This window comes from Pituophis catenifer, unplaced genomic scaffold (genome assembly GCF_029215685.1).
Source record: "Pituophis catenifer annectens isolate HBS135680 unplaced genomic scaffold, rPitCat1.0.hap2 SCAF_2, whole genome shotgun sequence".
NCBI classification, from domain to species: Eukaryota; Metazoa; Chordata; class Lepidosauria; order Squamata; family Colubridae; genus Pituophis; species Pituophis catenifer.
In genome coordinates, this window is record NW_027256882.1 from 187,452,627 (window position 1) to 187,740,984 (window position 288,358).

Genomic DNA, 288,358 nt, shown 5'->3' on the forward strand with positions numbered 1-288,358 from the left:
AAGCAAAAGGTCCTTGCTTATATAGGGAGTTAACCTGCAATTAACTAGGGCGGGGAAGGCTTGCAGGTAATTGCCAACAGCAGATGGCTTGATTAAAACCATACTGTTTGTGAGTAGGCAGATAGCCACAGCAATCCTGGAAACACTCGTGACATTGTTTATATTGGTCAAAATAAGCAAATGAGTGAAATTTTTGCCAAAGCTTTGCAGAGATACTTCACATTGAAATCATTGGGTCACATTAGCACTTATTTAGGTGTTCAGATTGAAAAAACACAGAAGGGATTTAGTCTTTCACAAAAAGATAAAATTGAACAAATTTTGCATCATTGCAACATGAAGGATGCTAACACAACAAAGACACCCATGCAAACAGATTTTCACAACTTGACACAAGAAGCAAGTCCTGAGTTCGAGGATCAAACACTTTATCGTTCAGTCATTGGGTCACTATTGTACATTAATAGTTGGACCAGACCCGACATTGCACGTAGTGTTAATCTCTTATCTCGACATGTAGGTAAGGCAAAACAGTTTCATTGGACTGTGTTAAGAAATTATTGAGATACCTACAATACACCAAACATTTGAAGTTATTGTTAGAACCAACACATACTGATTATGCAGAATTATGTTGTTATGCAGATTCTGATTGGGCGAGTGATAAGAAATCACGTAAAAGTACTTCAGGTTATATGATGTTCTTAAATGGATGTCCTGTTTATTGGCAAGTGCGTAAACAGAATTTTGTTTCTTGTTCATCTACTGAAGCTGAATATGCTTGTGTTTCAGATGCATGTAATTCTCTAACTTGGTTTGATGCTTTAGTCACAGATATCTGGACACACCCGATCCGACCGATCACCGTGATGGAAGACAATGAATCGGTGGTTTATATTTCTGAATCACATTTCACAGGTTCTAGGTCCAGACACATTGACATCCGTTATCAAAACATAAAACATTTAGTGAAAAAAGGTTTTGTCAAAATGCAATATGTATCTACACATGCTCAAATTGCTGACATCATCAACAAACCACTTCCAGCAGCTCAACACGAGTATCTGCGTAAGAAGATGTGCCTTATTTGATGATGTACCTGATGTTTCGCTCAACTGGCAAAGAAGGGGATTGTCACTGCGTTCTTGTATTTCCCAGCTGAGCTTCATATTTTTGGACTAATAGACTTACTGTAGTTTGCCAAGTTCCTTATCAGTATTTTTACTGCGCATGTCCTACATTCCATTCCTTCATTACTACTCTTTCCTTTGTTCTCTCTGCCAGGAATGGTCCGGCAGAGGAGTGCTGCCAAGATGTAGCTAATTAGATAGATAGATGTTTTGTTACTTTTACAAATAAAAAAGTTTTATTAGAGAATACTTCTTCGGGTTTTATTTCAGAATATTGCAACTTGGAGAAAGCCACGGTCCATCCTCTAATTAATGGTGAGATTATCCCAGAGCCAAAAATGGGATCGATCAAAACCCTGACAGAGATGCTACACCATTTCTGAGAAATGGCAGTCCAATCTCTTCTTGAAAGCCTCCAGTGATGAAGCTCCCACAACTTCTGAAGATAAGCTGTTCCATTGGTTGATTGTTCTCACTGTCAGAAAATTTCTCCTTATTTCTAGGTTGAATCTCTCCTTGATCAGTTTCCATCTATTATTCCTTGTCTGGCCTTCAGATGCCTTGGAAAATAGCTTGACCCCTTCCTCCCTACGGCAGCCCCTCTAATATTGGAATACTGCTATCATGCCTCCCCTAGTCCTTCTCTTCACTAGACTACCATGCCATGAGTTTGTTTCTTTTTTATTCTGTCTGGTTCTTGAAATTCTTGCCATTCTTTATTCTTTTATTTTTGTCTCATATTGCATTTACCCTTGTTTTTACTTGTGAATTGCTCAGTCATTAAATAATACTTTTAATTCATAACTCATTTAGATTTTAGTATTATTGTTTTTTTATTTCTCTGCTTATATTTTCCCAAATTGCTCAAAGCCTACAATAAAACTTTGATTAATTAATAACATTAGAAAAAATTAGGGAGTATTAGAATTGTAGTTCTCTATTACTGTCTTTGGCTTTTAACCAAAATTTCCTAGCACCTTCCTCATTGATTTTGAGACTGAATTGTAATTTATAACCTGAAAACTTTCAATTTCTGCCATTAAATCTATATCATAGATGCATTAAGTGGCTTTCTGAGGTTATTGTAAGAATTTCAATAAGAGATCTAATTTTACCTTCAGCTGTATCAGACGAATCTGTAAGAAAGGAGAAAGAAAAAATGTTTCAAAGAAACAGAAGAACCTTCCAGTTCCTCTTTAAAGGCAATCAAAGAACTGCTACAATAAAGATTGGTGGACTTGGTAGCTTCAATAAAAATTTTAATGACTTTCAGGGTTTCAGTTATACATCTCCACCCCGGACCACCCCAAGGATGCCCTTTCCGTGATGTCCCAATGCCTGGAGGCGGTGCGGGCCTGGATGGGTAGGAACAGGTTCAGACTCAACCCCTCCAAGACTAAGTGGCCATGGATGCCGGTACCTCGTGTTCTAGAGATCCCATCACTTGTGATAGGGGGAGGAGGTACTTGCCCCTGTTGAAAGGGCCCACAACTTGGGTGTCCTCCTGGATTCCCGGCTGTCGCTGGAAGATCATTTGACGGCCGTGACCAGGGGGGCTTTTGCGCAGGTTCGCCTGGTGCGCCAGTTGCGCCGTTTCCTAGACCGAGATGCCTTTCGCACGGTCACCCATGCCCTGGTTACTTCTCGCTTGGATTACTGCAACTCCCTCTACATGGGGCTGCCCTTGAGGTGCACCCGGAGGCTCCAGCTGGTCCAAAATGCGGCCGTGCGGGTTGTTACGGGAGTTCCCCATTACTCCCGTGTAACACCTCTCCTACGCGAGCTGCATTGGTTACCAGTGGATCAGCTTCAAGGTGCTGGTACTTACCTTTAAAGCCCTACATGGCTTAGGTCCGGGGTATTTGCAGGACCATCTTCTACCCGCCTCCCACCGTCCTGTCCGCTCTCACAGGGCTGCCCTCCTCAGGGTACCGTCGACCAGACAATGTCGGCTGGCGACGTCCAGGGGTAGAGCGTTCTCTGTGGGCGCTCCTGCCCTCTAGAATAAGTTACCCACCAAACTCCGGATGGCCCCTGATCTACGCTCTTTCCGTTGAGGCCTAAAGACTTGGCTGTTTCAACAACTGGGCTGAGTCTGATTCTTGGGTTGTATTATTTATTTATCCTGTTTTAATTGGTTTTTAATTAGGATTTTCTATTATTGTATGTTTTTAATTTGTGTTCGCCACCCTGAGTCCTTTGGGAGAAGGGCAGCATATAAATGAAAATAAATAAATAAATAAATCTTCATAAATTCACAGAAATACAAGTAGTCCTTGACTTATGACCACAACTGAGCCCAGAATTTCTGTTGCTAAGTGAGACAGTTAAGTGAGTTTTGCCACAGTTAAGTGAATCACTGCAGTTATTAAATTAGTAACATGGTTGTTAAATGAATCTGGCTTCCCATTGCTGTTAGTTGTCAGAAGGTCAAAAGAGGATCATATGATCCCAGGACACTGCAAACATCATAAATATGGGTCAGTTGCCAAGCATCTGAATTTGATCACATGACCATGGGGATGCTGCAGTGGTTGTGTGAAAAATGGTGATCGGTTAATTTTTTTCAACTTTCCTGATACTTATGTTTTTAGTAGAGTTGTCCATAAGCAGAGTCACATATAACAGAAAGCACTACTCACTATTTTATCAATGGCCTTAAATGCATCATCAAGCCTCACAATGTGCCACTTGACCGGAAAAAAAAAACATGAATATTAAAGATGAAAATATTGTTATTTTAACAGTACTCCCTTTCCCCTTTTTAAAAAATTTTCACTTCATATATTAGTGACATTCTGATTTTTCACAAATTTATCTTTTATTAAGAAAATCTTGTTCAGGGTAGATTAATAACTGTGTGCTATCAGCAGAGAATCTGGACTCCTGGCAGGGAGCTCTGTTTTAACTACCCACTCATGTAACGCTTACTCTCCTCTCCAGACACCCAATTTTGAAAGACCCCATGCCAGGAGGTCAGGAAGCTATTCCAGATTCTAGTAAAGGATTTGTGCTTACCTATCTCTCCAGGCTTGTATAAGGCCTTGCTGAGTTGTATAAAATCCCTGGAAGAAAGCAGCTTTCTTGAGTAGCACTTTCTTCTGGGCCTCAAAGGTCACAGTGTTGCCCTTTCGGATTAGAATATGCACTTTGGCTATTGCTTCTTTTTACATCAGACAGAGCAGGGCAGGTTTTCTTAATGGGATGACTAAGAACAGAAAAGTACTCAGTTCTCTACTTGCCTCCCCCAACTGGGTCTCAAACTACAGATGCAGGTACCCACAAGCACTCCAGGACTGCCATTAAAATAAGATAAAAAAACAACATTGCATCCTCAAAACACAAGCTTTCACACACTTATGTGATGTCACAGCATCACCATTTGACACCAATACACACATGGGCACACCCAAAATGGTCTTTCTCCTGAATATCTTTGTTCCATTTTTCTCCCTCCTTTTGGACTTTTTTCATGTTCTTTAATCATGCTAATCCTTCCATAGCCAGAGGGATGCCAGTTGGAGATTACTGGAATTAAAAGAGAACTTTCTAATGAGGGGAATAACTGAATTAGAAAAAAAGAGGATTGTTAGGTGAGACAAAACTTACACCATAATAAGTCCTGCTTGTGGAAACAAAGAAGGGGAAAAAACAGTTTATCAGCGTCTTTTAAATGTATCCACACACCATCACAATAAATAGACTATAAGTTGCATATATGCTACTTTCCTAAAATATGTTTACTCAGTGTCTTAAGTTGACATACCAGTTGATGTACTAAGTTAAAGCTATGGTTTAGTTAATTCTGTTCTGTTGACTAAACTATAGTTGGCTGTTGGCTTATACTGTGTTAAAAGGATACCACATTATGGTTTCCCATGTTGTATGAATCCAAAAACAGCCAGTCAGAGAAAATCCTTCACAACTGAACATTAATCACATTTAAACTGTATGTTGATCAATGTTGCTTTATTTTTCTTTCAGACTTCAAATGGATCACAAATTATTAATATGATTTATCAGTATAAGTATGCACGAGTTGATAAATATTGCTGAGTTCAAAACTTATTTGTAAGACACATAAATTATAATCAAACATTCTTAAAAAAAATAGGGTCTAAGGGTCTAAGGATGTAGGTCAGGTGGCTGTGTGATTTATTAATGTCAATATATTTATATTCTAAATACTCGCTCCTTTGAAGATGGAGACAATACTTTTTATTGTACAATGGCTATGCCTTATTCCCTGAATTTGACAGAGAATCCATTAACAGTTATTCATTATCCTCCCTTCATATACCTTTCCCATCATTTTTCTGACCATAGAATATCTATTAAGGGGAACAATATTGGAATTTTTGCAGTGTTTCTGGAGGTGAAGAAATAAAACATATTCTACAGGATGAGCTCCCTCTAGGAAAAACAGATGATATATTATACTTGTCCTTCCTATTTTTTAAACAACAACAACACTTTTTCTATTTTATGGACTTTTTTTCCTTGCACTCCAGCACCAGTCTGAAAGCTTGGAAGAATAAACCTCTGATCCTGGTGACCAACTCAGATTGGATCCTTTTTTTCCCTTCTATTTTTAAAATCCCTCTAATTTCATTTACTATCTCTGTTCTGTTACAATTTGCATTGACCAGATACTTCCAGTGTCAGCACAGTTAAAGCAACTGCAATTATTCTCTTATCAATGAAGATTCTCAACAACTGCAGACACCATCCCCAAGCAGGAGACCCTATATTCTGGACAAATGACTGTCCAATCTCTTCTTAAAAACCTCCAGTGATAATCACCCACAACTTCTGGAGGCAAGGAGTTCCATTGATTGTTTTCACTGTCAGGAAATTCAGCATCAGGAAATTCAGCATCAGGTACCACCTCTCAATAACAGTTGCAGAAAGATATAAACAGAGGGATGTTCTTGTTGAAGGCTTCCCAAACACATCAGAGGGCTATTAGATTGGTCTCTTCTTCTAGAACCTTATTTCTCAACCCTGGCAACTTTAAGATGCACACTGGATGGGGAATTGTGAGCAGCTTCAAGGTTGCAAAGTTATCTTATCACATGATAAATTTTGCTAATCTTATAGAAGCAGGGAGGTGATGGTTACAACAAATCCAGTTCTTCAGGACTACAATGAAAGCCCTGCCTATGCCCTTCCAAGTGTTGGAAGGGAGGAGAGGTTTCCCCTCCCCAAGGATTCAAATTTCCCGGCTGGGAGAGTGTTCCGGCACCGCACAAAACCGCGAGAGAAGCAAGCTGCGTGAAAGCAAGTTTTCTTTATTTTTCAGGTAGTCGGATTGAGTGAAGTCGCGGACCAGTGTTCCTGGGTGAGCTGACATCGTTTACAAGGTAAGCATACATTTTTATACTTTTCTGTACAAAGGAAATTCTTTCTTTTGTTACTTTTGTGTGTCTGTCTTTTGTGTGTGAGTTCATGGATCGCCCTGTGTTTTCTTATTCTACTTGAGATTGGGTGGTGTCTTAGTTATTTGATTTCACGTCCTTTTGTTTCCTTCTGCTTTCATTATTTTTCCTTTTGCCTTAAACTGATCATGTTGTTATCAATTAAGCCCTTACTCCCGGCTTGGCTCTTATCAGATTGCTGGGGCTATTGATTAAATCTTTTCCTTTTGCTAATCCTCTGCCATCCCTTTTGTTTTGCTCTCCTAGTTTCTGCTGCCTTGATAGTTCCTTTCCTGGCATGTCCTGAGTCTTTTGTGTGTGCCATTTCCCTGGGTCCTCTTTTGTTCCTAAATGGCCCTGATGTTCATGTGTTCTATTTTGGGAAGGTCATTTTCCTATGCCTGTGGCCTTTGCCTGAGTTGATTATGTCCTACTGGTCCTGGCACTGTCTTGGTGGTGTTCCCCTCCTACAATCCCCCATTTTTTTATTCTTTTTTTTGTGTGTGTGTGTGTGTGTGCGTGCCTGTGCTAAATAGGTGTTTCTTCATCTTCCTTTTCTTTGGCTGGATTTAGGTCTGCGTAAATTTGATACTCGTGGTCAATCTGGACCATCATGAGGGCTGCTTGATTATGTCCTGCCTTTCTCTGGGGAAGATTCGGCTTACATGCCCTTATGCAGCTAAGGCAGGGAGGGATGCAATGACAGAGACAACACAAAAGGCCTCCCAGTACACAGATAGTGACAACTCCTGTTAGGGCGATTTTGAGCCAAGAGAAGTCTGGTAACCAAGAAAAGAGCCAAGAAAAGTCTAGGGATGACTGGCTATGGCCAATGTTTTGTGCCAGTTCCTCTAGGTGTTTGACTTCTGTGTCTACAATTTTTGAATTTTGTTCCAAGTCAAAACAGCACAACCCTTTAAATTCTTCGCAGCCATGATGGTGTTTTAGTAGTAAATAATCAATTGCTGCCTGATTCTCAAGGGTGGCCTCCCTGACTTGTCTTAATTCTCTGTTTAGGGATCCAATGCGTGGGAAGTCGAATTTAAACTTTTTGCTAGGGTACATGCCAAGCTATTTAAGTTCCTGGAATTCCGGACTGCTAGTCCTGGCACTCCCACTAGCGAAATAGCCAATGAAACATATTCTGCTTTAGTGAGTAAACTCACTCGAGAGTCACAGTCTGCCTCTATGGAATGAAAAGCCCTCCTGTGTCGTCTCTGTAGGGATGGCATTAGTATGGTTAGTTTCCCTAGGGTACATGGCCCTCCTGTTGAGTTGGTTGGCAGATATGAATAGGCTTGTAGTCCACACAGTATGAACCAGCCATGAGGTAGCCTCTAGTAGCTATAAGAAAAGGGGATCTGCTCCGTATTATTGCATCTCAATTCAGTATTGTTTAAATTGATGCAATTTCCATTTCCCAATTTGTTGCACCCATAGATTTCAAAACACGAGGATGAGGCAGAGACAGCAGCTACATGGAGGGTGTACATGTCTAGATCTTTTGTTATGGAGATATTTCCCCATGTCAGGGCGTTGATTAATCCCATGTTTGGCTCTGGGAAAAATCACCCTGGTTTAGAGGATGGATCGAGGCTTATTCCTTGTTGCAATATTCTGAAAAAGAAACGTGAAGAAAAGTTTCTAATAAAACTCATTTATTTGTTATAAAGAAAATAAAACACCTCACTAACTAAGAAAAGTAATTGCTACATTTTTGAAATAATTCTTGCCGGCTATTTCTCAGCCGGACCTTGCTGGCAAGAGAACAAAGGAAAGAGTGTGAAGCAAGTGAAAGAATGCAGACATGCGTAGTAACTTTTGATAACAATTCTTGGCAAGGTACGGAAAGTCTGATAGTCCAGAAATGATGAGCTCAGCTGGTAAATAAAAGAACGCAGTGACAATCCCCTTCTTTGCCAGTTGAGCGAAATATCAGTACATCATCAAATAAGGCACATCTTCTTTCGCAGATACTCGTGTTGAGTTGCTGGAAGTGGTTTGTTGAGCATATCAGCAATTTGATCATGTGTAGATACATATTGCATTTTGACAAAACCTTTTTTCACTAAATGTTTTATGTTTTGATAACGGATGTCAATGTGTCTGGACCTAGAACCTGTGAAATGTGATTCAGAAATATAAACCACCAATTCATTGTCTTCCATCACGGTGATCGGTCGGATTGGGTGTGTCCAGATATCTGTGACTAAAGCATCAAACCAAGTTAGAGAATTACATGCATCTGAAACACAAGCATATTCAGCTTCAGTAGATGAACAAGAAACAAAATTCTGTTTACGAACTTGCCAATAAACAGGACATCCATTTAAGAACATCATATAACCTGAAGTACTTTTACGTGATTTCTTATCACTTGCCCAATCAGAATCTGCATAACAACATAATTCTGCATAATCAGTATGTGTTGGTTCTAACAATAATTTCATGTGTTTAGTGTATTTTAGGTATCTCAATAATTTCTTAATACATTTCCAATGAAACTGTTTTGCCTTACCTACGTGTTGAGATAGGAGATTAACACTAAGTGCAATGTCGGGTCTGGTCCAACTACTAATGTATAACAGTGACCCAATGACTGAACGATAAGGTGTTTGATCCTCGAACTCAGGACTTGCTTCTTGTGTCAAGTTGTGAAAATCTGTTTGCATGGGTGTCTTTGTTGTGTTAGCATCTTTCATGTTGCAATGATGCAAAATTTGTTCAATTTTATCCTCTTGTGAAAGACTAAACCCCTTCTGTGTTTTTTCAATCTGAACACCTAAATAAGTGCTAATGTGACCTAATGATTTCAATGTGAAGTATCTCTGCAAAGCTTTGGCAAAAATTTCACTCATTTGCTTATTTGGACCAATATAAACAATATCATCAACATAAACAAGAACTATCTCATATGCATTGTTAGATCTTTTTGTGAACACGCACTCATCAGTTTCGGACTTAATAAAGCCCATTGAATTTAGTTTGTCAGTAAGACATAAATACCACATTAAACCAGATTGTTTCAGACCATAAAGACTTTTGTTTAGGAACCAGGTATCCCCTTCTTGCTGTCGGAATCCTGGAGGACTTCTCACGTAGATCTCTTCATCTAGGTCTGCATGTAGATAAGCCGTGTCAACATCAAACTGGAAAACTTCTAAACGAAGGATAGTTGCAGTTGCTAAAGCAATTTTTACACTCTCAGTTCTGACTATCGGTGAGTAGGTATTTGTGTAGTCCTCAGGATAACGTTGAGAGAAACCCTGAGCTACAAGTCTGGCCTTGTACAATGACTTACCATTTGGCTTCTTTTTGATTCTGTAGACCCATCGAGTGCCAATGGCCTTTTTGTTTGCTGGAGGTTTTGCAGGTGTAAACACTTTAAGTTTCTTTAGACTGTCCATTTCAACCTGCATTGCATCATACCATTTGTCTTGCTCTGAATCAGGGAGCTGCTTGATTTGTGTGAAATTATCAGGTGGAAGTGTAACATTGCAAATCAAAGGCAAGGGTGCTTTTGTCAGTTGCCAAGAATATCGTTGTGGAGGGATCCCTTTTGTGACCCTCTTGGAACGTCTCGGGACAACTGTCCTGTCTTCTTCTGCTTCGTCCTCGTCCTCACTTTTGTCGCTAGCGTCAGCATCGGCGGCTTGCGAAGACGGAACATCGGGTTGAGAAGAATCAGTGGAATCTTGATCATCAATCTGCGTGGCATCAGCAGTATCATCTCTAGGAAAATAAACTCCAGGATCATTGGAATGAATCCTGGACCAGTCAATATCTTCCTCAAAATTAGCAGATTGGGAAATCACAATTGCATGTTTAGAGTCAATAAATCTGCTCCATTTTGAGTTATCATCAATACCCATAAATCTCAGTCTCTTTGCTGCTGGACTTCCTTTTCTTCTCTGAGCTAAGGGAATGTTCACCATAGCATATGAACCAAAAATATGGATGTTTTTAAGATCAGGCTTGTAGCCATACAACATGAAGAAAGGAGTCTGATTTGTTACACTGCTCCAAGTACGGTTTACAATGTAATTTGCATATTTTATAGCTTCACCCCAGTATATCATATCAAGGTTGGCGTCTTCTAGGAGACAACGCATCATGGTTTGCAGTTGCATCTCTCAAATGTTATGTGATCTGAGGTGAACAATTCAGCCTCATATTGTGCTAAGTGTTGTTGTGTGAAGGCTTGGGTCTGTGATTTTAGAAGGATGGCAAAAACCTCGTGAGGCACTTTTAATGTCAGAGGTTGTCCTAGAACGAGATCCTTGGTTCTCTTTACTATTTCAACGGTTGCCGCCACTGCTCTTAAGCATGGGAGTGTCCCTTGGGCTACCGGATCTAGTCTAACAGAATAGTACGCCACTGGTCTATGTCCTGGACCGAAGCGCTGGGTTAGGACTCCAAACGCGATGCCTAGTTTTTTGTGGATGAATAGGGTGAAAGGCTTGTTGTAGTCAGGGAGACCTAGTGTGGGAGCCGATGCTAGGGTCTTTTTAATTCTTAAGAGGTTTTGCTCTAGAGATTAAGTCCATGTTATGGGGTCTGGTATGTCCTGTTTTGTTAATTGTATTAAGGGTTTCGCCAGTTCCCCAAAAGACGGGATCCAGGGCTGGCAGAATCCCAGGGCCCCCAGAAGTGCTCTGATTTGTCTTTTAGTGTGGGGGCTTTTCATTGATAATATGGTTTCTACTCGGCTTGGAGCCAATTTCCTCACCCCCGGGCCAATGATATAACCTAAGTATGTTACTTCCTTTTTTAGGTATTGTAGCTTTGAGGGGGAGGCTTTGTGTCCCCTCTCAGCCAGGGATTTCAGCAAGTGAAAGGTGTCAATTTTACACGCTTGTTCACTGTTAAGAGTCTAGTAGATCATCTACGTATTGGACTAAGGTTGATCCTTCCGGCAGGGTGATGGAGGAGAGGTCTGCCTTCAGGATCTGGGAAAATAAGGTGGGGGATTCCGTGTAACCCTGAGGGAGGCGGGTCCACGTGTACTGCTGTTCTTCCCAGGTAAAAGCAAAAAGGTACTGGGAAGCATGGTCCACAGGAATACTAAAGAAAGCGGAGCATAAATCTACAACAATAAAATGAGTAGCTGAAGCCAGCGCCTCCGTAATTATCGTGGCCAGGTTAGCTACGATTGGCGCTCGGGGAATTACATGCAAATTAATAAGGCGTAGATCGTGAACAAATCTAAAAATTGGGTTTCCATCTTTGTCCACTGTGGATTTCTTTACAGGAAAAATTGGGGTATTGCATGGGGAGGTGCATTTGCGCAAAACTCCCTGCTCCAAATAGGCGTTTATCAGTTTGCGTATGGGCTGGATGGCTTCAGCCTGGATTTTATACTGTGGTATGCAGGGGGGTGGTCCTGGTTTTACTCTGATCGTAACTGGTGTGGCTCCTTTAAGGAGTCCTACCTCTGTCGCATCCCATCCCCATAAAGAGGAAGGTAGGGTTGCCAAATCTTCATGTAATAGTGTGCTTTGAATGGCTAGTAGGAAGGTTTTTCTCCCTGGGATATCTAAGGCAAGACCCCCTTTTCCACACCTGATGGTTGCTCCTAATTTACATAGGAGGTCTCTTCCAAGAAGAGAGACTGGAGATTGGGGGCTTATGGTGAAAGAATGTTTCTGTCAGATCCCTAAAAGTGATACTGCCATTCAAGTGAAGGAAGGGGGGACGTGGATTCGATTTACTAGCATGGCCTGTGTCATCAGATATTTTACAACCTATATCCTGGCACCAAGCAAGCCTGAGATTCCCTTTACCTGCAGGAATTTATATGATAGCCATGTGGGTTGTCTCACTTTAAAGGGAAGTGGTGGGAATACATGTTTGTTTGGGTTCTCAAAGGAAATAGTAAAGAAAACATCTTCACACTTGTGTATTGGCTGAAATCTGCATTCTGACCTAAAGGGAGGGGTCTCTACCACTTTAATCCTACTGCTTTGCCTAAGGGCATTCAGATTGTGCTTTAGCTGGATTGTTTTCACTTCTGCTTAATAAAAGAATCTTTTTGAACAACTACGTTTCAAGAGTTCGTACTTTCTTACGTTGGAAGGAGAGGCGATCCTTACAGAAAGCACAATCTGCAAAACGGTCAACCCAGAGAAGCAATCTTTGCTCTACTGAGGGGACCTTGCAAACCATGTCTGAACAAAGCAGAGAGCTGGGAGAAACCGATTGCTGGGGAGAGACAGCAACCGCCACCCAGTCGGATACCTGTCTCGTGCAACCCATCGGAGAGGATGAGGTAACCCTGGAGAATCCTGAAAAGCCCCGCTGGTCGATTGGCATCGGGAAGAAAGATGGCTGGGATGAGAGAACCAGAGGAGTCATCCTCAACCGTGGCAACCGAAAACCGGGGTGGAAACTGGAACTAGAAGCCCTTACTGACCAGGGGGGGCTGACCGAAGCACCCCTGAGGGAGGACTATCTGAAGAGGCATATAACCCAATTGGTGATGGAGACTTTGGAAAATCTTAACATCCGAAGGGAGCCAGGTCAACAACCAAAGAGCACTGAAAGGGCAGCAGTCATGGATGATGCCAGGGGAGGCACCCCCCTCCTGGAGGCCGCCTATCGAGCAGATGGTGCAGCAGCTACGGGAGGAGACCCAGCAAACCCTCCCCCCCAGGCAGCACGCACACCGGCGCCCATTCCCAATCAACCCCGGGCTCCTCAGCTGGAAAGAGAAACTCCCCCTCTTGGGGTGAAGTTTGATGGGAATCCGCAACAATTAGGATTCTTTGTGGCACATGTGCTCACCTACATGCAAGAGTATGGGCGTGATTTCCAAACCCAAGGCTCCTGAGTGCGAGTTGTGACACTAGCCCTAGAGGCTGCCGCAGCCAGATGGATAGTGACCCTACATAATGCCAACGCACCAGAACTGCGGAATTTCGACCATTTCATGATGGCCCTGCGACGTCGGTTCGAGGACCCACTGGCAGATCGCAAAGCACGTGACCGCATTAAGGTGGTGAGGCAGGGGCGACGGCCAGTAGCAGAGTATACTGAAGAATTCCGGGATCTCGCGTGTCGTGTGCACTGGCCGGAAGATATTTTGGTGAGCTGTTTTAAGGACGGACTGAGTGATGATCTATACAATGCCTGCGTGGCCCGAGGGGCACCGAATGACCTACATGAATGGTATGTCACCGCCGAAGAAGCTGAGATCGATATGGCCAGAAACCAGTATCGAGCGGGGCGAGCATGGAAGAAATCCTCACCCCAATGGAAGCAAGAGCCCCACAAACCACAAACCGCATTCTCCCCGAGATCTTCAGCCTGTTTCAAGTGTGGAAAAGAAGGGCACCGAGCTGCAGAGTGTCGTTCGCAAACACCCGCCCGGAACCACCCACCGGGGGAGGGTCCTGGAAAACTGGGTCGGTGTGGGAAGGAGACTGCCCTGAGGAGCAAGGAGGCCGTAGAAGTCCCATCCCCTCCCCTCTTTGGGGAAGAAACCCTGGCATCTGAACAGGAGGAATCACACTCGTTTGGAAGCGATCCAGATGATGAGCCACTGGTAAGCAAACCAATTAAACCGCTTACCCTCCCCTTAAGACTATTTATCCCAAACCAGGACAGGGAGATAAGTATCCCCACCCTAGTGGATTCGGGGTGCACCCGTTGTTTGATCAGCCCAACCTTAGTAGGGAAGTTAGGGATTAACGTAAGAAAGCTGAAAACCCCCATTGCTTTCTGCCAACTAGATGGGTCAATAGCAGGAGGGGAGCCAGCTTCTCTGGCCACCGTGCCTCTACATATAGGCATTGGAAGCCACGAGGAAAGGCTTACCTTTATAGTGGCACCTGGTATGGAATGGCCGTTGGTTCTGGGCCTTGTGTGGCTAAAAAGATGGAACCCACAAATCAATTGGAAACAAGGCATCATAAAATTTCAGCGGAAGGTAACTTTCGCTGAGTATCCACATAAAGGACTTGAGGGGGCAGAGAATCGAGAAACAGCCATGCCTGGTCATGCCACACCAACTGAGGGCATACCCATAGAATACAAGGATTTAGCTGAGGTTTTTAGCGAAAAAGCCTCAGATGAGCTCCCCCCACACCGCGCCACTGACTGTGCAATAGAAATCTTACCCGGCGCAAAACTCCCTAAACCCAAGATGTACAGCATGTCACCGAGGGAGTTGGAAGAGCTGAGAACATTCATTGAGAAAAACCTAGCAAGGGGTTTCATCGAGCCAGCCCGACCAAAAATTGCAGCCCCAGTGTTGTTTAGAGAGAAAAAAGATGGTTCAAAACGCTTATGCGTTGACTACCGAAACATTAATACTATCAGTGTGCAGAACAATTCTGAAATTTTGAACTCGGTACTAGAACAATATTTAAGATGTTTCATTAATTTTCAACAGGATAACTGGACCGAACTTTTGCCTTTTGCTGAAGTTGCGTTTAATAATGCTGTCCATTCAAGCACTGGTTTTACCCCTTTTAGAGTAGCAACAGGCCAGGATTTCAGCCCCATGCCTGAACTACCCACAGAAGAACCCACCATCCCCTCACTTAAGGAGTGGATGGATAATTTGCAAAACACATGGCCAGTGGTTAGATTAGCCTTACAGGAAGCTAGAGAAGCTTTTAAGATTCAAGCTGACAAGAAAAGGATGGAACCCAAACCTTTTCATATTGGAGACAGAGTATACTTATCTACAAAATTCCTGAAATCATTACAACCATCAAAGAAACTAGGGCCAAAGTTCATTGGACCTTTCCCCATCACTAGAATCATCAATCCAGTAGCAGTTGAGCTACTTCTTCCAAAGACACTCAGGCAGATCCACCCAGTATTCCATATCAGTTTACTCAAACGAGAAGTAATCTCATCCCTCAGACCACCTGCATCTACACCACCTGTTCCCATCATGATTGAAGGTGAACAACACTTTGAAATCAAGGAAATCCTTGATTCTAGGATCCACAGAGGGAAAGTCCAATACTTAGTTGCTTGGAAACATTTACCATCAGCACACAATGAATGGGTTGCCAAACACCACGTTAGGGCTCCAATCTTACTGAGAAAATTTCACTCCCAATACCCTAACAAACCTTGTTGATATACTATCATGAAATCTTGAAATCTTGTGTGTATTTGTTTTTTTTTACAGGTGGACCCTTTTGTTTTCTAAGGAGGGTAGCATGTCAGATCCCTAAAAGTGATACTGCCATTCAAGTGAAGGAAGGGGGGACGTGGATTCGATTTACTAGCATGGCCTGTGTCATCAGATATTTTACAACCTATATCCTGGCGCCAAGCAAGCCTGAGATTCCCTTTACCTGCAGGAATTTATATGATAGCCATGTGGGTTGTCTCACTTTAAAGGGAAGTGGTGGGAATGCATGTTTGTTCAGGTTCTCAAAGGAAATAGTAAAGAAAACATCTTCACACTTGTGTATTGGCTGAAATCTGCATTCTGACCTAAAGGGAGGGGTCTCTACCACTTTAATCCTACTGCTTTGCCTAAGGGCATTCAGATTGTGCTTTAGCTGGATGGTTTTCACTTCTGCTTAATAAAAGAATCCTTTTGAACAACTACATTTCAAGAGTTCGTACTTTCGACTTCCGGTTTCCTTGTCTCCGGCGTCGGCGGCGCTCTTTGAAGCTCCGCCAGCCCCGCCGCCTGTAGAGCCGCTTCGAAACGAAGAAGCGGCTCGAAAACTTCTAGATCCTAAAGGATTGAAGAAGAGAGATCGCAGGGCACTGGTTGAGCCCCTGTGACCCCCCAGGGAAGTTTCTGGGGAGAGAACAGGCGTGGCTCCCTTCCAGCCTGCTGAAACTCCGGGCGACGTGGGACGATTCTGCCTCTGCAGAACAAGCCGGCTGCAGGAAACTTAAAGCGAAAGAACCGGCTTTAATAAACAGCGAAACTATATGAAGCCTGAAATTTGGAAACGCAAGTATCAGCACTTTATTGACTTTCAATTTGAGAAATGCGAGTGAGTGAAAGTGCTTTGAAAGGAAAAAAATATGGCGCCTAGCCTCTGAGTTAACGAGCCAGTGAAAGTGGATTGGTGAAGTTATCTTGTTTTGTTACAAAGTTTCCAAGTTGTTACAAAGTTGCCCTGCTTGTTAAAAGAGAAACAATAATTTCTCCTTTTTTAATACTGGACTTTGCTTTATTCAAGTCTTTATTTGATTAAATCTGGGGGACTTTTTTAGAAGTCTTTGTGCAGGAGGGAAAGGAAAAGGAACCTCCCTTTTCAGAAAAACTAGATCACGAGCCAGGATGGCTTCAAAGAAGCAGGAAGGGAAGGCGTCAGGGGGGGGATCCCCCACACACAAACATGAAAAGCAACCTCCCCCTGCTCAACAGTTACAAACTCAGAAAAAAGAATTTGATGTGGGAGATTTAAAAGAATTTATTTCTAAAACTTTGGATGACAAATTTCAAAAATCCCAACAGGAGATAGATGATAAACTTCAAAAATCACATCAGGAATTTATGCAGGAAATTAATGAAGTTAAAGACATGGTGAATCAGAATCAAAAAAAGGTGACCAAAAAAATATCAGAAGTGGCGTCTGGCCTGGTAGAATTTATTGGGAAAGTTGATTTTAAAGTTGAAGAATTTAAATCAGAAGTTAATGTCAAGATGAAAGACAATGATTATAAAATTGATGAAGTTGACAATAAAATGCAGAGAATTGAAGATGAGATTGTTATGATACAATTCCGGGCGATGGAATTTGCTATACGGCTTCGGGGAATTCGAGAGGAGGAGAGACAGGACTTGAGACAAGTTTGCTCTGAAGCCTTGGCTAAGATTTTACAAGCTAGTCCTGATTTGGTATTTCACAAAATAGATAAAATTTACAGAGTCAACTCTTGGGTGGCCAGACAAAGACAACTGCCTAGAGATGTGGTGATATATTTCACTGATAGAGAAATTAGAAATCATATCCTGCAAAAATCTTTTCATACTTCTATACAAGTGGGGGGCTCACGACTTGAAATTTTTAAAGAATTACCTCCTAAAATGCTGAAAGCTAGAAAAGAATTTGGTTTTCTTGTTAAGGAATTGAAAAATTTACAGATACCTTTCCGGTGGGATGCACCAGCTGGGATAATTTTTAGATACAAGGGAGAAGGATATCGGCTGAATACCGTGGAGAAGGCACAACATTTTTATAGTACTATACTTAAGGAAAGAACTCCATCTCCACGTACATCTACAGTTTTGGAGATTAAGGAGAGTGAAGAGAGGCAATTGGAAGAACAGTCTAAGCAGGAATTAGAAACAGTGCAAGGTGCAGAAGGAGGTTTTTTGAGTGAGCCCTTGCTGGATTCTTCTCCAATTTTGGATTTGATTCAGTTGGCTGAAGTGAAAGATCAACGTATAACTAGAGCTCAATCTAAGCTATTTAAACAACAGCAACAACAACAACAGGAAAGACAAGACAAGAAGGCAGTTAAGAGTACCGTACAAGAGAGTGGCGCTATGGGAGGAGCGAGATCGAAGCTTTCGGAGGAACTTCAAAGATATTGCTCCGCGCTCCAGAAAGAGGCCGATGACCTTTAAGTGTCTATCTTGGAATGTCAATGGGTTGAATTCAGCACAGAAAAGGAAGAAAATATTTACATATTTGAAACAATTTAATAATGATATAATATGTTTACAAGAAACGCATATAACTACTCAAGATCAAAAATATTTGATAAACTCAAAATTAGGATTACATTTTATATCTTCGACATCGCAGAAAAAGAATGGTGTGGTTATCTATGTAAATAAAAAATTAACAGCGAAAGTTATAGAAGCAGATCAAGAAGGTAGGTTTGTAGCAATTGAATTGCTTACAGCAAATGGACCAATTCTTTTGATTGGAATTTATGCTCCCAACCAACAACAGGATTATTTTTATAAGATATTATATACTAAAATATTGCAATGGGACTATAGATCTATTTTAATTATGGGAGACTGGAATGGAGTAATTGATTCTAAATTAGATAAAAAGAGCTTGGCAAAGTCTAGAATTAGACTACCACAGACTTTTTTTGATATGAAAGAAGATATGGAATTAAAAGATGTTTGGAGAATACATAATTCAAATGTATTGGATTACACTTTTTTTTCTGATAGACATAGATCTTTTTCTAGGATTGACTTTATCCTGTTGTCAAATGATCTACTTGTTAAGACCAAAAGAACAAAGATTTTTCCAAGAACTTTGACTGACCATAGCCCTGTATGGATAGAAATTGAGATGGATAAGGTTGAGAGACGCTCCTGGAGATTAAATGAGAACTTGTTTAGATACGAAAAAAATATAATAGAACTTAAAAAGCACTTGAAAGAATTTTTTGAAATAAATTTGAATAAAGGTACTCCAATCGAAATTGTTTGGGATGCAAGTAAAGCTTATATGAGAGGGGTACTTATCTATATGAACTCTAAACATAGACAGTTCCGACAAAAGAAAAGAATCGAGTTGGAAATGGAAATAAAGAATAAAGAACAGCTACTTATTAAAAATCCAACAGATGAAAGAATTCGAGGTGCTATAAAACTTTTGAAGGACCAATTTCAAATGCTTATGGCGGAACAAGTTGCAACAAGCCTACAATATGCGAAGCATAATACATTTTGCAACGCTAACAAACCGGGCAGATGGTTGGCTTACACATTGAGGAAAAAACAAAGTATACGGACTATTGATAGTATTGATATTGGCGGGAAAGAAATCTTTCAACAAAAATTAATTAAAGAAGCTTTTGTGGATTATTATACTAAATTATATGCTAAAGAAGAGGTGCAGAATGGACTTATAGAAAAATATTTAAATGATAAGAGAATTACAAAAATTACCGATCAACAAAAGGAAAGAATGAATTATCCCATAACAGAGGAGGAGATAACAGCAGCAATTAAACAGTTAAAAACAGCCAAAGCTCCTGGCACGGATGGTCTGACTGCAGTGTATTATAAAACTTTGCAAGCTGAAATGGTGGGACAACTTAGAGACTTATTTTGTAACATTCAACAAGGGGGTAAAATACCCCCATCTTGGACAACTGCTTATATATCTTTGATACCAAAAGAACAAGTTGGTCCTAAAAAAACCAGAGAATTATAGACCAATATCTCTTTTGAATACAGACTATAAAATTTATGCGAAGGTATTAGCCAACAGATTGATGCCAGTAATTCAAAAGGTGATTCATGAGGACCAAGCGGGATTTATTGAAGGCAGATATATGAAGGACAATGTAAGGCAAGTAATAGATTTATTGGAATATCTTGATAAGAATAAACAGATTCCTGCAGTGCTGGCTTTTTTGGATGCAGAGAAGGCCTTTGATAGAGTGGATTGGAATTTTCTATTAAAGACTTTAAAAAAGATGAACTTTGGGGACCAATTTATACAGGCAATCTCAGCAATTTATCAAGAGCAAAAGGCACAGATTATTATTAATGGAAGTTTGACGACAGAGTTTAAAATTGAAAAAGGAACAAGACAGGGATGTCCGTTGTCCCCACTTTTATTTATTTTAACATTGGAAGTCTTGTTAAACACAATACGGGACTCAAAAATTTTGAAAGGTATAATGATAAGGCAAGAGGATTACAGAATAAAGGCATTTGCAGATGATCTGGTGGTTACCCTATCACAACCAATGGAATCAATAATCTTGATGAATGACATTATACAAGATTATGGTAGAGTTTCAGGTTTTAGACTGAATTCAAAAAAGACCAAAATGATAGTTAAAAATATGACACAAGATCGTAAATATGAGCTTGAAAGGAGGGCAGGTTTTGAAATTGTACCTAAGGTAAAATATCTTGGAGTTCAGGTTGCAGAATCAAATTTGAAATTGTTTCAAAATAATTATGAGGTGTTGTGGCGAGAGGTTCAGAAAGATATGGAGATCTGGAAAAAGCTGCAACTGTCTTTACTTGGAAGAATAGCAGCAGTTAAGATGAATATTTTGCCAAGACTTCTGTTTTTGTTTCAAATGATTCCGGTGCTTAAAAGTGATAAACAATTGAAAGTTTGGCAGTCTGGTGTGAATAAGTTTGTCTGGAACGAGAAGAAGCCGAGAGTGAAACTGAAAATTATGCAAGATGTTCCAGAAAGAGGAGGCCTTAAACTCCCAAACCTACAGTTATATTATGATGCTGCAGCTTTAACTTTAACAAGTGATTGGTTTGGAAGTAAAAAGACTGGAATACTAAACGCAGAAAGTTTTGATCTCGAATTTGGATGGCATGCTTATTTATTTTATGACGACAAAGTAGATAAAGTATTTAAAAGCCATATACTTAGAGACTCCTTGATGAAAGTTTGGAAGAAGCACCGACTCAAATGGGATTACAAAATACCGCTATGGTTGGATCTTGGTCATACTTTGTGGAATACAAATATAATGTCACTCGGGGGGTTTTTATATAAAGAGGTTCTTTTTACAGATGCGGGCAGATGGCAGCTGAAGACATTACAGACACTGTTGGATGAAGGACTTAATCTAACTTGGTTACAATATAATCAATTACAATTGAGATGGAAAGAGGACCAAAAAACTGGTATTATGTTGCATGAGGAAGAATTGGTTAGACACATAAAAGAGAAAGGTCCAATGCATATTAAAAGGCTTTATAATGTTTTGCTAGAAAGGGACTCAGAAACCGAATTAGTTAAAGATTGTATGATTAAGTGGGCACAAAATTTTGAAGAACCATTGATGTTGGAAACATGGGAAAAAATTTGGGTTCAGAATGTTAAATTTACACAGTCGCAGAATCTGAGGGAAAATTTCTATAAAATGTTTTATAGATGGCATTTAGATCCCAAAAAGTTGTCATGTATGTACCCTAATGTTCAGCCAAAATGTTGGAGATGCGAATGTTTGGATGCTACGTATTATCATGTTTGGTGGACCTGTAGGAAAGTTAAGGCTTTTTGGATAAAAATTTGGTGGGTCATGCAGAATGTTTTGAAGAAAAAAATTCAGTTTTCTCCACAACTGTTTTTATTGGGTATAGTTAAGGGTTTTACATTGGGTGAAACAAAATTGATATTGTATATGATAACAGCAGCAAGACTGTTGATAGGTAAATACTGGAAGAATGAAGCTTTGCCCACTATCGAGGAATGGACTGTGAAGATGGCCAGTTTTGCAGAGATGGCGAAGATTTCAGCGTATTTAAAAGATTGTTCACAAGAGACTTATGAATGGGAATGGAAAAGGTGGATAGAATATGTTCAGAACAAATATCAAACTAGAAAGTATCAAATAGCTTTTATTTGAAAATAATGTATTAGAAATATTTTAATGCAAAGGGATAAAGAGGAAAAATTTTATAGGGGGAGGGACGGGTTCAGGCTTATATATTAGTGTCATTAGTTATGAGTAAGTAATAGGGAAGTCTGGGGGGGGGAGGGTTAGGGAGGGTTAGGGAGGATGGGAGGTTTGGGGCGGGAGGTGGGGGGTGAAAAAGGGGGTGAAAATGTAATTGTAAAACTTTTGCAATAAAAAAAAAAAAGAGTTCGTACTTTCTTAAGTTGGAAGGAGAGGCGATCCTTACAGTTTCAATGAAAAAGGACCTACTTCAACTGTTACATCGTTTGTGAATTCTACAGGAATAACCGTTCCTCCCACTCCCATTATTTTATCATGAGCCCCAGGTTTTACTGAGTTTCTGTATGGTGGTTTGACAATTAAAAAGGCGGTGGCCCTGGTGTCTACCAAACAGTCATATTCTTTTCCCCGTGAGGAGGGAAATCATGGGCTCTCCTTCCAGACCATTCCTTAGGGGAATCGCAAGCCCTTGGAAGGTAGCTGAGAATTCACCCTCATCTGTTCCTAGTCATAAAGCCTGAGGGTTGTTTTCCCTTTCTATCTCCCAATGATTGTTGTTTGGATTAGTTCGTTCGTTGTGATAAAATGAGGTGTTTGGAGGTAGAAGCACCGTTGGTGGTTCCCTGCGGTAATGGTTTCTCCGTTCGTCTCAGTTAAATGGGTTGTCTCTATGTCTAAAGTCTTGGGGGGGTGCTATTTGTCGGCAGGGAGGGGGCTGGTTACAGTCCCGGCTTGGATGTCCTAATTCCCCGCATTGGAAACAGTGGCGGCATTTATACGCTGGGCATCTTGTCTTCTCGCACCTAATACATCATTGCCAATTACTGGAAAACCGCCCTTGGGTTTGCCTGTTGTTTGCCTGTATGGCAGCGAATATCTGCATTTCTTCCTGTCTTTCTGTCCTTTTCCTTCTTTCTTTCTCTAATTCTTTCCTTTCCCTCTCTTCCTCCTTGAGTCTGTCTCTCTGGTCGTAAATGAAATTCGCAATTCTGCGCAATTCCGAGATATCTAAAGTGGACCAATGAGAGACTATTTTATGAAAATGATCCTTGATGTCTCGGGCGGATTGGTCAACAAAGGCTGAAGCTAAAATCCTTTGGTCCTTCTGGCAGTTCACGTCGAGGTGGGCATAAGTTGTGGCTGCCTCTGAAAGTCGGACCCAAAAGGCATCAGGATTCTCCTGGTCTCTCTGGGTAACTCGCTGGAATTCTGACCAATTTAGGGTTTTTTTCCCGATCTCTTCCAGGGCTTCCATTAGGTTTTGTTTTGCCCTGGTATAAGTGGTCCAGTGGGTGTCATCGTTATACTCCCAGTCTGGATTCTCAAGGGGCCAGGCGGCCCTGGGGTGGGCAGCCTGACCCGGGACCCTTATGATTGGTTGTTTAGCAATCTGGTCCGTTTTCTCAAAAAGTTTTAACAATTCATCTTTTATCAAGGAAACATGCAGTAGTTTGTTCATGTCCCCCCATGATGGGTTGTGGCTATCTATAAGGGCTTTTAGGGTCCTGATCACAGTTTGGGGGTCTGCTCTGAAGGTTGGGGCGTCTTTTTTCCAGATTACTAAATCTGAGGCCAAAAAGAGTGTGTGTGTTAAAACGTAGTCAGGTTGGCCCCTCTGTCTCCCTGGTACAGGTCTGCTTACTAAGGGGGCCATTATCTTTGCCCCTCTGTCTGTTTCTATCGTGGGTGTGTTGTTTTCTACTAAGGATTCCTTATTCCTAGCTAGTTCGGCCCAGCAATACCAATAGGGTATGTGGCTGGGCTTTAGTCTTGGTCTAAGTGCTTTTAGGATTTTTATATCAAAGGTACCGCTATTAATCCAAAATTTGTTTCCTGTTTTCGTCTCTAAGCAAAGCCCACTTTTGACACAATTTTTCCACTCGTTTTCGATTCATGCCATTTAAAATGGGCATCCGCCTGGCGTCCCAGACCTCGAGCAACTCTCCAATCGGGGTTCCTGCCACCCACGAACTACCGCTACCCATGACCCTGTCTTTTCGCCTGAAGGATCACTTCAACTTAGCCAGGTGGCCCGCCTCAAGTTTGCAGAGAAAAAGCTCTGGGAAGGACTTCGATTCCCTTACGAAGTACGGGCCCCTTCCATAGGGAACTCGCCAAAGTTTTCGGATCCAAAAAGGGGATCCGGGAGGACCTGCTGACCCCAGCAGTGAGTACTGGCCCCTCCTCACACTATCTCCATGTTTGGGCTTTGCACCTTCCGAGGCGTACACTGGGATTCTCCCTCACAATTTATTTCCCCCTTCCACGCGCTTCTATTCGCTCGGCTTTCGTTCCCTGTCAGGCAGAAAGTCCTACGTTTGGCGATCCCCCCTTGCTTTCTCTATCCTACCAGTCACGGCTCGGTGGAGCTAGCAGTAGGTAGAGGTGCAACTAGGGATCGTTCAAAGAGGTAGGATCAGGCTGCTGTCCAGGTGAAATCCCACATTCACACACTCACTCTCACACTCTCAAATTCTAGGGATTTTATTGTAATTTTAAAGCGGTACTCACCTGCTTTCAAGCAGCTGTTGAGGCAAAGGCTCAAAACTCCCTTTACTACCCGACACCTCCGGGCAGGGTCTGTGGATTTTTCCCCGGACAAAGTGGTCCATGCCAGCTGGGATGAATCTCCAGGCCCCATCTGGTGGCTGCTGGGATTTCTTCGTGGTCGCCAATTGTTGGAAGGGAGGAGAGGTTTCCCCTCCCCAAGGATTCAAATTTCCCGACTGGGAGAGCTTTCCAGCACCACGCAAAACTGCGAGAGAAGCAAGCTGCATGAAAGCAAGTTTTCTTTATTTTTCAGGAAGTCAGATCGAGTGAAGTCGCGGACCAGCGTTCCTGGGTGAGCTGACATCGTTACAAGGTAAGCATACATTTTTATACTTTTCTGTACAAAGGAAATTCTTCGTTTCTTTTGTTACTTTTGTGTGTCTGTCTTTTGTGTGTGAGTTCGTGGATCGCCCTGTGTTTTCTTATTCTACTTGAGATTGGGTGGTGTCTTAGTTATTTGATTTCACGTCCTTTTGTTTCCTTCTGCTTTCATTATTTTTCCTTTTGCCTTAAACTGATCATGTTGTTATCAATTAAGCCCTTACTCCCGGCTTGGCTCTTATCAGATTGCTGGGGCTATTGATTAAATCTTTTCCTTTTGCTAATCCTCTGCCATCCCTTTTGTTTTGCTCTCCTAGTTTCTGCTGCCTTGATAGTTCCTTTCCTGGCATGTCCTGAGTCTTTTGTGTGTGCCATTTCCCTGGGTTCTCTTTTGTTCCTAAATGGCCCTGATGTTCATGTGTTCTATTTTGGGAAGGTCATTTTCCTATGCCTGTGGCCTTTGCCTCTCTGAGTTGATTATGTCCTACTGGTCCTGGCACTGTCTTGGTGGTGTTCCCCTCCTACACAAGCTATTCTTTTTCTGGTTAAGAAGTTGAGCACTTCCTATGGAGCAACTTGCCTGGAAGTGGATACATTCAAAGGTTCCTGGTGCTTCCATGTCCTTCTCTGCTAAGGTGTGATTCTGATTCCTCAACTCCAAGATCACCAGCAGATAGTTAGTCTCTTTGAGAAAGCGTAATAATATGCAGAACTTTTCCACATTGGGATGATCAATTATGGCTGGGAAAACCGCCAGGTAATGACTGGAAGGTAAGAAAAAGGGTTTATCTCATTCGCCTGGAGGTATTTCAGACTTGGTAAGTTCAAGAATGTAACATTTCCAGCCAACTTAAATTAGTTTATATCATTTTCTCCTTATTTTCTCACCAATCCTTAGTCTTTGATTAAGACTTTTATCTCAGTATTCATTAAAATATTTGTCAGTGGAAAAACTCAATTTCCCTCATTAATACAAATCTGACTATCAGGCATGGTGATACACTTGTCAGCTGGTCCTGCTTGTCAGAAAGCAAGTGCAACTATATCGATGCCTACAAAACCCCTAGTGTTTCTTTTCCTATTTTGGTCAACTTAATTTATTAACACTATTCTTTCAGAAATAATCTGACACTTTTAAAGAGTGGCAAATTTGAGTAATCTAAATCTGCACTTTCTCTCTCTTTCCTTGCGTGCAGAAATTATGACCTCTTCCAGGGTAGTGCAAATCCAGTCCCTGTCTGCATTTCCAGTCTCCACTCTAGAAATATTGTTTTCCTTCCCAAGCCATCTCAAACACTTCTGATCAGTTGGTCTAGTGTGCTTTCCTTAAGTCTTGCAGAAGACTCAGCCACTGTTTTTATTTTACAGATAAACCTGTGGGGTAGATAAGGACATTCTGGAAATGAATATTAAGGTGCGATTAGTAAATCAGATGAAACAAAGAGTCAAACAGATGTGGTCCTAGACATTATTCAGTCTGCCCCTAAAACTTCACTTTGGGAATTCTGAACTAAAATCATTCACATATATTAAAAATTCTTGCTCTTATTAATAAATCTGCACTCATATTCCTCCACGAAATTGACTGAGCAAAGAAAAACAATTTTTTTTTAAATCTTACGGATTTGAAATGACCAAAGGTGATTGTGACAGCAAAGCCAGAATACAAAGTAGGACCGCTGTCCGCATGACGTGTCCTATCATAGGCAGCAGAAGTTAAATCCAATTCCAATACTGATGTCTGGCTGCAGATACTTAAATACTCTTCTAGAGACCCTGTTCCAAAGAGCATATGTACTCTGAACTGAATGAACTTCACTTTCCAGGGTCAGTGATCTCCATATTCACCTTTTTCCTTCTCTGTACATAGTTAAGCAATATGCATCCACAAATCAACTCCCATCATTCCCTGACACGAGATATTACTCAGAGAGAGAGACAGTTTGACTGCTACCAAACTCTTTGTCATTGCAGCTAAGGAATGTAATGAAGTATAAACTTGAGATATATTTCAGCAGAATCAGGAACAAGACATCAAAGAAATACAGAATGCCAGAGTTGGAAGGGACCTTGGAGGTCTTCTAGACCAACACCACCCCCAAGCAGGAGACCCTATATTCTGGACAAATGACTGTCCAACCTCTTCTTAAAAACCTCCAGTGATAATCACCCACAACTTCTGGAGGCAAGGAGTTCCACTGATTGTTTTCACTGTCAGGAAATTTCTCCTTAGTTCTAAGTTGTTTCTCTCATTGATTAGTTTCCATCCATTGTTTCTTGTCTTTATAGAATATGTTCTCTCCCACTTCTTTGGGACAGGCTCTCAAATATTGAAAGAAACAGGAATGAATAACAGAAATTGCTGAATCTTGACTCCATTAATTCTGCTCAAGGAATTGTGAGATTTGCAGTCCAGCCATATCTGTAAAATGGTACATTGCCAGCTTTGCAGATGAGGTTTCCTAATGTCAATTTATTAGTAAAACTGCATACAAAATACCTAAACAGCACTGTTCAGTTGCTATCCATCAATGGGCAGCTTCAAGGTTGCAGTAGCTATTCTTTTTTGTCTTTATGCAAAATCTGGACTAGTCAGAACTTCAGAATAGTTTCACCCTGACAAAAAAGGTTTGTGAATTTTATTCCTGAGAGTAAATACTCAACAATCTCCTACTAGCTCTAGACTGCATGACCACTTGCAAAACACTAGTCCAAATTTACTGTGTTATCAAGATTATGTTTGGCTTGGGACTTCCGGTTTGCGAGCCTCGGCGACGGCGGTGTTTCTTTAAAGACCGCCAGCCCCGCCGCCTGTAGAGCCGCCCCGCGATCGAGGAGCGGCTCGAAAACTCCAAAATCTTGAAGATTGAAGGAGAAGAGATAGCAGGGTACAGGTTGAGCCCCTGTAACCCCCCAGGGAACTGTTTCTGGGGAGGAAACAGGCGTGGCTCCCTTCCAACCTGCTGAAACTCCGGGCGGCGTGGGACGTTTCTGCTAATTAGCAGAACAAGCCGGCAGCAGCAAACTCTTAAAGCGAAAGGAACTAATTTTAACAAACAACGGAAATATCAACTTGAATCCAGAAACTTGAAAACTGCAAGTATCAGTGCTTTGTTGACTTTCTAATTTAAAAGAGAAAGTGAGTGAGTGAAAGTGATTTGAAAAAAAATGGCGCCCAGCATTTGAGTTAACGAGCTAATGAAAGTGGATTTGTGAAGCCTTCCTGCTTTGTTACAAAGTTATAAAGCTGCTACAAAGTTGCTCTATTTAAAGAAAAAATTTCTTTTTCTAAAATTTGACTTTGTTTTACTTCAGTTTCACTTGATTAAATCTGGGGGACTTTTTTAGAAGTTTCTGTGGAAGAGGGAAAGGAAAAGGAATTTCCCTCTTCAGAAAAACTAGCTTACGTGGCACGATGGCTTCAAAGAAGCAGGAAGGGAAGGCAACAGGGGGGGGATCCCCCACACACAAACATGAAACGCAGCTTCCCCCTGCTCAACAGTTACAGACTCAAAAAAGAGAATTTGATGTGGGAGATTTAAAAGAATTTATTTCTAAAACTCTGGATGATAAATTTCAAAAATCTCAACAGGAGATAGATGACAAACTTCAAAAATCACATCAGGGGATAGATGATAAACTTCAAAAATCACACCAGGAATTTATGCAGGAAATTAATGAAGTTAAAGATATGGTGAAACAGAATCAAAACAAGGTGACCAAAAAAATATCAGAAGTGGCATCTGGCCTGGCAGAATTTATTGGGAAAGTTGATTTTAAAGTTGAAGAACTTAAATCAGAAGTTAATGTAAAGATGAAAGATAATGATTATAAAATTGCTGATGTTGACAATAAAATGCAGAGAGTTGAAGACGAGATTGTTATGATACAATTCAGGGCAATGGAGTTCGCTATACGGCTTCGGGGAATTCGAGAGGAGGAAAGACAGGATTTGAGACAAGTCTGTTCTGAGGCCTTGGCTAAGATTCTACAAGTTAATCCTGATGTGGTTTTTCATAAAATAGACAAAATTTACAGAGTGAACTCTTGGGTGGCCAGACAAAGACAATTACCTAGAGATGTGGTCATATATTTTACAGAAAGAGAAATAAGAAATGATATCCTGCAAAAATCCTTTTACACTTCTGTACAAGTTGGGGGCTCACGAATTGGAATTTATAAAGAATTGCCTCCTAAAATGTTGAAAGCTAGAAAAGAATTTGGCTTTCTTGTTAAGGAATTGCAAAATTTACAGATACCCTTCCGGTGGGACGCACCAGCTGGGATAATTTTCAGATACAAAGGAGAAAGATGCCGTTTGAATACCGTGGAGAAGGCACAACACTTTTATACTACTATTCTTAAGGAAAGAACACCATCTCCACGTACATCTACAGTTTTGGAGATTAAAGAGAGTGAAGAGAAGCAACCTCAACGAGAATTGCAAGAACAGTCCAAGCAGGAATTAGAAGGAGTGCAAGGTGCAGAAGGAGGTTTTTTGGATGAGCCCTTGCTGGAATCTTCTCCAATTTTGGACTCGGTTCGGATGATTGAATCTAAGGATCAACGTATAACTAGAGCTCAATCTAAGTTACTTAAACAAAAGCAACAACAACAACAGGAAAGACAAGACAAGGAGGCAGTTAAGAGTGCTGCACAAGAGATTGGAGCTATGGGAGGAGCGAAATCGAAGCTTTCGGATGAACTTCAAGTATTTTGCTCTGTGCTCCGAAAAGAGGCTCATGACCTTTAAGTGTTTATCTTGGAATGTTAATGGGTTGAATTCAGCACAGAAAAGGAAGAAATTATTTACATATTTGAAACAATTTAATAATGATATAATTTGTTTACAAGAAACGCATATTACAATTCAAGATCAAAAATATCTGATAAACTCCAAACTAGGAACACATTTTATATCTTCAACTTCGCAAAAAAAGAATGGTGTGGTTATCTATGTAAATAAAAAATTAATAGCTAAAGTTATAGAAACAGATGAAGATGGTAGGTTTGTAGCAATTGAATTGCTTACGGCAAAGGGCCAAATTCTTTTGATTGGAATTTATGCTCCCAATCAACAACAGGACTATTTCTACAAGATGCTACATACCAAAATACTGCAATGGGATTACAGATCTATTTTAATTATGGGAGATTGGAATGGAGTAATTGATTCTAAATTAGATAAAAAGAGTTTGGCAAAGTTTAGAATCAGACTACCACAGACTTTTTTTGACATGAAAGAAGATATGGAACTAAAAGATGTTTGGAGAATACATAATCCAAAAGAACTGGACTACACTTTCTTTTCTGATAGACACAGATCCTTCTCTAGGATTGACTTTATCTTGTTGTCAGATGATTTACTTGTCAAGACAAAAAGAACAAAGATTTTTCCAAGAACTTTGACTGACCACAGCCCAGTATGGATAGAAATTGAGATGGATAAGGTTGAGAGACGTTCCTGGAGATTAAATGAGAACTTGTTTAGATATGAAAAAAATACAACAGAACTTAAAAAGCATCTGAAAGAATTTTTTGAAATAAATCTGAATAAAGGTACCCCAATTGAAATTGTCTGGGACGCAAGTAAAGCTTATATGAGAGGGGTACTTATCTACATGAACTCTAAACATAGACTGTTTCGACAAAAGAAAAGATCTGAATTGGAAATAGAAATAAAGAATAAAGAACAGTTACTTATTAAAAATCCAACAGATGAAAGAATAAGCAGTGCTATAAAACTTTTGAGAGACCAATTTCAAATGCTTATGGCGGAACAAGTTGCAACAAACTTAAAATATGCGAAGCATAATACATTTTGCAACGCTAATAAACCGGGCAGATGGTTGGCTTACACATTGAGGAAAAAACAAAGTATACGGACTATAGATAGTATTGATATTGGAGGGAAAGAAATTTTTCAACAAAAATTAATTAAAGAAGCTTTTGTGGACTATTATACCAAATTATATGCCAAGGAGGAGGTGCAGAATGGACTTATAGAAAAATACTTAAACGATAAAAGAGTTACAAAAATTACTGATCAACAAAAGGAAAGAATGAATTATCCTATAACAGAGGAGGAGATAATAGTAGCAATTAAACAGTTAAAAACAGCCAAAGCTCCTGGTACGGATGGTTTGACTGCAGTGTATTACAAAACCTTGCAAGCTGAAATGGTGGAACAACTTAGAGATTTATTTTGCAATATTCAACAAGGGGGTAAAATACCCCCATCATGGACAACAGCTTACATATCTTTGATACCAAAAGAACAAGTCGGTCCTAAAAAACCAGAGAATTATAGACCAATATCTCTTTTGAATACAGATTATAAAATCTATGCGAAAGTATTAGCCAACAGGTTGATGCCAGTAATCCAAAAGGTGATTCATGAGGACCAAGCGGGATTTATCGAGGGCAGACACATGAAGGACAATGTAAGGCAAGTAATAGATTTATTGGAATATCTTGAGAAGAATAAACAGATTCCTGCAGTGCTGGTCTTTTTGGACGCAGAGAAGGCCTTTGATAGAGTTGATTGGAATTTTCTACTAAAGACTTTAAAAAAGATGGATTTTGGGGATCAATTTATACAGGCGATTTCAGCAATTTATCAAGAGCAAAAGGCACAGATCATCATTAATGGAAGTTTGACAACAGAGTTTAAAATTGAAAAAGGAACAAGACAGGGATGTCCGTTGTCCCCACTTTTATTTATTCTAACACTAGAAGTCTTGTTAAATACAATACGGGACTCTAATACCTTGAAAGGAATAAGGATTAGGCAAGAGGATTACAGAATAAAGGCATTTGCAGATGATCTGGTTGTTACCCTATCACAACCAATGGAATCAATAATCCTGATGAAGGACATTATACAAGACTATGGTAAAGTCTCAGGTTTTAGACTGAATCCAAAAAAGACTAAAATGATAGTTAAAAACATGACACAAGATCGTAAATATGAACTTGAAAGGAGGGCAGGTTTTGAGACTGTACCTAAGGTAAAATATCTAGGAGTTCAGGTTGCAGAATCAAACATGAAATTGTTTCAAAATAACTATGAGGTGTTGTGGCGAGAGGTGCAGAAAGACATGGAGACTTGGAAAAAACTGCAGCTGTCTTTACTTGGAAGAATAGCAGCAGTTAAGATGAACATTTTGCCAAGATTTCTTTTTTTGTTTCAAATGATTCCGGTGCTTAAAAGTGATAAACAATTGAAAGTTTGGCAATCTGGAGTGAATAAGTTTGTCTGGAACGAGAAGAAGCCAAGAGTGAAATTGAAAATTATGCAAGATGTTCCAGAAAGAGGAGGTCTTAAACTTCCAAACCTACAGCTATATTATGATGCGGCAGCTTTAACTTTAACAAGTGATTGGTTTGGAAGGAAAAAGACTGGAATATTGAATGCAGAAAGTTTTGATCTTGAATTTGGATGGCATGCTTACTTATTTTACGACGACAAAGTAGATAAAGTATTTAAAAGTCATATACTTAGAGATTCTTTGATGAGAGTTTGGAAGAAGCACCGACTCAAATGGGATTATAAAATACCGCTATGGCTGGATCTTGGTCATACTTTGTGGAATACAAATATAATGTCACTCGGGGGGTTTTTATATAAAGAGGTTCTTTTTACAGATGCGGGCAGATGGCAGCTGAAGACATTGCAGATACTGTTGGATGAAGGGATTAATTTAACTTGGTTACAATATAATCAATTACAACTGAGATGGAAAGAGGACCAAAAAACTGGTATTATGTTGCATGAGGAAGAATTGGTTAGACATATAAGAGAGAAAGGTCCAATGCATATCAAAAGGCTTTATAATGTTTTGCTAGAAAGAGATTCAGAAACTGAACTAGTTAAAGACTGTATGATTAAGTGGGCACAGAATTTTGAAGAACCAGTGATGCTGGAAACATGGGAAAAAATTTGGGTTCAGAATGTTAAATTTACACAGTCGCAGAGCCTGAGGGAAAATTTCTACAAAATGTTTTATAGATGGCATTTAGATCCCAAAAAGTTGTCATGTATGTACCCTAATGTTCAGCCAAAATGTTGGAGATGTGAATGTTTGGATGCTACGTATTATCATGTTTGGTGGACCTGTAGGAAAGTTAAGGCTTTTTGGATAAAAATTTGGTGGGTCATGCAGAATGTTTTGAAGAAAAAAATTCAATTTTCTCCACAATTGTTTTTACTGGGTATAGTTAGGGGTTTTACATTGGGTGAAACAAAATTGATATTGTATATGATAACAGCAGCAAGATTGTTGATAGGTAAATACTGGAAGAATGAAGCTTTGCCCACTATTGAGGAATGGACTTTGAAGATGGCCAGTTTTGCAGAGATGGAGAAGATTTCAGCATATTTAAAAGATTGTTCACAAGAGACTTATGAGTGGGAATGGAAAAGGTGGATAGAATATGTTCAGAACAAATATCAAACTAGAAAGTATCAAATAGCTTTTACTTGAAAATAATGTACTAGAAATTTTTTAAAGTAATGAGATAAAGAGAAAAACTATACAGGGGAGGGAGCAGCTCAAGTTTATATATAAGTGTTATATTATATTATGTTATTATATTAGGGTTCTTCATGATTATGAGTATATTATAGGGAAGTCAGGGGGGAGGGGAGGGTTAGGGAGGGTTAGGGAGGTTGGGAAGTTTGGGGGGAGGGGAGGGTTAGGGAGGGTTAGGGAGGTTGGGAAGATTGGGGGGGAGGTGGGGGGGGGAAAAGTGGTGAAAATGTAATTGTAAAACTTTTGCAATAAAAGATTATGTTTGGCTTGGGATGAAAAGAAAACAGCAAGGGCTAGGAGAATTCAACAAAGTCATCATAGTTGACCCTTCTCACAATATGCACCAACAGAGGAAAGGTTGCTCTTTTTTTCAATTGACTGAAATTCAGTTGCTATGTGTAGATCATTGTGCACATATGTTATGCCACAGATCTAAAGTAAACTTTATACATGCTGGAAAAGTCAATTAAAACCCAGAGGAGGATACGGTGGGCGTGGCTATGTGTATAGGGACTACTCAGAGGGCTGAAAAAAGTGATTTCTGACAGGTCCTCGCACTTTTGACCGGTCTTTGCACTTATGACTGGTCATCATTTATGTCCATTGTAGCATTCTTAACAACCGTGTCACTCATTTCACAACTGCTTCTCTTCACCATGGTGACAAGATAGGGCAAAAACGTAAAATGTGAGGACTTACACAGTTGTAAGTTCGAGGACTGGTCAAAAGTGCGAGGACCAGTCAGAAATAACTTTTTCAGCCCTCTGAGTAGTCCATATACATAAAAGGATACAGCAATAGAGAGGGATGAAGGAAGGGAAGGGAAATTAGAGTAGGAGTGAGGGTAAGAGAGGGAGGAAGAGAGGAGGAGAAGGAGAAAGGAAGAGGAAGTAGGGAGGAGAAGAAGAGGGGGAGGAAGAGAAAGTAAGAAGGAAAGAAAAGAGAGAGGTGGTAGATTTGAGGAGAAAGATTGCTGTACAATAAAAAAGATGAAAGGGAAGAAAGCCAATCCCAAACAAATATAAAGATATTAAGATAAAGAATGAATTGTTAAACTTTAAAGAATAAAAGAGAACAAATATGAATAAATAACAATAATTAGAAACACACATACAAACATACAATGTATTTTCTTTGAACAGAGTATTTGGCCGGTTCACAAATTTAAACAGTGTTTAGTCATTTCAATTAAATTTACAATTTCTATATTTCCTTTTTGCCATATTTATTCCTCATCTATTTTTGTAAAAAACCAATATTACCCTTCATTCTCATCTCTAATCTTAATCAAATTCAATTTTTCCCTTCTATTCTATATTATACCCCTTCCCATTGTCATCTATTTTTATATCCATCCTCACATTGGTTAATTATGTAATATTACAGTTGTTTAATATAAATTCAACATTTTAATATAAATCAATTAGTTATATAACTACCTTTTTTGTATATTAATCAATATGAACATGAATATTCCAATTATTTCCATGCAATCCAATTTCTTACAAATCAATTAATTATATTTACCAATAATAAACCAAATAATTTCCCCCATATATTCCTCCAAACCACAACTTAACCATTTCTGCTTTCAACACAATATACAATTAATAGTATGTCAATTATTACAATTCCCTAGTTAAATAGAGCTTTTTTTCTTTTCTGTTTTAAAATCTTGAACTCTCCTCTTTTTCCCTAAATTTCCCATTGTTTTCACCTACCATTTTTGGTGAGGAAAAAGAAAAGAAATCTGCCTGCCTAATTTTCCAACGTTGCAGCAACAGCAAAGCCAACAGCCTGCTTTACTTTCAGTTTCATTTTTCAGCATAGCTAGGGGAAAAAAAAATCTGCTCCAGGACTCTTTGCAAGGAAGCAGCAGAGCCCTGAGCAAAACAGCTGAGAGCAAATCAGCTGAGAGTCGGGAGCCGATCTAATCAAGGGCTAATTAGCCTATGCTGAAGCTCTGCGGGCCAATAAAATTACAAAAAAACACCGAACCATTTGTTAAATTGCTGGCTTGCCCGCCCCTCGCCCACCACTATTTATTGGAAATAAATAGTGTTGTGGAGGGGTGGGGCGAGCCAGAAATTTAACAAACGGCTCGGCCGAACCCCCTAGAACCGGCAGAATCCCACCACTGGCTATAGGGCGGCCCTTTGAAGCCCCGCGGCAAGAATTTAAACAGTTTTTTTTCCTCTAGCCATCAGCTGGGACTCAGGAGGCAGCAATAGATTGGGAGTGGGCGGGGTAAGCGAACGGCCGGCGATCCAACAGAGCAGAGAGTGAGAGTGAGTGAAGCCATGGGGGGGCGAGAGAGGGCTTTGGCGACCCCTGTGAAATGGCCGTTCGACCCCCAAAGGGGTCGCGACCCCCAGGTTGAGAACCGCTGCTTTAGGACTAAAGTTAGAATAAGGACAAGATTTCCTTTGGAGGAAGAACAGATTATAAACATCAGGAAGCAGGGATGGGAGAAAAACACATGTTTTTATGAAATGAAATAAACTTTGCAATATATCAAAATTGTAAAATACAAGTCTCATTAATATCATCTTCATTATCAATTAATGTCTCCCTTTCTTTCTATTTCTTCAACAACATTGTGAAAAAGCACACACACAAAAAACCATGAATACAATCAATATTAAGGTCAAACATAGAAATAAATGAATAATTACAAACTTGTTATAAGATGTGGGTTTTGCCATCTTCCTAAAGATTGTGAAAGTGGGGACCAAACATATCTCCCTATGAAGATCTCTCATCTAGCTTCAGGCGTTAGTTATCTATCAATCATCAATTGAAGATGGCTTATCTTAAATTATACCATTATAGCAAATTTTAAGATATTTTCAACTTAATGTATATTCTCATTTTGGAATAATCATATGAAGCTTCTTTAGATAATTAGTTTTGGGTTCAAAATATATCAACTATTCCTACCATATTGTTTTGAAGGTTATGCTGCTGTATATTAATTCTGAAATTAATATACTGCATTTTGATTCTTTTTCTCACACAAAATGGATGATAGACATTAACATCAGTAACAAGGGTTAATATATAGATGGATAGATGTGTACAGTGCTGGGATTTCTATTATTAATCAACTATTGGATAATTGAGTGTTTGACAAATAGTTAAAGGTGCAGGGTTAGGAATGGGGAGGACTCTCTTGGAACCAGAAGCTAGTTGGTGACTTTGGACCAATTACTCAATCTCTGCCTATACCAGGAAATTGAAAAAAGTGTCCTAGAGAGTGATACTGGCAAACCACCTGGTAATGTTGCCTAAAATGCATAAATTTGTCCTTTTAGTTGCCAAAACTCCAGATTAATTTAGGAATAAAAAATATATAATGATGAAGTTGCATTATTTGTTACGCTAAAATATCATGTATTCACTGTCATTCACTGGCAATAATTTTCTGTACAACTATATTTATTAATATTTCAGTTTGGACTAGGAGCATTTTCAGTTTCAAAAAATATTAATCCATTAAAACAATCACTAATTCCAACCAGGCAATCAGTCCACAATTAGTCTTATATGTATACCTGTATTAATAAATCATTTTAATAGCTTAAAACAGCTTCATTTTCTCGAAATAATTAAAAGTGTCCTAACAGTATTAAAATGCATCCAGATTTTAGGTTATAATATATTTAGTGGAAAATAATATTTCACTTTTATTAGACCCAATTGCATTGGTACAGAAAAGGAATGAATAAATTATCATGTTTTCAGAGAGGCAATGCAAATACTGCTTTATTAAAACAATCTCTGGCATATCCTAAAGTTTATTAAAATAATTTCCCCATTTCTTTTTATCAAGAGCCAGTTTGGTGCAATATTTAACATTCAAATCACCTAGTTCAAATTATTTAAATTGATGTGAAGTAAAAAAAGCCCCCTACATGGATGACTGTCTTGTTGTGGCAAAGGGGCTTGCGTAGCTCAATGAAGCTATGAGCTATGCCATGCAGGGCCACCCAAGACGGACAGGACACAGCAGAAAGCTCTGACAAAATGTGATCCACTGGAGAAGGAAATGGCAACCCACTCCAGTATCTTTGCCATGAAAACCCCATGGACAGTACCAAAAGGAAAAAAGATATGACGCCAGAAGATGAGCCCCTCAGGTCGGAAGATGTCCAATATGCTACTGGGGAAGAGCAGAGGGCTAGTACTAGTAGTGCCAGAAAGTGAAGCAACTGGGCCAAAGCTGAAAGGACGCTCAGCTGTGGATGCATCTGGTGGTGAAAGGAAAGTCCGATGTTGTAAAGATCTATTCTCCATAGGAACCTGGAATGTAAGATCCATGAATCAAGGCAAGCTGGACGTGGTCAAACAAGAGATGACAAGACTGAACATCGACATCTTAGGAGTCAGCTAACTAAAATGAACAGGAATGGCTGAATTTAATTCAGATGACCATCAGGTATACTACTGCAGGCAAGAATCCCTCAGAAGGATCATTGGAACTTACCTGAATGTTCGTTCTCTGTGCGCTGCAGGAGAGTCCAAGCTCTGGGATTTTCTCAGGCTGGTTGGCCAGTGACTAGGTTGAATTTGCATAGCCATGCCTCTTCCTCCCATGATCCTTCAGTGTTTCGACAAAGAGGTCTGGAGATGACTAGCCCCATTGATGGATAAGGACCCCAAGGTTGGGGGTTGGACCACTAAAGGAGACTACTAGGGAGGGGTTGGACTCTCCTGCAGCGCACAGAGAACGAACATTCAGGTAAGTTCCAATGTTCCTTCTCCTGTGCGCTGCTTGGAGAGTCCAAGGTCTGGGATAAGCTAAATATCCCTAGGGTGGGAGTCCGAGCGGTCCAGGGCCCTTTCATCGGGTAGAACCTGCTGAAGGACTCTTCTCCCGAAGGAAGCTTCGGCGGAGGCAAATGTGTCCCGTTTGTAGTTCCAGATGAAAGTGGTAGGGGAGACCCAAGTGGCCTCCCTGCAAATTTCTAGAATGGAAGCCTGTGTGGCCCAAGCTGCCGTGGTAGCGGCGCTGTGGGTGGAATGCGCTGTAATGTGCCTTGGAAGTGGTCTATCCTGGTGCTCGTAGGCCATTGCGATGCAAGCCTTGAGCTACCTTGCAATTGTGGATGGAGTTACTTTCTTTCCCAAGGAACTGGGCTGAAATGATACAAAAAGAGATTCAGTTTTTCTGAAAGATGCGGTTCTGTCATTGTACTTGCAAAGTGCCCAACGGACGTCTAGAGTGTGCCAACATCGTTCCCTGGGATATGTAGGATTGGGGCAAAAGTTCAGTAGAACGACCTCCTGTGCCCTGTGAAACCATGAATTGATTTTGGGCACAAAGGTCGGGTCCAGTCGGAGAATTACTCTGTCGGGGTAGAAAATACATAAGTCCTTGCGCACCGATAGAGCAGCCATCTCAGAGATCCTTCTTGCTCATGTAATTGCTATTAGAAATGAGACTTTGAAGGTAAGAATCTTGAGACTGGCGGACCCCAACGGCTCAAATGGAGGGGATGTGAGCGCTTGTAGAACAAGATGCAGATCCTAGGAGGGATACCTATGTACAGTAGGAGGTCATAAATTGGAGGCACCTTTTAGGAAACTCCTCACCTTTGGATGTTGAGAGAGGGTGGTGGAGCCCTCAGAATGCACTATGGTCGCCAAATGTATGTCTGATTGGGGACTTCAATGCTATTTTAGATGCAAGAAAAGATTATAAATGTGTCCAGCAAAATAAAAATAAGAAAAATGTATTGCCCAGAACCTTTATAGATATGGTGGAAGAGCTAAATATGATAGATAGCTGGAGATTCTATAATCCCGAAGTTAGAAATTGTACATATTATTCGAATCCACATAAGTCCTGGTCTAGGTTGGATATGGCACGGGTATCCAGTATGTTAATGACGGAAATAGAAGCGGTAGAAATTTTATCAAATGATTGGGCGGATCACAACCCAATAATGATGACATGGAAGGGGCAGCAGAAAAGGAAAAACAGATGGACAATGAATATACAGTTGATGAAAGAAAAAGAATATAAGAATTATATGGAAAAGGAGTTACAATTGTTTTACAAGGAAAATACAAAACAACACACCTCCCTACAAAACTTATGGGACACAACTAAGGCATATGTAAGAGGCCTTACAACAGCATATAATGCAAAACGGAGAAAAGAGAGAGAAAAAGAATATAATAAAATACGAGAAGAAATTCAAAATTGGGAAAGTAAATTGCAAGGAAAACCAGGGGATGAACAAATAAGGGTAAAATGGATAGCGGCAAAACACAAGCTGAACATATTAGAACAAGGGAAATACGCAATTACTTTAAGATATATAAGGCAGAACTACTTCTAACACGCAAACAAACCAGGGAGGTGGTTGGCATACAGACTGAGGAAGGAAAGGGAAAAAAAGACAATTCAGAAGCTACAAGATGATGAGGAAAGGATCCATCAGAGCTTAGAGGGAAAAAAGGAGATAGTAGTCCAATATTATCAAAAACTCTATGAGAAGGACATAGTAACAACGGAGGAAATTGAACATTATCTAAAAGGAGAGGGAGTGCAAATACTAACAGAGGAAGAAAAAGAACTATTAGATAAGGAGATTACGATAGGGGAATTAAAAGAAGCGCTGAAGAGACAGAAAAATAATAAAACTCCGGGGACCGATGGTCTACCAACGGAGTTTTACAAAACATTTGGGGAATTATTAAATGGAATGCTATTAGAAATATACAATGAAGCGCTGATGGAGGCAAAATTACCAAACACATGGAAAGAAGTGTATATCACCCTAATACCAAAAGAGGGGGCAGATACCACATTAATAAAAAACTATAGGCCGATTTCTTTGTTGAATACCGATTACAAAATTTTTATGAGTATAATTGCCAATAGGTTGAAAAAAATATTACACAACAAAATACATCAGGACCAAAATGGCTTCTTGCCCACAAGACAGATAAGAAATAACTTAAGGATGGTAATGGATGTTTTGGAATATTACGAGGTGCATCCAGAGAGACAGGTGGCTCTGATCTTTCTGGATGCACAAAAAGCGTTCGATCAAGTAAATTGGCAATTTATGAAACAACAAATCAAAACTATGAATTTTGGAGAGAAATTTACTAAAATGATAACATCAATATATCAAAACCAAAAAGCATGTATTTTGATAAACAGAGATCCAACAAAATTTTTTGGAATAAATAAAGGAGTAAGGCAGGGATGCCCGCTATCACCCCTACTTTTTATTTTAACTTTGGAAAACCTGCTAATTAGAATTAGGGCAAACAAAGAAATACAAGGATTAAAGATTAAGAGAGAGGAGTACAAGGTCCAAGCTTTCGCCGACGACCTGGTCTTCTTCATAGAAAACCCAACAGAAACAACCCCGAAATTACTAAAAGAGATTGGAAAATTTGGAAAAGTAGCGGGTTTAAAAGTTAATTAGGAAAAGACAAATATGATAACAAAAAATATGACAACAAAACAAGTAGAGAAATTAGTAAAAGATTCAGGATTACAGGCAGTTAAAAAAGTGAAATATCTGGGGATACATCTGACGGCTAGAACTATAACAATAAAACAAGATAATTATGAACCTTTAGTCCAGAAAATAAAAGAGGATTTAGAGAAATGGGGGAAATTAAGACTATCTTTGTTGGGGAGGATAGCAGCAATAAAATCAAATATACTGCCAAGACTCCTTTATTTATTCCAAACAATTCCAATAAAATTGGAAAAGAAATTCTTCAATAATTTGGATAAAATAACCACAAAATTTGTGTGGGAAGGGAAAAAAATCAAGAATAAAACTAAATATATTGCAAGACGATAAAATTAGAGGCAGATTTGGTTTCCCGGCATGGCAAAAATACTACAAGGCTGCAAGCTTACTTTGGATCAAGGAATGGATAACCTTGGATAATCAAAGGTTGTTAAACTTGGAAGGACATGACCTGATGAAGGGATGGCATGCCTTTATTTGGAACCCCGGGAATAAAATATATAAACACTTCAATAACCACACTATTAGGAAATCTTTAATTAATACATGGCAACAAATCCAACATAAACACTACATGAAAATCCCTGGCTGGCTATCGACAATAGAAGCAATAACCCATCCCAATATACTATCAAAACAAAAAATATTAAGATATAGAGAAATACTAGATAGACAGGGGAAACTGAAAACCAGAGAAGAATTAAAGGAACAAGGAATAGCAATAGACTGGTGGCCATACTCACAAATAAAGATAAGATATAGGAAGGATCAGGAGGAGGGAGGAATAGATTTAAAACAAAATCGATTGGACAAATTATTAAAATCCAAAGAAGGGAAATTAATTTCGAAAATTTATAAATATTTACTTGAATATGATCTGGCAGAAGAATTGATTAAAGGGCAGATGATAGCCTGGGCGAGGAACATTGGGCACAGTATACAACTAGAAGAATGGGAAAGAGCGTGGGAAAATAACTATAGCATGACAAAATCGGTAGCCTACAAAGAAAATCACTATAAAATGTGGTATCGATGGTATCTGGCCACCGCAAGGTTAGCAAAAATGTACCCAAATGTAAACCCGACCTGTTGGAAGTGTAAAAAAGCACAGGGAACTTTTTATCACGCTTGGTGGCTCTGCCCAGAAATTAAGAAATATTGGAACAAGATAAAAACATGGATAGCAGAAATAACAGATTATGAAATTGAATTAGAACCCGAAATTTTTTTATTAGGTATGATTAAAAAGAACATTAGGAATGACATAAAATATTTAATACTTCACATAATAACAGCGGCTAGTCTAGCGGTAGCACAACTTTGGAAAACAAATAGATTGCCAACTGATCAGGAGCTAATACAAAAGATATACACATGCGCAGAAATGGACAAATTAACCTTAGAGTTTATTTATTTATTTATTTATTTATTTATATTTATTTATTTCCAATTTATATATCGCCCTTCTCCCTGAGGACTCAGGGCGGTATATAGCCAGAATTAAGAACATGAAATACAAATATTAAAAAACAATTAAAATATACATAAATTTGGCCCAAAAATTAAAAATCACAAACCAATTAAAACATTTAAAAATTTCTTCTTAAGACAGCCCGGCTTGCTGGAAAAAATGGGTTTTAAGGGCACGGCGGAAGGCACTGAGGTCTTGGATTCTCCTTATCTCTGGGGGCAACTGATTCCAGAGGGTAGGTGCCCCCCACAGAGAAGACCCTCCCCCTGGGGGTCACCAGCCTACATTGTTTGGCTGATGGCACCCTGAGGAGGCCCTCTCTGTGGGAGCGCACGGGTCGATGGGAGGTCGTCGGTAGCAGCAGGCGGTCTCGAAGATAGCTAGGCCCTATGCCATGGAGCGTTTTAAAGGTGATGACCAACACCTTGAACCGCACCCGGAAGACCACTGGGAGCCAGTGCAGCTCGCGCAGGAGCAGTGTTACATGGGAGCGCCATGCTGCTCCCGTCACTACCCGCACTGCTGCGTTCTGGACCAGTTGGAGCCTCCGGGTGCTCTTCAAGGGGAGCCCCATGTAGAGAGCGTTGCAGTAGTCAAGGTGAGAGGTGACGAGGGCATGAGTGACTGTGCACAGGGAATCCTGATCAAGAAAGGGCCGCAACTGGCGAATCAGGCGAACCTGACAAAAGGTCCCCCTGGTTACAGCCGTCAGATGTTCCTCCAAGGACAGCTGCATATCCAGGTGGACTCCCAGATTGCAAGCCCTCTCAGTGGGGGCCAAAGACTCGCCCCCAATAGTCAGTGATGGGGTCAACTGACTATATCGGGATGCCGGGAGCCACAGCCACTCAGTCTTGGAAGGGTTGAGCTTGAGCCTGTTCCTCCCCATCCAGATCCGCACAGCCTCCAGGCATTGGGACATCACTTCAAGTTACAGGATAAGGAGGACTCAAAATATTTTATAATATGGAATAGATGGTACCAGTGGATAAATCAGAGGAGGCCAAATGGGTAGAGATGAAATTTAGAGGAAATTAATATAATTAAAAAATGCACTGTCAGATAGATAGAAAATGAAATATGTCACTGTAGGTTTGTATATATGTATATATAATAATAGAAATTAGTAGTTGAAGTTGTTTATTGTATATGTATATGTAAATTTGTTTCTTGATTAACTTTTAACTTAATCAAGCTTTTGTATGTTTTAAATGTTTTTAAGAATGAATAAAGTTTTGCTTTTTAAAATTAAAAAAAAAAAGAATGTACTATGGTCGCCAAAGCAGCCACCTGCCTGCGGAGTGTGTTGGTAGAAAGCCCTTGCTTAAAGCCTGAATGGAGGAAGCTCAGAATATCCGGAATAGAGGCTAGGGTAGGGGTTATATGCGAACTGCGGCACCAGCGAAAAAATGCTGTCCACGTGGCTTCGTAGACCCTGGTAGTAGATGGGCGGCAAGAAGCCTGGATGATGGAAATGACTTCACTTGAGAATCTGGAACCTTTCAGGATTTCCCTCTCAAGTGCCAGATGGCTAGTTGAAGCCAATGTGGCTCGGGATGAAGTATGCCCCCCTGGCTGAGGGAAATCCTGTCTGCCGGAATCCACCAAGGACGCGATACCAAGAGTGCCACTAGGTCTGCAAACCACGACCTCCTGGGCCAGTGTGGTGCCACCAGGAGAATCTCCGCCTCCTCGTCCAGAAGTTTCCGGATGACCCTTGGAAGGAGTGGGATCGGAGGAAAAGCATAGAGGAGCCCTTGAGGCCAGAGCGCTCTGAGGGCATCGGTTGCTTTGGCCCCTGGGGTCGGAAAACGGGAACAGAATCGTGGTAATTGATTGTTGCTGGGAGTGGCAAACAGGTCCACGCATGGTGGGCCGAATCTGGTTGTCAGTTGGTGGAAAAGGTCTGGGTGGAGACGCCATTCTGATTGGTCGATGGTTGATCTGCTCAGCCAGTCTGCTTGTTCGTTGTTTGCTCCTGAGATATGCTCCGCCTGAAGGGAAAGGAGATGAGATTCCACCCAGAGGCCCAGACTCGCTGCTTCGGACATCAGAACCTTGGATCGGGAGCCCCCTTGTCTGTTCACGTGTGCCTTGGCGGTGATGTTGTCGGTCAACAGAAACACATGATGGTTCCTCAGTGATTGGTGGAAGTGGCGCAGAGCTAGATGGGCAGCTCTCAACTCTAGCCAGTTGATGTTGTGTAACAGATCTTGTGGAGACCATCTGCCCTGGACCATCTGGAAGTCCAAGTGAGCTCCCCAACCGAATAGGCTGGCATCTGAGGTCAGCGTTAATCGAGGAGGATCCTTGAAGAGACAGCTTTTCTCTAGGGAAGGCGACATCCACCAGTCCAATGATCGTAGGACGTTGCCTTGGCACTCGTACCCTGGTCATGGAATGGCTGTTGCCTGCTCATTGGCTTGGTAATAGGAACCATTGCAGGGTCCGAGAATGTAGCCTTGCCCAAGGGACTATGGCAAGGCAGGAAATCATCTTTCTTAACAGCTGGGACAATACTGCTAGAGACACTGATTGGGATGACCTGACCTGCTGTATCATGGCTCGTAAGCTGGCGTGACGTTCTGGTGACAGGAATATCTGACAGCTGAGTGAGTCTATGCATGCCCCTAAATGTAGAATACTGTGAGAGGGAGTCAACTGGCTTTTTTCCAGATTTACTGAAAACCCATGGATCTGAAGTGTATCGTCTCTGAGAGATCCTGCCTTGCCTGTCTGAGGGATGACAATTGGATCAAAATATCGTCTAGGTAACATTGGAGCCTGATGGGGTGGGTTCGAAGATGGGCCACCACAACATCCAGGAGTTTGGTAAAGTTCTGGAGGCAGAGGAGAGACCGAAGGGGAGGTCTTTGTATTGAAAGTGTTGTCCTGCATAGCAGAATCTGAGATATTTCCTGTGTGAGATCCGAATTGGTATATGCAAGTAGGCTTCTTTGAGATCTATGGATGTGAGCAGATCCCCTTGTCTGATGCAATTTAGTATGGTGGTTAGGGATTGCATCTTGAAGCGCTTGTATTTTATGTGCATATTAAGTCTTTTGAGATCTAAGATTCTCCTGTTGCCCCCAGATTTTTTCTGGACCAGAAAGAGAATCGAATAGAAGCCGAGACCCCGCTGTTGTACAGGTACCGATTCTAGGGCCTGTATGGAGAGCAGGTGGTGGATCTCGGCCTCCATCAGACACCTCTTGCTGGTGTCTCTGGGTAGAGTGCAGGAGATGAATCTCCTTGGTGGAATGGAAGAGAATTCTAGGGTGAGACCGAGCCTGAATGTTTACAGAGCCCAGGCATCGGTTGTGGTTAGTTCCCATTGGACGGCGAACAACGAGAGATGGCCTCCAATGGGAACCCCCAACTGAGAGTCACTTGGATCTGCAGTAGAGTCTACCGCTAGCTCCTCGAAAGGGTCTCCGTGACTGAGACTGTCGGGGCTTGTCCCTGAACAAGGCTCTATCCTGGGAACGATTGGTGGGGGGAAGGTAGGTCCTCTGGTAGGAGGAGGAGGAGGAGGAGAGGGTGGAGTAACTGCCTTCAGGCCCACGAAAGGACTGCCTGCAATAAAAGGGGGAGTATCTCCTTGTCAGGGCATTGATTAATCCCATGTTTGGCTCTGGGACAAATCACCCTAGTTTAGAGGATGGATCGAGGCTTATTCCTTGTTGCAATATTCTGAAAAGAAACACGAAGAAAAGTTTCTAATAAAACTCATTTATTTGTTATAAAGAAAATAAAACACCTCACTAAGAAAAGTTAATTGCTACATTTTGAAAGTAATTGTTGCCGGCTATTTCTCAGCCGGACCTTTCTGGAAAGAGAACAAAGGAAAAAGCGTGTGAAGCAAGTGAAAGGAATGTGAAAGAATGCGGACATGCGTAGTAGAATACTGATAAGGAACTTGGCAAACTACAGTAAGTCTATTAGTCCAAAAATAATGAAGCTCAGCTGGGAAATAAAAAAACGCAGTGACATTCCCCTTCTTTGCCAGTTGAGCGAATATCAGTACATCATCAAATAAGGCACATCTTCTCATGCAGATACTCGTGTTGAGCTGCTGGAAGTGGTTTGTTGAGCATATCAGCAATTTGATCATGTGTAGATACATATTGCATTTTGACAAAACCTTTTTTCACTAAATGTTTTATGTTTTGATAACGGATGTCAATGTGTCTGGACCTAGAACCTGTGAAATGAGATTCAGAAATATAAACCACCGATTCATTGTCTTCCATCACGGTGATCGGTCGGATCGGGTGTGTCCAGATATCTGTGACTAAAGCATCAAACCAAGTTAGAGAATTACATGCATCTGAAACACAAGCATATTCAGCTTCAGTAGATGAACAAGAAACAAAATTCTGTTTACGTACTTGCCAATAAACAGGACATCCATTTAAGAACATCATATAACCTGAAGTACTTTTACGTGATTTCTTATCACTTGCCCAATCAGAATCTGCATAACAACATAATTCTGCATAATCAGTATGTGTTGGTTCTAACAATGATTTCATGTGTTTAGTGTATTTTAGGTATCTCAATAATTTCTTAATACATGTCCAATGAAACTGTTTTGCTTTACCTACGTGTCGAGATAAGAGATTAACACTAAGTGCAATGTCGGGTCTGGTCCAACTACTAATGTATAACAGTGACCCAATGACTGAACGATAAGGTGTTTGATCCTCAAACTCAGGACTTGCTTCTTGTGTCAAGTTGTGAAAATCTGTTTGCATGTGTGTCTTTGTTGTGTTAGCATCCTTCATGTTGCAATGATGCAAAATTTGTTCAATTTTATCTTCTTGTGAAAGACTAAACCCCTTCTGTGTTTTTTCAATCTGAACACCTAAATAAGTGCTAATGTGACCTAATGATTTCAATGTGAAGAATCTCTGCAAACCTTTGGCAAAAATTTCACTCATTTGCTTATTTGGACCAATATAAACAATATCATCAACATAAACAAGAACTATCTCATATGCATTGTTAGATCTTTTTGTGAACACGCACTCATCAGTTTCGGACTTAATAAAGCCCATTGAATTTAGTTTGTCAGTAAGACATAAATACCACATTAAACCAGATTGTTTCAGACCATAAAGACTTTTGTTTAGAAACCAGGTATCTCCTTCTTGCTGCCGGAATCCTGGAGGACTTTTCACGTAGATCTCTTCATCTAGGTCTGCATGTAGATAAGCTGTGTCAACATCAAACTGGAAAACTTCTAAAACAAGGATAGTTGCAGTTGCTAAAGCAATTTTTACACTCTCAGTTCTGACTGTCGGTGAGTAAGTATTTGTGTAGTCCTCAGGATAACGTTGAGCGAAACCCTGTGTCAGGTTTCGGTTCTGTCTTAAATAAGTTCCATTATCAAGCGCAGAGTCTCTAATAAATCACTTTTTATTAAGAACAGAAATAGCCGACATTCCTGATTCTAATTGCAGCCCAACTGGCCCCTCCTTCCAACCCCCTCCTCTTCCGCTCTCCAACCCCAATGTCCCATTGGCCATCATGCAGATCCATCTCTACCTCCCGGCACGTTCTTTTCACAGGAATGTAGCCCCCACCCTCGTCTCCCAGGAAACACTATCTGTGCATACAAAACTAGGTAAAAGTTCATCTTGTTATGTCAGCACTGGAAGAGAGCCTAATTTGGAACGCTGACATCCGGCCCCTCTCCCTTCACTTCTGCGACATCACCTATCCCATAGGAAAAACACAACAAGATTAGTCTCATCAGCCCCTCCCCGGCTGTGCACCCCCCCTCCCGGCTTTCCCGGGTGGTCTGCATGGAATTTTGCTATAAGGCGATCAGCTTGGATGTTTGCGCTCTTCACCCAGGAAGCCTCTGACAATGGGTAACCCTTCCATTTAATTAAGTACTGAAGGCGCCCCCTGTGCCATCTTGAATCAAGAATCCGCTGCACCTCATAGTGCGTTTGGCCCCCAACAACCAGGGGCCCAGGGAGTTCACGTGGAGTTGGCCTTAAAGTAGACCCCACTACAGGTTTTAGAAGGCTACTGTGAAAAACGGGGTGAATTTTCCCCAAAAGCCGTGGCAACTGCAATTGCACTGTAACGGGGTTGATTATTTTTATTATAGGAAATGGTCCTATGAATTTTGGGCCCAATTTCCTGCTCGGGAGTCTAAGTCTCAAGTACTTGGTGGAGAGATAAACTTTCTCTCCCAGCTGAAATGGTCTTTGGGGAGTTCGGTGCTTGTCTGCTTGGTCCTTATAAGATTGAGCCGCCTTTGCCAGCGCCCTCTTAACATTTTCCCAAGTTTGTCTCAACATTGCCATCCAGTCGGTCAAACTGACTGAGGAAGGGGGCTCCCTCGGGTATTCTGGCATGGGAACAAAATCCATGCCACTCACTATTTTGAACGGGGTTAGCCCCGTGCTGCTGTGGACAGCATTATTATATGCAACCTCCGCAAAAGACAGGAGGTCTGCCCAATTGGACTGCTGGTAGTCGACGTAGCATCTTAAATACTGTTCTATCATAGCGTTCAGTCTTTCTGCCCCCCCCATTGGTGCTCGGGTGAAATGCTGAGCTGAGTCCTTGGGATGAACCTATGGATCGTAGAAACTCCCTCCAGAACTTTGCTGTGAACTGGACCCCTCTGTCGGAAATGATTCTCCTGGGGACTCCATGTAGGCGGTAAATGTGTTTCAGGAACAGTTTGGATAACTGACGGGCTGAAGGCAGTCCACTACAAGGAATGAAGTGTGCCTGTTTGGAGAATAAGTCTATTACAGTCCAGATCACTGTATTTCCACTGCTCCTCGGTAGGTCTACTATAAAGTCCATTGCAATCTCCTCCCATGGTCTTGTTGCCTCTCCGTATCGGTGAGTTTGCGGGAGGTGTAGGCGCAGGGTTGTAGATCACCTTGGTTGTTCTTTTGGAGTAACACGGCTCCTACTGCCACATCACTTGCGTCTGCTTGGATGACAAAAGGCTGTTCTGGATCCGGGTGTTTTAAGACAGGTTCTTTCGCGAACAATCCTTTTAACGTCTCAAATGCCTGTTGGCAGGTCAGGTCCCACTGTAGGGGTTGTCCCGGGCGATGTTTCATCGCTGGGCTTCCTGTCTTTAGGAGGTCCGTCAAAGGTTTGGCAATCTTTGCGAACGAGGGGATGAATTATCTGTAGAAATTCGCAAAGCCTAGAAAACTTTGCAGTTGTCTGCGGGTGCGAGGGGGCTGCCATTGTAGAACTGATTGGACCTTGGCTGGGTCCATCTCTATCCCCTCATTTGATACTTGGTAGCCCAGGTAGTCTAGCCGTGATTGGTGGAAATCGCATTTTGGCAGTTTGACATATAGGTTTGCCCGTAGCAGTTTTTTCAGTACTTGGCGGACGAGGGGTATATGTTCGTCTATAGTCTGCGTGTAGATAAGAATATCATCCAGGTAGACGAAGACCCCTTTGTAAAGGTGTTCATGTAAGACTTCGTTTATTAACTGCATGAACACTGCCGGGGCTCCTTGCAATCCAAAAGGCATTACTTTAAACTGGAAACTACCCAGGGGGCAGTTGAATGCTGTTTTCCATTCATCTCCTGCCCTTATGCGTACTCGGTAATAAGCTTCTCGAAGGTCTAGTTTGGTGAAAACCTTCCCTTTAGCTAGGTGGGCTAACATGTCTTTCATGAGGGGGAGGGGGTACAAGTTGTGTACGCAAACAGCGTTGATACTTCGAAAGTCGACTACCAGTCTCATGGAGCCGTCATTTTTCTCTTTAAACATGACCGGCGCCGCTACCCTTGGTTTCACTGGCTCAATAAATCCCCTTTGTAAGTTTTTGTCTATGTAGTCCCGCATTTCCTGCATTTCTCGGGGCGTCATGGCATACATTTTAGGTTTGGGTAGTTTCGCTCCTGGGATAATCTCGATGGCACAATCGGTCTCGCGGTGGGGGGGCAGAATGTCACACTCGGCCTCGCTGAATACCCCTGCAAGGTCTTGGTACTCCCTTGGGATCTGGTTTGCGTTACAAGCGGTGGTGGGTGCGGCTGCCAATTGCTTTGCTGCACCTTCTGGGAGGGACCCTTGTGTTGGTGGTGTTTTCTTCTGTAGTGGAGGGCTGCTTTGGGGTTTCAGCGTGGGAGGGAATTCTTCTGGTCGGGGCGGCAGGGGTTGGGGCCCCTTTGCTATCCTCAGCCTGCGGGTTCCCTCTTGCCACCAAATGATTGGGCCCCATTTGTCGAGCCATGAGAGTCCCAATATGACTGGTTCTGTCATCTTGGGGGCTATTATGAAGCGGATTGTCTCCCAGTGATCTGCGAGTTCTAGTCTCACGGGTTCAGTCAAGTGTGTGGCGTACGTTCCTCCCACTAGGGACCCATCAACTTGCTCGAAGCAATTGGTTGTTTGAGCTGTTTAGCTTGGATTCCCAATTTTAGAACTGTGGGTAGGTTGATTAGGCACCGTGTGCTACCCGAGTCTCTTAGGGCTTGGAAAGTCTCTTGGGCCCCTGTTTTGGGGGCTGTTAGGCGTATGGGGAAAAGAAAAGGATGGACGGGTCCACTCACCATCGGGTCATCCTCGCCTTCGTCTTCCGTGTCATAGGGTTCGGGGAACTGATCTCCCTCATCTGGGATTCCTCTGGTTTCGGTCAGATGAGCGAAAAACTCAGGGATTTGGGGAGCTTCCTGCGGTACGTGGGTGACGCGCTTCGGCCCTCGTTCCGGTCGTGCTTTGGGCGGTGGAGCTGGTCCCGGTCTAGGCGTTCCACATCTTGCTGCTATGTGGCCACTCCCCCCACATCTGTAGCATTTCAGTGGGCTCCGTGGGGCAGTTGGTCTGTAGGAGGGCTGTGATGTTGGGGTTTCTCATCTGTTGAGTGGCCCCTGGTCTGGTCGGCCTCTCTCCTTTCCCTCTGGTGGTTTTGACGTGTCACTTGCCCGCAGCCCTCTGTCGACTTTTATCGCTACCCGGAACCATTCAGCAAGTCGGTTTGGGATGTCACGATAGGCAGTCACTTGGGAAATTCTTTTATCTAGGCTTGTTCTAAAAAAATACACCAGTATTTATTTATTTATTTATTTATTAGATTTTTATACCGCCCCCTCTCCCGAAGGACTCGGGGCGGTGCACAGCCAAAGTTAAAAAACATACAATATAAACAATTAAAATACGTTTAAAACAGAATTAAATCTAAAATGGCTCCCCAATTTAAAATGCCTTACCCATACCCCTATAAAAAGACGAATTTAAAATTTAAAAATTTAAAATTTCCACATTTAAAAAGGGGGAAGATTTAGGCCAGGCCAGCTTGATAAAATAGAAAAGTCTTAAGCGCGCGGCGGAAGGTGCGCAGATCCGGGATCCTACGTATCTCCGGGGGGAGCTCGTTCCAAATCGTAGGTGCCCCCACAGAGAAGGCTCTCCCCCTAGGGGCCGACAGCCGACATTGTTTGGCCGACGGCACCCGGAGGAGCCCCTCTCTATGGGAGCGTACTGGCCGGTGGGAGGCTATTGGTGGTAGCAGGCGGTCCCGTAAATAACCAGGTCCTAAGCCATGGAGCGCTTTAAAGGTGATAACCAGAACCTTGAAGCGCACTCGGAAGACCACCGGGAGCCAGTGCAGCTCGCGCAGGAGAGGTGTCACATGGGAACTCCATGTCGCTCCCATCACCACCCGCGCGGCCGCACTCTGCGCCAGTTGGAGCCTCCGAGTGCACCTCAAGGGGAGCCCCATGTAGAGAGCGTTGCAGTAATCCAGACGAGAAGTAACGAGGGCATGGGTGACTGTGTGTAGGGAGTCCCGATCTAGATAGGGACGCAACTGGCGGATCAGGCGAACCTGATGAAAAATCCTCCCGGACACGGCCGTCACATGCTCTTCTAACGACAGCCGTGAATCCAGGAGGACACCCAAGTTGCGAGCCCTATCCGTGGGGGCCAATGATTCGCCCCCAATAGTCAGCGATGGCATTAGCTGACTATATCGGGACGTCGGAAACCACAGCCACTCGGTCTTGGATGGGTTGAGCCTGAGCCTGTTCCTCCCCATCCAGATCCGTACGGCCTCCAGGCACTGGGACATCACTTCAAGGGCATCGTTGGGGTGATCCGGGGTGGAGATGTACAGCTGGGTGTCGTCAGCGTACTGATGGTACTCCACCCCAAAACCACGGATGATCTCGCCCAGCGGCTTTACATAAATGTTGAACAAAAGGGGCGAGAGGACCGATCCCTGCGGCACCCCACATATGAGGGGCCTCGGGGTCGACCTCTGCCCCCCTGTCAACACAGACTGCGACCGGTCGGAGAGAAAGGAGGAGAACCACCTTAGTACGGTGCCTCCCACCCCCAACTCTTCCAACCGGTGCAGCATGATACCATGGTCGATGGTATCAAAAGCCGCTGAGAGATCTAACAGGACCAGGACAGAGGAGCAGCCCCTGTCCCGAGCCCTCCAGAGATCATCAACCAACGCGACCAATGCCGTTTCCGTGCTGTACCCAGGCCTGAAACCCGACTGGAACGGATCCAGATACGACGCTTCATCCAGGTACTGGGGAAGCTGTCCCGCAACCACACTCTCAACAACCTTCGCCACAAAACGAAGGTTGGAGACTGGACGATAATTAGCCAATATTGCCGGGTCCAGGGAAGGCTTCTTGAGGAGGGGCCTCACCACCGCCTCCTTAAGGGCGGCGGGGAAGACACCCTCACCCAATGAAGCATTTATAATCCCCTGGAGCCAGCCTCGCGTCACCTCCCGGGAAGCCAGCACTAACCAGGAGGGACACGGGTCCAACAAACATGTGGTCGCGTTCAATCTACCCAGAATCCTGTCCACGTCATCTGGGGTCACAGGATCAAACTCATCCCAGATAACAGTCTCAAGACCTGCCTCCGTCACTCTCGGTGGATCTACCCAGTCAGAGTCCAGACCTTCCCGAATCTGAGTGATTTTGTCATACAGATACTGAACAAAGTCCTCGGCTCTTCCCTCCAAGGGGTCCTCCCGCGCTTCCTGGTGGAGCAGGGAGCGGGTCACCCTAAACAGGGCGGCCGGGCAATTATCTGATGACGCAATAAGAGCAGCAAAATGCGTACATTTTGCTGCTTTTATCGCCACTAGGTAAGTCCTAATATGGGATCTAACCAGTGTCCGGTCCGATTCAGAAAGACTAGCTCTCCAACTACTCTCTAGGCGTCTTTTCCGGCGCTTCATCTCCCTCAGCTCCTCGGTAAACCAAGGAGCAAGGCGAGATCCGCGCCGGGTCAGAGGCCGCAAAGGCACGACTCGATCCAGGGCCCCAGCGGCCGCCCTATCCCAGGCGGCCACTAGGTCTCCAGTCGAGGCGTGAGCCAGAACCTCAGGAATTGGCCCAAGCTCCGTCTGGAACCTATCGGGTTCCATCAGGCGCCTGGGGCGGTACCATCTTATCGGTTCCGCCTCCCTGCAGCGGGGTGCCGCGGTACGAAGGTCAAGGCGAAGGAGAGAGTGATCCGACCATGACAAGGGCTCGATGACTACATCCCCTATCTCAAGATCACTCAACCACTGTCCAGAGACAAAAAGCAAGTCCAGTGTGTTTCCCCCAGTGTGCGTAGGGCCATGAATTAGTTGGGTCAGATCCATGGCCGTCATGGAAGCCATGAACTCCCGAGCCACCTCAGACGTCTCGCCCACGGACGGCAGGTTGAAATCCCCCATGACCATAAGTCTGAGGGTATCAACCGCCACCGCAGCAATAACGTTGAGTAGCTCAGGCAGGGTTGCTGCCACGCGGCAGGGAGCCAGGTACGTGATCAGCAAGCCCATCTGAACCCCATGGCCCCACTTCACAAGGAGGGACTCACAACCAGCTGTCTGAGGTACAGTGGTCTCCCTGGGCCTAAGGCCTTCTCTAATAATAACCGCTACTCCCCCGCCCCTCCCTTGTGACCTCGGCTGATGGAATGCGCGGAAGCCTGGTGGGCACATTTCTACCAGAGGGACCCCTCCCTCCGGGCCCAACCAGGTCTCCGTAATACCCGCCAGGTCCGCTCCCCCCTCCTGAACAAGATCACAGATGAGGGGGGCTTTATTTACTACGGACCTGGCGTTGCACAACATCAGACGAAGGCCCGGGCCGTGAGGATCTGTGCAACCTGGCAAACGGGTGGAGCCTTGGGGGCCGGAGCACCCTACCGCTTGGAGACAGCGGGTGCGTGCTCCCTTAACATGATATGGCCCCCTGCTCCCGCCATATCTACCCCTCCCACTCACAGTACTGATGGTAAAAACACAGTCCGAACAAGCTCGACCCCCTCCATTGCCCCCGGGTCCCCCACCCGCCCCGCCGCGCGTCGTGGCCGGGCCCGACCCTCCCCTTGGTGGGTTATCCCCCAAACCCACGCCCCTAATTCCAATACCACCCCCCTCCCCACTCCCCAAACCCCTTAAAAGGTTAGACATAGACAATTTTAAAAAACCCCGCAACCCCCTCTTTGCGACATGCCACCTCTCGGGGTTCCAAAGCCCGTCATCGAGGTAGGCCCTCGATAGAGTGGAGGGCCAAGCCTGCGAGAGGGGGGAGTCTCGCAGACCAAGAAGCTCCGCTGCTGAGTACAATTTGGTCATAGTGGCTCGCCATGACCATATCCTAAGGGTCCTAAAAGGACAGGGAAGAAGGTAGGGAAATGGGGAATCTCACACATAATTCACAGGACCAAGTCCACTGTCCCCTCACAACAGAGGACACAGTCACAATCCACAACGACCACAATCCAAGGGGGAAAATCGATCCAACCACCCTCTCACGGTGATTAGGTCAGCTGGTCCGCCCCCATTTGTGGTGAAGTGGCAGCAATAGTGTCAGTATATCCAGTGTCCAGGGATCAGGTCCAAAAAAACCGCCCTCTCACGGCAGTTGGTCCGATGGTCGGGTCCCCACCGCTGGTAAAGTGCTTATGTGTGAATACATCCCGATTCAGCCCTCAGGAGGCCCCAACACCAGGCCACCCTCTCACGGTGGCCAACTGGTGTCCAGCCCTCTTAGCCGAAGGGATGCAGCTATGGACCGACCTCCAATTTTCCATAGCCCTCTCCACAGTCAGGGGGTTCAGCTGGTAGTGAGAACATAGCGGAAGTGAGTCCCACCGGCTAAAGTTGGTCCCCGTGGGCCCGGTCTTAAAAGGGAGCGCTGGGGAGAGACAAATGAGGCGGAAGTGGGGCAGTTGTTTCAAGTCCCCAACCTCCCGCACAACCACAGTTTGAGGCTGCCTAAGGCCTGGGAAAAAAAAGTCAGACCAGGTCCTTTTCGCCCCAGCCATGGTTGCAGGTCTCCCGGTCTTATTTAATTCTCGTTGGTTCATTGCCCCCCCAACTTCTAAACTCCGACTCCAGCTCCAGCTCCAGGAGCTCCAAGGGGGGGGCACCAACGCCCTCGGACCGCCGGCTGCCTCCGCCGCCATCGCCATCGCCGCTGCGCCATCGTCGCCAGACTAAAAAGTCTGGCGGCATTCCAGAGATCTTCGGGGGTGCCCGACACGTCTTGTAGCTCTTCGGGCAACCCCCCCTGGGCTTAGAAACCCACTGCGCAGCGGCGCCCCGGCGCCTGGACGGCCTCCAGCCTCGGAAAACGCCGCCGACGCCCAGCTGATCGGCCCGGCATCGGCTCCCGACATCGCGCCGTCCTCTCTGCTCTGCTCAGCCACGGAGGAGAAAAAACCCTCTCCGTGCTGGCAGAGAGCTCCCCCGGCCAGTCCTGGGGGTCATAGCTCCTCCAAACGACCCCAAAGGGCCCAAAAGGTAGGTCGGCGCCCCATCCTCAAATCGCGGTCCCAGCGGGCGCCGCCATCTTGGGCATGCGCACAGTAATCGCTCTGGTAGGGGAGGCAGTGTCCCAATGACTCTCCTGAATTCACGGATATGCTCTCTGATAGGCTTCCCCCTCTGCATTAGGTTTCTGAGCTCGTCTTCCACATAGGGGTCCTCCTCCTCCTCCTCATAACGGGCTCTCAATAGTTGCAAGAACCCATCCACATTTTGTAGCTGGGGGGCCCTGTATTTGTAGAGTGATGCTGACCACCTCTTTGCTTCTCCCTCCAGCCCTTCCGAGATGGCATTCACTAGGGCTCTGGGGAAAGGGTAGAGGTGTCCGAACCGCTCTATGTATATCTCAGCTGAATCGAGGAATTGGGCGAGGTTGTCTGGGTCACCATCGAACTTCCCTCTGAACTGGGGTGGCTCCTCCCTCTCTGCCCTCTCCTCTCTGTGCTGAGCTCTGGAGGGCCAGCCTTGGTGTTGATAGTCCTCTGCCTCGTCTCTCATCCTGGGGTGGGGAGGTGCTGCCTTATCTGGGCTTCGCTGCCATTCCCATCCCCAGCTCGCCCTTCCCAATTCACTTAGGGGTTTTTCTTTATCTTTTACCTTTGTATTTTCCAAGTTGGCTGGAATCACGACCGCTTCTGCTCCTCCCGTTTCTTGAAGCAGGCTTTCCTCCGAGAGCTTGTCTTCAGCCATAGTCTGTCTGTCCAGATGTCTGGGAGGGAACGGGATGATTTAAACTCAGCCAGCCTGGATTTGGAGGAGAGTTGGGCTGTCTGTCAGGTTTCGGTTCTGTCTTAAATAAGTTCCATTATCAAGCACAGAGTCTCTAATAAATCACTTTTTATTAAGAACAGAAATAGCCGACATTCCTGATTCTAATTGCAGCCCAACTGGCCCCTCCTTCCAACCCCCTCCTCTTCCGCTCTCCAACCCCAATGTCCCATTGGCCATCATGCAGATCCATCTCTACCTCCCGGCACGTTCTTTTCACAGGAATGTAGCCCCCACCCTCGTCTCCCAGGAAACACTATCTGTGCATACAAAACTAGGTAAAAGTTCATCTTGTTATGTCAGCACTGGAAGAGAGCCTAATTTGGAACGCTGACATCCTGAGCTACAAGTCTGGCCTTGTACAATGACTCACCATTTGGTTTCTTTTTGATTCTGTAGACCCATCGAGTGCCAATGACCTTTTTGATTGCTGGAGGTTTTGCAGGTGTAAATACCTTAAGTTTCTTTAGACTGTCCATTTCAACCTGCATTGCTTCATACCATTTGTCTTGCTCTGAATCAGGGAGCTGCTTGATTTGCGTGAAATTATCAGGTGGAAGTGTAACATTGCAAATCAAAGGCAAGGGTGCTTTTGTCAGTTGCCAAGAATATCGTTGTGGAGGGATTCCTTTTGTGACCCTCTTGGAACGTCTCGGAACAACAGTCCAGTCTTCTTCTGCTTCGTCCTCGTCCTCACTTTCGTCGCTAGCGTCAGCATCCACGGCTTGTGAAGATGGAACATCGGGTTGAGAAGAATTGGTGGAATCTTGGTCATCATTCTGCGTGCCATCAGCAGTATCATCTCTAGGAAAATAAACTCCAGGATCATTGGAATGAATCCTGGACCAGTCAATATCTTCCTCAAAATTAGCAGATTGGGAAATCACAATTACATGTTTAGAGTCAATAAATTTGCTCCTTTTTGAGTTATCATCAATACCCATAAATCTCAGTCTCTTTGCTGCTGGACTTCCTTTTCTTCTTTGAGCTAAGGGAATGTTCACCATAGCATATGAACCAAAAATATGAATGTTTTTAAGATCAGGCTTGTGGCCATACAACATGAAGAAAGGAGTCTGATTTATTACACTGCTCCAAGTACGGTTGACAATGTAATTTGCATATTTTATAGCTTCACCCCAGTATATCATATCAAGGTTGGCGTCTTCTAGGAGACAACGCATCATGGTTTGCAGTACCTCTCCGTTGTGAGCCGGTGTGTCAGGCGCCGAAGTCTGATGAATAATTCCATTCTTATGCATCCAGTCCTGGAAACACTGAGACATGAATTCGGCACCACGATCACTCTGGATTCTGGCGATGCGAACTTGATGTTGGGTAGAAACAAGGGTTGCAAAGTCTTTAAAGATCTGAAAGGTCTCTGATTTTTCTTTCATATCCATATCCATATCTAGAGTAATTATCAAAAATTGTTAGAAAATATTTTCTACCACCAAATCATGGTGGGAATGGACCAACTATGTCAATGTGAACCAAATCAAAAATGCGTGTTGACAAGCGTGTAGCGTGTTTGGGAATGGCTGCTGCTTTGGATTTGGCCTTTTTGCAGACAGCACAATCCAAAAACACCTTACACCCCTTTAGATCCAAACCTTTTGCGAACTCCGGCATCTTCCTAAGAACACGGAAACTGGCATGCCCCAATCTTCTATGCCATTTATGGATACACCTGGAATGCAAAGGTTTACCAGTTAGTGGATTCTCAACATTAACATTTTTATGCGGAACCTCAGGCTTGCTCTGAGCAAACTGTTTACCAATTCTCTTTTTGTTGGCTTTAGGAGCCTTTGGAATAGCAACAGGATCTCTCACTGAAGCATCTCTCTCTGGGCCTGTGCTCTCCCTTTTTCGAGTTTGCATACTTGCCTGTGTTTGTGTTTTAGGCTTTGGCTTTAAGTAATAAACACCACCAATTAATATGGTTGCAGCAACAATATCTCCATCTTTAACTATGTAACTTGCTTTTTCAAGGTGGTGAACTTGGAACTTTAACATTCTAGACAAGTGGCACTGACTAAGCAAATTACTGGTTGCTGTTGGTATGTAATAAATATCAGGAATGAATGCATCGAGCTCTTCAACATAAACAGTTCCTTTTCCTTTGACCTGACAAGGATGATTGGAAAAAGAATAAAGTTCACGTAGCTCTGGTTCAGGCTCGTGCATTTCTGTGAAAAGTTCCTTTCTGTAGGTAACATGCAATGCTGCACCACTATCCAAAGTCCACAGGAGTTGTCTGTCATACTCTGGTTGAGGTTGTGGATCATTGGTTAAAGCCAATGTGGCGAGTGGAGTTTGTGGATCACGCCGAGGACCACGACGACCTTGTCTTGCACCTCTGCCTCTGCCTCTGGAATCTGTTCCTCTGGGCTGATATGAGACGGGAGCTGGAACTCGTTGGGGACAATCCCGGGTGGCATGTCCCACACGATTGCAGGTTTAGCATCTTGGCATCCTTGGAGCGTAGGTCCTTCCTCGGAAGGGGCGCCTAGCTGGAGCTCTTGATGCGGGTGGTCCTCTCAAATGTGGCGTGGCCAACATGAATGCCTCTTCAATTAAAAGTCTACAGACATTGTCCACTGTGCGCTGAGCAATTGGAACTTGGTTAATTTTTTTTTTTATTTTGAATTTGTATACCGCCCTTCTCCCTGAGGACTCAGGGCGGTGAACAGCCAGATAAAAACATCAGATACAAATATTAAAACACATTTAAAAATATATATAAATTTGGCCCCATTAATTAAAACGATAAGCAAAACAGAACAATTAAAAAACCCTTAAAAAGAAATTAAGCCAGCCCAGCTTGTTGAAAAAAGAAAGTTTCAAGGGCACGGCGGAAGGCACTGAGGTCATGGATTCTCCTTATCTTAGGGGGCAACTGATTCCAGAGGGTAGGTGCCCCCACAGAGAAGGCCCTCCCCCTGGGGGTCACCAGCCTGCATTGTTTGGCTGATGGCACCCCGAGGAGGCCCTCTCTGTGGGAGCGCACGGGTCGGTGGGAGGTCGTCGGTGGCAGCAGGCGGTCTCGAAGATAGCTAGGCCCTATGCCATGGAGCGCTTTAAAGGTGATAACCAACACCTTGAAGCGCACCCGGAAGACCACCGGGAGCCAGTGCAGTTCACGCAGGAGCGGTGTTACATGGGAGCGCCACGCTGCTCCCATCACTACCCGCGCTGCTGCGTTCTGGACCAGTTGGAGCCTCCGGGTGCTCCTCAAGGGGAGCCCCATGTAGAGAGCATTGCAGTAATCAAGGCGAGAGGTTACGAGGGCATGAGTGACTGTGCACAAGGAATCCCGATCAAGAAAGGGCCGCAACTGGCGAATCAGGCGAACCTGATAAAAGGTCCCCCTGGTTACAGCCGTCAGATGTTCCTCCAAGGACAGCTGCGTATCCAGGAGGACTCCCAGATTGTGAGCCCTCTCTGTGGGGGCCAAAGACTCGCCCCCAATGGTCAGTGATGGAGTCAACTGACCATATCGGGATGCCGGGAACCACAGCCACTCAGTCTTGGAAGGGTTGAGCCTGAGCCTGTTCCTCCCCATCCAGATCCGTACAGCCTCCAGGCACTGGGACATCACTTCAAGGGCATCATTGGGGTGGCCTGGGGTGGAGATGTACAGCTGAGTATCATCAGCGTACTGATGGTATCTCACCCCAAAGCCACGGATGATCTCGCCCAGCGGCTTCACATAAATGTTGAACAGGAGGGGCGAGAGGACCGACCCCTGAGGCACTCCACATATAAGAGGCCTCGAGGTCGACCTCTGCCCCCCTGCCAACACGAACTGCGACCGGTCGGAGAGAAAGGAGGAGAACCACCGTAACACGGTGCCCCCCATCCCCAACTCTTCCAACCGGTGCAGCATGATACCATGGTCGATGGTATCAAAAGCCGCTGTAACAGCATCTTTCCATTCATAATTCAAAGAGTTAATAATGATGCTGGTCATTTGAATATCTTCAATGTTATGGCCTCTTTCTCTCAATTCTGTTCTCAGACCTTTCAGTTTGGTCAAATGTCCTCCGATTTGTTCACCAGGTTTCACTCTCGAACTGTGGAGTTCAGACACGAGTAAACATGAAGATTCAATTGAGATAGGCCTGTAGCAATTTTCCAATTCAGCCCAAATTTTTGGGGCTGTTGTATTTGGTGGAAAAGTGACCTGCAGTTCAGTATCCATGGACATCAATAATGTTGTACTAGCTCTTATCTCTAAATCTCGTATTGCAAAATTCCAAGGTGGTCCAGGAGGGTTGAAAACCATACAGTGAGTGCCTTCTCTAAGAAGCAATAGTGTAATCTCACTGACCCAGGCTTTGTAATTGTGTCCTGACATTTTTAGTTTTGACTCACCAGTTAGTGGAGAGACAGAAAATGCCTGGTAAGGAGCCTGCATTTGATATGCTGGCTGTGCTGGCAGAAATGCCTGTGGTATTTGCTGTGCCTGTTGTGGACCTAAAAATGGTCTTGATTGTGCCATTGGAGGTGGGCCAGGAGGTGGCCCTATTTGCACTTGTGGCTGGGGCACAAGTGCAAATAGGGTGCTATCTTGAATAAACTTCATTCTCAAGTGCAAACTGTCTAATGAATCATTTTTATTTTAAGAATAGCAATATCCGACATTTCTGATTCAAATTGCAGCCAAACTGGCCCCTCCTTCCAACCCCCTCCTCTTCCGCTCTCCAACCCCAATGTCCCATTGGCCATCATACAGATCCATCTCTACATCCCGGCACGTTCTTTTCACAGGAATGTAGCCCCCATCCTCGTCTCCCAGGAAACACTATCTGTAACATACAAAACTAGGTAAAAGTTCATCTTGTTATGTCAGCGCTGGAAGAAAGCCTAATTTGGAACGCTGACATCCGGCCCCTCTCCCTTCACTTCTGCGACATCACCTATCCCATAGGGAAAACACAACAAGATTAGTCTCATCAGCCCCTCCCTGGCTGTGCACCCCCCCTCCCGGCTTTCCCGGGTGGTCTGCATGGAATTTTGCTATAAGGCGATCAGCTTGAATGTTTGCGCTCTTCACCCAGGAAGCCTCTGACAATGGGTAACCCTTCCATTTAATTAAGTACTGAAGGCGCCCCCTGTGCCATCTTGAATCAAGAATCCGCTGCACTTTGTAGTGCGTTTGGCCCCCAACAACCAGGGGCCCAGGGGGTTCACATGGCGTTGGCCTTAAAGTAGACTCTACTACAGGTTTTAGAAGGCTACTGTGAAAAACGGGGTGAATTTTCCCCAAAAGCCGTGGCAACTGCAATTGCACTGTAACGGGGTTGATTATTTTTATTATAGGAAATGGTCCTATGAATTTTGGGCGCAATTTCCTGCTCGGGAGTCTAAGTCTCAAGTACTTGGTGGAGAGGTAAACTTTCTCTCCCAGCTGAAATGGTCTTTGGGGAGTTCGATGCTTGTCTGCTTGATCCTTATAAGATTGAGCTGCCTTTGCCAGCGCCCTCTTAACATTTTCCCAAGTTTGTCAAACGCTTCCTTCTCCCACGCCGCCCATCGCCTCTCCATATCGGTGAGTTTGCGGGAGGTGTAGGCGCAGGGTTGTAGATCACCTTGGTTTTTCTTTTGGAGTAACACGGCTCCTACTGCCACATCACTTGCGTCTGCTTGGATGACAAAAGGCTGTTTCGGATCCGGGTGTTTTAAGACAGGTTCTTTCGCGAACAGTCCTTTTAGCATCTCAAATGCCTGTTGGCAGGTCAGGTCCCACTGTAGGGGTTGTCCCGGGCGAGGTTTCATCGCTGGGCTTCCTGTCTTTAGGAGGTCCGTCAAAGGTTTGGCAATCTTCGCGAACGAGGGGATGAATTGTCTGTAGAAATTCGCAAAGCCTAGAAAACTTTGCAGTTGTCTGCGGGTGCGAGGGGGCTGCCACTGTAGAACTGATTGGACCTTGGCTGGGTCCATCTCTATCCCCTCATTTGATACTCGGTAGCCCAGGTAGTCTAGCCGTGATTGGTGGAAATTGCATTTTGGCAGTTTGACATATAGGTTTGCCCGTAGCAGTTTTTTCAGTACTTGGCGGACGAGGGGTATGTGTTCGTCTATGGTCTCCGTGTAGATAAGAATATCATCCAGGTAGACGAAGACCCCTTTGTAAAGGTGTTCATGTAAGACTTCGTTTATTAACTGCATGAATACTGCCGGGGCTCCTTGCAATCCAAAAGGCATTACTTTAAACTGGAAACTACCCAGGGGGCAGTTGAATGCTGTTTTCCATTCATCTCCTGCCTTTATGCGTACTCGGTAATAAGCTTCTCGAAGGTCTAGTTTGGTGAAAACCTTCCCTTTAGCTAGGTGGGCTAACATGTCTTTCATGAGGGGGAGAGGGTACAAGTTGTGTACGCAAACAGCGTTGATACTTCGAAAGTCGACCACCAGTCTCATGACCGGTGCTGCTACCCTTGGTTTCACTGGCTCAATAAATCCCCTTTGTAAGTTTTTGTCTATGTAGTCCCGCATTTCCTGCATTTCTCGGGGCGTCATGGCATACATTTTAGGTTTGGGTAGTTTCGCTCCTGGGATAATCTCGATGGCACAATCGGTCTCGCGGTGGGGGGGGCAGAATGTCACACTCGGCCTCGCTGAATACCCCCGCAAGGTCTTGGTACTCCCTTGGGATCTGGTTTGTGTTACAAGCGGTGGTGGGTGCGGCTGCCAATTGCTTTGCTGCACCTTCTGGGAGGGACCCTTGTGTTGGTGGTGTTTTCTTCTGTAGTGGAGGGCTGCTTTGGGGTTTCAGCGTGGGAGGGAATTCTTCTGGTCGGGGCGGCAGGGGTTGGGGCCCCTTTGCTATTCTCAGCCTGTGGGTTCCCTCTTGCCACCAAATGATTGGGCCCCATTTGTCGAGCCATGAGAGTCCCAATATGACTGGTTCTGTCATCTTGGGGGCTATTATGAAGCGGATCATCTCCCAGTGATCTGCGAGTTCTAGTCTCACGGGTTCAGTCAAGTGTGTGGCGTACGTTCCTCCCACTAGGGACCCATCAACTTGCTCGAAGCGAATTGGTTGTTTGAGCTGTTTAGCTCGGATTCCCAATTTTAGAACTGTGGGTAGGTTGATTAGGCACCGTGTGCTACCCGAGTCTATTAGGGCTTGGAAAGTCTCTTGGGCCCATTTTGGGGGCTGTTAGGCATATGGGGAAAAGAAACGGATGGACGGGTCCACTCACCATCGGGTCATCCTCGCCTTCGTCTTCCGTGTCATAGGGTTCGGGGGACTGATCTCCCTCCTCTGGGATTCCTCTGGTTTCGGTCAGATGAGCGAAAAACTCAGGGATTTGGGGAGCTTCCCGTGGTACGTGGGTGACGCGCTTGGGCCCTCGTTCCGGTCGTGCTTTGGGCGGTGGAGCTGGTCCCGGTCTAGGCGTTCCACATCTTGCTGCTATGTGGCCACTCCCCCCACATCTGTAGCATTTCAGTGGGCTCCGTGGGGCAGTTGGTCTGTAGGAGGGCTGTGATGTTGGGGTTTCTCGTCTGTTGAGTGGCCCCTGGTCTGGTCGGCCTCTCTCCTTTTCCTCTGGTGGTTTTGACGTGTCACTCACCCGCAGCCCTCTGTCGACTTTTATCGCTACCCGGAACCATTCAGCGAGTCGGTTTGGGATGTCACGATAGGCAGTCACTTGGGAAATTCTTTTATCTAGGCTTGTTCTAAAAAAATACACCAGTAATCGCTCTGGTAGGGGAGGCAGTGTCCCAATGACTCTCCTGAATTCACGGATATGCTCTCTGATAGGCTTCCCCCTCTGCATTAGGTTTCTGAGCTCGTCTTCCACATAGGGGTCCTCCTCCTCCTCCTCATAACGGGCTCTCAATAGTTGCAAGAACCCATCCGCATCTTGTAGCTGGGGGGCCCTGTATTTGTAAAGTGATGCTGACCACCTCTTTGCTTCTCCCTCCAGCCCTTCCGAGATAGCATTCACTAGGGCTCTGGGGAAAGGGTAGAGGTGTCCGAACCGCTCTATGTATATCTCAGCTGAATCGAGGAATTGGGCGAGGTTGTCTGGGTCACCATCGAACTTCCCTCTGAACTGGGGTGGCTCCTCCCTCTCTGCCCTCTCCTCTCTGTGCTGAGCTCTGGCGGGCCGGCCTTGGTGTTGATAGTCCTCTGCCTCGTCTCTCATCCTGGGGTGGGGAGGTGCTGCCTTGTCTGGGCTTCGCTGCCATTCCCATCCCCAGCTCGCCCTTCCCAATTCACTTAGGGGTTTTTCTTTATCTTTTAAATTTGCAAAAGAAAATTCCGCCTCTAAGGCTTTTGGCACAGTCCCCGGGTACTTATCTGCCTCACGTTTCTTTGCTTGAAGTTCTGCGGGGAGGGAAGGCGGAGAAAGTTGAACCTTTGTATTTTCCAAGTTGGCTGGAATCACAACCGCTTCTGCTCCTCCCGTTTCTTGAAGCAGGCTTTCCTCCGAGAGCTTGGCTTCAGCCATAGTCCGTCCGACCAGATGTCTGGGAGGGAACGGGATGATTTAAACTCAGCCAGCCTGGATTTGGAGGAGAGTTTGGCTGTCTGTCAGTTTTCGGTGCTATCTTGAATAAACTTCATTCTCAAGTGCAAACTGTCTAATGAATCATTTTTATTTTAAGAATAGCAATATCCGACATTTCTGATTCAAATTGCAGCCAAACTGGCCCCTCCTTCCAACCCCCTCCTCTTCCGCTCTCCAACCCCAATGTCCCATTGGCCATCATACAGATCCATCTCTACATCCCGGCACGTTCTTTTCACAGGAATGTAGCCCCCATCCTCGTCTCCCAGGAAACACTATCTGTAACATACAAAACTAGGTAAAAGTTCATCTTGTTATGTCAGCGCTGGAAGAAAGCCTAATTTGGAACACTGACACAGGCATTTGTAGCTGCTGTGGCTGATGCACTGGAATCTGCTGTATTCCAGTTGCCATTTGTGCTTGATCTGCAATATTGACATGACCTGCTGGGGATGCAGTCATTTGCCTTTGCTGCATCAAGTTTGGCTGTGTTCCATCTAAAAGGACACCAACACCGCCAGGGGGTGTTTGAATTCGGGCCTGTGGAAACACTTGTGGCATTTCAGCTTCCTGTAGTAAATTACTTTCGCCAGCAGATGGTGCTGCACCTTTAGCTTCGGCAGCCCAGTTACAAGAAATGACTGCGTGGCAGGTTTACATGTAACTTGATCAGGGAGACTTTCATGTGACGTATGCAGTGCCCTCTGTCTTAATTGGCCTGACACAAAATCCACCAGGGGGAGTGTCTTTGGCTCCGAGGAAGAAGACAATATGGCGCTTTTTGAAAATCTTAAATTATCTTCCTTATCTTGCTCAAGCATAGATATAGCCATTTTTGCCTGGGATAGCTCCTGTTCATAGAGTTTTATACGGTCACGATAGGCTTTGATGGCCATCTCACGCCGAGTGAGTTCAGAGTTTTGAGGAGTATAGTAAATTACTTCTCTCTCTATGTGGGAGTGAAAAAAACTTTGCCGTTTGTGGAAAATCTGGCTCTGCATCAAGCGTTACAAATTCAGAAGGTTCTAGGAGGACTTTTTCAGAGCTTGGAAAATCAGAAGAAAATGTTACTGACCTCAGTCGTAAATCATCATCTTCAAAAACAGCTTCTGTCTTATCTCCCTCCATTTCTGTTCCCACGGCTTCTTCTTGTTCCAGGCGTGTGGCTGTAGCAAGGGGCTGGAAATCTGAAAAACTCCTTTCTGCCACCTTCTCAGCAAAATATGTTTTGTATTTGTTTTTCTTCTGTTTCGGCATCTTATCAAAGATAATTAGCGTACCTCAGTAGCTAAAAACTAATTGCCTATGCGCTCTTATCAGAAATAAAAAAACAAGGAAAAAAGCCATAAATCAACCATCCGATCTACCAGATGTCAGGGCATTGATTAATCCCATGTTTGGCTCTGGGACAAATCACCCTGGTTTAGAGGATGGATCGAGGCTTATTCCTTGTTGCAATATTCTGAAAAGAAACGCGAAGAAAAGTTTCTAATAAAATTCATTTATTTGTTATAAAGAAAATAAAACACCTCACTAACTAAGAAAAGTTAATTGCTACATTTTGAAAGTAATTCTTGCCGGCTATTTCTCAGCCGGACCTTTCTGGAAAGAGAACAAAGGAAAAAGTGTGTGAAGCAAGTGAAAGGAATGTGAAAGAATGCGGACATGCGTAGTAGAATACTGATAAGGAACTTGGCAAACTACAGTAAGTCTATTAGTCCAAAAATAATGAAGCTCAGCTGAGAAATAAAAAAACGCAGTGACACTCTTGTCAGCCCTTCTATGTGAAAATGAAAGCACCTTCCATTTGTCCTTGGTCTCCACTAAAATGGGGTCTACCACCTGGCCGAAAAGGTTGCTGCCTTGGAAGGTAGCTGATGCCAGCTTCCATTTGGATTTCATATTGGCTTGCCAATGGCGAAGCCATAGCAGGTGTCTGGATGTAACATTAGATGCCAACGCCCTGGAAGCAAATTTAGCAGCATTAAGGGTAGAATATTCTGCAGCCGCTATCAATTTGTTGATGTCCTGATGTAATCTGACATCTCCTGGTGGTTCATGTGCTTGCATCTGGAGTAGCCACAGAAGAGATGTTCTATTAAAAAAGGAGTAGCCACAGAAGAGATGTTCTATTAAAAAAGGATGCTGCTGTGGCTGATCTAATTGCCCAGACAGCTGCTTGATGTGTTTTACAAAGTGACATCTCTGCTTTCCTATCCTCGGTTTTTAACCCCTAAGCTGAGTCTGATGGAAGAATATTTGAAGAGGCCAGGTTGACAAAGGGAGCATCTATAGCCAGTACTTTAAGCATATCCTCCACTTCTTGCTCTACGGTATACATCTTCTTGTCCAATCCACTGGGATTGGACAAGGACCCAGGTTGGTTCCATTGCTTTCGAATGATATCTACAATTTGGGGGAAGGAACAACCTCTTGAGTAGTTACTGGTTCAGTGAAAAGACGGGAGCTGGGGTCCTGCTCAGTAGAGCGCCCCGATGCCCCAGATGCCACCCCTAAATTTGCAATAATTTTGGCCTTGTATAGTAAGGTTTTAAACATGCTGGGATTAAAAAGACCAGTGAATGCCAGTTTGTCAGGTGATCTACCTTCATCCTCAGATAGCTCAAGCTCTGCAAGGTCTTCCTCCTCGCCAGTGTAGGAAACCTCGCTGCCCTGATACTCATGGGGTGAATGAGGAGCATGAGAATAAGATCTGTCAGGCTGACCCTGCGGCACATTGGGTGTAGTCCCACTAGAAGTGGGAGCAGGTATGCCCCTCCTTAGAAGGGCTGAATCAATGCCCTGTGCAATGGTCTGGGCCAGGATGTGGCAGAGTTCCTGAGAAAGGACAGGGTTCTGGCTCTCCTCAGGGTGGAGCCCCTCCGCTGTAAGAGTGAATGTGGCTGAGGGAGCTGCCTTTCTGGGGGCTGAAATGGCCACCTGGTCTGATGTGTCTTGACTAGATAAGGGAATGGCATTCTCAGCACAATCAATAATTTCTTCTGGGGAATCCTGAATTGGGTCTGGAGACCAGTTTAATTTATCCTCAGATAAATTTGTGCAGAAGAAGAGCTGCCCTGATCCAGAGAAATATTGGCCTCAGGCTGGCTTGGGTGGGGCCTTGAGCTTGTAGAGGCTTCTGCCTGCTTTTTGGCTTTAGCAAATTGCCTTTCTAGGGCTTTTTGCCTACGTTCTGCATCTTTATCAGCAGCTGTGGATGTAGAAGCCTTGGATCTAGTGGAATGCCCAACAGGTGCATTGATTGCCTTACTTTGATCAGAAGACATCATTTTCCTGGAAGTAGAAGATGAGGCTGCAGTATCTTTAGTGTAAGCTGAACTGCGATCCACCATCGTGAATGAATAAGCAGATTTTAATTACAAGGGCACTTGAATAGCAACTGATTCGATATTACTTCTCTGTCTCCAATTTTAGTAATAAAAGCGCCAAACCGACACTACAGTTTGCAAGCGCAATTACAACTGCTGTAATTTTAGGATCGAGGCAGCTCCAATAGCCCCCTGCGCAATTACAATGAGTCAGCAGTAAACAAAATGGTGCGGAACAGACACAACAGCCCCCAAGCCAAACCACCAATTACAAGTGCCAAACCAGCAATGCGGTTTGTGAGTGCTGGAGCCGCTCGCCCAACTCACCCTTTTCCTTTAAAAGCCAAAAAGATTCTCCAAAGCTGCTTTCTGCTGATTCCTGCTGCTAACTCCTCAAAGGGCTGATTTAGTTAAAGCAGAGCTGCTGCGCTCGCAATTGTAGCAATTAAGAGCTCCGGAGCTATCCTGCTCCACGGAGCAGCCTCTGGCTGTCGCGCAGCATTTGGAATAGTTTTTTGATGAAATTCAAGTCAATTAGAGAGGAAGAGGGTAATAATTGTGGCTATTAGAATAATTTTTGTAAAATTTAAGTACTGGAGAGAATAAGGATAAGTCCCTCTAGGCCGACTGAGTTGAAACACTGAAGGATCATGGGAGGAAGAGGCATGGCTATGCAAATTCAACCCAGTCACTAGCCAACCAGCCTGAGGAAATCAGAGCTTGGACTCTTCAAGCAGCGCACAGGAGAAGAAATGGAGTAGCTTTCATAGTCAATAAAAGAGTAGGAAAAGCAATACTGGGATACAATCCCCAAAATGACAGAATGATCTCAGTTCAAATCCAAGGCAAACCATTCAATATCACAGTAATCCAGGTCTATGCCCCAACTACTGGTGCTGAAGAGGATGAAATTGACTGGTTCTATGAAGCCCTACAGAACCTTATAGAATTAACACCAAAAAATGATGTCTTTATCATCATGGGGGATTGGAATGCTAAAGTAGGAAGGCAAAAGATAACCGGAATAACAGGCAAGTTTGGCATTGGAGTACAAAATAAAGCACAGGCTGATAGAATTTTGTTAAGAGAATACGATGGTCATAGCAAGCACTCTGTTCCAACAACCCAAGAGACGACTCTACACATGGACATCACCAGACAGTAACACAGAAATCAGATTGACTATGTGTTCTGCAGCCAAAGATGGAGAAACTCTATACAGTCAGTAAAAGCAAGACCAGGAGCTGACTGCGGCTCAGATCATGAGCTTCTCATTGCAAAATTTAGGCTTAAATTGAAGAAAGTAGAGAAAAGCACAAGGCCACTTAGGTATGAACTAAATCATATCCCTGATGAATATACAGTAGAGGTGACAAATAGATTTTAGGAATTAGATCTGATAGACAGAGTGCCCAAAGAACTATGGACTGAGGTTCACAACATTGTACAAGAGGTAGCAACTAAAACCATCAGAAAAAAAAAAAAAAAGAAAGGCAAGAAAGCAAAATGGCTGTCTGAGGAAGCTTTGCAAATAGCTGAGGAAAGAAGGGAAGCGAAAGGCAAGGGAGAAAGAGAAAGATACACCCAACTGAATGCAGAATTCCAGAGAATAGCTAGAAGAGATAAGAATTCCTTCTTAAACAAAGAAATAGAAGAAAACAATAGAATAGGGAGGACCAGAGATCTCTTAAAGAAAATTGGAGATATGAAGGGAATGTTTCATGCAAAGATGGGCATGATAAAGGACCAAACTGGCAGGGACCTAACAGAGGCAGAAGAGATTAAGTAGAGGTGGCAAAATTGCACAGAAGAACTATACAAGAACGAGCTTAACATCCCTGATAACCACAATGGGGTGGTCACTGACCTCAAGCCAGACATCCTAGAATGTGAAGTCAAATGGGCCTTAGGAAATCTGAGCAACAACAAAGCTAGTGGAGATGACAATATTCCAGCTGAGCTATTCAAAATCTTAACAAGATGATGTTAGTAAAAGTGCTACACTCAATTTGCCAGCAAATTTGGAAAACTCAACAGTGGCCAAGAATTGGAAAAGATCAGTTTACATTCCAATTCCAAAGAAAGGCAATGACAAAGAATATTCAAATTATCACACCACTGCACTCATTTCACATGCTAGTAAAGTTATGCTTAAAATCCTACAAGCTAGGCTCCAGCAGTATGTGGATTGAGAACTACCAGAAGTACAGGCAGGATTTCGAAGAGGTAGAGGAACTAGAGATCAAATTGCAGCGTATCAAACATACGCTGGATCATGTAGAAAACTAGGAAGTTTTTTATTTATTTATTTATTTATTTATTTATTTATTTTAAATTTATATACCGCCCTTCTCCCTGAAGACTCAGGGCGGTGTACAGCCAGAATTAAAAAACATAAAATACAAATATTAAAAAACAATTAAAATATATATAAATTTGGCCCAAAATTAAAATACAAACCAATTAAAACATTTAAAATTTCTTCTTAAGGCAGCCCGGCTTGCTGGAAAAAGTGGGTTTTAAGGGCACAGCGGAAGGCACTAAGGTCTTGGATTCTCCTTATCTCTGGGGGCAACTGATTCCAGAGGGTAGGTGCCCCCACAGAGAAGGCCCTCCCCCTGGGGGTCACCAGCCTACATTGATTGGCTGATGGCACCCTGAGGAGGCCCTCTCTGTGGGAGCGCACGGGACGATGGGAGGTCATCGGTAGCAGCAGGCGGTCTCGAAGATAGCTAGGCCCTATGCCATGGAGCGCTTTAAATGTGCATGGTCGATGGTATCAAAAGCCGCTGAGAGATCTAACAGGACCAGAACAGAGGAGCAACCCCTGTCCCGAGCCCTCCAGAGATCATCAACCAACGCGATCAATGCCGTTTCCATGCTGTGCCCAGACCTGAAACCTGACTGGAATGGATCTAGATAAGATGTTTCCTCCAGGAATTGTGGGAACTGTCGCGCGACCACACTCTCCACAACCTTCGCCATGAAGCGAAGGTTGGAGACAGGACGGTAGTTGGCCAATATTGCCGGATCCAGGGACGGCTTCTTGAGGAGAGGCCTCACCACCACCTCCTTCAAGGCAGCGGGGAAGTGGCCCTCACTCAGCGAAGCGTTGATAACACCCTGGAGCCAGCCTCCTGTAACCTCCCGGGAAGCCAGTACCAACCAGGAGGGACACGGGTCCAGTAAACATGTGGCTGCACTAAGTCTCCCCAAAATCCTGTCCACATCATCGGGAGTCACAGCGTCAAACTCCTCCCAGATAACGTTCTCAAGACTGTTCCAGAAGAACATCTACTTCTGCTTCATTGACTACGCTAAAATCTTTGATTGTGTGAATCACAACAAATTGTGGCAAGTTCTTAAAGAGATGGGAGTACCAGACCATCTTATTTGTCTCCTGAGAAACCTATATGAGGGTCAAGAAGCAACAGTGAGAATTGGATACGGAACCACTGATTGGTTCAAAATTGGGAAAGGAATCCAGCAAGGCTGTGTACTGTCACCCTGCCTATTTAACTTATATGCAGAGCACATCATGAAAAAGGCAGAGCTGGATGAATCAAAAGTTGGAGTTAAGATTGCTCGAAGAAATATCAACAACCTCAGATATGCAGATGATACCACTCTAATGGCAGAAAGTGAAGAGGAACTAAAGAGTCTCTAGATGCGGATGAAGGAGAGTGCAAAAGTTGGCTTGAAACTCAACATTAAGAAAACTAAGATCATGGCGTCCGGTTTCCTCGTCTTCGGCGGCGGTGGTGCCTTTTGAAGCTCCGCCAGCCCCGCCGCTTGTAGAGCCGCTTCGTGACTAAGAAGCGGCTCGAAAACTTCAAAAATCTTTAGGATTTTTGAAGAGAGATCGCAGGGCACAGGTTGAGCCCCTGCAACCCCCCCAGGGAATAGTTTCTGGGGAGGGAACAGGAGCGGCTCCCATTCAACCTGCTGGAACTCCGGGCGGCGTGGGACAAGTCTGCCTTTGCAGAACAAGCCGGCTACAGGAAACCTTAAATTGAAAGAAAAGGAATCAGCCTTAATAAGCAGCATACCGTTACTTGAACCCTGAAACTCGGAATCGCAAGTATTAGAGTTTTCTTGGCTTTCTAACCTGAGTGAAAAAATGCGGATGAGTGAAAGTGAACTGTTAAAATATGGCACTTAGCCTTTGAGTTAACGAGCGGGCGAGTGTGGATTGCTGAACTCATCCTGCTTTGTTACAAAGTTTCTAAACTGCTACGAAGTTGCTTCGCTTGTAACAAGAGAAATAAGAGAGAAATTTCTCCTTTTTCAATACTGGACTTTGCTTTACTTTGGTTCTTATTTGATTAAATCTGGGGGACTTTTTTAGAAGTCTCTGTGGAGGTGGGAGAGGAAGAAGAACTTCCCTTTTTAGTAAAACCAGCCTAGGTGGCAGGATGGCTTCAAATAAGCAGGAAGCGAAGGCAACAGGAGGTGGATCTCCCACACATAAAGCACAGCCTCCCCCTGCACAACAGATACAGACTCAGAAAAAAGATTTTGATGTGGGAGATTTAAAAGAATTTATTTCTAACACTTTGGATGATAAATTTCAAAAATCTCAACAGGAGATAGATGATAAACTCCAAAAATCACATCAGGAATTTATGCAGGAAATTAATGAAGTTAAAGATATGGTGAAACAAAATCAAAACAAGGTGACTAAAAAAATATCAGAAGTGGCGTCTGGCCTGGCAGAATTTATTATGAAAGTTGATTCTAAAGTTGAAGAACTTAAATCAGAAGTTAATGTTAAGATGAAAGATAATGATTATAAAATTGCTGATGTTGACAATAAAATGCAAAGAGTTGAAAATGAGATTGTGATGATACAATTCAGGGCAATGGAGTTTGCCATACGGCTTCGAGGAATTCGAGAAGAGGAAAGACAGGATTTGAGACAGGTTTGTTCTGAGGCCCTGGCCAAGATTCTACAAGTTAATCCTGATGTGGTTTTTCACAAAATAGATAAAATTTACAGAGTCAATTCTTGGGTGGCCAGACAAAGACAATTGCCTAGAGATGTGGTCATATATTTTACAGATAGAGAAATAAGAAATGACATCCTGCAAAAATCCTTCTACACCTCTGTGCAAGTGGGGGGCTCACGAATTGGAATTTATAAAGAATTACCTCCTAAAATGCTGAAAACCAGAAAAGAATTTGGCTTTCTTGTTAAGGAATTGCAAAATCTACAGATACCATTTCGGTGGGACGCCCCAGCTGGTATAATTTTCAGATACAAGGGAGAAAGATATCGTTTGAATACCGTGGAGAAGGCAGAGCACTTTTACACTACTACTCTTAAGGAAAGAACACCATCCCCACGTACATCTACAGTTTTGGAGATTAAGGAGAGTGATGAGAAGCAACCTCAACGAGAACTGCAAGAACAGTCTAAGCAGGAACCAGAGGAAATGCAAGGTGCAGAAGGAGGTTTTCTGGATGAGCCTTTGCTGGAATCTTCTCCAATCTTGGACTCGGTTCGGATGATCGAAGTTAAGGATCAACGTATAACTCGAGCTCAATCTAAGTTACTTAAACAAAAGCAACAACAACAACAGGAAAGACAAGACAAGAAGGCAGTTAAGAGTACTGCACAAGAGACTGGAGCCATGGGGGGAGCAAGATCGAAGCTTTCGGATGACATTCGATTATTCTGCTCTTTGCTCCAGAAAGAGGAAGATGATGCTTAAGTGTTTATCTTGGAATGTGAATGGGTTGAATTCGGCACAGAAAAGGAAGAAATTATTTACATATTTGAAACAATTTAATAATGATATAATTTGTTTACAAGAAACGCATATCACAACTCAAGATCAAAAATACTTGATAAACTCCAAACTAGGAACACATTTTATATCTTCAACTTCGCAAAAAAAGAATGGTGTGGTTATTTATGTAAATAAAAAGTTAACAGCTAAAGTTATAGAAGCAGATGAAGATGGTAGGTTTGTAGCAATTGAATTGCTTACAGCAAATGGCCAAATTCTTCTGATTGGAATTTATGCTCCCAATCAACAACAGGACCATTTCTATAAGATGTTACATACTAAAATACTGCAATGGGACTATAGATCTATTTTAATTATGGGAGACTGGAATGGAGTAATTGATTCTAAATTAGATAAAAAGAGTTTGGCAAAGTCTAGGATTAGATTACCACAGACTTTTTTTGACATGAAAGAAGATATGGAACTAAAAGATGTTTGGAGAATACATAATCCAAAAGAATTGGACTACACTTTTTTTTCTGACAGACACAGATCCTTCTCTAGGATTGACTTTATTTTGTTGTCAGATGATTTACTTGTTAAGACAAAAAGAACAAAGATTTTTCCAAGAACTTTGACTGACCATAGCCCAGTATGGATAGAAATTGAGATGGATAAGGTTGAGAGACGTTCTTGGAGATTAAATGAGAACTTGTTTAGATATGAAAAAAATATAACAGAACTTAAAAAGCATTTGAAAGAATTTTTTGAAATAAATTTGAATAAAGGTACCCCAATTGAAATTGTATGGGACGCAAGTAAAGCTTATATGAGAGGGGTACTTATTTACATGAACTCTAAACATAGACTGTTTCGACAAAAGAAAAGATCTGAATTGGAAATAGAAATAAAGAATAAAGAACAGTTACTTATTAAAAATCCAACAGATGAAAGAATATGTGGTGCTATAAAACTTTTGAAAGACCAATTTCAAATGCTTATGGCGGAACAAGTTGCAACAAACTTACAATATGCGAAGCACAATACATTTTGTAACGCTAATAAACCGGGCAGATGGTTGGCTTACACATTGAGGAAAAAACAAAGTATACGGACTATTGATAGTATTGATATTGGAGGGAAAGAAATTTCTCAACAAAAATTAATTAAAGAAGCTTTTGTGGACTATTATACTAAACTATATGCCAAAGAGGAGGTGCAGAATGGACTTATAGAAAAATATTTAAACGATAAAAGAGTTACAAAAATTACTGATCAACAAAAGGAAAGAATGAATTATCCTATAACAGAGGAGGAGATAATAGTAGCAATTAAACAGCTAAAAACAGCCAAAGCTCCTGGCACGGATGGCTTGACCGCAGTGTATTACAAAACTTTGCAAGCTGAAATGGTGGAACAACTCAGAGATTTATTTTGTAATATTCAACAAGGGGGTAAAATACCCCCATCATGGACAACAGCTTACATATCTTTGATACCAAAAGAACAAGTCAGTCCTAAAAAAACAGAGAACTATAGACCAATATCTCTTTTGAATACAGATTATAAAATTTATGCGAAAGTATTAACCAACAGGTTGATGCCAGTAATCCAAAAGGTGATTCATGATGATCAAGCGGGATTTATCGAGGGCAGACACATGAAGGATAATGTAAGGCAAGTAATAGATTTATTGGAATATCTTGAGAAGAATAAACAGATTCCTGCAGTGCTGGTCTTTTTGGATGCAGAGAAGGCCTTTGATAGAGTGGATTGGAATTTTCTACTAAAGACTTTAAAAAAGATGGATTTTGGGGATCAATTTATACAGGCGATTTCAGCAATTTACCAAGAGCAAAAGGCACAGATTATTATTAATGGAAGTTTGACAACAGAGTTTAAAATTGAAAAAGGAACAAGACAGGGATGTCCGTTGTCCCCACTTTTATTTATCCTAACACTAGAAGTCTTGCTAAATACAATACGGGACTCTAATATCTTGAAAGGTATAATGATTAGGCAAGAGGATTACAATAATCAATAATCAATAATCCTGATGAAGGACATTATACAAGACTATGGTAAAGTTTCAGGTTTCAGACTGAATCCAAAAAAGACTAAAATGATAGTTAAAAACATGACACAAGATCGTAAACATGAGCTTGAAAGGAGGGCAGGTTTTGAGACTGTACCTAAGGTAAAATATCTAGGAGTTCAGGTTGCAGAATCAAACATGAAATTGTTTCAAAATAATTATGAGGTGTTGTGGCGAGAGGTGCAGAAAGACATGGAGACTTGGAAAAAACTGCAGCTGTCTCTACTTGGAAGAATAGCAGCAGTTAAGATGAACATTTTGCCAAGATTTCTTTTTTTGTTTCAAATGATTCCGGTGCTTAAAAGTGATAAACAATTGAAAGTCTGGCAAACTGGACTCAATAATTTTGTCTGGAACGAGAAAAAGCCGAGAGTGAAACTGAAAATTATGCAAGATGTTCCAGAAAGAAGCACCGACTCAAATGGGATTATAAAATACCGCTATGGCTGGATCTTGGTCATACTTTATGGAATACAAATATAATGTCACTCGGGGGGTTTTTATACAAAGAGATTCTTTTTACAGATGCGGGCAGATGGCAGCTGAAGACATTGCAGACACTGTTGGACGAAGGGATTAATTTAACTTGGTTACAATATAATCAATTACAATTGAGATGGAAAGAGGACCAAAAAACTGGTATTATGTTGCACGAGGAAGAATTGGTTAGACATATAAAAGAGAAAGGTCCAATGCATATCAAAAGGCTTTATAATGTTTTGCTAGAAAGGGACTCAGAAACTGAATTAGTTAAAGATTGTATGATTAAGTGGGCACAAAATTTTGAAGAACCAGTGATGTTGGAAACATGGGAAAAAATTTGGGTTCAGAATGTTAAATTTACACAGTCGCAGAACCTGAGGGAAAATTTCTATAAAATGTTTTATAGATGGCATTTAGATCCCAAAAAGTTGTCATGTATGTACCCTAATGTTCAGCCAAAATGTTGGAGATGTGAATGTTTGGATGCTACGTATTATCATGTTTGGTGGACCTGTAGGAAAGTTAAGGCCTTTTGGATAAAAATTTGGTGGGTCATGCAGAATGTTTTGAAGAAAAAAATTCAATTCTCTCCACAACTGTTTTTATTGGGTATAGTTAAGGGTTTTACATCGGGTGAAACAAAACTGATACTGTATATGATAACAGCAGCAAGATTGTTGATAGGTAAATATTGGAAAAATGAAGCTTTGCCCACTATTGAGGAATGGACTTTGAAGATGGCCAGTTTTGCAGAGATGGCGAAGATTTCAGCATACTTAAAAGATTGTTCACAAGAGACTTATGAATGGGAATGGAAAAGGTGGATAGAATATGTTCAGAACAAATATCAAACTAGAAAGTATCAAATAGCTTTTATTTGAAAACAATGTATTAGAAATATTTTAAGGTAATGAGGGTAAAAAGAAAAACTATACAGGGGAGGGAGGGGTTCAAGTTTTTACATAAGTGTTATATTAAGGGTTTTTTTTTTTTTTTATCTTTCTTTACCAGTTATGAGTATATTATAGGGAAGTCTGGGGGGAGGGGAGGGTTAGGGAGGGTTAGGGAGGTTGGGAAGTTTGGGGGGGGGTGGGGGGGGAAAAGGGGTGAAAATGTAATTGTAAAACTTTTGCAATAAAAAAAAAAAAGAAAACTAAGATCATGGCATCCAGCCCTCTCAATTCCTGGCAAATAGATGGGGAAGAAATGGAGGTAGTGACACATTTTATTTTTCTGGGCTCCAAGATCACCACAGATGGGGACTGCAGCTAAGAAATTAAAGGGGCTTTGGTCCTACCGTGATACGCCCTTTCTCATATGCTCTGGGAGGTGCCAGTCTGGGTTATTCTATGCTTTAGCTCTATGGGCTGAGTTGAAACTTCTGAGGTTCTGCCTCCCTGGTGACGTTCCTCAGTTCGGTCAACGTAGACGAAGCGAATGGCAATGCATCTGAAAGACAGAAACAAAATTCCCCACCCATCGGGAGCCGGACGACAAGTAAAGGGTGGGGCTGGCATCTCCCAAAGCACACTATGAGAAAGGGCATATCACATGAGAACCAATGCCCCTTCTCCATAGTGTGACGCTGGGAGGTGCCACTCTGGGACATACCAAAGCCCTGGCAGTCCCATGGGCGGGAACAGTCCTGGGCCGGCGATCTGACCTCCTCATGAACCCGCTGCAACACTTGCCTCCCAAAGGCTGCCTCCGCTGAGGCAGAAGAGTCAATCTCATAATGGCGGAGGAAGGGAGCAAGTGAAGTCCACGTAGCCACCCTACAATATTTTCCATGGTGGCATGGATAGACCAGGCTGCCGACGTCTCTGCACAGCTGGTAGAATGGGCCAAAATCCCCTGAGGCCCCTGTAGAGTCAGACACTCATAAGCCCAGGTCATACATGATCTAAGCCCGTGATGGTGAACCTATGGCACACGGAGCCATATTAGTGGGCACACCAGCTCAGCTCTGGGATGCATGCGCACGCCGGCCAGCTGATTTTCGGGCCTTCTGGGCCCACCAGAAGTAGGGAAACAGGCTGTTTCCTGCCTCTGGAGGGCCTGGGGGCGGGATGGGGAAGGCCTGTTTTTCTTTCTTACCTGGCTCCAGATCCTCTCTGTGTATCTGGGAAGGGCGAAAACAGCCTTTCCCACTCCCTTGGAGGCCCTACAAAGGCTGAAAGGGCCCATTTCCCGACTCCCGGTGGGACAGGAAGTGACATTTTTTCCTGTCCCCAGCCTCCAGAGACTCCTAGAGAGGCTCCTAGAGACTCCTAGAGAGGCTCCTAGAGAGGCTCCTAGAGACTCCTAGAGAGGTTCTGGAGGCTGGGGGACAGCAAAAAATGTCACTTCCTGTCCCACCGAGAGTCGGGAAATGGGCCCTTTCAGCCTCCGTAGGGCCTCCAAGGGAGTGGGAAAGGCTGTTTTAGCCCTTCCCAGATACACAGAGAGGATCTGGAACCAGGTAAGAAAGGAAAACGGGCCTACTAGGCCATCATGTACCAGGGCGGGGGGGAGGGGGGAGGGGGTTGCGCACGCATGCGCATGGGCATGTGCGCACGCGACCCTCTCCCACCCCCCCTCTCCTGGCACGCCATGACAAAAAGGTTAGCCATCACTGATCTAAGCCAATGCCCCACCATGGAAGGGATCACCCTGTGGCCCAGAGTCGACGGCAGAAAGGAGACCAACAGGGATTCAGACTTCTGGAATGAAGCGGTCCTAGAGATATAAATATGGAGGGCCCTCCTAACATCCAGCGTATGCCAGGCCAGTTCCAAGACGTGCCAGGGCCTTGGACAGGAATCTGGCAGGACTAACTCTTGTGCTTGGTGAAACAAGGAGTTGACCCTTGGAAGAAAGGCAGGATCCAACCGCAGGACCACCTTGTGTGAGTGAAACACACAGGTCCTTCTTCACTGATAATGCTACCATCTCCATAACCATTGGGCAGACATGACAGCCATAAGGAAGCACCTTACATGAGCGAAGGCAAAGACTGGCCTCCCTCAAAGGGTCAAAAGGTGCCTAGGTCAGAGCCTGGAAGACCGTTGATAGTTCCCAGGCCAGATAGCGGTGAAGGGTAGTGGGATGGAGATTGGCAGCCCCATGGAAGAAAGCTCGTACCCTAGGAAGAGAGCTAGGGAACCCCAGACCCGCAAGGTCAAAACAGAGCCCCGTAAAGCCATCCACCTACTCAGAGTATAAGGGGAGAGACCCCGGTCCAGACCACCTGCAGAAACTCTAGCATCTCTGTCACAGAGGCGGAAGTAGGGTCCACCTGTCTCGTAGCACATCAGTCTGCAAATGTAGGCCAGGTAGCGCCAAAAATTCGTGTAGGGAAAGGTCGCCTGGATCGTCTGGATGAACCTGGCAGAGAAGACCTCCCGACCTAGGAGCACCCGCTCAAATGCCCCATGGCCAAGTGGAGCTGCTGGGGCACTAGATGGAGTACAGGCCCCTGGTTGAGGGCGACCCTGTCCAGGAGAATCCTCCAGGGTTGTGCGATGGAGAGGCAGACCAGGTCGGTGAACCACGGCCTCTGTGGCCCATGTGGAGCCACCAACAGCAGGTCCACCCTCTCCAAAAACATCCTCCAAATGACATCTGGGATCAGAAGTAGGGGAAGGCATACAGGAGCCCCCTGGGCCACAGGGACCCTAGGACATCCACCCCCTCCGCTCCCTGGGCGAGAAACTGGGAAAAAATCTTGGGAGTTGAGTGTTCATTGAAGAAGCACAAAGGATCGACCACCGGATGGCCGAATCGGTCTGTGAGGACCACAGACAGGCTGGGATGGAGCCTCCACTCTGATGGACCCAAGGTGCCTTGACTCAGCTTGATGGCTCAGACGTTGGTTCTCCCAGCGATGTGATTTGCAGACAGGGACACAAGACAGGCCTCCGCCCACCAGCAAAGGGCCTGTCTCCCTCATGAGGGAGCCCAATCGAGTCCCTCTGTACTGGTTGATGTGGGCCTTTGATGAAATGTTGTCAGTGACAACATTTCCCCTCCACCAGTGGTTGAAATGTCTGCAAGGCCAGGTGGGCTGCTCACAACTCTAAGAGGTTGATTCTTTGTTGGCTCTCCAGCAGTGACTAACATCCCTGGTCCACCTGAGACCCCCAATGGCCACCCACAATGGCCGAGAATTGGCCAAAAAGAAACCCCCGTCAAACGGGCAGAGGCAAGCTTCCACTTATTGTGGGCGTCCATGCGCCAGAGACGCAGTCAATGCATGCGTCGGGCAATGACCACTGACTCCATGGCCAGAGCGGATAATTTTGCTGAGGCCCAGGTGGTGTCCAATGAGTATTCCACCACTGCCAGGAACTTGGACAGGTCCAGATGGGCACGATCACCTTCTGGCGCCAAGTGAGACTGCAGCAGATGGAGTTCACAGACGGATGTCCGTATAAATAAAGACGCTGCTGTAGACTCCCTCACCACTCAGGAGTCTGGCAGGTGAGCACATTGTATACCCGTCTGCTCCTGCCTTTCCTCCGCCTCCAAGGCATCCTCCGCATCCGGCAGCAGGACAGAAGAGGAAATCAATGCTGCCACCAGTGGATCTACTTTGGGCACCTGTAGCGAGTCAATCAGGTCTGGAACAACCCATTGGTGACGGATGAGCTCCAAAACATACCCGGGATAGGGAGTGTATCTTCCTCCACTGCTTCCTCAATGAACAGGAAGTAGTCCCGTTTCCTGGTATTGGTGGAAACTGTAGTGCCTTAGAGTCCTTAGAGTGGATCACACAGGGCCGCAGGGGACCAGGATTAGATGGTTGCAGATGTGGAAGGCAACTGCTGTCCTTGCTGCACAGATACAACTGCAAGTGTGGGCGCCAGTTGAAAGACAGGCAAGACTGGCAAAAGATAAGCCCTGTTGGAACACCCCCACAGAGGCTTTGGCAAATTCCTTGTCCAGGGCCTTCTGTCACATCAGAGCAGTATTATCCTCAACCTTAGAGGTGCCCTTGCCCTGGCCAGAATCTTGGCCGCTGCAGCAATGCTTGCAGACCTAGCTTGGAGGGCTCTTTGCAAGCCCTATCCAGTTGAGGGGACCAGAATCCCTCTGCAGAGGGCCCGTGCCTGCCAGACACATCCATTACTGCAAACGGCAAGGCCCCAATTTTTGGAGATATTTAAAAACACCCCCCACTGGGGGCAGGGACACACGCAAGTAGAAAAGAAACCCGTTAAAGGAAATCAAAAAAGCCCCAATGCAATACTGGCCTGATCCAAGGCGATGATGTAGACAAAATGGCCGCTGAAGCCTCAAAACTGCCACCATTCCACGCAGGCTTCAGGAACGGGCCCACCTGTCTGGGCAGATTAGGCCACAAAGCGAACCCACAGGCCAAAGGAACACGGCTGCACCAAGTCCAGGACTCTCATCCGCCATGTGGAGAGCTCAAGCAGCCACGTTGGCAGACCACAACTGCCGGGGAAACAAAGCCACCCAAACTTACAGACGCAATGCCGAGTGCAGGAAAAAAACCGCCACACTCTGCTTTCATGCAAACGGGACCGCGCCAGGCTACCAGAGGCTAGTGCAGTCCAGCGGCTCTGCCACAGCACTCAGGGTGCTTCCAAATGCTCTGACAGGATACCTACAGCTCTGGCCCAGGCTGCAAGAGGCTGGAACAGGCGAGAACGCTCTGATGGCCGCAGCAGCAAGGCAGCAAGACCAGCGGGAGCTAGGGAAAGCCGCGCTAAGGCTTCAGGAGGTAGGCGCGGTCCCTGCGGCTCAAAAACAGGTGATCCACTCTTCACTGCAGAGCCCAGCCGCCCAAGTGGGTGAAGCACCCCTACTGCAGCACCCCAAACGCTAATGCCAGCAATCGTAGGGGAAAGGGGAGGGTGGGAGGCACCGAAAAGGGGCACTTCTCAGTTCAAATCCACAGCTGCAGAGAGCCCTCCTCAGCTGCAATCCAAAAAGTGAAAAAGGGAAAAAAATGCAAAAGGAAATCAGGAAAGAAAGGAAAGAAAAAGAAAAAAAATTCAAGGGAAATTCAATGCTTAGCTCGCAAGTTATGGAGCAAATTAAAAAGGGTCCATTAGCTGAGACTGAGTTGAACAAACTGAGGAACATCACCAGGGAGGCGGAACCTCAGAAGTTTCAACTCAGTCCATAGAGCTAGAGCATAGAATAACCCAGACTGGGACCTCCCAACGTCACACTATGGAGAATGATGCTTGCTCCTGGGGAAGAAGGCTATGGTAGATCTAGATAGCTTACTAAAAAGCAGAGACATCACCCTGCCAACAAAAGTGCACATAGTCAAGGCTATGGTGTTCCCAGTTGCAATGTATGGCTGTGAAAGTTGGACCATAAGAAAGCCTGAGTGCCAAAGAATTGAGGCCTTTGAACTATGGTGCTGGAGAATGTCAGATTAAATGTCTAACTATCTCACACAACAACCCCACAGCCCGGCAAGAGTTAACAAATCACATATCCCATCATCCCCATAACCACACCTTACCTCCTGACTCCTCCCCCTGGGTATAAAACCTTCCACCACGAGGTCATCCAGTAGTTCCAGATGTATACCTGCAAGGGAAAGAACAAAGGTCAGTTAGGTTTAACTGAATAGGCCTAGGATTAATTCAGGCCTGCAATAAAAGGATTTAAGAAATATATATATGCTTGCCTTGTGAGTTATTGGATCAGATCCATCCCTATAACAGAGAAGACTCCTGTGAGTCCCTTGGACTGCAAGGTGATCAAATCAATCAGTCCTAGAGGAGATCAACCCTGACTGCTCTTTAGAAGGCCAGATCCTGAAGATGAAACTCAAATACTTTGGCCACCTGATGAGAAAGAAGAACTCACTGGAGAAGAGCCTAATGCTGGGAAAGATTGAGGGCAAAAGAAGGGGATGACAGAGAATGAGGTGGCTGGATGGAGTCACTGAAGCAGTAAGCGTGAGCTTAAATGGACTCCAGAGGATGGTAGAGGACAGGAAGGCCTGGAGGAACGTTGTCCATGGGGTCGCAATGGACACAACTTCGCAACTAACAACAACAATAAATTTATTCCAAGGACCACTCATGGACTTCAAGCTATCTTCTTAGAATGTCAACAGCAATCTTAATGTCATGCTTACTCACTCATATTTGTCAACCAGCAATTAAAATTCCAGCCAATCATAGTGTGACCGCTGCCACATGAAAGTCCCTTGGAATTTCGACACAGAGCCACTACAACTAGGATTGTAACAGAATTGAAGATAATCAATTAAATTAGTGAGTGATTTGCCTAGAATGATGGCTGAGTGAAGTCAATCAAAAAACTGGGAACAGAATATAGCTGTCTGAGATAACGATTCCATTCAACACTTACCAATATAGACTGGCATAGTTGAACCTAGCTGAGGAATAAGCTAAACAAATTTAACCAGTTAAGGACATGCTGAATCAGCTTTGTGGCAGAGTAGACTCAGAATCACATCTTGGGAAATCTGACTAAAAAAAATTCAGGATCTAAAAGCAATGATCTCTGGTCAAGAAGCACAAGCTGCCTAAATTACAATATACTTTAGGAAAACAGGTTAAGAAACAAAAGAAACTGGAGGACCATCTTCTTGACCAACTCTAAGCATCATTTTACAATTGCAAATTGATGTATTATTAGGACTAACTTGCTCCCTTGTAACCTGTCATCTGAGCTAGCAGCTCATCCTTAAACAAGACCTATTGTGGACAAAAACAAAGCTGAATAGAGGTAATCCTCCACTTACAAGCACAATTGAGCCCAAAATTTCCATTGCTAAGCAAGACATTTGTTGAGTGAATTTTGTTCCATTTTAGGACCTTTCTTGCCACGGTTGTTAAGAGAATCACTCCAGTTGTTAAGTTAGTAATACGGCTGTTAAGTGAATCTAGTTTCCCCATTGACTTTACTTGTCAGTTGTAAAAAGTGATCATATATCCCCAGGATACTGCAACCATCACAAATATGAGCCAGTTCAAAGCACCCGAATTTTGATCATGTGACCCTGGGGGTGCTGCAATGCTCATATGTCACTTGTAGTTGTAACTTCAAATGATCGCTAAATAAATTATTCTGAGTCAATGACTATCTGTACTTCCAACTGAGAAACTTAGGACAACTTACTCTTCTTAGCGCTGGCCTAGAACAGAAATAACCTCATTCCTGTATATGCTTGCCATACTCATACAAAACTTGGCATAGCCAAGTTGCTCTCTCTATGTATATATGCACAGACAGAAAACAGGGAAGATGAAGAGTGGTGCAGGATGGCAAAGCATTCCTGGAGAATAATGTTGACACATTTATACACATTTCACTCAGGAACTACTTTGCCTCTGATCCCTGACCATTCCTATTGGCTGTTGTCCCCTACTACCAGCAATGTGTGATAAACAGCAGTGGTGAGCATTGCAGTAGCTGACAAACTGTGACACATGAACAACTGTTCATCTAATTTCCCATTTTTTCCACTAGACAACTGGATACTGCCTTGCTTAAGATTGCTTGATTTTCTTTAGTTTGCCTCCTCTCCTAAGGAATAGCTCTTTCTGTCTCTGTTGTTCGTTACTCAGTTTTCAGATCACACTATAGTTACACCAACCCTACTAATCTGCACCTAGGATCAGGGAATGGAACATCACTGAGTGGGAGAGAGTTAAGATATTCAGATGTGAAATCTAGCCCTGCAGCAAACAGGGTACACTGTAGATCAGGTGGTCAGGTGAACTGAAAGGGGAAAAAATGGTTCAGGTTCATAGGATGCATTAGGATACTGTTTATCACCAAAGCAACTGAGTCTGTGGCTGATCTCCTGAATTAAGAGTTCAGTAGCACCTAGAAGAAAAGGAGTAATGGGATGTGAGTGAAGTGAGTGGGGATCCTGATTATAGTTGCAGCAAGAAGGGTAGCAAAGGGAAGGCAGCTGAAGAGCATTCACGGTACTTACTCTCACACCTGCTGTTTTGAATGCTCTCTCACCTGCTCATGTGATGGAAATAGCTGCATGTCTGACCACTGGATGAAATAGAGCATGGCATCAAAAGGCTCATAGGAACAATGCTCACACATATGTTGCAGCTATCAGCCATTTTAACTTGTGAAAGGGGGCACAGGTTTGGTGGTTGTATTTTGCTACCAGGGCTGATGCCAACTTTCCTCAACATGTTAGGGAATTGGGTGTCCAAATCCAAAAGAGGGGCAGGCAGCAACAGCAGTAGCAGTGTCTAAAAATAATCAGCTGTATACTTTTATTATTTATTTATTATTATTTTTTTATTTTTATACCGCCCCCTCTCCCGAAAGACTTGGGGCGGTGAACAGCCGAAATTAAAAACACACAATACAAACATTAAAATACTATAAAACAAAATTAAATTTATCTTTGGCTTCCCCAATTTAAAACCCCTTACCCATAAAATTCCCCAATTAAAAGATTTTTTATACTTATACTTAGGGTGTAATTATTATGACCAACTTAAGTATACAGAATCTAAGAGCTGGGGCTTCTGTACCCATATCCATACATAGCAAGGATGTGCATCCCAGTTGATCTTGCACTGAAAGAAACAGCAGTGAGCACGCAGCAGCTCCTAGGAAGAAACAAGCAGTAGCACATGAGCAGACACGGTGGGAGGCAAGATCAACCCCTCCCACAAGATCACAACATTTAAAGTCGATGTCTCTAAATATGTAGAGAGCCCTGGTGGCGCAGTGATTAGAATGAAGTACTGCAGGCTTTCTCTGCCAACTGCCAGCAGTTTGATCCTGACCCGCTCAAGGTTGACTCAACCTTCCATCCTTCTGAGGTCAATAAAATGAGGAGCCAGATTGTTGGGAAAATATGCTGTCTCTGTAAGCCGCTTAGAGAGGGCTGTGAAGCACTGTGAAGCGGTATTTAAGTCTCAATGCTATTGCTATTTCTGTCTACTCCATAAGATCTGACAGAGTGGTTTTATTTCAATTCCTAATGTTAAGCAACGTCATCTGATGGCATTGTGTCCATTTGGTATGTAGTCTGCCTTGGTCGTGTGATGCTATTCTCCCTGTTATGTTTAGCTCCATGTGTTATTGCATCAATTTTTAAATATTGCATTGGTTTCAATTGTATGCTTCCCAGAGTCTATGCTGAATAAAATAGTTTTTATAAATCTTTATTTCATTATGTGCCATGAAGTTAGTGTAAATTCTTAGCAACCACATAAGATAGATTTTCTCCATGCTCATCTGTCTCTACCTGGGTCCTTCAGGTCAAATGGTATCTTCATCCCAATTGTAACCAAGTCCATCCACTTTGCTGCTGCTTGTTCTCTTTTTTTTTTCTTCCACCTTTCTCAGTAATATAGCCTTTTCTAGAGATCTGGGGTTTTGTATAATGTGTCCAAAGTAGATAATGTTATTACTTTATAGCAAATTGCATAAAAAGAAATAAGTTAGCATAACTTCTATTCCTGTGATGGCTGGAATGATGGGGTTTTCAATCTTAAGGACATCAAAATGAAAAAAAGCTAATTTCAATACTGTCAGAGCAATAGGAAGAAAAATAAGTAAATATAGAAAAACATACAGAAACTAAACTGATAAAGACTGTCTTGGCAGCTACCTTGCAACTGCAAATGGAGAGCGCAGTACAAAGAACAAACAAAACAAAAACCTAGCCAGCAAGCCTAGGTGCCACATTCTCTGTTTTACTTTTATCTTATCTCCCCCAGGAAAGTCATGTAACAAAAGCAGGCAAATGGCTTTCTTCCTTCAGTCCCAGACCTTGGCCAGCCACTTCCATTCCACAGTACTTGACCTCTTTGGCTTCCAGGTTTCTATTCAAATGGAGAACAGCTATCTGAGCAAAGGAGCCTGAGACTTAAGTATTTGTTAACTGCTCATGAATATTTCTCTCCAGCCCTAGGATAAATTATGGTACTCCATGAGGCATAAGAGATTGGACAAAGTTGAAAATCTCTGATACATGTTTGCTACATATTTGGAGACTTAAAGGGTATAAAAATAGGCAGGTTCTTGAGGAAAAAGTCAAATCATCAACTAAAATTCAAAGTCGACTTGGAAATTGCTCAGAAGTACAAAGTCTGTATGCTTTATTCTACTACAATTATTTATAGGATTCAGCTTGGTAATTGTCTTAAATATGTATCACTGACTTTGAAGGCATGCATCAACAAATGTGCAAAGGGCTGGGGCTTTTCCAAATCCCTATAAAATATGAAATTACACTTATAAAGATAAAATCAAAATAATCTATTGTTTTCATTTAAATTGAAGATATCAATAAATATTAAGAGAGAAAGAAATAGCTATGGCAAATGATAGTTCCAGCTTTCAAATCAGATAAATGCAACCCTGTGGACAAAATATTGACCATGATGGTTTTGGTTTAATGTGCCATTAAATAATCAAATCATTACTTGAAAATCGTGGCTAAATTTTTTTAATGTGGTTACAGTAAACCTAAAAGTTATTCATTAAATTATAATTAGATTCTTCTTCTTGTTGTGCCATATCCATCATCGGACGTTGGCGATCATGTTGGCAATCCTATTTTTGTCAACAGCTGTATGAAAAAGTGCTGCTGAGTTTTGTCCAAACCAGTCCCTAAGGTTTTGAAGCCATCATGTTCTTCTTCTGCCTGGACCTCGTTTGCCTTCAACCTTTCCCTGGAGGATTAAGTGAAGGATGCCGTATTTTTTTGCCATCTAATTAATCTATAATTAGATATAGAAGCAAATCCCATACTTTTAAACTTGCTTTTAGCTAAATATGCATATATGATTTTGTAATTTTCCAGTATTTGATAATTATTTAAAACCAGATAATCTCAAATCTTTCATGAACCTGAATATCAGCTTCTGATGCTTATTATTTTCATTTTATATTTTGCTTTTAATAAAAAATAAATTCTTGGTTGGATTAGAATCCAAAATTATCCACTAGCAGAAAGAAAAAAAAAACAATCCTGTACTCTAAAGTAGGAAGATGAACCAAACCTCAGCTTATTCCTATTCCTAGCTAACTGTTTCATAGTGGAGAGAGCCCATCATATTAGTGATACCACTACAAAGAACGCTGCATTTTGTGTACTATCCAATGTAACATCTTTGATAATGGAATGAGGTGGTGGTGTCATATTTAACAGTAGAGGTTATTTCTGGCCCCAACAGTACTTGTTCTGAAATAAGAATCTTGGTGATTGGTGGCATTTTTGATGGGAAGTTGTTTTTGTTTATGCATCTTAACAGTTTAATAATCAGGGCAGTATGAAATAAAGACACAGATTTAGTACATAGAACAGGACATACAGACATATGCATCTCCCTCTAAAAACAACATGGTGAACTAATCTAAGAATCTTTTTAATTTCCCTCCCCAAATCTTTTCCACAGTGAATAATCTGACAAGGGGAGCTCAAAGAGCCAGGGAATGTTCACTTTGCTCTTCTGCCATAAGCACCTTCTCCTTTTGCTAAAGTTTAACTGAGGTGGTGTCCATGGCACTAACAAACCTCTCAATCGTGGCATTATTTTCAGGTCATCTGGAGTCTGTGATTTCAATAGGAAGGAAAGTTTATTCTCTCCCCCACTAGCTTCCCCCACTGCATATGGGGAACCTAGTATTCATATGAATAAAGGCATCATTGGACAGCTCTAAATGGTGAAAGCCCAGAAAAGACAAATGAATCTTGAGTTGCAAAAGAGACAATATTGCTGCAGGATCAAAATTAAAACAAAATCAGTGGGAAGTTTGACTCAGCCTAGCAATTCTATGCAAAGAGTAGAAGTAAAATGAGTTTTTCAATTTGTTTAAGTTATATGCAACTCAACTTTCCACAGAGTTACCAGCTGTCAACCTTCCCCCTGTTTTAGTTTTAATTTTGATCCTGCAGCAATGTTGTTCTTTTGCAACTCAAACTTTATCTGTCTGCAAAAACTCTAAAGATAGTACCGTAAACTTAGCCAAGAATCTTTTCCACCTTTTACCATCAGGTGGCTGAAGTAGCAGACATTTGGAAATCCAGAGAATTAAAACAAAGCACAGAACCCTCAAACTCCAAAGCCGCTGGGCAGAGGACATGAAATTGAGGAAGATCCATGGGGTGAGAAGGGACTTTATTACACACATACACATTCATACTGTATATATTATGTTGGAGCCTTAAATGCATATAGTAATTACTATTCTATGTTCTATGATAATCAACTATGTGATCCTGCTTCCTCCACCAGTAAAGAGTTTGAGGTCCTTATAATTCCTACTATCACCACTACAACCACCTAGGCTGATCATTTACAATTAGCTGAAATTGTAAAAAGAACATTTTAGCACACTATAATGGGAAGACTATGACCTGGTAAGTTCAAGGTAGGTTGCAGTTCCTTAAAAAGAGAAGCTAAAAGCATGATTGCAAACAATTCTAATAAGAAAAAACTGGAAGGCAGCAAAAAATAGCCACAGAAAACTTAAGGAAGATCTCTGTACAAGCAAGGATACATCTAGGAAATGAAAAGACCAGGTCACAAAGGAAGGACTAATGTGAGCAAAAGAAAGCTCAGAATGCATTACACTTAGTGGATGCTTTAAAAATACTCCCCTCCCCCAACCTGGTTTGATACAATGTCTGTAAAAGCTGCTTGGTAAAGTTGACAAAACACTTCAAAATCAAATCAGATCCTTTACTACTCAATAACCAGATACAGCTTCAATTCAGTAACAGTATTAATGGGGGGGGAGATGTGTGTGAAAAAGGGGGCTGAGAGCATTTTACACAAGGCAGAAGAGGAAAGATACAAAATAGCAAGTAGAAACCGGAGCATTAGAATATATTTAAAGTCTGTAAGGCAGCAAAAATGGCAAGAAATGCTTAACTGTTAAGCAAGCACAAAGCAATATTGTTGTAGAAGAATCTAGAACAGAACAGAACAGAACAGAATAGGAGAACAAGAACAGAATAAAATAGGAATAGAGCTGGAAGGGAGGTCTTCTAGTCCAGCCCTCTGCTCAAGCAGGAGAACCTATACCATTTCAGACAAGTGACTAACTAGTATTTTCTTTAAAACCTCCAGTGATTGAGTGCCCATGTTTCTGAAGGCAAGTTGTTCCACTGGTTAATTGTCTTCCCTGTTTCTCCTTAATTCCAGGTTACTTCTTTGATTAGTTTCCAACCATCGTTTCTTGTCCTGCCGTCCGGTGCTTTGGAGAATAATTTGACCCCCTCTTCTTTGTGGCAGCCCCTCAAATACTGGAATACTGCAATCAGTCATAATAAATACTGATTTATTAAAGCATTTAGACAATTAAAAATGTGGTGATGAAATGCAGCTATGTTCACTAAAATGCAATAGTTCTATCTCTAATACTTTGAACATAATTGATTACTTATGCTTACTTAATAGTTTAATTGTTGGTTGATGATGATGATGATGATGATGATGATATGGGTAAGAGCAGGAAAGTTAAAGAAACAAACTGAGGGACTAATTTTGGCTGCACAAGCTCAAGCCTTAAGGACAAATGCATGCAAATCCAGAATTGAGATTGAGAAACAGACAGTAAGTGCCGCCTATGCAAAGAAGCTGAAGAAACAGAGGACCACCTGGTAAGCTGCTGCAAGAAGATCACCCAGATTGACCACAAACAACATCATAACAAAGTAGAAACAATGGTACATTGGAAGATCTGCAAGAAATATCATTTGCCTGTAAGCAAGAACTGGTGTGATCATAAAATAGAGAAAGTCACAAAAAAGTCTCAATAGTGGATGTGGCAATGCTTGGAGACAGCAGAATAGAAGATAAAGAATTGGATAAGATAACAAAATACAAAGACCTACAAATAGAAATAGAATGACTGTGGCAAAGGCAAGCAAGGGTAGTACCAATAGTAATAGGCCCCTTGGGTGCAATCCCAAAACAACTGGAGCACCACTTGAACAGCATTGGCATGGACAAATTCACCATCAGTCAATTGCAGAAGGAGGCTTTATTTGGAACTGCTGCCATTCTGTGAAGATATCTGTAACACCATCAAACATCCAGATCTGCCTATTCCAGGTCCTTGATAAGGACTCAATAGGTAGACAAAAATGCCAAACCTAGTCTGAACATCTGGCTCACTGTGCGATGATCAATAACAATAACAACAACAATGATGATTTTCCCCAGATTATATAAACATTTTTCTCTATGGAGACTGCACAAGAGTTTACAAAAGAAAAAACAGTTTTAAAAAGTATAGCATAGGGTGTCAAACTTGTGGCCCACAGGCCGGATGCATCATGTGATGGCCCTGCCCCCGCCCAGTTTAGCGAAGGCGAAAAAAGTCCCAATATGTCATATGACAACACCGTGATGATGCGAGTTTGACACCCCTGGTATAGCAGAATAGCAGTGAAATCCAGATTACTACTATGTATTAAAAAGAAAATGTGGTCATTCAATTAAAGTTTAAAGGATATAAGAGCATACCACAACCATCATTGACAACTATGTTAATTTGTGATCTTAGAACAGTTCAGTAAATTAACTCCTTTACCTCCAAGCACTATGTCTTAAACCAAACTTCATTTTTTGTTCCTATTTGACTATTTCATTCTGTAACTTTCCTTTAAAGTGGAAGAAAATGTCAATGTTTAAAGTGATTCTGATTACTGATTTTTTGATGGCAAACACAGAAAAATGCATTGTTTTTGATACAAATATGGATGTGGACAGAAGCTTTTTGACACACAAAAAGCAAAGTCATCACTGGAAAGCCTGTCTACAGACATAGCTTTAGAAAATATAAAGAATTGCATGAAATGAGAGTAAAATGGCAGCATGCACTTTTTATTTCTTTCATCCATTTATAAGTCACCTTAATCATGTGTATTAAATCCATAAAACAAATAGAACATGTAAATAATCAGTATCTATTTTGCTAGCCAATTATTTTGGGGAAAGAAACATGGAGAACTAAGAAATAAAATCTCAGTATTGCCTCAGGGCCATAAACTTCCCCCTAGGTCTGCAGAAAAAGCCACATTTCCCCCAAATGACAATAAGTTGGGATTGTGGAAACTTCAGGAGGGAGACTATACCAGACAGATACAGGCTACTACATAAAAGCCACATCTCCATGACATCATTTTAATAACAGGCAAGGAGAGCGCCTGCTTAACTAAATCTAAATGCTTTAACAAACTATGCCAAGTGAATCAAGATCAACCAAATCCATTCAGGTTAAAATGTTCCTAAGGCCAATCACATTAAACCAACAAGTGCATATAGTTTGTTCCTTTTTGCTTCACATGTTGCACAAACTCACTGTAGTTCAAGCAATCAGTGTATCTGAGCCTCAGAAGGTGACAGCCATTGGCTGCTCTGAGTTGAATTAGAAATCCAAGCATGATTTACCACCTGGTTAACACTTGTGGAGGTCTGCAAGGTAAGACTGGGGAGTTTGGAAACATTACAGAAGAAAGCAAACTCCTGTTATTCTCTTACCAATAAAATCACCTAGGCTTGTCCATCAGCATTTCCAGTGAATTTAAAGGAGCCTTTCTCTTTAAATCCTGCAGAAATATTTTCAGTCAGTTTTTTTTTTTTTTACCTCCAAGAAGCAAAAACAACGCTACCTGATCCTAATTCCATTCTGGCCAGGTTCACACGTTCATAAAGTGGCTTGTTTGAAGTTTAACAGCCAACCTACCTTGAATGATTAGGCCGCGATTCTCTCTCCATCCGGTCCTCCCTCCCCACCACTCAGGTCCTACCCAGGCCACTCCCAGTCAATTAGGCCACCTTTAACATGATAATGATTCGGGAAGGTCTGTCTGCCGCAAGGCGGGCCATAAAAGGTACCCCAAGGAGGCTGAGGGGCTTCTATAACTCTTCCCGTTAGGCTTCCGCGTTCCACCCATGAACGCCCCGCTGGCCATAAATACTGCTTATCGAGCCTACACCTCCGGAGTGGCGGTCCCCGGAATGGGTTATGAGCAGTATTACTGGCCTTCCCCAGAGGAGAAAGCGCAGGAGCCGGTGCACAGTTCGGAGGGGGGCCCTCCCCCAGAAGCTTTAAGTGACGTGGAGGAAAAGCCGCCCCACAAAAACCCAAGTAAGTCTCCAAGGGGAAGGACTCCGCTTCTAATATTTTGCCGGTTCCCTTGCCTGGGAATGGGAGCGAGTGTTCGCTCGTCGGTGCGAGTCTTCTCTCAGTACACGTGTGTAAATCTAACTGTTCTGGTTTGTGTACTTCACTGATTTACCTGACTCCGCTCCACGGTGTGTAATTGCACCAAGTCCTAGCCCTAGATGGAGCCGTTCGTTTCTCGAAGGGTCAGAGCCTCTACAATTGATTTGGGAAAGTCTTCCGATGGTTCAGCCACGTGGGATTGCAGCCCAGAGTAAAACGCACCGGCTGCAGTTTCACGTAACCCATGTTTTAAATCGATAGAGACTGAATTTCCATCGTGCTAATTCCATATAACCCGGTGCTGACAAACTACTATGGTGGATTCATAGAAGACTAGAAACGAGGAAAATTATGTGTGAGTCCAACTGTTAGTGAACTCTTTACTAGAACTTTGAATGAACATGGAGCTTTTAAGGAGCAACTTAAGCAACTAAAATCCCCTTTAGCGTTCGCACCTTGAAAGTGAAATCCTCCAGTGGCTCCATATTTACTTTGAAGTAATTAGGAGATGGGGAATGAAGGGATGAGACTGAAGCGGGGTCCTTCGCGGCTAAGAGTTCTTAATGGGATGAAATCGGGAGGAGTCGGCCCTGATTTCCAGCCTACCTTACTTAATCGACGCGCTAGAGGAAAAAAGCCGCCTCTAAAGTAAGGTGGTTGTTCGAGATTGGAATGTTTCCCACGAGCGACGTAAACGCAAAGAAAAGGAAGCTGGTGCTGGGAAGCGCGCCTGTTCTGTCTTGGGTGTATAGTACTTTCTTAAGTTTGGCCGACAAATTTCTTTTCCAAATTTGAGAGAGTATTCTGGCTTGTTTCCTAGTCTCATAAACTGCAATTATTAATATTCAGTCATGTGCTTTGCAAAACCAGTTATATGTTTAAAAACTAGGCATTTTGATGTTTAAAAGTGCACTTTTGTGTATTTTAAAACAATGGATATTGCTGTTATGAAATATTATGAAATAAAGTTTTAATATAAAAACATAAAGACACAGTCAGAATTTAGTTTCTTTAATTGAATGCAGTGTGTGCTGTCCACTCAGAAATAGTTTGAGCATTTTTCCTGCAAAATAAATGAAAAGATTTTTTTTTTATTTCACTAGGCAAAGATAAATTAAAAATTTGGAGTTTTTGGTGAAACAATTTGATATTAAACATGGCTAATATATAATTAGAGTTTTATACTTTTATTAATTGATGTTGACCCTAAAAAACTATTTAAATGTATCATACTGAATTAATTCCTTTCATTCTGGATGCACAATTTTTCAAATTGCAAAAATCTAAGAATTTAGATTTAGTTTCAAAGTCTGTACATCATTTCATCCCTTATGCACAGTAGGAAAATAGCTCTTTATTTACTTCTTTTTATATCTATAATCTAACTTTATTTGAGGACCTTGGTGCTCTCTGAGCTTGGTGGTTTTCTTGCAGATGTTTCATTGCCAAACTAGGTAACTTTATCAGTATTAGAAGGGAGTGGGGTTTGTTCTTATTTATATACACTAGTGACTTGCCCTGCCAGTGTTAGTAGTTTAGTAATGAAACCTCTGCAAGAAAACTGTCACCCTCAGAGAGCATCAGGGACCCGACAGTTTCAACCCTGAGCTATAAAATATTCTATCGATCTAATTTATTTAAAAGTCATCTTCTTTTGCCCTTAAATGCTGTTTTATGCTTGATTTCTAGATCTTTCTCCAAGTTCTGGAATATTAATTCTTTACACCCCCGACTCTGCTACCAGTCCCAACAGACAGTCCTCTTCTCCACAGCTCACTTTTACACCCCAGAAATGCAAGGAGGAAAATCCAGGAAGCAGGAAAGCCAAAACACGCACAGCTTTCTCTCAAGAGCAATTGGAGATGCTGCACCACCGATTTCAGAGCCAAAAGTATCTCAGTCCACAACAGATTCAAGAACTGGCTGCAGCCTTGAAACTCACTTACAAACAGGTAAGGACTTCTGACACAGCCTGAATTCAGCCCAAGACATTTCCATAATTATAGAGAGTTAGTTTGGTATAGTGGTTAAGACACCAGGCTAGATACCAAGAGAACATGAATTTTAGTCTTGCCTTAGGCAAAAAGCCAACTAGATGACCTAGCTCAGGCACTCTATTTGACCTAGAAAAGAGACAATGGCAAACTACTTCTGAAATTGAGCCAAGAAAATTGCAGGAACTTGTCCAGACGGTCACTAAGAATCAAAGGCAGAAAAAATAATTATATAATTATAATTATATAATTTATATAATTAGTATAATATAGAATTATATATTATGTGTGTATATAATAACAAGGTTGATGTGGGAGGAGTTTTAACTGGTCTGGAGGACATCAAATTTAGACAAGTCTGAATCCTAAGCCGAAATCTTCAGAATTAGATTTTGAGTTATTTTGACTAGAGGCTCTTAGGATCAGTCTTTAAGGTTCTCTTGGTGTCCCATAATCTTTGAGCATAAGTGCTTTCTTATTCTTTCTCTAGCTACATTTAAACTGCATTTCTCAATCATGTGAATGTTTAAAGTGAGATTGACAGATTCTCAAATCTGTCCTCTGAACAGTTTTTCCTAATTTTTTTTATTTCTGCAAAACTTGGGGTTCCTTCAAGCCTGCTGCCACCTACTGGGCCTAGCTAGTTGTAGGTAATGAGTATTGGTTTCCTGAGCAACAAATAACAAAATCATCGAAGTGCATTGTATAAGCCTGTCTAGCATCTTTTTTCCTCTTACTACATGCTGCCAAGAAAATAAGGATATCTGAATTGACTAGCTCTGCTGTTCATTGTTGGACAGCCAAGTGCCTTAGGGCAGGGATCCCCAACCCCTGGTCCATGTGCCTGCATCGGTCCGTGGGATGCCAGAAACTGGGCTGCTCAACTAAGCAAAGCCCCATCTGCGAGATGCAGGAAGCATGTGAAATCCTGCCACCTCTGGTCCATGGAAAAAACTCTCTCTGTGGAACCGGTCCCTGGTGCCCAAAAGATTGGGGGCTGTTGCCTTAGGGAAGATCACATGTTCTCACAAAGTAGAAATTATTTTTCATGTTGTTCCTTAGAATCTGGTGTTTAAGACTGCCTGCAATTCTTAAGGATAAGGGCTCCTAAGATAATTAAGAACCATCAAGATTCTAGCTGTGAATTTTATCCAGTCTCCTTTGAAAACACCTAAACCAGAGACCTATTACCACATTAAATTGTAGTAAATTTTACAATTTAATTTTGTCTTGTAAAAAGAAGCATTTTCCTTTACTATTCTCAATAAGTGCTAACATTATAAGAAGTGGAGGCAAATTCTTGACTTATGTCTTCCCTACACTGCATATTTTAAAAACTTCTGTAGTAATAAAAAATGTACACAGTATTCCAAGAGCCAAGTCTGCTGGAGCCTTCGTGTCCAGAAAAGGACAATGGCAAATGGTATCCTATCTTTTCACCACATTCCAGGTAAAAACGTGGTTTCAGAATCAACGGATGAAGTTTAAGCGAACTCAGAAAGAAACTCTGTGGATGAGAAAAGGAATGTGCCAAACTCAGGTAATTGGGCAACCCACTCATAATACCCATTAAAAAGATGCTCATTCTTTATTGTAGGTATTGTAGCCTCATGGTACATGGAATCATAGCTGACAGGTGAAGTGTATGTTTTGCATAAGAAAGATCCCATTGCTCAAAGCCTCACATTTTCAACTGGAACTGGAAAAATGCCTGCCATAAAACTTAGAATATGACTGGATAGAGGGAATGCTTTTGACCTAGAGGGAATATTGATTATAAAAACACCTTCTTCTGTTTTTAATCCCTATTGTTTAAGAACTGGGGGCTAATCCATATGGGGCTTTTTGAACAAAAAATGCATCAATACAACTCTTGTTTTGCTTGTTTCTCACAGAATAGTTATTTGGACATAAACCCAAGCTATCATGAAGGTTACAGTATTGGTGAGGCCAGGAACATCCATTCACTGGCTGCTGTGCATGAGAACTACATCAGCAATCAAAACTATAGCAGTAACCAAAGTTATAATAGTGACCACCACCAGGCCTACTGTAGTCCTCAGAATTTTTATCCAGTTGGTGAGGATGGGAGCTTCTTTGGAAAAGCTGGTGGGGCCTGTCATAGTCCACAAACCATCAACTATATCAACCACCAAAAGATGAATTTTTATCCTGGCTTCTCTCCAAGCATGGAGTATGCCACCATGAAGATGGAAGATGGGTATACCTTCCAAAATGCCTCTTCTGCTGCATTACCAGGACCCCCTGTCCTCCAGCACTATCAAAGTCCTCTACAAACTCAAGGACCACAGAGCAACTGTAACTCCTAAGCTTTCTTGCTTTTGTAGTCTTCTTTATTTTGCCAAAGTCACCTACCTCTTCCCACTCCCTCCAGCAAAGGGACCGTGGCACTTTTCAAAAGCTAGGCATAGACAAGAGTGTGTTTGTGTATGGGTGTAAGTGATTCTGAACTTGACTTTCATTACGTCTCTCCTGGCTGGCCTCTAGGAAGAGATTTAATATGGAAGGCAGTTCTCATTCAGGAAATGAGAATTCACGGAACATCAGAATTATTAGCTCTGTGCATGACTTGCCTTTAGTTCCCCCCCCCCATCCCTTAATGCCATTTTATAAAAAATTTAGCTGGAGTTCAGATACAAGTACAGTTGGGAATGTGGATTGGTTGAATTTTTCAACAAATTGAGATAATTTTGCATCTGGCCAATTTGAGATTTTTAATAGCATTAACAATTAAAATCCAGGAATCAATATGGTAGTGAATTTTCTTTTATGTGCAAGATTCACAGAATGAAGAGATAATTATGATTTAATGTTTATTGTCAGAAAAGTCAGTGTGGCAATTCTAAGGGAAAAAAATGCCTTTCAGTAGGCTTTCCATTCCACTTGCTACCTTGTCTAGATAGCCATTCACCTTAAAGACAAAAGACATTCTGACTGAACCTGAACCGTGAGTCATTTCCCATTTACCTGTTAATAACCTGTTCATTCCGCTTTGCACCTCATCAGATCAAGACTAGAGGTTTTTGTTTGTTTCTCCTTTAAACAAGTATTAGTTGCTTAGAGAATTATCAAGAATCTGGCATCATTGTCATTAGAATGCAATAGATATTATTATTAGCCAATTGAGAGAAGTTTCTATATTCCAGTTCTTTTTGCTGTGCAAAAATATATTTGTATGAGTGATTCATGCAGAAAGAGCATTTGTTGTAGTTGGCAGAAGTGTATTTCTTTCCTGTGAAACTTGGTGCTCTGTTTTATTTTTAATTAGTTCTACTTAACAATTTTTCAGTTCCATATCAGCAACCAAAAAGCCTGGAAGTTAGAAGAGAAATCTATTGCTGGCAGCTTTTCAGAATAAAAAGTTGTAAGAATATAATCGATTTCCAAATATGGGGAAGAAACTGGTGGAAGTACAGTTTTTTAATTCTTAAGTATTGCTTTTAATTGTTGGAAATTTGTTACAGGAAGAGCTCACACAACGTTAATCTGCAGCATTTTGCTCTGTTGTCACTAGTTTTTCAATTTATATACTGTAAGGGATTTATGCTACAGTGTTATAGTAAAAAGTGTGAAAGCTAACTAATGGGTTCTGTTCTTGAGCTTGATTTATTGTACATATTTTACTGACTTGGTGTTTGAAGGAGCCACTGAATCCGACACACTATTCAGTTCTGGAGTCTTAAGTTAAAGCACCCCTAATACATGATGCTCATTACATACCATGTTTCCCTGAAAATAAGACAGGGTCTTATTTTCTTTTGACTCCTGAAATAAGCGCTTGGCCTTATTTTTGGGGAGGTCTTATTTTTTTGAGGTGCAGGAAGAGTGAGCTCACCATACCTGGCAGTGGTGGGGGGGGGCACAGAGCTGCAACCATCGAAGCTGGCGAGTCCAACAACAAGCAAGGTTGAGGTGGGACACGTCAGGACAGCACTGGCCAGCTGCTTGTCAGCAGGCCGCTCTCCTGGCCACAAGTGGCACCGGCAGGCAACAAGGTGCGTGGCCAGCGCGAAGAACATGGAGGCGATGGTGGTGACGGGACTTCCGGCTCATCAGCTGTTCGTCCCTGTGGCTGTGCATGTGCTTCCAGCCATGCTTCCCAGGACTCTGCACCATGCCATTGGTCCAGCCATTCTGTTGAGTTTGCTAGGGTTTCCAGGAGCAGCCTCATGTCCCCCTTCCCCCCCCCAAGGAAATGGCAGGGACCAGCTGTGCACATGTTTCACAGGCCTTATTTTCGGGGGAGGATTTATTTTAGCACATGCGCTCAAAAGCCCGATTGGGCTTCTTATCCGGAGAGGTCTTAGTTTCCAGGAAACATGATATATAGGGAAGGAAGTCCCACCATTGCTCATTTCTACTGCCAAACTACTGTTGTTTTTCTTGGCACTAGTAGCACAGATTATCAATCCTTTACTAAGTAAAGCCTTGGTACTACAGTGGTTTAAAGCACCCTGTTATTAACACAGCTGCCTGCAATTTACTGCTGGTTCGAATCTCTCCAAGGCTCAAGGTTGACTCAGCCTTCCATCCTTTCTAAGGTAGGTTAAATGAGGACCCAGTTTGTGGGGGCAATAAGCTGACTTTGTATAAAATATACAAAAGTATGAAGGCTATTGCTTAACGCACTGTAAGCCGCCCTGAGTCTCCGGAGAAGGGCGGCATATAAATCAAATTAAAAAAAAAAAAGTGCCTAAACTAAAGTATTCTGGGCTGGCACCTGTCCAACCTCTCTATGAAGATTGCCAATGAAGGGAAAGGTGTCACTACAGGAGGCAACCTAGTATTCAGCTGAAATTTGATTTCAATTATTCTGTGTCCTGGACTTTGGGCATTTTTTTCTGGCCTGCAGCAGCTGATAACTATTCTGTCTAGGACTAGGACTATAATTAATCACTTTTCTATTCTTTGAGCCTCAGTAGCTATCCTCCAAGCATCAAACTGAACTGTGACTTGCCAAAATCAGGATTATGCATGTGAAAATGGAGAAAGTGATTTTTTTTTTGGTTCTGAATTTGTTTTCAGTTTCAAACGATAATCTTTCTGGACATTTCATTATCAGGAAGGGTAGATTTTTTTAAAAAATAAATCTCTGAGCATCTCTGAGGAGTTTCTATATAGAGTAGAATTGCTGTGCTAGAGAAGGTCTATCAGTGCCTCAGTGTCAAATCTCTTTCCATCAGTGCCAATAGTAGAGTCCCATAGTAATCTTGATGGACTGGGCATAGAATCTCAATAAATTTGTTGGCTAGACCATGCTTACTGAAGCTCAAAGACCAACACTATCCAACCTTGTAAACTTATACCATTTGACTAACATTCCAAAAGCAATTGAGAGGAGGGGAATAAATCTACATAAGGACAATTTTCAAAATCTGTAACCATATTAAAGCTCTGGGAGCCATAACTTACCAATCAAATGCTTTTTCAAAAGAAAATAATGCAGGCCAGTGGCAACAGCTGATGTGCTACCTGCCTTCAATTTCTAAATTCCTTGTGTGTCCAATAACACTTGGCCAATAAAGAATTCTATTCTACTCTAAATGATTTCCTCAACCCCAACTCTAGAGCCTGGACTCTGGCACAGGTCAAACAGTAATTTCACTAGTGAAGCTTCCTCTTCATTTTGATGAAATAATGGCCACATTTTTTTTCAATAACTATGCTTCTTAAAGTCTGTGCATATATTTGAAGCATTGCTTTCCTTTAGTCGCTAATCCATTAAAACACGATTAGTCTTCATTTTAAAGTTAAGCAATATGCAGAACTTTAGCATGTTCCTCAACTTGAGGGACTTTTGTCTGCTAGAATTTAAATTGTGTAATTGCAGCAACCACAACTCCAACTCCATTTTATTTTGCCTTTGTATTGGAGTGACTGGATTGAAGAATAATTGTATTTAATGATTTCTATTATGTGCCACATCAACATTTTGAAGTGGGGACTAAATTATAGACTGGTCATTTTTGAAACTTGGAAGTATTTGAATAAAAATGGTAAAAAAACATAGGGATGATGGTTGGGAAATGACATAACAAAAACAAATTTTTAAGCAAAGTGATACTACTCCCTCCAAGTCTTTATAAATGCTAGTCAAGCAGTACATAAGCCAATACCAACAAACCTTCATTGTCCCAGTGGAATCTTGTAAAAGACTATTCAGGAGCAAGACAATATTGAGATCACCATCTTATAAGTATTAAAACAGAGATTGAGTGAAGTATCCCCCCCGTCTTCATTACTACAGAAAAACAAGCTAGAAAACAATCAGAATAAAGTTTTGAATTATTTTCTAGTCAAAAGTTGCAAAAGGGGAATCTTACTGATAAAGATGGAATAAACGTATCCATTTCTTATTCGCACTAGCACATTTCACAGTCCAGTCCAGTCTATCTTCTTGCTAGAAGTAACAATAGTTCTTTAGCCCAAAGCATGCCTTTGTCTAGGGATGATCCATGGCAATGGGAGAAATAAGAGCACACAGTAATAATTTGAACTGCACACTGATTCTACTATAGGGAAGGAGGAATTTCATAGATAGAAACATTCACTGCCTGCATGACAGATTGCTACGGCGATCTTGTGAGACCCGGCCATGGAATGGAGTGTATGGGTTTTTAATGTTCTTTTTAAAAAAATTTACCGGATATTGTTCGCATTGTTGTTTTTTTTTGCTGTAAGCCGCCCAAAGTCCCTAGGGAGTTGGGCGGCATAGAAATGCAAATAATAATAATAATAATAATAATAATAATAATAATAATAATGACAAATACGCTATTCTAATAATTTTCTTCTCTAGCAGTTTATTACCTTTCTGCCTGTGGTAACAGATTGCCCACTTTTGTTTTGCTCCAGCATTTATGCTTTCAATAGTTACTTGATGTAAACAAAGTTGTTCATCCTTTCCCCATCAATTATCACCAAGTTTTTATCTTGGTGTTTATTTACCATACATTAGGCTGTTCAGGATACAAACAGTATGGAAAGCACAAAAAGTTTTGATTGCAACAATGTGGTACCAGTGTACTTTAAAAAAGTTTGCCTAAAGTCAGATAATCGGGGTCAAAGCACCCAATATAACCAATTTATTTGATACATATAAATGAAATAATATACTGGTAAGTATCTGTACAAACAACCATCTGGGTGGATGCGTTCTGTAATAAAGTTGGTGCTGAGAGAGAGATTAGTTCCAAATTAATCATTTATTTGGTCATCTAGTCCAAGCCCAACATCTTAGTACATTTTACTTGCCAAAGACCACACTTTTAAATACTACATTCATCTAGCTCTTAATACTTCAGTGTAATCTGGCCTTTACCGATGTGGCCCAGATACTTGCAAATGCCCTCATATGATCAAAAGATCTTCCTCTATTAGCTGTCATAGGTGTTCCGTTTTAGGGGAGATGTTTAGAATTCATGTATTGTTTTATTCTTGGAATATTGTAATCTGCCCAGAGTTTAGAGTGAGCTGTAAAATTTATAACAAAATTGATCATATAGTATCTAGTCTCTTGAGTATCAACTACTCAAATTTGCCCTCAGACACTTTTCACAGTTTGTCTACAATGACTACATGGTTAAAATGAACAAGTACTGAGAGTGAGTTGGACCACCATATAAATTTTCTAAATAAATTTTATGTAAATTAAAACAGTGGACAAAATAAAAACCCAAGACATTTCAAAAGCTACAAGTGGAATATAAATCCACCCACTGTACTATTTTCTTGCTTTGTTTTCAGAAATTATTAGCTATCATAACATTATACTTTAAAGCCTGTTCAACAAGATAGGTGCCATGGTTGTTAATGCTGGAAGCTACTAAGAGGTGATACTTTTCGACACAAAATTATAGCTCTCCACTCCAACCATTTATTTCCTGATATAAGGAATATATATCTAATATATCTATTTTCCATTTCTAAAACAGACCGGAAATCAGATTGAAATTGATATAATTAATCAAAATAATCCAAGGTTGCCTGCAACTGAAACTTTATTCCCTCTTTTCCATTATCTGGCTCAAGGATAATATGTCAGATGAAAAACAATCATTTGTCAAAGATTACAGAGAATACTTTCTGATGATACCAAGAATCCTATTTCATCTGCAGAGAAGCAGATACTGTATTATTTTTAGTACTCAGCAGATCCAGTACTTCACTAGCCAGAAAGGACAAAGATATAAAATACAATTTTATGATGAGGATTCCAACTTCCTCAGTTTAGCCATTGTCTCACATTAGTATAATGTAGCATAGTGTAGCATAGTGTAGAAAGGGAAGAGGCAGGTTTTAGTCCAAATTCAGCAGTGGTTAAGGTGGAGGTCCAGAAACCAGGAGACTGTGAGTTCCAGTCCCACCTTAGGCAGGGAAGCAGCTGGGTGATCTTGGGCCTGTCACACTCTTTCAGCCCAAACCACCTCAAAGAGTTGTTGGGAAAACTGGAGAAATATTATGTATGTTTGCCAACTTGAATTACTTATACAATAATAAAGGCAAGCTAAAATCAAATGTTGGGGATTTGGAGTCAGACATTCCCTCAGATCAGTTTACTTCAACAGGCTGCTATCTGTAAAACAGGAGGAAGATGCACTGCTATATGTGCACTCTTGAGCTCCTGAATGAAAGCAATACCAATCTCTATGGTCTTGTTAAGTGGTGGCTTTGAGCCACTCTGTCTCAGGTAAACTCTCTCACAATTGATAACATTAGGAGAAATTAAGGCAGTAAGTAAGGCAGAGAAAGTTTGTGTGTGAATATAACATACAATGAATTTAAAGGCAGTTCCAATATAGTTACCTCTATTTAACCACTTATTATAAAGATAATTGTTTTCTCTTGCTCATCTTCTTGCTGCAAAGGGTAGCAAGCTTTACATACCTCCCCTGCTATTTATGGACCCTGAGATCCCCTCAAGATTGCACAAAAATCCACAAAAATTCAGTGACTTCCAAATCACAGAGGCTGGATTTCACCATAGTTTTCTACAGAAGCAAGAGGTAGAGGAGGGAAGAGAGAGAGAAGAAGGAAAAAAGGAAGGAAGGAAAAAAGATAAAAATTTGGTAAAGCAATAACCTAAACCCCAGCAATGTAAATGGTTCTATCTATGGATTATTCCTGTTCTTGTCTCTGTGTTAGTATGTGTGGGCCAAAGAAAGAGGTGGAGATAAACACCCATGATATGCAAGAGATTGGGCAGGAAAAAAAATCATCTCCTTTTGCAAAGTTTCAGGGGCTCAGTCCATGCCTGAAGGAGAGGCAATTTTGCATTTCATTTTGCAGTAGCCTGAGGCTTTGGCACCCCATGCTATGTCTGCTCTTTCAGGAAACCTGGGACTGAGGATGTTGATTGAATGAATGGTCAGTCTCAACAAGAGTCAGTTTCAGTAATTCAGCTGGGGTGATTTCTTTGACATTTTCCTGACCTGTGGCATTAGAGGAAAAACTTTTGCATGAGAAACTGCAAAGTTTAAGCCTTAATGTTTGGAGATATCACTTCAGGGGACAATTAGAATGGCCCTGCTGTTCTGTCTCATTTTCACCCAAGTAGGGGGAAAATACCTTGCAGGCTTCTTTATAAGGATTACCAAGATTATGCATGCATGGCATTCCAGAGCATATAAATGCTAATATATATGATGATTTTGAACAGTGGTTGTGGAAAAGACTATAGGAAATCCAATTCATAAGGAAGTTGGAGGGCAAATGTGTCTATTTTTTTCTGGCACCAATTCATTTTAATTTGAAGTTTTAACATATCTTTGTTGTGATCAAATGTCTACAGTCGTGGCCAAAATTGTGGAAACCCTTTGGGAAAAGTGTATTTTCTAAAACTAGCTAATAACACCACTTATTTTGGAGTAGTACCGTAAAATTATATATCAATGGAAAGATAATTTAATCAAGAATATAATACAATAACTTTTATGAAGGATTTGCTATTAGAATAGCAGTTACTATTCTAGTAACTGGTATAAAGAAAAAAAGTGAAACAAGTAGAAAAAACAAGATATACAAAAATTATCACCACAGGGAAAAAAAAAGATATTCAAAAATTATTCAGTTAATTCAGTTAATGCTTAGTTGGGTAACCTTTACCATGAATACCGGCCTTACACTCCCATGGAGTGAACCAAGTCTTTTAGTTCTGCAGCTGTTATAATGTGAAACCAAGATTGAATGATTGCTTCTATTAACTGGGTTTTATTGCTGGGTCGCTTCTGACTAACAAGTTTCTTTAGTCGGCTCCATAGCTTTTCAATTGGGTAAGGTCTGGGCTATTCCCAGGCCATTCCAGCAGTGGAATATGATTATCTTGAAACTCCAAAAAAAAAAAAAAAGTGGTGTTATTAGCCATCAAACCTCAAAAATATACTTTCCCCAAAAGGTTTCCACAATTTTGGCCACTACTGTACTAAAAAAGTTCCACAGGCATATATCTCTTTCATCTGCAGAATGGATGAGTCAATTATTTAATAAAACTTAAACAGCTCATACATAAAACACATACACCAACATTTTTCCATTGGCTAAACCTCTCAAATGTAAAATTATGTAATGCTATAAAATTCAGTCCATCGGAAGAAATAAAGCAGAAACATACCAGACCCCACAGAAGTCTCTACAGCTATGCTGTATAGTAAATATACCTATACAATGGGAAAGGTTTGCCTACAGTATTCTATTTTAACTCCATTCCTGAGCTTTTAAAAATATACTGCTCAAAAAAATAAAGGGAACACAAGCAGAAGACATCCGAGATCTGAATGAATGAAATAGCCTTATTAAATACTTTGTTCTTTACATACAGTGGTTTATACACTGCTCAAATAACTAAAGGGAACACAAAACTACTGTATGTAATGAGCAAAGTATTTAATAAGGCTATTTCATTCATTCAGATCTCGGATGTCTTCTGCTTGTGTTCCCTTTATTTTTTTGAGCAGTGTAGTTTGTTGTGCAGATATTAAGCACATCAGATGAAATCCAGGTATGGAAATCAAATGATCAGGGAAGCCTCACTGGAGCCTTTAAAAACTTACTGCCACAAAGATGTGTGGGGGTCAACCTATTTTCCAAAACAGGTGGCAGGATAAGAAGCAATGGATGGAAACTAATCAAGGAGACAAGCAACTTAGAATTAAGGGGACATATCTGGACAGTTAGAACAATTAACCAATGGACTGTCTTGCCCTCAGAATTTGTGGATGCTCCGTCCCTGGAGGCTTTTAAGAAGAGACTGGACAGCCATTTGTCTGAAATGATATAGGGTTTCCTGCTTGACAAGAGTGTTGCACTAGAAGACCTCCAAGGTCCCTTCCAACTCTGTTATTCTGTGGTTATTATTACTTGGATTCCTGAATGGCATGCAAGCAGGTTCTTTAATCAAATATCTGAGGTTCAGAGGCAAATAGTCCTGATTCTCAGTGACTCTGGATGACCAGAAGACTTTGGCAGCAATTCTGCTTTCTCTTTCTCCAGGAGGCCTGAGTATATACCAGCTTGCACTGAAACTTTTCAAAGCCAAGACCCTGCCACAGCTTCCATATGGAGCTCAGCTAAACCTAGGCATCACCTATGATAGAGAGTCCAAAACTGCCTTCTAAGAAAGTTATTCTGAGAACTTAAATTTGTTCCTAAAGTTATTTACGTTGGGAGGGAGGGAAGAAGGAAGGAAAATGATACAGTTGTGCTCATAAGTTTACATACCCTGGCAGAATTTATGATTTCTTGGCCATTTTTCAGAGAATATGAATGATAACATGAAAACCTTTCTTTCACTTATGGTTAGTGTTTGGCTGAAGCCATTTATTATCAATCAACTGTTTACTCTTTTTCAATCATAATGACAACAGAAACTACCCAAATGACCCTGATCACAAGTTTACATACCCCAGTTCTTAATACGGTGTATTGCCCCCATTAACATCAATGACAGCTTGAACTCTTCTGTGGTATGTGTGGATGAGGCTCTTTATCTTCTCAGATGGTAAAGTTGCCCATTCTGCCTGGCAAAAAGCCTCCAGGTCCTGTAAATTCTTGGGCTGTCTTGCATGAACTGCACATTTGAGATCTCCCCAGAGTGGCTCAGGAGGTCAGGAGGTCAGGAGATTGAGATGGCCACTCCAGAACCTTCACTTTATTCTGCTGTAGCCAATGACAGGTCAACTTGGCTTTGTGTGTAGGATCATTGCCATGTTGGAATGTCCAAGTACGTCCTATGCACAGCTTCCGGGCTGATGAATGCAAATTGTCCTCCAGTATCTTTTGATAACATACTGCATTCATCGTGCCATCAGTTCTGACCAAATTTCCTTTGCCTTTGTAGCTCACACATCCCCAAAACATCAGCGATCCACCTCCGTGTTTCACAGTAGGAATGATGTATTTTTCACCATAGGCCTTGTTGACTCCTCTCCAAATGTAGCATTTATGGTTGTGGCCGAAAAGCTCAATTTTGGTCTCATCACTCCAAATGACTTTGTGCCAGAAGGTTTGAGGTTTGTCTCTGTGCTGTATGGCGTATTGTAGGCGGGATACTTTGTGGCGACTCAACCATGCAGCCCATCTTTCTTCAAGTGCCTCCTTATTGTGTATCTTGCAACAGCCACACCACATGTTTTCAGAGAGTCCTGTATTTCACCTGAAGTTATTTGTGGGTTTTTCTTTGAATCCTGAACAATTTTCGTGGCAGTTGTGGCTGAAAGTTTAGTTGGTCTACCTGACCGTGCTTTGGTTTCAACAGAACCCCTCATTTTCCACTTCTTGATTAGAGTTTGAACACTGCTGATTGGCATTCTCAATTCCTTGGATATCTTTTTATATCCCTTTCCTGTTTTATACAGTTCAACTAACTTTTCCCGCAGATCCTTTGACAATTCTTTTGCTTTCCCCATGACTCAGAATCCAGAAACGTCAGTGCAGCACTGGATGAAGGATGCAAGGGTCTGTCAGGAGGCCAGAAACTCATTGACCTTTTATACACACACACTAATTACATGCAAACAGATCACAGGTGAGGATGGTTACCTGTAATAGCCATTCACACTCCTGTGTGTCAACCTGTGTGCATGTTATCAGGCCACAATCACCAGGGTATGTAAACTTTTGATCAGGGTCATTTGGGTAGTTTCAGTTTGATTGAAAAAGAATAAACACAGTTGATTGATAATAAATGGCTTCAGCCAAACACTAATCATGAGTGAAAGAAAGGTTTTCGTGTTATCATTCATATTCTCTGAAAAATGGCCAGGAAATCATAAATTTTTGCCAGGGTATGTAAACTTATGAGTACAACTGTATGTTAAAAGCTGATTTTCAACCTCAAGGTTTGATACATCTTATTCTAATAGAAGAGAATATATGTAGCTCAACCTAAAAATGTGGACAATTAATGAGTGGAAAGGCTTGCCTCCAGAAATTGTTTGTGCTCCATCACTGGAGGTTTTAAAGAAAAGATTGGATAATAATTTGTCCAAGATGAAATAAGGATTCTTGTCTTGGGCAGGGGGTTGGAGTAGAAGACCTCCGAGGTCCCTTTCAGTCCTAGGATTCTATGAACTGCTTCTTGGTGATTTCTTGGTGCTCTTTGGGTTTGATTGCTTGCAGATATTTCATTACCCAACTAGATAACATAATGAGTATGAGTGAATGCTGGGTTTGCTGCAGGGGGGGGCTCTAAATTTTTTTTACTACCAGTTCTGTGGGCGTGGCTTATTTTGTGGGCGTGGCTTGATGGTCATGTGACAATTCTTTAGGATTTAGCAGAGGTACTGGTCTACCAGGCTTTTAACTGCTTGCAGAGCTGTACCGGTCTATTCATTTGTTTTTGGAGGCACTGGTCTACCCATTTATTTTTGCAGGCACTGGTCTACTCATTTGTTTTTGCAGGCACTGGTCTACCACCATACTGCCTTTTAACACTGATCAGCTGTAGGGTGGCCCTTTGAAGCCCCTCGGCAAGAGTTTAAACAGTTTTTTCCTTCTAGCCGATCAGCTGGGACTCAGGAGGCAGCAATAGATTGGGGGTGGGGCCAAATAAAAGGTAAGAATAACGCGGGGGGGGCAGAACCGTTCGGTGATGTCATATCGTCACCACTACCGGCTCGACAGAACTGGGCGGAACCGGGAGGAACCCACCACTGGTTTGCTGCTTGTTTATGTATAGTAACTTGCCCTGCCAGTTTTGGCAGAGGCGTGGTTTCCTCCTTGGTGGTTCCTTGATTATTCTTATTCCTGATAGACAAATATTTTTATTTCTGCATTCAGAAAATATAAAATAAATTACAATAACTGTTTTTTTCAGCTGAAAGGCTGATGTCCATAAGACACACACAAGCTATAATAGTTCTCAAAGGATCTCAGTATGAGACAAAGAGAAGAGCATAATCCTTGACTTTAAGGCAGCATTATATTTTGACTGATTTAGATTTTGTAGGTTTTTCATATTATTACTATTAGATATCTTGCTATCAGCTCTGCTGGAAGGTAAAATTTGGAAATTTATTTATTATGTACCATCAAGTTATTTTTTTTTTTTACCGCTAGCAATCACAGCAAACCCTAACCAAGTTTTCCAAGTGTTCGAACAGGGCATGGATTGTCACTGTAATTGAATTCATCTACTTGGCTGCTGGTCATCCTCTTCTTCTCTTTTCTTCCACTTTTCCCAGTATTAGAGCCTTGTCCAGAGAGTTCAGTCTTTGCATAGTGTCCAAATAGGATAATTTGAACTGGCCATTTGTATCTTGAGTGAGAACTCTGGGTTGATTTGCTTGATGATTCATTAGTTTGTTTACTTGTCTTCCCAGGTTATTCTTTGGCCTCTTCTTTAATATCAAAGTACAAAAATATAAATACTCTTCCAATTCTGCTTCTTTGAAGTCTGAATCTCACTCATAGAGTGCCACAGAGAATACTATGATTTTAATGATTTTGATCTTTATAGGCATGGACACACCACAGCATTTGAATACATTTTCTAAGGCTTTCTTGGCTGCTCTACCAAGTACTAGTCTGTTGGGTATTTCTTAACTGCTTATTTCTTTATTATTGGTGGTTGATCTTAAAAGTCAGGAACTATCTACCACATCAATATCTTCATTGTCAATTCTATGACTGGATGTTCTACCTGTTAACCATTAGTTTGGTCTTTTTATATTTAATTTTAGTCCCAATTTTTCACTGTGCTCCTTTGCTTTTTATTATTTGTGTTTGCAGGTCCTTTGCATTTTTGGCTATCAGGGTAGAGTCCTCAGTGTGGATTATTCACATTTCTTCCTCCAGTTTTAAAGCCACACTAATCTTCCAATCCAATTACTATATATTCAGCATAAAGGTTAATTACTGTAAATAAGGGGAGAGTATTTTTTTTGCAAAGAATCACGCAGCTTACACATGATAATGTGAAGATCACATGCAAGAATTTTCTTGCTTTCCAGCTTCAGTAGGGTGTCTTGCATTATTGACATGAAGAAGTGCGTGAAATATAAATACAATTCTGAAATTGTTGGTTCATCGTCCTTTGTGAGTTCATTTTCCTGATCCGAAATAAGGTTCCAGATAACCTTATGGCACTCATCAGATCCAAGAGAAATAAAATACGATTTTAGAGGTATCCAGTTTAAAAGAAGTCTTTTGACCGCTTTAAACAAACTTAACCAATGTGTTGGAACATGGCGCAAAACTTCATGGAATTCTGACTCGCAAAACTCAAAAAATGATTTCAACTCTTCTTGTTTCTTTGCAGAATTCGAAAATTCGGCAAAAATCTTCAGCACCACCTTTTCGATATCAAAAGATAACTGCTTTAATGCATTTTTTGCACTGTTGTGTAAAATGTGATTATTGCAATGAGCAGCTACAATATTGTCATTTTCCAGCAATAATTTTTGGTAAACAGATTTGTTCACTCCATAATTGACCGATGCATTATATGCTGAGTAAGCTGAAACATTATTTATTTCCAATTCGTTATCACTAAGAACTCGACACAGCTGATTTTTTATTGATGTAGAATCTTTGAAAGAATCCTCATAAAAGTCTAAAATTTTCACACACAGTCCTTCTTCACAAGAAAAATATTGTGCAACAACAGGATACATTTTGCGATTTCCCTTGTTTGATGCGTCAGTGGAGAGAGAAAATGGAATTCCAGTTTTAAGATCATTGAGAACCAACTCAATAGAAAAAGGATACAAAACCTCATTGACAATAGCTGATGATTTGGTTCTTCCACAAGACATCTTTTTACAATTTCTGAATCATCAAAAATTTACTTCATTAACTTAATACCGCAATCTTGAGCCAGGAAAGAAATATGGTGTTTGATCCCATGGTAAGTTTCAGCCATTTCAGCTACAGTCACTTTCTCACTGAAAGAGGAGTCTTTAACAATGAAAAACGAATTGATTCGCTTGTTGCTGGAAGCTATTTTCTCCTTATCTAAATGATTTTTTGTGCTTGCACGCTGTGTGACAGCTTTTATACCATTATATTCAATTGTGAACAATTTCTGGCACAATTTACAGTAGGCCGTCGTATTTGTTCTGTTGGTTTCGTTGTTGGTAATCCATGCAAAAGTAGCTTCCCAGTCTTTGGTGTATTTGCACACTCCTCTCTTTCGTTTTAAAGAATTCGAAATCTCGCCGCTGTCACTCTCATCACTTGATGCCATTTTAGGTCAGTCGACACAAGCTACAATACATTTTAAAAATGTGAACTGTACATAATTTTATAATATATTTTTATTTTAATCTCATCATTAATTTTTTCAGAGAATCGAGTTCAATAGATATTCGATCTTTGTCTCATTCTAACTTATGAAAAAGACAAAACGTGATTCTCCTATCCTTATTCTCTTAGACTGTACAGCTTTAGATTACGTATCATTTCATCATAAAGCTTTTGAATAAAAAAAATGTCCACTATTTTGTGAAAAAAAATAATGAACATAATGTGAAAAAAGCGGACTGTCCGCTCAAATAGTGGACACCTGGCAACCATAATCCAGTTAGATTCTCAGATCATGTTAAATCATGGTTTACTGAATGAAACACAGCTGGCTGAGTTTACACAAAACATTAATTGAAAACCCAAAACCCACATACTTAACATACAGTACCTATCAGTCTCCACAGTTTATGTGATATTGATCAGTATATTTATTCCTCCCATCCCACTTACTTTAAATCTGGCCAAGACAGCTTGCCTGGGATCCCTTACTACCTCCCCAAGTACCTTGGATGGGAGGGACATTCAAATGAGAGATAAACCCAGCCCAAGATCCTTGAAAGAACAAGGGAATATTCATTGAACACAGAAAGTTCTGATTTTCAAGGAGCAATATTTTATATTTGCTGATTTCAACAATAATCTGGTACTTCCAGATTTCAATCTGTGTTGCCCATTTCCTAGCTTGGATTTTTTTCCCTACTGTTCAAACATACAATACAGACAGGGCACCAGGAAAGTCTTACTTCCAAGTAATTCATTGTTGGCTTCTGGTATTATCTAGAGAGATTTTCCTGTAATTTTCCATAGATTTGTATAGACAAATGGGGGGAGGGAGGAAATCCTCTCTTCAGATTGCTTACTACCGGTATAGTTTTTCCCTCTCTCTTTAGCAGCCGCTTCTGCCATCTGGCTACAAAATTCTGTAACTACAGCTTTTTTTCTCATTTTCGATTGCTGCCACTTTGTGAGTATGCTTTATTTATTTAATTTATTAGAACATAGAAAATAGAATAATAAAGTTGAAAGGGACCTTGGAGGTCTTCTAGTCCATCCCCTGCTCAAGTGGGAGATCCTATAACATTTTAGAGAAATGGTTGTCCAATTTCTTTTTGAAAGCCTCCAATGATGGAGCACCCACAACTTCTGAAGGCAAGCTATAGGTTGATTGCTGTCATCATTAGGAAATTTCTCCTTAGTTCTAGGTTGCTTCTCTCCTTGATTAATTTCCATCCATCATTTCTTGTATTGACTTCTCTTATTTGGAAAATAGTTTGACCCCCATTTGTCTTTGTAGGAGCCCCTCAAATATTGGATCCCTGCTATCATGTTTCTCCTAGTCCTTTTCATTAGACACTAGACATACCCAATTCCTGTAACCGTTCTTTGTATGTTTTAGCCTCCAGTCCCCTAATCATTCTTGTTCTTCTCTGCCCTATTTCCAGAGTTTTTATATTGTGATGACCAAAACCGGATGCAGTATTCCAAGTGTGGTCTTACTAAGGCTTTGTAAAGTGGTACTAGAATTTCACGTTACCTTGATTCTTTATCCCTCTATTAATGCAGCCCAAGACTGCATTTGGCTTTTTTGGCTGCTGCCACATACCACTTGGCCACCTGACTCTATTGCCATTTCCTCCCTCCCACCACTTGTTTATATAAATCTGTGGAAAATTACAAGAAAATCTCTCTGGATAGGACCAGAAGCCAGCAATGAATTATTTGGAAGTAAGAAGTGGCCCTAGTTCAGCCTTTCATAAGCTGTTGCCCCGTCTGTACTGTATGTTTGAACAATAGACTTTGGGTTCATTATGTAAATCTAGGGGATTTGTGTATGTGTTTTTGACTCAGTTTTTGACTCCTGGTAGCAGCCAGGAACAGTCTCTGAAGTTTTCTTGGTAAGATTTTGGAAGTGTTTTTCCCTTGCCTGCTTCCCAGGTGTGAAGAGCCGTGGTGGTGCAGTGATTAGAATGCAGGATAACTCTGCCCCCAGCCAGGAGTTTGATCCTGATGGGCTCAAGGTTGACTCAGCCTTCCATCCTTCCAAGGTTGGTTAAAATGAGAAGCCAGATTACTGGGGGCAATATATAAACCACTTAGAGGACTGTAAAGGACTACGAAGCAGTACATAAATTCAAGTGCTATTGCTATTGAAGGCCCAAGGATACTCAGTTGGTTTCCTATCTAATCTGGGATTACTCTCTAATAAAACTATCTAATACATAGGAGATAATTATTTAATCTGTGATTCACACTGTTTTCTTGTCTGATGCCTTCACTATACTAGACTGACACTATTTCGAAATAAATCATTACAATCTGTCAAGTATTTATAATTCATAGACTGTAAAATTTTAGATTACTTGCAGTTTGTTATATCATTATAATAGCTTATATTTTATTATAGAAATACCATGTTATGTTGTCATTTTATCTCACCTATTTAACCTTCATGCTGTAAATTCCCAACTGGCAGAAAAAAACTAGCAATATGCCTACAAACCAATTTAAAATCATACACATGTATTAATGATACAATCTTGGGAGAATACTTTTTCAATTTTACAATGAGGAATGGGGCTGTTGTTATTCCATGTCACTTTTTCTTTAATATTTTTCATAATGTATGTTTTGAGTTAATTTTAGCAAACAAGCCTCTTAAAACTAATTTTCTATCATAGCATTATTTTCCACACTTGTTTTTAATTGTACTTAAACCATAAATCAAATAATGCAGATCATTGTTTGATCTGAATGTGATAGTTCTGAAAATAGCTCAACTAACTACATGAAGTAAGCACCCCATTCAAACAAGCCATGAGTGCCATGTCAACATATTTAAGAAACATGACATTTTTAAACAGATCCATATGTTGCCCTAAGAGATGCAGTCCCCAATATCCAAGGTTGTACACTCAAATTAGGGAGGGAAATAGTTGCTAATTTCAGCAACCTCTGCCTTCTGGAAATCCCTCTGGGGTTATTATGTGGTGTGACTCAGTGAAAAAATAAGACTGTGTCCAGGTTTGTCTTGATAGGCCAGCACGTTTATTCAGCTGAATAAAGATGGATCCTCTTAAAGGTGGAGGAAGCCTGAACACAGTGTGAGGCAGATATGTATACATTTTTTTGTTTTCGCTTGGTTACATGTAAGGAAGTTGGCATGCCACAGATAAGGCATAGAAATACAGAAATTATAAAAATAAGTCAAGCACGCCTTCTATGATTTGAGTCACATGCTTAACCCACAAGCTAGGGCAGTGTTGGCAAACCTTTTTGGCACTGTTCCAAAATGGGAGCGCACATGCACAAAGGGGAGCATCGGAAACGGGAAGTGCAGCTTCCTGGTGCGCATGTGCGTTCAGGGAAGCTATGCTTCCGGTGTGCATATGCATGTGGTCTTCTGGTGCACGTGAAAACTATCTTGTGCACGCCGGAAACCGGAAGCTGAGCTTCCCAGTGTGCGCATGCACGCCAGGGAGCTGCTCTTCCAGTTTCCAGTGCTCCCGCGGTGTGAAAACCAGCTATCTTCATGCACACATGCATCCCAGAAACTGGAAGACCAGGTAACCGACGCACATGCGCCCGCCAGAAACCAGAAGAGCAACGGGCAATGGTTGGCGTGCCTGGAGAGATGGCTCTGGGTGCCACTTCCGGCATGCGTGCCATAGGTTTGCCATCACTGGGCTAGGGGTTTCCTGTGCAACTTTCCATGGCCTCCAAGGCCTGCTGAGGCCTGAACTGTAATTTTGCCATCTCAACATACGTTCCTTTCAAATAACCATTAGAATCCTCAGATTGCTGACCAACAGGGTTTTAGAAAACATCAATATTCGCATTATTCAGTGATGTATAGAAAATTTACAAAGGATTTGCAGAAATTTGATAATCTGTTACTTACATCTTGGAAAAATACATAGAAGACTTGGAACAGATTTATAGAAATTAATCTTTTTAAAATGAAGCAGACTGTATTAAGCTTTAGTTTTACAGTAAATATAACTGAAATGTAACAAAATGAAAGACTCTACAATATTTTTTAAGCTAATGTGCTGGTTTGTAAAGAAAAAAAGTGTTGGGGCTTGGAAACCATATTGCCTTGCCTTTTAGCAGAATCCAAACAGAAACTGAAGTGAAACTGATCATTTCTGATAGGGAACAAATAGCATGGAACTTTCCTTATTGTCTTTAGTGATATGGGAAGATTATGAAACTGATCTATTTGTCCTCCAATTTGCATAAGGTTTCACATCACATTTAGAGGAAAAAATGAGTACCAAGAGATAACTATTATTAATTTCTCTCTCTCTCTCTTTTAAAAGTTTTATTGTTTTATTACTACACATTATGACAAACACATCACAGACAACATAAATATATCCTCTTTTTAACAAATGTTTCTTCATGGTCTGCTTTCCACTGTGACTTCCCGCCCCCCATGTCTCTCCTATTGTTTCATTTTCTTCATTGTCCCCTTGTTGATTGATTTTTTAATCCTAATAGCCTTAATCTTATACATTTCTATTTGTTTCAGATTCCTGAAAAACCCATTAATGCTTAACGTTTTTCCCCCTTAAAACAATTAGCTAAGATATATATACAGTCAGGTCCAGAAATATTGGGACATCGACACAATTCTAACATGTTTGGCTCTATACACCACCACAATGGAGTTGGAATGAAACAAACACAATGTGTGTTAACTGCAGACTGTCAGCTTTAATTTGAGGGTATGTAAATCCAACTCAGGTGAACGGTGTAGGACTTACAGCAGTTTTTATATGTGCCTCCCACTTGTTAAGGGACCAAAAGTAATGGGACAATTGGCTTCTCAGCTGTTCCATGGCCAGGTGTGTGATATTCCCTCATTATCCCAATTAAAATGTGCAGATAAAAGGCCCAGAGTTCATTTCAAGTGTGCTATTTGCATTTGGAATCTGTTGCTATCAACTCTCAAGATGAGATCCAAAGAGCTGTCACTATCAGTGAAGCAAGCCATCATTAGGCTGAAGAAACAAAACAAACCCATCAGAGAGATAGCAAGAACATTAGGCGTGGCCAAAACAACTGTTTGAAACATTCTCAAAAAGAAGGAATGCACCAGTGAGCTCAGCAACACCAAAAGACCCGGGAGACCACGGAAAACAAGTGTGGTGGATGACTGAAGAATTCTTTCCCTGGTGAAGAAAACATCCTTCACAACAGTTGGCCAGATCAAGAACACTTTCCAGGAGGTAGGTGTATGTGTGTCAAAGTCAACAATCAAGAGAAGACTTCACCAGAGTGAATACAGAGGGTTCACCACAAGATGTAAACCATTGGTGAGCCTCAAAAACAGGAAGGCCAGATTAGAGTTTGCCAAACAACATCTAACAAAGCCTTCACAGTTCTGGAACAAGATCCTATGGACAGATGAGACCAAGATCAACTTGTACCAGAGTGATGGGAAGCACACCACCTCATCAGTGAAGCATGGTGGTGGTAGTGTCATGGCGTGGGCATGTATAGCTGCCAATGGAACTGGTTCTCTTGTATTTATTGATGATGTGACTGCTGACAAAAGCAGCAGGATGAATTCTGAAGTGTTTCGGGCAATATTATCTGCTCATATTCAGCCAAATGCTGCAGAACTCATTGGACAGCACTTCACAGTGCAGATGGACAATGACCCAAAGCATACTGCAAAAGCAACCAAAGAGTTTTTGAACAGACAGAAGTGGAATGTTATGCAATGGCCAAGTCAATCACCTGACCTGAATCCCATTGAGCATGCATTTCACTTGCTGAAGGCAAAACTGAAGGGAAAATGCCCCAAGAACAAGCAGGAACTGAAGACAGTTGCAATAGAAGCCTGGCAGAGCATCACCAGGGATGAAACCCAGCGTCTGGTGATGTCTATGTGTTCCAGACTTCAGGCTGTGATTGACTGCAAAGGATTTGCAACAAAGTATTAAGAAGGGAAAGTTTGATTTATGATTATTATTCTGTCCCATTACTTTTGGTCCCTTAACAAGTGGGAGGCACATATGCAAACTGCTGTAAGTCCTACACCGTTCACCTGAGTTGGATGTACATACCTTCAAATTAAAGCTGACAGTCTGCAGTTAACGCACATTGTGTTTGTTTCATTCCAACTCCATTGTGGTGGTGTATAGAGCCAAAGATGTTAGAATTGTGTCGATGTCCCAATATTTCTGGACCTGACTGTATACTGCTCAAAAAAATAAAGGGAACACAAGCAGAAGACATCCGAGATCTACTGTTACATAACTACTGTATGTAACGAACAAAGTATTTAATAAGGCTATTTCATTCATTCAGATCTTGGATGTCTTCTGCTTATGTTCCCTTTATTTTTTTGAGCAGTGTATATTATACATATATAAATATATGTTACATACATATTTTACATTTTATCTTCCCCCCTATTTGTGTTATTTCTGCTCTCGGGCCATTCATACCATTTGTTCCAAATTGTATAGTAATCTGTCTCTTCTTTTTCTTTAATTTCTTTTGTTAACGTGTCCATCTCAGCACATTCTAAAACTTTTTTTATCACTTCATCTATTGGTGTTTCTGTTTCCATTTTTGTGCATATGTTATTCGAGTCGCTGTTATGATGTGTAAAATCAGATATTTTATTTCTTTGGTATATGTTCTCGTGAATATTCCTAGTAGAAACGTTTCTGGTTTTCTTTCTATTGGTTGATCTGTTATTTTTTCTAACTATTTCTTTATATTTGTCCAGAATTTTTTCGCCACCGGGCATGTCCACCATAAGATGGTAATAGATTCCATGGGTTTTCTTACACTTCTAACATGTTGGGTCATTATTTGGGAACATCTTTGCCATTCTTGTCAGTGGTAAATGCCATCTATAAAACATCTTCAACTGGTTTTCCTTGAATGCCGCTGATAATGTTAATTTTGAATTTACTTGCCATGTTGTTTCCCACTTCTCCAAATCTATTGTATAATTAAAAGTTCTGTGCCCATTTAATCAATGAATCTTTCACTATCTCTTCCGTTTTATAGTTTAGTAAAAATTTGTATATCTTGCTAATTAGTTTTTCATCTGTCCCTAATATAATTTTATCTAATTCATGATGTTCTCTTTGTATTTCATATGTTTTTGTGTCTTCTTTATGTTTGGATTGTATTTGTATATATATATCCACCAATCTATATCTCTATTCAAATCCAATTCTAGTTCTTGTTTTGATTTCAGTTTTCCTTGCTGGTCTAGTAAGTCTTTGTATCTAATTATTTTATTTAATTCTGTTAAATTTGGGTGTTTTAATATTTCTGTCGGTGAAAGCTAAATTGGTATTTTTGTATAGTATTGTTTTTTAATTTTCAACCAAATTTGTAAAAATGCATTTCTTATTATATGTCTCGTAGAGTAACTATGTGTTTTATATTTTCCATCCCAGAGGCAAGCGTGCCATCCTTGGTGTAGATCATGGCCTTCTATTGCTAATATTCTCTTATTCCTTAGTTCTATCCATTCCTTTAACCATGTTATGCCAGCAGTTTGATAATATAATTCCCATTCTGGGAGTGCTACTCCCCCGCTGTCTTTTGTATCCTGTAGATAGCTGGAATTTTAATTACATGGCAAGATAAAAAATATAAAGTAGATACGTTAGAGAAGGCAAGAGAATTTTATAATCTACATTTCACACAGGAAGAAGAACTGGAAAGCAAAGAGGAATCAGAGAGCAAAAGCCAGGAAGAACAAATAGAAGAAATAGAGCGAGAAAGAGAAATAAGAAAAACCCAGGAAAAAGAACAAGAGGAAAGAGAAGGGGTGAAAGCAAGAATGCGGATGGAGTCAAGAAACACTAAAAAACAACAACAGTAGGCAATTGAAGAGGCAATTAAACTTTTTTCAGTAAACATAAACAGATTAAATGTACCAAAGAAAAGAACACAAGCATTTATAAAATTACAAAAATTGGAAGCAGATGTGATATGTCTTCAAGAGGTACACATCAAAAAAGAACATCAAAAACTATTAGAGAATCCAAAAATAGGAAAACTATACACATCACTGATACAAAAAAAGAAGAGAGCAGTGGTATATGTAAAAGAAAAGATAAAATCAAAGTTAATCTATGCAGAAGAGGAGGATATAATTGTAATGGTGGAATTAGAAATGGAAGGAAAAAATAATTTTTAATAGTAATATATGCCCCTAATAAAAATCAACACAAATTCTTTAAAAAAATACACAGCAAAGAAATAGATCTGGAATATGAAAATGTTTGTCTAATTGGAGATTATAATGCCATAGATGATGTTAAAAAAAGATTACAAGCGCAACAAGAAAAATAAAAAAAAACACTATCAAAAGAAATTTTTAATATGGTATCGGAATTAAAATTGAGAGACGTATGGAGAGAAATACATGAAGATGAAAACCAATACACATTCTATTCTTGCCCACACCAATCTTGGTCCAGAATAGATATGGCCTGGATGACTGCAGATATTTGGACTACAAGATATTTGCAGCAATTATAGCTGAAAGAATTAAAAAAAAACTGAATATCTATATACACCCAGATCAAAATGGATTCCTTCCTGGGCGACAAATCAAAAACAACATGAGATTAATAATAAATACATTAGAATTCAACTATTATTAATTTTTCAATTCAGGCGGCACTAAGAATTGCTCATCAAGCATCTCCTCAGTTTTGGATAGCATTTATTCTTGCATCTTGCATCTAAGCCTATCAGGAATACAGCAATGAATAACTGAGTCCTAGCAAAAAATAGAAAGATGAATAAATGAAATACCTTGGTTTGTTTTCTAATATTATATTACAGTCACCCAACTGCTTTAATTAAGAATGCAGTTGCCCTTGATTCTCCCTGTCAGCTTCTTCGATTTGCTCTTCTGTCAGAATCACAGCTTTGTACTTCTCATCAAAAAGTTTCTCGTTGGTTTCTGAGTGCAAGTGATTAAAAGAAATGGTCCTGAGATGCTCTGGCAGATACTGAAACTCTTCATTGTTAATATCTGAATTCTGCATTCTAGAGTGCAACACCCACCAGCGCCCCCAGAAGCCTACATCGAGGACCCGGCTGGGAAAATCAGTCCACCGTGGCTTTAGGTACTTGCAGTGCGCTTGATAGAGGTCTGCTCCGGCGTCGTAAGGAGCCTCGTAGAGGAGGGAGAAAAACACGAGGTTCTGGACCCGCAGCTGGCCTCGGTTTCGGAGCACCATTAGCCGCTGGGTATGTTTTTCCGAGCTGCTACTGCGGGTCCAGGGCGAGAGGAGTAGGAGAGTTCCCGAGGCTTCCAGGAGGCTGGAGTCGAATGAAGCTTCACTGGGATTGCGGAGGCTGCAGCTCACCGTTCCAGCCAGCAGCGATAGGTAGAGCCCTGCTTTCACCGGCCGCTGCCGGATGCCTTGGGCGACTTCTCGGCAGGCTTCAGCATAGTCGTGCAGGAGACTCTTCCACCACAAGGCTGACGAGACAGAAAATATCACGTTAAGAGGAGCGGGAAAGAAAGTTTGGGGGGGGGGAAGGGGCAGACGCGCCTCAAACAGCCTCCCTCTCCGGCCTGCGAGGGGCAAAGCGGCCTTGGCTACCTAGGCGGCCGGCGCGGAGACGGCCCCCCAAACTCGGCTTCTTCTCCCCCGTCTCTCCGGGATTTGGAGGGCCCGTCATGTCCGCTCGTCCTGAGATGCGACCGGATGCCAAACCCGACCGGACCGCCAAAACGGTAGCCAAGAGGAAGTCAGGGCTGGGAAGGAAAAGGCAGCGTGTCACGTGGTTGCTGCCGGTAGTTCCTCCCCGAAGACAGCTCATCTTGGCGTCCCTGCGCCGGCATTTAGGACCGTAGGGACACATCTGGGGGTTGTCGGAAAGGGACGAGGGGCCACCTTCGACAGTTATACATTCGCAGCTGTTTATAACTGTTCATACACAGGAAGATACTCTTCCTGCTACCAAATAACCAGGCGCCGAATGCAAGGCTTCGACATCTTCAAGAAAGGTCTGCCTTTCCCCGCTTCCAGTGGCCACAACTGGGGCAGGGGAAGGATAATCTAGGTGCCCCGTGACGAAACCGCGGCGGCCTCCTTAGCACAGCCGGTAGGGGAGGAGTCTCGGGTAATATTCGAGTGCAGCGCCGGATCTTTCTCTTCACCGATAGGCCTTCCGTGGCTTAGCGGTGGGCTGGGACTTCCTCTCCTTGCCGTCCCCTCCACGTAGGAAGATTGAGGCAGTCCTATGAACGACGTGGAGCCGTGCAAAAAACAGACGGTTTCGCAAACGAGTGGTGACAGGTGGCTAGAGTGCGGCCCTCGGCGTCTCTGAGCATCTGCAGAGTGCCTTTCCACCGTCGGTAAGCAGCGCCTGACATCCTCCTCTCATCCTTCCACCTCTCCCAGGTGATCAGTGCGGGAGGGCAGGGTAGGGCAAGCCTGGTTTGTCATGGAGACTCGGCGTTCCTTTGGATGAAGGAAGAGAGAACCGAGCGGCTGAAGGGTATTCTGCCCCATCTACCGAGCTGCCTTTCATAGTCGTGTAAATGTGGTTAAGTGAATCTGGCTTTCCCTATTGCTATTGCTTGTTGGAAGCCATTTGGGAAGGTTACAAATGATCACATGACCCTAGGAAATACCTGCCACATGCCAAGCGGCCAAATTTTGATCATGTGACTTTGGGGATGCTGCAATGGTTGTAAGTGTGAAAACCAGGCATAACTCACTTTTTTCAGTGAGTTATTCTTCAGTTATAACTTCAGTCACTAAATGAATGGTTGTAATGCAAGAACTGCCTGTAAATATTTTTTTTTGCCTAGCTTCTGAGGACCTGCCTGCTGTTAAGGACTGGAGCAGTAACAATGGCAATAGCACTTAGACTGCTCCATAGAGCTTTATAGCACTCTCTGAGCAGTTTACAATGTCAGCATATTGCCCCCAACAACTCGGCTCCTTATTTTACTGACCCTGGAAGGATGGAATGCTGATTCAACCTTGAGTCCTTTAGGATCAAACTCCAGGCTGTGGGCAGAGTTAGCCTGCAATACTGCATTCTAACCACTGCATCACCAGAGCTCTATAAAAAGAGCTGTATAACTATAGAATTTAGTGGGACTAAAAATACATACTAGACTAAGTTAAAGTACAGGGAAAACTGCAGTCTTAAACCTATATAAGAGAGTTCTCTGAATATGAAATACAGTACTTTAGAGAAGAACTCTTATTATGTTTGTCTATTTTCCATGTCATACTCTTAAAACTGCACTATATTCTAATTTTTCTGAATGTATAAGATAATGACTTTAGTAGAACTGAAAGGGAAATATAACTCTTGTGGATAGTACGCATGGATAAAATGATTCTGTTACTGTAAATATAAATGTAGCTCCTTTCCCCCATTATTTTGACAAATATTGAGTGATATTTTTATGTGTGTGCATATTTGGGGAGGATTTTAATTTCTAAGTCTTACATTTAGACAAAAAAAATAATAATTTTGTGGATAGTTTTTTGTTGGGGCATCATTAACATTTCTAAGATTTCTCCAATCTCTGAGGAAATATCTTCTAATTTCCTACTTTTTTCCCCTTAAAAATCCAAGTTGTCTGCAAAAGCTCAGATTCTTTTTCTGCCTTTGGTCACATGCTTTTTAAATACTTAAAATTATTTTTAATTTAGTACACACTAGCAAAATTTCCTAAGTTTAGAAAGTGCTGTTGCAGGTAGCCTTTTAATGCCAGACTGAAGTTTGAGTCAATTGGATGAGATTGATATTTTCTCTGCAGAATTTAATGAAGCCATGGATTTGCTGGCTGGGAATGCTGATGCTACTACTCCTAGCATTAGTGAGAGGCAAAGCCACACAACTCTAAACATGTCTTCCAGCTGTAATGAGGAATATGAGCCAGATGAAGAGGAGGACAAAACTGAGGTGAGTTTTGGGGAGATGGAGGAAACTGCATGAACTTAGTCTAGGGACATTTTGACATAAATTGGGATATAGTGTACACATGAGAGACATAGATAATAGGATATCAAGTAAAAGTTTTGATTAGCAGAGAGTGGTAGACATACTTATTTATTGCAGAAAATATTTTTCCCAACGTGTCAGAGGAACATAGTAATGTATTTGTTTTATATATATGCTAAATTTATGTTTTTCCAAAAGTTTAAGGTGATGTATGCAGAATTTAATTTTCTGTGCAATAACATTCCTGCACAGTATGTAAAGTTGGGCTGAAGGATGATTAGTCCAGAGTTATTTGTTTTGCTTCCATAAGTGAGGATGGACTGGAATTGAGATATCCAGGCCCTAGCCAAAAACTTGGCTGTCTAGCTGGTAATTATCTTACCTACCCTGGCCACTATGAAATTTGACCTCAATATTTGATATATATATTTAATATGATGCCCATTTTATCCCAGCATGGAAGAGTAGGAAAATTTGCATCTTAATTCTTGGCACCTCCCTACTTTTTCACTGTAACTGATGATTTTTATTCAGCTATTTATACAGTAATATTTGATTATGCCCACAAGTCCACTCCTAATCCTTTGGGATGTCTCTTCCCTTACAGCAAGTGTGTGCAGTTTGTGGATCCTTTGAGATTTTCATGCAACCTTTTCACACCACCCTTGATACCACTTTAGTCTTTAGGATCAGACTGTCTAGTGAATAGAAGTAGTTACCTAGTCAGCAAATAGATCTCTTTAGCTAAAGAAAACAAAATTGTTAAAGAATATATCCAGCTTTTGAAATTATTTAAGATTTATAAGTGTACTCACTTATACTATGTACTATGTACTTACTCCAAATAATATCTTGGGAAGAAGGAAGATTCCTAACTTAACTCACTACTTACATGGGTCTTCAGAAACTGGTGAGAAGACTAGATGTTGCTTACCAGTTAAGTGGAGCATCAAACTATGAAGAATATGTGCAAAAAATACAATGTTTTTGAAAAGTGTGTTCTTGCAAAGTGTTTTAAGCATAAATCAACATACACTCTGAGACAAAAATGCAAGGGAACCTTTCTACTTTGGCTATAGTATTTCTTGACAAATTCACATTAAAGCTCCAAAAAGGGTTAATTTGGAATTCATGCAACAAATTAGGAATAAATTAGCTCCGTTAGCATGCTAACATGAAGGGGCAGAAATAATCATTTAATTTACAAAAAAATAGAAAAATTAGCAAACTCAGCCACAATACAGGGATCAATGGTGAACTCATTGTTCCTATCTGATCCCCCAACCTCTGAAACTAGCTAGGATGGGCAATGTTTGAGGGACTAGACTTCAGGAAGCCATATAACCTTTAATCTCCTAAACATGCTTGTGATTACTAAAGAAGTTGAAAGGGTTTTAAATTGGAGAACAGAGGCAAGTTCAATTTTTGGCTGTTTGGGGAGCAGTTAAGGTGTTTAAGGGTGGGGATTAAGAAAATTTACAAAATGCAGATTTTTTTGGGTGCTGAATTTTAGCAGAAGAATTTTGGAGATGGTGCTGTTTTACACACCATGCGGGTAGAGCTACTATTCTAGCTTCTATTTACATTTGTTGGGCTCACTTCCTATGTAGCCCAATGCCTGAATAAAAGGGAGGTCTTCACAGCCTGTGGGAAGGTTAATAAGGTGGAACCTTCTAAAGCTCAGTAGGGAGGCTGTTCCAAAGGATTGGGGCAACCATGGATTCCTCATTTCCCCAAATGGATTTTTTTCCCCCCTCAGTCTGTTCTTACCATACTTCATTTCCCATCCCTGATTATTTTTATTCTTTCTTGCTCTCAGAATTTCAGACTAATAATGAAAAAGTATTAACAATGTGATATCAACATTAATATTCATTATGGCAGTAGATTATTTTTGTTTATGAACATATTTTGTGAAATACCATGATGTATAATACCGTGTTTCCCTGAAAATAAGACCCTGTCTTATATTTTTTTGAACCCTGAAATAAGCGCTTGGCCTTATTGCCATGTGCTCAAAAGCCTGATTGGGCTTATTATCAGGGGATGTCTTATTGGGGGGGAAACAGGGTAAATGGGAAAATACAAGTGATGGTTTAATCAAAAAGGAGACAAATATGTAAACATAATTAAGGTGAAAAAACTGAGGAGGGAATAGACCCATATGTTAGAACCAGCTCATCTAATATTTTAAAGACATCTGTAATTTTAACAAGTATTCTCTTCATCCAAATTGTAAATAAAAATATTGAAGAATAGAGGACCAGGACTGATCTGTGCAATACCCCACTTAATGTTTTTCAAATCTAATAAAGAACTACTTGACAAAATTGGGTTTCACAGCCTGGGACTGATACTTAAATACGGTACTGTCAGTTACTGGCCTAGCCTAGTAGAATACTTGCCAATTACAATGCACTGCTGGTTCCGGATTAGTTATCTCAAGGCTCATTAAATAACACTTTGAGCTCTAAGCAAATAAAAGAAAAACAACAACAAGAAAGTCAACATAAAAGGGGAGCTAAAAGCACCACACAAAGTGAAGCCATGGGGGGAGCGAGGCCGAAGACCTCAGAAGAAGCGAGGCAAGGCAGCTCATCACTTCAGAAAGGTCAAGATGACAATTAGGCTTTTATCTTGGAATGTTAACGGATTAAATTCACCACAAAAAAGGCAGAAGTTATTTACATACCTGAGACAATTTAATAATGATATAATTTGTTTACAAGAAACTCATATTCGAATTCAAGATCATAAATACTTGATAAACTCTAAATTAGGAACACATTTTATAGCTTCAACCTCGGAAAAAAAGAACGGTGTGGTTATCTATGTAAATAAAAGATTGTCTGCTAAAATCATAGAAGCAGATGAAGGTGGTAGGTTTATCGCAATTGAATTGCATACGGCAAGCGGTCAAATTCTTTTGATTGGAATTTATGCTCCGAACCAACAACAGGATCATTTTTATAAGACTTTACATAATAAAATATTGCAATGGGATTACAGATCTATTTTAATAATGGGAGACTGGAACGGAGTAATCGATTCTAAACTAGATAAAAAGAGTTTGGCGAAAGTAAGGCTCAGACTACCACAGACTTTTTTTGACATGAAAGAAGATTTGGAATTAAAAGATATTTGGAGAATTAATAACCCAAAAGAATTGGACTATACTTTTTTCTCTGATAGACATAGATCTTTTTCCAGGATTGATTTTATCTTGTTATCAGATGATTTACTTGTTAAAACAAAAAGAACAAAGATATTTCCAAGAACTTTAACCGATCATAGTTCTGTATGGATAGAAATTGAGATGGGAAAGACTGAGAGAAGGTCATGGAGACTAAATGAAAATTTGTTTAGATATGAAAAAAATATAACAGAACTTAAAAAACAGATGAAAGAATTTTTTGAGATGAACTTGAATAAGGGTACCCCAATTGAAATTGTACGGGATGCGAGTAAAGCGTATATGAGAGGGGTACTCATCTATATGAATTCTAAACACAAACAGAATCGACAAAAGAAAAGATCTGAATTGGAAGTAGAAATAAAGAATAAGGAACAGCTACTCATTAAAAACCCAACAGTTGAAAGAATATCTGGTGCTATAAAACTTTTGAAAGATCAATTTCAAATGCTCTTGGCGGAGCAAGCTGCAACAAATTTACAATATGCGAAACATAATACGTTTTGTAATGCTAATAAACCGGGAAGATGGTTGGCCTACACTTTAAGGAAGAAGCAGAGCTTGCGGACTATTGAGAGTATTGATATTGGAGGGAAAGAAATTTCTCAACAAAAATTGATTAAAGAAGTTTTTGTAGACTATTATACTAAATTATATGCTAAAGATGATATACAGAATGGACTTATAGAAAAATATCTAGAAGAGAAAAGAGTTTCAAAAATTACTAGCCAACAAAAAGAAAGATTGAACTATCCTATAACTGTTGAGGAAATAATCACAGCAATTAAACAACTGAAAACAGCTAAAGCTCCTGGAACAGATGGATTGACTGCAGTATATTATAAAACTTTACAAGCAGAAATGGTGGAACAACTTAGAGATTTATTTTGCAATATACAACAAGGGGGTAAAATACCCCCATCATGGAAATCAGCATATATCACTTTGATACCAAAAGAACAAGTAGGTCCTAAAAAACCGGAAAATTATAGACCAATATCTCTTTTAAATAATGACTATAAAATTTATGCAAAAGTATTAGCCAACAGACTGATGCCAGTAATCCAAGAGGTGATTCACGATGACCAAGCGGGATTTATAGAAGGCAGATACATGAAGGATAATGTAAGGCAAGTTATAGACTTATTGGAATATCTTGAGAAGAATAAACAGATCTCTGCAGTGCTGGTTTTTTTGGATGCGGAGAAGGCCTTTGATAGAGTGGACTGGAATTTTCTACTAAAGACTTTAAGAAAAATGGGATTTGGAGACCAATTTATACAGGCGGTCTCAGCAATTTACCAAGAACAAAAGGCACAGATTATTATTAATGGAAGTTTGACATCAGAGTTTAATATTGAAAAAGGGACCAGACAAGGCTGTCCGTTATCCCCATTGTTATTTATTTTAGCATTAGAAGTCTTGTTGAACACAATACGGGATTCGAATAACTTGAAAGGTATAGTGATAAGGCAAGAGGATTACAGAATAAGGGCATTTGCAGATGATCTGGTTGTTACCCTAACACAGCCGATGGAATCAATAATCCAAATGAAAGACATTATACAAGATTATGGTATAGTATCAGGTTTTAGATTGAATCAGAAAAAAACTAAGATGATAGTTAAAAATATGACACAAGATCGACGACATGAACTTCAAAATAAGGCAGGTTTTGAGATTGTACCAAAGGTTAAATATCTAGGAGTTCAGGTTGCAGAATCAAATATTAAATTGTTTCAAAATAACTATGAAGTACTGTGGCGAGTTGTACAGAAAGATATGGAGATGTGGAAAAAACTGCAGCTGTCTTTACTTGGGAGAATAGCAGCAGTTAAGATGAACGTTTTGCCAAGATTTCTTTTTTTGTTTCAAATGATTCCGGTGCTTAAAAGTGATAAACAATTGAAAGCTTGGCAAACTGGAGTGAATAAGTTTGTCTGGAACGAGAAAAAACCGAGAGTGAAATTGAAAATTATGCAAGATGTTCCAGAAAGGGGAGGTCTTAAACTTCCAAACCTACAGTTATATTATGAAGCAGCAGCCTTAACTTCAGCAAGTGATTGGTTTGGAAGGAAAAAGACTGGAATACTGAATATAGAAAGTTTTGACCTTGAATTTGGATGGCATGCTTATTTATTCTATGACAACAAAGTGGATAAAGTATTCAAAAGCCATATACTTAGAGATTCTTTGATGAGAGTTTGGAAGAAGCACCGATTCAAATGGGATTATAAAATACCGCTATGGCTGGATCTTGGTCATATTATGTGGAATATAAATATAATGTCACTCGGGGGGTTTTTATACAAAGAGGTTCTTTTTACAGATGCGGGCAGATGGCAGCTGAAGACTTTACAGACACTGTTGGACGAAGGGATTAATTTAACTTGGCTTCAATATAATCAACTACAATTGAGATGGAAAGAGGACCAAAAAATTGGTATTATGTTGCATGAGGAAGAGCTGGTTAGACATATAAAAGAGAAAGGTCCAATGCATATTAAAAGACTTTATAATGTTTTGTTAGAAAGGGACTCAGAAACTGAACTAGTTAAAGACTGTATGATTAAGTGGGCACAAAATTTTGAAGAACCAGTGATGTTGGAAACATGGGAGAAAATTTGGGTTCAGAATGTTAAATTTACACAGTCGCAGAATTTGAGGGAAAATTTTTACAAAATGTTTTATAGATGGCATTTAGATCCTAAGAAATTGTCGTGTATGTTCCCTAATGTTCAGCCAAAATGTTGGAGGTGTGATTGTACAGATGCTACATATTATCATATTTGGTGGACCTGTAAGAAAGTTAAGGTTTTTTGGATAAAAATTTGGTGGGTCATGCAGAATGTTTTGAAGAAAAAAATTCAATTTTCTCCACAATTGTTTCTTTTGGGTATAGTTAAGGGTTTTACAGTGGATGAAACAAAATTGATTTTGTATATGATTACAGCAGCGAGATTGTTGATAGGTAAATATTGGAAAAATGAAGCTTTGCCTACTGTTCAAGAATGGACTTTGAAGATGGCCAGTTTTGCTGAGATGGCGAAGATTTCAGCATATTTAAAAGACCGCTCGCAAGAGACTTATGAATGTGAATGGAAAAAGTGGATAGATTATGTGCAGAACAAATATCAAACTAGGAAGTATCAAATAGCTTTTCACTGAAAGTAGTATTATATTAAGATAGTATTATATTATATTATATTAAGATAGAAATATTTGAACTATCTGAAGATGAAAAATGATATGGGGGTTGGGGGGGTTTTAGAGTTCAAGGTTTTTTTTATATAAAGGGGATAATGATGGGGTACATTCTATGGAAGTCCGGGGGGGAGGGGAGGGTTAGGGGGGGGCTAGGGAGGGGGGGTTTGGGGAGGTTGGGGTGGGTTAGGGGGGTGAAAATGGGGTGAAAATGTAATGGTAAAACTTTTACAATAAAAAAATAACACTTTGAGCTCTGCAATGGAGCTGTATTTGAAAAGCATTGGGAAACTTCAGTAGGTGCTGACCTGCCTCCTGACCCTATCATTTCCATCTTGAACTAACTGCTTTTTATGTTGTAATTATTTGATGTTGCAGACTGTACTTTACCTTTATAATTTTTAATGCCAATATAAAACACAGGCAATCCTCGAGTTATGGACATTAGCGAATGTTCGAAGTTATGCAATAAGTTCCCCCTAGTGTTTGCGAACAAGTCCCAAAACTACGAATGTTGCAGCACCACGGCAACTGTTTACCCTTACAAATGATTGCAGAGGGTCTGCAACATTCGTCCTGCCAATCCTCACCCCCATCCCTGGACTTCATAGGCACTGTTAGGCCTGTTTTAGCACTTCAGGCCTTTGGTGAGAACACAGAGAATAGAGGTCGAAAGTACCGCAAGATCACACAAGATCAGTAATCCCAAAATCTCATGCTACTGATCTTTAGTGATCTCATGGAATTTAGGCCTCTGTTCTCTGCAAACGGAGGCCTGGACAAGATCTGCAGCAAAAGGCTTTGCAAATGGAGGGAAGGCCTGAAACACTGAAGCTTTCCCTTCGTTTGTGTTCTGCACAAGCTATGGACCCCAAAGAATGCAGCACACACAAAGTCTGTACAAATCTTAGTTTACTAAAATAAAATCAGTTTTCTTTTTTTTTTTTTTTTTTTTACAAACAAAAGGCTGTTAATGAACTGTGAAATGTGAAAACAAAGCTCCGGAGAGACGTGCGTTCCCTCCGGGAGCTCAGTTCTCTTCAGCAGAGGCTTTTCCTCAAGGCCTTTCCTGGTGAAAACAGAACTCCAGAGTGACGAGTGCTCCCTCCGGGGGCTCCATTCTCTCCGGCAAAGTCCTCCTCAAGCCCTATGGAGTTCTTTGAAGTGGCACCCCATAGGCTCATAAATACTTTTCGGCCAGAGGCTGAAAGCTTCTGGGGGCCATGATCTGTTGTGACTTCAAGCACCCATCCAGTTTTGCAGAGAATGGATGCCTGAAGTCTTTCAAGATTAGGGCATCCAGAAGCTTCCAGTCTGCGCATGAAAAGTTTTTGCATGCCAGTGGGAGGCTTGAAGCCTTTGGAGAAAAGTCACTGAGGTTGCCCGCCACTCCAGAAGTGGCATGCAGCCTGGGTGAGTCAGAGAAGCCGAGCAGGGTGTGCTCATCCGACTTTCCCTCTGCTCTTACTGCTCACCGGGAGCAGGCAAAGAAACAGGCTGGAGAGGAGACAGAACTTCACAAGGTAAATAACCCAGCGTGGCAGGATGGGTGTGTGTGAGCAATTGTGGGGACCCCAGGGGAGGGAGAATGTGGTATCTCAGGGCATCGGGGGAGGCCTTGGGTGCTCTGAAACAGGTGGCCTGTTCCATCGCTAGGCCCCCCATGGCCTTCCCCACCCGGAGATACCTCATGTACACTTAACAAGCCATGCATTCGATTAGCGAATGCGTGAGCGAAAGGAGGGAATGATTGTGTTCAAGTTATGCAATTCACTCCTACGAATCCTTGGGTTACGAATGGAATGGGCAGGCTCTGTTACATTCATAACTTGAGGATTATCTGTATATCCGTTTTCTCTCCTGGACATGAAGAAAGCAGTAATTTCCATTTTCATTCTTGCAGCTCTTGATCTTCCAGAAGAAGCATTCCAGTTTCTGGACGTTTGAATATTACCAGGCCTTTTTCAATGTTGACACATACCAGGTACTAGAATCCATGGGGCCATATTTTGAAGGCAAACCCAAAAAGCAAATTCTGAAAGCAGTTCTAATATGTGCCAAAGTTACTTCAAGTCTCTTGAAAATTTTTTGTTTAGAGTAACCTAAACTCCAAAATTCAGGAAATAGAATTTAAACATAGCAATCATTTAAATATTCTTTTAATTAAATAATTCCTTAACCTAGTGATTTTTGAACAGAATGCAGTATTGTATTGCTAGACACTAAAAAAGTAAAACACTGAATAAACACTACAAGATTTTTGTCCTCCACCTAGTATTGAAGGGGGAAGAGAACAATTATTAAGCCATCATGTGTTGTTTCCTATGCTTCTGAAATCTGTTTATGAGACAGGACTTGCTTCTACTCCACTCCTCCCCGCCTTCCCCCGCATTTGTTTCAGATGGTTCCCTTGCAAACTCCAAGGGACAAGTTCCATCAATTAAAGTTGTTTATGAGGAAAATATTGTTCTATGCACAAAATTGGTTTTTAATTGGAAGCAAAATACTTTGTTATAAACATAATTTTTTGCATGAGATCTGAACTCTCATAGAAATCCATATTATTAGAAATGGTTCTAATAGTTTAAATAGAAATTAATTTCTGCAAAATAAAGGCCATTACTTTCCAGTTCCTATTACCTGCAGCCTACAAGAATGAACTCATTAACTCTCATTACTAAATCAAACTGAATTAAAAGGATCTGGTTAACATCAGTTTTGAATCTAATCTATATCATTATAGTATTTGTAGAAAGTACCAGTACAGAGAAAATATTGTGATAGTAATGCTTTCATTTATTCATGACTAATTCCTCATGGTTCAATCCTTGTAGTAGAATTACAGCTACAATGAAACACATATTGGTCTAGTCTAGTGGTTAAAACACCAGGCTAGAAATTGGGAGACTGTGAGTTCTAGTCCTATTTTAGCCGTAAAAGCCAACTGGGTGACCTTGGGTCAGTCTCTTTAGCCCAATTCACCTCACAGGATTATTGTGGGGAAAATAGAAAGAAAAGTTGTTGGATATGTTTGCTGCCTTGAGTTATTTGTACAAATAAAAGGTATATATAAGTTTCTTAAAATAATCAGTTAAAAATAAACTATTTTAAAAGGCATTTTTCAAGTTTTGTTTCATTCCCATTTTTTTCTATAACAATGATCCTTGTGAAAATGCTTGTATTACAAAAACATTGGAACTGAACCTACCATATTTTTCAGAGTATAAAACACACTCCTCCCCCACCCAAAAGAGGGTGGAAATGTTGGTGCGTCTTATACACCGAATACAGCCATTTTTGGCTTCCTGAAGCCCCGCCCCTCTCGTCCCATTTTTGCGAAAAATGGCCCGTTTTTTGCAAAAACAGGGTGCGCAGAGGGTTTGGGAGGCCTGCAGAGTGTTCCTGGGGGCTGGAGAGGGCAAAAACCTTTTTTTTCTTACTTACCTCTTTGAAATCTTGGTGCGTCTTATACACCAGTGCATCTTATAGTCCGAAAAATACGGTATATGTGTTAATGCATTTTAGATTTTCCCTTAAGCATTTTATTTCCTAAAACGCTCTAGCCATAAAAAAATGGTACCAAAATCTTTTCCCCCTGATCATTTTAGAAAGAGGCAACTGCAACTGCAAAAGCCTGTCAGAATACTGGGAGGGGGTGGATACACTAGTGGAATGTAATAAATAAAAATAAGGACTGGGTAACCAATTTTTTTTTTTTGTTCTGATTGTTTAATTTCCTGGTCTGAAGCAGAGCCCTGCAACTCAACTGTTTGTTGTGCTGTGAATCTAGTTTCAAGATCAGTTTGTGAAAAAGAATTGTCATTGCATTCTCATTAATTCAGAATAGGAATTTTCCTTTTAAGATAATATTTTCAATAGCTGAAATTCACTTCAGGTACTCTATTGGTTATAAAAATAATTTTAAAATGAGTATACATGGATTTGCCCTGCAATTATAGCATGACTAGGAACAATGGTGTCCAATACAAGGTGTGAGGGTTTGTTCAAGGCCTCCAGTAGTCTTTTGTGGTCTGATAGATCTGGATACCTATTAAATTTAGCAGGGAATCCTTGGGGAGCTATAAAAAAACAGTTGAAAGTGCTCTTGAAAATTGCTGCCGGGCATGCTCATGCACAAGTCAGCATTATAAGGAACACATCCGCTAAACACATTCCAGTTTACCATAATACAAACTGCTATTTCTGTTGCTCTGCCTCCATATAGAAACCTCTTTACTATCCTTGCTTACCTTTGCTATTGGGCTATCAATAGGCATATTTTTAAAAGTTTTCTAAGCAAGCATTATGGGGTCCATTTGATGAAATAAATATTCTACTGAAAACTGGCCCTTTGCTTTGCATAATGCCATTTTAAATATAAGAATATTAAGATCAGAAGTGGATTACTAAGGGAAGTTTTTGTAAGCATCCTGGCACCAGCAAGTTGGGCGTCACAACATTTATACAGAATTTGGGAGTTTAATTGCTGAAGCATGGTGTTTTCCTATTTATCAGGTGCTGGAGAGAATAAAAGGCTCCCTACTTCCGCTACCAGGGAAAAACTTTGTATGGCATCACTTGCAGAACAATCCTGACCTCTATGGTGAGTCCAGAGAAGTTCCTACTCCAATAATATATTCTCCTTTATTTGATTACAGAATGACTGAGTTGGGAGGGACCTTGGAGGTCTTCTAGTCCAACCCACTGCTCAGACAGGAAACCCTGTAACATTTCAGATAAATGATGTCCATTTTTTTCTTAAAAGCCTCCAGTGTTTAGTGCTATTCCAAGAGTGCTAAACCCACATTCAAGACCAGTCAAAACAATATGAATAGACAAGGGAAGAATTGATGCACAAACTCCTTTCTTCTAATTGATGTTTATGTCCCACCACAAGCCTGTGTAAACAAGGCATTACGAACTCTAGCTGACCAAATTATGGAGGCTGAAGCCAAATACCCCGATACACTGGCCATTATTTTGGGAGATCTAAACAAGGCAAATTTAAGGAAAGAGCTACCAAAATACTTTCAGCATGTCAATTGTTCCACTAGAGGCAAGAATACTTTAGACCATTGCTACACAACACTAAAAGATGCTTTATCGGTCTTTACCACGAGCAGCTGTGGGACACTTATCATTGCATGATTCACCTTGTACCTGCTTACAGGCAAAGACTTAAAACCACAAAACCAACAATTAAATCAATGAAGATCTGGACGGAGGAGGCAAAGTTAAAGCTACAGGCCTGCCTTGACTGCATTGATTGGAATGTTTTCAAAAGTACCTCTGCAGACTTAGATGAACTCACAGATACTGAAACATCATATGTCAGCTTCTGTGAAGACCTATGTGTACCAACCAGGAACTTGCAAATATACAGTAACAACAAATCTTGGTTCACAGCTAAATTTAAGCAGCTACGTCGTTCCAAAGAGGAAGCCTACAGAAAAGGTGATAAAATGCTGTACAATCAGGCCAGAAATATATTAACAAGCGAGATCAGAGCATCAAAAAGAAGCTACTCTGAAAAGCTAAAGAATCAGTTCTCAACAAATGAACCAGCAAACATGTGGAAAACTCTTAAAAATATCACCGGCTACGGCAAACCTTCCCAGGCTGAAGCAACTAGCAGATGACCTGAACGTGTTTTACTGCAGGTTTGAAAGGAAACTACAGCCACCTATTTCCACAACCCCCATCTCAGACACACCAACAGCCAAGTGGAATGGGATTTTTTTGGCTCGGTCTCTTCACCTTGCCTGTTTTCCCCTGAGGTTTTTGTCTCTGGGTTATTAGCCACAAACTTTTCTCCTCGGCTGGCCCTCTGCCAGTCTTTCACCCCGGAACAATGGCCACGGCCACTCCCTCCCAGGCGCTTCGCCGCAGCCCATACGCAGAAGATTTTGTCCTAGGTTTTTCGACACCTGGGACAGTTAGGGCCCAACAAATCAGCTAGAGGGGGAAGGAAGGAAGGAACAGCCTTAGTGAAACGGGAGGGAGACGGAGGCGGGGACTTCCACCTCTGGCTTTTTTTTCCGAGAGAAGATCAGACCAGATATCCAAATCGATAACTAATGACAATGAATAATTTACAGCATTGATTCCCCCCCCCCAAAAAGGGGGGGGAGATGTAGGCAAACATCCCATTCAAGATTTAGAAAGGAAGAAAAGGAAATTGTAAAAGCGCTCCGTTCCCGCCCCTGCCATTCCCCCAGTTCAAAGGGAAGCACTCCTGGTTTTTTTTATTTTTTGCAAGGGGAAGAGTTAGTTGCAATTAATTTCTTAACCAAAAGCAACAGATAGTAGCACTTCAGTTTGTTTGTTTGTTCTTTTCCTCCCAAGACATTTTCAGGAGGGGGTGTGTATGTTACAACTTGGCATACCAGCAATCCACACATCTTTTGTGTTGTTAATAGGGGACCAAATAGGTGGCCAATTAGGAAGACAAAAGGAGGGAAAATATAACAAAAGATAAACACTGCCAAGAAAGGAATCTGTCTTTTGCAGGAAGATGTAAAATCTAAGTTAGGGTATCTCCTCAGGAGCACACACGCACACGCACACACAGACACACACACACTATTTGCTATAACCAAATCTTTGTTTTTTCCTACATGAATGAAAGATTTTACTTCTGTCCCAGTTGAAATTAATTGTGCTTCTTTCTGCCCATTTCCCCAGTTTTTCAAGATGCTCTTGAATCTTGATATTGCCCTCTAAGGCATTTGCTATCTCTCATATATTTATTATCTACAAATATGATAATTACTTTTTTTAACCTCTCATTCTAGACAGTTGTAAATATTTTGAACAACACAGGATCTAACCTTGGTGATATGCCACTTGACACTTTCCCTCAACACAATACACAGCCATCCTTTGTGTCTATCAGATCTTTGATAGCTGCCTTATTTGAAAGGGATTTTTCCTAAACATGAATCTCTCCAAGTTCTCTTTAGGAAGCGCTACTATCTGTTACTTTTGGTTAAGAAATTAATTGCAACTAACTCTTCCCCTTGCAAAAAAAAACAAAACAAAAAAAAAAAACCCAGGAGTGCTTCCCTTTGAATTGGGGGAACGGGCAGGGGCGGAAATGGAGCACTTTTACAATTTCCTTTTCTTCCTTTCTAAATCTTGAATGGGATGTTTGCTAACATCTCCCCCCTTTTTTGGGGGTGGGAATTAATGCAATAATTATTCATTGTCATTAGTTATCGATTTGGATATCTGGCCTGAAAAGGGTTCTTCTTTCTCTCGAAAAAAAAGCCAGAGGTGGAAGTCCCCCCCTCCGTCTCCCTCCTATTTCACTAAGGCTGTTCCTTCCTTCCTTCCCCCTCTAGCTGATTTGTTGGGCCCTAACTGTCCCAGGTGTCGAAAAATTTAGGACGAAACCTCCTTCTGTGTATGGGCTACAGCGAAGCGCCTGAGAGGGAGTAGCTGTGGCCATTGTGCTGGGGCGAAAGACTGGCGGAAGGCCAGCTGAGGAGAAAAGTTTGTGGCTAATAACCCAGAGGCGAAAACATCAAGGCAAAAGAGGCAAGGCGAAGAGACAGAGCCAAAAAATCCTAGACCCCAGCCAAGCCTCCTACAACTGACCTCATCCCATTGGGTTCACACCCCTAGTGATCACAGAAAAGGAAGTGCAAGACCTATTTCACAGACAAAAGCCAGGAAAAGCTCCAAGCCCAGACAAGATAATACCTTCTTGCTTAAAAGTCTGTGCTGACCAATTGGCCCCCATCTTCACCCGTATCTTCAATAAATCACTAGAAATGTGCTATGTTCCTTCTTTCTTCGAACGCTGTACTATCCCAATGCCGAAGAAGCCCACCGTCAAGGAACTGAATGACTACAGACCAGTTGCTCTAACATCTGTAGTCATGAAAACTTTTGAAAGGCTAGTGCTGCCCCACTTGAAAACCACCACCAATCCGCTGTTAGACCCCTTGCAATTCGCATACTGAGCAAATAGTTCAACAGATGATGCTGTTAATATGGCTCTGCACCACATCCTACAACATTTTGAATCTCCAAAGACCTATGCAAGGGTCCTCTTTGTAGACTTTAGTTCAGCAATCAATACCATCATTCCAGACACACTTCTAACTAAGCTAAACCAGCTACAGGTACCTGAACACACTTGTAAGTGGATCATAAGCTTCCTAACAAACAGGAAGCAGCAGGTGAAGCTAAGCAGAATCACATCAGATACCTGTACAATTAGCACAAGGACCTCCCAAGGCTGTGTGCTCTCCCCACTTCTCTCTGTATACCACTGACTGCATCTCTAATGATCCATCTGTTAAACTACTGAAGTTCGCAGATGACACAACAATGATCGGTCCCATTTGAGACAATGATGAAGACAACCTCCCATCCGCATACAGATGGGAGGTTGAACAACTAGCCTCATGGTGTGACCGGAACAATCTGGAACTGAACACACTCAAAACCGTAGAAAAGATGGTAGACTTCAGGAGAACTCCTTCCATACTTCCACCTCTCACAATACTAGACAACACAGTATCAACAGTAGAGACCTTCAAATTTCTAGGTTCTACCATATCGCAAGATCTAAAATGGACAGCTAACATCAAAAACAGCGACCGGGGCAGCGGTCGACCCGAGGCGCCTTGCTTGTGGGGTGCCACAAGGGTTGGTCCTCTCGCCCCTTCTGTTCAACATTTGTGTAAAGCCGCTGGGTGAGATCATCCGTGGCTTTGGAGTGGAGTTCCATCAGTACGCTGACGATACTCAGCTGTACATCTCCACCCCAGGCCACCCCAACGATGCCCTTGAAGTGATGTCCCAGTGCCTGGAGGCCATGTGGGCCTGGATGGGGAGAAACAGGCTCCGACTCAACCCTTCCAAGATCGAGTGGCTGTGGCTTCCGGCGTCCCGATATAGCCAGCTGGTGCCATCGCTGGCTATTGGGGGCGAATCACTGGCCCCCACGGAGAGGGCTCGCAACTTAGGCGTCCTCCTGGATGCACAGCTGTCTTTAGAAGAGCACATGACGGCCGTGGCCAGGGGGGCTTTTTATCAGGTTCGCCTGATACGCCAGTTGCGCCCCTTTCTGGATCGGGACTCCCTACGCACGGTCACTCAAGCACTCGTCACTTTCCGCCTGGACTACTGCAATGCTCTCTACATGGGGCTCCCCTTGGGGTGCACCTGGAGGCTACAGTTAGTCCAGAATGCGGCCGCGTGGGGGATTATGGGAGCGAGGGGGCGCTCACATATGACACCTCTCCTAGGCGAGCTGCACTGGCTTCCTGTGGTCTTCCGGGTGCGCTTCAAGGTGTTGGTGACCACCTTTAAAGCGCTCCATGGCTTAGGGCCGGGGTATCTGGTAGACCGCCTTCTGCCGCCAATAGCCTCCCACCGACCGGTTCGCTCGCATAGAGAGGGCCTCCTCAGGGTGCCGTCGGCCAGACAGTGTCGGCTGGCGACCCCCAGGGGGAGAGCCTTCTCTGTGGCAGCACCCGCCCTCTGGAATGACCTACCTCCTGAGATATGCACGATATCAGACCTCCGCACTTTTCGTCGGGCCCTGAAAACACACCTATTCCATCTAGCCGGGCTGGCTTGATCCCATCCTCTCAGTTTTAATTGAATTCGGTTTTAATTGGGTTGTTTTTAATATCTTGGGCCGAAATTATTTAATTGTTTTTTAAATTGTTTTTAAATTTTATATGCAATGTTTTATCTTGGCTGTACACCGCCCTGAGTCCCGCAGGAGAAGGGCGGTATAGAAATAAAATAAAATAAATAAATAAATAAAAACATCATCAAAAAAGCACAACAAAGAATGTTCTTTCTGTGCCAACTCAGAAAGCTCAAATTGCCCAAGAAGCTGCTGATATAGTTTTACAGAGGAATTATTGAGTCTGTCATCTGCACCTTTAAAACTGTCTGGTTTGGCTCTGCAACCCAACAAAACAGACACAGATTTCAGAGGATAATTAGAACTGGAGAAAAAACAATTGCTACCAACCTGCCTTCCATTGTTTACTGCACAGGTCAAAAAGAGGGCTGTGAAAATATTTACAGACCCCTCACATCCTGGACATAAACTGTTTCAACTCCTACCCTCAAAACGACATTATAGAGCACTGCACACCAGAACAACTAGACACAAGAACAGTTTTTTCCCGAATGCCATCACTCTGCTAAATAAATAATTCCCTCAACACTGTCAAACTATTTACTAAGTCTGCACTACTATTAATCTTCTCATCACTCCCACCACCCATCTCCTTCCATTTATGACTGTGACTGTAATTTTGTTGCTTGTAACCTTACAATTTATATTGATATTGTTTCCTGATTGCTTATTTGTACCCTATGACTATCATTAAGTGTTGTACCTTATGATTCTTGATGAATGTATCTTTTCTTTTATGTACACTGAGAACATATGCGCCAAGACAAATTCCTTGTGTATCCAATCACACTTGGCCAATAAAAAATTATGTTATTCTATTCTATTCTATTCTATTCTATTCTATTCTATTCTATTCTATTCTATTCTATTGTATTCTATTCTATTCTATTCTATTCTATTCTATTCTATTCTATTCTATTCTATTCTATTCTATTCTATTCTATTCTATTTCTCCTGCCACCAACAGTCAGTCAATGTTCGGACTGATTCAGATCTCTGATTTGGGGATCAGCTCATAAATTTGATGGGTAAAGAATAAGATCCCTTTTTAAAAGAATAGTCCACAGAAGTCTTCACCAAATAAATGGACAAAGTGAGGCTTAGAGTCCATCCCTTAAGGATCATCTACTTGCAATACAATACAAGCAGGCCTCAATTTATGACCATAACTGGGACTATAATTGTGATTGTTGAGTTGTTTTGGTCGTAAATTGAAGCATCCACATGACCAGACCTGATCTTTTTACCATTTTAAACCAGTTATTAAGCCAATCACATGGTCATTAAGTGAATTCACTCTCCCGAATGGGGGTCTTTTGACCAAAACCATTGCAAATCACAATCGTGACTACAGGATGCTGCAACTGGTTGCTTATGCGAGTCGATTGGCAAGCATCCAAAATGTGGTCGTGACCATGGGGAAGAGAGCAGCACATTTTCCGACAGAAGTGTTTTACAGCACACCCTTTCTAAGGCCACTGTAGCTTCAAAAACTACCTGTAGTTGATGAGTCACAGGCCAGAAACTATAAGAGACCTAGAACAAAAGTAGTTTCTTGCTTTACTTTCACAGATGCAAGAAATCTGCAGAAAGCCTCACATTTTCCTAATTTTCCATTTACTCTGCCTGTCAAATGCACACAAGCCCTATAGCAGTCCTTGGTTTTCAGCCCATTATAGCAGAGTTGGGAAAGGCCATGCAGCATTTCTGCAGTCACAAGTATAGTAGGCTGAAGCACCATGGTTAACTTTTTTATTTCAAGGATGGTTTTCCCACAAGATCTCAAATTCTGTGCTGAGATACATGCCCCATTGTTAAAGTGCTGCTAAGTTTCAAACATTTTTGCCAAAGTCCATTTCTCCTTTTCCTTATCCCTGATAATGGAAATGTAGTTTTAGTGCTGTTGGTCCTATCTGTCCTCAAACCCTCTTTTCCATAATATTAAGGAAGGTGGCAAAATTTACTGACACCCAATTCTGTTTTGTTGTATTATAAAAATGGCTTTCCTGTTTCCATTGCAGTCTCTGCTAAGACACCTATTCCTTATGAGACTCCTTATACTTTTGTTCTTTTCTTTGGTGTTGGCTCTTTTGCCCCTCATAGGACCTTTCTGGATCTGTGCCACATTGGTATTTACATTAGCCATCAGCGGTAACTTATCTTACTTCCTGGAAAAAAGGGGGAGCTCCTCCTTCCACTACAGCCCTCAGTTCCACAAAGGTGAGATTTTGATATGAAAGTAGTTCCTGGAACTTCAGTTCTGAGGCTAGTATATTACTTGTTGAATTATACTCCTAATCATTTTTCTGCGTATAATTTATATACAGAAACACATATATATGCCACCCATCTTACTGTGGAGTGACTGGTTGGTAGAAGTGTAGCCATATCAAGAATAGGCAAGTTAAATACGTGGAAAAATATTATTTTTGTTGCCTGCTGAGTATTTTGATACATAGAAATAGCACTTAAGACTTATATACCACTCCATAGTGCTTTACAGCACTCTGAGCCCTTTACAATGCCAGCATATTGCCCTCAACAATCTGGGTCCTCATTTTACCTACTTGGAAGGCTGAGTCAACCTTGAGCTGGTCAGGATCAAACTCCTGGCAGTGGTCAGAGTTAGCCTACAATACTGCATTTTAACCACTGCGCCACCATAGCTCCTGATTCATACTTACAGATGAATATGTTTGGCTATGAGAAGGAAAGAACTATCTCCTTGTCTTTTATTTAAAATATGCAAATGAAGAGCATTATTAAAAATGTATAAATCCTGGCTCCCAACTTTTATTTAATCCCCCTAGAATTGGAATGAAGACATGTATTGTTTATTTATCAGTACTGAGAAACAGTTTGCGCAGAAAACAAAAGATTGAGTTTGCCTTAGGTATGAAATTACTTTGGGCCAGTCATTATCTCAGCCCAGCCCACCTCACAGGGCTGTGTGAAAAAATAGGCAGGAATGTTAGGCACGTTTGCCATCTTGAGTTATAAGTAAAGGTGGGGAAGGGAATCAAAATGATAATAAAGGACTACTTTACAGACTATTACAAAACATAATTAGTTTATTCTATGAATTCCCATTCCCTTCTTTGTAGATATGATGGAAGGTTATGACATGCTTCAATTTTAGTTCTTGCTAGGGAATGTTGCACTTAATACAGTTTTCTTCTTGTGCAGTGACTATTGCAAGCATAGTAATCTACTGCTATGCCTGGCTGGTACCCTTAGGTCTGTGGGGCTATCTACAATGGCGAAAGGGAGCCCATGTCACCACTGATGTGTATTCTTTTCTGGAAATGGTGTGCATTTATGGCTACTCACTGTTTGTGTACATTCCTACTGCGGTAAGTTGTCAGGCATTTGGCAGATCTATCATTCATTCTCTGTAGAATATATTCTTGCAAGGAATTGCCACTTTTTGGGGAAGATGGGTTAGTCTGTAAAATTTTGACAGAGTGATTCACTGTCATCTTCCTTAATAGGTTCTGTGGCTAATCCCTATCCCATGGCTGCAGTGGCTCCTGATCATACTTGCAATAGGGTTGTCAGGCTCAGTTCTGATCCTTACCTTCTGGCCAGTTATCCGTTCAGATAGTAAGCCAGCTTCTTGTGCTGTAATGGCCGTTGTTGTTTCTCTTCATATCCTCCTAGCTATTGGATGCAAGGTATGTAACTTCTGTTCTGCACTAACCTATTTCAGTTGCTGAGAGAAATATTATTCAGTTGGAAAATAAGCATGTTTAGATTTTTGTTTTTTGAGCCTAGATTAACATATTTTATGAAAGAGTTTGACTTGTGTTTCAGTTAGGATATATAATTTTTTTCTGTAAAATTGCCCTTTTTCTGTGGACCATGTTAAGATTCAGTCTTAATTGGGCCAAATGCAATATCTGTAATGCATGTCTCCAAGTTGAAAATAAAGGTTAAATGCTTTCAAAGTGTGTAGTTGCAAATTGCAAAGTGTACGAGCACTGAACATCTTTGAACACTGTGTTACTCATTAGACTATCCTGAAGAGTAAGGGGGTTGGGGTGGAGGGGAAAAGAGAGAATAGTAAATGAGTAGTATCTGTGAAGCCAAGGTTTGGAATAAAAAAGCTTCTGTTTGCTCCTTTGAACATTTTAAGAAATTGGGTAAGGACAGTCATTATGATGAAATCCAGGTGGGGGGACATAGGACAGAGAGTCCTATTTGATTCCTGCTTCAACCAATTTAAACTTGTCTTTTTGAAGCTCTATTTCTTTCAGAAACCAAGCATCACATCTTCTACTCCTATTGCTTATACAACTGCAACTCAACAGCAGAAGCATACACCCTCATTTACTGCAGCAGAGGGAAAAGGAATCTGATAACACCCTGCACTAGACTTTGAAAAATATGCAGGTATTTTATTTCAAGTATTACTATCCCCTTACTCATCCGTATTAATGGAAATGCAGAATCACAACACTGTTGAAAAGGTTTGACCTTTGGCTCTCTCCCCAATATTTGTTCTGTTGAATTGCTTCTTTTACAGACATCGATCTTGAATATCAAGTATCAGGGAAGAGACACTCAAGACACCCTATTCAAGAGACATAAAAACCCTGACCTGGAAGAGGATCCTGCCAGTGGGCCAAGCAAAGTCATACATTACCATTTCAAAATTCGTTGTTTTGTTGCTGCCAGCCAGAGCTCACCAGCAATTGGCCTGATTTAGGAAGCAGCTTACACTAGAAGCCACTTGCAAGGCCTGGCAATTCTAAGCATTCAGAGCTGCTTTGGTTGATGCAGCTGCCATTTGCTCTGCTGTAGCAGGGTGGCCTATTGCAAGAGGAGAGAAGAGATGGGTTGCATTAAGGCTTTATCTCTTACATCTTTCAGCTAAATCCTAGGTCAATTGCAACAGAGAAAAAAAGCAGGAAAATTTAAATGAGTGCATTCCTGTGGGTTTAGCAAATAATTACTATGCAAGTGAAGTTCTCATATAAGCCAAAATATCACTTAAAATTAATTTAACCATTTAATTTCTTTGGCATGCAAGGCTAATTTGAATTAAACTATCATCTCTGGAAAGTACATTAGCTTTTTCTTAACTTCCTACATTAATATAGAGCAGATCTTTGCAGGGATGTCTGTTAAAAAGCCAGTACGTCTGCTGTATCCAGGACTTGTCTGAGTGACTTGTGATCATGTCAAAGGTAGCCATAAGAAGCCTAACGGAACAAGTTAATAATTTCCTAAACTTTCCTTAACTATGACTAGTAGAGAGAATCAGGCGACTTTTTAGCAATGTAAGGAAAGTCAAATCATTTGAGGAACATTTCTGATGGAAGGCACTTCTTTCAACTGCACTTCAAAATAGGTGAATACAAATAAATTTTAAGCTGCTTCATCTAAACCTGGGATTGGGAAACCAGCCACTAGAAACAGATCTTCAAAACCCTCCCAGTTTTATTCAATAGTCACAAAATCTTTGATCAGCCAGACCCAACAATTGGTTTTATAGACCCACAACCCAGCCACTATGAAGGTTCTCCAGAATGGTCCCACCCCTCCCCCCAATTCAGCCACTATTGGGACCCAAAGAACATTGCCTTAAGTAAACCACTTTTCTCCTCCATAAAATAGTTGCTTGTCAAGTCCTTTCAGAAACATTGGCTTGAGGCTCTTCAGAAGAAAAAAAGAATGGGTTACAAATTACACATAAAAGTACTACAAAGGGACCCCATAACAATTGCCAATCTATTTAGAGTGGTTACTCTAAATGGTGGTTACTGCGGGAAGCAGACAAGTTACTTACTAAACCACTTGGCATCCACTTCTGCCCAGAAGGGAGGAACTAATCATAGGTGCTGTCACACCTTAAGAACAGACTAGAAAATGGGATTAGGTTTAAAATGAGCAACAGGAAATTGATACACAAACCATTTCCAGCCAGCAACAATATTTTTGGTACATTTGTGTTTTAAATTTTTTAACCCTTTGATGCTACATCAATATTCCCAAGAGACAGGCAATCATCAGACCTGCTGATAAGATGCTTGTGGCATATAAAACAGTCTTCTTTCATCTCAGATGTTTTTCACATGGCCCAAGACTTACAGCAGTAAGATGCTGGAGCTTATCTGAAAGCCAGGAAGTTGATGGGTCTTTGTCTTTCCCAGGAGATATTCCTCCTAAGTCTTAATTATGCAACAAACACTAGCCCAAAGACTGGGATGCCTAAGAAATCGACATGGATATGCTGCTGGATTCTTACCTGTGCCCATTCTACAGCCAGCTGCAGCCCCTTCATTTAAAATACTGGGAGTGTAGCAATAAATGATGAAGTTTCTGTTGTTGGTGGGCTACCTAGAGCATGTTAGAGGCCCTATGGCAGTTCAGATCTATAGCCTGTGCCTAATGCCAATCAGTCATGGCAGACTGAGGAACGATACTATTATTGACATGATTGGTTGTAAGACACAGTAAGCACAGGAACTCAGTCATGGTTGAGCAAGTTGAAATTTCCAACATTTCATGAAAAAGTATGCAAGTTCGCTATTAAGCCAGTGAGTTTTTGTCTTCTATTGTACAAGGATTAGACCATCTCTGGGTAACCTACTGGAGGGCAGAAGAGATCCAGAGAAATGACTGCCAACTGGTGAGATACAGTGGGCAGGGAGGTGGAACTTTTTCTCCATTTGGTTTCCTGATGCTGTCAGTTCAGGGATGAGGGTTTCTTAGCTCCCATAATGCATTGTGTTGGTGGTGATAGACATGGGGGATGCCATAGAAATGGCTGGTCCCCCCATAGTGAATTGACTGTTGACTGGGTAATGAGCAGTTGAAGTTCCTCCACTCTGGCCACTAGACGAGCCTGTAGCAGGAGAGAAAAGCATTCAGCTGGATATAGCAGAAGGAATTCTAGTTTTCAGCAAAAAAGTCTTAAGTACAACTAGTCACCTGTTTTTTAAAAGTGGATCCAGATCCATTCCTCATCTAGCAAATTTCAATTTAAAATCAAAACCTCACATTTTATAATATAGCTGGCAAAATCTAGTTTTAATGCCATGGGAGGGTGGGAGTAAGAAATAGAAAAGAGGAGACATGCTTTCTTAGAGCTCCATCTATAAGGAAGAACTTGCTGCCTCTTTTGCAAAGACAGGACTGACAAAATGCCTATGGGTTGAACTGTTCAGTTCTAGTCCACATTACGCATCAAAGATAGCAGGCTCTTGCCCCTGAAAACTCAAGCCAGAATAAACCAGTCAATAACCAGTGCCCCCAAAGCTGCCTTGATGCAAATTGATCTGATGCCAAAATGAGCTAATAGAATTTATTCCATCTAGAATTTTATCTAGCTTAGTTTAAATTTCAGGGATAATGTCAGTTTCAAAATGTACTGTAAAAGTATTTGCCCCTTCTCAAACCCAACATGCTGCCTGCTACTTTTCTCAGCCAAAGTGTTCAAAATCCTACAGAGGAGAAGAGAGCACACAGGGCCACTTTCCCCTCAGTTCCAAAAAAGCCCAAGGGCAGGTTTACCTTGGACAATCCCTGTGCTCATGATGGATCCCATCCGGGAATGGGTGTGATTGACAATCCCAGTGTTGGCTGCTTGGGAAAAAAGAAAAATACTCAGACAGGCCTAATCTCTACACGGGGCTACTTCACCTTTAACATGTTTCCATCATCTGCAAGTACACACATTACAGATGCCTCACCCATCTGTAGTCCAAAAACAGGCCATGTGCATGCAAAAGGTCTAATCTCTTACACTGCATTTGATTAACAACTCAGCGAGTCATCATAAACGAGAATGGAAGTTGAGAATTATTTCTCCTGCATTTACCTGAAGGTCAAACACAAGCCATTTCTCACAAATTAAAAGGGAGGGGGCAACTGGAATGCTAAATTTTAGGAATCTAAAACTGAGCTGAATGTGACTGACATTAATCTCTCCCTAGCCTCTCTGGATATAACACTTTTCCAGCTTGGCAATATTATACCCTACTGTGACAAAGAAGCACCGTCTTGATAATTATGCGGGGATTATGTGGGGAGAAGGAGATTTGATTTGGAGGGTTGGGGAGCAGGAGTGTCCTATCCCAAGGGTGTTCCAGAATATAGCATTTTACTTCTTCTGACCCTAAAAGTAGCAGTTATAATTTATTCCTAAGAAAATACTTCAATGGAACACTATGAGGTGACTGTGAGGATGATCTAACCATCAACAATAGGTATCCTGTGAAATCAGCTCAAATTTAAAGTCTTCTTTAAAAAACCATTTCATTTCATCTGATACAAAGCTAACATCAGCAAGTTTGAGATGTGCAAATCTTTTTATGTTTCCATCCTGTAACCAACAACCCTAAATCTTTCTCATCCAGAATACCTTGGGCCTGAATATGCCTGGCAGATATTGGGGAGTTTTTTCCCAAATGAAACATTAATTGGCAAGCAGATGAAGAGATTCAGTTCTCTTCAAACTATGGTTCATACAAAATGACCTGTGGGCATTTGTTAGGCACTATTTCTTATTGTCTTTGAAAACACAGAAGAATCTTTTTTGAATTATACAATGATTCATGTGGGTTCTAAAACTGGTACTTACAGAATTAGTATTTTATCTAACTACCTATGCCTTAAGGAATGGCTTGAAATTCAGTTCTTCCTTGGCTATAGCCAAATGAATTTGCAAGGATATAATCCCCTAATATGTTGTTTCTTCCCATTCTCTTGGCAAAATTCTGCAGCATGTTTTTAATGTTCTATCTAATAATTTAGGAGCTTTGAGCACCACAGCTGTATCTGACAAATCAATTCAGAAACAATTTATCACAAATACCAGAAGAATAGGCACACTTGATTCATTTACATTATAAGGTGTCATGACTTTGATTCTCATTTCTACTAAAAAGTCCCCAGAACAGATAGAAATGGGGGAAAGTGATTCGAATCCACTCTGCTGACAAGGTTCATTAATAAAGTCTAATAGAAAGCCCGGTGCTTTTCTCGGCCTCTGGCATGGACCGACGGCGGCGGCAGCTCTGCGGTGGTGGTGGTGGTGGCGGCAATGCGGTGGCTCCCCTGGATTCCTGGCCTCTCCGGGGCTTTCTGAGGCTCCTGGGGACCCTGGAGTATGGTGGGAGCCATGGTGGAAGCGGCGCCGGCGCTGGCAGTGGGCGCGGGGCGGTCGGCGGCCGCTGGATGGCGGAGGTGAGGGGGCGGCAGCTGGCTGCTACCGAAGAGGACGCTATGGTGAGAGGCTGCTGGCTTCTATCTTGAAACCCCGGACCTGCTAGGGGGCGGCCTATTTCTGCTGTCCCACTTTGCTGCAGGAATTCGGAGGCCCCATTGGAGACTGGGGCTGTAGACTGGGGGTATAAAATGCTGGAAGACCTGGGGAGTGGGAGAGGTTGGAAGACGGCCGAGGGTTGGCCTTGGGCTGCCTCAGGCCATTCCCCCCTCCCCCCCTTTTTTGTTGGCCTGTATAGGCCTTATCATGGTCACCACCCCAGCTACTTTCTGCCTTGCAAGCCATCTCCCTTCATTGCTTTCCATGTGTCATCTGTTCCCCGGGTTTACTATTCTGCCTTCTAGACTGGTTCTATTCCACCTATGCCCTTGATGGTGTGGAGAATGGACAATTCTGATATGGATTCTGAGGGAGTCCGGTTCAACTGCCGTTTCCCTACCAGAGTGGATAGACTATCGAATCTCTCCATAGCCAACTCCATCTCGGCTAGCCATCGTGAGAGGATGGCCTGGAGAGAGCACCTTCTGAGTTTTGTTGAAATGGCACGAGACTTCTTCCACTGTCGTGAGAAGACAGTGGAGCCCAGTTTTTCCATGTCTTGAGTTGCTGCCTCTCCATGCCCTAGGACGATTAGACTATTCTATGGAACCTCAGCCAGAGGATGCTTCACCCTTCCTGGTTCTTGATGCACTCGGCCGCCGAACTCCTTGCGCTGCGAGACTCTCCCCTTTCGCAGGCCTGGCCCTCCACGCTATCGAGGGCCTATCTTGATGACGGATTTTGGAATCCCGAGAGATGGCATGCAGCGAAGAGGGGGTTGAGGGTTTTTTTATTTAAATTTTTAAAGAAAATTTTAAGGGGACCCGGGAGGAAGGGAGGGGGTTGTGAAAGTGGACCTGGGGGGGTCCAGATAGCTACTGAGCGGGGTGACAGGCTGATTGGCTGCAGCAGAGGGGTCAGGAAAGAAAATTTATCCGGGGAGCAGGGGGATAACAAGAAGGGCAATGCAATTGAAATAATGAGTGGGAAGGGCAGGTATGATGGGCGCAGGGGACCATATCATGTGCCGGGGGTGCGCATACGCTGTTTACGAGCAATTGCACACTCCGGTCCCCAATGCGCGCCTCGTGGCCTGGGTTGTGCAGAGTCTCAGGCCCAGGGTCCATGGCTGATGTTATGTAATGCCAGGTCGGTTGTCAATAAAGCCCCCCTCATCTGTGATCTTATATTGGAGGGGGGTGCGGACCTGGCAGGTATTACAGAGACCTGGTTGGGCCAAGAGGGGGGGGTCCCCCTCGTTGAAATGTGCCCACCAGGTTTTCGTGCATTTCATCAGCCAAGGGCCCAGGGGAGGGGTGGGGGAGTGGCGGTGATTATTAGGGAGAGTCTTTGTCCGAGGGAGACCACTTTTCCTCAGATAGCCGGATGTGAGTCCCTCTCTGTGAAGTGGGGCCATGGGGTGCAGATGGGTTTGCTGACTGCGTACCTGGCTCCCTGCCACGTGGCAGCGACCCTACCCGAGCTACTCGACGTCATCGCCGGGGTGGTGGTGGATACCCCCAGACTTATTGTCATGGGAGATTTCAACCTTCCATCCGCGGGTGAGACGTCAGAGGTGGCTCGGGAGTTCATGGCTTCCATGACGGCCATGGACCTGACTCAGTTAGTTCAAGGCCCCACTCACATAGGAGGACACACTCTGGACTTGATTTTCATCTCTGGTCAGTGGTTGAATGATCTTGGTAGAGGGAACTTAGACATTAAACCCTTGTCATGGACAGATCATTCGCTCCTTCACTTGGACTTTCCTACCGCTTCCCCCTGCCGCAGGGAGACGGAACCGACTAAATGGTTCCGTCCCAGGCGCTTGATGGATCCAGAAAGGTTCCTGACGGAGCTTGGGCCGTTTCCTGAGACTCTGACACATGACTCGACTGAAGAGCTGGTGGCCGCCTGGGAGAGTGCGGCCGCCGGAGCTTTGGATCGTGTCGGGCCTTTGTGGTCTCTGACCCGATGCCGATCTCAATTGGCTCCTTGGTTCTCTGAGGAGCTGAGAGAGATGAAGCGTCAGAAAAGACGCCTAGAGAGCATTTGGAGGACTAGTCATTCTGATTCCGACCGGACACAGGTGAGGTCTTATATCAAGACCTACCTAGTGGCGATAAAAGCGGCGAAATCTAACCATTTTTCCGCTCTTATCGCATCTGCAGAGAACCACCCAGCCGCCCTGTTTAGGGTGACCCACTCCCTTCTTCGGGGGGGAGTGCAGGAGGATCCCTTGCAGGGTCGAGCTGAGGATTTTGTACAATTCCTGCATGATAAAGTCGCTCGGATTCGGGAAGGCTTGGACTCCGACTGGGTGAGTCCGGGGGAGGAGACGAGGGTAGGTCTTGAGAATATTATCTGGGAGGAGTTTGATCCTGTGGCTCCCGAGGATGTGGACAGGGTTCGGGGTAGGATTAGTGCCGCCACATGTTTATTGGACCCGTGTCCCTCCTGGTTGGTACTGGCCTCCCGGGAGGTTACACGAGGCTGGCTCCAGGGGATTATAACTACTTCTCTGAGTGAGGGTGTCTTTCCCGCCGCCTTGAAAGAGGCGGTGGTGAGGCCCCTCCTCAAGAAGCCTTCCCTGGACCCGGCTGAATTAGTTAACTACCGTCCGGTCTCCAACCTTCGTTTTGTGGCGAAGGTTGTTGAGAGTGTGGTGGCACGACAACTGCCCAGGCACCTGGATGAAGCTATCTATCTAGACCCGTACCAGTCGGGCTTCAGGCAGGGGCACAGCACAGAAACGGCATTGGTCGCGTTGGTGGATGATCTCTGGAGGGCCCGGGACAGGGGTTGCTCCTCTGTCCTAGTCCTATTAGATCTCTCAGCGGCTTTTGATACCATCGACCATGGTATCATGCTGCAGCGGTTGAAAGGGTTAGGAGTAGGGGGCACCGTTTTGCGGTGGTTCTCTTCCTTCCTCTCTGGCTGCTCGCAGTTCGTGTTGGCAGGGGGGCAGAGGTCGACCTCGAGGCATCTCGCATGGGGAGTGCCACAAGGGTCGGTCCTCTCGCCTCTTCTGTTCAACATTTATGTGAAGCCGCTGGGTGAGATCATCCGTGGTTTTAGGGGGGAAGTGTCACCTGTACGCTGATGATACTCAGCTGTACATCTCCACCCCAGACCACCCCAATGATGCCCTTGATGTGATGTCTCGCTGCCTGGAGGCCGTGCGGGTCTGGATGGGGAGGAACATGCTCAGACTCAACCCATCCAAGACCGAGTGGCTGTGGCTGCCGGCGTCCCGATATAGTCAGCAGATGCCATCGCTGACTATTGGGGGTGAATCTTTGCCCCCCCACAGAGAGGGCTCACAATCTGGGTGTCCTCTTAGACGCACGGCTGTCTTTAGAAGAGCATATGACGGCCGTGGCCAGGGGGGCCTTTTATCAGGTTCGCCTGATCCGCCAGTTGCAGCCCTTTCTGGACCGGGACGCCTTGCGCACGGTCACTCATGCCCTTGTCACCTCCCGGCTGGACTATTGTAATGCTCTCTACATGGGTCTCCCCTTGAAGAGCACTCGGAGGCTCCAGCTGGTCCAGAATGCTGCCGCGCGGGTGGTTATGGGTGCACCTCGTTGTGCCCGCGTGACACCCCTCCTGCGCGAGCTGCACTGGCTCCCAGTGGTCTTCCGGGTGCGATTCAAGGTGTTGGTTACCACCTTTAAAGCGCTCCATGGCATAGGACTCGGGTACCTTCGAGACCGTCTTCTGCCACCAATAGCCTCCCACCAACCAGTCCGTTCCCACAGAGAGGGTCTCCTCAGGGTGCCATCGGCCAAGTTATGTCGGCTGGCGACACCCAGGGGGAGGGCCTTCTCTGTGGGAGCCCCAGCCCTGTGGAATGAACTGCCCCCGGAAATACGTAAGATCTCCGACCTCCGGGTGTTCCGCTGCGCATTGAAGACCCTGTTGTTCCGCCAGGCAGGGCTGTCAATATAATAATTTTAAATTGGGGTATTTTAATTTTTAGGGTTTTAAATCGGCCAAATCTATTTAATTATTTTAATTTTTAATTATTGTTGTGTCTTGTGTTTTTAAATTGGCTGTACACTGCCCTGAGTCCTTTGGGAGAAGGGCGGTATAGAAATAAAATTATTATTATTATTATTATTATTATTATTATTATTATTATTATTATTATTCAAAAGGACAGGGAGAAGTTCTTTTTACAAAGTCATTTTAAGTTCAAGGTGGTATAATGTCCACCTATCCCTTGTATAACCGCTTTTATTCTAAAGGTTATGCTGGAGTTTCACTTCTCAAGAGATACTAACATTACCAAAGCATAAGTATACTAGGTGCCTTGGAAAGCTCTGAGATATCCTTTGTGCGAGGAAAAAGTCCTGGTTTGCTACTTTTCATTCCAATTGCAAATACAATGTTTGTTTTATTTGATTTCCATAGGCTATTATCCTCTAATATCCAGTAGAGGAAATAGTCTATTCTAACAAGGACCACTAAGAAGAATTGAGAGTTATTTGATTTTCTATTAAATCACTGAGCTCTGCAGTGATCTTGCCTAATCTATACCATTCATGTAGATGGAAACACAATTTCTGTAGGTATTTAAATATTTGGAACCTAGACTTGACAAGTATTCCTGATCAGGGAAATCAGATTATTTTGCTTGTAAAATTAGGGAGATTTTGACTGCCTACTGATGAATCCACCACCAATTGCATTGTTTTTCATCCTGTTTTGTTTTAACTTATTTTTGTTTCTATCTAATTCTGGTTTGTGCTATAATAAAAAATATATTCTATTCAGGGAAGTCAACTTAGTAGATATCCAGATACAAAAAAACGGAGACCACAAGAGGAAAAATCAGGGGTAATGAGAATTACTCTTAATACATTTTCTGGCTTCTGGCCGTAATAACTTTATCTTATTTATTTCAATTGTCAATATTAATGCACGTAACAAATTTAGATACTTTCCCAATGAAACATGTTGCAGGTACTTTTGTTCAATTACACTGTACGGAAACAGATTATTTAAAACTAAACCATTTTAAAACTTATTTTTCTGAACTAGAAAATTATAAAATAACACCACTCTGGAACTAAATTTATGTTGTGTTCTAAGGCAGTAGAGTACATTTTTTCTCACAAGGTGAAACAGGCATAACACAAGATCAAAAAATAGAAAAGTAATTCTGTGGCCGAGGGTCCACATACCCTACCAGGCATTCAGAGGAGAGTACTTAGATGAAGCAGGATATATTAGCTTTCCAAAGGGCTTGCCTACAAGCATTGAGCCATGTATAATGCCCCAAAGACTCAATACTGAGGTCATGGTGATGATCTGGGCTCCTCAGGTCTGCCACCAAGACTCTTTCCTAGGACTCCCCCCCTTAAGCCAGAATCTACTGCGCAACGCAAATAAACTCACCTAGAGGAATAAGGTTGTTGTGGCCAACATTAGTGCCACCCGCAATCACACTGCTGAGGTCATAGGCTGTGGGCATTCCTGTAGCACATTAGAAAGGAATAGAGTCAAATGTGAGCAAGGCGCTATTCAAGACACAAACCTTCAAGGACTCTGCCCAACCCTTTTGGGATGGGAAAAAACACTTGGATACTTAAAAAACACTTACAGACATAGGAGTCTCTTTAGGGAGGTGCAGATACAGCACCACAATCTCTCTCTAATCTACATTTAAATGGGATGTTTATTCCTGCCCAATCTGAAAGCTTTTCTACCTAGGTATATGGATGCAGGGCAGTAAAATAAGTGAATACACAAAATTATATTCTAGTATGGAGAAGCATGGCAGACAAGTGATAACACAGATGTGGCTGACATCATCAGTGGACAAGGACTCTTTAGACTCAATTTCCCAGTCAGGAGAATAAGACTAGCAATCAGTGTTGATTGGGAACTGAAGGAGGAAAAACGATGAGAAAAAGCAACTTTATGCATGTGCTTAGTAAGAAACAACTTAGTTTTTCTTCTGCTCTGGGTATTATCCTCAATAGATGACACAAATGTGATACACTACATAACCATTATCATAACATAATCAAGACTCTTCCAGGAATAGTGATAATGCCAATGGAACATACATGTGTCAAGCTTATATTGTTCACCCAGAAGAAAAAGCTGCCATATCCAAAGCAGCAGCATTCTTCTTGCAAAGGAACCCTAAAAACATCAAGCCTATCCTTTCAGAACTGAGCTCTTTAAAGCCATCCTTTTACTTTATGGAAAGATGCCAAAGGATCCTACCAATATCCTGATTGCTCATATCCTAGGCCCAAAATAAATAAGAGGTGCATGTAAAACAGTATCTTAGCCCAGAAGCGAGAAGCAAGAAATACAGTACCAGCAACAGCCATCCCTGTGTTCATGTTGTAGGCGCCACCTGTGTTCCACATGTTCTCTGAAGGAGATGTATAGTGTGAACCTGGCGGTGGTGAAGGAGTTGTACCTGTATATCTGAAAGGCAGACACACACATATTCACTTAATCACCAGCAACAATGCTAGTACAATCCCCTCTTGCTCATTAAGCCACATCTTGGATAAAGTGCCAATTAGCCTTTCTAATGTGAAAGATCCTGTATAAGAGCCTTACAGCTCATTTGCAGAAAGACATCATGTTTATTCTGCAGTGATTATTAGAACTCACTGCCTTCTAGTTTCTAGTCTAATGTCTTAACCATTATACCAAAGTGGGCCTTCCTATACATGCTTAGATCAATAATATAAACTCACTACCCATTGATAACTGACAGTTGCAGTCAACATTTTGTAAATATTTAAAATGGTGCTTTTTTAATGTGATACAGTAATGAATTTCTTTTAAAAGAAAAGAAAAAAATCATACAAAAAGCATTTAGATAGCATCTTCTCTTTCATTTTTCCTCCAGAGTTTATGCTGTTTCTCTACTTTTTGGGGATGTCTTCAAGCCTCTATTGCAAGAAATATTTTTTTCTCATATTAAAGGAGCCCTTTGTCTTTTTACAGAATAAAGCCTAAAGCACTACAGAAAATTAAGTCTGTACTGTTTGTTAAGAGGCCATGGTGGACCACAATAAAAGTGCCTCCTATCCTTTGATCCCCAAAATCTCTCCAAATAAAACTAGTGGAAGAGATTGAGTTCAGATTCTCTCTTCTCTATCTCAAAGGTGCTTTTTCAAAAGGTAACTGGACTTTGTTTTTCCTTGAAGACATTTCGCTTCTTGGATGAGAAGCTTCTTTAGTCAGAGTGCTGATTTACCACCAGTACTTAGAAGGCGAGGTCTGAGCAACATGAACAGACACCAGCTGATGTCTTAAAAGCCAGCCATAAACATATCCCAATAAACATTTTTTTAAAGCCACATACAACAGGCACTATAAATACCACATACAGAACAGCACACATTCTGCTAGACAGAAGATGGGCTCCAACATGAGTCTGAAAGCTTGGAAGACAAAACTTCTAGTCCCAATGACTGACCCAGATTGGATCTTGCAACATTATCCTGGGACATGTATATTTGCCTTCAATAATTTTTAACACCAGAATTGCAGCAGAAGCTGCATTAGTGGAAAGATACCATTTTCCTTTACTTGGCCTTTTCTGATGCTTTTCTGTTTTTGAAGCAAGATGATTTCAGCCTAAATTCTAGTCACTGCCTGATCCAGTCCTCCTTTCACAGCAGCTAAACAAAGAAGTCCCTTCTTGTGAGACTGGTGGCCATATAGATTTGATAGATAGATAAATAAATAAAAATAAAACAACGCAAAAATACCCTTTCATCCCTGGCCTTTTGCTGTTGCATCTCCTTGCCCCTTACTTGGCCTTTCAAGCTTCTCAGTGATTCAGACTATAATTTATACTCTGTCTAGGTTTACACAACACAAAAAACTTTAAACTGGGTTAACAAAACCTAATTGTTGAATGTATTCACACAATGAGAGAAAAGGGAATGCCGTTGAATTCCAGTTCAATATTCTTTTGTTTATCATGTTTTTTTTTAAAGAGCCTGAGTGGGGCAGCAGACTAATGCTACTGTTAAAGGTAGTATTTAGCTTCCAGCTGCCTGCAATTACTGCGAGTTCAATTCTCACCAGGCTCAAGGTTGACTCAGCCTTCCATCCTTTCTAAGGTAGGTAAAATGAGGACCCGGTTTGTGGGGGCAATAAGCTGACTTTGTGTAAAATATACAAAGTATGAAGGCTATTGCTTAACGCCTTGTAAGCCGCCCTGAGTCTCCGGAGAAGGGCGGCATATAAATTAAAAAAATAAATAAAATAAATGCACAATAGCCCTGCCATTTAAAAACAATTCTACCAGCAAACAGCCCAAATCTGCACGGATACCTTGGGGTACCCCAATGCTTACCTCCCTCCATACAGATGTAGTTCCATTAAAAACTACATGTTAAATGCAGTTTATCAGCCAGGTACAAATCCATCTGTTGGTGATGGTGTTTATGCTATCTTGAAGCAAAGCAAGGCCTGCCACTTGACAGGAGGAGGCTTCCACCCTTAGAACAGAAGGGATGGGAAATTTGATGGGAATCCCCAGCAACTGGGATTTTCCCTCACACACGTACTGACCTACATGCAGGAGTATTGGAGGGACCACCCTACAGAAGGGGCCAAAGTCAGGGTTGTCACACTGGCTCTAGAAGGATTGGTGACCCTCCATAATACAGAAGCACCAGAGCTTCACAACTTCAACTGCTTCAAGACAGCCCTGAGACGGAGATTTGAGGGCCCCCTAGCGGACTGCAAGGGTAAAGACCGCATAAGGCATGTCAGACAGGGTCACTGTCCAGTTGCTGAGTACATTGAAGAGTTTCGTGACCTGAGTTGCCACATAAATTGGCCAGAGAAAATACTCGTGAATTGGTTCAAAGATGGCTTAAACAATGACCTGAATAATGCCTGCACTGCCCATGGAGGCAATGCCTGCATGGCTGATGTGTCTTGGCTGAGGAAGCTGAAATCGACCAAACTCAAAACCAGTACCGCGCAAGCCGCTCCTGGAAGAAATCCACACCAGAATGGAGAAGGGAGGGAGCCAAACTTTGCTTTAACCTCACTGCATTCAGCTGCCTGCTTCAATTACAGAAAAGAAGGTCACTGCACAACCAAGTGCCATGCAAGTATGCCCACCCAGAAAGGAGAGAGGCAGGTCGAAGGGAAACCCTCAAAACCACCACCGCTTTCCAGAGACACAGCCCTAAAGATCCATGCGGTCATTGAGTTCCCACCGGAATTAATTATGGTGTGAGAAACTCCAACCCTTTTGGTGGAGGAACCCGATCAATCAGAGACCGACTACGAAGACCCTTTGGTAAGGGGGGTTTTCGAACCCCTTACAACCCCTATAGAACTGTTAATTCCATTAACAAGGGTGAAAAGTGAGACTTAAAGCATTGCTTGATTCGAGGTGCACGAGAAGCCTAATAAGCCCGACTCTAGGCGGGGAACTGGGCATTCAACTAAGGTCACTAAAAACCCCCGTCTCATTCTGCCAACTTGATGGGTCCATTGCGGGGGGCGCCCCGGCCACATTTGCCACTGAACCACTGGAACTAACGATGGCAAATCTCTCTGAAACCACTGCTTTCATTGTGACACGAGGGATGGACTGGCCCCTAGTTCTTTTTGGAACAACTTCAGTTTTAAGAGTCCTGCTTTCTTGGGAAGATTGGAGAGGCAAGACGTTACACAAGTACAGATTAGGCAAAACTTGGGTCAAAAACAATAACTGTGAGAGGGGCCTTGAAGTCCTAGTGGATGATCAATTAAACCTGATTCAGCACTGTGCGGCAGCATCCAAAAAAGTGAATACAATTCTTGATTGTATAAACAGAGGTATAAAATCAAAATCATATGAAGTATCGCTTTATAAAACTTAGAAAGACCAGACCTGGAATACTGCATCTAGTTTTGGTCACATTACAGAAAAAATGTTGAGACTTTGGAAAAAGTACAAAGATGAGCAACTAAGATGATTAAAGGCCTGGAGACTAAAATATATAATAATAATAATAATAATAATAATAATAATAATAATAATAATAATAATAATAATAATAATAATAATAATAATAATAATTTTATTTCTATACCGCCCTTCTCCCGAAGGACTCAGGGCGGTGTACAGCCTATTTAAAAACACAAAAAACACGACAACAATTTAAAATTTAAAATCATTAAATAATTAGGCTCCAATTAAAATCCCAGAAATTTAAAATACCCCAATTTAAAACGTTATGTTAATAGCCCTGCCTGGCAGAACAACAGGGTCTTCAGAGCGCAGCGAAACACCCGGAGGTCGGAAATCTTTCGTATTTCGGGGGGCAGTTCATTCCACAGGGCTGGGGCTCCCACAGAGAAGGCCCTCCCCCTGGGTGTCGCCAGCCGACATAACTTGGCTGATGGCACCCGGAGGAGGCCCTCTCTGTGGGAGCGGACTGGTCGGTGGGAGGCTATTGGTGGCAGAAGTCGGTCTCGAAGGTACCCGGGTCCTATGCCATGGAGCGCTTTAAAGGTGGTAACCAACACCTTGAATCGCACCCGGAAGACCACTGGGAGCCAGTGCAGCTCGCGCAGGAGGGGTGTCACGTGGGCGCAACGGGTTGCACCCATAACCACCCGCGCGGCCGCATTCTGGACCAGTTGGAGCCTCCGAGTGCTCTTCAAGGGGAGCCCCATGTAGAGAGCATTACAATAGTCCAACCGGGAGGTGACAAGGGCGTGAGTGACCGTGCGCAAGGTGTCCCGATCCAGAAAGGGCTGCAACTGGCGGATCAGGCGAACCTGATAAAAGGCCCCCCTGGCCACGGCCGTCGTGTGCTCTTCTAAAGACAGCCGTGCGTCCAGGAGGACACCCAGATTGCGAGCCCTCTCTGTGGGGGGCAAAGATTCACCCCCAATAGTCAGCGATGGCACCTGCTGACTATATCGGGGCGCCGGAAGCCACAGCCACTCGGTCTTGGAGGGGTTGAGTCTGAGCCTGTTCCTCCCCATCCAGGCCCGCACGGCCTCCAGGCAGCGGGACATCACATCAAGGGCATCGTTGGGGTGGTCTGCGGTGGAGATGTACAGCTGAGTATCGTCAGCGTACAGATGACACTTCACCCCGAAACCACGGATGATCTCACCCAGCGGCTTCACATAAATGTTGAACAGGAGAGGCGAGAGGACCGACCCTTGCGGCACTCCCCATGCGAGATGCCTCGAGGTCGACCTCTGTCCCCCTGCCAACACAAACTGCGAGCGGTCGGAGAGGAAGGAGGAGAACCACCGCAAAACGGTGCCCCCTATTCCTAACCCCCTCAACCGCTGCAGCATGATACCATGGTCGATGGTATCAAAAGCCGCCGAGAGGTCTAATAGGACTAGGACAGAGGAGCAGCCCCTGTCCCGAGCCCTCCAGAGATCATCCACCAACGCGACCAATGCCGTTTCAGTGCTGTACCCCTGCCTGAAGCCCGACTGGTACGGGTCTAGATAGATAGCTTCATCCAGGTGCCGGGGAAGTTGTCGTGCCACCACGCTCTCAACAACCTTCGCCACAAAACGAAGGTTGGAGACTGGACGATAGTTGGCTAATTCAGCCGGGTCCAGGGAAGGCTTCTTGAGGAGGGGCCTCACTACCGCCTCTTTCAAGGCGGCAGGAAAGGCACCCTCACTCAGAGAAGCACTTATAATCCCCTGGAGCCAGCCTCGTGTAACCTCCCGGGAGGCCAGCACCAACCAGGAGGGACACGGGTCCAATAAACACGTGGCGGCACTAATCTTACCCAGAACCCTGTCCACATCCTCGGGAGTCACAGGATCAAACTCCTCCCAGGTAACATTCTCAATACCTGCCCTCGTCTCCTCCCGTGGACTCATCCAGTCGGAGTCCAAGCCATCCCGAATCCAAGCGACTTTATCGTGCAGGAATTGCACAAAATCCTCAGCGCGACCCTGCAAGGGATCTTCCCGCACTCCCCCCCGGAGGAGGGAGTGGGTCACCCTAAACAAGGCAATATGAAAAACTATTGCAGGATTTGGGTTTGGCTAGTCTAGAGAAAAGAAGGACTGGGGGGACATGATAGCAGTATTCCAGTATTTGAGAGACTATGACAAAGAGGAGGGGGTCAATTTATTTTCCAAAGCACTAGAGGCTAGGACAAGAAAGAATGGAAATTAATCAAGGAGAAACGCAACCTGGAATTAAGGATAAACTTCCTAACAGTGAGAACAATTAACTAGTGGAACAGCTTGCTTTCAGATGTGGGTGTTTTATCACTGGAGGTTTTTAAGAAGAGACTAGCCAGTGATTTGTCTGAAATGGTATAGGATTCTCTGCTTGAGCAGGGGGCTGGACTAGAAGACCTCCAAAGTTCCTTCCAGCTCTATTCTGATTCTGTCCTTCTATTAATGCAACCTAAGAGTGCACTGGCTTTTTTGGCTGCTGCTGCAGCATGCTGCTGGCTCATATTTAAATGATTATCTACTAAGATTCCAAGATCCCTCTCAGCCAGGTTTCACCTAATGTGTACCTGTGTAACTGGTTTTTCTTGTCTAAATGTAAAGAACCTTACTTTTCTCGACACTGAATTTGTTGGATAGGGCTCAGTGTTGAGCCTATCATCTGGGGTGTTCGTTGTTCTTTCTATCTTAGTGTTGTCTACAAATTTGACAAGTTCCCCTTCTATTCTCATCTAAATCATTTATGAAAATATTGAAGGATATTGGATCTAAAAGGGAACCCTGTGGTACCCCACTGCTTACTTTTTATTTATTTATTTATTTATATGCCGCCCTTCTCCGGAGACTCAGGGCGGCTTACAATGCGTTAAGCAATAGCCTTCATATTTTTGTATATTTTACAAAGTCAGCTTATTGCCCCCACAAACTGGGTCCTCAATTTACCTACCTTAGAAAGGATGGAAGGCTGAGTCAACCTTGAGCCTGGTGAGATTCGAACTTACTAATTACAGACAGCTGGAGTTAAATTACAATGCATTTGTCTACTGAGCTATCCAGGCTCCCTTTTTCTTTTTCTTTTTCTTTTCTCCATGTAGATACTTTTCTCCATGTAGATGTAATTCCATTAAAGGCTACATGTTGAAGGGGATTTGTTAGCCAGTTACAAATCCATTTATGGTGATGCGGTCTATCCCATATTTTTCTAGCTTATCTAGAAGTAGGTTGGGTTCTACTTTGTTAAATGCCTTACTGAAATCCAAGTATACTTTGTCCACTGCATTTCGCTGATTTGCTAATTTAGTCACTTTGTCAAAGAATGAAATAGTTTTGTTTGGCATGATCTGTATCTGACAAACTTGTTTGTAACTTTGTAGGAAATAAGATGCATTCACAGATCTATCTGTTGCTTGACTTATCTTTTCTTCCCAGGTACTAATGTCAAGCCGATGGACCTATATTTCCTGAATATGTTTTTTTTACATTTTTTGAAGATGGGAACTACATCAGCTCTTTTCCAGTTTTCTGGTAGTTCCTCAGTTCTTCAGGATCTTTGAAAGATATGGTTCAATGGTTCTGAGATCACGTCTGATAGCTCCTTTAGAACTCTAGGATATAATCTGTCAGGTCCCGGTGATTTGAACTCTTCTAGAGCAGACAGGTGTTCCCTTGCCTATTTTAATTTGTATTCCTAATCTCTTTTACGGTTATGTTTTGGGCTATATTTTCTTTTTACATGAAGACTGATGCAAAGAATGAACTAAGGAGCACTGCTTTCTCTCTACTGCCTACTTCCATGCCATCATCTCTTTAGTAGACCAACTGTTTCCTAGACTTTTTTCTTGTTATTCATATGTTGAAAGAAACTATTTTTATTATCTCTGACTTTTGTTGCAAGTCTTTGTTCATTCTGAGCCTTTGCTTTCCTGACTTCGTCTTTGCAAATTTAGGCTATTTGTTGATATTCTGCCTTAGTTATGTGTTCCTCTTTCCATTTTTTATATTTGTTATTTTTGTCTTTCAGTTTATCAGTGAAGTCCTTGTGAAATTATGCTGGATTTCCTGTTTTTCTTTCTAAGTTATTACACTTAGGCAAGAAAAACTAAATGCACAGGTATAGAATAGGTAGTACCTGGCTCAACAATAGTAATGTGAAAGGGATCTAGGTGTCCTAGTGGGTCATCACTTAAGTATGAGCCAGCAGTGTGCTGCAGTTGCCCAAAAAAACCCAAACCCCAATGAGGTCTTAGGCTGCATCAACAGAGGGATAATATCAATATCATGTGAACTGATAGTGCCCCTTTAAATTGCATCGGTGAGACCACACTTGGAATATTGCATCCAGTTCTGGTCACCATGATACAAAAAAAGATGCTGAGACCCTTGAAAGAGCACAGAAAAGAACAACAAAGATTATTATGGGACAATTAGAGGCTAAACTGTATGATGAATACTTGAGAACTAGGTTATGTTTAATTTAACAAACAGAAGGACTAGTGGGTGACATGATTTATTTATTTGTATCCCATCTTTATTATATGTACAAAAAACTGAAGGCAGTGAACCTATCCAACACATATTACTCCTCCTATTTTCCCCACAACAACAACCCTGTGAGATGAGTTGGATTAAGAGTGTGACTGGACAAAACTCACCTAGCTGGCTTTCATGGCTAAGGCGGGACTGGAAGTCACAGTCTCTTGCTTTCCAGTCTGGTGCATTACCCACTAGATCAAACTAGCTCTTGATAGCAGTCTACCAGTACTTGAGGGCCTATCACAAAGAAGAGTGTCAACCTATTCTACAAAGAACCTGAGGGCAGGACAAGAAGTAACAGGTGGAAACTTACCAAAGAGAGATCCAACCTAGAACTAAGCAGAAATTTCCTAACTGTGAGAATGATTAATCAGTGGAATGGCCTTGCCGCCAAAACTTATGTGTGTTCCATCGGTGGAGGTTTTCAAGAAGAGATTGGACAACCATATGTCCAGAATGGTATAAGGTCTCCTGGTTGGGCAGCAGGGTGGGCTACAAGACCTCAAGGTCCCTTCCAAACTTGTTATTCTATGTTCTAAAACTCTTAATTGCAACTTCCACATTTTCCCTTTGTCTGTTACATGCTCCTGCCAGCATCAATTTAAGCAATTTAAGACCTTTGAATTTTATGCAATTCAAAAGAGGTTGGAGTTGATCCACTCTATTGCATCTTTATCAGTTCCGCTCACAACCAAACAACAGTTATAGGAGGGGAGAGGGAAGGCATTGGAATGTAAGGGAGGCCTGGGAGGGAAATTTGAATGCCAGCTGGCACGCATCTGAAACCAAAGACTGAGAAATCTGAGCAACTGGCCGCAGTCACAAAGGAGTGAGTGAAGGATGTCCTGTACCAGGGGCCGAAGACCCACTGGGCAATAAATATGGGCAAGGCAGCCGAACCAAAGACCCTTTCTCCCTTTTTGGATCAATGTGGTCTGAGGTGGGCAAGTGGAAAGCGAAGTGGCTAGCAGAATGGGACAACCCACCCACTGAGTGGAAGCTCCCAATCACCGGCTGCAGCCTGTTCATGGAACAGTTGAGGGAGGGATGGACATTCATGCTATGGCAACATCCAGAGCCACAACCACCATCAGCAGGCCAGGAGTTGTGAAACCCTGGTGATCTTGGCTACTCCTCCTATTCTTCAGCTGGCAGCTCCGGCTACAGCCAGGCCCTGGCATAAGTGGAAACAGTCTTTGACACTCCTTCTCTGTTGCAGCTGGAAGCACTGGTGGCCCCGGCCACAGTCGGGGTTCCAGCACAAGTAGCCATGGTTGGAATCTCAGCACTGGTGGCGGCAACTGGAATTCCACCCCAGGGATTCGTCCTGGTATGGGAGGAATGCCACTCCCCCAGTGGCCTGTTTCAATGGGTACCCAAGCCACCTAGCCCATTTCCTGGCTCAGGCCTGTACCACATGGAACATTATGAAGCAATGTACCCAGATGATATGGTCTGGTCCCTATCATCAGTCAATCTTCAGAGTGGTTGGTGGTGTTGCATGATGAAAATGCCTGACCTGGATGACCTTGACGTCTTCATGCAAGCCCTGCAAGAGTGGTTTGAAGACCGCATGGTGGCCCAGCACTGAAACCCATAGCCATACCCTGAAACAGGGGAAGCAACTGGTAAACAGAGTACATTCAAGATTTCTGCTGCCCAGCCAGTCACTTGGAAGACTGGTCTGCCATTTCCAAGAGGGACTGAACAAGGAACTGTAACAGAATTGCCTACTCTGGGGGAGGGTGGGTGAGTGGCGCGCAACCTGCGAGCATGGTACTATGTGGCCATTGAGGTTAAGATCGACCTGATGGGAGTTCTATGAACACTGGCTAGCAGAGAAGCAAGCTGTTCCTAGAGGGGGAAAAGGGCCTCCAGCCAGAGGAGGAAAACCCACCAGAACTTTGGCAGCTGCTTTTGCTGTAGAAAGGAGGGGCAACAAGCTTCCTAGTGTCTTGCGCCATGACCGATGACCGCTACCCCACTTCCGAGCCAACCGAAGAATTGTTGTTAGTTGCGAAATTGTGTCTGACCCATTACGACCCCATGGACAGCGTTCCTCCAGGCTTTCCTGTCCTCTACCATCCTCTCAGGGTTGAAATCTAAAAATTTTTGTTATCGGTTCTGTGGGCGTGGCTTAATTAGTGGGCGTGGCTTGTTGGTCAGGTGACTGGGTGGGCGTGGCTTGTTGGTCAGGTGGGCATGGCCAAGTCAAGTCACTTCTTTGCCCTTTTTTAACCTACAAAACACCAACACAACTGGCTCACCCACAATGTAAAAGCAGCTGTGCTAGACCCAAAAAGGCCCCTGCAACAAGCAGAACCTCACACAGCCACAAAAAGCCCAAAAAATCAACTTTCACACTTTACACACACACAACACAACACAACTGGCTCATCCACAATGTAAAAGCAACTGTGCTAGACCCAAAATGGCCCCTGCAACAAGCAGGAACCTCACAGCCACAAAAAGCCCAAAAAACCAACTTTCACACTTTACACACACAAAATTCCACATACAGCTGTAGTGAAACACTACAGAAACACAAAATCTCAGAAAGCTGCACAAGTATTATTTTATTTTATTTTGTTTTTATTTTTATATAAAAGCAGCTAAATTTAAAACTTTCTAAACTTTAAATGGCTAGAAAGAAAAAAGAACAACTAAAGAAAACCCCAATTAACTATTTTTTTAAAGCTCCCAAAGGGGAAAAAAACTTACCCAATTGGGACAAGGCAAGCAGGCAGGCAGGCAGATAGAGTTGCTCACCGATGAGCTTGATTGCAGGCAGGGAGATTCAGTTGCTTGCTGATGCAATGGATTGCAGGGATTACAGCAAGCGAAGCAAGGCAGCGTGCGAAGGTAAGCAAGCTAGAGGCTGGGGTGGGGGGAAGGGATTTTTGCTACTGGTTCTCCGAACTGCCCGATACCTACCATCGCTACCTACTTGCCTGAGCCAGTCCGAACCGGGAGCATTTCACCCCTGCATCCTTGGAGTCCATTTAAGGTCACACCTACTGGTTCAGTGACTCCATCCAGCCACCTCATTCTCTGTCGTCCCTTTCTTCTTTTGACCTCAGTCTTTCCCAGCATTAGGCTCTTCTCCAATGAGTCCTTCCTTCTCATTAAGTGGCCAAAGTATTTGAGTTTCATCTTCAGGACCTGGCCTTCTAAAAAGCAGTCAGGGTTGATCTCCTCTAGGACTAACCAGTTTGATCGCCTTGCAGTCCAAGGGACACACAGGAGTCTTCTCCAGCACCATAGTTCAAAGGCCTCAATTCTTTGGCGCTCATCCTTTCTTATGGTCCAACTTTCACAGCCATACATTGCAACTGGGAACACCATAGCCTTGACTATACGCACTTTTGTTGGCAGTGTGATGTCTCTGCTTTTTAGTAAGCTATCTAGATTTACCATAGCTTTCCTCCCCAGGAGCAAGCGTCTTTAATTTCTTGGCTGCAGTCCCTATCTGCGGTGATCTTGGAGCCCAGGAAAATAAAATGTGTCACTACCTCCATTTCTTCCCCATCTATTTGCCAGGAATTGAGAGGGCCGGATGCCATGATCTTAGTTTTCTTAATGTTGAGTTTCAAGCCAACATTTGCACTCTCCTTCTTCACCCGCATCAAGAGGTTCTTTAGTTCCTCTTCACTTTCTGCCATTAGAGTGGTATCATCTGCATATCTGAGGTTGTTGATATTTCTCCCAGCAATGTTAATTCCAACTTTTGATTCATCTAGCCCCACCTTTCTCATGATGTGCTCTGCATATAAGTTAAATAGGCAGGGCGACAGTATACAGCCTTGCTGGACTCCTTTCCCAATTTTGAACCAATCAGTGGTTCCGTGTCCAGTTCTCACTGTTGCTTCTTGACCCGCATATAGGTTTCTCAGGAGACAAATAAGATGGTCTGGTACTCCCATCTCTTTAAGAACTTGCCACAATTTGTTGTGATCCACACAATCAAAGGCTTTAGCATAGTCAATGAAACAGAAGTAGATGTTTTTCTGGAACTCCCTAGCTTTCTCCATGATCCAGCCTCTTCAAAATCCTGCCTGTACTTTTGGTAGTTCTCAATCCACATACTGCTGGAGCCTAGCTTCTGGGATTTTAAGCATAACTTTATTAGGATGTGAAATGAGTGCAATGGTGCGATAGTTTGAACATTCTTTGGCATTGCCTTTCTTTGGAATTGGAATGTAAACTGTTGAGTTTTCCAAATTTGCTGGCAAATTGAGTGTAGCACTTTTACTACATCATTTTGTTAAGATTTTGAATAGCTCAGCTGGAATACTGTCACCTCCACTAGCTTTGTTGTTGCTCAGATTTCCTAAGGCCCATTTGACTTCACATTCTAGGATGTCTGGCTTGAGGTCAGTGACCACCCCATCGTGGTTATCAGGGATGTTAAGCTCGTTCTTGTATAGTTCTTCTGTGTAATTTTGCCATCTCTTCTTAATCTCTTCTGCCTTTGTTAGGTCCCTGCCAGTTTGGTCCTTTATCATGCCCATCTTTGCATGAAACGTTCCCTTCACATCTTCAATTTTCTTTAAGAGATCTCTGGTCCTCCCTATTCTATCGTTTTCTTCTATTTCTTTGTTTAAGAAGGAATTCTTATCTCTTCTAGCTATTCTCTGGAATTCTGCATTCAGTTGGGTGTATCTTTTTCTTTCTCCCTTGCCTTTCGCTTCCCTTCTTTCCTCATCTATTTGCAAAGCTTCCTCAGACAGCCATTTTGCTTTCTTGCCTTTCTTTTTCTTTGGGATGGTTTTAGTTGCTATCTCTTGTACAATGTTGTGAACTTCCCTCCATAGATCTTTGGGCACTCTATCAGATCTAATTCCTTAAACCTATTTGTCACCTCTACTGTATATTCATCAGGGATATGATTTAGTTCATACCTAAGTGGCCTTGTGCTTTTCTCTACTTTCTTCAATTTAAGCCTAAATTTTGCAACGAGAAGCTCATGATCTGAGCCACAGTCAGCTCCTGGTCTTGTTTTTACTGACTGTATAGTTTCTCCATCTTTGGCTGCAGAGCACATAGTCAATCTGATTTCTGTGTTGACCGTCTGGTGATGTCCATGTGTAGAGTCGTCTCTTGGGTTGTTGGAAAAGAGTGTCTTTTATGACCATCGGATTCTCTTGACAAAATTCTATCAGCCTGTGACTGCTTCATTTTGTACTCCAAGGCCAAACTTGCCAATTATTCTGGTTATCTTTTGGCTTGCTACTTTAGCATTCCAATCCCCCATGATAAGGATATCATTTTTTGGTGTTAATTCTATAAGGTGCTGTAGGGCTTCATAGAACTGGTTAATTTCATCTTCTTCAGCATCAGTGGTTGGGGCATAGACCTGGACTACTGTGATATTGAATGGTTTGCCTTGGATTTGAACTGAGATCATTCTGTCATTTTGGGGATTGTATTCCAGAATTGCTTTTCCTATTCTTTTATTGACTATGAAGGCTACTCCATTTCTTCTGAGGGATTCTTGCCCGCAGTAGTATACCTGATGGTCATCTGAATTAAATTCACCCATTCCTGTCCATTTTAGTTCGCTGACTCCTAAGATGTCAATGTTCAGTCTTGTCATCTCTTGTTTGACCACGTCCAGCTTGCCTTGATTCATGGATCTTACATTCCAGGTTCCTATGGAGAATAGATCTTTACAGCATTGGACTTTTCTTTCACCACCAGATACATCAACAGCTGAGCATCCTTTCAGCTTTGGCCCAGTCGCTTCACTCTTTCTGGCGCTACTAGTACTAGCCTTCTGCTCTTCCCCAATAGCATATTGGACACCTTCCGACCTGAGGGGCAACAAGTCATAGAGTTCTCCCCTCCATCCAGCAAGGGAGAGGGAACTTTGATCCCTGCCAAGACGGGGCTAGTCTTCTATGAAAGCAATAGCGAAGAAAAAGACAACCCAATGTTAAGCGGCCCCATCATCCCTATGACTGCTAGGATGGAGATTTCAATCTCCTCAGAGTCAAAGGGGATCCTTATGGTCCTGTTGGACTCGATCCTGTTGGATCCCTGGTCATTCCCTAGTCATAGAAAAGCAAGGGATAAGGCTAAGGAAGCTAAAGAAGCGGGCGGGGTGCCAGCGACCTGCCTAACCAAGGCTATGAAACTGAAAACCACTGTAACAAACCACACAGACATTATTCAATTTATCATGGCTCCTGGAATAACAAAGCCATGGTTCTAGGCCTGGCATGGTGGAAAAAATGGAGCCCATCTGTTGACTGGGTATAGAAACAAATGGCGAATGTGAAGGAAAATATCCAATCCGCAAGAGTTAATGAAAGTGCAAAGAAACTGCCACATGTCTGTGATTAAGAAAGTGAAAGAAGAAACTGCCAATAAATTATAGGGAGGAGATAGCTTAGAACTGCTGATTCCTAAAGAGTATCACAATCTGGCTGAAATATGTCTGGCGAGAAGGCACCTGACATACTTCCACCCCACTGCTCCACAGACTGTGCAATTGAGGTTGTGCCTGGGACCAAGTTACCAAAGCCAAAGCTAGTCGATGACACTCAGGGAGATGGAGGAGCTCCGTACCTTCATAGACAAAAATTTAGCCAGGGGTGTCATTCAGCTGGGCAAGTTGAGGATGGCAGCCCCAGTGCTTTTTAAAGAAAAGAAAAATGGGTCCCTTAGGCTGTGCATCAACTATAGAGGGCTAAACTGTATAAATATGAAAAATAAGTACCCCTTCCCGTTGATGAAGGAGGTGTTGGGGCAGCCCGCAAAGGGAAGGCTCTTCACGAAGCTGGACTTGAGGGAGGCATATTATTGAGTGAGAATTAAGGAAGGGAAGGAATTGAAAATGAAGTTTAACTGATCCCTGGGCTGCTACCAGTTCCTGATGCTGTTTGGGCTACAGGGGCTCCCAGCAGTGTTCATGCAGCTGATAAATGACATTCTGCATGACCACTTGTATAAAGATGGCATAGAGATGGATCCTGGGAACGTCTGGGTGATATTACAGTGGAAGCCCCTGCAAATGAGCTTTCTTGGCTTTGCAAACTTCTATTGCCAATTCTTTTCTTTTAACAGATTAACAGAGTTGGAAGGGACCTTGTACTGTAGGTCATCTAGTCCAACCTCCCCCCCCCCGCCCAACAGGAGATCCCCCTAATATAAGTCTATACTTACACTTCAGCATGCCTTGCTGAAGTCTAAGTATATTAGGTCCACAGTATTTCACTGGTTTACTAATTTAGTCTCTATGTTGAAGAATGAAATATGTTTGGCATGATCTGTTTTTAACAAACCCATGCTAACTGCTAGTTATTATTTTACTTGTTTCTAGATGTTGGCAGATCTGTTTTTTTATTATCTTTTTCAGTATCTTTCCAGGTATTGATGTTAGGCTGATTGGTCTGTTGTTTCCTGGGGCTGTTTTTTTTTTTTTTCCTTTTTTGAAGATGGGAACCACATCAGCTCTTTTCCAGTCCTCTCGTACTTCCCGGTGCTCCAGGATTTTTGGAAGACATGGTATAGTTGACATCTGCCAGTTCCTTTAGAACTCTGGGATGTAATCCGTCAGGTCCTGGTGATTTGATTTGAATTCATCAATTCATCCCCACATTCGCTCAAATAACCCTACTGATCATGAATTTGTTGAAGATGAAAGGGGAAGCCAAGTCCAGACCCTGAACCGGTCACTCAAGTGCCAAGCTGCATTTGAGAAACTAAAGTATCTTTTCACTGCTGAACTGGTCCTAGAGCACACTGACCCAGACGAGCCCTTTGTGATTCAAGCAGATGCCAGTGATGTGGCCTTGAGGGTAGTGCTGCCCCAGAAGAATGCAAAAGGAGAGTTGCAGCTATGAACCTACATATCCCACAAGCTTTCAGGCACTGAGAGACGATGGGCTACCTGGGAAAAGGAAGCCTACAGTCAGATAGGCTCTCCTAAACTAGAGGCAATTTTTGGAAGGCAGTAAGATTCCTCTCGAGGTGTGGATGGACCATAAGAACCTAGAAACACTGAAGGCTCCCCGAAAGCTGTCTCCCAAGAACAATAGGGCCAATACTTCAGTCACTTCAACTTCACTCCGCTATCTACTGGAAGGGTGAAATTTCTTGGCAGACACCCTCACAAATGCCACAATACAACAGTGCTCAAGAGGAGGTTGTCAATTCCATCATTCCTTCCAAACAAGTAGCAGCACCAGCCCTCACGAGACAGCAAGAAGCATTGCCATCACCGCTGACCCAAAATCTAATGCAACCACTAATAGAAGCCTTGGCAGGGGATGAGTGGTTCCAACAATACAAAGGTGAGCTGTCCTTAAGGGACTGATTGGCATAGATGGGGAGCAAACTATACATCCCATCGAGCCAACAATCTTATTGCAGTATTGCAGTGAAGCCATGATGAGAAGGCAGAGGGGCATTTTGGATTTGTACAAACCTTTCATCTCATAAAGAGACAGTTTGGATGGTGCGGATGAAGAAAGACATAGAAGACTAGGTAGCCAGCTGTCCCGTTTGTGCTTCAGTGAAGACGCTGCCCAGTGAACAAGCCTCCTGGACTGTTACAGACTGTGCCCAGTCCTACGGCTCCCTCAAGGGACATATTTATGGACTTTACTGAGGAGCTGCTGGAGAATGCTGAGTCTACTATGATCTGGGTCATTACAAACTTATTCTCTAAGCAAACCCACTTTGTGGTTTGCCAGAGGATCCTCTCTGCTCAATCCCTAGCTAGATTCTTTGTGCAGCATATGTACTGACTGCATAGTGTTCCGAAATGCATGATCTCAGATTGGGGAGTGCAATTCACATCAAAGTTTTGGCATGAGTTACTGAGCTTGTTAGGGTCCTCCCAGGTTCTTAGCTCTGCCCAACATTCACAAACGAATGGTGCCTGTGAACTTACGAATGTAGTCTTGGAGCAGTATCTTCAATGATACATGAACTACCAGCAAGACAATTGAGATGAACATCTGCCTTTTGCTGAGGTGGCATAGAATAACGCTGTACATAGCAGCACTGGGTTTACCCCCTTTCATCGATGTGGAATTTTTGCCATCGATGTGGAATTTTTGCCTATGCCAGAACTCCCTCAAGAGACCCCTTTGTCAACTTCATTGGCTGAGTGGATAAGTACTTTGAAAACCATCTGGCTTGTGGTGCACAAAACGTTAGAAGCAGCATGGGAAGAGCAGAAGAGACAGGCTGACAAGAAGAGGCCACCTGAGGCGTTTAGAATAGGAAATGAGGTGTACCTGTCCATGAAGGTCTTGCAGTTGGGGTAGTCCTGCAAGAAGTTGGGGCCTAAGTACATAGGTCCTTTCCCTATCATCCAGGTTGTGAATCCAGTGATGGTGGAATTGAAATTGCCAAAAAACTTCAAGCACATTCACCCAGTGTTTTACTGTAGTTTGTTAAGGCCCTTCTATAGCTCACCGCTGAGGCCTCCCCCTCCCTATATGGGTAGAAGGAGAAAGATCAAGGAGATTCTTGACTCTCAATGCTACAAGGGGAAGTTGCAATATTTAGTCTTATGGAAGGGGTTTCCCTTGGAAGAGGCAGAATGGATGACGGCAACAAAAGTCCATGCCCCTAGACCACATGTGTCAAACTCGCCTCGTCACGTTACCATCATGTGACATTTCATGACGTGTTTCCTATTTGCGGAGCTGGGGTGGCCTGCGCATGATGCATCCAGCCCATGGGCTGCCAGTTTGACACCTCTGCTCTAGACTCATCCAGAGGTTCCATGCTAGGTACCTGGACCAACCCCGATAGGTTATAATAATATGTGTGTTTGTTTCCTGATAGGATTAGTCTTCTTTATGGAAGGTTGGCATGTCATGATTGACTCGCTATGCAGCCCTGCTTGCAACCAGATAACAGTTAACAGGAGGAGGGAGGGAAGGCATTGGAATGTAAGGGATGCCTGGGAAGGAAATTTGGAATTCAAGTGTACTGACTGGAAGCCTGAAACAGACTCAATCAACACCACAAGGTCACTGGCTAGGAATGTCCGAGGCAGATAGATCATTCCCAAAACAAAGTGAGTGCAAATGATTGGTGAAAAATGGACATTGGGAGGACTGGGGGGGAAAGGGAAAGTTTTCTTATACTGTTTGTGCGTGAAATAGCTTTTCTAGCTATTTTTCTAGCTAATAGCTTTTCATAGCAATGGCTTTTCTATTTCTGGAATTTTCAGTAAAGTTATACTGTTGGTAAAAAAAAAAAAAAAGTCCCAGGAGTTTCTTTTGCTGTCTTACCAAGTTGGATAGTTGACAGTATTAATGTAAACTGTATTTTATTAATCCCTCATAGCATATAAAACTGAACCGACTCATACATCTTAAAAGTCCAGTTTCCAAGGTTCTGAAGCATAAGTAAAACATTAGAATAATATGAATAGTCTTACCTTAAACCAGAGCTTTTAATTGCTTCTATGCCTTTTGGCCAAGAACAATATAAAAGATTTTTTAATTACAGATTTTAAATATATTTGTTGGATATATAGCTAAAATTTGTGTTTTGGTTCTTTCTGCTTGATAATATATTAGAATAGTCTCTTCTTTCAGACGCACCATTTTCAGACCACAGACCTATACTCTCTCACTCTCACTCACATACAGAGAGGCAAAGATACATATAAAAATTCAGTGTGATACCTGAAAAATGGATTTTTCAGGTCAAGAAGGTTGCTGGATTTAGAGCCTGTTTGATCCACTTGAGCAACAATACTTATGTCATAACTCTGTCTGAAAAAGAAGAGTAAGCGGTATGGTGAATAGTCATTTAGTTATCCTTTATGACAATTAGACCAGTTCAAGCTAATGGAGATCCTAATGTACTGAAAGGTAAGAGAAAGCAACTGTGAACTTGATTTAAAAACGAAATATAAGAGGCACTAGACCCAATTTCAGCCACTTCTCTTCTAAAGTATTACAGAAAAGACCAAACATTTTCTGCTACAATATTTAATCTAGAAAGTTCAATAATTGTAAATAAATAACTAATTTTATGTAGGCCTACCCTATTTTATTTCATGAATACACAAGTATAGCTTGCTGTTCTTCAAGAACTGTTCTCAAATGTACCATATTGAAAGATAATCAGTAACATTAGAGATAATGAAGGCAAGTTGACGATAAAATCCTAATTGCAAAATGTTTACTTGAAAAAATACCATGTTTCCCCGAAAATAAGACAGGGTCTTATTTTCTTTTGATCCCCCAAATAAGGGCTTGGTCTTATTATTGGGTTTTTTTTTTATTATTATTTTGAAAGTGCAGGAGGAGGCGAGCGTGGGACTGCATGACCCATCGCTGCTGTCGCCTCCCCTCCCTGTTCTTCACGCCGGCTGAGCAGCCCAACACATCCCACCCAACCCCAATGGCAACAGCTGCTTTCCTTCCCAGCTGTCTCTCTATCGAGAGGGGTGGCCGGTCGGGTGGGGGAGAAGCGAGGTGTGGCTCCCCTTGCTGTCTCTTCTTCCCACCCTTGCTGGGCATGGCAGGGCTCCTGCCCCTCGCTTAGCCACCTGCCCCCTTTAGGGATGCAATTTGGGGGTGGCAGGTAGGGCGGGTGAGAAGCGGGACGCACATCTTACCTTTCCTGCTCTGTCGCGTTCCTCGCCATTGTGTCCAGGGAAACATGCTGTAAAAGAAAACCTTCTCACGAGTTCAATCAAACTTCTCAAACTCGCAATAAGGTTTTCTTTTACAGCCTGTTTCCCTGGACACAACGATGAGGAAAGTGACGGAGCTTGAAAGGTAAGACGCATGTCTTACCTTACACGGCCCACCCCACCCCAATGGCAACAGCAGCCTGGATGCTTCCCTTCCCCACCATCTCTTTATTGAGAGGGGTGACAGGTGGGGTGGGGGAGAAGCAAGATGCGTGGAGCGAGATGTGGCTCCCCTTGCCATGTCTTCTTTCCCCTCCCTCGCTGGGCATGGCAGGGCTCCTGCCCCTTGCTTAGCCACCCGCCCCCTTTAGGGATGCAATTTGGGGGTGGCAGGTGGGGTGGGCAAGAAGCGGGACGCAGGGTTAGGGTTTGGGGAGACGGTGACAAAAATGATGGAGCTTGAAAGGTAAGACCTGCATCCCACTTCTCGCCTACCCCACCTGCCATGCCTTGGCTAAGCAAGGGGCAGGAGTCCTGCCATGCCCGTGAGGGGGGGAGAAGAGACGGTAAGGGGAGCCACGAGTCGCTCCATGCATTTTACTTCTCCCCTGCCCCACCTGCCACCCCTCCAGCCTCGCCTCCTCAACTCATTTTGGTTGCGCAGCAAGCAACCAGAGGAAATGGCGGGACCAGCTGCGCATGCGTGTAAGTAGTTGGTGGGGGGGCTTATTTTGCGGGGGTGGCTTATATTATTGCATGTGCTGGAAAGCCTGATTGGGTTTCTTATCCGAACGTGTCTTATTTTCGGGGAAACCCTGGTAGTTTTTATGTTCAATTGTATTTTGTAACTGATTTTGGAATCTTTGAAGTAACAATCAACTCACAGCACCTAACAAACATATTTCAAATAATTTCTGCTATATTCAAGTTCATTATTGAACCAATTAGAGCAGGGGTGTCAAACACAATTTTATTGAGGGCCTCTTCAGCATTATGGTTGCCCTCAAAGGACCAGTTGCATGTAAGACTATGGTGACTCACAGCAGCCAGGTGGACGTGGCTGGGTAGGTGTGGCTGGGTGATCGCTGCTGGGTCACCACAACTAGGTGGGCATGGCTGGATAGGTATGGCTGGCTCGATGCCGCTCACTGGGCGTGGCTGACTCGGGATGGCTGGGTCAGGATGGAACAAGTTACACTGGCTAACTCGACGTGGGGATAACTTGGTGCCCCACAAGCTCACCTCCCCAATGTGCTAGCAGACAAGCATGTGCATGCACATGCACAGCATTCCAAGTTCTGGGACTTTTATTCATAGACGAAGGAGAGGGCCTTCTCCCCAAGCCTAGGCACGATTGGTAGCTTGCTAGCTCAGATGTGGATAAAAGTCTCCAAGCTTGGAATGGTATGTGTGCATGCATGCGCATGTTGTGGTCAGCCAGCAACCTGCGAAGCTGGCAGCAGAGTCAGACAGTGAGGAGGCTGGGGAGGAACATGGGCCAGTCCTGGAGTCTGGGGAAGGCCCAGACGAGGGCTCTGCATCAGAGGCAGAGATGGGGCCAGGGTCATCTGGGAATTATGCACGGACTCTGGAGCCTCCAGAATCAGACATCAGAGAGGCAGAGGAACAGGAGGTGTCTGTTCCTAGTGTGTGCATGTGCAGAGATGCCAGAAGGCAAGAACAATTAAAACAAAAGGGATGACTCGGGAGTAAGGCCTGAAGATGATTGGCCCCTCCCATAAGGTTTAAAAGAGGAGCAAAGGGACATGGGCCCTTTGCAGGAAAGAAACGTTGTTAATTCTGTTCCCAGTCAGCATCTCTGTTTGATTCTGGACTCTGTGTGGCTTTGCCAAGTAGGTCTTTGGCAGCATGTCAAGGGAGATAAAGGTTGGTGATTATCCTGAAGGACTTCTCCTGACTTTTTACAACTAATTAGGACTCAGCTGTTGCAATAAAAGAGGTTTTTGGGACTATTCATGTTTTTAATGACTCGGGAAGCCAAGATCACAACAGTGCATAGCACGCCAAAGGAGATGTTCCTCTCCCAATCCCAGACATCGCTGGTGTTCCCCTGTCTGGTGCCCCCTCCCACCAAAGCAGGAGGCAGAGGACACTGCTGCATGTGAAAGTGCAAAGGAGAAAGTTTCAGGTAACAGTTTCCTCTGAATCCAACTTCTGCCTTGACAGATCTCTGGAGAGGAGGAGGGAGTGGCAGGGGAGCAGCACTCCCAGGTCCTGCCCGAGGGAGGCTGGCCCTTCTTGGAAGGAAATCCTCATTTCCAATCATGCGTGGTAAGGATGCTGGCTTGTTGAAGCAACCTCCCCCGTGCAGCTGCACTGCCACCCTCTTCTCCAGAGATCTTTCAAGGCAGATGTTGGGACTTGGATGAAACTGCTTCCTGCAAACTTTCTCCTCCGTGCTTCCACATGCAGAAGCGTTGTCCTCCACCTCCTGCTTTGCCGGGCGGGGCACTGGACAGGGAAATGCCAACCATATCTGGGATTGGGAGAACGTCTCCTTTGGCGTGCTGTGCGCATGCACGCACTTGCATACACCATTCCAAGCTTGGAGACTTTTATCCACATCTGAGCTAGCAAACTGCCAATCATGCCTGGGCTTGGGGAGAAGGCCCTCTCCTTCCCCTGTACATAAAAATCCCCAAACTTGGAATGTGGTGTGTGTGTATGCGCGCGCATGCTTGGCTGCCAGCAGTTTGGGGAGACGAGGAGCTTGTGGGGCACTGAGTTGTCCCCACGTTGAGTTAGCCAGTGCAACTTATTTTGTACCAAATCAGCCGTGCCCAGTGAGCGGCATCGAGCAGGCCACTTCGAGCCAGCCACACCCATCTAGTCGCAGCGACCTGGCTGCAGCCACCCAGCCATGCCTACTGAGCCACGCCCACCTGGTCTTTATGAGTTGTCCCATTACCGTGGCCGGCCGCCCACTGTGGTTACAGCTGCCGCATAGCTCCACACATTAGAGAGGCTCCCACTGCCTGTTTTCTGCTAGTGCTGCTGCCATTGACAAGGCACCCAAAGAAGCGAGGAGGTAACTACTCAATCACCTTCTCCTACTAGTCTGCTTGTGGGCCAGATCTAAACACATTATGGGCTGGATCTGGTCTGTGGGCCTTGAATTTGACATATCTGCATTAGACCCATAGCAAACTTTGACAAGTTACTTTGAGGAAACTTGGCCATTTTCTCAATATGATTCCTCACATCTTACCTCTTGTTGGCAATGAGGAGGCATGTCCCTGAGAGGGTGTCACCAGCCTTAGCAAAAAGGGGAGACTGAAACAGACACCGAACTTGATACCAGTGGGTAAGAGGTTCTGTGGGAGCAGTTGAAAGCCAAACAGTCATTCTAATAGAAGGATAGAGACAAAAGTCAAGAGTAGAAAGTTCATGAATCCGTAGTCCATCTTTGAAATATTTACTGTAGTTTTAAAAACATATTCAGCTGCACAATTGGTTTGTGCAAGCCAATTTAACATACATTAGAAATTAATATGTAACTCATTAGGTGCATAGATTTAGGGTCAAATAACACAACTTTAGAATTAACTACCCTCTTTAATCAGTCTTGAGATAAATAATATAGGATTAGGAAACTCTTCATTTCCAAATAAGAACAATAAGAAAGAAAATGAGAAATGCACATTTTCTTTCTTTTCTTTATTTTTCACATATTTAGCCACAAGACACAAATCAAAAAATAATTGCCATTTATAGTTGCTATTGTATTGTTCAAGTTAATGTTGTACAAGATTGTAATAACAATTAAGTTAACACTTGATGGTAGGAAAGCACATCTTTATCCTCACTTACACTGAACCAATGAAGGCTACATCAAACCAAAAAGCCAACCCATGGATTAATCCTGAATGTAGCATGTGGAATTTGAATGGAATTTCTATCCTGGAAAATAAAAGTCACAGTGAGTCGCATGAAGCTAACTTCTTGTAGACATATTGTTCTATATATGTGGACAACATATAGTGCACATTACATATTTGGAATATAATAACCCCTTTCACACAGTATATAAGGCACAATTACTCAAGTCAAACATTATAGTCTGGAGCAATGCTGAGAATTGTATTCAGAAGTTTCCCAACACAGAAGAATTCTCACTGCACACTTCAGAAACTCAGAATGGCTTATGTATTGACATTTTGACAAAGAGGGTAACAATTTTCCTTGAAGTATTATTTGATTAAAGAAGTGTTTCTCATTCTTCGCAACCTTAAGATGTGTTGACATCAATTCCAGTATTTCCCTGATAGTCACACATCTTAAAGTTGCCAAGGTTGAGAAAATCTGGATTAAAGAAATGTAATCTTTCTTTTAAAAAAGACTGGTTTTTAATTCCTATTTCAATTTAAATTTACACATTCACTTTTCAAGATAAAAAGATCCTCAAACAAATATTATGTACAATAATTCTAAGTTAAATGTTTATCTATGCTGATAGCTCAGAATTATCAACTAGGTTCCAACTTTGACCCCAAAAGAAACCTATCTGAATTGAGAACAGGCATTAGCTAAATAATATGGGTCCTATTTAGGGGATGGACTATTTTTAGACTTTCTAAGAAATGACAAAAATCAGCAGACAAGCATTGAAAGTGACCCCACCAGCACCTAATCCACAGTTTGTGGGGGCAATAAGCTGACTTTGTATAAATATACAAAAGTATGAAGGCTATTGCTTAACGTACTGTAAGCCGCCCTGAATCTCCGGAGAAGGGCGGCATGTTTAATCATTGTTGTGTCTTGTGTTTTTAAATTGGCTGTACACCGCTCTGAGTCCTTCGGGAGAAGGGCGGTATAGAAATAATAATAATAATAATAATAATAATAATAATAATAATAATAATAATAATAATAATAATAATAATAATAATAATAATAATATAAATCAAATTAAAAAAAATTCAAATAATCCAGCATGATGATTTTTCCAGTACTCAAAACCTATTCCCCCAAGATACTGAGCAAATAAGTCTTGGCTTCCCATAAGCAAAGTATGTTTCATATAGACACCTTCAGGGCAAAATATACACCCCCAGTGTAAGAAAAAGAGGCTAACCAGAAGCATGATCTATCTTGGGTCAGTTCTGGATCACCATGGAAAATGTTTCAGGGAAAGATTCTATCAACTCCATAGTAATGAATGAAAATTCACAAAAGAGGAGGTTTAGACTATTCTTCATGGCAGTTTCCCAAACTATAAGCCTATGATGGCTCATCTGTATAGATTCCGAATGGGAATGCATGGAAGGAGTTATATCACCAAATGAGGTCAAAAGGTAGCTGCAAAAGTTTGCCAATGTGCTATAGAAAATTATTGACCATAATTATGATGGTTGATATTTTGGCATCTAATTACAAACAAGTCTTACTAATGTTAAAACAAACATAACATTTCTAAAGGAAATATAAGTTCTCCAACATGAAATCACAGTGGGATCAGAGTCCTGAATTTTTTGGAGAAAAGATTACCTGTGCAAATCTGCTTCTTTGGCATCTAAGAAGTTTACGGTGTATTTAACAGATTTGGCCATTAGAATCCTAATATCAAAGGTATCCTAGGAACAAAAAAATTAATTAATGATTAGTTCTGGTTAGGGTAGGATGACTAAAACCTTGGCTCCCAATTAAAAGGAAGGATGATAATATATTGTCTTATAGACCAGAAAATATCTGGGGGGAAAATAAATCTTTCAGCTGATTTTTCCTCCAGCTCATCTGTAGTTCACCAAATGAAGAAAGCTAGACTATATTATAGGAATGTGAACTTTCCACAAGACTGAAAGCTGTCTGTCAGTACACACATATAGTACATGTCTGCAACTCCTTAAACCAAGCACACATTTTTCTGATATTGTGCTGGCAGCTGCACAACCCTGGGAAAAATATAGCTATTTCAGATCTAATGCATTGAATAGTTCTATTATGCTACACTTTCCTTCTTGGTTTTCAGGCACACTGAAGCAGAAGCAGAGGTATAGTAGATAGTGGGCAATGGAATAAACTACTCTGTGATTTAAGCCCCTCCCTCTATTCTAACATTTTAGCCAGTCAATATTTTGGTCACAATTAATTCCAAAAATCTTTAAATGAAGGAAAACCATCCATCCATGAATTAACACAAAGGTTAACCTAATGGAACTACAAGCACAGTGTTTGCATTCAGAATTCTCATTCCAAGTAGTCTTCTTTTCAAGAAAAGAAACAAGGAGGTGTTAACTGTGTCACAACTGACATACTGCTGCTGCTTCACTTTGTATGTTGCCAGCCTGACATAGCAACGGTGGGAGGAATTGGAATGTGGGTGATTTGGGAGGGATTGGGTTTGAAGCAGAGTCGGCCCTGATGTGAGGAGTACCAATCAAGAACAAGGTCAACAAAAGGAATGCAGCAATGGGAAAAGCTCAAACATAGGGTCTGTTTCCAAAACAACCTGAGAACTTTCAATTGGACAGTGACTGATTACTGAGGGATTGGCCAGAGAAAAAGGAAAGTTAATTACAGCATTATTACGCCTAGCCAACAGATTCTGCCTGCTCTATTCTATAACTGCTTTATTATCAGTTCAGCATACCCTTGGAAAAAGAGCTTTAATTAGTTTAAATGAGATGTATGACACATTGAATCTGTGAACATTGAACCAAAGGGCATGAAGTTCTTAACAGAAAAAAGTTATCTCACATTGTCTGCTTCTTTGTAAACCTTAAGGGGGAGGAGTTGTATCAAATTTCTGTATGAATCAGACTAAGTTCTCAAAGAACTTTCAAGATTCCTATAAATGTGTTCAAAATCATAAAGTAGTATTTGTGGTGAAGCTTTGCCTGAAGAATTCCAGCCAACTTTTGATTAATGACAAAAGGACAAATACTAGTGAATTTAGTTATTTTGTGTAAGGGAAAGGTACTATTTATTGAACATGGGCCAAGAATGAGGAAACTGATAAACAACTATTTCTAGGATTAGAACCACCATGGGTAATATTGAAGACGTAAGCACAATGTCCGTGCTTAGCACAATTGCATATGCATGCTATCACAGATTAATTATTTCAGCTACAGCCAAACCTCCAAAATGTTATAGGAATAATCCAACTTACCACAACAGGCTGTCTGAAATATTCATCTACTGCTGCACCTCGGAGTGCTGATAAATCTACTCCATGAAAAGATGGCTGATACCTACAATATAAGATACCACCAACTGATAAGATGAAAAATATAAAATAAAATATAAAATATTAAAGAGAAGAAATCCAAGAGGAAACTGATGCAAGATTTGAAAAGGAACACATCTCACATTCATCTGAAAAAACCTATTCCGGAAAGATAGCTATGGCACTGCAGAACACTTGGAAGAACCTGCCTGCTACTTAACTAGAGTAGGCAGAACAGGCAGCACTAAGTTCAAATGAAACCAGAGATTCTTCATGTAGTTCAACATTCCGGCAACTAATTCCATAGCTCCTCTTCATACATGTCAAATCTAATACATTTGGGGTGACCCAAGTGGGGAAGGCTGAAGTACAGGTTTAGTTCCCGTTTTCTGTGGGATAAACTACAGTAGCAAAAACTGGATTTCAGAAGAGAAAAGACGCACCAAAAGTTAGCTTTTGTGAACTGTTCCATGTATAGCTGTTCATCTGTAAATGGGGCTAGATGGACATCGCCAATAGTTGGAAACATATTTCCTAAAATGGAGCAGAAGACAACATATATTTATAGTTTCATTTAATTTTTTAGAATAGAAACATTTTATCTTGTTTTTCAATTTGAATAAAATCTCAGAAGTTTGATCAAATATGCTTTAAAAACCAAACAAAACAGGAGGTCAATTGTCAAGACTGATAAACTATCAAAACAAAATAAAACCAAGTTAACAAATCAAATCAAAATTCTGTCCCACCTCATTTTTGTTTTGGTTTTGTTTAACATACTGGCTGACAAATTCCAAGGAACTCAAAAATTTGCATACAATTGGGTTTACCTAATAAAGCTACCTTATACTATTAATGGTAGAAAATTACAAGCATGGAAAATCATTTCAAGTTAAAGCATTTCAGCATTAAATGGGCTATTCTACTTACTGAAAATGTTCAGAACTTACCAAGAGAATTCTATCCATGAAAGCCCATCACCAAAACGTTTTGGTAAAGTCTGAATAGCCCATTTGAAGAGGTTTGAAACCTCTGGTATATCTTTGCTTAGAACCCCAAATTCTCTTTGCATCCTGACCAAAGCACTTGAAAGATGGCCACAGCATATCAGTAGGAACTGCCTCACAGAAGGGGACTGAAGTTTAATCAAACCAGGGCTTCAAAACTGATCCTGAAGCCCTGGCTATTTCAAATAGGAATGGTCATCTTTCATGAGGGATTGATGCTTCTTCCCATTACTCCATCGTTCTTCCTTTTCAAAAATTATATGTATAGAATAAGTAGATGTGCATAAGTAAAAGCACCATACAGAGGATCACCAGTACCAATATTTTGTTAATCTTTTTAATTTAAAAAAATATGGTGCTAGAGTTTGATATAATAACTGTAATAGCCAATTCCAGCAGTTGAGTGCTGATCAACTTGAAAGCAAACCAAGATCATTCAAATATAAGGGAATGTTCATTACATCTTTGGAGGTTTTTTAAAATAGGAGAAGGGTACTGGTATTGGAAGAATAGTGATAAGTGGGCCAAAATAAAATTTATGGATGAAATTAGTTATTCTTAATATAAAATAACTGCAAGAATCTAAAAGTTCTCCATAAACCTAGCATGTGTAAAATCACTAATTGAAGATCCTGCTTATCTACAGGAGACTCATTTAATAGAACAGGATAGATGTCAGCGTTCCAAATTAGGCTCTCTTCCAGCGCTGACATAACAAGATGAACTTTTACCTAGTTTTGTATGTACAGATAGTGTTTCCTGGGAGACGAGGATGGGGGCTACATTCCTGTGAAAAGAAAGTGCCGGGAGATAGAGATGGATCTGCATGATGGCCAATGGGACATTGGGGTTGGAGAGCGGAAGAGGAGGGGGTTGGAAGGAGGGGCCAGTTTGGCTGCAAAATGAAATCAGGAATGTCGGACTCGGCTATTCTTAAAATAAAAGTGATTCATTAGAGTTTGCGTTTGAGAATGAAGTTTATTCAAGATAGCACCGAAACCTGACAGACAGCCAAACTCTCCTCCAAATCCAGGCTGGCTGAGTTTAAATCATCCCGTTCCCTCCCAGACATCTGGTCGGACGGACTATGGCTGAAGCCAAGCTATCGGAGGAAAGCCTGCTTCAAGAAACGGGAGGAGCAGAAGCGGTCGTGATTCCAGCCAACTTGGAAAATACAAAGGTTCAACTTTCTCCACCTTCCCTCCCCGCAGAACTTCAAGCAAAGAAACATGAAGCAGATAAGTACCCGGGGACTGTGCCAAAAGCCTTAGAGGCGGAATTTTCTTTTGCAAATGTAAAAGATAAAGAAAAACCCCTAAGTGAATTGGGAAGGGCGAGCTGGGGATGGGAATGGCAGCGAAGCCCAGACAAGGCAGCACCTCCCCACCCCAGGATGAGAGACGAGGCAGAGGACTATCAACACCAAGGCCGGCCCTCCAGAGCTCAGCACAGAGAGGAGAGGGCAGAGAGGGAGGAGCCACCCCAGTTCAGAGGGAAGTTCGATGGTGACCCAGACAACCTCGCCCAATTCCTCGATTCAGCTGAGATATACATAGAGCGGTTCGGACACCTCTACCCTTTCCCCAGAGCCCTAGTGAATGCTATCTCGGAAGGGCTGGAGGGAGAAGCAAAGAGGTGGTCAGCATCACTCTACAAATACAGGGCCCCCCAGCTACAAAATGCGGATGGGTTCTTGCAACTATTGAGAGCCCGTTATGAGGAGGAGGAGGAGGACCCCTATGTGGAAGACGAGCTCAGAAACCTAATGCAGAGGGGGAAGCCTATCAGAGAGCATATTCGTGAATTCAGGAGAGTCATTGGGACACTGCCTCCCCTACCAGAGCGATTGCTAGTGTATTTTTTTAGAACAAGCCTAGATAAAAGAATTTCCCAAGTGACTGCCTATTGTGACATCCCAAACCGACTCGCTGAATGGTTCCGGGTAGCGATAAAAGTCGACAGAGGGCTGCGGGCGAGTGACACGTCAAAACCACCAGAGGGAAAAGAGAGAGGCCGACCAGACCAGGGGCCACTCAACAGACGAGAAACCCCAACATCACAGCCCTCCTACAGACCAACTGCCCCACGGAGCCCACTGAAATGCTACAGATGTGGGGGAAGCGGCCACATAGCAGCAAAATGTGGAACGCCTAGACCGGGACCAGCTCCACCGCCCAAAGCACGACCAGAACGAGGGCCCAAGCGCGTCACCCACGTACCGCAGGAAGCTCCCCAAATCCCTGAGTTTTTCGCTCATCTGACCGAAACCAGAGGAATCCCAGATGAGGGAGATCAGTTCCCCGAACCCTATGACACGGAAGACGAAGGCGAGGATGACCCGATGGTGAGTGGACCCGTCCATCCTTTTCTTTTCCCCATACGCCTAACAGCCCCCAAAACAGGGGCCCAAGAGACTTTCCAAGCCCTAATAGACTCGGGTAGCACACGGTGCCTAATCAACCTACCCCCAGTTCTAAAATTGGGAATCCGAGCTAAACAGCTCAAACAACCAATTCGCTTCGAGCAAGTTGATGGGTCCCTAGTGGGAGGAACGTACGCCACACACTTGACTGAACCCGTGAGACTAGAACTCGCAGATCACTGGGAGACAATCCGCTTCATAATAGCCCCCAAGATGACAGAACCAGTCATATTGGGACTCTCATGGCTCGACAAATGGGGCCCAATCATTTGGTGGCAAGAGGGAACCCGCAGGCTGAGAATAGCAAAGGGGCCCCAACCCCTGCCGCCCCGACCAGAAGAATTCCCTCCCACGCTGAAACCCCAAAGCAGTCCCTCCACTATAGAAGAAAACACCACCAACACAAGGGTCCCTCCCAGAAGGTGCAGCAAAGCAATTGGCAGCCGCACCCACCACCGCTTGTAACGCAAACCAGATCCCAAGGGAGTACCAAGACCTTGCAGGGGTATTCAGCGAGGCCGAGTGTGACATTCTGCCCCCCCACCGCGAGACCGATTGTGCCATCGAGATTATCCCAGGAGCGAAACTACCCAAACCTAAAATGTATGCCATGATGCCCCGAGAAATGCAGGAAATGCAGGACTACATAGACAAAAACTTACAAAGGGGATTTATTGAGCCAGTGAAACCAAGGGTAGCAGCGCCGGTCATGTTTAAAGAGAAAAAGGACGGCTCCATGAGACTGGTGGTCGACTTTCGAAGTATCAACGCTGTTTGCGTACACAACTTGTACCCCCTCCCCCTCATGAAAGACATGTTAGCCCACCTAGCTAAAGGGAAGGTTTTCACCAAACTAGACCTTCGAGAAGCTTATTACCGAGTACGCATAAGGGCAGGAGATGAATGGAAAACAGCATTCAACTGCCCCCTGGGTAGTTTCCAGTTTAAAGTAATGCCTTTTGGATTGCAAGGAGCCCCGGCAGTGTTCATGCAGTTAATAAACGAAGTCTTACATGAACACCTTTACAAAGGGGTCCTCGTCTACCTGGACGATATTCTTATCTACACGGAGACCATAGACGAACATATACCCCTCGTCCGCCAAGTACTGAAAAAACTGCTACGGGCAAACCTATATGTCAAACTGCCAAAATGCGATTTCCACCAATCACGGCTAGACTACCTGGGCTACCGAGTATCAAATGAGGGGATAGAGATGGACCCAGCCAAGGTCCAATCAGTTCTACAATGGCAGCCCCCTCGCACCCGCAGACAACTGCAAAGTTTTCTAGGCTTTGCGAATTTCTACAGACAATTCATCCCCTCGTTCGCAAAGATTGCCAAACCTTTGACGGACCTCCTAAAGACAGGAAGCCCAGCGATGAAACCTCGCCCGGGACAACCCGTACAGTGGGACCTGACCTGCCAACAGGCATTTGAGACGCTAAAAGGACTGTTCGCGAAAGAACCTGTCTTAAAACACCCGGATCCAGAACAGCCTTTTGTCATCCAAGCAGACGCAAGTGATGTGGCAGTAGGAGCCGTGTTACTCCAAAAGAACAACCAAGGTGATCTACAACCCTGCGCCTACACCTCCCGCAAACTCACCGATACGGAGAGGCGATGGGCGGCGTGGGAGAAGGAAGCGTTTGCAGTAAGGTGGGCCTTGTTGACCTGGCAGCACCTTCTAGAGGGAGGCCAGAAACCATTTGAAGTCTGGACTGATCATAGAAACCTAGAGGCCCTAAAAGCCACACGAAAACTGTCGCCCAGGCAAGTGCGGTGGGCACAATACTTCAATCGTTTCAATTTCGAGCTTAAGCACATCCCAGGTGGGAGAAATTTCCTGGCTGATGCCCTCTCCCGGATGCCCCAATACAACAGTGAGCGGGAGCAGGTAGTGAATGCCATCATCCCCTCCACCCAAGCTGCGGCCCAAGTGGTCACCAGACGGCAACGACGTGACCAGCAAGGCCAACTTGCAAGTGACTTAACTGCGAAATTAAAAAATGAAACGCTGACAGACCCCTGGTATTGGGACAATCAACATCTCTTGACAAAAAGAGATGAACTAGCATGGAGGGGGACAAAGCTCTATGTCCCACAGAGTTTACGCATCCTGATTCTCAAGAGGAGCCACGATGTTAAACCAGCAGGACACTTCGGGTTCCTAAAGACTCTGCACCTAGTACGAAGGCAGTTCTGGTGGCCACATATGAGAAAGGACGTAGACAGTTATGTAAAAAGCTGCACCATTTGTGCCACGATGAAGACAAGGCCAGGGTGCCCGCCTGGATTGTTGCAACCAGTAGCTGAGCCAACAAGACCATGGGAGGAGATTGCAATGGACTTTATAGTAGACCTACCGAGGAGCAGTGGAAATACAGTGATCTGGACTGTAATAGACTTATTCTCCAAACAGGCACACTTCATTCCTTGTAGTGGACTGCCTTCAGCCCGTCAGTTATCCAAACTGTTCCTGAAACACATTTACCGCCTACATGGAGTCCCCAGGAGAATCATTTCCGACAGAGGGGTCCAGTTCACAGCAAAGTCCTGGAGGGAGTTTCTACGATCCATAGGTTCATCCCAAGGGCTCAGCTCAGCATTTCACCCGAGCACCAATGGGGGGGGCAGAAAGACTGAACGCTATGATAGAACAGTATTTAAGATGCTACGTCGACTACCAGCAGTCCAATTGGGCAGACCTCCTATCTTTTGTGGAGGTTGCATATAATAATGCTGTCCACAGCAGCACGGGGCTAACCCCGTTCAAAATAGTGAGTGGCATGGATTTTGTTCCCATGCCAGAATACCCGAGGGAGCCTCCTTCCTCAGTCAGTTTGACCGACTGGATGGCAATGTTGAGACAAACTTGGGAAAATGTTAAGAGGGCGCTGGCAAAGGCGGCTCAATCTTATAAGGACCAAGCAGACAAGCACCGAACTCCCCAAAGACCATTTCAGCTGGGAGAGAAAGTTTACCTCTCCACCAAGTACTTGAGACTTAGACTCCCGAGCAGGAAATTGGGCCAAAAATTTATAGGACCATTTCCTATAATAAAAATAATCAACCCCGTTACAGTGCAATTGCAGTTGCCACGGCTTTGGGGAAAATTCACCCCGTTTTTCACAGTAGCCTTCTAAAACCTGTAGTGGGGTCTACTTTAAGGCCAACGCCACGTGAACCCCCTGGGCCCCTGGTTGTTGGGGGCCAAACGCACTACGAAGTGCAGCGGATTCTTGATTCAAAATGGCACAGGGGGCGCCTTCAGTACTTAATTAAATGGAAGGGTTACCCATTGTCAGAGGCTTCCTGGGTGAAGAGCGCAAACATCCAAGCTGATTGCCTTATAGCAAAATTCCATGCAGACCACCCGGGAAAGCCGGGAGGGGGGGGTGCACAGCCAGGGAGGGGCTGATGAGACTAATCTTGTTGTGTTTTCCCTATAGGATAGGTGATGTCGCAGAAGTGAAGGGAGAGGGGCCGGATGTCAGCGTTCCAAATTAGGCTCTCTTCCAGCGCTGACATAACAAGATGAACTTTTACCTAGTTTTGTATGTACAGATAGTGTTTCCTGGGAGACGAGGATGGGGGCTACATTCCTGTGAAAAGAACGTGCCGGGAGGTAGAGATGGATCTGCATGATGGCCAATGGGACATTGGGGTTGGAGAGCGGAAGAGGAGGGGGTTGGAAGGAGGGGCCAGTTTGGCTGCAAAATGAAATCAGGAATGTCGGACTCGGCTATTCTTAAAATAAAAGTGATTCATTAGAGTTTGCGTTTGAGAATGAAGTTTATTCAAGATAGCACCGAAACCTGACAATAAATTTCTATCAATTAAGCAGAAACAGGGTAGAAGCAGGATGGGGCAGGTTCTAACAGCTACTTTGATAAAAACTAGCTTCCCCTCCCCCAAGTCTTGCCATGCTGTCTCACTTTGGCCAGGGATATTTGTATGTTTTTGGGAGGGATGTCAGAAGTGTATGCCAAATCTATATATTCCCATCAGGGTCATCCAAAGCATTAAGGTCATTCTAGCTGCCTAGCAAGCAGACATCTACTTTGGGCAGAAATGATATAGGAAAATACTGGAAGCATTTTAGTGACGACAGCAAAGGGATCCATTCATACTGCATGGGAGAAGGCAATGTTAAACCACTCCTGTACCTTTATTAAAACCCCACATGGACAGAAAATATAACATGATTGATGATATAGTGTTGAAGGATAGGCCTTTCAGGTCATATGGCACTCAACATGCTACTGAGGAAGAGCTGAGGAACTTTTGGAACATTAATGTTGTTTATGACATGGCTAGATTAAAGCCTTTGGGACATCTAGTTATTGATATTGCCATGTAGAAAAAGAAGTCAGAAACAACAAAGACAAAATTAAAGTGGGAACAAGAAGCAAGAAGGCTCAACACAGTGAACAATGAAATGAAACATCAAATTGACACCTTAAATCATCAAATCAAGATGGATTGGTAAGATTACAATTAATTACTCAGGACATAAAAAAGAAAGGAATTAGGAAAGTTATTGCAAGAACAATACAGGTAGTTTTCTCAACTTAAAGACTGTAATTTTGATGATAAATTGTGGCAATCATAAAGTGGGCCATTGTATGACCAGAACTGATTTTATGACCTTTTAGTGGCAATCCTTAAGTGAACAGAGTGATGGTAAAGGGAATGCAGTGGTCATTACTCAGTTTGCTTTGAGGTGTTTTTTCCTGGAAATTGGAAGTATATGCCAGTTTGCAACAAAAACATCATAAATCATGGTCACATGACCATAGAGTGCTGCAACCATAAATGTAGATCAGTTGCCAACCATCCAAAATGCAGTTATGTGACCATGGGGTGGGAGGGTCATTGGAACTTCAAATTTGGGTTGTAAGCAGAGGTGGGCTGCTGCCAGTTTGGACCGGTTCACCCGAACTGGTTGTTCCGTTTCTGCGCAGTTTGAAGAACCAGAAAATCGGACTACCAGCTAGCCCCAGTCCGCCATTTTCAGGCCATTTTTGGTCATTTTTCGGGCAAAAACAGGATGAAAGACAGCCTGAAAGTGGCCCCAAAATGCCCCCAAAACAGGCAATTTTCCGGGTTGTTTTCAGGCTGTTTTTCCAGCCAAAATTGGCCCCAAAATGGCCTGAAATTGGCCCAAAAAAGCTGGCTGAGAGAGGAAGAGAAGCTAGGTGAGCCGGATGCAGACATGTTCCAAGTCCCCTTGTCCCAGAAGCAGCAACCTCGCACTCTCCCCTCTCTACTAGCCCCTTTCTTCGCACGGGATCGCCCAGCAATGGAGACAGAGAGGGAGAAGGGGGGGGCGTTTTTGTGCGGCACTCTCCCCTCAATGTTAGTGGCTGCTGCTGCCCCCTTCTCCCTCTGTTTCTGCTGCTGGGCTATCCCGTGTGAAGGGGACTAGCAGAGAGGGGAGAGTGCAAGGTTGCTGCTTCTGGGATGAGGGGACCCGGGAAGCTTCTGGATCCACCTTACCCAGCTTCTCTTTCTTGTGCAGCCAGCTTTCCTAGTCTAGGTTGATGCAGTCTCTCTCTTTCTCCCTCTCTCTCTCTCACACACACACACACAGTCTCAGACAATATCACACCACCTGTCCCCTCACAGTCACATGGCCAAGTTCAGGCATTTGGCAAATTGCTCACATTTACACGTGGCTGAATCACCCCTGGTCAAGTAACTGCAATTTGCTATTATTTTTGCCAGTTTCTGGCAAAAGATGCCCATTTGGAAAGAATGGATTCAGACTTATGACTGCATGGTTTGTTTAATTATTTGCTTCATGACCACCATAAAAGCAATTGTAAGTGGATACCCCAACTTATGACTGTCATGAGTTATGACTGAAATTCTAGTCTCGATTGTTGTTGTAAGTTGATACCTATTTGTAGTAACACAGCAGGAGCGTAGTTAGTGAATGATCAGAATATAACCAGTGTTACTGTCATATATAATGCTGATTTGATAAACACTATTGTTGGAGGAGCCAACATGTAACCAAGTAGCAGCATATATCCAAATTCCTGACTTACGACCAGCCTTATCTCCACTGGTCCAGATCCTCTGGTCTAGACACCATCCAGAACAAAGCAAAGAAACCAAACCAGTTACAATAATGATATCGAGTGCCCAGAATGCAGAGAATCATATTAGAAGAGATTCCCATTTCCCATCAAAGAGGCAGCCAAAACAGTGTGTAATAGATTTATGGTTACTAACCTATGTTAACTAATTGAACAATGCCTAGTATCAGTATTCCCAACACCATCCTGAGCTAATAGGCCAGAAGCAAGCTCCAATTCCTCCTTCCTCTATTTTGTTATCATTATGTGACATTGACCTAGTCACATTCTCCCAGCCCTAGGAAAAAGACAATGGCAAACCATTTCTGAAAAACATTGCCAAGAAAACTGCAGGGACATGTCCAGATAGTCTCCAAGAATCGAACACAACTGAACACAAGAAAAAAAAAGTTACTTACCACTAGGTTTTAAATACTTCTTGGCATGCAGGTAACTCTCCAGCATTCGTTCATTGAAAAGCATGTACCCCATTGGCTCAGAAATAATGATGTCCACCTGTTCTGGAAGTGAGATTTCTTCTACTTTCCCAGGAATAACCACAATTCGATCAGTAAGATTATTACTCTTCACTAAAACCTGGACAGAAAGAGGGAAAAATTAGAAAGCCATCATTCCACAGATATTTACGAGAATTTGGTTTTCAGATAGTTGATAATTAGAAAGAAAGAGGTGCTTTAGATACAGGAGCATACTAATTCACCCCAAACCTCTATTTATAAATGAAATCCAGTTTGGACATAAGAAAAATCTGCTGCTTGCCAGCCAGGTTAGACTACTACATTTACAATAAAATATTTGCTATAAGTAGTTGTTGTATGTTCCTTTCTTCCCCAGGCATGTTATGAAATGCAGTTTCATCGGTAAATTGAAAGAAGCCCCAATCATATCATGTTTTCCCGAAAATAAGACCCTGTCTTATATTTTTTTTGAACCCTGAAATAAGCACTTGGCCTTATTTTCGGGGGAGGTCTTATTATTTTGGGGCGCGTTGAACAAAACAGGGCTTCTCTTGTCGTCTTACCTGATTTCCATCTCTGTCTCCCTAACCCTAACCTGAGGAAATGGCAGGGGCTGTGCATGCACTTAAATATTTTCGGGGAGGGCTTATTTTAGCGCATGCGCTCAAAAGCCCGATTGGGCTTATTATCCAGGGAAGTCTTATTTTTGGGGAAACAGGGTTTGGTTGAAGTCGAAGTTCCTATTCCTGGTCGCCCTTGAGAATGATTGCCACTCTAGCCCTCAGAAAGTTTGCATTCACTAGTTTTCTAGGTGAGCCTCTCATCAGCTGAGTACACTTGTCAGCAGCCTGCAGGGGGAAAAAAGGGAAGTGGACCCAGGCTTGGTGTGGGGGAGACAAGGGCAGTAGTATTGGGGGGGGGGAGTGGGTCAGGTTTCTGAGAAGTGGGAGGGGAGAGGGTAAAGGCCCATAAGCCACTGGGCCCAGCCAGCTGAAGCCTTCCAGCACACAACATATTTTTGTGTGCCAGTAGGCTAGCTGGCTGAGGCCTTCTGGGAGAGAGAAAGGAGGAGGCCCGCATGCAGTTGGGCCTAGCCAGCCAAGGCCTTTCAATCCGTGGAAAGTTTCTATGTGCCAGTGGGAGCCAGATCTCCCAAGACCTCTCCCACCTTGAGATGACCCCTGGCATGGTCATTTAACAACCGAAACTGGAGAGCTGGGATTGTGGTCACTGAATGAAGCAGCCATGTGGGTGTCTCACACTAACCTCTGCATGTTGAGCCATTGTGCTTGCTTCCACTGCATAAATTTTTCTTGCTCCAGCTTGGGCTGCAAAAAATGACAGGATGCCAGAACCACAGCCAACATCTAATACAATCTGGAGGAAAAATTAGATCAATACAATCACAAAAACTAAATATCAGTAAAACCTTTTCTATAAAATGTAGTCTTACAATTTATTAAATATTTATTAAATACTAAATATGTAAGGTAAAACTAAGCCATCCTTACTGACAGCTACAACATTTAGAAGAATGGATCTTATATCCAAGCTTCAGTTGCTCAGAGTTCTAAATTTGTTTATTGTATTAGTGTATTTATTAAAGATATGCAGCTATCTGGATCCAAAGCAGAAAAACTGCTTTGAAGAAGATAAAACTTGAATGCTCATGCACCACCTCTTGAGAATTAATGTCCAATGACTCTGGAGGGCACCAGATTAGGAAATCTGTAGCAATTCAAAATATTTATAATTAGGGCATTAATAATTATGGCATAGTCATCTCCACAAAACAGTGTAGCTGATGAGCAAATGGAAGCTGATATTGTCTATTCTCTGGCTACCAGTAATTCAATTTACAGCAATCGTTTATTAGAAATCCCAAATTGTGTACCCTGCCTTTTGATCCTCACTCAGGATTAGCTGCAGGCCACCATCAAGATTTTCCTTTTCACGGTACCTTATTTGAGAGAAACTTTATTGTAGTATCCCTGTGTTACTAAATCAGACCACATCCTTCTTTTTTCAAACTCTTCAAGCTTCCATCATTTCCAGATTGACTAAGCAAAATATTCTGAACCAAAGAGTATCATGATTTAGATATCATAATTGAATATATATTTAGAATAGAATAGAATAGAATAGAATAGAATAGAATTCTTTATTGGCCAAGTGTGATTGGACACACAAGGAATTTGTCTCTCAGTGTACATAAAAAGACAATATGTAAATTCAGTCTTGCCCTTTATCAACTATGCAATATTCAGAAGGAATCTTCATTGGTTACACTTAAGGCATTATTAAACTTTAGCCATACCTTATCTTTGAAATCACTATGGTTTTGCAGGATTGCTCTCTGATATGTGCCTGTTCGGACATAATCCTGCATCATATTTTGCTGTTGGGATAAATATCCATAAAACTGAAAGAGGAAACAAAAAGACTCTGCTAAAACCAACACGCTCACTCACAGAAAGAAATGCTATAATTTTAGAAAATGCTACCTACCATATGATAGATATGTAAGAGACCACTACATATCTACAGAAATGCACATAATCAAAGATAAACTCCCCCAGAATGTATATTGGTCAATATAAAAGGGAAAAAAGGGACATTGTCATAGGTATATATTACAGGCCACCCAACCAATCAGAAGAAATAGATGAACTCTGCCAACCAGTTAACAAATGTATGTAGGAAACATACCACAGTAATAACGGGAGACTTAACTATCCAGGTATCAACTGGGAGACAAACTCTGCAATGGAAGATCAAATAGATTCCTAATCAGCCTAGCCAACAACTTGGCAAAAGGTCGAGGAGGGAACTAGAAGTAAAGCTATACTGGACCTAATTCTTATTAATAGAAAAGAAGTGATAGAGGGAGTTGAAGTTGCTGGAACCTTGAGTGAAAGTGACCATGTCATACTGGAGTTCAATGTAATGCTTGTTTTTCTACAAGCAGTAGAAAATAATCCAACCAGTGTCTTAAATTTTAAAAGAGTTGATTTTAACAAACTCAGAGAGAACCTAGAAAAGATTCCATGGATGAAAATCCTAAAGGGAAAACAACTCAAGAAGCACGGGGAAGAAACTGGAAGCATCGCGGTGAGACTGGCTGGAAAAATAGTGGGCTCTGATGAGCTCCGTAAAAATCCAGCCAGACAAATCGCTGTCGGGGGGTCTTCGGACCGGAACTGTCCTGTAGGGACGGTGAAGAAGAAGAGGCGCCTCGGATGACCAAGAGGAACAGGTAAGTTCCTTGAAAGGTTAGAGACAGCTCTTCGAATTGGCGGTGGGGGTGGCAGCCATTGAAAAATGACTGCTCTGAAGTTGGGGCAGCCGGACTAAGATTTTTCTGCAGGAGCGGTGTATGAATGGTGCGCTGGTACAGGGTGAGTGATTGGTCAACTCACAGGTAAAAAAGACATTTTTAATAACTTTAAAAGGTGTCCGAAACAGAAATGAGTGGCTAATTGGCACTTAGGAATTTAATGGAGGGAGAAGAACAAAGAGGAGGTTAAAATACCAAAGCCCAAGAAAGAAAATTTTACAACTGGATTTAAAATTGGATTTGGAGAAGTGAAAAATAATAAAAGAAAAAGAAACCTGAGGAAAAGTACTTTTTATGTGGATTTAAAATATTTTTGATAGTTTTGACATTTGAAGGAGAAGAACAAAGAGGAGGTTAAAATACCAAAACCCAAGAAAGAAAATTTTACAATTGGATTTAAAATTGAATTTGGAGAAGCGAAAAATAATAAAAGAAAAAGAAACCCAAGGAAAAGTACTTTTTATGTGGATTTAAAATACTTTTGACAGCTTTGACACTTAGTTGGTCTGAGAATATTGTGGATTTGAGAGAGACATCTTGTGGTGGAAAGAGAGTACTGCAATAGAGGTCCGAAGATAGAAGAGAAAATAACCTTGACTGCTAAAAGATAATTCGGAAACTATGAGAACTTTTAAGGAGTATCTGTTTTTCTAAATTGCTTGATTTAGATTCTCAACGGTGGTGGAAGATAACAAAGCTTTAACTTGGAGTGGATTGGATAAATATTTGAATTGGACATTGTCTGGAAATAAAAAGAGACTATCTGGACTTTAAAATTTTAATTACATAGAGGTCAAAAGTTTTAACAATTTTTAAAATTGACAATATGGAGTCTTGGATGTGTGGGGAATTAATTGAGATGTTTAAAAACATGTGTGAATTACTGAAGGGTAATAAAAAGTCAGAAATTTTGCTGGAATACATAGAACAGGAAAAAGAGCATAAATGAGGAGCAAGAAAATAATACTGAAGGAAAAAGAATTGAATGCAAAAAGCAGTTAGATGATTTCACTGGGATTTACAGTGGCAAAAAAAGTAGATGGGATACTACCCCCCCCAAAAAAAGAATCAATCAAAGGGAAAAGAAAAGGAAAAGAAGGAAAGAGTGGAAAGAGATTAGGAGAAAGCTTGGGGAAAATTACTCGAGTAATATATCTAAAAGTGAGAAAAAGGATTCAGGAGAAAAGATATAATAAATATAAAAATTAAAAAAAGAAGAAGTTAAGAGAATGGGATAAAAGGAGAAAATTATTAAGAAGCGGAATTTTGGAGAGACCAAGAGAAAATGGTTAAAGAGGGGAAGAATAGTGTAAAGGAGATAGGGAAATAAAGTATATATTAGTAGATTTAAAGGAATTGTATTAATATTATTAATTGTGGATGGTCAATTAAGTTAAAGTGTTTTAATGTAAGAAGTGAATATGATGACGTATATTGCTTATAGTAAAGCAGAATAGCAGATGAAATATGAAATGGCAATTTGGATTAATTATGAAAACAAGTTAAATTAAGATACAAAATTGAAATGTTAAAAAGTGGGATGGGGATTTTGAAAAATATATTCTGTAAATGAAGAAATAAGATAATTAATTGATGTTATTGTAAGAAATTAGGAATTAAGGGCGGATAGTGATATTGTTTATGTATTAGGTATTAAGACAAGATTAAGATAAAATGTGTATGGTCAAGTTAAAGGGTTTCAATGTAAGAACTGAATATTCTTACTGTATATTGCTTATAGTTGAAAAGTGGGATGGGGATTTTGAGAAATATATTCTGTAAATGTAGAAATAAGATAATTAATTAATTAATTAATTAATTTTTATTTATTTATTATATTTCTATACCGCCTTTTTCCCGTAGGACTCAAGGCGGTGTACAGTCAAGAAAAATATAGACACACAAACATCATAAAATTGCTAATTAAAATTATTACTTAGTTTGTTCAATTAAATAAAACCCAGAATTAGATCACATTTAAAAAATCATTCACATGTTCATATGTTTAGCCCCGCCTGTTGGAACATCAGGGTCTTGAGGGCACGGCGGAAAGCACGGAGATCAGGGATATTCTGTATCTCCGGGGGCAGTTCATTCTAAAGGGTTGGAGCCCTCACAGAGAAGGCCCTCCCCCTGGGAGTCGCCAGTCGACATAATTTGACTGACGGTACCCTGAGTAGTCCCTCCCTGTGAGAACGAACTGGTCGGTGGGAGGCTATTGGTGGCAAAAGACGGTCTCGTAGGTACCCAGGTCCTAAGCCATGGAGCGCTTTAAAGGTGATAACTAACACCTTGAATCGCACCCGGAAGACCACCGGGAGCCAGTGCAGCTCGCGTAGGAGAGGTGTTATATGGGCGTAACGAACTGCGCCCATAATCACCCGCGCGGCTACGTTCTGGACCAGTTGGAGCCTCCAGGTGCTTTTCAAGGGGAGCCCCATGTAGAGAGCATTACAGTAGTCCATACGGGAGGTAACTAGGGCATGAGTGACCGTGCGCAAGGCGTCCCGATCCAGAAAGGGACGCAACTGGCAGATCAGGCGAACCTGATAAAAGGCACCCCTGGCCACGGCCGTCAAATGATCTTCTAAAGATAGCCGTGAATCCAGGAGGACACCCAAGTTGCGGGCCCTCTCTGTGGGGAGCAAGATCTCATCCCCTATTGTCAGTGATGGTACCAGCTGACTATACCGGGACGCCGGAAGCCACAGCCACTCAGTCTTGGAGGGGTTGAGTCTGAGCTTGTTTCTCCCCATCCAGATCCGCACGGCCTCCAGGCAACGGGACATCACAGCAAGGGCATCATTGGGGTGGTCTGGGGTGGAGATGTATAGCTGTGTGTCATCAGCATACTGATGGACACTCACCCCGAAACCACGGATGATCTCGCCTAGCGGTTTTACATAAATGTTGAACAGAAGGGGTGAGAGGACTGACCCTTGCGGCACTCCACAAATAAGGTGCCTCGAGGTCGACCTCTGCCCCCCTGCCAACACAAACTGCGAACGGTCAGAGAGGAAGGAGGAGAACCACCGAAGTACGGTGCCCCCTATTCCTAACCCCTCCAGCCGGTGCAGTAAAATACCATGGTCAATGGTATCAAAAGCCGCTGAGAGATCTAATAGGACCAGGATAGAGGAGCAACCTCTGTCCCGAGCCCTCCAGAGATCATCCACCAACGCGACCAATGCCGTTTCCGTGCTGTATCGTGACCTGAAGCCCGACTGGAACGGATCCAGATAGACAACTTCATCCAGGTATCGGGGTAGTTGTCGCGCCACCACTCTCAACAACCTTCGCAACAAAGCGAAGATTGGAGACTGGACGATAATTTGATAATATAGCCAGGTCCAGGAAAGGCTTCTTGAGGAGGGGCTTCACAACCGCCTCTTTCAAGGCGGCGGGAAAGACACCCTCACTCAGAGAAGCATTTATAATCCCCTGGAGCCAGCCTCGTGTAACCTCCCGGGAGGCCAGTACCAACCAGGAGGGACACGGGTCCAATAAACATGTGGCAGCGTTAAGCTTGCCCAGAATCCTGTCCACGTCCTCAGGAGTCACAGAGTCAACCTCTTCCCAGATAACACTCTCAAGACCTGCCCCTGTCTCGTCCCCTGGATCTACCCAATCGGAGTCCAGGCCTTCCCGAATCTGAGCGACTTTATCATGCAGGAATTGTACAAAATCCTCAGCTCGACCCTTTAAGGGATCTTCCCGTACCCCCACCTGAAGTAGGGAGCGGGTCACCCTAAACAGCGCGGCTGGGCGGTTCTCTGCAGATGCAATAAGAGCGGAGAAGTAGCTAGACTTCGCCGCTCTTATCGCCACTAGGTAGGTCTTAATATAAGATCTCACCTGTGTTCGGTCAGATTCAGATCGGCTTGTCCTCCAATCGCTCTCCAGGTGTCTTTTCCGACGCTTCATCTCTCTCAGCTCCTCGGAAAACCAAGGAGCTAGACGAGATCGGCATCGGGTCAGAGGCCGCAAAGGCACGACGCAATCCAAGGCCGCAGTAGCCGCCTTGTCCCAGGCGACCACCAGGTCCTCAGTCGAGTCGTGAGCCACAGTCTCAGGAAATGGCCCAAGCTCCATCAGGAACCTTTCGGGGTCCATCAGGTGCCTGGGACGGAACCATTTGGTTGGTTCCGTCTCCCTGCGGTGGGTGGAAGTGACTTGAAAGTCCATGTGAAGGAGAGAATGATCAGACCATGATATAATTAATTATAATTGATATAATTGTAAGAAATTAGGAATTAAAGGGTGGATAATGATACTGTTTATGTACTATATATTAAGAAGAGATTAAGATAAGATAAAGGAGTATGGAAGAAGAATATTATGGCTGAAATTGGAAACATGTAAAATGTATTGGGGGGGAGAGAGAGAGAGAACAATATGATAGAAGTTGAAATAATAAGATATGGTGAAAAAATGACAAATTTGTGACAAAGAATTATATAAAAGGGATGAATATGGAAAAAGCAGAAAATCAATATATATAAGATGTATAAGATGTGACCCGGTAAACTGTTCATAAAATATGCATGATGAAAGAAAATTTTTAATAAAACTTGTTTACAAAAAAAAAAAAAAAAAAGCATGGGAAATTGTGAAAAATGTGATCATAAAAGCCCAATCCAGCACAATACCATTGGAGAAAAAAAAAAGGAATTCAAGAAGAAACCAGCATGGCTGTACAATGATTTCTCTGACAGACTGAAAGACAAAAAGGACAAGTACAAAAAATGGAAAGAGGGACACACAACTAAGGCAGAATATTAGCAGATAGCCAGAATCTGCATAGACAAAGTCAGGAAAGCAAAGGCTCAGAATGAACAAAGACTTGCAACAAAAGTAATAGATAATTTAAAAAAAGTTTCTTTCAACATATTAATAACAGAAAAAAGTCAAGGAAACAGTAGGTCCACTAAAGAGAGAAGGTGGCAAGGAAGTAACAGGCAGTAGGGAGAAAGCAGAGTTGCTTAACTTATTCTTTGCATCAGTCTTCACACAAAAAGAAATTATAGCCCAGGAGTCAGCAACCTGCTCTTTGGGCCCTCTGCTGTGGCTCCCTATCAGGTGATCCCACCATTGGCTGGCCCCACGCCTCGCCCACCCCTCCCAGTCACTCCTCACCTGGTCTGAGAAGGTAAGGGCGATGGTGGGGGATGGAGAAGCGGCCAAGGCAGACAGAGAGATACAGAGAGAGGGGGAGAGAGGGAGGGAGGGGAGAGAGAGAGATGTCAAAAGGATTGTGTGGTTCCCGGTGTTTTTTATCAACTGGTTCTCTGCCCCAATGACCGGCTGGGTAGGCATGGTTGGGGGGTGGATGGGTCATGTGACTGGTGGAAGTGAGTGACATTGAGTTGGCCATGCTCACCCAGGTTTTGTGGTTCCTGGTGTTTTCTTGGGAAACGGGTCCAAATGGCTCTTTGAGTATTTAAGGTTGCAGACCCCTGTTGTAGCCCAACATATCAAAAGAACTACTGTAAAAGACAAACTAGAAATAAAAATTAAAATACCGTATTTTCCGGTGTATAAGACGACTGGGCGTATAAAACGACCCCCGACTTTTCCTGTTAAAATATAGGGTTTGGGCTATACTCGCCGTATAAGATACCCCTCTTCCAACGCACACCAAATAAAAATTAAAAAACATCAGCTGGCTCACCCACAATGTAAAAGCAGCTGTGCTAGACCCAAAATGGCCCCTGCAACAAGCAGGAACCTCACACAGCCACAAAAAGCCCAAAAAAACAACTTTCACACTTTACACGCACAAAATTCCACATACAGCTTTGTGAAATTTTGTGTGTTTGTGTAGTTAGAGTGAAACACTACAGAAACACACTAAATCTCAGAAAGCTGCACAAATATTATTTTATTTTATTTTATTTTTATTTTTATATGAAAACTAAATTTAAAACTTCCTAAACTTTAAATGGCTAGGTCTAAAAAAGAACAACTAAAAAAACCCCCAATTAACTATTTTTTTTAAAGCTCCCAAAGGGGAAAAAAACTTACCCAACAGAACAGGGGTCTCCAACCTTGGCAACTTTAAGACTTGTAGACTTCAACTCCCAGAATTCCTCAGCCAGCTTTGTTTTGCTGGCTGAGGAATTCTGGGAGTTGAAGTCCACAACTCCTGCCTGCTTGATTGCAGGCAGGGAGTGGCTTGCTGATGGAATGGATTCAGGCAAGCGAAGCAAGGCAAGCGTTGCGACTAGCAGCTAAGGTAAGCAAGCTGGAGGGGGAAAACTTTTTTCCTTTTACATGGCTCTGGCGATCCCAGCTGAGTTGCCTGATTAGCAGGCAAAGCTGGGATCGTCAGAGCTTGGATCGCCAGAGCCATTTAAGGCTCATCAGAGCCTTTCGGGCTGGTCTGCCTGGTTACAGGAGAACGACACCCGGCATATAAAACGACCCCCGACTTTTGAGAAGATTTTCATGTGTTAAAAGTTGTCTTATATGCCGGAAAATACGGTAAGCAAGAAAATGGTAAGGGAATACCTATCTGATCTTGACAAATATAAATCACCGGGACCTTACAGATTACATCCCAGAGTTCTTTATTTTTCAAGTTTTATTTACTTTATTTGAATAACATAAAAATTCCATTTCAATCAAATAGTTAGGTGATCATAATCAAAATGTTTACAACAACATTCATCACAATAACATTGATGCTATAATAACAATAATATATTTTTTGTCTATTTTATCAAATTTCCGTTTTAACATTTACCCTTTTTATGGCCCTGCATTTGTAATTTCTGTTTTTATTGTTTAACCATTGGTAAAATAAGTTCCATGTCAAAAAGTATTCAGTTTCTTCTTTGTCCTTAATAGTAAGCATTAGTTTATCCATTTCTGCATATTCTAATATTTTCTTTATTACACTCTCATCTGTTGGGATCTCATCACACTTCCATTGTTGAGCATATACAATTCTAGCTGCAGTTAATACATGTAAAATCAAGTATATAGTCCCTTTGTCATATTTTTCCAGCAGAATGCCCAATAGAAATATTTCTGGTTTCATATCTATATTCTGTTTAATCATTTTTTTCCAACCAAGTATGCATTTTCTTCCAGTCTTTTTTGCCTTTTGGACATATCCACCACATATGGCAATATGAACCAAGTATTTTGGTTGCATTTCCAACATTTAGCAGATCTATCCTGATATATTTTTGCCAGTCTTGCTGGGGCAAAATGCCATCTATAGAACATTTTATACAAATGTTCTTTATATGCAGTTGACATAGTCAATTTAACATTTCTATCCCACAATTTCTGCCATTTTCTAGTTCTATTGCATATCCAAATTTTTTTGCCCAGACAATCATTGTCTCCTTTATCTGCTCACTTTCAAGTTTGATCCCTAATAAGTAACAATATATTTTCTTTATCAGTTTTTCATCCATTATGGTTAATATCTGGTCCAATTCTGTTAACTCTTTACTGAAACCATACATTTTAGCAACTTTCTCATATCGAGATTGTATCTGCATTTGTGGTCACCATGCAATGTCCATCTCTTGACTGCTAAGTTCCTGCTTAGTTTTTAATTCCTCTTTTTCATTCAAAATATCTTTATATCTTACAATTTTTTCCATGTTAATAACATTACGATGTATCAATGCTTCCATTATGGAAAGCAAGACTGGTATTTTCAAGTAGTGTTGTTCTTTAATTTTAAGCCATACTGTTAACAATGCATTTCTAACATAATGTCTTTGAAAGTAACTATGTAACTTATTCTTCCCATACCATAAAAAAGCATGCCAACCTAGTTGAAGGTCATTACCTTCTAAAGTTAATAGTCTTTTATGCCTCAAATTGATCCATTCTTTCATCCATGTAAGTACCGAGGCCTAGGAGTACAATTCCCAATCTGGCAAACCAAAGCCCGCTCTTTTTTTGCAGTCTTGCAACATTTTCAAACCTATTCTTGCCTTTTTCCCAAGCCAAATGTATCTTGATATTATTTTATTTAATTCTTCAAAATATTTCCCCCCCAATTTTATTGGAATTGTTTAGAATAAATATAATAGTCTTGGTAAAATATTCATTTTTATAGTAGCTATTCTTCCTGTTAATGACAGGACAGATCTTTCAATTTCTCCAAGTCTAGATTAATTTGTCGCATCAGTTTCATATAATTGTCGTCTTTAATTGTTAAGCATTTTGCTGTTAATAAGAGCCGCGGTGGTGCAGAGTACTTCTGCTGAGGCTGCCAGTAGTTTGGCAGATCGAATCTCACCAGGCTCAAGGTTGACTAAGCCTTCCATCCTTCCGAGGTGGGTAAAATGAGGACCCAGATTGTTGGGGGAAATACGCTGACTCTGTAAACTGCTTAAAGCGCTGTGAAGCGGTATATAAGTCTAACTGCTATTGCTATTGCTAATTGTATTCCTAGGTACTTCACTTTTTTAACTATCTGTATATCAATTCTTTCCATCAACACTCTTTTTTGTGTATCTGTGAGATTTTTAACTAAAATCTTTGTCTTGTCTTTATTGTCAATCCTGCAACTTCTCCATATTCTTCTATCTTTCTAATTAACTTTGGTCCAGTTTCTAACGGGTCTTCCAATATAAAGACCAAGTCATCTGCAAACGCATGTAGCTTTTATTTCCTTTTTTTATTTCCATTCCCTTTATTTTTTCATCTTGTTGGATATTTCTACGTAAGCCTTCCAGAGTCAATATAAATAGCAAAGGGGACAGTGGACATCCCTGTCTAGTACCTTTTTAAATATCAAAGTTCTCTGTCATGTCTCCATTTACCATCACCCTAGCAGATGGTTTGTGGTATATTGTTTTAATCATATTAATAAATCTCTCCCCAAAGTCCATATATTTTAATTATAATAGCATAAATTGCCAGTTAACATTGTCAAATGCTTTCTGTGCATCTAGGAAAATCAGCGCCATTTGTTTTCCTGGGTGTGTTTCAATATACTCCAATGTATTTAAAACCATTCTCATGTTATTTTTAATCTGTCTCTTTGGCCAAAATCCAATCTGATCTAAATGTATAAATTCATTCAAAAACCTTTTAAATCTCTCAGCTATTATTGAAGCATATATTTTGTAATCCGCATTCAATAGAGGTATTGACCTGTAGTTTTTTATCTGCATTAAGTCTGAGTGGTCTTTCGGTATAAGAGTAATATTTGCTTTCATCCATGAGTTTGGTAATTGTTTATAAAATTCTGCCAGTAATCCATCAGGCCCTGGTGTTTTATTATTTTTTGTTTCTTTTTTTTTAAGAAAAAAGTTTTTTATTTTATGAACAAACAAATATACAATATATAATCAATCATTCATTGTATCGTCTAAGTACATCTTTTCATTTCATTTAATGTAACATTTCCCTCACATTTACTTATCTGTTAATACATTTATCTGTCTCTCCGTTTTATATCCTAACCCAACCTTCAACCCCCCCTCCCCACCCCCCCACCCCCGACTTCCCAGAGCAAAAACAGGGTATAACAAACATGTGCTAAAATATTCTAACTTACTGCAAGATTCAAAACTCCCTCACACACTTTAACTCCCTTTTTACAAATTATTCATCAACCTTCCTTTTATAAATTCTAAAAATCAATTAAATTAAATTCTTTCTTCCTAAGTATAAAAGCCTTTTTCTTAGCATGTAATCCAATAACTTTTAGAGTTTTAGAAACATTAACAAACACTGATAAATTTCATTCAAACCCTCAAACACCCTTCTTTTTCAACATTTAAAATACTAAAATCTCATATTAAACATTCTAAAAATCTCTTAATACATCAATAAAACATTCTTCATTCCTTTCTTTCTATATTGTTTCCAGTCCTTCTTCTTCCCCTCTGCTTTTATTTTGGAGAGTTTTTGAATTTTAATTTGAGGTTGATGTATCTTTAAAATCTTTAAAACTCGTTCCCTTCTTAGATTTATTTCCTCTGCTTTGAAACCCCCATATCGACTCTTCTTGCTTGTATAGTCAATCAATCCATTCCTTTGTCTGTAGAACCAAAAATTGTCACGATAAGATTTATCAGTTTGCAGTAAAGAGTCTACTTGTTGCTTTTCAATTAGTTGTATGGAAACCTCTGCCAAGTCCTTTGTTTCGCCTATGTCAACCTCCATCTTAAACCTGACGACTTCTTTGTCTTCCAAAATCACATTAGGCTGGATAATTTCTGCCTCTTTTCCGACCAGCAAATCCCTGTTGTGCTGCAAATTATATTTTTGAAAGGTTCTATCAATTGATTCCAAAAGAGCAGAAGTAAAGAAGTTTAAAAGTTCTTGAAAGCCCTTTACAGTCACAGCTTGTGAGTTTGCTGACTCACCCAGTAGTAAGCTTCCAGCCCTTGTCTCCATGCCCTCAGGCGCCATTTCTTCTCCTTTTAAACGGAGTTTCAAAGTACTTGCATTTTTTTGTTCTCCTGAGTTTGCTCTGCCAGCATCCATGGTCAAAATTTTTGTAATCCTTAAAATTGCTTGCTGGTGTAGTCACCTACGCCTTGGTCTGCATAAAGCAGACTTGTCCCGGATCCGGAGCAACTGAAGGGCTTTCAGGGAGCTCTCACCCTGCAAACCCCAGGCTTAAAAAGAAAAACCTGGGGGTCTAGGGGAGTTTTACCCAGACCCTTCTGCTCTTCTCTCCCCCTTCTTCCCCTGCTCGGGGGTCGGGGGAGAGTTTTAAGCCGCTAGACAGCAGATTTTCGCTGTTCTAGCGGCTAACAGAATCACGGGGCTGGAGCTCTCGAAGGAGCGTCCATCGGCGTTCATTATTATTTGTTTCTTAATCGCTTCTGTCAATTCCATCATGGTTATTTGTCCATTCAGGATAGCTTTGACTGATTCAGGTACTTTGGGGAGTTCAGACTGTTCCAAATATTGTTGTATTTTATTTTCTGGAATTTTCTCCTGATCATACAGTTTCCCATTTTATTATCATACAGTTTCTCTTTTATTATTATTTTTTTGTCTTCATTCTGATAATAAAGGATCTCTTTCTCATTTATTAATTGATGTATCATTTTTCTTTCCCTCTCTTCTTTCAGTTTATATGCCAGCCATAAACCTTCCTGGTTTATTCAAATTTTAAAAAAAGTTTTGTTTTGCACTTTTGATTTTTTGTGCCAATTCATCTTTTTCCAACAGATTCATTTTGTGTTTTATTAAGTCTAATTGATTTCTTAATTTCTCTTTTTGTGGTTCTTTCTGTAATTCTGATTCTAATCTTTTGTGTTCTTCTAGCATTTTCTTATTCTGTTTCTTATTATTTTTCTTCCTCATGTAAGTTATAACTAGTCCCCGGATATATGCTTTCGCAGTATCCCAAACAGTTTGCAAGGTGTGTTTCTCCCCATACATCTTGAGTTCCTATTTCTTCCATTATTTTAAAAAAGGTTTTAGGGAGTGTTTTCCTAACTTTACCTGTTTTACTGTTTTTGTAGTCTCCTACCACACATATATTTTCATATTCCAATTCTATAATTTTCTTACGAAGTTTTCCATAAAACTCATCTTATTATTAGGTGCATATATCGCTATCAACAACATCTGTTTTTGATTCATTGTTACCTCCACCATCAATATTCTCCCATCTTCACCTGAAAAGATTTGTCTAGCCTTTATTGTTTCTTTAATATATAGAACCACCCCACTTTTCTTTTGCTGTGCTAGTGAAAAATATAGTTTCCCAATTTTGGGTTACTCTAATAATTTACTAGTAGAATTGTTCTGCTTTGTCTACTGTATCTAGTCTATGCCTTTTTTCATCCAGGTCACCAATATTCCCTCAGGTATTAGCCATCTAAAGTTTACATCATGTTTTATTAGTTGTCTCATCAAAAATTGGTAGTTTCCTTGTATCTCTTACTCTTCTGGGTATTTGTGTCAAGACTGCTATTTCTCTCCCTTTGTGATTCAATGATGCATCTCTTCCTCTTTGAAGTATTTCCGCTCTTATTGCCTTCTTTGAAAATCTCACATGTACCTCTCTGGGAAGCTTGTTCCTTCTCGCTTAGCTTGTATATATTCTAAATATTTCGTCAATTCCAGAGAGGACTTCCTGTTTATTCGTTTCCAACGCATCTGCCAAAAATTCTTCCATTTTTTCAGCAAGATCTTCCCCTTTTTCCTTCTCAATATTTTGAAATCTCAGGAAGTATCTGCTTTATCCATTTCCAGCATAATTATGGATCGCTCAAGCTCATTATCTACCTTAGTCAGTCTGTAATCCATCTCTTCTACTTTCTTATCTGTTTGCTCTGTCTTCTCTTCCATTTTTTGAATCCGTTGTTCATTTTTAGTGATTATTTTCTGGATGTTTATTTTATCCTCCATCTTTTGTTCCATCTTTTGCATCCTATCTGCCAAATCATCACGCTTCTTAGCCATGACTTCTTGCAGAAGTTGGAACATGGTTTTCATTTCTGACTGAAAAGTATTTAATCTTTTGTTTTGCAACATGGTATCTATAGAACGTTGACTTGCTGGGCTTGATGTTGCTGCTGCTGTTGCTGCTGGTGCAGATGATGTATTTTTTCTCCCTGTTTTGCTTAGATTTGTATTGCTTGCCATTTTGATAGTTTTAGGTAATAAAATATTTTAAGTAACAATTATCTAACAGAGACAACCGATCAATAGTCAAACAATCAATAACAAATCCAAAATGCAATACTCCACAGTACCCAACTTAAAGAGTACACCTGAAGCAGTCCAACAATTTCCTTTCTTATTCCCAGTTGTTGTTTTCAGACCTCTAGGCACCTCATTTTTTTAGTTGTTGTATTTCACAAAATCAAGATATCCATAGTCCAAAGTTCTCTTCAAGAAGGTTGTGTTCTCTTTTAATAAATTATAATCCACAAAGGCTCACCAAAATTGTATCAAACCGATTATAAATCACCAAAGAGGACAGCTAAAAGATCAAAGTCTTCATTTGCTTTATAAACAACTTCTATTATCTGCCAGTTTCAGTTGCTCAATTTATAAAATCTTTATCCAGTCAGAAAGCTACAGTGTTTAAAATTTACAGTTTCTACTCTCTTTCTCTGCAGTTCTCTCTGTAAACAGTTCCCAGGTGCAGGCAGTGTCAGCTTTGGAAGCCATATTAACACCGGAAGCTTCCACGCTGCCACCTTCTTGTGCTTGGGAAATTAGGAAGGAGGATTTAGCAGAGGGAATGTAGTTAGACAAAATAGCATTCTTCTTTTCAGTCCAGGTCATGGCAGTACTGCATCTGGAGAAGGAGAGGTTGAAGTGGTGTCTCAAGATGGGACCGATGGTGATTGGACCATGTGATGGACTAATGGGTGCAGGGGCTGGATTTTGGGGTTTTGATTTACTGAGGGAAAATCTGGAACTCTGATTCAGGTTTTCCCAGATGTGCCAGTATACCTAATTTAATAAATGGGAACTTTGAGAAAATGCCTGTCTCAGAGTTTTTAATTGGAGCTGGGTTCTTCTGGAACACTGACAGAAGTTTATCTGTGTCTTGTAACAATGTTCTTTCAATAAACTGCCCAAGGTCAATTGTTATCTCACTTTCTTTTCTTCAGTTTCTTTCCATAACAATTTTTTCTGGCCAACAGGTGTCACTGTTGCTCTATTTCTCTTCTACTCTTCTCCTTTAATTTATGCCAAATCTTTTTCCTTTGGAGGTTCCTGAGCCCGAGTTTAAATTGCAGAAAAACATTTTAGTTCAATGAAATCCAATTAATCCACTTAATACTATCCTTTGAATAACCAGTCTGGATTTCCTCTTTTAAAACTTATTTCTCTCACGCAGTGCAAATAGTTCAAATTTCTTACTCGGATCTATTTCAGCTTTGGGCTTATTCACCACTATTCTATGGGAGTGGAAGGTAGAAAAATCCACCCCCTTCTTTTACAGTTCCACTGTCATTCAAGCCAGTTTTAAAAGGGGCAAATTCCTCAACAGAAGTTGGAAAATTCTCACCCAGTCGCACCACTGCTCTGCCTCAATCTTCACTCATTCTTCTCTGATTGGGCTGTCACAGCCACCGTCAGGCACGCAATGGCCATCTTTTTCTTCCTGCCGGTTTGAGAACTTTCCTCCGGATCAAACAAGAAGTTTGCAATCTCCTTGTAATCTACAGAGTGTCCTCTCGTCTTCACCACCCCTCCAGGGTTCCTTAGGTCCCTCAAGACCCTCTGGCAGGAGGAATTTGGCAGACTTCGACAGAGCCCTATGGAAAATACATTGTATTGCCGCGACATCAGCTCCCAGAGTTCTGAAGAAGCTGGCAGAACCAGTATACCATATCTTTCAACAATCCCGGAGCACTGGAGAAATACCTGAGGATTGGAAAAGGGCTGATGTGGTTCTCATCTTCAAGAAAAGGAAAAAAATTGACCCAGGAAACTACTGACCAATCAGTCTAACATCAATACCTGGGAAGATACTGGAAAACAGATCTGCGAACAACTAGAAGCAAATAAAGTTATAAATGGTAGCCAGCACGTGTTTGTTAAAAACAGATCATGCCAAACCAATCTTATTTCATTCTTTGATAAAGTCAGTAGACCAGTGAAATGCTGTGGACATAGTATACTTAGATTTCAGCAAGGCATTTGACAAAGTAGACCACAACCTACTTCTTGGTAAGCTAGAAAAATGTGGGATAGACAGCATTGCCATTTGTAACTGGCGGACAAACCATACTCAACAAATAGTCCTTAATGGTATTACATTGACATGGAGAGAAGTAAGCAGTGGGGTACCACAAGGCTCCGTCTTACGCCTGGTACTCTTCAATATCTTCATAAGTGACTTAGATAAGGGAATAGAAGGGGACCTCATCAAATTTGTAGATGACACTAGACAGGCAGGAATAGCCAACACCCCAGAAGACAAGCTCAGGATCCAAAAAGATCTTGACAAACTTGAACAATGGGCCTTATCCAACAAACTGAATTTTAACCAGGAAGTAATGTGTTTTGTACCCTCTGCACATGCACAGAAGGTTTTGCTTTTTGCTTTTAAAAGTAAAAAAAAAGGCTCTGACGATCACAGCTAAGCTGCGCAATCGTCAGAGCCTTTATTTTTACTTTTAAAAGCATTTTTTACAACCTATTCGGGCAAATAGGTCGTAAAAAATGCTTTTAAAAGTAAAAAAAAAAGATTGCGTGCCATGGCTGACCACCCCCCCCCCCCGGCGTGTGCTGTTCTACTTACCCCATGCCTCCTTTTGGCATGCACTGTGCGCGCACATGCAGTGCACATTTGGCGCACAGCGCACATGCGCAACCAGCAAACCAGTAGTAAACCAGTTCAGATTTCACCATTGATCAAGATAAAATCCTAGTAAGACATACTTGGAATACTGCAACCAATTCTGGTCACCATACTACAAAAAAGATGCTGAGACTTTGGAAAAAGTTCAGAGAAGAGCAACTAAGATGATCAAAAGCCTGGAGACTAACATTTATGAAGAAGGGCTGCAGGATTTGGGTTTGGCTAGTCTAAAGAAAAGAAGAATTGGGGTGACATGGTAGCAGTATTCCAGTTTTTGAGGGGCTGCCACAAAGAAGAGGGCATCAATTTATTTTTCAAGCACTGGAGGGCAGGACAAGAAACAATGGTTGGAAACTAATCAAAGAGAGAAGCAACCTGGAATTAAGGAGGAACTTCCTAACAGTGAGGACAAATAGCCAGTGGAACAGTTTGCCTTTAGAAATAGTGGGCATTCCATCACTGGATATTTTTAAGAAGAAACTAGACAGCCACTTATCTATTGGGGGCGAGTCTTTGGCCCCCACAGAGGGCTCGCAATCTGGGAGTCCTCCTGGATACGCAGCTGTCCTTGGAGGAACATCTGACGGCTGTAACCAGGGGGACCTTTTGTCAGGTTCGCCTGATCCGCCAGTTGCGGCCCTTTCTTGATCGGGATTCCCTGTGCACAGTCACTCATGCCCTCGTCACCTCTCGCCTTGATTACTGTAACGCTCTCTACATGGGGCTCCCCTTGAAGAGCACCTGGAGGCTCCAACTGGTCCAGAATGCAGCAGCGTGGGTAGTGACGGGAGCAGCGTGGCGCTCCCATGTAACACCGCTCCTGCGTGAACTGCACTGGCTCCCGGTGGTCTTCCGAGTGCACTTCAAGGTGTTGGTTATCACCTTTAAAGCGCTCCATGGCATAGGGCCTAGCTATCTTCGAGACCGCCTGCTGCCACCGACGACCTCCCATCGACCCGTGCGCTCCCACAGAGAGGGCCTCCTCGGGGTGCCATCAGCCAAACAATGCAGGCAGGTGACCCCCAGGGGGAGGGCCTTCTCTGTGGGAGCACCCACCCTCTGGAATCAGTTGCCCCCAGAGATAAGGAGAATCCATGACCTCAGTGCCTTCCGCCGTGCCCTTAAAACCTTCTTTTTCCAACAAGCCAGGCTGGCCTAATTCTTTTTAAGTGTTTTTAATTGTTTTGTTTATCGTTTTAATTAATGGGGCCAAATCTATATATATATATTTAACTGTATTTTAATATTTGTATTTGATGTTTTTATTTGGCTGTTCACCACCCTGAGTCCTTAGGGAGAAGGGCGGTATACAAATTCAAAATAAAATAAAAATAAAATAAAATCTGAAATGGTGTAGGTCCGTGATGGCGAATCTATAGCATGCATGCCGGAAGTGGCACGTAGAGCCATCTCTCCGGGCACGCGAGCGGTCACCCGATGCTCTTTCAGGTTCCAGCAAACAGGCCAGCTGGCCTTCACATGCACTGGGGTGCCAGAAACCAAAAGAGCAGCTGCCCAGCGCGCATATGTGTGCCGGGAAGATGATCTTCCGATTTCTGGCATGCGCGCCAGCCACCTGGTCTTCCGGTTTCTGGCATGCATGCATGCGCAAAGACCAGCTGGCCAGTGCGCATGCACGTGCTAGAAACAGGAAGATGCACCGGGCGGCTGTTCTTTCAGTCTCCAGTGCTCCTGCACGCGTGAATGCCAGGTGTCTGGCACGCTGGAACCCAGAAGAGCACGGGGAGCAGAGATGCCAGCCAGGACGGGTGGGTTGGGGCTTCCCTCCTTCCCTCCCTCCCCACCCGAATGGGCTTCTTCCATGGCCCCAGCCCTACAACATGGGGCACTGATGCGCATACGCGGTCCGGAGAGCCTGGCCAGCTGGGGCACATGGGGCAGTGGGGCAGGGTTTGCTGGCTGGGCAGGTGGCTACCCCACCTGCTGCTCCTGCCACCGCGAGGAGGCAGCGGTGGTTCTCACGCTCCCATTTCCAGCCGGGATCCTGGAGCAGCCAGGAGGAAAAGGAGCCACCGTCGGGGAGGCCAGCTGCCCCAGGAGGGCCGGAGGACAGCGCAGTTCCTCATGCATGGAGACGCCGCCGAGGGGTAAAAGGGGCACCTGGCCAAGCGGGAAGCAGGAAGGAACTGTGAGGGATAAGAGGGGATGACAGCACTGGCTCATTCTCAGTGAGCCAGCGCTGGGTGGGGCACTTCATCCCGGCCAGAGTTGGGGCAAAGCTCTCCTGCCTCCTGGCCCCCCCAAGCCGAGTCCTGGGAATGCCGATGCCCCTTCCCCCTGAGGCCGGGAAGGGGCTCCAGCTTTCTAGCAGAGGCAGGGGGCATTCCCCGCCCCACTTTCTCTCCATGTCCAGGGCTGCGGAACCGGGTCATCGGTGGGGATGTCCCCCCACTCCGGCGGGGACCAGGGGGATGTGCAGGGAGGTGCAAGGACTCCCAAAAGGCCAAGTGGAGCTGGGGCACACTCCAAGTGGATAGCTGGTCTTCATGCATGCATGCATGCCAGAAACTGGAAGAATAGGTGGCTGCCGTGCATTCGTGCACCGGAAACCAGGAGATCATCTGCTGTTCCAGTCTCCAGCACGGGTGCGCGCACGCTCCTGTTTTGGCACTCGGTGCTGAAAAGGTTTGCCAACACTGGTATAGATTTTCCTGCTTGAGCAGTGGTCTGGACCTCCAAGGTCTCTTCCAGCTCATTCTATTCTATTCTATTCTATTTCTATTCTATCCTATTCTAGATACCCTAGACCTGGTAATTGTGGGCCCATGTCTGAGACCCTGGCACTTAAGAATCTATAGTTTCTGTTCAGATCCCTGTTGTGTATTGGTAATTTTCCTGCATCAAGAATCTACACAGTTTTCTGGCAGAAAAAGTCCTTGTCAATTTCTTCATTAGCTAGCCCTCTACAGTTTGTTTTCAAGAATATGCAAGATATTCTTGCATATTCTGCAGATCCTCAGCAGTGGACCCAAGGAGCTGACGTAATTCCTCCCTCCCCTCCACCAGAAAAAAACAACTATTGAAGTCACCTACCTGGAAGTACTGCACAGCAGATGATTCCTCTGTGCGCTCACTGAACACTGACTGCTCCATGTTGTGGCCTCGGCAATTTTTCAAGATATTATAAAATGAGCAGAAGTCTAAAGATAAAGCCAAAAATGCTTTTCAGACTTCAAATGACATTGTTCCAATTACATCCAAAAAGGGTACAAACAACTTAGTTAGAGATGTAATCCAAGATGGTATCTAATTATTATAGGAACATTTGCCCAGGATTTTTCTCTAGGTACTTTTAATCAGGTTATGTGACACAGATAGTCCTCGACTTACAACAGTTTGTTTACTGACCATTCAAAGTTATAATGGCACTGAAAAATGTGACTTATGACTGTTTTTCATAGTTATGACCTTTGCAGCATCCCCATGACCATGTGATCATAATTCAGAATTCAGGATGCTTAGCAATTGGTCCTTGTGTTATGTGATCACCTTTTGCAACCTTCTGACAAAATCAGTGGGGAAGCCAGATTCACTTAACAACCAGGTTACTAACTTATCAACTGCAGTGATTCACTTAACAACTGTGGCAAGAAGTCATAAAAATAGGGCAAAATTCACTTAAATGTCTCACTTAACAACATAATTTTTGGGCTCAATTGTGGTCGTATGTTGAGGACTACCTCTACTTATTTCTAAGACTAAATCATTTATTTATTGGATTTATGCTTTGCTTTTTTTTTTTTGTTTACTCAAGGCACTTAGAACATTTCAATTAAAAATGCTAAATTTAAATGTAGCATTCAGATCAACAGATTAAAAATCAGTTAATGTGGAAGTGATATGTTTTCCATTTCACAAAATTTTCCTCTACAGGGAGAGCATCCATAGTCAGAGACAAGAGATGAAACAAACAAGCCACTATCAGCAGAGCATCTTTTTCAAAAAGTCCTCTCTTGCTGATTTCCATGAACAGGCATATTCATTGTAAAACATACGATCCCTGGAGAGATTCAAACCCTAGCTGTGTGGGGCTTTAAAGTCAACATCAACACATCATCTATGCCCAGGAAGCAATCAGCAAGAAGGAGAGATTTTTCCACCAGGAATCATACCATTCCTATAATTTCCACTTTTTAAGGAACATATTTTGGCCCAATTGCAATTCTTAGATGCTTCTCAAGGGGTACCTATCATACAGCATGTTACAGTAGTTAAGCATAAGGATGTAACTAAGATATAGATAACTATTACTATGTCTAAATCATTGCTGCAAGGATCACAGCTGGCACCCTAGCCACATCTATGCCAATGTGGTCCAGGCCACAATAATCAACTGTGAATCCAATGACAATTGAGCATCAAGGAGCATCTTTAAACTGTGCATCTTTCTGAAAACCATCATTATTTAAAGTTTTTAATACTAGCTCATGTTTACAAATAGCAGAATTGCTTGCAATTTCTTCTCTAATGCTACATGTATATTTACTTAATTTTTGGATACAAAAATAGTATGTACATTTTTATGTAACAAATATAGGTGAATAGTATTATACTACATGCATCAAAAATCTTATATTCATATTTAAGTTAAATCAAGTACAGATAACTGTCCATAAAAATGTTAAATTTTTAGAATGATAAACACGATTTTGTCTTTTGGTTTTCTCACAAATATCCTTTCTGTTATATCTTAACTTTTCTAAATGTTCCAAATGTTGCAGCAACTGTCCAACCTATCCACTAAATACAGCATAAGTATCAAAAGTTTAAAATTAAAATCTAGACAGAGTTGGGCTTAACATTGCATGACTTTGCCACTTGATGGTCCAAAATTTCTATTATGGAGAACAAACAGCAGATGATGTCATAGGAGAGAATATCAGACTGAATTATTTAACAGGACAGATGTTATCCTTCCTGTAAATCAGCGGTTCTCAACCTGAGGGTCGCGATCCCTTTGGGGGTCGAACGGCCATTTCACAGGGGTCGCCAAAGCCCTCTCTCGCCCCCCCCCACGCCTTCACTCACCCTCACTCTCTTCTCTGTTGGATCGCCGGCTGTTCGCTTACCCCGCCCACTCTCAAACTATTGCTGCCTCCTGAGTCCCAGCTGATGGCTAGAGGAAAAAAAACTGTTTAAATTCTTGCCGTGGGGCTTCAAAGGGCCGCCTATAGCCAGTGGTGGGATTCTGCCGGTTCCGCCCCGCCCCTTGCCCCGCCCCTCCGCACCACTATTTATTGCCAATAAATAGTGGTGGGCGAGGGGTGGGCGAGCCAGCAATTTAACAAATGGTTCGGTGTTTTTTTGTAATTTTATTGGCCCGTGGAGCTTCAGCATAGGCTAATTAGCCCTTGATTAGATCGGCTCCCGACTCTCAGCTGATTTGCTCTCAGCTGTTTTGCTCAGGGCTCTGCTGCTTGCTTGCAAAGAGTGCTGGAGCAATTTTTTTCCCCCTAGCTATGCTGAGAAACGAAACTGAAAGTAAAGCAGGCTGTTGGCTTTGCTACAATGTTGGAAAATTAGGCAGGCAGATTTCTTTTCTTTTTCCTCACCAAAAAAGGTAGGTGCAACAATGGGAAATTTAGGGAAAAAGTGGAGAGTTCAAGATTTTAAAACACAAAAGAAAAAAAGCTCTATTTAACTAGGGAATTGTAATAATTGAGATACTATTAATTGTATATTGTGTTGAAAGCAGAAATGGTTAAGTTGTGGTTTGGAGGAATATATGGGGGAAATTATTTGATTTATTATTATTGGTAAATATAATTAACTGATTTGTAAGAAATTGGATTGCATGGAAATAATTGGAATATTCATGTTCATATTGATTAATATACAAAAAAGGTAGTTATATAACTAATTGATTTATATTAAGATGTTGAATTTATATTAAACAACTGTAATATTACATAATTAACCAATGTGAGGATGGATATAAAAATAGATGACAATGGGAAGGGGTATAATATAGAATAGAAGGGAAAAATTGAATTTGATTAAGATTAGAGATGAGGATGAAGGGTAATATTGTTTTTTTAGAAAAATAGATGAGGAATAAATATGGCAAAAAGGAAATATAGAAATTGTAAATTTAATTGAAATGACTAAACACTGTTTAAATTTGTGAACCAGCCAAATATTCTGTTCAAAGAAAATACATTGTATGTTTGTATGTGTGTTTCTAATTATTGTTATTTATTCATATTTATTCTCTTTTATTCTTTAAAGTTTAACAATTCATTCTTTATCTTAATATCTTTATATTTGTTTGGGGTTGGTTTTCTTCCCTTTCATCTTTTTTATTGTACAGCAATCTTTCTCCTCAAACCTACCACCTCTCTCTTTTCTTTCCTTCTTACTTTCTCTTCCCCCCACCCTCTTCTTCTCCTCCCTACTTCCTTTTCCTTTCTCCTTCTCCTCCTCTCTTCCTCCCTCTCTTCCCCTCACTCCTAATTTCCCTTCCCTTCCTTCATCTCTCTCTATTGCTGTATCCTTTTATGCATATGGACTACTCAGAGGGCTGAAAAAGTTATTTCTGACTGGTCCTCGCACTTTTGACCAGTCCTCGAACTTACGACTGTCCTCACATTTTACGTTTTTGCCCTATCTTGTCACCATGGTGAAGAGAAGCAGTTGTGAAATGAGTGACATGGTTGTTAAAAATGCTACAATGGGCATAAATGATGACCAGTCATAAGTGTGAAGACCGGTCAAAAGTGCGAGGACCTGTCAGAAATCACTTTTTTCAGCCCTCTGGGTAGTCCTTTTGTGCATATGGACTACTCAGAGGGCTGAAAAAGTTATTTTTGACTGGTCCTCGCACTTTTGACCAGATCTTGAATTTACGACTATCCTCAGATTTTATGTTTTTTGCCCTATCTTATCACCATGGTGAAAAGAAGCAGTTGTGAAATGAGTGACATGGTTGTTAAGAATGCTGCACGGGCATAAATGTGAGGATGGTCATAAGTGTGAGGACCAGTCAAAAGTGCGAGGACCTGTCAGAAATGACTTTTTTCAGCCCTCTGAGTAGTCCCTATACACATAGCCATGACCACCCGGTCACATGACCTCCAAGCCATGCCCACAGAACCGGTAGTAAAAAAAATTCGAACCCACCCCTGGTTGGGGGTCACCACAACATGAGGAACTGTATTAAAGGGTCGTGGCATTAGGAAGGTTGAGAACCACTGCTGTAAATGCTATGTGTTGGCAGGGCATAGAATTATTTGTCAGAGCAATATTACTGTTTCCCAAAACTTCAAATACAACTCAAAATTGCTAGTACATACCACTTGGCGTTGCAAATTGTATAAGGACACTATTGCATCCCAATGTGATAATGAAGGACTGTTTTCCCACTCGGCTGCATTCTGTCTCCTTTGATACAGAACACTTGAATACACAAACATCATCTTCTAGGAAAGAAAAGAGAAAAAAACAATGATTCATCAACCCTTAGAGATTTTGCTTTTTTAAGATGGAGAAAGCCATTCTGGATCATTCCTACTTTCCAAACTGTCAGATGAGAAATCCACAAATAGAACAGGAGCAGATTATCTCTTTCACATGCTCCTGAATCTCATCAACTGATATTCAGGGTCAAGTTAGGTCTGCTCATAGGGGTAGTATATGATCATGACCAGTAGCACTAGCACTAGCACTTAGACTTATATACTGCTTCGTAGTACTTTACAGCACTAAGTTATTTACAAATGTCAGCATTTTACCCCCAACAATCTGGGTCCTCATTTTACCAACCTCAGAAGGATGGAAGGCCGAGTCAACCTCAAGCTGGTCAGGATCTAACTCCTGACTGTGGACAGAGTTGGCCTGCAATATTGCATTCTAACCACTGTGCCACCTTGGCTCCCTACAGACTATTTCAAAGTTGCTTTTAGCTTTTCTGTAGAAGTGAGAATTTACTAAATTTTTAGCTACTTATTCCCTATATCTGATAAGAAATTCCTATTAGCAGTTTCTAGAAATGTTCAGAAAAGTGAGCAGACATCTTTCTAATAAAGGAGAATATTTGTAACTCATGGTTGAAATGAGGGGTCCTTGGTGCTCTCTGAGTTTGGTTGTTTTCTTTCAGATGTTTCATTATCCAAACTAGGTAATACCATGCTAGCACTGATGATATTACCTAGTTTGGGTTATGAAACGTCTGCAAGAAAAGAACTAAACTCAGAGAGACCCGTCAGACATCTTTCTATTTGGTCAGGACAAATCTGTGAAACTCACACTGCCTTTTTTTACCATTATATCCTCTCCTCAGGCCCCTTTTTCCTTGCATCTAAAATCTGTGGGCAGTACCATAAAATAATCTTTTTCTCTCAGACTCTAATCTTAATCTACTATCACAGGGGCCCTCAGCCCTCAGGTTGCAGACTGGTACCAGTCCGTGGTTGTTTGAAAACTGGGTCGCACAACGGGCAAACACAGGAAACTTCATTTATGCATGCATGGGAGCTAGGTTGCGCGTATGCAACCATCCCCTCCCCCTCCCCACTGGTCCATGGAGCCAGAAAGATTGGGGACTGCTGTACTATCAGATCAATAATACAGTATTCAAAATAAGAGTTTGCACAAACTGGGTCTAACACATTACACTGAAGCAAAATATGATTTGCATAGTTGTCTGTTGTCATCTGTTGTCGTTAATAACATACTATGATTCTATAGCGTAGACTAAATATGAGCTAGGTCAGGGGTCACCAACCTTTCGGACCCCAGGGACCACTAAATTCATAATTTTAAATCCCGCGCACCACTAATATGAATTCAGAGCGCCGCTTGCTGAAGCGCCTGGACTCCCAGTGACGGGATGGGGTCCTCCAGGCCGTCTCTCCCCCCCTCTCTCTCTCCCGTCATCTCTCTTTATCTCTCTCTCATCCCTTCTTTCTCTTTCCCCCCTCTCATCTCTCTCCCTTTTCTCTTATCTCTCTCCCGCTCTGTCTGTCTCTCATCTCTCTCCCTCTTTCTCTCATCTCTTTCTCTCTGCCCCCCCTCTCATCTCTCTCTCCCACTATCTGTCTCTCATCTCTCTTTCTCTCCCCCCCCCGGTCTGTCTCTCTCTTTCATTCTGATTCTTTGGTGCTCTCTGGGTCTCGTGGGCGCTTCTTCGGCCTTTATTGGTGCTGGACACACAACCTGCTCTCTGCCCCAAGACACTCGTGTGACCTGGCTGCAACCGATGCTCCGCGTTGTAATGGCTCCAGGAGAAGGGGACGCAGACTCTTCCACTGTGAAGCATGCTAAATTTAACTGCGCAGTGTTGTGGCCTACCAGTGGTCAGCAGAGCTGGCAGCAGATTCAGACAGTGAGGTGGTTGGGGAGGAACATGGGCCAGTCCTGGAGTCTGGGGAAGGCTCAGACAGGGGCTCTGAGTCAGAGGCAGAGGGGGCCAGGGCTGTCTGGTAGTTCTTTGCTGCCTCCGGAGTCTCCAGAGTCTGACATCAGAGAGGCAGGAGAACAGCATAAACCTGTTCCCAGTGTGCACATGCACAGAGCTGCCAGGAGACAGGAACAATTAAGGAAAAAGGGTCGACTTGGGAGTATGGCTTGGAGATGATTGGCCCCTCCCATAAGACATAAAAGAGAAGCGAACAGGATGTGAGCTTTTACAGGAAGCAATTAGTTCATCTGGCTGATTCAAGATTTGAAACTCCTGTTTGTGACTCTGTGCCAAGTTTGGTCTTGCCCTGTGTCTGGAAATTAGCTCTTTGGCAGCGTTCCACGTGAGATAGAAGGGTATTGATAATCTTCCTGTGAAAGACTGTTTATCAAGCATTGCGGACAGTAAATGAAAGTAATTTACAGCCGTATGAATTAAAGAGGTTTGCCGGGGCTAAGTTTGTGCTGTTTAATTTCTAAGGAAGCTTAGGTCAGAACACGCTGCAAGAGCAGCGGGCAGGTCATGGAGGCGCCAACAGCAGTGGCAGAGAGAAACAGCTGGACCAGGACAGTGTCTCAGGGTTGAGAGGAAGTTGCATGTCTCCCCCAGAGACCGAGCTGCGCAGAGCACCAAAAAAGGCCGGAAGAAACACCTGCGAGACCCAGCAAGAGATGAAGCTTCGCTCCCATCTGGAATATGGAGCAAATCTCCATCCCCTGCCCTTTCCTTCTCAGTCCAGGCAAGAAGTGACTGGGAGGGCGAGGGGCGGGGACAGCCAGTGAGTGGTGGGTTCAGCCGACAGGAAGCCACAGCAGGGGGATGATCACCATCCCCCCTTCCAGCATTACGCCGTTCCGGCCGGCGAGGGCTGTGCTACACCTTGCGTGTTGCACCTCCTGCAAAGTTGCAAACAGCTCCCTGTACGGCGGAGATTTCCAGCCCCAACACAAGCTGTTTGGCCTGTCCAATACTCCAGAGCTCTAGACACAGGACTGGCCATTGGTCATCCCGGAGCAGCTCGGGTGTGCTGCGGACCACCAAAAATTTTTCACAGACCGCCAGTGGTCCGCAGACCACCGGTTGGTGACCTCTGAGCTAGGTCATTAGTTTGTTCCCCAATCCATGACTTAGCATGATCTGAGAAACATGGTATGGCCATTACAAATCCTGTGCCTGGTTTTCAAACATTTCCAATTCCAATACTCAAGAAAGGACCAAACCATTTATTTGTTAATGATTAATTCTGCAAAATATGCCAGGCACAGGATGTAAAGAAAAAGATACTCCAGTCTGAAGCTTGCCTGAAACTGCAGGGCAGCATCATTGAGCATTTATAGCCACTTAAATAAAGAAATATGTCATCTTTTATTCCATTTTAATTCTTGGCTCTTGCTGCCTTTTTCATTACCTTAGCAGTACTTAATAGTTTGGTTTCACAAGGACAACTATGGAGTCTCACTCTCAGTAAAAAACAAAAACAAAAAAACCTGACACAATATTTGGGTTTAACAAGAGCCTTTGGAATGCTTTTTTTTTTTTTTATTAACAATCATAATCAAAGCCAAATACATTTTTATCAACTATGCCAGGAATGGAAGTTTTATAAACCGACTGACACAGGAATTTTCAGTGAATCCATATACCAGATGAGATTCTGTAAAAGAACCAAAAGTGTGTCACAAAAAAAAAGCAGCAAGAAGAAAGTAAAGGATATGAACCTAAATAGATGCTGTGTTCTGCTCTAGCATTCCTTGAAGACATAATTTCCATTATCTATTATGAGTAGGGATGCAAAAATATAGATAACCCTAATGCCAGTTGCTGCCACCTACTAATCAACTTACTTTTTGCAGCCCAGATATGGAAACCCTCTAAAGGACTGACGAGTATCATTAAACCATGTGAAAATTAATTTTGTGTATGCTCCTTGAAATACTTTATCAGACATGTCCAGAATCTTCTGAGAATAAATGTTTTGGAAACAAAACTACATCTGCAAATGTATTGTGGAATAAGTAAAACCTTCAGTTTAGAGCCCAACCAAAGATTTTACCTACTGTACCATTTAATGGAAAGCAGTTTTTACACAATAAATTAGAATCTTGATACATCCTATTACACTAGTTTACAAAATCATTTTCAAACTATAACTGAGCTTCCTGGAAACTCTCCATCCTCTCTGCCTTATTTAGTTGGTCTTGGATTCAGATCTTGAGAACCCAGTAACTCTTCCCTTGTTACAGAAAGTCATTAAACTCTGACAACTAGGGGTTCCTCCTTAGTGCAATTTGCAGCAAGCCCAGATTTAATCTGAATTTATTCCATTGTTGTTTTTGGGAACCCCGAACTGCAGCACACCAATGTGCTGTCTTTGGCCAATTGTAACCCTGCTTTTTGACTTGGATCTCCCATCAATTTCAGATAACTGACTCCAAAGGTTACAGTATAAGGATGGTCTTTTTAAACCTCTGAAAAACGTAAGAGATCTCTCATGGTCATATACAGCAGAATCCAGAATGGACTAATTAAACAGTCATCAGTTTTGAACCATCGAATTGGATACTAACTAAACATAATAACAGAAAGGGACTTTGGAGATCTTGTCCAACCCCCTACACAAGCAGGAGACCCTATACTTTTCTGGACAAATGGCTGTCCAAATCTCTTCTTAAAAACCTCCAGTGAGGTTTCAGTGCAACTCCTGAAAGCAACCCATTCCAATGGTTAATTGTTCTGTCAGGAAATTTCTCCTAGTTGCTTATCTTGATTACTTTCCATCCATTGCTTCTTGCCCTGCCTTCTGGCACTTTGGAAAATAGATTGACTCCCTCTTCTATGTGGCAACTCCTCAAATATTGGAACACTGCCATCATGTAATCCCTAGGTTTTCTTTTCACTAGACATACCCAGTTCTTGCAACCCTTCCAGTTTCAGCTTCCAGCTCCCTAATCATCTTTATTGCTCTTTTCTACACTCTTTTCCAGTCTCAATTTTTTTTTATTGTTGTGATTAAAACTGGATACAATATTCTAAGTATGGTCTTACCAAGGCATTATAAAGTGGTACTAACACTTCATGTGATCTTGATTCTATCCTTCTGTTAATGCAACCTAGGATTACATTGACTTTTTTGGGCAGCTGCTGCAAACTGCTGACTCATATTTAAGTGATTGTCCACTAGGACTCCAAGATACCTCTCACATTTACTGCTATTGAACCAGGTCCCATCTATTTTATACCTGTATATTTTTTCTTGCCTAGGTATAAAAACTTAACTTTCCTCACCACTAAATTTTATTTTGTTCGATAGGATTCAAACCTGTTGAGATCCTTCTGGATCTTGAGCCTATCTTCTGGGATTTTTGGCTATTCCTTCCAGCTTGGTGTTGTCCATGGCAGACTGGTACTGAGTGAATGCAGAGCGCAGGTGTGATGTAGCAGTTCTGACAATGAGTTCCCCGCCTATTCCCTCATTTAAAATCGTTTATCAAGATATTGAAGAGTATCAGGGCTAAGACAGAACCTTGGGGTACCCTGCTACTTACTTCCCTCCATTAAGGACTACATATTGGGTATGGTTTGTCAGCCAGTCCATGTGGTGGTGATGCTGTCTATCTCACATTTTTCTACCTTATCAAGAAGTTATGTTCTACTTTGTCAAATGCCTTACTGAACTCCAAATAATACTATGTCCATAGCATTTCGCTGGCCCACTAATTACCGTATTTTTCGCACTATAAGATGCTCCGGACTATAAGATGCACCTAGCTTTTGGGGAGGAAAACAAGAAAAAAAATCTGCCTCCCATCAATTTGCCTCCTTGCAGCAAACAGCCTAGTGAGCACAGCCTGATTTAGCACGAGCAGCTGATTGGCGGTTGGATAGGCCTCCTGGAATACTGACAATCAGCTATTTCAGGCTGCGGGGATCACCGCCGTCCATCACTGCTGTCCATCGCTGCCTCCATGCACCCCATTTTCGCCCTCCAAATGGTGGCGGTGATTGGCAACAGCGGCAATTCCCGCTGTCTGGAACGGGCTGAAAACTGGACATGCAGAGGCAAAAAATGGGGCGCATGGAGGCCATAAATGGGACGCATGGATGCTGAAAATGGGGCGTGCGGAGGCGGTGATAAGCAGCAGCAATCCCTGCAGTCTGCAACAGCTGATTGGTGTTATTCTGGGAGGCCGATCCAACCGCCAATCAGCTGCTCGTGCTACACCAGGCTGTGCTGAAGCTGACCAGGCTGTTTGCTGTTTGCTGCAAGGAGGCAAATTGCTGGGAGAAAGAGGCCAAAGGGTGGGGGCTGGCGGGTGGGTGGGGCTTCAGCAACATTCACTCTATTCCAGACATTTCCACCCACTGGGGGGGGGGAGTGCATCTTATAGACTGAAAAATATGGTAGTCAATTTGTCAAAAGAGTGAAATAAGTTTTATTTGGCATTATCTGTTTTTGACAAACCCATGTAGGCTTCTGGTTATAACTTTGCTTGCTTCTAAGTGTTCGCAGAACTGCTGCTTCATTATTGTTTCCAGGATCTTCCCAGGTATGGATGTCAGGCTGTAGTTTCCTAGATCAATTTTTCTCCTTTTTTGAAGATGGGAACCTCATCAGCTCTTTTCGTCCTCTGGTAGTTCCCTGGTGCTCCAGGATCTTTGAAACATATGATTCAGTGGTTCCAAGATTATGTACGTCAGTTCCTTCAGAACTCTGGAATGTAATCCACCTGTTTCTGGTGATTTAAACTTGTCTAGGGTGGACAGGTATTCTCTTACCTATTTTAATTTGAATTCCTAGTCTTTCCTTTACAGTTCTGTTTTTGGTAGGTTGGACTATTTTGTGTGTGTGTGTGTGTGTGTGTGTGTGTGTGTGTGTGTGTGTGAAGAAAGAATTAAACAGCTCTGCTTTCTCCCTGCTGCCCATCACTTCCTTGCTATCTTCTCCCATTAGTTGACCAATTGTTTCTTCAACTTTTTTCTTGTTTTGTGTATGTTGAAAGAAACTTTTTTGAAAATTATTTTTGACATTTGCTTGCAAGTCTTACTTCATTCTTACCTTTCCTGACTTTATCTTTGTAGATTCAGGCTATAATCAGGTATTCTACCTTAGTTATATGTCCCTCTTTCCATTTTTTTTTTTTTTTTTTGTCTTTCAGATTATCAGAGAGTTCTTTACGCAATCATGCTGGTTTCTTCTTCAATTTCTTATCCTTTTTCAAAAATACTGTGGCGGTCTGGGCTTGTATAATCAAATTTTTCAGAGGTTCCCTAGCTTCATGAGTTGGTAGACACTAGTTTGATTTTATTCTATTGCTTGTGTCTGCATTATATTGAATTCCAATATGAATATGTTTAGTTTAGATAAATGTTTAAATATAAATATTTATCTAAACTAAACAGTGTGTCAGATCCATGAATCTGCCATTTCTCAAGGGGGAAGAGGGGAACCCCTGCATTTATTATTGCATTCATACTTTATGGCTTTCTCCCCAATATATCCTGTATCCTGCAATTTACTGATTTATACCTTCTAGCCTGGCCCCTAAGCGGCCTGGCATTTTCTCACCTTTTGGGGAATGTAAGGGGAGGGAGGGCCATGTGGATTCCATTGCTCGAGAGCCAGTAGAAGGATGACCCTGAGAAAATTCCCTTATCACTTTCTCAGAGCAGCCGGTACAATAATATCTCGCATCTGTGGATTGGCTGAATCTACATCAGATGTTGGGAGGGGTTTCTAATTCCTTTATTCTAACTGCATGACCTGAGGGCCCTTAGAGCCTGCTTTCTTTTTGCCCTGCTATCACCTCTATTCAATAAAAGGTTCCTTTTGAAATTCCAAGTTTCAAATCTTTACTTTCTTGAATAAGGGGGAGAGGCCGGGCCTTACACAGTGTGTTCACATTAATCTGAAATAAAACTTAAAGCCACTTTTTATGCAGTTCATAATTTAGAACAGCTATCATAAAATCAAGAACTTGTGTTTAGTTCTAAAGCCAAGTTTAAGGATAGCAATATTCCTTGAGAGCCAACTACTCAGAATGATTAAAAATTATTAAGCAGAACAACATTTTCTCATGCCTTGCTAATTGAATACTCAAGCACTTGAAAACTATCACTTGCAGAATAGTATTCCATTCATATTCAATATATGGAACTATAAACACTTCAAAAAACACAATCTGCTTTGATTTGTTCTTATTTAGTTCTTATAAAGACTTGACATTAGCATTAAATAGAATATTCAATTTTAAATACAGGTAGTCCTGGACCTATGGCCACAATTGAGCCCCAAAATTTTATTGCTAAGTGAAACATTTGTTAAGTGAGTTTTGCCCCATTTTATGACTTTTCTTGCCCAATTTTTAGGTGAATCACTGCACTCATTTAGTAACATGATTGTTAAATGAATCTGGCTTCCCCATTGATTTTGCTGAGCAGATCTCAAAAGATGACCCTGGGACACTTCAACCGTCATAAATATGAAACAATTGCCAAGCACCCACATTTGAATCAGGTGACCATGGGGATACTACAATGGTCATGTGAAAAACAGTCGTAAGTCACTTTTTTCAGTGCCATTGTAACTTTGGTCACTAAACAAATAGTTGTCAAGTTAAGGACGTGTATTACATGTAGTTTTATTTAAATGTATATTCAGATATAATTTTAAACCTATTTTTAATAGACAATAATTATGAGTGTTCTGATGTCCTTTTAATCAACCGTGGAAGGAACCTTACAAACTGCTTAGAGAAATAAACTCTTAGAACAAAAATTATATACCCAACTTTCATTAAGAGGCACCCATACTTAAACTACTGGAGTCTTGTAAATACATTCTTTCAGAATGATATACAATATACAGCACACCTTTCCATAAGCTCCCATAGAAGAGAAATACAGATGTTACATTATGTCAAGTCTTCATGGATTGGATGTCACAAAACTTCCACAACTTGGGAAGTATGTATTTCTAAATAATATATATCCTATCTGGTGTTTTTAATTATGATCACCATATGACACTCTATGACTTATTTTGTTCTATCTGGCAGTTGTCAGGCACAGTCGTCAGATGTTATTCTTTGAGGTTCGTACCTTTTACTGAGAACTGAACTCATGGACCTTTGCACTTCAGTGATTCCATACAGTGCATTACAGATAGTACTCTACTTACAACCGGTTACTTAGAAGACCTTCCCAGGGCTACTTATGACCTGGATTCAAAGTTCTAACTATTAGGGGCTCCTATGTTCACATTTTCGGTACTCAGGAACTGGACATTTACAGCTGTTTGCAACATCCCATGGTCACCTGACCATGATTTACAACATTGTTTTTTCTAGAAACCAGCATTTACTTCCAATTTATGGCAAAAAAATGCCGATTGTGGACATGGAGTCACTTAACGACCATGGAGTTCACTTAACATTCACAGCAATTTGCTTAACAACTGACACAAAAAAGCTGTAAAATTGGGCAGTCATGTGACCCCTAATAATCAGCACCACTTATGACCATAATTCTGGGCTCAATTACAGTCAAAAATTGAGGACCACTTGTATGTTTAGGAGCTACCCAGGTCCTGGCAATCAACAGTATTGCAGGAAGGGTTATCTAGGGATATACATAGTAACATATAGAAGATCAGATATATAGTATCAATATACAGAATCTACATAAGAATAGGGCAGTTTCCTGAAATACTGCTAAGTGCCAAGACTTTTGGATTCTCCCTTGATTTAAAACAATACAGATAAACCTCAACATAAAAATGGTGACAATTCAAAATTACAACAGACCCTCCCAAAAGCTACTTATACCCTGTGACTTCCCAGAGCTGATGACCTTGGGATGGAACTGTGTCAGGCTTCCAGATGGCATGCTTGCATTCCAGAATTCCTTCCCAAACCACTATCACATTCCGGTGCCTTCCCTCCCCCCTCCCATTATTTATTTTTATTTATTTATTTATTTAAATTTATATACCACCCTTCTCCCGAAGGACTTAGGGCAGTGAACAGCCAAAGGTAAACACACAGAACACAAAAATTTAAGAACAGTTTAAAAAACATATTAAACAATTTTGGCCCAACAATTAAAATACCCTTTTTAAAATTCAAATTAAAATTAAGTAATTGGAGAAGTTAGGCCAGCCCGGCTTGTTGAAATAAAAAAGTCTTGAGGGCCCGGCGGAAAGTACGTAAATCCGGAATCCTCCGTATCTCCAGGGGGAGCTCGTTCCAGAGGGCAGGTTATTGTTGTCTGGTTGTAAGCAGGCTGCATAATTAGTCAATCATGATACTTCCAACGCAAAAAGGGCTATCACAGGGAACAGGGCATCAATTTATTTTCCATAGCACTTAAGGGCAGGACAAGAAGCAATGGATAGAAGCTGGTTAGAGAAATCCAACGTGGATCTAAGGAAAAATTTCTTGACAGTGAGAACATTTAATCAGTGGAACAGCTTTCCTCCCAGTGTTGAGGGTGCTCCATTGCTGGAGCTTTTCAGGAAATGATTGGGCAACCATTTGTCCAGGATGGTATAAGGACTCCTGCCTTGGGCAGAGGTTGGCCTAGCAGACCTTGAAGGTCCCTTCTAGCACTATGAATATATGAGAATAATTAACTAAATACACGCACACCCATAGACATTAAACTCAACTTTTTTTAGCAAAATAAGCAGATACTCAGCCAAATAAGGAAAGGTTTATAAAGCTTTCAAAAAATTAATCCGTCATGTTTAAAAAAAAGAGGGCTATTAAAATAACAGGATAAAAATACTTGCCAGCCAAACTTTAATTAATCTTCCTTTACCATCTTAAGAAAGATAATTCAGAAAGGACTCTACCAGGTCCCACACATCCTTGTGCATAGGTGTGGGAAATAGTTTCTGAATCTATTACCAAGCACATGGCACAAGAGAATAAGCTGTAGGGGATCTTTGGACCTTCCTTACATCCTACCTGTTTACCCTCGTAAGCTTATTCTGACATGCTCCATCAAAACACCAAGAAAATCCTGAATATAAACAAGGAAAGTGATTACAGACAAGGTTGGGGAGGACTTCAGGACTACAATGCTAAATTATGTTCAGAACCTCTAAAATAAGCATTGATGTGTCTTGGCCTTCAAAGAAATAGAAACTTAGCTTTGCATCTTTTCTCTTTTATTCTGAAAAGAGTGATGAAGGGTATTTTATATTGCTTTGCTTGAGGTAAACTAGATTTCAACCCATTGCTATTGCTAACTTTGAATTCCAGATCTCATTGATACAATTTAAAGCCCATAATTTCAGCCTTGTTAAGGAGAGTTATGGGGAAAAGCTCAACCACAATCTCTGCCATTCTTTCCACAAAAAGATTCACACCATTCAGAACTCTAAATATTCTAATTTTGGGGATACAATATTTATTTCATATTTTAAATACAGAATACCTTTTTTACTGGAATTGTATTAATGCTACAGGAATTATATACATGCACATACTCAACTTGCAAGCACTCATAATCCTACATTTACCTGCCAGCTCCCACTACACAAGCACACAGAACATAAGCAAAAAAATTGTATAGTTTAAGTTCCCTCAAGTAAACCACAACTTATTTCTTAGTAAGATAGAAAAATGTGGGTGAACAGTATCACCACCAGATGGATTTGTAACTGGCTGACAAACTGTACTCAATGAGTAGTCCTTAACGGTACTACTCTACATGGAGGGAAGTGAGCAATGGGATACCACAAGGTTCCGTCTTAGGCCCAATACTCTTCAATGTTTTCATAAATGACTTAAATGAGGGAATGGGAGGGCATCAAATTTGTAAATGATACTAAGTTGGCAGGAATAGCCAATACCCTAGAAGACAAGTTCAGCATCCAAAAGGATCTTGACAGACTTGAATAATGGGCCCTATACAAAATGAAATTTAATGTGGAGAAAAGCAAAATTTTACACTTAGACAGGTACAAAGATACAAGTACAGATTAGATGAAACCTGGCTCAAAAACAGTAACTATGAGAGGGATCCTGGAGTCATAGTGGACGATTACTGTATTTTTCACACTATAAGACACACTTTTTCCTCCCCAGAAAGTGGGTGGAAATGTCTTAGAGCGAATATTGTGGTGGGTGGGAGGGGGGTTTGTGTGGTGGCTGCTGCCGTTCGCCACTGCTGGGGAATGTTGGAGCCTTCGCTGCCAAGCAGCTGATTGGCAGTTGGACCGGCCTCCCGGAATACAGGTGATCAGCTGTTCTAGGCAGCGGGGATCACTGCCACCGCTGCTTGCTGCTGCAGTGACGAACGGCGGCAGGCGATTCCTGCCGCCTAGAACAGCTCATTGGCAGTATTCCAGGAGGCCGATCTAATCGCCAATCAGCTGTTCGGCAGCGAAGGCTTCAGTGTTCTCCGGTGGCGGCGGCAGCTCAGCCCAGTTGACCGGTGGTGGACACAATGGAGTGGAGCCCTGACAAGCCATGTCCTGGGGCTGCGATAACGTGTTGAAGCTGATCAGGCTGTTTGCTGTTTGCTGCAAGGACGCTAGCCAGATGAATACCGGATGGATGCTGGGAAGCAGAGGCAGATTTTTTTTTCTTGTTTTCCTCCTCTAAAGCTAATGTGCGTCTTATGATCCGGTGCGTCTTATAGTGCAACAAATACGGTACTTAAATATAAGCCAGCAGTGTGTGGAAGCAGCCAAAAAAGCTTGGTTGCATAAACAGAAGCATAGAATCAAAATCACGTGAAGTATTAGATTATAAAATCTTAGTAAGACCACACTGGAACACTGCATCCAATTTTGGTCACCACATTACAAAAAGGATATTGAGAGTTTGGAAAAAGTGCAGAGAAGAGCAATTAAGATGATTAAGAGGTTGGAGACTAAATATATATGAAGAACGGTTGCAGGAATTGGATATGGCTAGTCTAGCGAAAAGAAGAACTAGGGTGAAATGATAGCAGTGTTTCAGTATTTGAGAGGCTACTACAACAAAGACGAGGTCAACTTATTTTTCAATGCACCAGAAGGCAAGACAAGAAAAAATGGATGGAAACCAATCAAGGAGAGAAGAAACTTGGAATTAAGGAGAAAGTTCCTAACTGTGAAAACAATGAAGCAATGAAACAGCTTGCCTTCAGAAGTTGTGGAGGTTTTTAAGAAAAACCTCACTGGAGGTTTTTAAGAAGATAACCATTTGTCTGAAGTGGTATAGGGTCTCTTGCTTGAGCAGGGGATTGGACTAGAACAGGGGTCCCCAACCTCTGGACTATGGCCCACCTGTGGGCTGTTATGCATTTGCAACCAGGCTGGGAAAATGGCAAGCACATGAGCATCCCCACTTGCACAAGCAGTGGGCAAGAATGTGCATGAGTGCTCCATTTGATTTAGCTGTGCACACACTTGCCAGCTACTCACATGGAACCATCCCCTCTTCCCCCCCCCGCCCCACCTGGTCTGCAAACCTGTTAAGGTTGGGAAACTCTGGACTAGAAAATCTCCAAGGTCCCTTCCAGCTCTATTCTGATTCTGTTCTAAGTAATACAATATTCTATTTGGCTTTTGTATAAGACAAATACAAAAATTAATTCAATGAAAAGATATTGTGCAACCTTAACAGAAAAGCTACCAGACAGAGGTAACAACTTTGAAGTTCCATTATTCAAACATTCCTAATTTTCAGTCAGGCATCTTATGCAGGGCACAAGGATCTAGACAGCAGGATTGAGAAGATCAAGAATTCCATCAAGCAATTTTCCTGCTCACAGAGAACTGCCAATTCAATGGAAGGGCAGAGATCAGACTTATGAGCTCAGCAGGAATCCTTTTATTGCAGAGTATTAATACAATGAAGCTTTGTTTCCGGAAAGCATAACCGACCAAGACAACAATGGCTCAGACTTAATTTGATTAGAAAAGCAAGGGTTAGCTCAAGACCAGGAGGAGAGGGGGAAAAAGCCCAAAAACATTTGTCTGGCATGTAAAAAACACAATTCAGAACCTAGAAAAGAGCCCTGCCTTTTCAAGATACTGCCTTTGGAAGATATTCAATGCAAATGTCTCCCATGCTCATTAATTAGGCTGTCAAGCTGGGCCTCTCTCAGTTCTTTGTGAGCAATAAATGGGATAGCAGATGTGCCCTAGGGCTTCCATACACACATCACAAAAGGGCTAAATGCCTGGTAAAATCAAGGGATTCAAAAGGCTGCCACGGAACTGTCACATCAGAGGTGGATTTATGAGTTGAAGAGATGCTTTCCCTACCACACCACTCTTTTTAAAATGCTTTTGTTTAAAATGCACACCAATTTGGACCTGCAGTTAAGTTTACACAAATACTCAGTGGTTATGATATAAAAGAGTTGGCCTTCAATAGTTTGATTTTGCAACACAGAATTTGGGATTTAACAAAAAACATGTGGACAATAAAAGTAAGCAATAATATGAGGTACAGAACAATTGACAGCTTCATGGATATTGGTCAGTTTCATGACAGGCTAACTTTTTAATTGCATCAACATGCCTACTTATATTTGTCAGAGCAGCAGATATAACTCTGTGCTCTTATGATGATTTTGATGATTTTACATGTTTTTTAAAAATAGTCATTATATGTTTGAGCTCCCCAAGCCTCCAAATAAATGTCAAAATCTGTTAAATTCTTTAATCATAAACATACTGTATATTTGCAAAATATTATTATTGAAAGCTGATAATAGTATAGAACTGATGTTCTCCACCATACATTTTGGGCTGCAGTGTCTTCCACTGATCATCTTGCTACTGTTAAAGTCTCAAATAGAAAGCTTTAAGTTGCCTTTCCATAACTGTGAAATGCAAAAATTTATTTTGGAAATTACAACCCTACTGAAAAATTGTTTGAAATATTTAGAAGCATGACAATTTCTGACCAATTATTCCGTTTTTAAACTTATATAAGACAATTTTCATTTATAAATGTCAAGACTTCTATTTAGAGATTTACCTTTAAACAGGAGACATATGCAGACTCAATTAGTCAAGGATTCCTAAGATAAAAAATTAAAGATATTTTACTCATTGTAATTAAGGAACGTGATTATTCCAGCTAATTGGTATGGTACAGAAATGTGAAAATATGTAGCCCTCAATGCTCATTTTAGCTGACTGAAGTTAAATTCAACATACCTGAAATACAGCTCATCTCTATGTTGTGTATAAAGGTCTTTATCTGATATAAAATATTTTCTGTTTCCTCAGTATAAGTAGAATTGAAGTGGACATTTAATCCCCATATTGTGGGTTATTCCCCCCTCCCCAATACTCCAACATCTAACCCAACCAGGTTAGGTAAATAAACATTTACCCAAGGTATATAACATCATTTTAACACTCTTAAAGTTTGTTTTTAATGACAAAATGTTAATATTTTGTCATATTATATTCCACTTACATTTAAGAAGTCACATTGGTCTTTTGCTTTTTGTCTTTGCCTGATTCTTGTTTTATGGTGATCATTGACTGAGATAAAAACTAGAAGATATCGCTTTCATTTTTAATAACTGTAAAAGCATGTCATCTCAAAGAAAGCCAGCAATCCAAACTTAATTTCAGGTTCTGATTTCAGACTCCTGTTTATTAGGGGAGCCATTAAATCATAACCATCAACTGGCTATAAACTAAGCTCCTCTAGCAAATTCCAGATTACTGATTCTACTCCTAAAAGACGCAGTACGATGGAGGCACCAACATGCTAACTTTTGAAGAATACATTTGGAGCCTCCAGAAATATAGTCCATTATTTTGGCAAAGACAACCACTATTTCAGCGAAGAACTATGAAACTGCAATTATTTCAGTACTTTGTACATTCTTTTCTCCCAGAACAGATATGATCTAAATATAATTATAGAGACATTTTGAAATGTTTCCATTCAGTAAACTGCAATTATTACAAAAATTAATCACAATTTAACTAAGAGATGTCTAACATAAACAATTTTCTTAGCTTTAAGTATTATTAAACCAAATCCTCTTCCAATGATTTCACTACATACAAAGATGGCTTTTAATAACATATATTGACAATATTATTTTTATAATTTCACTTTTTTCTTGTGCAATAAAATTAATTATAATTCTGTATTCTTCTCCAGAGAAACAATGAGGAATGACTAGACTGTCTTTTTAAAAAAGACTACCCTTTTTAATTGATGAACGGTATCCAGCAAAGTTATTCCTCCTCCCTTTTATTGTGTTTTACATTTGGAATTTCTGAGATTCAAACTCTGATTCATGCAGAGAAGAAATATAAAATACAATGGCCCTTGATTTAACAGACACCTATGTAACAAACTTCAAATGCCACTTCAAATCCCTCCCAAATTAACGAACTGCATTCAAAAAATTAAAGGTAAAGGTTCCCTTCGCACATATGTGCTAGTCGTTCCCGACTCTAGGGGGCGGTGTTCATCTCCGTTTCAAAGCAGAAGAGCCAGCACTGTCCGAAGATGTCTCCATGGTCATGTGGCCGGCATGACTAAATACCAAAGGTGCACGGAACGCTGCTACCTTCCCACCAAAGGTAGTCCCTATTTTTCTACTTGCATTTTCTATGCGCTTTTGAACTGCTAGGTTGGCAGAAGCTGGGACAAGTAACGGGAGCTCACCCCATTACGTGGCACTAGGGATTCGAACCGCTGAACTGCCGACCTTTCGATTGACAAGCTCAGCATCTTAGCCACTGAGCCACCGCGTCCTTGTGTTCAAAAACTTACATTGATGCAAATGACATACTTTGGGGATATAACAGACATTCAGAAATAATGGACACATACAGCCCCAAATTAATCAAGGATTTATTATAGCTACTACTACTAAGTAGTAGTTATTATTTAAAGGGGACTCATAGGAAGCAGGTTATTTTGAACTGAGAATATTTAAAGATAGGCCTCAGATTATTGTTCATAAAAATATGAAAGACTGAAATATCTGGGCTCAAATTCAATATCTGAGATAAAATTAATAACATAAAAATTATTTCCATGGAAAATTTGTTATATGTGATATTCCTCTCTATATTTCTGAAACATATTTTCAAAAATCTAATGGACTACTCCAGAAGCTTATCTGGAGAAATTCTTCATCTCATTTTTCACTTAGGAAGCTTAAATTTTCAGAAAAGGGTTTAATTGTTTAGATTTTTTTAAAAAAACACATACTGTAACTTCCTTCTTAACAGTGATTTGAAATTGGACTTTGGACACTTTGAAATCAGCACATTTGACACATTTAATAAGTTGAAGGATGTTGGAGTCCAAAAACTGCAGTGGCTTCACTGAAACTACAAAATGTAAGAATCTAGGAGAATGAAACTGGTCCTCCTAAATTAGCAACAATGGAGCTACTCAGATCATTCTGATCATGCTACGTTAACATTACCGAGATTCCAAACAGAAACATAGCATGATAATGCTTTCACTGAAATATTTGGATGGAGTTTGAGCATGTATTTAGTTTAATAAGATTCAATGATAAATTTGAGGAGTTGCTTTGACAACAAACCCAGCCCACAAAATCAAAAACACAGGGTTTTCTTGAGAGAAGATACTGCACTTTGTTGCTCTGCACAGCTCTATTAATACATAAAATAATAAACCTAGAGTAATAATTTATAAAAGTATGTTAGGACATCAAAATATTAAAAAATACAAGAAGGCATGGAAAATAAATTGGAATATCTTGTACTAAACATCTATAGAGTAAATACCTGGTATCTAAATATCACACTTTAAAATTAACAATCATTACTGAATTAATTAATATTAATAGAAATCCTTCAACATTTCATGTTTCCAAGAAGAAACAGATGGTTCAACTAACTGTTGGAAATTGAAAGGGCTTGAAATGCAACACTGGTTCATAAAAAGTGGTTTGGTGTTGTAGCAGCTCTATTATGGAAAAAAGATCGTAGAATAGAATAGAGCTGGTAGGGACCTTGGAGGTCTTCTAGTCCAGCCCCCTGCTCAAGCAGGAGAACCTATACCAGTGATGGCAAAACTTTTAGGCACAATGCCCAAACTGGAAGGTGCTCATGCATGCCAGAGCATCAGAAACCCGATGACCAGCTGGCTGGCGTGCATGTGCGCCTCAGAAACCCAACAACCAGCTGGCCAAGCTGGGGCAATGGCGCGCGTGCCCACAGAGAGGGCTCTGCGTGCCACCTCTGGCATATGTGCCATAGGTTTGCCATCACGGACATATACCATTTCAGATAAGTGATTGTCTAGTCTCTTCTTAAAAATATCCAGTGATGGAGCGCCCACTATTTCTGAAGGCAAGCTGTTCCACTGGTTAATTGTCCTCACTGTTAGGAAGTTTCTCCTTAATTCCAGGTTGCTTCTCTTTTTGTTTGGTTTCCAACCAGATATTTCATAGAATAATTCTGAATTTTTTTGGCTATTATAGTTATTTCTGTTTTTTTTTTTAATTATCCATCTTTTTCTACATTCAAATATATATTTACTATCACAAGATCCAAATGTAAGAGATTTAGATTTCATACACCAATTTCAATATTTAATTTCCCATTTTTCCTATAGTAAATTAAAAACATTAATAATTTATTTAGCAATATATTAATATAAATGAACACTACTTTTATTTAATGACTGAAAAATGCATACTTTTGTGTGGAGCGGGTTCTTTTTCCTTGTTTCTTTTCCCCATTTTAGCATATGTAATAAAAATAGTTTTTAAAAATATACTTGGGTTTTGCAGTCAGGTTTCTCTAGAAAAACTAATTACGAGTGGAAAACTTGTAAATTAAGCACCAGAATATAAAAGAAAAAAATATATTCTGTAATTAAAGTCTTGTCTACTTTAGACTAAACCAGCCAAAATGTAGCACAATTTCCACAATGATTGATGTTCTGTTGATAACAATAGTTAAATTAAATTTGGCAGTGTGAACAACTAAAAAAAAGGTTGAAAGAAAAAGTTCACATCATACTAAGAAAGACTGACTCTGGCAACTTTCAAATATTTCAAATATGCATAATGTTCTGCAGTTTGCAGAACAGTAATTATAATTAGGTTAGGGATAAAAAAAATCTGTAAGCCTCCAAGAATTGTTGACTTATAGCCAGTGGTGGGTTGCTACCGGTTTGCCCCCGATTGGGCAAACTGGTAGCGGCGGCAGCGGGAGGCTCTGCCAACCCGCCCGGACGTCTTTGTGCATGTGCAGAAGCTTCTGTGCATGTGCAGAAGTGTCGTGCATGTGTGCGTCCACGAGCGAACTGGCAGTGACAGGATTTGAAACCCACTACTGCTTACAACTCACCACTAAGCTGCCTAAACTGGGTGTTGTAGCTAAGCAATATCTAGAGGGTCAGAATTACTCTACCCTTGATTTCAGTTACAATAACCTATAACAGCTGAACTCAAAAACTTCAGCTATAGGGATGATTAACTGGGAATGGAATGTAGAATGGTTCTGTTTCCACTGGACTGTCAAACTTTATTTATTTATTAGCCCAATTTATATGCCGCCCTTCTCCATAGACTCAGGGCGGCTTACAATGCATTATAGCAATAGCCTGCATACTTTTTTGAATATACCTGCTTATTAGGGCTTGTAGACTATGCCATTCTAGAGGTGGTCGAATGGATCCCAAAGTAGTTCAGAATCAGATTATGCTGCTTCAGACTTTGTGCTCTAGACAAAACTTTATCTGCTTTCAAAATACGGGAAGAGGTTTGGAATGCTCTCAAGGGAAGGAGAACTTAGCTATTCTGCTCATAGCTAACCTATCTAGCATCCACTCTACAACAAAATGAATTTCTATAAGTGATCAACTTTAGCTCATTCTGAATTTCCACATGGGAATTACAATAGTGTATGTTTCTTCTAATAGTATGAGTAGTCTCTCAAAGAAGTAATACCTGAATATGTACACATACAAAAAAACCCATTCCCTTTGGACAGTCTCATGAAGATTTCAAAATCTATCTAACATACAAAAAAAGCTCAAGACTTTTTAAAAGTCATCCATCTTATCTGCAATCTGGAGTCCACAAATTATCCTAGCACAGGCATGCTTATTCCTAACTACAGGGATCTACTTTACATGCTAGTTTAGTAATTTCATACTTTAGCCCTTGTAAAATTGCCACTTACTTTATGACTTTAACTGTTTTCTCATTTGCTCCAAAAGCTGAAGGCAGTTAGTGAATAGACAATGCTGCTGTCTTCACACCAGCACTGAACAGCCAATATGTAGATTAAAGTTTCCCCATCATATCCTCATAGCCATCATATCCCCAAGTCACCCAGATTGAAAAAATGGCCTCCTTACTATCCCAGACCTATAAATTAGATATACTTTCTGCATTCATGTGAGGAAGTGCAAAAATAATTGCTTTCATATAAAGAGAGATTTCAACAGAATTACTGTAGTATGTTGAATTTCTTTCATTCTAATACTCAGTTCAAATTTACTAATCTAAATAACTAAATATTTTGTATACAAGTCTCAACCTCTCATGGTATATCAAAAATTGTCAGAAATCAGTATACAAAGTAATTTGAACCCACCTAACATGTTCAAGTTATGGTATCATTCTGACTGAATTACAGAAATTGAGTCACAGTGCAGAAGACCACACTGCAGTATTCACATTTACATCCAGTATAGCCAATTTAACATTATGAACTGTCTAAGCAACTCACATTATCAAGCAAAAACCACAAATGTAAGTATACACATTAGTCTCTGTGAAACTAGTTGTTGATTCATCAAACTGAACAGCAATGATATTCATTCATTGCAAAATACCTGTTTGTAAAAGATACCAATATTGAAGGTGACCAACTATGGGATACACACTCAATGTAGCCCTTTGGTGCTCAATTATATCAACATACAGATCCAAATCAGATCCCATTGAAGGGATAAAAGTGTAATAATTATTACAAAAAAAGTGTAATACTAGCCAAATTGTCTCAAGGATTAGAGAGGAAAATACTAAAAAGTAGTTCATAATGAATGAGGGCAAATATAATAATTCAGAATGATTATTATGGAATTATTTATGAAACAGTTTCATGAGTTATTAAGGCTGTATTCTTAAAAAGCTGTTTTATGCTCAGAACAGCTTTAAAAAGACTTTAAGTCTTTTTACATGTATTCCTCCTGTACCTACAAATATGTTGTTCAAAAAAAGAGCATTCAGAAAAACCCTGTTCATTCAACCTACAAGCTTGTAAGATTTTACTCTCAATTTGCCAATATAAACAGTTCTAAAATGCACTTTTCCAATCCCAATCCCATTTAAAGCTTAATCTTTTTTTTAATTACCCACAAACCTACTTTTCTCTAATTTACTTTTCCCAGTTGTATCATCAGAATACATATGCCTTTAAGTGTATGGCTTACTAGTCTTAAATTATTAATGTGACTTTTGGGAATACATGGAATGGCGATTAACTTTTGACAGGTTAGTTTAAAATACTTCAGATTAAACCTGGAATTTCTCAGACTGGTGCAAAATTATTAGAAGTTTGGGGCAACAGTCACGGAGCATTTACTTGGCTGAAACATAAAAAGCCATGGGATATTATCCTTTATTTGCCTGCAAACGAAAATAAATGGACTGTTCTCCAAGGGAAGCTATGGCTTGTTAGAATGGAAATTCAAAAAACTCCGGAATATATCGCGACCCCCACCTGATTTCCCTGATGTGCTCATGGGTGAAACTTGGTCTCCTTCCTAGGAGCTACTATGAAGTAGTATAGATATGAATTACTCTTCGCACACGTTCAGAAACCTTTGGCCTTCAAACACAGGGGCGACAGACCGCTCTCCCTCGCAACCTCAAGCAGAAGCGATGGCGAGAAAGCAGCTTCTAGAAGTGGTTAGCAGCTCGTCCGCATCCCCTCACCGGTTGTCCGTCCTACAGCTCGTCCGCATCCCCTCACCGGTTGTCCGTCCTACAACTCATTCATTCTTTTCATTCATTCATCCGACCCTCCCTTTTCACGCGACTAGGCCCCCACCGGCCCGCTTGTCAGTGAGCATGCCCGCCAGCTCAGCCCCATTTCGCCACTCACGGCTATACAAAGCGAGGCAAGCGGCGTCAGGCCCGGTGCGAGCCTCGAGACGCAGCGCTTGCTGCTCTTGGTGCCGTTGGATTTCCCCGTTGGCATCGCCGATAGTCAGGAGCCGCACACCCGGAAAGACCGATACCACCGCCGCCGCCATCTTGGCATCCCAGGCCCGCTCCGCGGCGGCGGCGGCGACTGTAGGTAAAAGCCGAAGGCGACTGAGAAAGGCGTCAGAGAAGGAGCGGCCGGAAGCCGTGCCTTTTGAGCGCCGCTAGGCTGGACAAGGCAGGGGGCGGAGGCGCCCTCTACTGGTCGGCGGGGATAAGGAAGGGGGTGCTCTTCGGGCCAATCAGCGTGGGAAGGCGAGTCGCTGCCGGACGAAAAGATGGCAAGGTAAGGGATTCAGGTGATGGGAGTAAGACGAAAGAGGACTAGTATATTCAGTGCCCTTGAGAGAAAGGACAGAGTCCAGTTAAGTTGGCGTAAGAAACTGGGCTGCAAATTCCCATATTTCCTTGCAGGGTGGATAAAAATCGATGATTTTTTTAATTATTATTTTTTTTAAATCAGATTTTTTTATTTAAATCGGATTTTTTTTATTTTTATCAAATTTATTTTAATAAAATGCTTTTTGGAGTAAAAATCTATCTAAAGATAGTTTTCTATTTAAGATGCATTAGTTTATTCAGCATGAAATGGAGCTTAGTTATGTAGCATGAGGCTGTAAATTCTGCAATATTGGGACTGTGGTGAGTCAACAGCAAATCAGAAGAGGAGTTCCTGCGGGACAGAGATGACAGTTGCTCTTTAAAAAATTATGATTTAAATCAAGTCTTTTTACTAGTGATTTAAATCAAATTCATCCTGTTTCCTTGTATCTCTTTGCTGCCACCCCATATATATCTGGAGCTTTGGACTCCAGTCATGCTAACCCCTAGGTTGGAAGATTGTGTATCCACAGAGTGGAGGATCAACCCAAGAAAATATATTTACTTATTTTATTCAATTGCAAAGAAAGAAAGACACAGTTTTGCAGGACAGATAACAATTGTACCAGGGGTGAAATGCTCCTGGTTCGGACTGGATCGGCCAATCCGGTAGCGATGGCGGCAGGTGATTCGGAGAACCGGTAGCAAAAATCCCTGGCTCCCCACCCATGCCCACCCAATCGCCCGGTTGCCTGCTTGCCGCTTCTTTTAAAAAAAATGCTTTTAAAGAGCCTTGGTAGTACAAGGGTTTAAGGCACCCTGTTATTAAGCTGCTTAAGACCAGCTGCCTGCAATTACTGCAGGGTTCGAATCTCGCCAAGGCTCAAGGTTGACTCAGCCTTCCATCCTTTCTAAGGTAGGTGAAATGAGGACCCAGTTTGTGGGGGCAATAAGCTGACTTTGTATAAATATACAAAAGGATGAAGGCTATTGCTGAGCACATTGTAAGCCGCCCTGAGTCTTCGGAGAAGGGCGGCATATAAATCAAATTAAAAAAAAAAAAAAAAGGTAAAAAAAAAAGGCTCTGATGATCCCAGCTGAGCTGCTTGATCGTCAAAGCCTTTTTTTTTTACTTTTAAAAGCATTTTTTTACAACCTATTTGGCCCTGCGCGCTGTTCTACTTACTCCATGCCTCCTTTTGGCGTGCATTGTGTGCGTGTGCGCATGCGTGCGTAACGCGCATGTGCAGCAAGCGAACCGGTAGTAAACCGGTTCAGATTTCACCACTGAATTGCACCAAATCAGAATTTCATTAATAATGCTTTATTGATAGAATAAAGTAACCCACAATCATCAGAGCTCTCTCTTACCATTCTGGGTAAAAACTGATGTCATAAGCTAGAAAAATATGTGTGGGGAAGAGTGCTCACCTCCAAGGTCCCTTCCAGCACTATGATTCTATGAGGCGAAGAAATATTCTTCTACTGGCTCTCTTGGAGTCTGAATACCTCTGCAGTTTTAGCATGCAAAATTCTAATAAAACTAATAGGATTATCAGTATTTCTCACAGTGTGCAGTGAAGAATGTCAACCTTGCTGTCAAAAAAAATAAAGCTTTTGATAGTGTATGCCATACGATGTGCACTAATCAAACAGTTGGTAAGGAAGAAGGGGAACTCAGGCACAAAAGAGGTTATGTAGAAAACAAACACAGGGATTTCTGGGGTGACGTCATGATGGTGTGGTACAGGAGAATGGGGCTCCGTTCTTTCTGTCCAAATTTTCACGGTCTGGATGCCTATAGAGGCCAAATTAAACCCTGGAGGGGTCAGTGTTATAGAGGGGATACTCCGGGGGTGATAGAGAGAAGAGCGATCCCCCATTGCAGCAGGAGGAACCTCTTGAATCCGGTGCAAAAGAGACCGGCTGTTATGGTTGGGTCCAGAGGCATGACAGCCTGATCGAAAGGCGGAGGAAGCAAAGAGTGAGAAACAGCGAGAAGTATTGGTGGAAAGGGACAAGACAGAGTGAGCTACCGGGTTGCTTCTCTAAATTTCCGTTGGGCAGCAAACCAAAATGGCGGCTCCGCAGTGAACCCCGAGCTTAGGGAGGCGATGTTTGACATTTTCAGGGGTTTAGGGGGTCAGTTAACCATCTTTTGACCCCCTCTCAGCGAGCCGAGGTGTTGCCGACTTGATAGAGCCGTGGATGGAGCCCGAGGAACAGCTGACTGTCGGGGAGGAGGTTAGAGGACTGCGGCATTACCTGGAGGCTTGGCTGCAAAGACGCCCCCGTTGTTGGTGGGGAAGATGGCAGCATTACAAATGTTAGGATCTGTCAGTTTTTGAGGGATCTGGACACCCCCCCCCCCTTTTTTTTCTGAAGCATGGAAGGGGCTAAATGGGCTGAATGGCCTGAAGATCAAGCTTATGGGGAAGGAACTGAGAATTGTCAGTTGGGGGATGACAGTTGGTCTCCCCCTTAACTGTTCCCCCCCCCTTATTAGGCTTAGGCCTAATAGGGCCACTCAGCATAAATTTACAACTTTTGATTGATCTGCAGCCTTATTTGACCATTATTTGACCATCTTGTCCTCCCTGGGTTACCCGGATTATTCGATTATTCAATCATTTATTCCATCCTATGACTACACCTTGCTTTTTTCTGAACTAAGCCTCGGCTATCGCTGGTGTGAGAACGGGAGGAGGCACAGACACCAAGAGTCTTGGACTATGGTGGGACGGACCATCTCTCATTTGACCTTATGACTCTGGTTTGGGTCACCTTGAAAGGGCGGCCTTTGAGACTTTTTTCCCCACCATTGAATAGACTTATTATAATCACAAGACTTCCCATTGTCATGATAGTATGATGATGTCCCGATGTTCTGATGTTTTTAGCATATTGACTTCTCTTTAACATCTTTTCCTCCCTTATTTAATCTACCTGTTTTTACCATCTCTAACAGCCTTTAATAGAAAATGATCCTTCATCACTCTCAGCTCATTACTATTCTTTAATGTATTCAACTGCGGAGCTCCTTGCACTGCGAGACTCCCCCCTCTCGCAGGTTTGGCCCTCTCAACTATCGAGGGCTGCCCTTGATGACGGGTTTTGGAACCCCGAGAGGTGGTACGCTAAAAAACAGAAACTCTGGGGTTTTTTAAATAGATTTTTAGATCCAATTTTAAGGGGATCCGGGAGGAGGGTGGTTTTTAATAATAAAAATGAGACTGGGGGGTCTCTTAAGGATCAGCAGCCATGCCATTTTGACAGTCCCAGTGGGTTGGGGAGGTTGGGAGTTGTAGGAGATGCTCGGAGGAGGGTGAGACAAGCTATACCTGTGATGGTGGGAAGGGGCAGAAGAAATCGAAGTAGGAGTGGGGAGCATCACATCAGATGCATTTGGATGGTAACTTGCTCCCATACCTCCTGCTCACCCTGCTTTCCTGGGAATATAAGAGCGAAGGACCCTGGTTTCCGTCTGATATATGTGAATGCCAGGTCCGTGATGAATAAGGCTCTCCTCATACGAGATCTTATTGATGAGGAGGGTGCAGACCTGGCCTGTATCACGGAGACCTGGTTGGGGCAAGAGGGGGGAATCCCTCTCTCTGATTTATGCCCCTCAGGCTTTTGTGTCCTGCACCAGCCGTGACACCAGGGAAGGGGTGGGGGGGTGGCAGTAGTTGTTAGAGAAAGTCTGAGTCACTGTCCCTCAGATAGGCAGGTGTGAGTCTCTTCTATTGAAGTGGGACCCTGGAGTTCAGTCGGGCTTGTTGGTCACATACCTATCTCCCAGCTATGTTGCCACAGCCCTGCCCACACTGCTCGATGTCTTGTCTGAGGTGGCACTTGAACTCCCCAGCCTTTTAGTTGTGGGAGATTTTAATCTGCCTTCGATTGGTGAGTCATCTGAGACAGTCCGGGAGTTCATGGCCTCCATGGCAGCCATGGACCTGACTCAGGTTATTCAGGGCCCAACTCATAGGGGAGGACACACACTAGACCTGGTTTTTCTCTCTGGGCAGTGGATAAATGGTCATGGTAAGGGGGAACTTTCCATCACTCCCCTGTCATGGACTGACCATTCCCTCCTTAAACTAGACTTTCAATCTGCCAACCCCTACCGCTGGGAGACGGGACCCATAAAATGGTTCCGCCCTAGGTGCCTGATGGACCCAGAAAGGTTCTTAAAGGAGCTTGGGACATTCCCCACCTCTCAATCCTGCGATTCAGCTGAGGCTCTGGTGGCATCCTGGGAACGGGTGGCTACCGACGCCTTGGACAGAATCGCACCTTTGCGGCCTCTAACCCGACGCAGATCCCGGATTGCTCCTTGGTTTTCCATGGAGCTCTGGGAAATGAAACGTCGGAAAAGATGCTTAGAGGAGAGTTGGAGGTCCTCCCGATCTGAATCTGACCGAACACAGTTAAGAACCCATATTAGGTCTTATCTAGTGGCGATGGAAGCGGCGAAACGTCACTACTTCGCCGCCCTCATTGCATCTGCAGAAAACTGCCCAGCGGCCCTGTTTCATGTGACCTGCTCCCTCCTCAATCAGGGAGCGAGGGAAGACCCTTTGCAGGGCAGAGCTGAGGATTTTGTACAGTTTCTGCATGATAAAATCACTCAGATCCGGATCGGATTGGACTCTGACTGGGCAGAATCCAATCGGGAGACTAGGGTGGGTCTTGAGAATAATATCTGGATTGAGTTTGACCCTGTTTCTGTCAAGGAAGTGGACAGGATTGTGGGGAAACTTAGTTCCTCCACTTGCTTATTGGACCCTTGTCCCTCCTGGTTGGTTTTGGCTGCCAGAGAGGTGACTAGAGACTGGATCCAGGCAATTGTCAACGCTTCGTTGAGAGAGGGGAACTTCCCCACCTCTCTTAAGGAGGCGGTGGTTCGACCTCTCCTCAAGAAGCCTTCCCTGGATCCAGACACACTTAATAACTATCGTCCCGTCTCCAACCTTTGCTTCATCGGGAAGGTTGTTGAGACTGTAGTGGCTCAACAGCTCCCACAATTCCTGGAGGAAACGGAATACCTTGACCCGTACCAATCAGGCTTCCGAGACGGTCACAGCACGGAAACGGCATTGGTCACTCTGGTGAATGATCTCTGGCGGGCTCGGGATGGGGGTTGTTCCTCCATCCTGGTTCTACTTGACCTCTCAGCGGCTTTTGATACCATCGACCATGGTATCCTACTGCAGCAACTTGTGGGGTTAGGGGTGGGAGGCACTGTCTTACGGTGGTTTTCCTCCTACCTCTTGGGTCGCTTTCAGTTTGTATGGGCGGGAGGGCAGAGATCCACCCCGAGGCCCCTTAATTGTGGGGTGCCTCGGGTCGGTTCTCTCCTCCCTGCTCTTTAACATCTATATGAAGCCACTGGGTGAGATCATTCGTGGCTTTGAGGTGAGATATCATCAATATGCTGATGATACCCAATTATACATCTCCACCCCAGACCACCCCAGAGATGCCCTTTCCGTGATGTCCCGTTGCCTGGAGGAGGTACGGGCCTGGATGGGCAGAAAGAGACTCAAACTCAATCCCTCTAAGACTGAGTGGCTGTGGATGCCAGCATCTCGGGTTTCAGAGGCTCCATCACTTTTTTTTTTAATTTTAATTGAAAAAGTTTTACAATTACATTTTCTCCCCATTTCCCCCCCCCCCAACCCTCCCTAACCTCCCTAACCCTCCCTAACCCCACCTAGCCCACCCCTCCCCCCCGGACTTCCACAAAATATAATCCAAATCAAAATCCCCTTTTTATAAAACTTGAACCCCTCCACCCCCAATATATTTTCCACATCTTCACAAAATTCAATTATTCTATCTATATATAATACTTTCAGTTAAAAGCTATCTGATATTTCCTAGTTTGATATTTATTCTGCACATAATCTATCCACTTTTTCCACTCCCATGCATAAGTCTCTTGTGAGCAATTTTTTTTTTATTGTAAAAGTTTTACCATTACATTTTCACCCCATTTTCACCCCCCTAACCCACCCCAACCTCCCCAAACCCCCCCTCCCTAGCCCCCCCTAACCCTCCCCTCCCCCCCGGACTTCCATAGAATGTACCCCATCATTATCCCCTTTATATAAAAAAAACCTTGAACTCTAAAACCCCCCCCAACCCCCATATCATTTTTCATCTTCAGATAGTTCAAATATTTCTATCTTAATATAGTATAATATAATACTATCTTAATATAATACTACTTTCAGTGAAAAGCTATTTGATACTTCCTAGTTTGATATTTGTTCTGCACATAATCTATCCACTTTTTCCATTCACATTCATAAGTCTCTTGCGAGCGGTCTTTTAAATATGCTGAAATCTTCGCCATCTCAGCAAAACTGGCCATCTTCAAAGTCCATTCTTGAACAGTAGGCAAAGCTTCATTTTTCCAATATTTACCTATCAACAATCTCGCTGCTGTAATCATATACAAAATCAATTTTGTTTCATCCACTGTAAAACCCTTAACTATACCCAAAAGAAACAATTGTGGAGAAAATTGAATTTTTTTCTTCAAAACATTCTGCATGACCCACCAAATTTTTATCCAAAAAGCCTTAACTTTCTTACAGGTCCACCAAATATGATAATATGTAGCATCTGTACAATCACACCTCCAACATTTTGGCTGAACATTAGGGTACATACACGACAATTTCTTAGGATCTAAATGCCATCTATAAAACATTTTGTAAAAATTTTCCCTCAAATTCTGCGACTGTGTAAATTTAACATTCTGAACCCAAATTTTCTCCCATGTTTCCAACATCACTGGTTCTTCAAAATTTTGTGCCCACTTAATCATACAGTCTTTAACTAGTTCAGTTTCTGAGTCCCTTTCTAACAAAACATTATAAAGTCTTTTAATATGCATTGGACCTTTCTCTTTTATATGTCTAACCAACTCTTCCTCATGCAACATAATACCAATTTTTTGGTCCTCTTTCCATCTCAATTGTAGTTGATTATATTGAAACCAAGTTAAATTAATCCCTTCGTCCAACAGTGTCTGTAAAGTCTTCAGCTGCCATCTGCCCGCATCTGTAAAAAGAACCTCTTTGTATAAAAACCCCCCGAGTGACATTATATTTATATTCCACATAATATGACCAAGATCCAACCATAACGGTATTTTATAATCCCATTTGAATCGGTGCTTCTTCCAAACTCTCATCAAAGAATCTCTAAGTATATGGCTTTTGAATACTTTATCCACTTTGTTGTCATAAAATAAATAAGCATGCCATCCAAATTCAAGGTCAAAACTTTCTATATTCAGTATTCCAGTCTTTTTCCTTCCAAACCAATCACTTGCTGAAGTTAAGGCTGCTGCTTCATAATATAACTGTAGGTTTGGAAGTTTAAGACCTCCCCTTTCTGGAACATCTTGCATAATTTTCAATTTCACTCTCGGTTTTTTCTCGTTCCAAACAAACTTATTCACTCCAGTTTGCCAAGCTTTCAATTGTTTACCACTTTTAAGCACTGGAATCATTTGAAACAAAAAAAGAAATCTTGGCAAAACGTTCATCTTAACTGCTGCTATTCTCCCAAGTAAAGATAGCTGCAGTTTTTTCCACATCTCCATATCTTTCTGTACAACTCGCCACAGTACTTCATAGTTATTTTGAAACAATTTAATATTTGATTCTGCAACCTGAACTCCTAGATATTTAACCTTTGGTACAATCTCAAAACCTGCCTTATTTTGAAGTTCATGTCGTCGATCTTGTGTCATATTTTTAACTATCATCTTAGTTTTTTTCTGATTCAATCTAAAACCTGATACTATACCATAATCTTGTATAATGTCTTTCATCTGGATTATTGATTCCATCGGCTGTGTTAGGGTAACAACCAAATCATCTGCAAATGCCCTTATTCTGTAATCCTCTTGCCTTATCACTATACCTTTCAAGTTATTCGAATCCCGTATTGTGTTCAACAAGACTTCTAATGCTAAAATAAATAACAATGGGGATAACGGACAGCCTTGTCTGGTCCCTTTTTCAATATTAAACTCTGATGTCAAACTTCCATTAATAATAATCTGTGCCTTTTGTTCTTGGTAAATTGCTGAGACCGCCTGTATAAATTGGTCTCCAAATCCCATTTTTCTTAAAGTCTTTAATAGAAAATTCCAATCCACTCTATCAAAGGCCTTCTCCGCATCCAAAAAAACCAGCACTGCAGAGATCTGTTTATTCTTCTCAAGATATTCCAATAAGTCTATAACTTGCCTTACGTTATCCTTCATGTATCTGCCTTCTATAAATCCCGCTTGGTCATCGTGAATCACCTCTTGGATTACTGGCATCAGTCTGTTGGCTAATACTTTTGCATAAATTTTATAATCATTATTTAAAAGAGATATTGGTCTATAATTTTCCGGTTTTTTAGGACCTACTTGTTCTTTTGGTATCAAAGTGATATATGCTGATTTCCATGATGGGGGTATTTTACCCCCTTGTTGTATATTGCAGAATAAATCTCTAAGTTGTTCCACCATTTCTGCTTGTAAAGTTTTATAATATACTGCAGTCAGTCCATCTGTTCCAGGAGCTTTAGCTGTTTTCAGTTGTTTAATTGCTGCGATTATTTCCTCAACAGTTATAGGATAGTTCAATCTTTCTTTTTGTTGGCTAGTAATTTTTGAAACTCTTTTCTCTTCTAGATATTTTTCTATAAGTCCATTCTGTATATCATCTTTAGCATATAATTTAGTATAATAGTCTACAAAAACTTCTTTAATCAATTTTTGTTGAGAAATTTCTTTCCCTCCAATATCAATACTCTCAATAGTCCGCAAGCTCTGCTTCTTCCTTAAAGTGTAAGCCAACCATCTTCCCGGTTTATTAGCATTACAAAACGTATTATGTTTCGCATATTGTAAATTTGTTGCAGCTTGCTCCGCCAAGAGCATTTGAAATTGATCTTTCAAAAGTTTTATAGCACCAGATATTCTTTCATCTGTTGGGTTTTTAATGAGTAGCTGTTCCTTATTCTTTATTTCTACTTCCAATTCAGATCTTTTCTTTTGTCGATTCTGTTTGTGTTTAGAATTCATATAGATGAGTACCCCTCTCATATACGCTTTACTCGCATCCCATACAATTTCAATTGGGGTACCCTTATTCAAGTTCATCTCAAAAAATTCTTTCATCTGTTTTTTAAGTTCTGTTATATTTTTTTCATATCTAAACAAATTTTCATTTAGTCTCCATGACCTTCTCTCAGTCTTTCCCATCTCAATTTCTATCCATACAGAACTATGATCGGTTAAAGTTCTTGGAAATATCTTTGTTCTTTTTGTTTTAACAAGTAAATCATCTGATAACAAGATAAAATCAATCCTGGAAAAAGATCTATGTCTATCAGAGAAAAAAGTATAGTCCAATTCTTTTGGGTTATAAATTCTCCAAATATCTTTTAATTCCAAATCTTCTTTCATGTCAAAAAAAGTCTGTGGTAGTCTGAGCCTTACTTTCGCCAAACTCTTTTTATCTAGTTTAGAATCGATTACTCCATTCCAGTCTCCCATTATTAAAATAGATCTGTAATCCCATTGCAATATTTTATTATGTAAAGTCTTATAAAAATGATCCTGTTGTTGGTTCGGAGCATAAATTCCAATCAAAAGAATTTGACCGCTTGCCGTATGCAATTCAATTGCGATGAACCTACCACCTTCATCTGCTTCTATGATTTTAGCAGACAATCTTTTATTTACATAGATAACCACACCGTTCTTTTTTTCCGAGGTTGAAGCTATAAAATGTGTTCCTAATTTAGAGTTTATCAAGTATTTATGATCTTGAGTTCGAATATGAGTTTCTTGTAAACAAATTATGTCATTATTAAATTGTCTCAGGTATGTAAATAACTTCTGCCTTTTTTGTGGTGAATTTAATCCGTTAACATTCCAAGATAAAAGCCTAATTGTCATCTTGACCTTTCTGAAGCGATGAGCTGCCTTGCCTCACTTCTTCTGAGGTCTTTGGCCTCGCTCCCCCCATGGCTTCACTTTGTGTGGTGCTTTTAGCTCCCCTTTTATGTTGACTTTCTTGTTGTTGTTTTTCTTTTATTTGCTTAGAAATTGCACGAGTTATGCGCTGGTCCTTAACTTCAGGGATCCGAGCTAGATCCAAAGCGGCATCTCTTGTTGACAAAATTGGTGAAGATTCTAGCAGGGATTCCTCCATAAAACCTCCTCCTCCAACAGCTCCCTGCATTTCCACTAATTCCATCTGCTTGGACTGTTGTTCCCTCTCATGCTGAGGTTGCTTTTCCTTGTCACTTTTTGTCTCCAACATTGTAGATGTACGTGGGGATGATGATCTTTCTTTAAGAATATTATAATAAAAATATTCCGCCTTCTGAAAAGTATTCAATCGATGGCTCTCTCCATTATATTTCAAAATTATACCAGTTGGGGCATCCCACCGGAATGGTATATCTTGTTTTTGCAATTCATTCACTAGAAACCTATATTCTTTTCGATCTTTTAACATCTTAGGTGGTAATTCCTTGTAGATTCCAATTTGAGCTCCCTCCACTTGTACAGAGGAAAGAAAGGATCTTTGCAAAATATCATTTCTTATTCTTCTGTCAGTAAAATATATCACCACATCTCTGGGCAATTTTCTTTGTCTAGCCACCCATGAGTTCACTCTGTAAATTTTGTCTATTTTATAAACCACGTCTGCTGGGTCAATTTTTAACAATACAGCCAGGGCATCCGAACAAATCTGTCTCAGATCTTGCCTATCATTCTCTTTTATTCCTCGAAGCCTTATAGCAAATTCCATGGATCGAAACTGTATCATTGTAATTTCATTTTCAACTCTCTGCACTTTATTGTCCACATCAACAATTTTAGAATCAGTATCCTTCATTTTGACATTAACTTCTGATTTAAATTCTTCCAGTTTGGAATCCACTTTGGTAATGGTTTCTGCCAAATCAGAAACCACATTTGACAATTTGTCAGACACCTTGTCATAATTTTCTTTCATTGCCTCTTTAAATTCATTAATTTCTTTCTTCATTTCCTGTTGTGATTTTTGAAATTTATCATCCAGAGCCTGGGTAATAAAATCTTTCAAACTTTGTACATCAAAATCCTTTCCCTCACTCTGCTGACTGGGAGGGGGCTGCTGTTCCGGTTTGTGAGTGGGAGATCCCTCCCCTGCAACCTTTGCTTCCTGTTTCTTTGAAGCCATTCTGCCACGTAAATTAACTTTTCTGAAAAAAGGAAGTCTTTTTTTTTTCCCCCCCCTTTGCACCTCCACAAAGTCCTTTAAAAAAGTCCCCCAGATTTAATCAAATTAGAAATTAAGTAAGATGGAGCAAGCTCAGGTTTATTTTAAAAAGGAATTTTTCTTCCACTCTTCTCTGTTCGCTTGCTACAAGCAATGCTACAATGTAGCTTGTTGAAATAGCTTTGCGAGATCACTCTCCCTTTCAGCTCGTTAACACTGGAGCGGCGCCATTTTTTCAAGCCGTTTCCGCTCGCTCTAACTTTTCCCAAATCAAAAATTCAAAAACAGGAAAATACTTGCAGTTTCTTGGTATAGGGGTTGAGGTTGTATTATAGCAAAATTATTTTTTAAAATGTTTGCTGCAGCCGGCTTGCTCTGACAGGCAGAGTCGTCCCACGCCGTCCGGAGTCTCCGCAAGTTAAAAGGGAGCCGCGCCCGTTTCCTCCCCAGTAGCAGACTTCTGGGGGTTCACGGGGGCTCAACCTGCCTCTTGCTTCCCTCTTCTCCTCGAATCCTCAGGATTTTGGAGTTTTCAAGCCGCTCCCCTCACTCGGAGCGGCTCTACAGGCGGCGGGGCTGGCGGTCCTTCAGAAGCGACCGTCTTCGCCGGTGGCAGACAAACCCGGAAGTCCTCTTGTGAGCAATCTTTTAAGTATGCTGAAATCTTCGCCATCTCTGCAAAGCTGGCCATCTTCAAAGTCCATTCATCAATAGTAGGCATAGCTTCATTTTTCCAATATTGACCTATCAGTAATCTCGCTGCTGTTATCATATACAATATCAACTTTGTTTCACCCAATGTAAAACCCTTAACTATACCCAATAAAAACAATTGTGGAGAAAACTGAATTTTTTTCTTCAAAACATTCTGCATAACCCACCAAATTTTTATCCAAAAAGCCTTCACTTTCTTACAAGTCCACCACGCATGATAATATGTGGCATCTAGGCAATCACATCTCCAGCATTTTGGTTGAACATTAGGGTACATGCACGACAATTTCTTAGGATCTAAATGCCATCTATAAAACATTTTATAAAAATTTTCCCTCAAATTCTGCGACTGTGTAAATTTAACATTTTCCAGAGTACTGCTCCTGCAGTCCACAGCTGGGTTTCTTCATCATCAGTTCCTTTTGACTGGGTGATATTTTAGATACATCTCTCCTCGCCCTGTGGCCACGCCCCCTGCTCCCATAATGCACCAGTCTTTTCACTCAGTCACTGAAGATTGGTGTGTTTTTTCTCTCTTCGTTACCATTGTAGGACTTTAGCTTTCTAGCGTTTAGGCCTTTATTTATTTTTGTTTAGCTTTTTCTCTCGGTGAGAGCCGGTATTAAAAGGAGGCTGCAGGGGGCAAGAATCGAGTCTGGGGCGCCAGTCTGTTCCTCCCCGGGGCTTCTGACAGCCTTCAGACTGCAGCCAAGGGTTTCCGACCCTTCGGGGCGGTTCCCTGCCTCTAATTAAAGCCGCTGGTGTGAGCGTGGGCGTTGCGGATCGCCGCAATCACTCCCACACCTTTTCCTGTGATCTGCTCGTATCGGCTCTCGTAGAAGCGGCTCCGGAGTCTTGTATGGTTTGCCCTGCAAGCTCTGACATTTTCCTCGGCGCTTGTTGGCTAGAGCGAAGGTTAGCGCAGCCGGATCTCCTTTCCTACTGAGTGTGCTGCGCTGAGGAGATTCTTCGATCGTCAGGCTCTGGAGCGCCGGGCGAGCCCATTCTGCGGGTGGTGAGAGAGCGAGGCGTCCGTCCTTCGGGCGGCGCCTTTTCAAGTTTATTACCAGTCTGTGGTTCAAGTTGCTATGACTGCCTTCAAAGCACGCCCTGAGCTAACCGCTATCAGCCCACGCAGTCCCGAGCACCGTGGGTGCCATTTTGGGGGCGGTCGTCGTTCCGGCGGCCATTTTCTGTCAACCTCTCGGCCGGTCGTTCCCCTCCCTTGGTGGCAGACCTTTGACTTCGCTCTCGCCCACGTTGATTGCAGGACCCTAGTTTGGCCATCTCTGCCTCATCGCTGTCCCTGTGGGCTGGGACCTGAGGCTTGCCTTGTTTACGCTAGGCCACCTTATTGGCCTTCAACCTTGGGGGCTTCCTGGACCTTTCTACTGCACCTTTGTTGCCCCATCATACAAGGCTACTGGTGTTTATTGTATATAGTTCCTGAAGTTTTACAGTTATTGTTTTTATAGTATACAAAAAAAAATAAAAAAAATCAAAACACCAAAAATATCAAAAAAATCATAAAGACAATAAAAAAAAGAGATAGAAACATTTGTATATATAGATACTTTGGCTCACAATCCTGAGATGGCTGATTCCTACCTGTCTTCTGACTCGGAACGGGAGCCCAGTCCACCAAGGGCCCCGTCTAAACACAAATCAAAATCGTGTGGCAGGTCTACTGTCGCTCATACTGATTCTCGCCAGCATAGGCCTTCAGCAGCGGCGGAGAAGGATGTCCAGTGCCGACACAGAGCGCTCGAGAGGCAGTACGATAAGGCCAGCCAGACCTCTTCGGCCTCTGTCTTTGCTCCCAGCCAGCACCTATCCCTACAACATAGCTCTTCTTTGGCATCTGAGGCCGTTCCTGATCTCGGTGAGGAGCGTGACGCCTCCACCTCTCAGGCTCCGACTGGTCTTTTCCACACTAAGAGGGCCTCTGTGTCCTTACCTGACGTTTCAACCGTGGGCCTTGCAGAGCCTCATGCTCCATCTCCCCGTCGGGCAGAAGCAACGTTTACCCCGACCGCTGCCGGACTTCGGGGTCCAGATGGTCAGCTGTTGACTCCCCAGGTGGACTTTCAGGCGGCGTTGTACACTGCTCTTTCCTCTATTTTGGCTGCAGGACTCCACCAATCTGTTCTTCAGCAACCCCTTCCAGTTCAGCCTTGTACTTCTCACTCATCTGCTCCCGGTCGTTCCAAGTCTCCATCCCAGTTGGCTCACATCTCTTCTGATGACTCCGAGCAGGAGGGAGAGCTTCCTGAAGAATTGGAATTCTCGGAGGATGAAGGCCTTGCACCGGACACTCCTGCCTTTTCAGGCTTGTTCCAGCCTTCGTTGTTTAAATCTCTGCTGCATAAAGCTATGCAGGTCACCAATATGGAAGTCCCGTCTGCTGAACCTTCTACTTCCTCGGCTCCTCATGAGGCCTTGTTTTCGTCATCCAAGCCGGGGAAGGACTTTATTCCTTGCCCTCAACTCTTTGCTGATGTTCTACAGTCCCCCTGGTCTCAACCGGGCTCTCTGATGGGGCCTACCAGCCTGGACAGAAAGCTGTATTGTGGGGCTCCGGAATTGGACTCCTTATTATCTTTACCTGTGGTTGACCATCCGATTGCAAGCCTCTCCTCTTCTTCGCTATTGTCTTCGGACGCTTTGGACGTTCTTAAATCAGAGGACAGGAAGTCTGAACTCTCCTTTCGTAAGGAGCATCAATCTCTTGCTTGGACAATTAGGACGGTGACTGCTACGTCGTTCTTTAATAGAGCCACGTTGCTTTGGCTGAGGCAACTTCAAGAGAGACTACCGCCGGAAGACACACGTCTTCACCAGGATATAAATAAAATTGTGGTTGCCACCGAATATTCGGCGGATGCCTCGTTAAACTCCGTGAAGTTTGCCTCGAGGGCCTTGGCCTCGTCTGTGACATCTCGTAGACTGTTTTGGCTCAGAAATTGGAGAGCTGACGCCAAAGCAAAGTGGAAGTTGGCGGCGGCCCCTTTTAAGGCCCCGAACCTCTTTGGTCCTGCCCTGGATCCTGTCCTGGTCGAGGACAAGGATAAAAGAAAGGTGATGCCCGCGTCTTCGTACTGCAGACCGGAACGGCGCTACACACCCTATTCTCAACGTCAGCCCTTTTGGAGCTCGTCGGGGTCGGGGGGCCCCTACTCACAACGCAGTTTCTTTCCGGGGGCCAACCGCTCTTCGGACAGACAACGGTTTCGGGACAGGTCCAGAACCAGCAGCTCCAGACGCCCCTTCCGTGGAGCCGGTTTCCGTCAGTCCCGTCGAGGCAAATGACTACAGTTTGCAGGATCCCATTGGCGGGCGGCTCCAATTCTTCAGCCACCAATGGGAACGCTCAACCAAGGAGGACTGGATTCTTCGGACAGTATCTCAGGGCCTAGCCATCGAGTTTCTGGGACGCCCTCTGGTTCGCTACGTCCGCTGTCCGACCCACCTGTCCCCCGACAAGGCGGCTCTTTTGCGGAAGGAGGTCCTCCACCTGCTCCTTATCCGTGCAATAGAACCTGTTCCATCGGATCAGCAGGGCAAGGGCTTCTATTCGACTCTTTTTCTGGTCCCCAAACACTCGGGGGGTTGGAGGGCCATTTTAAGTCTGAAGCAGCTAAATCTGTCGGTCCGCTACCGCAGGTTCAAGATGCACTCCTTGGGATCCATCCTTGCTGCAGTGCGACGAGGCGACCTTCTCCAGTCTGTCGATCTCAAGGAGGCGTATCTGCACGTTCCGGTCCTCCCGGCCCATCGCCAGTACCTGCGTTTCCAACTTGGGGAGGACCACTATCAATACTGTGCAATGCCCTTCGGCTTGTCATCTGCCCCAAGGACTTTCACGAAACTGGTGGCGGTGGTGGCAGCTGCCCTCCGGGTGTTACCTGTGAGGGTCTTGTGCTATCTGGATGACGTTCTGGTCCTGTCCTCCTCCAGAAGCCAAGCACCTTGGGACCTGGCCCATGTCATCGACTCCTTTCAGGACCACGGGTTTTCAATCAACTTCCCAAAGAGTCATCTGCACCCGACCACGGTTCTCCAACACTTGGGGGCGGTGATCGACTCTGTTCGGGGCCAGGTCTCCCTATCCCCGGACAGGGCGGAAAGCATTCGCAACCTGATTCGGCTCATCCAGTCCAAACGGACTGTTCCCCTTCTACATCTATCCCAGTTGTTGGGAAAAATGGTCTCGTGCTTCTCGATAGTGCCATGGGCGCGCAGACACACGAGGCCGTTGCAGTGATTCCTGCTACCATTTCAGTGCACGGGTCGCAGCGATTCTCTCCACAAGGTTTCTCTCCCCCCTCAAGTTTCCATGTCCCTCGACTGGTGGACAGGTCCCAACCTTCTTGGCACACAGTTTCTGCTCCCGGATCGGCTGACATTGACTTCAGATGCCAGTCTCCTGGGCTGGGGGGCCCATCTCAACGATCAGATGGTGCAGGGTCACTGGTCGTCTTCGGAACAAACGTTGAGCATCAACATCTTGGAGTTGAGAGCGATTCGCCTAGCTCTCTGTCATTTTCAGTCCCTGCTGCGGGGCCAGCACGTCCTCGTCCTCACGGACAATATCTCCGCCAAGGCCCATATAAACAAGGAAGGGGGCACGAGGTCGAGGGACCTGATGTTGGAAGCAGAGAAGTTGTTCTCTTGGGCCGAGGGTCATGTTCTGTCTCTGAGGGCCGATCACATCTCGGGCGTGGACAATGTCAGAGCAGATTGGCTCAGCAGGCAACTGATAGACCAGTCAGAATGGCAACTGGATCCCGAGATCTTTCAGGAAGCCGTCAACATCTTCGCCCTGCCTGTCGTGGACCTCTTCGCCAGTCCGGCGAACGCCCAGCTTCCCAGTTTCGTGACACATTACCCAACTCAGATGGCGGAAGACCACAACGCTCTGCGGTGCCGCTGGCCTCCCGGTCTCTTGTACGCCTTTCCTCCGCTTCCGTTGATCCTTCAAGTCATTCGGAAGCTATTGGAAGAACATGCGGAAATTCTGCTGGTGGCTCCCAGTTGGCCTCGTCGGCCGTGGTATGCCGACCTGGTAGCTCTGTCCATTCTTCCCCCGTGGGAGATTCCACCGAGCCGTCTCTCTCTACGCCAAGGAGCGGTCTTCCACCCAGATCCAGGATGGCTCCAATTGGCCGTTTGGCGTTTGAGCGGGTCATCCTGCGCAAGGACCGTCTCCCCGACTCTGTCATAGCCACTATACAGGCATCTCGCAGACCTTCGACATCGCGCATATATGAGGCCTCGTGGCGGGCATTCTGCATCTGGTGTGCTGACAACTTGGTAGACCCTATGTCGGCTGAGGTCGTTGACATCCTCTGCTTCTTACAGTCTGGCCTGGACAAGGGCTTGTCACCGTCTACCCTTCGTCGACAGACCGCTGCCTTGTCCACTGTCGTTCGCTGTCCACCTTACTCGTCTCTGTCTCAGCATCCCCAACTCAGAGAATTCTTGCATGGGGCTATGAACTTACGTCCGCCCCCAGTTCGTCGATATCCGACCTGGGACCTTTCCCTTGTTCTTCAAGCGCTGATGAGTCCCCCTTTCGAACCGCTGGGTTCTGTGTCTCTTAAGTACTTGTCCTATAAAGTCACCTTCCTCTTGGCGATCACATCCGCGAGACGGATATCCGAACTTTCAGCTCTGTCGATCCGGAAAGACTTATGTATTTTCCACGCTAATACTGTTGTTCTTCGCCTGGACCCAGCCTTTTTGCCGAAAGTGAACTCATATTTTCATCGCGCTCAGGAATTAATCCTTCCTGACTTCTGTCCGTCGCCTAAGCACCAATGTGAAAGGGATTGGCACACCCTTGACGTGCGCAGGGCCCTCCGGTGTTATATTCGCAGAACTGAGTCGTTCCGGAAAACGGAGGCCCTTTTAATATCTTTCCATCCAAGATCCTTGGGCCAAAAAATATCTCCATCGACTGTGGGCAGGTGGATTAAGGCGTGCATCTCCACTGCTTATGAACGCCAGGACAGGCAGGCCCCAGCTGGGATTTTGCCTCACTCTACTCGTAGTGCGGCGATGTCAGCTGCTTGGGCCACTCAGGCATCTGTTTCTGACATCTGCCGGGCTGCCACCTGGTCCTCGGTGACACCTTTTATCAGACACTATAGGGTGGATTCATTTGCCTCAGCTGAGGCTTCCTTTGGCCGTCGTGTCCTGCAGAGTGTTCTGGTGACACAGGACTCCGGGGGCCTCTAGTTTCCCACCCTTGTTTTTTCTGAGCTTGGGTATATCCCAGCTATGGACTGCAGGAGCAGTACTCTGGAAAACGAACATTGTCTTACCTGAATGTTCCTTTTTGGAGTACTGCGACTGCAGTCCATCCCCTCCCTTGTTTTTTCAGTTCCTCTATTATTGGACTACTGGTGTCTGTACCGGGTCGGACTTGTTAGGGTTGTCGACCGGTTGGTTTTATCTTGGACTATTTTAGGTGGTCGCGCCTTCGTTCAAAAACTGGTGCATTATGGGAGCAGGGGGCGTGGCCACAGGGCGAGGAGAGATGTATCTAAAATATCACCCAGTCAAAAGGAACTGATGATGAAGAAACCCAGCTATGGACTGCAGTCGCAGTACTCCGAAAAGGAACATTCAGGTAAGACAATGTTCATTCTGAACCCATATTTTTTCCCATGTTTCCAACATCACTGGTTCTGCAAAATTTTGTGCCCACTTTATCATGCAATCTTTAACCAATTCAGTTTCTGAATCCCTTTCTAACAAAACATTATAAACCCTTTTAATATGCATTGGACCTTTCTCTTTTATATGTCTAACCAATTCTTCCTCATGCAGCATTATACCAGTTTTTTGGTCCTCTTTCCATCTCAATTGAAGTTGATTATACTTTAACCAAGTTAAATTAATCCCTTCTTCCAACAGTGTTTCTAAAGTCTTCAGTTGCCATCTGCCCGCATCTGTAAAAAGAACTTCTTTATACAACCCCCCCCCCCCGCGTGACATTATATTTGTATTCCACATGATATGACCAAGATCCAGCCATAACGTTATTTTGTAATCCCATTTGAGTCGGTGCTTCTTCCAAACTCTCATCAAAGAGTCTCTAAGTATGTGGCTTTTAAATACTTTATCCACTTTGTTCTCATAAAATAAATAAGCATGCCAACCAAATTCAAGATCAAAACTTTCTATATTCAATATTCCAGTCTTTTTCCTTCCAAACCAATCACTTGCTTGCGTCAAAGCTGCTGCTTCATAATATAATTGTAGGTTTGGAAGTTTAAGGCCTCCCCTTTCTGGAACTTCTTGCATAATTTTCAGTTTAACTCTCGGCTTTTTCTCATTCCAGACAAACTTATTCAGTCCTCTTTGCCATTCTCTCAGTTGTTTATCACTTTTAAGCACCGGAATCATTTGAAACAAAAAACAGAAATCTTGGCAAAATATTCATCTTAACTGCTGCTATTCTTCCAAGTAAAGACAGCTGCAGTTTTTTCCAGGTCTCCATATCTTTCTGTACGTCTCGCCACAACACCTCATAATTATTTTGGAACAATTTCATATTTGATTCTGCAACTTAAACTCCTAGATATTTGACCTTTGGTACTATCTCAAAACCTGCCTTGCTTTCAAGTTCCTATTTTCGATCTTGTGTCATATTTTTAGCTATCATCTTAGTTTTTTTTCTGGTTCAATCTAAATCCTGATACTGTACCATATTGTTCTATAATGTCTTTCATCTGGATTATTGATTCCATCGGCTGTGTTAGGGTAACTACCAGATCATCTGCAAATGCCCTTATTCTATAATCCTCTTGCCTTATCACTATTCCTTTCAAAGTGCTCGAATCCCGTATTATATTCAACAAGACTTCTAATGTTAAAATAAATAACAATGGGGATAACGGACAACCCTGTCTTGTTCCTTTTTCAATATTAAAGTCTGTTGTCAAACTTCCATTAATAATAATCTGTGCCTTTTGTTCTTGATAAATTGCTGAAACCGCCTGTATAAATTGATCCCCAAAGTCCATCTTTTTTAAAGTCTTTAATAGAAAGTTCCAATCCACTCTATCAAAGGCCTTCTCCGCATCCAAGAAAACCAGCACTGCAGGGATCTGTTTATTCCTCTCAAGATATTCCAATAAATCTATAACTTGCCTTACATTATTCTTCATGTATCTGCCTTCTATAAATCCCGCTTGATCACAATGAATCACCTCTTGAATAACTGGCATCAACCTGTTGGCTAGTACTTTTGCAAATATTTTATAGTCATTATTCAGAAGAGATATTGGTCTAAAATTCTCAGGTTTTTTAGGACCTATTTGCTCTTTCGGTATCAATGAAATATAGGCTGTTTTCCATGATGGGGGTATTTTACCCCCTTGTTGTATACTACAAAATAGATCTTTAAGATGTTCAATCATTTCTGCTTGTAAAGTTTTATAGTACACCGCAGTTAAACCATCCGTCCCAGGAGCTTTAGCTGTTTTCAATTGTTTAATTGCGGCAATAATCTCCTCAGCTGTTATAAGATGATTCATTCTCTCCTTTTGTTGACTAGTAATTTTTGTGACTCTTTTATTTTCTAGATATTTCTCTATAAGTCCATTCTGTGTATCGTCTTTGGCATATAATTTAGTATAATCTACAAAAACATCTTTAATTAATTTTTGTTGAGAGATTTCCTTCCCTCCAATGTCAATACTATCAAAGATCCGTGTACTCTGTTTCTTCCTTAATGTATAAGCCAACCATCTGCCCGGTTTATTAGCATTGCAAAATGTGTTGTGTTTCACAAATTGTAAATTTGTTGCTGTTTGCTCCACCATAAGCATTTGAAATTGATCTTTCAGAAGTTTTATAGCTCCTCGTATTCTTTCATCTGTTGGGTTTTTTATAAGTAACTGTTCTTTATTCTTTATTTCTGCTTCCATTTCAGCTCTTTTCTTTTGTCGGTTTAATTTGTGTTTAGAGTGCATATGAATGAGTACCCCTCTCATATACGCTTTACTCGCATCCCACACAATTTCAATAGGGGTACCCTTATTCAAATTCATTTCAAAAAATTCTTTCATCTGCTTTTTAAGTTGTGTTATATTCTTTTCATATCTAAACAGATTTTCATTTAATCTCCATGATCTTCTCTCATTCTTTCCCATCTCAATTTTTATCCATACCGGGCTATGGTCAGTTAAAGTCCTTGAAAAATCTTTGTTCTTTTTGTTTTTACAAGTAAGTCAGCTGATAGTAAAATAAAATCAATCCTAGAAAAGGATCTGTGTCTATCTGAAAAAAAAGTAAAGTCCAATTCTTTTGGATTATGTATTCTCCAAATATCTTTTAATTCCAAATCTTCTTTCATGTCAAAAAAAGTCTGTGGTAATCTAATCCTTGACTTCGCCAAACTCTTTTTATCTGTTTTAGGATCAATTACTCCATTCCAATCTCCCATGATTAAAATAGATCTATAATCCCATTGCAATATTTTAGAATGCAAAGTTTTGTAAAAATTATCCTGTTGTTGATTAGGAGCATAAATTCCAATCACTAGAATTAAGCCACTTGCTGTGTGCAGTTCAATTGCTATAAACCTACCGCCTTCATCTGCTTCTATAATTTTAGATGACAGTCTTTTATTTATATAAATAACCACACCATTCTTTTTCTCCAAATTTGAGGCTATAAAGTGTGTTGCTAATCTTGAATTTATCAAATATTTTTGATCTTGTGTTCTAACATGAGTTTCTTGTAAGCAAATTATATCATTATTAAATTGTCTCAGGTATGTAAATAATTTCTTCCTTTTCTGTGGTGAATTTAGTCCATTCACATTCCAAGATAAAAACTTAATCGTCATGTAGACTTTTTTGAAGCGACGAGCAGAATTGTCGAAGATCTTCCGAATCGGTAGTCTTCGGCTTTGCTCCCCCCATGGCTTCACATTCTTGTATATTACTCTTGACTCCTTTCTTGTATTGTTATGGCTTGGGCCTTTCCTGTTGTTGTTTTTCTTTGAGTTGCTTAGAAATTGCTCGAGTTATACGTTGATCTTTAGCTTCACACATCCGGGCTAGGTCCAGAGCCACTTCTCTTGTAGTCTTAGGTGGTTCAATCACAATTTTCAAAGGAGGGTCTAGCAGGGGCTCCTCCAGAAAACCTCCTGTAGCTCCCTGCATTTCCATTGCCTCTGATTCCACCTGCTTAAGCTGCTCTTCCATCTCTTGCTGGAGTTGCTTCTCCTTATCACTCTCCTTTATCTCCAACACAGTAGATGTACGTGGGGATGGTGAACTCTCTTTAAAAACATTAGAGTAAAATTGTTCCGCCTTCTCAACAGTGTTTAATCGGTATCTTTCTCCATTATACCTCAAAATTATACCAGTTGGAGCGTCCCACCGAAATGGAATTTGTTGTTTTTTTAATTCATTCACTAGAAATCCAAAATCTTTTCTATCTTTTAACATCTTAGGTGGTAGCTCTTTATAAACTCCAATCTGCGTTCCCTCCACTTGCACAGCAGAGAGAAAAGACTTTTGCAAAATATCATTTCTCATTCTTCTGTCTGTAAAATATATCACCACATCTCTAGGCAATTGTCTTTGTCTGGCCACCCACGAATTCACTCTGTAAATTTTATCCATTTTGTAAAAAATCTCTTCAGGGCTAATCTTTAACAGCATAGCTAGAGCATCAGCACAAATCTGTCTCAGGTCTTGTCTATCGTTCTCTTTTATGCCTCTCAGCCTTATAGTGAATTCCATAGACCTAAACTGCATCATTGTAATTTCATTTTCAAATCTCTGCATTTTATTATCAGCATCAAAGATTTTATAATCAGTTTCCTTCATTTTGATCTCCATTTCTGATTTAAATTCTTCCACCTTGGCATCCGTTTTAATAATTGCTTCTGACAGTCCAGACACCACTGTCATTAATTTTTTAGTCACCTTATCATACTTTTCTTGCACCACCTCTTTAATTTTTTTAATCTCCTGCTTGATTTCCTGTTGTGACTTTTCAAATTTCTCATCCAAAGCCTGAGTAATAAAATCCTTTAAGCTTTCAAGATCAATCTCTTTTTTCTGGCTCTGCTGGCTGGGAGGCTGCTGTTCAGGTTTACGTGTGGGGGATCCCCCCCCTGCCGCCTTCCCTTCCTGTTTGGTCTGCTTAGAAGCCATCCTGCCACGTAGGCTAGCTTTTCCAAAAAAGGAGATCCTTTTTCCCTTTCCTCCACCACAAAGTCCTCTAAAAAATTCCCCCAGGTTTAGTCAGATTAGGGGTGAAATTAAAATTGAAGCAAGATCAGGCTTGTTTTAAAAAAGGATTTTTCCTTTCTTTTCCTCCACTTGTTACAGACAGCGCAACTTTGTAGCTAGTTGAAATAACTTTACTAATCCACTCTCACTTTCAGCTCGTTAACACTGAAGCCGGGCACCATTTTCAAGCGACTTTCACACATTCACTCTTCTGCTTTAAACTTAATCACAGGGCTAGTAATACTTGCAGTTTCAAGGTTCAAGTTGTTATTCCACCTTGGTTGTTTGAATTTACTTTATTTTGAGTAAAAAGGTTGCTCCTGCCGCCTTGCTCCTCCCCAGAAACAACTGTCTGGGGGCTCACAGGGGCTCAACCTGCTTCTCATCCACTCTCTTCCACTAATCCTTTGGATTCTGGAACTTCCGAGCCGCTTCTCTGGATCGAAGCGGCTCTAACAGGCAGCGGGGCTGGCGGTCCAAAAACGGGACCGTCTTTCGGCGTCAGGAAGCAAACCGGAAGTCTGAGGCTCCATCACTTTTGATAGATGGGGAAAAACTTGCACCCGTTAATAGGGCTCGCAACTTGGGTGTCTTCCTGGATGCTCGGCTATCCCTAGAAGACCATCTAACGGCCGTGAGCAGGGGGGCCTTCGCACAGGTTCGCCTGATGCGCCAGTTGCATCTTTTCCTGGACCGAGATGACCTTCGCACAGTCACTCATGCCCTGGTTACTTCCCGCTTGGATTACTGCAATTCCCTCTACATGGACCTGCCCCTGAGATGCACCCGGAGACTCCAGCTGATCCAGAATGCAGCCGCATGGGTTGTTATGGGAGCCCCTCGTTACTCCCATATAACACCCCTCCTGCGTGAGCTGCACTGGTTACCAGTGGTTCTCTGGGTCCGCTTCAAGGTGCTAGTCCTCACCTATAAGGCCCTTCATGACTTAGGTCCGGGATATTTGCATGACCTTCTCCTGCCTGCCTCTCACCGTCCTGTTCGCTCACATAGGGCCTCTCTCCTCAGGGTTCCGACGGTGAGCCAATGTCACCTTGCTGTGCCCAGGGGTAGGGCGTTCTCTGTGGGTGCTCCCACCCTCTGGAATGAATTACCTACTGAGCTCCGGATGGCTCCTGATCTCCGCTCCTTCCGTCGGGACTTGAAGACTTGGCTTTTCAAACAAATAGGCTGAGACTGATTCCGGGCTTTATTATTTACTACTAATTAATTATTTGGATTAAATTATGATTTTATTGTACTTGTTTCTTAACTTGTGTTCGCCGCCCTGAGTCCTTTGGGAGAATGGCGGCATATAAATACATGTAATAAATAAATCAATAAATAAAAAATAAATAAATAATAAATAAATAAATAAATAAATAATAAATAAATAAATAAATAAATAAATAAATAATAAATAATAAATAATAAATAAATAAATTGGAGAAATCTACAAGCTGATAGACAAGTGAGTCTCCAAGGTGGGAAAAGTGGTGCCTTAGCCATGGGAGTGAAATCTTGAGAAGACAGAATCAGTACGCAGGGCAGAAGGAGAGAAAGATGCAATTGATGATTCGAATGGGTGCTGTGCCGGAAAATTGTTCAATTAGACTGAATATCAAGACTGAATTTGTGGCTACCTATTTCAAGAGACTAGTTATTGCAGTGAGAGGTTCAGGAAAGGAATATTTACAAAAAAGATTTTTGATAGAGATAGAGACGTTAATGTGCTGGGAGTGAAGAGAAGTGACAGTGATTGTGCAAAATAGAGGGAAGCTGTTATCTTGGATTTGGAAAACGGAGAAGTTGCAAATGAAATAGTGAGACTTGGGAGCAAAGAATTCTGGTGAAGGTTGTGAAGGACTTTGAATTGGATACACCCATAACCAGCTGTGTATATATAATATAGCTATTATTCAATTTATTTATATTGATTGTATAATTACATATACACATATACATATACACACACACACATATATATATATATATATATATATATATATATATATATATATATTAGATATATTTACAAATAGATAAATTTATAAATAGATTAAGAGGTAATCTGCCTGATCCGCCAGTTGCGGCCCTTTCTGGACCGCGACGCCTTGCGCACAGTCACTTACGCCCTTGTCACCTTCCGACTGGACTACTGCAATGCTCTCTACATGGGGCTCCCCTTGAAAAGCACCCGGACGCTCCAACTGGTCCAGAATGCGGCCGCACGGGTGGTTATGGGTGCAACTCGTTGTGCCCACGTGACACCCCTCCTGTGCGAGCTGCACTGGCTCCCAGTGGTCTTCCGGGTGCGATTCAAGGTGTTGGTTACCACCTTTAAAGTGTTCCATGGCATTGGACCTGGATACCTTCGAGACCGTCTTCTGCCACCAGTAGCCTCCCACCGGCCAGTTCGCTCCCACAGAGAGGGTCTCCTCAGGGTGCCATCGGCCAAATTATGTCGGCTGGCGACACCTAGGGGGAGGGCCTTCTCTGTGGGAGCCCCTGCCCTTTGGAATGAACTGCCTCCAGAAATTTGTAAAATCTCTGATCTCCGTGTATTTCGCTGTGCCCTCAAAACCTTGTTGTTCCGCCAGGCCGGGCTATCAATGTAAAGATTTTAATTGGTTTTAAATGGAATTTTAAATTGGGGGTTTTATAAATTGGGCCTATTATTTAATAATTTTAATTATTTTTAAATTTTGTCTCTCTTTGTGTTTTTAATTAGGCTATACACCGCCCTGAGTCCTTCGGGAGAAATAAAATAAATAAATAAATAAATAAATAAATAAATAAATAAATAAATAATATTTTTATGATCTTTGTATTGAACCTTCAGCTTTATATACTTAACATTTTATATATACTTAACATATATTTTTGTGCATATTTAAAACATGATAATTTCTAATTAATATAACCAATATGACTATGCATCTGTAAACGTATTTAAATTAAAATTGATACTGCTTTTGGTAATCAGAATTGTTGGATTATAATATTAACTATTAACTAGTTAATTATTAATTTTAGATTATATTTGTACTATACTAATTTATAAGGTGATTATTGCTATAGGTCTAAATAGAGTATTTGTTGAGGGTAAAACTGCCCTCTACAAAGTGGTGCAACGGACCAGACAATGAATAGATACGTTGCTTAGCAAAACACACAGATACTCACAGACTCTGAACGTTTAAAGAAAAATAAACAGTCTTTACTTGTGGTAAAAAAAACAAACTTGGCTTCTCAAAACAAAGATAACACTTCTTCAAATAATCACGGTTCAACACAAAAACATAGTTTGCTTACAATTCCAGTTCTCTGCAGTAACACAGACACAGTTCCTTTCAGTAGTTCAACTTTCTAATAGCAGGAGCAGAAGTGAATGAACTTCCTGCCTTCTTTTATGTCTGCTTAGCACAGCCAATTAGTCATCTTGTAGCAGTTAAAGTTACAGAACATAGTTTTCTATATATTACTTACCCAACCGTAGGATAAGCATCCAACATTCTCCCTTTTGGGTAGACTGATATATTTACAATCTTAAACCATACTGTTCACATGTATCTATATGTTTCCTACTTCCCTGTGGTTTTGTGAAATGATCAGCCACATTGTCTTCTGATGCACAATATACAAGTTCTATCATCTTGTTCATTATACATTCTCTTACATTGAGATACTGAAGATCTGTATGTTTTGTTCTAGTCTTTACAGCTATATTTGTCGCCATTTTTATCGCTGCCTGATTATTTTCGTACACTATTATAGGATCTTGTATATCTATTCCTAAATCTAGCATCAGCTGCTTAATACTAATCAAATCCGTACATAACAAAGATAAACAAGAAAACTCTGCTTCCATTGTAGACATACTTAAATGCTTCTGTCTTATTGAACGCCACCATATCAAAGATTTTCCCAGAAATACAGCGATTCCTGAGGTTGATTTTCTTGTATTCACATCTGTTGCGAAACTAGCATCCGCATAAGTAGTTACATGCAATTCTTCTGATGGTTGTAGATATAATGCATGATGCATGGTATATTTCAGATATCTAAGAATACGTTTTGCTCCTTGCCAGTGTCTTTCTGTAGGTTCCGTGTTGAATCTAGCTAATTGGTTCACGCTATAGAAAATATCGAGTCTAGACCAATTGCTAATATATGATAAACTGCCAATCAACGATTGGTATATCCCTTTATCAAACAATGGAATTTTCACATCAGTGTTGCAATAATATTGAACCATAGGTGTCTTTGATGGTTTACACAATTCCATTCTGAACTGTTTTAATAGATTATTAATTTTATCAGTTTGGGATAATTTAAATCCTCCCCTAGTTTTTTCGATCCTTACACCTAGGTATTGTTGTATCTCCCCTAGATTTTTGATCCTGACATGAGCTTTTAATTCATCAACAATCCTGTTGGCCTCTTGCTCATTCTTTGTAATCAGAGCCATATTGTCCGTAAAAAGAAGTAATAATGATACTATACCATCCCTTTCCATTTTAAATAAACATGGATCTGCTAATCCTGCTTTAAATCCAATATTCTTCAATGTTTTTACAATGCACTGGTTCCATTCATAACCTGACTGTTTTAACCCATACAGACTTTTCTTTAATAACCAACTGTCAGCCTTCCCATTTTCCTCAAATCCTGAGTGTTTCTTTAAATAAATTTCATGCTGTAATGGTGCATGCAGATATCCGGTCTCTACATCTGAATGGTTAACTATATATTTATTTCTAGCTGCCCATACCAATGCTGCTCTTAATGTAATGGCTTTTAAGCTTGCAGCGAATACTTCATCGTAATCATTAGGAGACTGATTAAATCCTTGAGCTACCAGCCTAGCCTTATTTTTTTTTTAAAAAAAATAATCTTTATTTACATTTTCCATTAAAAACAAAGGAAGAACAACACATCATATAAATAATAAACAAGACAACACAACAGCAACAAACAAACAAAAAAGAAAACAAAACAAAAAAAGCAAGCATATCTATAAGCAGTACCTTAATAACCTAGTATTCGGTACTGTATATATATATTATAATCCAGAGAAGACAACATCTTGCATATCTTTATAAAACAATTAGGTCTATCCGACCTCACTTTACTTGTATAATATAAATTTCTCGATAGATATAATTCCTCATCTAATTTGGGTTATATTTTCCTCTTCTCTAGCCACCTATAAAATTTTTCCCAAGATAAACATATTTATGTTTGGTCTCTGTCTTTTAATTTTTTAGTCAATTTATCTGCTTCCGCACAGTCTAAAATCTTCTTTATAATAGCTTCCTCTGATGGGATATTTTGATTTTTCCAAAGTTGAGCATACGCCAATCTCACCACTGTGATGATGTGTAATGCAAGATACCATAAGTCTCTTTTAATACTTTCCGGTTTGGAGCTGAGCAGGCATGTCTCTGGTCGCCATTCGATCTTTTGATTTAAAATCTCATTCAGCCATTTTTTAATTTTCCCCCAGAATTCTACTGCTTTCGGGCACGTCCACCACTGATGGTAATAGGTGCCATGCTCAAACCCACATTTCCAGCATTCCGCAGACTGTCCATTGAACATTTTGGCTAGTTTATCGGGGGAAGATGCCACCTGTATATCATCTTGTAGATGTTTTCTTTGTATGCCGTAGAAACTACTAATTTCATATTCTCCCACCAGATCTCTTGCCATTTCTCTAAATGAATTGAATATCCAAAGTTTTTCTCCCAGGCGATCATTGTATCCTTGATTATCTCATCACCTATCTCTATTTTCATCAACAATTTATAAGTTTTTGAAATCATGCCTTTTTCTTGGCCCATCAAAATTTTGTTGTAATTCTTGTAACTCACTGTTAATACCTTTCCTATCTCTGTCTTTTTTGTATTTAGATTGGATCTGTAGATAGGTCCACCAGTCCACTTGTGCCCCTTGGGAGTTCAATTCCTGTTTAGATTTTAATTTCCCTTGTACATTCAGCAAATCCTTATATGTTAATTTTTTCGCATAGTTAAAGAGTTTGGAGTATGTCAATGCTTCCAAAGGTAATATCCAGCACGGTGTTTTAATATAATATTTTTTACTAACTTTTTCCCAATTTCGAATTAAAATATTTCTTATGTAATGTCAGGTGAACCATTTGCTTTGTGGGGTGTTATCTCGCCAAAGTGCCATATGCCAGCCCTGATGTAGGTCGAAACCTTCTAATTTAAGAAGACGGCTATTACCTAAAGTAATCCATTCTTTTACCCAGGTTAACAAAGCGGCTGAGTAGTAATTCTCCCAACATGGTAGGCCCAGGCCTCCTCTTTCTTTTATCTCTTGCATCATCTTTTTTTTAATCCGTGGTTTTTTCCCCTGCCAGATAAATTTAGTTATTATTTGGTTTAAGTCCGTAAAAAATTTTTTGGGTAGATTCACTGGGGCGGTTTGAAACAAAAAGTTAAATTTCGGTAGCACGTAGGATTTTACTGTTATTACTCATCCTAGAAGTGAGAGTTGTATTTTACCTCATTTGTCTAAGTCTTTTCTTATTTGAGTTAGCAGTTTATTGTAATTGTCTTCTTGTATGCTCGAGCATCTGCCAGCTAGCCAAATTCCCAAATATTTAACTTTATTAACTACCTTTAATCCAGTCACTTCCTGTAGGTCTTTCTTAGCTTCCTCTAAGATGTTCTTAGTTAATATATTTGTTTTGTTTTGTTGATTAATAAACCTGCTACCGCCCCAAATTCCTCAATTGTCTCTAATAAATATAAACAAGATTCTATAGACCATATAGACTATATCATCTGCAAAAGCCTGGGTTTTATATACCTGTTGACCGATTCTAAGGCCTTTTATTCTTTCTTCATTCCTTATTTTACCCAGTAATGTTTCTAGTGATAAGATAAAGAGTAAAGGGGATAAAGGACAGCCCTGTCTTGTGCCTTTACCGATAGGAAATTCCTCTGTCAGGTCCCCATTTATTAGTAGTCTGGCCGTTTGTTTTGAATAAATAGCTTTAATTGTGTTTATAAATCTCTGTCCGAAGCCCATGTGTTCTAACTGTAATAATATGAACTCCCAATTAACTCTATCAAATGCCTTCTGGGCGTCTATAAAAACTAGTGCAACCTGTTTGCCTGGGTGTTCTTCATAGTATTCCAATATATTTAGCATGACACTCATATTATCTCGCAATTGTCGTGATGGTAAAAATCCATTTTGGTCCAAATGTATAAATTCTTTCAGAAAATCTTTTAATCTGTTTGCTAGGATTGTGGTAAAAAATTTATAATCTGAGTTCAGAAGGGATATTGGTCTATAATTTTTTATGTCTAACGGGGGGGGGGTGTTCCTCTTCAGGGATTAAGGTGATATTGGCCTCCCTCCATGAGTGAGGGATTTCTGCTTTCCTAAGGACTTCATTAAATAGGTCTTTCATATGTTCTCCCATAACCTCAAACATTGTTTTATATAGCTCCGCCGGCAGCCCGTCTGTACCGGGTGTTTTCAGGTTTCCCTGTTTCTTTACTGCTTTTTCAATCTCCGCTAAAGTAATTTCTTCTTCTAGTATTTCCTTCATTAAATTAGGTACCTTAGGTAAATCCGAATTCTCTATATAATTTTTTATCGCATCTGTTGAGATCTCCTCTTTTTTATATAATTCTTTGTAGAAGTCCACTGCAATTTTTTCTTTCCCTTTTTTATCTTCTAATTGGTCAATTCATCTAGCCTGTTTTTCTTTTTTTAATCTAAATGTGAGCCATCTGCCTAATTTATTAGCTGATTCAAAGTGTTTTTGTTTTGCTATCTTTATCTTATCTTTCAATTTGTCTAGCTCCAAGAGATTAAGATGGTGTTTTAGGAGTGCTATCTGTTCTTTTGCTCCTATGGAAAGTGGGTTATCTTGTAGTTGTTCCTTGGCTTTTATTAATTTACTTATTAACTCGCCCCTTTCTTGTTCTTCTTTTTTGTGTTTAGTGGCCGCATATTTAATAATAAGACCTCTTATGAAAGCTTTAGCAGTATCCCAAATTATTTGAACACAAAACACCATTCGTGGTGTTTTATTTTCTTGAAAAAAAGGGGGTATTTCTGTCTTGAGCTTTTGTATAAGTTCGGTTTCTTTTAATATCTCTGATCGCATCATCCATCTCTTTCTATTTTTCTCCTCTTTCTTTGATACGGCTAATACTGGGTTATAATCCGCCCAATCATTCAGCATAATTCTAACCTCTGCCACTTGAGAATTAAGTTCTTGTGTCATCCAAATCATATCCAACCTGGACCACGATTTGTGTCTGGGAGAATAGTAAGTGAATTGTTTACTTATCAGGTTGTGCTCGCGCGAGGTATCTATCAATCCTAATTCATCTCTAATCTCGTTATAAATGGCTGGTAATATCTTCTTGTCTTGTCTTCCATTTCTTTTTCTTTTTCTTTTTTTTTGAGTTTTCCCCTGTTTTGTAGTCCTGTATCCTATCAACAACTGCATTAAAGTCGCCCAGAAGACATAACTGCTCGTATTCCAAGTCTCGAATTTCTCTTCATATTCTTCAAAAGAATGATTTGTGTATAGTATTCGGGGCATAAATGCCTATCAATAAAACTTTTCTCTGTAGTAATTCCACCTCTAATATTAGTATTCTTCCCTCTTCGTCTGCAAATAGTTGTTTTGGCAAGAGATGTTCCTTTACATATATTGCTACTCCTCTCTTTCTCTCCTCTGGAGCCGCTACAAACAATTTCCCTGCTTTAGGACATTTCAATAATTTAGCTTGTGATAATTTAATATGGGTTTCTTGCATACATATTATATCCACGTTGGCTTTAACAATTTTGATTAGTATACGTCTTATCTTTATCGGAGCATTGAGGCCATTGACATTTACCGTCAAAAGTCTCACTCCTTGATCCATTTTCTATCTGTTACTCCCTTTAGTTTTAGCTGCTAAGCGAGTCTCAATCCCATATTCTTCTAATCCTCCTTCCTCCCCCTTCCTCCCCTCTCGTTTCCCCTTTCTATAATATGCTTGCGTTCCTCTCCCATTTCTCCACTCCTCCTTCTGCTCTCTCTGGGTCTCTTTTACTATTTCTTCGTCTCTTTCACTTTCAGTAGGTCCAAAGAAGTTCTCGCAGAATTCCTGTGCGTCCTGTACATTCTCGATTTTAATTTTCCAATCTTGCCAAGTCACCAAAAGCCCTTCAGGTAGCAACCATCAGTATGGCACATTATGTTTCCTTAATTGCGAGGTTATGAATTGATAGCTCTGTCTCTGTTCTCGCACTCTTCTAGGGATCTGTTTTAGAATTGTAATCTGATGCCCTTTATATGTAATGTTCTGATCCCTAGCCTTATGATGAGCGCCTTTTTGGTGAGTCTTATGTGAATTTCCCTGGGCAGGTTATGATGTCTCGCATAGTTGGTGTAAACATGGTAGGCTTCATCTATCTCGGCATGGACCTCTTCCTTCTTTTTCCCCACTATTTCTGCTATCACATTTCCTACGATTTCCTCCAGCTGTTCCTCTCTGTCCTCCTCCACATTTTGAAGACGTAGGAAGAAAGCAGACTTCTCCATCTCTAAAAATACTACTTCGTCCTCAAGTTTCCCAACCGCTTGAGCACATCTCTTTTCACATTTATCTATCTGGATTTCAACTCTTTCAGTATTTTTTCCCACCTCTATCAATCTCTCCTCATGTTTAGAAAGGGTTGTTTTCATCTCTCCCAATGTCTCTTTAATTTGTTTCATCTCTCCTCTTAATTCACTCATCTCAGTTTTCAGATCATCAAAGTTTTTAGACATTGCTTCTTGGTTTTTCTCCATTAATTCTTGAATATTTTGGAACATCATCTGCATTCCTTGCATTGTAATTGGTTTCTCTGTTATTGGTAGATTTTCTGATGACTTTCTTAGCCCTGGAGGTGTTGTTATCGGCGAGGACACCACTGTAGGTGCTATATGTTTCTTTATCGCTTTAGTGGAGGTTACTGTGGTAGACATATTGGTTAGGTAGAGGAAGCTTTTCCAGATTACAGTGTTACAAAATCTATTAATTTTACACAATCAATTCCGTTTCACCCTTACTTAACTCCTACCATTATTCAATCTCAATTCTATATAATTATAATCAAAAATCAATTCAAATTTGTCTTATCTATCTACAATTAAATGAAATCTATATATATACAAATTAATGTACCAAATTATGCTAAGTAATAAATCAAGGTAGATAGTTATATAATCAATCAATTAGTCTACAGTTATATACGATTAATAAATATTAACAATAATAGTTGTCGGTTAGATCTTCAGAGGGACATTGGTCTCAATTCTTAGTTCAGTTTGTCCAAGTGGTTAAGATAAACAGGAAAGGGCTCACTATCGCATTGCGCTCCTAGGGAGGAAGGGGGGTCAGGAGAAGCTTTACCCTCTAATCATCGCTCGCTTCATACAGTTAATAATTCACAATATATTGTTCTTTTGTCCGCTGGGATTCAGTTATTATCACAGCTAAAAACTTTCATTAAATCCAATAAACACCGTCACGTAATCCAGTTAAATCATACTTCCGTTTCCCTCCATCTCCACAGCAGCGAGATATCCAGCCAGTTAGTAAGTAAAGGCTTCCTTCTCTTATAATCTGGGCTGCCGCTATTCTCTCAGGTCACTGCACAGTCCCTGCACTTTTAAGTTCAGTTTCCTTCTTCTTCTTGTCTTATTTTGTTCTGTCCTGTCTCCCCGTGCCGGACAAAACCGCAGTGTCATTGGCTTCAGGGCTGCTATCACGTGGCCCTCTTCCTGTCCTCCAGGTCCTTGGAACTCACCCTTCGTTACAGCGGGGGGGTCGCACTCCCTCTCCTCACCTCTGAAGAAAGTCCCTCTATTCCCCCAGCCTCTCCGGGGCTGAGAACGGTGAAAAAAAAGCTGCGGAGACCCAGAAAAATCAGTCGGCACAGCGGGGCTCACGCCGCGCCGATCTTCCACCCTGAACGCTGCACCGGAAGTTTTACCAGCCTAGCTTTATATATTGGTATCCCATCTATCCCAGTCTTTAATTTATATATCCACTTACTACTGAGTATAGTTTTCCCTTTTGGAATTGTTACAGACTCATACACTTTCAAATTCTGCAAAGATTGTAGTTCTTTAGTCATTGCACCTCTCCACACTTTCTGGTCTTCAGGTGGAAATGTGGTCAACTCATTAAATGTAGTAGGGACTTTATTTACTTGATAGACTGTAGTTGCCTAATACCTATCAGGTGGTCTTCTTACTCTACTCGACCTTCTTGGGAGTTCAGGACTTACAGATTGCCTCTCCACCTTTACCTCTTCCTGTACTATGTCTTTCTCTACCTCTTCGCTCTGGATCTCTGGCATTTCATTGGTAGCTTCAGTCTGAGTTTCAATGATAACCTCATTTTCAGTACCTAATTTATTCCACCCTACATGCTCCATAAACCTGGCATTTGCACTGTTAACTACCGTTGCTGTTCCTTTTACCCAAAATCTGTAGGACCTGTGGTTTGAATTATAACCAACAAATATTAATTGTTGTGCCCTACTCTGGCCCTTACGCCTTAACTGCGATGGAATATGTACCCATGCAGGTGACCCAAATGTGTGAATGTAACTCAAATCCAGCTTCCTTCCATCCATACGGTATATGGAATTTTGTTAGTGGTTGTATTTATGGTGTTGTTTAAGAGTGTATTTGCACACATAATTGCTTCTCCCCATAAATTAGCCGGTAAACCTGCATCAGCTAACATTGATCTCATCATTGCTTGTAGGGTTTGTCCTCTCCTTTCAACATACGAGTTATGTTGTGGCCTATATGGAGCTGACATTTGTGCTTTATACCAGCATTATCTAACATTGATTTAAACCTTGTGTTTACAAACTCAGTACCATTGTCAGTTACAATGGTAACTATTTTTTGATTTGTTTTTCTCTCCACAAACTTAATCCATTGAACAAAATACCAAAAAGTCTTCAATAGGTAGCAAAAACCATACCTGGAATAATGGTCAACTATACTGAGAACATAGGAAGCACCCCCTAAACTAGCCTTCATTGGCCCTATTAAATCAGCAAATACCACTTCCAGTGGTCTCTTCGTTTTAAACCCATCAAACCTATTAGCAGGGATTGTTCTACTTTTCTGCTGATTACAAATATTGCAATTTAAATATTGGTTACATGGTTTCAGCTTCAACCCATCAACTAATTTTACAGTTTTCTGTAACATCTTAAAACTGATATGCCCCATACGTTTGTGAAGCAAGTGAACACATTCATCATGTGGTTTGACATTTGAGTAAACAACATTTGTAACATGGTTACTAGATAATACATATAAACCATCTTTCAGTTTTCCAATAATCTTGGTTTCATCTTTTTCAATTAAACAATCATTGGTTCTAAACGTTACTGTATATCCTAGCTTAACCAATACTCTAACCAAAATCAAATTAAAGTTTAGATTTGGAACATATATGCATTTTTTCTTTTACATGTGGACATATTGCCGTTCCCTCACCACATGCCTTTAGCTTCCACTCATTTGCTAAAGAAACCTTATTATTACTATTTTCACAAAATAGTTTTGTGTTCTGACAATGCATAGCAACGCCCCGCTATCAATAACCCACGAATCATGGTTAACCGGTTTCTTATCAGACATAGCTACATTACATTGTTTTTTATCTTTAACCATGGTTTTTTGTTTCAGCCTTCTGCAAAACCTGGCTATATGACCCTTCTTGCCACAAGTAAAACAATGTTTTACAGCATATACATGGTTATTTGCCTTTACATTTACATTAATCGACTCAGGTTCTTCCCTTAGTTGTTTTCTTTCTTCTCTCCTTCAGGCCTCTTCTAGTAGTCATGAGGTTACATTGGCCAAAGTTAGTTCTTTCTGTGTGAGAACTTCAAAGATGTTACTACGTCGTCGTAGCTCTCATCTAGCGATGATAACAGTATATAAACCTGTTGCTGCTCGGAAAAAACCACCTCCTTCTGATGGAGCTCTCGAAAAATGCAATTCAGGTGTGTTAACATGTCACCACCCTTAAGGAGTCGTGTGCAAAACAACCTTCGTGTAATGTTAATTTGTGCCCCCACAGTGTCACAAACATAAAGACGTTTCAAATTGCCCCAGCATCTTGCAGCAGACTGTTCACCCTCGATGTGAACAAGCTGGGTATCATCTAGAGACAAACCAATAATACACAATGCACTCTCATTCTTCCTCTGGAACTCAGCTATCTTCCTGGCATCCTCGGCATCGTCAGCATTCCAGGAGGTCACATCTGGTGGATTCTGCACTACATCCCATAACCCTTCTTTGCGCAACAGGAGACTGCACTTGGTGGACCAGGGTTTGTAGTTGGTGCCATCCAGCCGGGTAACCCGCGATAAATTGGGAGCTTGACCTTGTGCCATCCTCACCAGGATATTAAATACGTATCAGAACTTTTGGAGCAATAATGTGTGTCGCAACTCTCTTATTGCTGTATTACACACACTCTGGTACTGTATTACACACACTCTGGTACTGGGCCCATAACCAGTGTTGAGGGTAAAACTGCCCTCTGCAAAGTGGTGCAACAGACCAGACAGTGAATAGATACGTTGCTTAGCAAAACACACAGATACTCACAGACTCTGAATGTTTAAAGAAAAATAAACAGTCTTTACTTGTGGTAAAAAAAACAAACTTGGCTTCTCAAAACAAAGATAACACTTCTTCAAATAATCACGGTTCAACACAAAAACATAGTTTGCTTACAATTCCAGTTCTCTGCAGTAACACAGACACAGTTCCTTTCAGTAGTTCAACCTTCTAATAGCAGGAGCAGAAGTGAATGAACTTCCTGCCTTCTTTTATGTCTGCTTAGCACAGCCAATTAGTCATCTTGTAGCAGTTAAAGTTACAGAACATAGTTTTCTATATATTACCTACCCAACCGTAGGATAAGCATCCAACAGTATTCATTTTTTATTTTTACAAGAGAAGAGGATTCCTGAGAAAATAAAGAATTGGCAATTTGTGGTACTGTGGAAGAAGTTTTTAAAGAGTTTAAGTATGACAAGCACAGCGACGATCACAAAAACTGCAAAGAAAACTATGCTAATGACAGCCTCCCCATCGGGACAGAGATCAATAGGAGACATACTGGGTGGTGAGAAATCAGGATCCTCACTGAGTCTACAGAACATGCAGTTGACGTTGAATATCTCTGCAGTTTTGATCCAAGAAGTGATGCTGAAAACGCAAGAGTCAATAGGTAAGAACCATGACAAAATAAAGAGTGATATGGGTGAAGTAAAAAAAGATATACGGGAAATTAGATGTAGGGTTGCCAGGTCTGCTTCCAAAAAATAGCGGACAAGCGGAGGGGGGGGGGTTAAGTATTAAAAATTTTTTAAAAAATTTACAATTAAATTATATATTTTCTTACAAACATTTTAACACATATTAAAATAATCACTTCAAAACTTTATTTAAAATTCAAAACATCAAATATATTATAATAATATGTAAAATATTAAATTACATTTTACTTTGCTGTTGTGTGTATTTTTTATTTGACTGCGCAGCTTTGATCAATTCTTTGTGTTTAAGGAATAATTCTTTAATTTCAGCACAACATTGAGAAACATTAAAAAATATACAAAGTTCACTTCGAACTGATGGTACAAGCAGTTGGTTATGTTCGTCAGTCCACAAATTTCCCATGACGCTGAAAATTCGTTCAACGTTTGCATTTGATACCGGAATTGATGCACAATACTGTGCAGTTTCAGTTAACTCGGAGCTGGCTCTTTCTTGAAAAAGTACGTCCACTTATCAAGGGATGAATCGCCCTGCAGATGAACATAAACTTCTTCTAAGGCAGAAATTTCATCGAAGAGAGTGTTGGGTGGAAGTTCTTCTCGCCATAGTGATAATAACCAGATGTTCATCATTTCTTCTAAAGTTGGAGGATTATTGCGATCAATTAGATTGAAACAACTTAGCGTCTCATATACTGAATTGGTGAAATTATACCACTTTTCTAGGTACGCAATGGCTCTTTGATACACGTTGATGGCTTCTTTCTTGAACTTTTGCAAGGCATTCTCAGGCAAATGTTTTTTACATAAGGCAAATAATAAAATAAAACTTTCATTCCAAAAAACTGCTCATCGTATTTTTTTTGCAAAGAATCACGCAGCTTACACATGATAATGTGAAGATCACATGCAAGAATTTTCTTGCTTTCCAGCTTCAGTAGGGTGTCTTGCATTATTGACATGAAGAAGTGCATGAAATATAAATACAATTCTGAAATTGTTGGTTCATCGTCCTTTGCAAGTTCATTTTCCTGATCCGAAATAAGGTTCAAGATAACCTTATGGCACTCATCAGATCCAAAAGAAATAAAATACAATTTTAGAAGTATCCAGTTTAAAAAAAGTCTTTCAACCACTTTAAACAAACTTAACGAACTGTTGTGGCCCCGCCCTCTGAGCCTATCCCATCGGAGGAAGAAAGCTCCGAGCATGAGGAAGAGGAGTCAGCCAGGCCTCCCTCTCCAGGCCCCTCCCCTCTGGCACTGTCTCAGGTGCTGGCCGAGGGAGAGGAGATTAGCAGGGAGACAGGTGGCTCGGATGAGAGCGAGGGAGAGACATCATTCCTGGACGCACGCCTCCGAAGGCGTGATAAATGATTGCAGCAGCTCAGGAGGCGTGCTAGGGATTAGAACTGAGTCACTGGACCACACCCCAGAGACTATATAATAGAGGGTGGTGGCCAGTGATCCTTGTGACGAACAAAAGTAAACCTTGGATAGTCACTAAAGCCTCGTCCGGAACTGCTGAGAGAAATATTATTCTGATTGGACTTTTTGTACGCTAAGTATCTTATCTTTCTGTTTTGTGGAAATAAACGCACTTGGCAGACGGTGTGTAAATCACTGCCAAGTTGGAGATAAAGACCTGGGTGTGTGCCAAAGTGTTTCCTTAACCCTCGGCTGGCTGTGTTTGTGTGTGTGTGTGGACGGGGACAGATCACGAACATGTTGGAACATGGCGCAAAACTTCATGGAATTCTAACTCGCAAAACTCAAAAAATGATTTCAACTCTTCTGATTTCTTTGCAGAATTCAAAAATTCGGCAAAAACTTTCAGCACTACCTTTTCGATATCAAAAGATAACTGCTTTAATGCATTTTTTGCGCTGTGGTGTAAAATGTGATTATTGCAATGAGCAGCTACAATATTGTCATTTTCTAGCAATAATTTTTGGTAAACAGATTTGTTCACTCCATAATTGACCGATGCATTATCTGCTGAGTAAGCTGAAACATTATTTATTTCCAATTCGTTATCACTAAGAACTCGACACAGCTGATTTTTTATTGATGTAGAATCTTCGAAAGAATCCTCATAAAAGTCTAAAATTTTCACACACAGTCCTTCACAAGTAAAATATTGTGCAACAACAGGATACATTTTGCGATTTCTCTTGTTTGATGCATCAGTGGAGAGAGAAAATGGAATTCCAGTTTTAAGATCATTGAGAACCAACTCAATAGAAAAAGGATACAAAACCTCATTGACAATAGCTGATGATTTGGTTCTTCCACAAGACATCTTTTTACAATTTCTGAATCATCAAAAATTTGCTTCATTAACTTAATACCGCAATCTTGAGCCAGGAAAGAAATATGGTGTTTGATCCCATGGTAAGTTTCAGCCATTTCAGCTACAGTCACTTTCTCACTGAAAGAGGAGTCTTTAACAATGAAAAACGAATTGATTCGCTTGTTGCTGGAAGCTATTTTCTCCTTATCTAAATGATTTTTTGTGCTTGCACGCTGTGTGACAGCTTTTATACCATTATATTCAATTGTGAACAATTTCTGACACAATTTACAATAGGCCGTCGTATTTGTTCTGTCGGTTTCGTTGTTGGTAATCCATGCAAAAGTAGCTTCCCAATCTTTGGTGTATTTACACACTCCTCTCTTTCGTTTTAAACAATTCGAAATCTCGCCGCTGTCACTCTCATCACTCGACGCCATTTTAGGTAAGTCGACACAAGCTACAATACATTTTAAAAATGTGAACTGTACATAATTTTATAATATATTTTTATTTTAATCTCATCATTAATTTTTTCGGAGAATCGAGTTCAATGGATATTCGATCTTTATCTCATTCTAACTTATGAAAAAAAAGACAAAACATGATTCTTCTATCCTTATTCTCTTAGACTGTACAGCTTTAGATTACGTACCATTTCATCATAAAGCTTTTGAATAAAAAAAATGTCCACTATTTTGTGAAAAAAAATAGTGAACATAATGTGAAAAAAGCGGACTGTCCGCTCAAATAGTGGACACCTGGCAACCATATTTATTTATTTATTTATTTATTTATTTATTTATTTATTTATTTATTTATTTATTTATTTATTATATTTCTATACTGCCTTTCTCCCGTAGGACTCAAGGCGGTGTACAGTCAAGAAAAATATAGACACACAAACATCATAAAATTGCTAATTAAAATTATTACTTAGTTTGGTCAATTAAATAAAACACAGAATTAGATCACATTTAAAAAATCATTCACATGTTCATATGTTTAGCCCCGCCTGTTGGAACATCAGGGTCTTGAGGGCACGGCGGAAAGCACGGAGATCAGGGATATTCTGTATCTCCGGGGGCAGTTCATTCTAAAGGGTTGGAGCCCTCACAGAGAAGGCCCTCCCCCTGGGAGTCGCCAGTCGACATAATTTGACTGACGGTACCCTGAGTAGTCCCTCCCTGTGAGAACGAACTGGTCGGTGGGAGGCTATTGGTGGCAAAAGACGGTCTCGTAGGTACCCAGGTCCTAAGCCATGGAGCGCTTTAAAGGTGATAACTAACACCTTGAATCGCACCCGGAAGACCACCGGGAGCCAGTGCAGCTCGCGTAGGAGAGGTGTTACATGGGCGTAACGAGCTGCGCCCATAATCACCCACGCGGCTATGTTCTGGACCAGTTGGAGCCTCCGGGTGCTTTTCAAGGGGAGCCCCATGTAGAGAGCATTACAGTAGTCCATACGGGAGGTAACTAGGGCATGAGTGACCGTGCGCAAGGCGTCCCAATCCAGAAAGGGACGCAACTGGCGGATCAGGCGAACCTGATAAAAGGCACCCCTGGCCACGGCCATCAAATGATCTTCTAAAGATAGCCGTGAATCCAGGAGGACACCCAAGTTGCGGGCCCTCTCTGTGGGGAGCAAGATCTCATCCCCTATTGTCAGTGATGGTACCAGCTGACTATACCGGGACGCCGGAAGCCACATCCACTCAATCTTGGAGGGGTTGAGTCTGAGCTTGTTTCTCCCCATCCAGATCCGCACGGCCTCCAGGCAACGGGACATCACAGCAAGGGCATCATTGGGGTGGTCTGGGGTGGAAATGTATAGCTGTGTGTCATCAGCATACTGATGAACACTCACCCCGAAACTACGGATGATCTCGCCTAGCGGTTTTACATAAAAGTTGAACAGAAGGGGTGAGAGGACTGACCCTTTCGGCACCCCACAAATAAGGTGCCTCGAGGTCGACCTCTGCCCCCCTGCCAACACAAACTGCAAACGGTCAGAGATGAAGGAGGAGAACCACCGAAGCACGGTGCCCCCTATTCCTAACCCCTCCAGCCGGTGCAGTAAGATACCATGGTCGATGATATCAAAAGCCGCTGAGAGATCTAATAGGACCAGGATAGAGGAGCAACCTCTGTCCCGAGCCCTCCAGAGATCATCCACCAACGCGACCAATGCCGTTTCCGTGCTGTATCATGACCTGAAGCCCGACTGGAACGGATCCAGATAGACAACTTCATCCAGGTATCGGGGTAGTTGTCGTGCCACCACACTCAACAACCTTCGCAACAAAGCTAAGATTGGAGACTGGACGATAATTTAATAATATAGCCGGGTCCAGGGAAGGCTTCTCGAGGAGGGGCTTCACAACCGCCTCTTTCAAGGCAGCGGGAAAGACACCCTCACTCAGAGAAGCATTTATAATCCCCTGGAGCCAGCCTCGTGTAACCTCCTGGGAGGCCAGTACCAACCAGGAGGGACACGGGTCCAGTAAACATGTGGCAGCGTTAAGCTTGCCCAGAATCCTGTCCACGTCCTCAGGAGTCACAGAGTCAAACTCTTCCCAGATAACGCTCTCAAGACCTGCCCCCGTCTCCTCCCCTGGATCTACCCAATCGGAGTCCAGGCCTTCCCGAATCTGAGCGACTTTATCATGCAGGAATTGTACTAAATCCTCAGCTCGACCCTTTAAGGGATCTTCCCGTACCCCCACCTGAAGTAGGAAGTGGGTCACCCTAAACAGCGCGGTTGGGCGGTTCTCTGCAGATGAAATAAGAGCGGAGAAGTAGCTAGACTTTGCCGCTCTTATCGCCACTAGGTAGGTCTTAATATAAGATCTCACCTGTGTTCGGTCAGATTCAGATCGGCTTGTCCTCCAATCGCTCTCCAGGCATCTTTTCCGATGCTTCATCTCTCTCAGTTCCTCGGAAAACCAAGGAGCTAGACGAGATCGGCATCGGGTCAGAGGCCGCAAAGGCACGACGCAGTAGCCGTCCTGTCCCAGGCGACCACCAGGTCGTCAGTCGAGTCGTGAGCCAGAGTCTCAGGAAATGGCCCAAGCTCCATCAGGAACCTTTCGGGGTCCATCAGGCGCCTGGGACGGAACCATTTGGTTGGTTCCGTCTCCCTGCGGTGGGTGGAAATGACTTGAAAGTCCATGTGAAGGAGAGAATGATCAGACCATGACAAGGGCTTGATGTCTATATCCCCTATTCTTAGATCATTCAGCCACTGATCAGAGACAAAAATCAAGTCCAGAGTGTGATTCCCCAAGTGGGTGGGGCCTTGAACTACCTGGGTCAGGTCCATGGCCGTCATGGAAGCCATGAACTCCCGAGCCGTCTCCGACATCTCACCAGTGGATGGCAGGTTAAAATCCCCCATAACAATAAGTCTGGGGGTTTCCACCACCACCCCGGCTATAATGTCGAGCAGCTCAGGCAGGACTGCTGTTACGTGGCAGGGAGCCAGGTATGCAATTAGTAGGCCCATCCGAATCCCCCGACCCCACTTCACAAGGAGGGACTTACATCTGGCTATCTGAGGAACAGTGGCCTCCCTCAGGCAAAGACTTTCTCTAATGATTGCTGCCACTCCCCCACCCCTTCCCTGAGTCCTTGGCTGATGGAATGCACGGAAACCTGGCGGGCACATTTCCACAAGGGGAACTCCTCCCTCCTGGCCTAACCTGGTCTCTATAATCCCTGCCAGGTCAGCACTCCCCTCTGAAATAAGATCATGAATGAGGGGGCTTTATTTACCACTGACCTGGCATTACATAACATCAGCCGTAGACCCAGGGTCTGAGACTCTGAACAACCCGGGAAACGAGCAGTGCTTTGGGGGTCGGAGTGAGCAATCGCTCGTAAACGAGTGCGCACTCCCGAAACATAATATGGCCCCCTGCAGCCGTCATATCTGCCCCTCCCACTTACTATACTAATGCCCATCGCTTCATCCCCCTGCATCCTTGTCAGATTTCTGTCCCCATCCTCCCCACCGTGATCATCAGACCCATTACCCCTTTCAGTGGATTTATGGATCCCCCCAGATCCATTCCCACAATCCCTCCCAGAACCCCTTAAAATAGAACTTAAAGATTTATCTAAAAACCCCCAAAGCTGTCGGTTTTTTTGCAAACCAAAAATTAGATGACAGAATGGGAAAAATACAGGACACAATTGCCAAAAATGAACAGAGAATAAATACAATGGAGGCAAGAACAGAACAAACAGAAAAGAAACTAGAAACAACGGAAGAAAGACTGATGGCAGCAAACAAAGACCTGGAGGAGGCAATAATACATCTTGAATTGGAAAAATCAGTTTTTTATCTGAGATTTCAAAATATAACAGAGAATAAAGAGGAAGATATAGTGGACCTCATGACAGAAATGCTGGCTGACACGTTGCAGATGAATAAACATGAAATACAGAATGGCATTGATGAAATTTACAGAGTCCACACTAACTACATGCGACATCATAAATGACCACGGGAAGTGCATGTGAGGTTCGCAAATAAAACCGATCAGGGGTTTATTTAATTTATTTATTTATTTTATTAAATTTCTATACCGCCCTTCTCCCGAAGGACTCAGGGTGGTGAACAGCCACGAGATAAAACACATAAATACCAAAATTTTTTAAAATGAATTAAAAAGGAATTAAATAATTTGGCTGAATTTAAAATACCCCATAATTTAAAACAAATTAAAATTGACATTTAAAAATTTACATTTAAAAAGGGGAGAAGATTTAGGCCAGGCCAGCTTGATGAAATAGGGAAGTCTTAAGCGCGCGACGGAAGGTGCGCAGATCCGGGATCCTCCGTATCTCCGGGGGGAGCTCATTCCAGATCGTAGGTGCCCCCACAGAGAAGGCTCTCCCCCTAGGGGCCACCAGTTGACATTGTTTGGCCGATGGCACCCAGAGGAGTCCCTCTCTATGGGAGCGTACTGGCCGGTGGGAGGCTATTGGTGGTAGCAGGCGGTCCCGTAGATAACCAGGTCCTAAGCCATGGAGCGCTTTAAAGGTGATAACCAGAACCTTGAAGCGCACTCGGAAGACCCCCGGGAGCCAGTGCAGCTCGCGCAGGAGAGGTGTTACATGGGAACTCCACGTTGCTCCCATAACCACCCGTGCGGCCACACTCTGCGCCAGTTGGAGCCTCCGAGTGCACCTCAAGGGGAGCCCCATGTAGAGAGCATTACAATAGTCCAGACAAGAGGTGACGAGGGCGTGAATAACACTGTGTAGAGAGTCCTGATCCAGAAAGGGACGCAACTGGCGGATCAGGCGAACCTGATGAAAAATCCTCCCGGTCACAGCCGTCAAGTGCTCTTCTAAGGACAGCCGTGAATCCAGGAGGACGCCCAAGTTGCGAGCCCTTTTCGTGGGGGCCAATGATTCGCCCCCAATAGTCAGCCATGGGTTGAGCCTGAGCCTGTTTCTCCCCATCCAGATCCGTACGGCCTCCAGGCACCGGGACATCACTTCAAAGGCATCGTTGGGGTGGTCCGGGATGGAGATGTACACTGGGTGTCGTCAGCGTACTGATGGTACTTCACCCCGAAACCACAGATGATCTCGCCCAGTGGCTTTATATAAATGTTGAACAAAAGGGGTGAGAGGACCGACCCCTGCGGCACCCCACATATGAGGGGCCTCAGGGTCGACCTCTATCCCCCTGTCAACACAGACTGCGACCGGTCGGAGAGAAAGTAGGAGAACCACCGTAGTACAGTGCCTCCCACCCCCAATTTATCAGCGCATGCCCAAGATGGCGACATTTGCCGAGATCGCGGCTTGAGGATGGGGACTGACCTACCCTCTGGGGTCTTTTGGGGGTCGTTGTGAAGATCTACGACCCCAGGCCCGGTTAGGAGAACTCTCTGCCTACACTGAGAGGGTTTTTTCCCCTCCGGATATTGAGGCTGGGCAGAGAGAGAGTGTCGGGCGATGTCGGGAGCAGCGGACTGCATCAGCTGGGCATCAGCAGCGTTTTCCTCCAGCTGGAGCCCACGTGGGCGTCGGAATCTGCATGGCAGCGTTTTTGCCTGGGGCGCTGCTGTACAGCGACTTCCCAGGCTGAGGGGTTGCCCGGAGTGCTGTGGGAGTTGCCGGGTTTCCCAGAAAATCTTTGGGATGCTTTTGGGTGTTACGGCAGCGACAGCGGCGATGGCCTGACGACGGCAGCTGTGATGGCAGTCCAGAGGGCCTGGCAGGGAGGAGATCCCCCCCCCCAGGAAACTGGGGATGGGGGGCAACGAGGCCGGGAGATCATCCGCCTTTTGGGTTGGGCAAGGACCTGGCATGAGACGCTTTCAGATCTTGGGAGGCCTCCATTGCTTATGTGGGGGCTGGGGGGGGGCTAGAGATAACTGCCCC

The 288,358-nt window shown here is 42.1% G+C and overlaps 4 protein-coding genes across 7 annotated transcripts; 2 read left to right on the top strand and 2 right to left on the bottom strand.

The window, feature by feature from the left end:
• Window positions 1–93,900: 93,900 nt before the first annotated feature.
• LOC139310986 (homeobox protein NANOG-like) lies at window positions 93,901–98,498 on the top strand. The gene is made up of 4 exons (XM_070935295.1): window positions 93,901–94,096; window positions 95,864–96,126; window positions 97,619–97,708; window positions 98,064–98,498. The coding sequence occupies exons 1-4, from the start codon at window positions 93,901–93,903 to the stop codon at window positions 98,496–98,498; spliced, it is 984 nt and encodes a 327-aa protein (XP_070791396.1).
• Window positions 98,499–121,260: 22,762 nt separating this feature from the next.
• Window positions 121,261–122,793, bottom strand: TIMM29 (translocase of inner mitochondrial membrane 29). The gene is made up of 2 exons (XM_070938335.1): window positions 122,532–122,793; window positions 121,261–122,407 (listed from the first exon to the last, which is right to left on the bottom strand). The coding sequence occupies exons 1-2, from the start codon at window positions 122,791–122,793 to the stop codon at window positions 121,779–121,781; spliced, it is 891 nt and encodes a 296-aa protein (XP_070794436.1). The 3' UTR covers window positions 121,261–121,778.
• YIPF2 (Yip1 domain family member 2) lies at window positions 122,781–146,033 on the top strand. 3 transcript variants are annotated; one of them, XM_070938337.1, is made up of 9 exons: window positions 122,781–123,335; window positions 124,715–124,860; window positions 133,200–133,280; window positions 135,812–135,899; window positions 143,070–143,186; window positions 144,153–144,319; window positions 144,458–144,640; window positions 145,208–145,358; window positions 145,492–146,033. In XM_070938337.1, exons 2-8 carry the CDS (start codon window positions 124,729–124,731, stop codon window positions 145,322–145,324), a joined length of 885 nt encoding a protein of 294 aa, XP_070794438.1. In that variant the 5' UTR covers window positions 122,781–123,335; window positions 124,715–124,728; the 3' UTR covers window positions 145,325–145,358; window positions 145,492–146,033. The 3 variants fall into 3 exon arrangements, with proteins under 3 accessions (XP_070794438.1, XP_070794437.1, XP_070794439.1); XM_070938336.1 differs by having other exon boundaries at window positions 122,781–123,289; XM_070938338.1 differs by having other exon boundaries at window positions 122,781–123,289; window positions 145,223–145,358.
• Window positions 146,034–146,632: 599 nt separating this feature from the next.
• On the bottom strand, window positions 146,633–241,766 carry CARM1 (coactivator associated arginine methyltransferase 1). 2 transcript variants are annotated; one of them, XM_070938333.1, is made up of 16 exons: window positions 241,616–241,766; window positions 219,425–219,550; window positions 215,166–215,272; window positions 195,824–195,928; window positions 194,773–194,883; window positions 193,447–193,624; window positions 183,956–184,046; window positions 183,456–183,537; window positions 181,832–181,917; window positions 180,155–180,244; window positions 179,553–179,690; window positions 175,365–175,454; window positions 156,575–156,687; window positions 155,641–155,718; window positions 148,485–148,553; window positions 146,633–147,816 (listed from the first exon to the last, which is right to left on the bottom strand). In XM_070938333.1, the coding sequence occupies exons 1-16, from the start codon at window positions 241,764–241,766 to the stop codon at window positions 147,680–147,682; spliced, it is 1,752 nt and encodes a 583-aa protein (XP_070794434.1). In that variant the 3' UTR covers window positions 146,633–147,679. The 2 variants fall into 2 exon arrangements, with proteins under 2 accessions (XP_070794434.1, XP_070794435.1); XM_070938334.1 differs by lacking the exon at window positions 148,485–148,553.
• Between the last annotated feature and the right edge of the window lie 46,592 nt (window positions 241,767–288,358).

What these genes read in the sequence shown, in the direction of transcription:
- YIPF2 (XM_070938337.1), top strand. Translation starts at nt 124,729, where the DNA reads ATGGATTTGCTGGCTGGGAATGCTGATGCTACTACTCCTAGCATTAGT. An exon ending in AAGAGGAGGACAAAACTGAG is followed by an intron (nt 124,861 to 133,199) that starts GTGAGTTTTGGG and finishes TCATTCTTGCAG; the next exon opens with CTCTTGATCTTCCAGAAGAA. An exon ending in CAGCCCTCAGTTCCACAAAG is followed by an intron (nt 143,187 to 144,152) that starts GTGAGATTTTGA and finishes CTTCTTGTGCAG; the next exon opens with TGACTATTGCAAGCATAGTA.
- CARM1 (XM_070938333.1), bottom strand. Translation starts at nt 241,766, where the DNA reads ATGGCGGCGGCGGTGGTATCGGTCTTTCCGGGTGTGCGGCTCCTGACT. An exon ending in TTCACAAAAGCTAACTTTTG is followed by an intron (nt 183,538 to 183,955) that starts GTGCGTCTTTTC and finishes CTTATATTGTAG; the next exon opens with GTATCAGCCATCTTTTCATG. An exon ending in CTGAAAAATCCATTTTTCAG is followed by an intron (nt 156,688 to 175,364) that starts GTATCACACTGA and finishes TCTGCCTTTCAG; the next exon opens with ATATACAGGTACAACTCCTT.
- TIMM29 (XM_070938335.1), bottom strand. Translation starts at nt 122,793, where the DNA reads ATGTGTCCCTACGGTCCTAAATGCCGGCGCAGGGACGCCAAGATGAGC. An exon ending in TCTCCGCGCCGGCCGCCTAG is followed by an intron (nt 122,408 to 122,531) that starts GTAGCCAAGGCC and finishes CTGTCTCGTCAG; the next exon opens with CCTTGTGGTGGAAGAGTCTC.
- LOC139310986 (XM_070935295.1), top strand. Translation starts at nt 93,901, where the DNA reads ATGAACGCCCCGCTGGCCATAAATACTGCTTATCGAGCCTACACCTCC. An exon ending in GCCGCCCCACAAAAACCCAA is followed by an intron (nt 94,097 to 95,863) that starts GTAAGTCTCCAA and finishes CTTGATTTCTAG; the next exon opens with ATCTTTCTCCAAGTTCTGGA. An exon ending in AAGGAATGTGCCAAACTCAG is followed by an intron (nt 97,709 to 98,063) that starts GTAATTGGGCAA and finishes TGTTTCTCACAG; the next exon opens with AATAGTTATTTGGACATAAA.